This window comes from Rhineura floridana, chromosome 15 (genome assembly GCF_030035675.1).
Source record: "Rhineura floridana isolate rRhiFlo1 chromosome 15, rRhiFlo1.hap2, whole genome shotgun sequence".
NCBI classification, from domain to species: Eukaryota; Metazoa; Chordata; class Lepidosauria; order Squamata; family Rhineuridae; genus Rhineura; species Rhineura floridana.
Window position 1 is genome coordinate 31265116 of NC_084494.1, and position 288358 is coordinate 31553473.

The window sequence follows — 288358 nt, forward strand, 5'->3', positions numbered from 1 at the left end:
CAAATTTTGCTGTGACCCTGGCATGTCCTGATCAGTCTTGGCTCCAGGGTATTTTGGGGGTGGGGTGGGAATAGGCTCAAGCAAGACATCCTTAGTGGCCCCTTTCCCCAGTGGCCTGCCTCCACTATTCACTATTACCAATGTCAGCTTGCTGTCACTCCTCTTTGCCACCAGTGCTTGTTTGCTTGACAGCGAGAGAGCTGATAGATAAGTGGGTCAATAAGCAAGAAGTGCCAGTTCCTCTTCCTCTTTCTTGCTGCCATTGCACACTTGCTTGGCCCTCTGGCCTAAACTGAAGGACAGCAGATAGCAGTGGCCTCTGGAGGCTCTTGGTAGTGGGCCCCCTGCAGGTGCCTGGGGCCATGACAGGTGCCCAACCATGCCAACCCCTAATGCTGCCCCCTGATATTTCTCCTATTTTGCTTTGCACATCAGACCTTAGGCTACAAGGTTTCAATGCCTGCTTAGCTATGAAGCACTTTGAATAGGTGGCCTCCTTGGGCAAGCAAGTCTGTCTATCTTTTCCAACTTACCCAGAGTTGGAAAAGGTTCAGAAGAGGGCAACCAGAATGATCAAGGGGATGGAGCGACTCCCTTACGAGGAAAGGTTGCAGCATTTGGCGCTTTTTAGTTTAGAGAAAAGGCGGGTGAGAGGAGACATGATAGAAGTGTATAAAATTATGCATGGCATTGAGAAAGTGGATAGAGAAAAGTTCTTCTCCCTCTCTCATAATACTAGAACTCATGGACATTCAAAGAAGCTGAATGTTGGAAGATTCAGGACAGACAAAAGGAAGTACTTCTTTACTCAGCGCATAGTTAAACTATGGAATTTGCTTGCACAAGATGCAGTAATGGCCACCAGCTTGGATGGCTTTAAAAGAAGATTAGACAAATTCATGGAGGACAGGGCTATCAATGGGTACTAGCCATGATGGCTGTGCTGTGCCACCCTAGGCAGAGGCAGCATGCTTCTGAAAACCAGTTGCCGGAAGCCTCAGGAGGGGAGAGTGTTCTTGCACTCGGGTCCTGCTTGCGGGCTTCCCCCAGGCACCTGGTTGGCTACTGTGAGAACAGGATGCTGGACTAGATGGGCCACTGGCCTGATCCAGCAGGTTCTTCTTATGTTCTTATGTTGTGAGGTATAAAATGAGATTAGGATGTATTGTAGACCAACTTGCGCCCTTGAGACAGGGCAGGAAAGAAACCTAAATAATCAATCAATGGTAATTACATTTGGAATCCATTGTGTTATGAGCTATTTGTCTACGATACAACAGGTGGCTGTGAAAAGAAACACAATTCTGAATTCTTTTCCCTGGCACTGGAAGAGGAGTGGGATCCAATGGGCGGAGGTGAGGCTACGATTGCTGATTTCTGGCTTGGGAAGGGAAGAAACATCTAATTTGGGGCAGGTGTCCTGTTGGTTGTCAGAAAGAAGCTGAGACTGATTTCATCTTACCTATTGCTGCAGGCTCAAGGCCTTGCTGCAAAGGAGACTTGACAGACTCAGCTCCCACCCCCCCTCACACATAAACACCATGATCAATCTCTCAGACTCTTCCACCCCTCCCTCTTCCTAAGCTCGTTAAGCACCCATGTAAATCAGCTGTCGCGGCTATGCTGGCAAATTGTAGTGCTAAATTTAATGAGGATGTGCAGAATAAACAAACGGGGACCATCGCTCAAATCCTTTCTGGTATTTACTACTACTACTACAACAAAACACACACACACACACACATACAGACCACACACGCACAGAGCCTTTCTTTTTGCCTGATGCATCATTAGGGCTTGTCTGTAACTCCAAACGCAGCCAAGGGCTTCGTCAATTACATTTCTCCCCATCTTACCCATCCTGCTTCTCTACTTTGCATGGGGAACAAAGAGGGGGAAAGCACCTGTCTAGTGGACCCCTGCCCCCGTGGATCCACCCCTACTATTCTCTCACCCCCCAATTCTCCATCCTATTCTTGTAAAATGTCTCTTCTGGGGTCACATTCACACTTCTGTGAGGAGAATAGCAATCTCCTAACAACTCTCAGCACCCTGAACAAACTACATTTCCCAGGATTTTGGGGGGGAAGCCATGAATGTGTGGAATAATAGTGGAATAAATGTGTGGTGTGCATGTGGCCTGTGTATGTCTTCCTTTGTTACTCTCTGTGCTGTGCACTAGTTAGTCTGGCTGATTTGCTCATTAAATGGGCCAAAGGCTTGGTCAAAGATGGCAAATATAGGGGTGCAATTTAGCAGAAACCAGTTGTGTGAACCATTGGAAAAATTGTTCTAACATTACTAGCTATAACCTCTGCCAATGGCAGGGAGGTGTTTACTCATCTTCTGCAATGGGCCTCTCAGACCACTTGAAGTAGAGTGGTGCCATTTTGGATTCTGGACTGATGCCATGACTTCAGGAAGCGCTCAAGAGCTTGTTAAATTCAAACAGGGATGGGAAACAAATTTCAGCACAAGCTGAATTTCATTCCCAGCTGGGCAATCTTCCCAGGCCCACATGCCGGTGGTGGCTGGCACCAGAGGAAAAAGTAAATGAAGCAACAAATATACATTTTACCTTTCTACGGTAGGCTAGTTTCTATACATGCTTGCACACCCCTCTGTATCCTTCATCCAGGCATGCAGGAAGCATGTTCAGAGTTCAAAGAAGCATTCCAGCCAGGAAAAAACACTCAGCAAGGCAGTGGCAGCTGGTGGCTCCATGTCAGTGGGGCACTGGAATCCGTCCCAGGCTTTAGTCCAAATTTTCAAGGAGCTGTCCAAGATGCTTCATTAGGTAAAGGGTGTGGCCTGGGGAGAGTCCCAAGGGCCAGTTAGAGTGGCCTGGAGGCCACATTTGGCCCCAAGGTCTCAGGGTCCCAACCCATGAATTAAAGTAACCTACCAATGGCAGCATGAAAAGAAAGTAATTGAGAAGCTGCTTTATACCAAGTCAGATTATTTGTCCATCTGGCTCAATATTGTTTATTCTGATTTGCAGCAGCTTTCTAGGGTCTCAGGTGGAGGTCTGTCCTATCATCTGCTATCTGATCCTTTCTACGGGCAGATGCAAGGGATTGAACCTGGGACCTGTTGCAGAAAAAAGCATGGGTTCTACCACTGAGCTAGCATTAGCATTAGCATTTGTTAGTTGCTTTTTCATGGAAAATAACCCAAAGCAACTTATAGAATAATGCAAACATTAAAACCGTGTATTAAAAACCAAAACAAAATGAAAGCTTATGATTTCTTGATGAAAGATGGAGAGAAAAGAAGGCCTGACCCTACAAGCTGGTGCAATAACTCCAAGGCTGAGGAAGGGCCAGAACTCTGCTTCTACCAGGTCCAAGTATATTTCTCAAGTGTACTTTTGTCCTGAGGAACTTCCTGCATTTTGCATAACATGGGGGGGGGAACCAGGTCAACAGCAAAATAAACCAACAGATTCTACATTTTTTTACATTGCAAAGGCAATGAACATTTTTAGTAACAAACCAAAAAGATTTTCTAATTATCTCAGGATGTACAGTTGCCCACTTTTACACTTCAATTTAGTTATATTATATGCCATATTTAATTATTTGATCTTAAAGACCTATCAGCAATAAGAAACTGAAATGCTGAACTCAGTGGGACTTAACATATGAGTTATCATGCTTAAAGATAGGACTGTCTCATCTGTAAATCTCTGGAATTCTTTACCAACAGACTTTCCCTGCAGTTTCCTTCATTTCTGCAACCAGAGACCCAAGGACCAAATTCTGCAAAGGCAAATTATAATAAATTGAGAAGATTTATCACACAGGGGAGACAGGGGTTCAATTAAATATGAAAAGCTGGCTGGTTAGTTCAAATAAATGTGTGAAAGTCAGCCCTCCATGTGCCACTTCTTGTTCCATTTCCCTCCCTCCATTTCCTTGAGATTCCTCCTTCTCCTGCCATCTCCTTGAGTTCCTGTTTCTCAGTTCACTGCCTGGTCTGCATCCTTTTCTGTTCTCTCTGTCCCTGGCTTCCCTATCACCCAGGATCTCTCTCCAGTCTTCAGCCTGCCCCATAAAACCTTTCCTTTCCCAGGTTTGTGAGAGTTGTTAATCCTACACAATGGGACAACTTCAACCTGAGAAACTTGATTTGCAAACATTCCAACAACTTTTTCCCTGAGCACTTAGAATGTTTGTGAACATTGCATAGTATCACACCAGGAAAAAAAAACATGATCAAAAGCATCATGGTTGGGAGCTTCAAACAAGGAGGAGGTAAGAGTGCAAGATAAATTTGTGAGAGGGAGGCTAAGCTGCTGGTGATCTTAGTTTTGATTTCAAGATTCTCTATTGTTTGCACCTCTTCCTTGCACGGATGCTCTATCCCTTCGTCCATGGCGATCTACCTCTTCCAGTGCATGTATTCACCCCAGGTCCCAAAGCCCAGCTCACAGCAGTAAGTGCTGCTGTCTCTTTAAGGATCTTCTGGTGGTGATTTAGGAAGCAGCTTAAAGCTGAGTTTGGAAAAATAATAATTATGGTTAGTGTGGCAGAAGAGAGGTACCTGGATACAATTAGGGATAAATGGGGAGGGAAGAAAAAGATCACAATACCATAGAGTTGAGAGGGATATCAAAGGTACTCTAGTCCAACCCTTGCTGCTGCAAGAAATTTACTGCTTTAGCATCCATGATAAGTGGCTATCCAGGGTTTGCTTTACAGTCTCTAATAAAGGAGAGCCTACCACCTTCTGAGGCAGTCTGCTTCACTCTTGAGCAGGTTGTACTGTTATTGTAATGTTTATTCAAAATATTTGTTTAAGCACAAAAAAAGAGCTTGCTGGATCAGGCCAGTGGCCCCTCTAGTCCAGCATCCTGTTCTCACAGTGGTCAACCAACTGCCAATGGGAAGCCCACGAGCAGGACCCGAGTGCAAGAGCACTCACCCCTCCTGTGGTTTCCAACAACTGGTATTTGGAAGCATACCACCTCCGACTATGGAGGCACAGTATAGCCACCATGGCTAGTAGTCATTGATAGCTTTATCCTTCATGAACTTGTCTAATGCTCTTTTAAAGCCATCCCAGTTGGTGGCCATCACTGCCTCCTGTGGCAGCAAATTCTATAGCTTAACTGTGTGCTGTGTGAAGAAGTTCTTCCTTTTGTCTGTCCCGAATCTTCCAACATTCAGCTTCAGTGGATGTCCCCGAGTTTCAGTGTTTTGAGAAAGAGGGAGAAAAACCTCCCTCTATCCACTCTCTCCATGCCATGCATAATTTTACACATTTGCAACTGGAGCGCTGTGGCTGAGGCCCTATCCTCTGGTGCAACAGCAAACAAATTTGCTCTATGCTCTCTGTGACAGTCCTTCAAATATTTGGAGATAGCTATTATGCCTCTTCACAGTCTCTTCTGCAGGGTAAACATACCCAGCTTCTTCAACCTTTCCTCAAAAGGACCTGGTCTCCAAGCCCCTCACCCAGTCAGCCTTCCCTGATGTGTGCCTGTTCGTCGATGTTCTTCCTTAAACTGTGGTGCCCAGAACTGGACACAGCACACCCAGCGAGGTATGGCTCAAGCAAAATAGACTGGTGCCACTACTTCCTGTGATCTGGACACTATACTTCTGTAGATGCAGCCTAGAATGGAATTATCCTCTTTACGTAGTGAATTATGCTGCTCACTTACCATTTCGTGATTGTGGTCTGCTAAAACCCCAATCCTTTTCACGTGTGCTACTGTCAAGCCTGACATTCTTCATCCTGTCACTGCATACAAACACATTTAAATCTCTCCAGTCCTGGGAACTGTAGTTTACCCCTCACTAGGGATGGAAAGATCTGTCAATTTCGATTCTCTCAGTTCCTCACTTTTCTAATGTTAATTTCATTCTACCTTTCTGCAGCAATCTGCAATTTTTTTAAAAAAAATCCTCTTGGAAATTCTTGACCATTTTAGTGTGAATTTCTCCAAATAAACACATTTTTGTAGGCAGTTTTGACAAAGGTACACATTTTTTGCAAGCCATTACTCATCATATGCCTTTTTGCATGTTATTTTCATTCATATTTTCATTTGTATACACACTTTCTTCTAATATATGCATTTTTGTAAACATTGTTTAGTTGGTGAACTACATCCCAAAATTCTAATAAATGTGAATTTCGAAGGACGGCTGTGTTTTGGTTCTCATATTGTTTCAGAAAGTGTGGATTTGATAAATGCTGCTTGAAATGCGAAATGAATAGAAATTCTCACCCATCCCTACCCAGAGCTTGGAAAAGTTACTTTTTGGAACTACAACTCCCATCAGCCCAATCCAGTGGCCATGCTGGCTGGGGCTGATGGGAGTTGTAGTTTTAAAAAAGTAACTTTTGCAAGCTCTGTCCCTACCCCTCACAGTGCTACAATTCCCTGCACCTGTGACAAAGTACCCTTCCTAGGATTCTTTGTGGGGAAGTCACATGCTTTAAAAGAGCCTCTGATGGAAAGTGATACTAATGAAAGAGGGGCCTTTCACCCTGACCACTAGAAGGCCTTCTATTTCTAAGACTCCAGCAGATTCAGTCTGTGTAATGTCCAGGATTTTCTCTGAAACCATGAGGTGTAGTGTGGTTGGAGACTAGGGTAGCCAGGTTCATGGCCTGAGACTGATCCTGTATTTTTAGGAGAAGAGAAAGCAGCCAAGTACAGGTGTTCTTGCAACACTGTAATGAGAAAAACCACAAGGTAGAATTCTCCCTTCTCCCTGCACAACTTTTAAAGATACAGAAGAGCTCTTGGTTGCCGGGCCCAGCCTCCAAGAGGTCTTCTGTATCTTTAAAAGTTGTGCAGGGGGAAGGGAGAATTTCACCTTGTGGTTTTTCCCATTAGTGTTGCAAGAAAAGAGCCAGTGTGGCGTAGTGGTTAAGGTGTTGGACTATGACCTGGGAGACCAGGGTTCAAATCCCCACACAGCCATGAAGCTCACTGGGTGACCTTGGGCCAGTCACTGCCTTTCAGCCTCAGAGGAAGGCAATGGTAAACCACCTCTGAATACCACTTACCATGAAAACCCTATTCATAGGGTCAACCATAAGTTGGAATCGACTTGACGGCAATCCATCCATCCATCCATTGGAAGAAAACCTGCACTTGGCTGAATTTTCTCTTCCCTTAAGGATACAGAATCATTGCCCTGAGCCTGGCAACCTTAGTCCCTATGTCTCTGGCATCCTACAAGCCGATCAGCATGAATGGAGACTGTGTAGCCACTGAGAAGAGTCTTTTAACATGCTTCCTTGTCTTTTCCTGCAGATTGGAGCCAATCAGAATGAAAGGAGGTAAGTCAGCCACTGAGAAGACTCTTCTCATTGGTTAACACTCTCCTCTTTCATGCTTATAAGCTCCTAGGGATGCCTGTTGGTGGAAGAAGGCATTAACAAGGATCTCATTCTCAACCCAGCAGCAAAGAGAGGGGGAGGGGTGTGGCTATGACTATCATGAATGGACCCTGCACTTCTGAATTTGTCACTGCACCACTAGAAGCAATAGCCAACAAAGTTCCTTCTTTGGTGCAATTGTTAAGGAACTTGTCCTTTTCCTGCTTCTGCTTGCACTCTACCAAATCAGGGGACCATAAACATTTAGTTAACCCAGCATTACTTGCCTCCATGGTGTCAACCCCCCCCCATTGGACAACTGCTTTCAACCACACTCCATTCCTCCTCAATCTTCCTTTTCATTAAGGGGAAAGGTATCCACTTCTTTTAATGGCACATGCAAAAGAGGCATTGTATTGGACTGCAGAGCAGTGTCTTTTCTCAAGAGCTATGGCCCCCTGGTGACACTGAGTGGGCCAAATTGCCTGCTGGAAGGGAAGCTGGGTGGGCCATACCCAGCTCGGCAGGTGGGGAGGTGGGAGGTGGAGTTTCTGCCGATTGCGCCAGCCTATTTGTATATTCCGAGCTCATGAGATACATTATTCGGGAGAAAATGAATCTTTCATGACTGATTTGTCGCCGCCTCTTCTCCCTCCGTTGTTGTTTAATGTTTCAATTTGGAGGAAGCAAACATTCAATCAGGCGGATTAACTGTTTAATGTGTACCATCACTCAAGCTGTCTGCCGGAGGGCAACGCACAGCGACACCAGAGCAGGCCGGGGCCTGCCACATTTAGGCGAGGAGTCAGCATTGATCCACCAGCTCCTTTGTTAAATGATACGCTGTGGGACAGGAGCAGCCCTCACTTCCTTTCCTCAAGGGACATGGGCAGCACGTTGGCATTAGCTTGGTGAAAAGGCTAGGCTGGATTGCGGGGAAATGGAGCAAGAACCTGGCATACACATCTTGGGGACTTTAGGTGACCGTCATCTATGGGACACCCCTAGGGTATCCATCCTGGATCTGGGTGGGCTTGTACAATTACGGCAGAGGTTTTCAAGCTCTTTCATATGAGCACCTGAAACTACGATATACTGAGGGGCACCGCTTCCAGATTTCTTTTTTTTATTGTGCCTTCATGATGATTTGTGCACATGACAGTATTGTGGTGGTTATCCACATTCCTGCTGTCAATACTTTTTGAGCTTGCAAAAGTTTTGGGATAGATACGCTGCTCCGTTTCCTGTCAGTGCATGTCCTGGAGCTTCCCATTGAAATCCTGTAACATTTCATAGCACAAATGTTCTGGTGTTGTTTTTTGTCCTGCTTTTGTTGCGCTATAGCACAAAATTGTCCCTCCAGACAGCAATAATGCAAAACATTGGAGAAGGATTGCAGGACAACTAAAAAAGTGGAAAGATGTGTGGACCGTCGGGTATAAATCCACAACTATTGCACTGTTATTGTGTCAATGACATGTTGCAGAATATACCCACCACTCTGGAGGGGCCCTTAGCATTAATCCATTCTACATACTAACAATGAACCTATTATCTGAGTGCTGATCCTTATGGACACAGAACATCACCACATGCACAAGAGGAAGGTATCAGCAGGCTGCAGAAGTACAAAACAATATTCCCCCTCCCCAAAAATAAAGCAATCCAAGGAGGACTGAGCATGCTTGGTGGCCGTGGAATGCAAACTAGCTCTCGGAGGAAGACATGGAAAACTGGGGAGGAGGGGGAATAGAATGGAATGGAATATCCTGGAAGACATTGTGGCTGACTAACTGGAACCCTGAACAGGAGCACTTCACACTACAACTTCACACACAACTATTGTTGCAGTTCTCATTTATCTAGCTTAGTGTGGTCTCCTCTGACTGAGAGAAGGCTCAGGAAGAGACACACTCTCTCAGCCCAGCTACCTGAGATCCTTTAATGTGGAGATTATGTGGATTAAGCGTTCATACTTAGCAGAACTTGTGGGGGCCATAGCATCTTACCAGATGGTGGAGGTGGGGGGCAGAATTCAATGAGGACAAGCTTCTCTGAAAGGCAACTTGACCACTGTAACCAGTTGTCCCCTAAAATGCTGGGTGTGCTGCTCTAGGGTACATTGCCACCCCTGGGCTCCTGCTGGGAGCAAGGCCAACATATAAATCTAAGAAAATAAAATAAATGGAAATGGACTGCCTTCAAGTTGATTCCAATTTATGGCGACCCTATGAATAGGGTTTTCATGGTAAGTGGTATTCAGAGGTGGTTTTACCATTGCCTCCCTCTGAGGCTGAGAGGTAGTGACTGGCCCAAGGTCACCCAGTGAGCTTCATGGCTGTGTGGGGATTCGAACCCTGGTCTCCCAGGTCGTAGTCCAGCACCACACTGGCTCTAAAAATAAATTCTCAGTTCCTGCCGACCAGTGATGAGTGGATATCTAGGGACAGGTGAATCTATTGATTTTGGTTTCTCTCACTTTCTCATTTTTCAGTTCTCTGCATTTCCACATCTGTTTGCAATATTTTTTTTGTCCTCATGAAAATTCAGCATTTTAGTGTAAATTTCTTACAATAGACACATTTTTATATGTGATTTTGCATGGTATACACATTTTAAAAAACAATTTCCCCTAATGTAAGGCATTTTTGTATGTCTTTTAAAAACAATATATGCATGTTTATGCACACTTTGCCCTCGTATATGTATTTTTGCACATATTATTTGACTAGAGAACTGTATTGCAAAATTTGGAGAAGTGTAAATTTTGAAGGCTGTGTTTCAATTCATGTATTGTTTTGGAAAGTATGACTTTTGGTAGGTTTGCTTCTAAATGCAAACTAAATCAAATTCCTGCCCCCCCCCATCCCTAGGCCTAATTGTTGGTCTGGTCAGCACTTGTGTGGATATGTATCCTAGTTAGGGTTGCCAGGTTCCTGGCCTGAGACTGATCCTATATCTTTAGGAGAAGAGAAAGTCAGCCAAGCGCAGGTGTTCTTGCAACACTGTAATGGGAAAAACCACAAGGTGGAATTCTCCCTTCCCCCTGCACAGCTTTTAAAGATACAGAAGACCCCTTGGAGACCGGACCTGGCAACCAAGAGGTCTTCTGTATCTTTAAAAGTTGTGCAGAGGGAAGGGAGAATTCCACCTTGTGGCTTTTCCCATTACAGTGTTGCAAGAACACCTGCACTTGGCTGACTTTCTCTTCTCATCAAGATACAGGATCAGTCTCAGGCCCTGAACCTGACAACCCTAAACGTAGCAATGGACTCAGATCAAACTTTAATTGCTTGATGAAACACCCTTTTCAAGAGACTGGCTTCAACCTTTTAGAAATTGCTTCTATCTTCTGAAGTTGGGCCAGCTGATTAACTCAACATACATACCATAAAAATATTCCCTCAAAGAATCATGGGAATTATAGTTTGCTAAGGGTGCTGGGAATGGTAGCTCTGGGAAGGGTAAACTACAGTTTCCAGGATTTTGGGGGGGGAACCATGTGCTTTAAATGTATGGGGTGTGTACGCAGCCTCAGAATAGTCTGGGAGCAGGATTTAGGCATATTAAAAGAAGAGAGAATGGAAATTGTAATGGGGAAAGCCTCCATTTAAAACAATTTCTGCATGAACTAAAGAACTCTCCCTCAAGCTTATCCACCAGTGGTATCTTACCCCATGGAAGCAAACTTATATCAATCAGCCCCAGATATTTTCCATTGTATTGGAGGGGCTGCCAAGAAATTGGCACATATACCCACATATGATGGAACTGTCGTAAAGTGAGAGAGTTTGGGGAGTGGGTTTTCAGAGAAATTAGTGTTCTTAGTAAGCAAATAGTGCAGGCCTCCCCATCACTAGGCTCTTCTTAATCTCTATTTAAATCAGGATTTGGACTTGAATAATAAAGAGTTAGCCTTGAGAAGACTGAGGGGGGACATGGTAACACTCTTCAAGTACTTGAAAGGTTGCTACACAGAGAAGGCCCAGGACCTCTTCTCGAGTGCAGGACATGGAATAATGGGCTCAAGTTACAGGAAGCCAGATTTTGACTGAACATCAGGAAAAACTTCCTAAGAGCAGTACAACAATGGAACCAGTGACCTAGGAAGATGGTAGGGTCTCCAACACTGGAGGCACTCAAGAGGCAGTTTGATAGCCATATGTCGGGTATGCTTTAATTTGGATTCCTGCATTGAACAGGGGGTTGGACTCAATGGTCTCTTCCAACTCTACAATTCTGTGATTCTATGAGTTGATGGTCATTCGCTATCTGCAGTGAGAACCCTAATATAGTGCAGAACTGGTGAGACTTTATTCATGTGCTGCTTTGGATTTGTGGTGCCAGAGGGTGTGGAATGTAGCCCACTTACATAAACACACAAGCTCAAAGTATTATGGGGACAGTACAGGTGTAATTCTTTTGTAGCTGTTTGGTGGAATCAAACAACAGAGAACATGCCCATTTCCTGCCTCCTGCTTATGTGCTTTTGTGGATAATGTAGAATGATCCCAGTACTGGGTTGTTGTCTGAGAGCCCCAGGATTGTTTGATGAAGGCCAAGCTAAATAATATAGATAATTAACTAATTAAGATAAATTCCTTCTGCTGTGCTCAGAAGAATAGGAATGGTTAGAAGACTCAGGAGGATGGTGGCGGGGGCAGAGGAAGGGGAAGGAACTGGCATCGCTACTCCTATCTAGCATCTGCCACCTTAGGCAGCTGCCTCAATCTGTCTCATGGTAGGGCCGGCCCTCAGAGTAGCTGCCAGTCAGAATAGACAGTTCTGAGTCAGACGCCCCAAAGGCAGGTCCATATGTTAGTTTCATATCCTTTGAGGCTGGAAAGTGCAGGCATGCACAACATTGATTTATTAGCTTTACAACTCACTCTTGCCTATGAGCTCAGAGGAGCTTACAGCAATTTCCCCAAATGCAGACACTTCTGTCCCTGAGGGGCTCAGAGTCCCTTGAAGAGATTAAAGGGTTGGGAGGGGTGAGGGATAAAAGAGGCTGAATGAATTAAGAATGACTTGGTATTGGTCTGAAAAGATTCTGCATCATGAGGTTGGGTGCTGGGCTGAGCTGGGGAGAATTATGTAGTCCTAGGAATGGTGGTGATGGTGCCTCTGGAGCTCTGGTCAGGAGGGAAGCAGTTCTTCACTTCCAGCAGCAGCACCAAGATAGATCCATACAGTGACACAGACAGTGAAGTCTGGCGGCTTCAATGTCAGTGGGGGCAGTGAATCTGCTGCAGCACCTTGGACAGCTCTTTGAAAGCTTGGACTAAAACTCAGAGTGAATTCCACTGCCCCACTGATATTGGAGCCACCAGCCTCCACCAGTAGTCTAGTGGCAAATTCAGAAGTGCAGGGTCCCATCATGATAGTCACAGCCACACCCCTCCCTCTTATTTTTGCTGCTGGATTGAGAATGAGATCCTTGTTGATGCCTTCTCTCAGAACAACAGACATCCCTAGGAGCCAATAAGCATGAAAGAGGAGAGTGTTAGCTACTGAAAAGAGTCTTCTCAGTGGCTGACTCACCTTTCACTCCGATTGGCTCCAATCAGCAGGAAAGGACAAGGAAGCATGTTAGAAAACTCTTCTCAGCTCCTAACACACTCTCCTTTCATGCTGATTGGCTCATAGGATGCTGAAGATATAATGACCCTGCTGGGACCCTGCTCCCAAAAAAGTAAGGGGTCCAAGACACCCTGAGACCCTGGACGACTACACCACTGGCCTCCACTGTACACAGACACATACAGTTCTCTCTTGGGCACATAAACAGCTTGAACAGAAGTAAGGTAGATTGTGTTTCAAGCTAAATTTGCTGCACATTTCTGTTTCTTAATGCTGCTTCTGCTGGGGGCCATCTACCTGCCTGGTAGTGAGCAGGCAGGACCTGATCCAAAGTGAGCAGGCCACCCCTTCTCTCTCTCTCTCTCTCTCTCTCTCTCTCTCTCTGCCACCCCCTTTCTCTGCCACCCCCTTTCTCTTACTCTGCCCCCTTCCCCACCTCCTTCACACCCATAGTTGCACTCAGGGTGCAGATTCCCCACTCCTCCTTTTGCCCATCCCTAATTTCCAGCATGCGGCTTGGTTTTGTGCTAAGGATTGGAAATGCCAAAGGGTTGGATAATGTTTCAAACATGCTTCTTCCCTTTGGCACCACTTCAAATCCTGAGCTTGAGTACTGATCTCGGCACTTCTCCTTTCTGCCCAATGTCTACAAAGGCCCCTGAGGGTAACAGGAATGAGGTGCTGGGAGGCATCGCTAAAACATGGGGGGACTTGGGGGTCACAGGCAGCAGCATATGCTCTGGACAAGCCTTGATCACACTCATCTGCCTTGAGTCACTTGCTGTTAGGGTAGACAGCAACCTCTACTGGGCTAATCTAGAGCTGTGTTGAAGTGTATGCAGTTGTCAAGGAAGGATAGAGGTAAAATCCTGTGTGCCCCAATGGCTAAAACCTAGCAGGAAAGATCTCACTGGATTATACTACAGTAATACTTCATTTAACCAATCCTCCAGGAAGGAAGCGCCTTTTAATGAAGGATTTTTTTCAAGGTGAGACTGACCAGCTTTGCTTTGCTATGGATAAACTTTTAAGCCTGTGCCTTTGATTTAAACTGAAACTGACCAGCCTGTATCTTTGTTTTGCTATCAGTAAAGGATAGGCCTGTGCCTTTGCTTTGCTGGGGTGAAACTGGAAAGCCTGTGTGTTTGCATTGCAGTAAAGAGATCTCTGCTTTCTCCCAGGCCTGATGAGGGAAGGATCCAATATGATTCAGAGGAGGAGGAGGAGGTGAGTGGGAAGGAGGAGGAGGGAGTGGGTGCTGGGTAGGCACCCTTTAAAGCCCCTGTTGAAGTTGCCCCTACTATCTATGAGTGGGTGTAGGAACCTATCCCTATTCTTCCCATGTTATTCCTACCTCTGGTACCAAAGTTTCTGTTAAAGAAGTAATGTCCAGGAATGCATAACCTTTTAAACTGAGGTATTACTGTACTTCAGGCTGCACATTTGAAATTCTCCTCTTGAAAAGAAAAAAAACCTCTGAATATAGAAAGACAGCATGTCAGGGTAAAGACTAATCCTTTTCTGTATGCAGGGCAGGGATGGGGAACCTGGTGCCTCTTGAAATGTTTTGGAATACAATTCCCATCATTCCTAGACAGCATGACCAATGGCCATGGATAATGGGAGTTATAGTCCAGCAACATCTAGAGGGCAACAGGTCCTTCATCCTGGTGTAGCGAGTTCCCCACCCAAAATGTACAACACCCCACCCCAGTGCAGCTGCAGCCAGAAACTGTATAGCACCAGAAAATATCATGTCTTGATTCTGTGGACAGTATAGACCAGGATAGCCAACACGGTGTCCTCCAGATATTATGGGACTCCATCAGCCACAGCCAGAATGGCCAATGGTCAGGGATGATGGGAGCTGAAGTCCAATAACATATGGAGGACACCATGTTGGCTAGCCCTGGTATGGACAGGCCCTACATGTGTGCGAATGAGTGTGGTTGTTGCAGTGTACAAGCCATAGTTGCTTCAGAAACTTAGAAGCAATATGATAAAGCCAGCGCTGCCTACAATAATCATATTCATCCCTCTCTTCTGTCCTGCTGTGGTCTTTTGTCAAATATGTTTTCTTTAGATGTCTCTGTTTTGTTCACTTGTATCACTTCTAGATAACCAAATATGCAATGTATAAAACTAACTAAAGAGGCAGCAGATGGAAAGCTAGGCATTATCTTGCTGAGAGGCTCAGTAAGAGTAGCAGGCCAGGCAACACGGAAGTTTCTCAGTGACCTCATGACTGCAGCTTTGCACAGTACAGCACATTCAGCCATTGAACGCTGATGGTTAGGGAGGAGATAACCAGAGAGATGTAAAATGGTACAGGAGCTTCTGGTGCACAATAGCTTTAGAGCAGGGGAAGTCAGACAGACATTTCAAACAGAGGGAGGTTGGGATCTCAGCAGAAATACCAGAGGTGATCCAAGTCTTTTTTGTGCAGAAAAATCCAAATCGTGCTCCCACCCCACCCCACCACACCCCTGAATGGTAGAAAAAGTATAACAATAAACCCTTTGTTGCCCTTTTGTGCTACTCCAAAATCTGAGGCAGGCCATTGCATTCTTAATGATTTTGCTGGAACTGAACAGTACTTTTAAAGCAGATCACAAAAATTCTTAACTTGTGCAGGTGCTGATTTTTAGTGGACTTCCCCTGACTAAGAAACGACTTACCATCATCTGGGAGTGGCAGATAGTTGTGAGATACATATTGTGTCTGTGTTTGTGTGTGCGTGTGTGTTTGTGTCTGTGTATCACTCTCCCCCCTCCCTTCACCCGGAGCCAATTTGCCTGCCCGGTACTAACATTTTTTGTGCCCCCCGCTCCACGGGCACATCATGCCCTATTGAAAGGGGGGTTGATTTTTCACAGCTGATAGAGATAAAGACAGAAGACATGCTGGTGGGTGGAATTATGGCACCCAGGAGACAGAATGAAGGGAAGAGGGATTGGGGAGGGGGATCTGAAGAAAAAGGAGGGGGGAAATAGAGTGATATGGAAGCATAGAGACAGAGAAAGGCAATTGCCGTGTTGATAGCTGGGCTTGATGGCCATGGTGACAGGCAAATAGCGTGGTGATTGCAGTCTGAGATATTGCAAAGTCCTCTGACCCCTCCAGTGCAGCCGGTTAGAGAGGCAACAGCAGTGGGCCCTTGTTTCCAGCCATCTCTCACCCCTGGGAATGACCCAAACTTCAGCATGCTGATGGGGCTGGGGGTGATGGAGGAAATCTCCCAACAATCCTTCCCTCCCACCCCACACAGATAATCCTGTCTTTATCAGCAAAGGGCTGTTGTACACTTGAAAAACATCTGTTGTTTTTATGTGTGCATCATTTGGGGATGGTCATGGGGAGAACCTCACCCTGTGGGTTGGACTTCATGTGCTTGTTCCTTGGGAGCCATTCTCTGTCTCTAGCCAGCTCATGGCTTCTGGACATTGAGAGCCCCTCTAGACATCCTGTTTATTGTGCATGCATGATGATTTGTGCACGTGATAGTATCTGGGTGGTCAGTGGAGACTTGTGGCTCTGATTTGGGCAGCATTCACACTGTACATTTATTCCACTATTATTCCACTTGAAACAGTCAAGGCTTCCCCCAAAGTATGCTGGGAAGTGTAGTTTCTTAAGGGTGCTGAGAGTTGTTACGAGACCCTTGTTCCCCTCACAGATCTACAATTCCCAGAGTTTCCTGGGAGAAGAAGGTTGGAACATTAAATTGTAGGGAATTGTAGCACTCTGAGGAGAACAGGAGCCTTCTAACAACTCTCAGCACCCTTCACAAACTACACTTCCCAGGCTTTCTGGGGGAAAGCCATGAGTATTTAAAGTGGAATAATAGCAGAATAAATGCATGGTGTGAATGTGGCCATCAGTGGGGCAGTGAATCCACTACAGGCTTTAGTCTGAACTTTCAAGGAGCTGTCCAATGTGCTTGGATAGCTCCTTGAAAGTTTGGACTACAAGCCAGAGTGGATTCACAGCTCCTCTGACATCTGGGCTACCAGTCTCCACTGGGGGTGGTTACATGCAATCCTGCTTTCAGTACTGTTTGCACCTGCAAAGGTTTTGGGGCAGTCTTACTGGTTTGTTTCCATTCAGTGTCCTGAAATGTCCTGCTGAAATCCTGTAGCTTTTATATCACAAATGTCCCAGGGTTTGTTTCTGTTCTGCTTTCGTTATGCTACAGCACCAGCATCCCTCTCCAGACAACAATAATAATGCTGTAACCCTGGGGAAGCATCGCGGAACAACTAATAAAGTGGAATGATGTGTGGATGGTCCAGTTTCACTAATGTATTATTTTGCATCAATGACATGCTGCAGAATAAACCCGCAAAAAACCACAACACTGGTTTGGAGGGGCCCTGACTGTTGTTAAAGCAACCCAGTAACAAGCAATGCTATTGTTCCTATGTCCTGGAAAACCCCAGAGTTCTTTGAGATCTTATCAGGCTTCCTCATTGAGAAGATCAGTAATGACAGACAAGCTTTCCTGATGAGACAACTTACTCGTCATTCTGCAGTAGAGTTTTCCCTGCCATACACTCCCCTGAGGGCACAGGGCCAGCCCTACGGTTAGGCAGAATGACACAGCTGCTTTAAGTGGCAGACATTCTGAAATATGTCCCCAAATCCTCTGCAAGAAACTGGGGTTTTGTGGCACATCCATAAAAGCTTTTCAGCAGAGAAGCAGGGAGGTCCATACAGAATGGGGTTTCCTAGAAGGAGAAAGTTTGAAGAACATAAACTATTAGCAATCAAGATCTACTCTATACTAAAAAAGCAAAAATAAAAAAGCCATCTACTGTATATTAGATATGCATGCTCTGCTCATGGCCGGAGTTCAATTCCAACAGAAGGAGAAAGTCGAATCTCCGGTAAAAGGGGTCGAGGTCCACTCAGCCTTCCATCCATCCGTGGTCGGTAAAATGAGTACCTGGCATACGCTGGGGGGTAAAGAAAGGCCGGGGAAGGAACTGGCAATCCCACCCCATATATACGGTCTGCCTAGTAAACGTCGCAAGTCGTCACCCTAACAGTTGGAAAAGACTCGTACTACAAGTGCGGGGACACCTTTACCTTTTTAAAAAGTAACCACAACAAATTATTCTAAAATACACTAACAACAACCACCATCACCACCTTCTCTTTCCCCCTCGTCCTCCTCTTTCTCACTACTACTGCATCTTGAACATATTCAAGGGCAGGCCTTTGAACCATGCTGTGTATCTAATGTATCTTGCCCCTATGTTGCAATCGCTTTCCCCTGCTTTGTCTATTGAAATCGGAAAAGGTGCCTCTCTTGCAAATATATGTATCAGACTGATGTGCTCACTGGTGAGCTAGGAAGAGCTGTGGCTCCAGGCATATTGCTATAAACTTAAAAGACTTGGGACAGAAATTTGCATATATATATACACATATACACACATGCACATATACAAATTTAGCTCTTTGTGAGAATTAAGTTGGAGGGTGGGTGGGTGGGATCTCATCAGCACTGTACCTTGCAGCATGGCCAATGGTTTAAAAAAAAGTTTTTAAAGTTTTTTTTAAAGGAAGGGGCAGGAGTGCTGGGGACCAGCACAAAAGATCTGGGACTTAGGACCTCTGGGCCACCCCCTGACAACACCCCCATGTGCCTCCCTATCAAGAGTATATTCAATGGCAAATCTGGGTTTGTGCTTGATCAGGAAACTGCAGATAGTGCAGAATGCTGCACACAGTTACTGACAGGAGTGAGACCCTGTCAGTGTGTTACGCCTTTGCTCAGAGATCTGTACTGGCTGCTGATTTGCTACTAAGCCAAGTTCAAGATGTTACTATTAGCATATAAAGCCCTTAACTGCTTGGGACCAGTTTATTTGTGGGATCACCCCATATATGCCAACTTAACTGCTTGGATCTGCAAAACTGGTGCTGTTACAGGTGCCACGTGATATTCATTCTGCATTTGTAAGAATTCAACCTTTTTTGTAAGAAATTAAACACCTGCTGGTTGGAACTCCCTGCTTATTGACATCAGGCAGACTTTTTCTGGCGCCTGCTTGAAACATTTTTCTTTAGGCAAGCCTATCCAGACATGTAGAAGTTACATGTGTTTTAATCTTTTTAGGGTTTTTTTTGTTGATTTCAATTATCTTTTGAATGTTTTTAAATACCTCTTTTTAATGGTCTTTTATCGATAATTTTAATGTTTTTATTTTTATTTTTTGTAAACCTCTTAGAGGGTTTATTACAATCAATGGGTATATAAATTTGTTAAATAAAAATAAATACATTATTATATGTGAAAAGGGCCTCTTAATGAGTCATCCATCATGCTAGCCTGCATGTCAATTTGATCGTGGAAAAATACTTGTTTCAGTAAAAGGGAGCAGAGTTTTAGCTAGAGACGGCTTAAACTGGAAGTTCTCAACACATTTACTCAGAAGTAAGCCCCACTATATTAAATGGGGCTTACTCCCAGGTAGGTGTGTCTAGAATGGCAGCCTTCATTGCTCAAACTTTAAACATCTTCTCTTTCTGACCCCATTCTCCTAATGATAGACAGTAGCGATTGGTGGCTCCATGTCAGTCAGGCACTGGAATTCGCTCCAAGTTTTAGCCTGAACTGACAAAGAGGTGTCCAAGGTGCTGAGGAAATGTTCTTGAAAGTATGGACTAAAACCCAGAGCAGATTCCACTGCCCCACTGACATGGAGCCACCAGCTGCCACTGATGACAGATGCCTGAGGGGGGAATCAGAAGGGGTAATTATGGTTCCTTATTAGTAAAACACTCTGCATGTGTTTACATGCCCTCATTTTTAGTATTAAAGTGTCCTAGGAGTTAAGCATCAGCAGTTATAACAGGCTCCAGAACAACCTCTGGTGAGCCATGGATGTTTCCAGACTGTCACTATCTTCCAGTGTGATTCAATCACATGCCACCAAATTTGGGTTGCACAATTAGAGTTGATTGGGAGGTCTTGTGCAACAAACCCAGTTCCCCAAAAGATCAGACTTTTTGTGATGAGGAAAGTGATGGGATAATGCACTGGAAAGTGTAGGTTAATGCTTGCTGTGGCACAACATTGTCTAGCCTCTCCACAAACAAATCAAGGTGAATGATCATTAAATAGCCAACATTGTCTTATGTCCCTGCAAACTAATCAGTGTGAGCCAATGTCATTTAAACTGTGTACACATCATACATTTAAAGTACATTTAAAGCACATGACTTCCCCCGCAAAGAATCCTGGGAACTTCCATTTCCTGGCATCCTTAAGAAACTACTGCAAAAAAATCAGGATGAATGCTCAATAAACTGGTCATCTGGCAGAGCCTCATAATTCAGCTTAAGTCCCGCTTACAAAATCCCACACTTTTCCTCATCAGACCTGGACTCAGACTTGCTCGTATTGCCTGCAACCCAGTCCAAGAGACGTGTTGTGAAGGTGGACCTTTTCTGCCAAGTCTTGGGTCTTTTGTGCTGGGCCCCAGATCTCCTATCACTCTCCCCCCCTTTACAAACAACAACAAAAATACTTTTCTTACAGGGTGGCTGGGCATTCTACAAATTGCAGCCACCTGCCCTTCTGCATACACACCATACATTTAAACCACATGGCTTCCCCCAAAGACTCCTGTAGTTTGTTAAGGGTGTTGATTATTGTAGTTCTGTGACAGGTAAATTACAATTCCCAGGATTCTTTGGGGGGGTCATTAAATGTACCGTGTGTACACTGCTTTGCCCAGAAACTTTCTAGACATTTAAGCAAATCTGTACCATGGGCCAGTGCCCCAAGACAAAACCCCTGCAGTCCAGAAATCCTGTCATCACCCTCTGCCAACCCCAATTCCAGCCTTAACCTCTGGAATCTATTCCTCCCCCTCCCCTGTAACCCCCTGCTTCAAGAACCAAATCCAGGTTTGACTTCATGGCATGGAGGCATTTGAAGGGCAGCAGCCATTTCCCCCCTTACTGAGCTACCCATTCCACTCCTTGCTAGGACTGTGCAAGAACCAGGCAATAGCCAGAGACCCTGGGGAATGGTATTAACTCTAAGGGGCGAGCATCCTGTAGAGGACTTCTCTTTAGTAGCTACAGCTCCTTCACCCAAGCACTGACCCAGCCAGACCCTACTTAGCAGATGTTTATGGTTTGACGGAGACTGCAAGGCATGAATTGCTGTAACTGGAGAATCCTCTGCACAGTTTAAAGAGGTCCTTCCATCCATCTTGGCTGTACTACTCACCACATGAAACCCTGCAGCCCAAATAATGGCAGATAGGAATGTATCTTGAAACATTTAGATTATATCAGAATCTCATTACACGTGTGGCAAGATGGTGATAAATGCCCAGGGCGTGCCAAGACTTTCTATTGTTGCCTCAAGCCCCTCTTGTTAGCCATTTTTTCTAGGCAGAAGTGCTCTGGTGTATCCTTTAAATCTCCAGTGTAAATCTCCAGGCTAGGATGGGGAACCTGTGGCCCCCAGTTGTTGTTGTACTCCAGCTCCCATCAGTCCCTGTTGGAAGTGACGGGATGTAATTCAGCTTGTTGGTGGGTTGGCATGGTGAAAGGTGGATAGAGAGGAAAGCCTCCAAGCTCCCTAGACTGTCTTTCTGACCTCACCTGGCTGACCTTCCTCAGATGCTAGACAGATACACTTAGAGTTGCTGACCTCATTTCTTACTCTCCCGTCTTTATCATCATCCCACCTGGAGAGAGGAGACATCTTTCCTTTGTCTCTCTCTCCTGCAGAGATGAAAAAGCAAGCATGTAAACAGGCCCTAAGTTAGCTACAACTAGGACCTTCTCTATTAAGTATGTATTTCCTACAATAAATGTTAGCTTTTCTAAACTTAGAGTCTCAGTGTGATTATGTCCAGGGTAAAGTGTTCTCCTTCAACCAGGATTCACACACACAGCTCAGCTACCTGGCTGTTTTGCTGTTCTGCTGACAGTCGCAATGGTCAGGTGTGATGAAAGTTTAGTCAAACTGAATCTGAAGGGCCACAAGATCCCCATCTCTGCTCTAGGCCATGTCCACCATGACAAGGCTTGTTCTATGGGGGAAAACCCTTCCCCTTTTTCCTATGTGGCTTATGGGTGAGTTGCCACACACTGGTAGCATGGCATCAGGAGTGGCTGAGATATGGACAATGGTTCAGTGGTAGCGCTTTGCATGCAGAATGTCCCAGGTTCAATCCCTGGCATCTGTAACGAGGACTGGGAATGTGCCCTCTCCAAACCCTAGAGTGCTGCTGCCAGTCAGTGTAGACAATACTGAGCTAGATGGATCAATGGTCTGATTCAGTATAAGGCAGCTTCCTATATTGTTTTGTTTGTATGACTTTATGTTGTTGGTCTCTGTTTCTAACTTTAACTTGGGTAATGCTAGTCTCTGGATTTAGCAGTCTTAAAGCCTTCCTCCTCTTTAGATTGTAATGTGTATTACTCTACTTACTTCAAAATATGGTAAGCAAGCCCTGCTGACTTTGGAGTCCCTTCTGCTCATTCTGTTGAGTGGAGCCCTGGACGTTTGCCCTAAAGTCTTAACCTGACAGTACCACTACATGCCAAAGGGTACCAAATGCAAATAGAGGGATGTCTCCAAGATTCAAGTTGTTGCATTTCTGGTGAATGGAACTCAGCTTTCAAGACTAGGAAAGGTCTCTGCCTGAGATCTTGGAACAGCTGTTTCCAGTTAGAAGAGATAGATCTAGTTTACATAGGCCAGTGGTCTAGCTCAGAAAATTGATTATATCTAAATTGATTGTGGCAATTTATTATGTCTAAATAATTGATAAGGAAGCTGGGGTGGGGGCATCCTAATAAATGGTTTCCAAAATATTGTGGGAACTCCAAAATACATGGCCTCTGTTGCTGACAGAATCCACCAAGAGTAGTACTTTTGAGTTGAGGAATACTACTTTGCAAAAGAGTTACATTTAGAATGGCAACATTATCCACAATGGAGGGCTCAGAAAGAATCCTCCTGAATTACTACTACTCTACTCACCTTGGAGCCAGTGAGTGCCCTCCTGAAAGAGATCATTGCCAATCAGCAGAGTAATGGTAAATTCTGAAGTGCAGGAACTCATCCTAACAGTGCTCATAGCCATGCCCCAAATAAAAGTCAAAAAATGTGCAGGAGAGATCTGGAATTACATTATTGATCTCTTATGTGGCATGACTGAAGTCCTATAGAATTACTAGGGAATAACCTCCCCTGAACTCAGTGCTTACTTTTGACTGCATAGGTTCAACCAATTAAACACATTGGGTTATATCCAATGTTAGTTATTCTCAGAGTAGACCCACTGAAATCAATGGATTTGACTAACTTGGGTCCATTGATTTCAATGGGTCTATGTTGAGTAGAACTTATTTGGCTACAACCCATTGAACATTAACTAAAGGTCTTTAGCCAGCTGAAATGCAACTTTGGGTTTGAATTAGAAATGCAAACAGTCTTGTAGTGTTATCATTTATTCTGCTAGCATGAAGTAGGACCGCCATCAAAGGAAAGAAGTAGTTAACCTCTACTTTATTATTTGCCTCATTTTCTGACTTCCTCTATGCTAATGTGTCACAAACAATTGTAAAACTTGAAAGGCTTATTATAACCTCATTCACTTGCCAGATCAAGGAGACTGATGGTTATTCTAGGGCTCTGTCAGATGATGTCATCACTCTTGCCCTGAAAAAGTCTTGGAGCTATTCCCTCTCTCTGCCCCTCCCCCCGTTCCTGTTCCACTATGCTGCTGATTCTTCATATCCTTTCTATAATGATCTACCTAGTTCTCTCCAACCTGAGGAAGACATTTAGCCCATATTCACAGAAAGAAATGGGAACCAATGAGCCACTGTGCTGTAAAGATTAGAGCACCTGGGAGACCAGATTCAAATCACTATTCAGCCATGAAGCTTGCTGGGTGACCTTGGGCCAGTCACAATCTGTCAGTCTAACCTACCTCACAGGGTTGTTATGAGGATAAAATGGAGAGAGAGCAGGACCACATACAGCACCTTGAGTTCCTTGGAGGAAAGATAGGATATAAATGTAATGTAGAGCAACAGCAGGATATTGCCTTCAAGCCATGCTTATTGGTTTCCTGGAGGAGCACTGGTGGGGAAATCTGTGGCTCTCCAGAAGTTGTTGGATTCTGACTCCCATCAGCTATGGTCAGGGATGATGGGAATTGTAGTACAGTAACCCTGGGAGGGAGGGGCATAGGTTGTTACCATTTAGTAAGTGAACCTCTTCTTATGAAGAGGAAATTTCAACTGGTGCAGCTTCTATCTCCTCTCCTGGACTTGCTCAGATGCCTTCTCCTCTGCTACTATTAAAGCAACACAGCAGCTGCACTGTCCTCTTTTATATCTGGTAATCCTAGGAAGAGAAAGACCAGCCAAGGATGTGAAGTGCAGGCTGGGATTATAGGTGGGTCTTGGGTCTGAAGTGATTGCCAGCTAAGTCTTAGTGGTGCTTGAAGTCCCTTGGAGGTAAATTGTGAACATGGAAAATACCTATGGCAAAGGCTTTTCAAACTGTGAAGCGACCAGTAGGGTGTTTTTGCACATTGCCATGGTACAGTTGGGGATTTTCTATTCCTTAGAAGGGCAGGACATCAAGCAGCTATCATACCCAATAGCTGTGTGAGCAAGGGCTCCCATTGTAGTTATGCGTTTCTGTCCTTGGACACCAACATCCCGATATTCATACCCCTTTGTTATTTTTTTAAAGCAAAAAAATGAACAGATGTATCCTGAACCCCACCCCACCTAGTAGGGTTAAATAGCCTTCCTCCCACACTGTGGCTTAGGAAAGGTTACGTAGCATGACCTGTCCCTGTGATAAATGGGTAGGTTTCATATTGCACGGCTGGCTAGCTGTAACTAGCCTTTAGATCCAGAAAGACTTCTGACAGTGATCCCTACGGACAAAGCCACAACCCCCCTCCTATCTGTGTATGCACATCCTTGTCTAATGTAAGAATAGATGTAATCATCAATAGTAACAGACTTTGTTGTGTCCATGTCCACACTTACTTTCTGCACAAGCAGCCCCTTGTAAGGATAAGCAGATAAACTGACTGGCAGACATAAGCATGCATACACACATACAGTTTTCATACCATATCTGTTCATACCATTATTCACTTTCACCACAATATTCTCACATCGCATGCACATATGCACGTTCCAAGGTGTACCCACTTTCCCACTTATATACTCTCCTTTATATTTATTTACACACAGATTTCAACTTATACACTGCGCACTGTCTATACAAATACACATCATTCTAGTTTCTGTGTATGTGCATAGAACAAAGTCCTTTTTAAATGCACTGTTGTGCACACAGTTACTTATTTTATATCTGTCTGTCTGTCTATATATCTTACTCAATACACAAATCACTTCAACAGACAGAAGCACATCATGATAAATGCTGTTTACTAGACCTCTTTATAACTGGTGTGCTCCACCCCACTGGGGTGTAGAGCAGTGTGAATATTCTTGTGTAAGTAGTCTGTGAATCTCATCCTTTTCAATTTCTACACACACACATAGTGCCAAATCAGCTACATAAACAACATTGAGGCCATGTATACATCCCATCTTTTACAAATGCCTACATAATCACACACACATACTACATTTACACTGCAGTAGCCAACAAGGTGGCCTCCAGATGTTAAGGACTACAACTCCCATCCTTCCTGACCATTGGGCATGCTGGCTGGGGATGATGGTAGTTGTAGTCCAAAACATCTGGAGGGCACCACATTGGCTCCCCATGGTTTACACTCTTGAGTGCTATTTTATGCTAACTTTTTCCAGTGTGAGTGCCACCAGTGTTGGTTAGGAAAAGACGGAGGCAGGCCACAGACAGTTCTGCTATGTTACTAGATATCACATTCTCACACTCACCCACTCTTTTCTATTTGCCCCCCAAAGGACCTCTTGAACTCCTTCTTGAGGAAACTCCCCTCCTTTTCTGGCCTGAAACAACCCATTCCTACCTCTCACATTTACCTCACCCAGCCTTTGTGCCAGGGGTGGGGAACCTCTGTCCTTTCAGATATTGTTGAATTACAACTCCCATCATCCCTGATCACAGACCAAGCTGGCTGGGTCTGATGGGAGTTGTAGTTCAGCAATGTCTAGAAGACCACAGGTCCCCCACCCTTGCTTTATGCAAAGGAAATGATAGTAGGAAAGCCCTCCCATTGTTTCTCTCTTTTTATTGAGGAAAATACAGAGAAAAAGAGTCTGGCACTGGGGGAAAAAAGAGTGTAGTAGCCTCTGCCCCTCTCAGGATAGGGTAGGAAATTGACCCTATATCTGCTCTACTTTAAGCAGTGCTTGGCCAAATATCTGGCTGGATTCAGGTTTTAGAAGTGTGATGATGAAAATAACTACAATCCTGTATGCTCTGAAGGTTCACAGGCCTGTGGTTAATTCACTGCCTCTTGTCTCTCAGTGCACATTTCAAAGGGATCCCAGCAGGTACAGAACTGTGACAAAACATCTGCACAAATGTTCCCCACATCATATGCATGTCTTTGTTTCAGTCAGTGGCGGCTGATGGCTCCATCTCAGTGGGGCAGTGAAATCTGCTCTGAGTTTTAGCCTGGACTTTCAAGGTACTGTCCAAGGTGCTTTACCTTGACCTTGACTAAAATCCAGAGCAGATACCACTGCCCCAATGACATGGAGCCACCAGCTGCCACTGATTTCAGTTGGCCTTGATATCTTGGTCAAAACCTTTGTTGTTTCTCTGGATTAGGGGTGGGGATCCTGTGGCCCTCCCAATAGTGCTGAACTACAACTCCCCTAGTGGGCCTACTGGAGAGACTTTCCTCTTCCAACAAGCATTTTAAGAGATTTTTGTTAGTCTGCATCTACATTGGAATAGCTTTTAAAGATGTTTTTGTTGTTTTGAAGAAGTTTTGAAGATGTTTTTATTGTTGTTTGTCACCCTGGGTGCCTTTGGGAGGAAGGGTAGGATATAAATTTAATAAATAAATGAGCCCTGATCGTTGACTATGCTGGCTGGGGCTGATGGGAGTTGTAGTCGGTGGGAGGACAAGTTCCCCACCCTGGCTCTGGATTCACTTCCTGTCAAGGGAGAAACAAGGGCAGGGCTATTGTCTGATGTTTTTGGTGCATACTTCTGAAGATGAATCTGTGAGGGAGATGAATTTCCTTCAGAGTTGGCAGGATTACCTCTCACATAATCTCTGTGCACCTCTTTACCATGGCCTTTGGCTCCTGTGGTAAATATTTTAGGACCCAGCCTGTTCTTTTGATTGTAATATCTTGCAGCCATTTTTTTCATATTGTATTTTTTAAACTGTTGTAACCCGCCCTGAGATCTCATGGTAAAGGATGGGTAATGAGTCTAATAAATAATAATACAGCAGAAATATTATGTGCTAGTTGCCTTTCCTCTGTCATGGTCATTGTCACATTTTCTCCCATTCCAAAACCACTACCCTTTTATGCTTTTAGATGCCTCTGAAACATTTCACCAATTGCTTTCATTTTTCCTTATTTTCCTCCCTCCCTCTCTCCCTCCCTCCCTTCCTTCTTTCCATCCTTTTATTTGTCCAATATACAATGTTTCTATACCACCATTCCACCCTTATTTCTGCCACCCCATAAGTATCAACAATACACTGTTCCCAAAAAATCAAGGGCCATGTTCCATCTTTTTCTTTCTTTGCCCTCTTTCTTATATTTACCCAGATACCCAAATTCAGCTGGTCTGTCCATCCATTTCTCTCTCTCTCTCTCTCTCTCTCTCTCTCTCTCCAATCTATCTATCTATCTGTCTGTCTGTCTGTCTGTCTATCTATCTATCTATCTATCTAACCACACATCCCACTATCCACCTTTTCTCTCTCCTTTCCTCCTTCTAGCCTTTCTCCCCATGGTTATCCCCCTCTTCCCTCCCTCCTTCTCTTCCTTTGTCTCTCTCTCTCTCTCTCTCTCTTTTCTCTCTCAAGTGTTTTCAATTTTATTCTGAGTGGAATTAACTACCCCTGATGTCAAATTGCCGCCGAAATCGATAATAATATCTTTACAAAAGAGGATATTCTTCTCTCTCGGAACGGCCCCTGAAAAATGGAAAATTTAGTCGAAATTGATTCATTACTTGACACTTTATAGGACGGGCCTGCTATTGATCGGAGCCTGTCATGTCCTATCTGCCTTAATCGAAGTTGAAGTCCAGTGTCGATGGTGGGTATTTTTCATAATTCCAGGAGACCAGACAGATACAAAAACACACACATGGAGTCCGTTCCCCACCACCCTCTGCAGTCTCCCTGGGTGGAGAAGGGGGGGGAGTTCTTCCTGAACCCCCCACCCCAAACAGATCTCCCTGTAAAAGGACACAAACTAAACCTTACACACTCAGATCAGAGAACGTCAGCACAATAAGCCGTGTGTGTGTGTGTGTGTGTGTGTGTGTGTGTGTGTGTGTGTGTGTGTGTGTGTGTGTGTGTGTGATATGTTTCTCTCCCCTCCCCTCCATCGTCCCACCTCAGCTGTTGTTTGGATATATGTGTGTGTGATAGGGCTGCTTGTGTTTATTAAGGTGGTTTGTGGCTTGGAAAGGAAAAGCTATGAATCAGCCGGGAATGCGTGTCTTTTGGGATAAGGATTGGGGGGACGGGACACGACGGCACCAACAAGTTGTGTAAACCATAACTGAATGTGTAGACACCCAGCAAACATATCCCACAACACCACATTGGTAGGGCTCATGCAGGATGCAGCCTCTCCCTCCCTCCCTCTCTCTCTCACACACAGGTCCGACCTTGCAGCCCAGATGCAGGATCTTGCATTCACACGTTGCCCTTTGCCCCTGCAAATGCTTCTCTTCGGCCCAAATGCTTCTCTTCGGCCCAAATGCTTCTCTTCGCCTGCTCGCTCCCTCCCTCCCTCCCTCTGTCACACGGGCACTTTGACCCACACACCCTCCGCCTCACGCAGTACTTTCACCAGCTGCACGCCGTTCCTTGCACAACGCTCGCGGCTCCTGCCCTTTCTCTGGTGGCCCCGCAGCCCCCTCAGGCGGCTCCCCCTTGCACGCGCAACGCGGCCCTTCGAGCTGAGACCACAGCCATTCCCAGAGGCATTTCCCCTCACACTGCCCCCTTGTAGTCAGTATCTTCCCCAACACGCTCGGTTCCCAAGAGGACTTCTTCGCACACTCCCTCTTACTTTTACGCAGGCAGTCTTTCCCTTACACCCCCCCCTGTAAATCGGATCACTCTCAGATCCCTTCGTTCTTGCACACTTGATCTTCTCCAACACACTGACGTTTCTCTCCGGCACACGCCTTCCCTCTCACGTATTTTCCTCACACGTAGCCTCTCTAACACAACAACATCAACCACCACCACCGTTACACATACGTCCTCTCAGGCACATACACACATTTCCTCTCAGGGATATATTTTTCCCACACAGTGTCCTCTCCAATACTAACACACATGCCTCTGACAGTTTCTTCTACACACCTAGACTTTCTCTGGTGATGTGTGGTTTCCTCATGCTTTCTCTCACGCACAACTCGCACACTAACCAAGACACGCGCGCACATACACACTTTCATTCGTGCTGCCTTCTCAGGGCGTCCGAACAGTTATGCGCACACTCCTCACACAGACAGTTCTTCACACCCTCTTCCCTTGCCTTACAGATACCCTTTCCCGCGCATTTCCCTCACACATTGTTCCCTCCCTCCTGCTTGCTCCGGCTCACTCTTCTTTCTCTCGGACGCCCTTTCCCTGCACTAGACTCTAGACTTTAATGGGACTTTCTCGACTTTCTTGCCCCACCAGCCTCTTTCCTTCTGTGCTCCCCCTCCCCAGCTCTGCCCCTTAATTCTCACCTAAAGGCTCGGCTCTTCTGTCTCAGGGGATTTTTACTGCTTTGTTTCTCCTCACCCCCTCACTCTCCATCCCCTGCAAAGGATTTCCCACTCCCCCCCAAAAACCCGCTCCTATCTAATTATTTAAAGCTTGTTTTGCTATATCGGAAAGATCTTGCGAATAAATTTCCACTCAGCCTCCTCTCTCGGAGTTCCACCAATTTAGCCAAGCCAGATATATATAAAAAAAGGAAAGGAGGTGTGTGTGTGTGTGTGTGTGTGTGTGTGTGTGTGTGTGTGTGTGTGTGTGTGTGTGTAGGTGCACAGCGCGAGAGAAAATACCTTGGGTGCAGTTGGCAGTTTCTCCAGCACCCTCTGGAGTGGGAAAGCGGTCGATATTTAATTGTTATTGCAAGCAGGGAGTGCAAAAAAAAAAAAAAATAGAGAGAGAGAGAGAACCTAGTCTGGGCCATTTGTATTGTGAGAGTGTGCATTGCTGCTTCTTGGTGCGAAGGTTGGTCTTGTGTACCACAACATGCGCGCATGTGCTCTCTGTCTCACACACAGCCCCACTAGGATAACCTTCCCAGCTGAAAAGAAGAAAGTTACATAATGTTTATTAATGCCCAAGTAACACTTGTATCACAGTGCAGGTGAAGAGCCTGGTCCGCATGCGTGTGTGTGTCCAAAATCTCCTCCCTTACTTCTGAAACAGCCAGTGGAGGCTGGTGGCTCCAATGTCAGTGGGGCAGTGAATCCATTCCCGGTTTTAGTCCGAACAGGTCCTTGAAAGTTCAGTCTAAAACCCGGAGCGGATTCACTGCCCCACTGACATCAGAGCCACCAGCCATTGGAAACAGAGCGCTCTCATACATGCCAACACTGGAGTAAATCCCACTGAGCTCAATGGGAATTGCTCCCACATAAGTGGGACTAGGTTTGCAGCCAAAATAAGAGGTCGCCTGCAATCTCGTGTACCATTTCCTTGAAGAGCCAGCCCCGTTGAATTCAGTGAGACTTCCTGCTGAGTAAAGAGGTATAGGACTGAGCTCTACAAGTAAAACAAACTGGAGGCTTAATTTCTAAGAGAGAGAGAGAGAGATTTCAGGGTGGAAGTCTGCTTGGAAATTCTGCCAGGGAGGCCTGCTCCTTAAGAACCAAACGTGGTTTCTGGGGGGTGAGGGGAAAGGCACTCTGTGCATGCCCAGAACCACTTTTCTGTAGCATTGCTTCACCAGGGTTCAGCTCGAGTATTAAATGCAGATCGCAGACTTCAGTTCTGGTATGGTTTAAGCCTTGGGGTGGGGTGGGATCGCTGTCTATCGCCAAGCGATGTCTTTGGTGTCCTGAATCACTCTTCTCTCTGACGAGGCTGTGCTTAGATTGTGTGTGTGTGTGTGTGTGTGTGTGTGTGTGTGTACCCAACAGTGTACTTGGTACACTTGTGCCATTTCTCGATGACAATGTAGGACCCCCTCAACCACAATCCTCCTGCCACCACCAAATGTGGGGGTGGAGAAGGTTTGAGGACTGTGGGGATTTAAAGCTCACCAAAGGCTTAAAAAATATGCGTGTGTTGGTGCCATCTCAAATGGGACTTTTCTAACACAACTCCCCTTTCAACGCAGGGGCGCATGCTCAGGTTCCTCAAGCCATCCATCAAAATTTGAGGGAAAAGGAGAAGAGGGAGGGGGGTCAGAATTGGAAAAAGGAGGTTGACACACACGCGCGCGCTCACACACACACACACACACACGCACGCACGCACACACGCACACAAATCCCATTTTCTGCAAACAGGTTGGTGGCTCCAGCCCCTCTCTGTCTAAATGAAATCAGTCATTTTCATCAAGTGCCCGGCCAAATATTATCCACAGTCCATTCAGAAGGATCGAATCTTATTTAGAGTCGCGATTCGACATCTGTTTTCAAATTTGATCAGCTATGAACTTTATTTTCCGAGTTTGAGGAAAATTATATTCCATCGATCCGAAGCACTGGCGTAGCCTACATATATTTTCCCCCCGCTTCTGCCTTGGCTCTCTCTCTCCCTCCCTCCCCCTGCTATCGACGGGGAAAGACGCGTTTGCAAGAGACACACCAGCACCAGCACCACACAGACACTTCGTAATTTTCCCCATCGCACGGCCACAGTCCCTCTGCCCGCCTTCCTTCTCTCTTCCCTCTGCCACCCTCCATTTATCCCTTCCTCCCTTCTCCCGACACACCTCCTCTCCTTCCGATTCATTCTTTCTCTCTCTCTTTCTGACTTCCCCCTCCTTTCTCTGAGATCCCTGCTCTTCATACCAGAACCATCTCCACATTCATTTCCCCCCTTTTCCCCGTCTGTCCTCTCTCCTCTCCTTGCCTGACTCTTTCCCTCCTTCCAGAGGGCGATCTCCTTGCCTTTCCCTTTCTCTCCTCCCTCCCTCCCTTTCCTAACACACCGAGATCTCCTTCCTTCCGCGCACTTCCCTGTCTTTTCCCGAAAACCTCCAAACTCTTGATTCGCCCCCCCCTAAAATCACTAAAGGGCAACTCTCCTGATTTCATTTCCAAGAAGCATCCCCAATCCATTCACCCCGTAACTCACGGCCTCAACTCCCCCCACCCCGCACACCCCTCCCACGCCCAACCTCCAAAACAACAACTTCAGCTTGGAGACAGCCTGGATGGTGGAGGGAGCGAACGGTGAGTAACCAATTCTGCGGCTTGGGAAAGTTTGTTGGAGTGGCTTGAGGAGGGGTGGAAAGTTGAGCCTCTGTGTGTATGTGTTTCTATGGGGGACGGCGGGGGGGGGAGGTTCTCTTTCCCAGTTATACCCCCATAAGAATTGTCAAGGGGGGGGGATGAGGTCTGTGATATCCATCCTTCCTTCCTCCCTCCAACCAAGCACTCATCTATCAACTCATTTTTCTTTCTCACACCCTTCCCTCCCTCTCCTTTCCCCTCCCCTCCCCTCTCTCCCCATCCCTCCCTCTCTCCCTCTCTCTCTCTTCCCCTGTCCTTTCCCATTCCCCTCTCGCTCACTCACCCTCCCCTCTCCCCCTCTCCCTCTCCCCCTCTCCCCAGCTAACTGGAAGCCGGTTTCCGTTTAGATTAAGGCAGGGAACCTAATTCCAGGGCAGGGGATCGAAATTTCTGGCAACAAAGGGAAATAGCGTATTGATCAGAGGCTCCGGAGATTAAGAGACAAGTGTGTGTATCCATCAGCGCTAAACTGCCTCCCTGCGCCTGAGAGCCGGCCGGGCTGCGGACGCGCCTGGCATGGAAAACATGCGCCCCTCCGGGAGGGCGGGAGCAAGAGTCTCGGGGCAGCTGGGACGGCTTGGGGCTGGCGGCGAGGGGCTGGTCGGATCTACAGCACCCCCACTCCCCACCTCCCCCGGGGAAAAATGGATGAGGGTAGGAGAGCAGAGGAAGACCACGGAGGGGGGGGCGTTTGAAATAGGAGCCCCGGCCCTGGCCCAGCGTGAGAGTAGCTCGTGTAACGTAGTGGCGGTTAAGAGACTGAGCTTTCAGCTGGCCAAGTCCCCGATTCCAATTCCACCTCAGCTACGAAGTCATTGGGTGGCCTCATGCAAACCATCCTCTGAAACGCAACCTCTGCACTCCCCCACCCCCAGCAATTCTGCTGCTTCTGGGACAATAATAAGGACCTACCTTCTAGGGGCGTTGCAAACCAGTTAGTTCACAGGTTCAGATCTCGCCACTGCTGTGTGTACACTAAGTGGCTATAGATAAGTCACTAATGCTTAGCCTCAGCCTCCCCCCACCCCCGCCAGTCCTTCCACCCGCAGGATAGGAATCATAAACACTGGGCTACCTTATAGGGCTGTTGTAAAGATTACTGAGGTAATGCACGTGAAACACTTTAAGCGCCATACAAGGGCAATCATCTTCCAGAAGAAAGTCCCCAGGTCAGTGTTTAAGTATAGGCTTGAAACCTAAGGCTGCAATCCTACCCTTATACTTGTTTGGGAGCAAGCTGAGTAAACCTGCATAGACTTAAGCTGTAAAAGCCCTGTGTAAATGCTGAGAGTTACTTGGTTCCTAGAAGTGGGAGCTCAAAGTTCCAAGAACTAAACAATTCTTTCGCTCTAGTGTTTTTATTAGTCTTGTGTAAGAGGTGGAACAGTAAGACTGTCTGGGCTGTATTCATCTAAGAGTAGACCCATTGAAATGAATGAACATAAGTTAGGCATGTCTATTAACGTCAGTGGGTCTACTCTGAGTAGGACTAGCACTGAATACCGCCCTGTCCTCTGGAGCATAGATTGCATCTAAGGACCGCAGGTGTGAAAGACCAATCTTTAGCTTTTCCTCACCGCTCACCATAGATCCCAGATTAACTATGGGGCATGGGCTCCCTCTGTGCATATTATGGGGGCGGAGGATGGAATCAGACGGGTACAGAATTGGAGGGAGTTTAGGGACCCGGACATTTGGGGGAGTGGTGCCCTAGAAGTACGGAGAGGGCAGGGCTAGGAAGCGAGTGTGTATAGGGGAATCAGCCGGAACACTCTGAAGTTTCTGTGGTCACGAGCCTTGCAGCCACTGTTTAGTTAAGCAAGCTTCTCTACCCCCCACCCTAAATCTTTGCCCCCCCCTTTCAACTGTGGTCATTTTTTCCTACCAAAAATGTCTTGAGGTGATTGAGAAGTTGAGGTGGGCGATTAGGATGGTAGGAGAAGGAGGTTATCACGATAGAGGAGAAATAGTTCTCCAGCTTTCATTTCGCTGAGGCAGGGAGGGGGTGGAGAGAGAGAGAGAGAGAGAGAGAGAGAGAGAGACTGATGTGCTTTTCACAAAGATTATCCCCCCCTTTCCTCAGCATGCAAGCAAGTATTGGCTGGGTTTGTGATGTGGGAGACTTGTGTTTAACTTTGCAAAACGTCTTCCATATAGTGTTTACACCCTGGTCAAATGTGTTTTGGAAACAAAGGAGTACAGTAGGTTAGGAATATGCGTGACCGTGGATTGGTTTGGGCAGAGATGTGCTCACCTGGGTTTTGCCCAGAAATCCGTTTCGAAAGTCAGGAATCAATTATGGGCTCGGTAAAATAATTAAGAGAGTGCCTCTGGGCGGGTACAGAGTGCGCCTTTCCCTCATCACTAAATAACCACAAGTCGTCTCCCGTCCACAAGCTATCTGCGACATCGAAGGCTGAGGACATTCCTTCCAAGTAGACTTGAGCCCCCGAACCTCTAGTTCAGAAATTAAAGTCGGGGTGATGGGAAGCGAATTTCCACTGTCTGGAGGGAGAGCGCTAGAGAAAAAGACCCCCCCCCAATCGTCTCCCAAACTGGAGCTGATCCTTCTTGAAATGTGTGTGTGTACGTGCGTGCATCTAGGGGAAATGTGCCCTTAGGAGAGTAAGATGTGCCCCACTGTCTCTGAATAACAATCACAGTCATTGACGTGGCACAATACAGGAGAGCTATGCCTCTGTCCCACGGAGCTTACAATCTAAGGCTGCAGTCCTGAAGTACCCAAACTTGAAACCAGCGGGGCTTACTTCTGGATAAACACGAATAGCATTCCTCTTCATGCAGGATCGTGGGGGAAAATAACAGAGGAAGGGAGGGGGGAGACAAGGGTAACAGGGGGTGAATATGAGGGATGGGGGTGTTCACGCATGCACATGTGCACCCCAAAGTGTGGGTATCTGCACCCTCTTCTTACACAGCTCTGTCTATCATCCACTTAAGCCGAAGGAGCTGGATTTCAACCGATCAGTCCCCAATGAAATGACTGGAAGCAAACCGGCTCTTGGCTTAACGGTATGCAGGATCACCAGGTCGCAGAACGTTGAACTAGTGAAATAGTTCGTGGTTTAGGCTGCAATCCAATACACCCTTACCTAGGAGTAAGTCCCATTGAACCCAGTGGAGCTTACCTCTGAGTAGACATGTACTGGATTGCATCCTTAGACACGAAGATTTTGTGAAACCAATTTAGAATCACTCTTTTCCCCCACCTGTGGATTAAATCTATGCAAAGTGCCCTCCCCCCGAATCTCTCTCATTCTGGGCTAAAGCGATTGTTGTCTAAAGTTTTGATGCCCTCCCCTGAATTAATCATTCCACCAGTACTCACACTTTTGCAATCGCCCCAGGCTCCTTCTGGGAGGAAGGGCGGGCTATAAATTTAACAAATAGACAAATCAGATTTCATGCCTATTTATATCTAGGGGAAGAAGGCGGGAGATAGAACCACTTTTCAGTGCTGCTAGTGTAAACGCTGGTGGGCAGACTATGACCCAGGGCTTTTCTTTCTCTCCAGAGCAGAATCATTGCCTTGAATATACCTGTTTGCCCCAAAAGCCATGGGGGAAAGGTCTGCAAACCACTTGTTATGCAGAAAATCCGTGCAATATACCAAAAGAGTTAAAATAATATCTGAAAAAGGAAACTGCGTTATTATCTGGTTGACTTGTTATGGAGTTATTTATTTATATCCCACCGTTCCTCCCAGTAGGAGCCCAGGGTGCCAGTATCCCCACACTGCTCACATTATAATTAGTATGTTCTAGAAGGGCTAGAGTGCCAGAGGAAGAGCTGACTTCAAGTGCTGGTTGGTTTCTAAACAAAAGATGCTGAGGCTTCAGGTGGCCTGGAAGTCACACTCTTGACCATCTCCAGGCAGGACTGTGAGAGACTCCCTGTGTGACATCCTGGAGAGCAGCTGCCAGTCAGTGCAGACAATACTTAGCTAGATGATGGACCATGGGTTTGACTCACTATAAGACAGCTTTCTGTGTTAACCTCTAATATCATCAAGACATCAAGGGCATGTAATGTGGCATTCTCCCTGGCTGGCAGCCCATCAGCTTCAGAATAATCATCCCTAGGAGACTCGCCAAAGCCAGAGCCTTAGACGTGCAGCAGAATAGAGTGGACTGAACCAGTTCAGCTTACAGGTAGGGGTTGGTGGGTTGCAATTTGGAAAAATAACAACTCTCACACACACATAAGCTAATTTAGCATACACAAAAAACAGTCATAACTCCAATCTCCTCTATCTGTGCTAGATTTCTGCTTGTAGGAAGCATTTTAAATGTATTTATTTATTTATTTCACATATTTTCTTTTTACACTAAAGGCTCCCAGAACAGCTTACAAATAGCAATAATATGACAGTTGCTATCCTCAGGCTTAAGTCTAAAAGTAGGGGAGCAGTCAAAGAAGTGACCACTCCACCTATGCATGCTTGAAATGATACAGTCTGTTCTTCCACCTAAAGGCTTCACCACCTTATTATTCTGCTGCAGGTATAGATCCGGCCCTGTGTACTCTAAAAAAGCTATGTGGATTTTTTTTGCATTTAAAATGGACTTTGAAGGGGCCAAGAATAGGGTAGGATAACTAACAGAATTGTTATCCACTTGTGCCTTTTGGATGTGGTGAATAAATTAATTAATGTGCAGGGTGTGATTGTGGTTAATTGTGAGGGAAAGCCTCTGCAAACAATACAGTAGCATTTTCTTTCCTTTATTGCTCCAGCATTTGAAACCAGCTTTGGGAATCAAGTTAAGCCCTGTTGGGGGTCCTAGCTCAGCCATGAACCCCTTGGGTGGTCTTGGGCAATGTACTTTCAGCCACAGTTCCTTCTCTGTATAATGGGTACAGTAGCAACTTTCCTTTCAGACTTTAATATAAATGTGATAAGGAAAGAATGTCATTAACCCTGAGATTCAGAAACAGAATGGACTTTAAATATATAGAAATGGTTTGCTCTTCAATGTCCCCCCAAACACAGGGTTTTGCATCTGAGTCATAACTAAAATTAGTTCTACTCAGAGTAAACCCATTGAAACCAAAGGACTTATGGTAGTTGCTTCCACTGTAGGACTATTGCTGAATGCAACTCTCTTTTTCGTAGGATGCAGTCTCTGTATTGGTCCTGTTATCTGTTCCCACCTACCTTTTGAACAACAAAGACTCTTGTGGCACTTTAAAGACTAATGAATTTACTATGGCATACGTTTTCATGAACTAGAGTCCACATCATCTGCTGCAAGTGGATGCCCTAATAAATTTGCTAGCATTTGAGAGTCCACAAGACTCTTCGTTGTTTTTGCTGGAACAGACTGCTACCCTTCTGGAAATTACCTACTAACAGTTGCCCATTAATTAAATTTTCTTATATTTCATTAGTAAATGGTGGCATGTTAGTTACCTTACCCACTTGATTTATGTCCATTTCCCCTTACCCCATATTAGCTGGCAAACAGATAATAAATACACTTACCCAAAAATCCCGTTGAAACCAATGGGACATGTGTCCTGATCCCATGCAAGTTTACTTGCAAAATAAGTCCCTTGGTTCCAGTGCAATGGAGTTATGTGTGCATGGGATTATAGACTTACTTTTAAGCAAATGTCCTCAGGGTTGACTACATAACTGAGTGTAGCTGTCCACATCCCCAGAGAGTTTATTCATTGATATCTTGGGGCGCTCAATCTATAAATAAGGTTCATTTGGGTATTTTTTTAAAACTAAATTAAATTATTATTTATTATTTATTTATTGCACTTGTTAGGTAGCTTTTTCACAAGAGTGATCCGAAGCAACTTACAAAATGATACACACTTTAAAACAAATTATAAAAACCAAAACAAAATGAAAAACAAAAACACATCCATAATATATATAAAAAGGCATATCTAAGGCACTCCAGTGCACTAAAAGATAAGCAAAAAAGAGGTGCAAGTATAACTAATACCACAAGTATGAATACCTAATATTAAATGAGAGAATCATATGTATTTTCTTAGCTAAACTAAACCTGCCCCTCACTGGTTTAAGTTTAACAACAGGAACCAGCTTTTAAAAATAGAGCTTGCTCAAAGTTCTAAGAAAAGGATTTTCCAATAAATTTTCTGAGAATTTTCTTTCTCAGACCTGTTGGAGAATTTCAGCCTCTCTCCCATAACTCCCCCAAACAATATTCAGCAACCCCATACTCCCATTTTGCTGCTCATGAATAGGGTGGGAAATCTTAGGCACATCTGTGGATTCAGTTTTTATATAGTTTAATATTATTTTAATACTGTTGAAGAAAGCAAAGGTCTTGTCCTTTTCTTCTCCCAGTCCTCTTTTGTTTGCCTGGTTGCTTCCTTCCTCCACTACTATGAACTAATAATAATGTTTCAGTTCTGTATTTACTTGAGTTGAAATTTCTTAGAAGATACATTTCTTTTAAACACACATGCGCGCACACACAGTGCAACTACTGATGCATCTCCCTTCCAAAATTGAGGAAATGCTGCCCTCATTTCACTACTCACTAGTAGGGTGGAAAATATTGGGGGGGCATTTTGCTCCTCCAAAAATATCTGACACGCTGCCCACACTAAAACGCAAACCATCTGTAAATCTGCTCAGTTTGGAAGTGCCCCTGCCCCTATGCCTGTATCTTCCTGTATCCATTTAGTGATGGGATAACTGTTAAATTCCCCAGAGAACCTAACATGAAAACACTGCTGCTGCTGGTGATGGTAGTGCTACTGCTACTATAGTGGTACTTTCATTCAGTTTAAAAAAAAATCAGAGTGATGAGACAGGTCAGGAACTGGCAACTAGATAATAAGGAAGAATCAAATGTCAGTAAAAGTTTGGGTAAAGGAATGTGAAGGAGGCCCTTTGCTGAGGAACTGGGCCTGGAGGAAAAGTCTGAAGGAGAAAGAAATGCCTTGAGGAATATGAGCAGATGTAGTTGCATGTGCTCCTGAGGCTACTCAGCTTGGGCACCATTGGAAAGGTGGGTGCTTTGAGGGAGGAAGGGAGAGCAGTGGCATCCTATAGGTATTCTGGGATGGAACTCCAGGTCTAAGGGGCAGCAAGGGAGAATGGGTGGTGTCCATGAAGAAAGTTAGAGGCCTTGATGTGGCTCAGGGTGGTAAAGTTGGAGGAGCGAAGGTCATGAGAAAGAGATAATGGGAAATAAAAGTGCAAAGAATGAGGAAGAGAAAAGGGTGAAGGGCTTTAAACATTAAGACTAAAAGCTTAGATTTTGCAATCCATGTGGGTTGTATCCAATGCTAATCCTACTCAGAGTAGACCCATTTAAATTAATGGACATGACTAACATAGGTCCTTTAATTTTAATGGGTCTACCCTGACTGGATACAAACCTGTGTCACAACAAACACAACAAAACAAAGGGGGAAGTATATTCAAGGATGCTCAAGTGAAAAACAGACCAAATTAAAGGCAGGCTTCTCAACTTGAGAAAAATCAGAGCTGTTTTGGCCCATGATGCTGAGGCAAAACTATGATCCTCGTCATCTAAGGTAGGCAAAAGCCTACATACAAGTAGTCTAATAAAATATTTTGCTTATAAATAAAATAATAAAAGCTTTTATGAATGTCTTATTAAATATGTTAAAATGTGAACTGCTAGGAGTTGCCACCTGGGAGACCAGGGTTCGAATCTCCACACAGCCATGAAGCTCACTGGGTGACCTTGGGCCAGTCAATGCCTCTTAGCCTCAGAGGAAGACGATGGCAAATCCCCTCTGATTACTACTTACCATGAAAAACCTATTCATAGGGTCACCATAACTGGATCGACTTGAAGGCAGTCCATTATTTAGGGTTCAGTTACCTCTCCATGGTCTTTATATAGTAATGCTGCAATCCTATACCCTCTAGCTAGGAGTATCCTGTATTAAACTCAACTAGATTTACTTCTGAGTAGAAAAGTATAGGATTGCACTGTAAATTTTTGTACGAGGACTAGTTGCGTGATATGACTATGGTGTTCATCTGTGTAAATGCAATGCATGCACATGAATACTAAGGCATAACCTACTATTTTATACCTCACAGCTGTTTTAAACTGGTGATACAACATTGTATGTTTTGTATGTTTTTCAAGCAGCCTTAAACCAAAATAATAGATACTCTCTTGGCTTTTAAATTAGTGGGGAGCAGAGCTAAATGCAGTAGACAACTGGTAGAATATTCACCAATGCGTAATTCTGTATGATGTGGTTTTGGTCAGGGATATTGATATAACAACTGGGGTGTTAACCAAGCATATTCCTATTTTTAATCTGCAGAATATTGGAGAGAATAATAAGTCAAATGGGTACAACCATCTGTGGTGCCCCACAGATGGTGTTGGGACTTCAGCTCCCATCAACCTCAGCCAGCATGGACAAAGGTCAGGAATGATAGGAGCTGTTCAACAACATCTGGAGGGTACTCTGTTGGCTGTCTCTGGGTTACAGATATAGGGCTGGAGCCAGACTTAAGTAGCCCATGGGACATAGATTTCAGTGGGTCTATTCTAACTAGTACTAAGTCTGGATCCAACCCATATTCTCTTTTAAAAAAAACAAAACAAAAGGGAAGTGTAATATTCTTGAAACCTCCCAGACCCCCAGATATATGGATCTGCATTGTGTTGATTTGGAGACATTCTAACATTTTTTTGTGATACTGCTCACTATGACAGAATCTGAAGATCTCTGTTACAAAGCAAGAGAAGGATAACAGAGAAAGAGCTTCCACAGGAAGCCCAATCCTATGCAGATTTCTTAAGCAGATAGATTCAAATGTCTTAAACATGGCTAATTCTGTATAGGGTATAACAGTTTGCCCCATTGTCCCTTTGCATTGTCTGTCACGGGATGCATTGCAGTTAATCCAGCTACCTATTTAGGTGGCAAATTACAAGCTAGGACTCCATCTGCTTGACCAATTAAAACTTATATGTGAACTTTGCCAGGGAGCCCCCCCCCCCCGCTTTCTTCCCTGTCAATCGGTCATGCTTCTCTGGGAAAACCCACCCCATACTTCCAGCTTAAAAGTGGTTTAATTATCATTCCCTCTTTCCAGGATACCATAATGGGAATTGCAGTTCAGGAAGAGGGGGAAGTTAAGGATCTCTTGCTGAGGATTCTCAGCACTTTAAGTGAACTGTGGTCCCAAGGATTCTGTGGGGGAAGCCATGACAGTTAAAGTAGTATAAAACTGATATATGTTTTTTTCTGTAGAACAGGGAAATGAGATGGAGACAGATGATTCTGCAGCCAAATTCTGTAGAAACTCTTATCCTCTTGCTTATTTTCAGATATGGATAGGACAGCTTCGTAGTGGTCTTTAAGGTCAAAAAAATGTGTGTGTGGGGAGGAGGAAATGCTACATTTCCCACCCAAGCAGTCACCATAATGGGCCAGAGCAGTGGTCTGAAAGTGCACAATATATTTATTTAACAACATTTATATATCACTTGATTGTGGGAAAAAATCTCTAAGCAATTTACAAAAATCACTGAAATTATCAATAAAAACAGTTAAAAACAAGTAATTAAAACTTTTTAAAAATGATTAAAACAACAATAAGCTAAAAAGAGATTAAAACACATCAGCCGGTATGTTTGGATAGACTAGCCTAAACAAAAACATTTTAAGAGGGTGCTGAAAGTGCCTGTCTGATGTCAATAGGCAAGGATTTACTAGGTAAAACTAGGTAAGCAATGTCACAGTGTTGCTGAAGTTAAGCAGGTCTAGGTCTTAACATATAGAGAGACAGCTTGTGAATCCTGTGTATGCTGCTTTGAACGCTATGATAGAAAAAAGGCAGGATATAGTTATACATGATTGGATGTTTGCCCCAGCTGCCACTTGACCTGTTCATGGTACCAATGAGAAGCACAACAAATAAAAATAAAATATGTTAAGTGATATGGGTATCAAGTAGCAAGTGTGGTATAGAGGGCTGAACATGGGATTTAAATATCTACTCAGCAAGGAAGTTCAGTAGGTGACCTCAGAGCAGTATCTATCTTTCAGACTAATCTAACTCACAGGGTTGTTGAGGGGATAGCGATGTAAGCAGTTGTTACAATTTTCTTTCAGCTCCTTGGGATATAAATTTACTAGGTAAAACTAGGTAAACAACGAGCTTTGTTGCTTTGTGATAGAGCAACTGTTTTGAATGCAGACGGTCCCAGGTGCAATCCCCGGCATTTCTAAGTAGGGCCGGAAATGTCCTCTGCCTAAAATCTGGGCAGTCACGGCTAGTCAGTGTAAACAGCACTGAGTGAGATGGACCAACAGATAAGACAGCTTCCTATGTTTCTATGTTCTCGTTTGGGGAAGGGCCGTAAGCTCAGTGGAAGAGCATCTGTTTTGCATGCAGAAGGTCCCAGGTTCAATCCTTGGCATCTTCAGGTAAGGCTGGGAGAAAATCCCTGACTGGAACCTTGGAGATTTGCTGCCAGTCAGTGTAGACAATAGTAAGGTAGATGGACCAATAGTCTTACTCAATATAAGGTGGTTTCCTAGGTAAACATTACACAAGTATAACTCAGTCTGTATTGTGACTGGGATGATGGAATGTGCAGCAAACCTCTCACCTCACTCCAGATTTCTGTTATGAAGCTGTCACAGTCCTCCTTCTCTGACCTGCTCCTGTTCCTTCTGATACATCAGAGCATAGTTTCCTCATTGCTGTTCACCCTGGTGCTCCTTGAAAAAAAAAAGAGGGAGGAGAGCAAAATAAGGGCTTACTATGCAACTGGGCTCACCTGGGTTAGTTGCAGATCTTGTATTTCATGCCAGGGCTCAGCCCTGGAAGATGAAAAAGAGTAAAAGAGGAAGAGACTACCTTTAAGCATGCCCAGAGTACTTTTCTTAATTACTGATTAACCCCACATACACACCTGGGATTTCAGAGAGGGTTTCTAGGACTAATGGTAGCACTCTGCTACCTTTAATATACAAAAGTAAATGCAAGGTAAGGAAATATATTTTATGGAAGCAATTTATGCTGGTCCCAAGTGCTAGGCCAGTATGCAGATCACACAGAATGCTTCCTGATGAAGAGCTCTATCTAACTTGAAAGCTTGCATGCTCCTATGTGAACAGAAAGAGATCTGATTTTTTTTAAAAGAAATGGCATTACCTGTTTTCTGTCTTATCTTCCCTGGGACCAAAACAGAGACAAATGTCTACGCCTCTTTCCCAATTTAGCAACACCACTTTTGCATCCTCTGCCCTCTCTCCTGGAAGGACAGCAAGGGAGGGCCTTGATGCTGGCTGCAGAGAGGCGGCGAGAAGAGTTGTGGGCTATACGGATGAAATAGGCCAGGATGTTGTACTTGAGAACCAATCTCCTCTTTGACGGGTTCCATCCCTCTTCTTTACAACCTTCATTACTGCTGACTCAGGCAGGTGTGGAGAGGGGGCAGGCAGGAGCAAGCTGGCTGGTTTGCCTTGCACCCTTCTGATTTCTCATCTTTGTGTATCTCTGTGGTCTGCCAGTATTTCTTTCTGCATCAGTATTTTCCCACTCCTGTGATACATACTTCTGCTAGTTATATTTGCATGAATAAAACTCTCCTAGTTAGAGATGTGACTGCTTTAGCAATAGGAAACCAGACCATGCCAAAATTGACAACTAAAAGCCACTGAAGGACATGCAAAGTTTAAAATATGAAAATTCAGCTTAGCTGGGAGGTCGCAATGCATGTTATAATATTAGCTGTCCAGCATGGTCATACAAATCAACAAAACACAGTGCAGTAGCAAAGCCAGCCCTGTTATGAGGCAACCACCCAGACAGTAGATTTTGGGCATCCGTGCAGATTTTATTTATTTATTATATGTATATATTTCTTGCCTATTTCTCCAAGGAGCTCAAGCAAGCATAGATGGTCCTCTCTTCTTCCCAATGGCCTTGTTGGGTAGATTATACTGAAAGATAGTGACTGCCCCTAGGCACTCAGTGAGCTTCATGGCCAACAGCCAAGCAGGAATTTGAACATGGGTCTTCTTTTCTCCTGGTTCACCACTCTAACCACAACACCACAGGTAGGGTATTCACAGCTATGTCCCATAAGATGCAGTCCACCAGGAAAGTGCTCTTGCACAAATCTTGTTTACTTCAATAAAGCTTGAACAAAAGAACCTCCCAGTCGATTCACCCTTTGCAAATTAGCAGGAAAGGGGTGCCATATAGATTTTACATGTCTTGGGCCGGACCTGGGCAGGAGGATTTAGGATGCTACCTTACACTAAATCATCCTATCTAGCCCAGTGTTGAGTACACTGACTGGCAGTTGCTCTCCAGGGTTTCAGACAGGTCTATGTGTCAATGCTACCCAGAGACACCAGGGATTGAACGAGGTACCTTCTGCATACAAAGCCTTTCTTCAAAGTTGGAGATGGAGCACCACATGAAATAACTCACTGAGCAGCCTTAAGCAAGTCCTCCCCCACTTTGGCTCACTTTTCTCCTACTGATGATGGGAGATGGTTAGGTAAGAATGCATGGTAACGCACACCTTGGCACAGGACAAGAAAAGAATCAAAATAAAGTCCACCATATTAAATCTGCATTAAGGGAGGATTTAAATAAACCAAACTCATGAATAAGTCTGCAAAACTTGCAGCCCTCAAGATATTTTGCAGTTTGACATATCCAAGCCACATCTTCTTCACGCAATGCATAGCCAAGATGGAATTCACTGCCACAATGTAGTGGAATGTGTCTGCCATACCATGTAGTGGCATGTGACAACCACTACTTGATATGGCTTTAAAGGGGGGATTAGACAAACAGTGGAGGATAAGGCTGTGGCTACTAGTCATGATGGATATACACTATCTCCAGTATCAGGTGCAGTATGGGTTCCTCCAGATGCAGGCAATATCACATGTATGTGATTGGCATGCAAGGGCACACACACACACACACACACACACACACACATTTAATTCAGCATTCAGCAAGCTGGTGCCCTCCTGATGTTTTGGGCTACAACTCCCAGCAGCCCCAGCCAGCATGACTATCCTTGCTTGCCAAAGGCAACTAGCCAAGTGTCTGTTGCCAAGCTTTATTTAAATCCATGTTTCCTCACAAGTCTAAAATATAAAAGCTGAGAATCCAGGAGCAGCTCAGCACACCTTTAAAGGCTGATTCATCCAGTTGACGGTGGGGCTTATTGTCGTCGAGTGGTGCCTTTTTAAAATTGCCCTGAATTAGTCACCCAAATTCACAGCACAGGCTCAGATGTTGACTCAGCAAGCCATTCCAAGTGCTTTGAAGTGATCATCAGTGGCTGTGTGCTAAGCATTTGGTTAGATGTTGTTTTAAATGCTGGGAGTGCTAAATCATGAAATGCTTGTATTCATCAAGCTTCTGAATTCATATACTTAGAAAGGTTTCATATATGCTCTTTCCCCTAAATTGAGATTATTTCACTATGGATTTGGGGGGACAGGGATGGGGGAAGAACTACAGTATCACTTCTGAAATTTGCCATTCATGTTTTATTTTGGCATGAGTAGCACATAATCCAGGATGCTTCAGCATGCATCATCCTGTATCAAAATAATCATTCAAAACATAGCTGTGCTCATGATTCTTGGCCTGTGTGCTCCTGACATAAGAATTGCCTTGTGTGTTCTGTTTCTAAGAGATGCCTTACAGATGACTCTGGGAACCTCACAAGGAAAACATAACTATCTTCTCTTCTGGTTTGTTCCCAGCAGCATATACTAGAGGTATACAGCCTCTGTACATGGAGGTTTCATTTAACGATCATGGTTAATAGAGCTATCATCTATATGTTTGTCTAACCCTTTTAAAAAGCCAAGGTAATCCACTGAAGCTGAATGGTGGGAGATTCAGGACAGGCAAAAGGAAGTACTTCTTTACACAGTGTAAACAGAACCTATGGAATTCCCTGCCACAAGATGTGGAGATGTTGACCACCAATTTACTGTACAATCCAAATCTCTTTTGCGCTGGGCTGGAGGAGGGTGGATTGGGCAGAGGCTTCCCTTCACCCAGCCCTGCCAGTATCCACTGCCCTCTGCCTGTGGAGTGTGTCACTCCACAAATGTAAAGTTCTCTGTTCCACCTGTTGAACATGAGGGCAGCTAGAAGTGTCAGTGCCAGCATTCCCACTGGCAGTAGTCAATGAAAAGCCACCCTGGGCTCCTACTGGGAGGAAGGGCAGGATATAAATGTAATGAATGAATGAATGAAGCCTCAAATGAGGCGTTTTGGGGTGGGGGCTTTCTATGCATGGAAAAAAGTGTCATGTGAGAAGCAATCAAAGGCATATGTGAAATAGGGAGACACAGACTTCAGCATAGTTGAAATCTAGTGCTCTAGATGCCAGCAGGGATGAAATCCATGTCTCCAGAATTCACACATTATTTGGCATGCTGGAGTTCAGAAGCAGCAATACCATCTCCATACTTCAGTTAATCTTCCAAAATCATCCAAATTCACATCTGGGTCTAGAGCTGAGCACTCAGATGATTGACTCATGTTCAGTGCATGCAGACAAAAATAAAAGTCCTCATGGATGTGAAATAAATCTAGGAAGTGTTGGCATGAATATGAGAATCTCTTGTATATAGTGTACATGCTTTCCATGAGGAAGGTCCCGGGTTCAGTCCATGGCATACTCAGGTGAAGACTCCTTTCTAAAGCCTTGGAAAGATGGGTGCCAATCACGGTAGACAATACTGAGCATAATGAATCGTTGGTCTCTGACCTAGTATAAGAAGACTTCCTATACCTTAACTCTCTTACACTGTAACAGCAAGAGACCCAGTGGTGCAAACATGCTTAGGTGCATGCATGCAATTGGGCATGAGGTATTATAAGAAGCACCAACAAGTACAAGTGCCTCACATTCCTAATTTTTAGAGCTGTCCATTGTAGTATTTATTTATTTATTTATTTTTAAAGCAATGTATGCCCTACTTTCCCCCTTCACAAGGGAGCTACAAATGTAAAAGCAAACATAAAAGCAACAACCATTAGACCAAAAGTTACCAAACTGAAAAAAGCAACAAGAACTTACATTGACAATCAATACATTAAGCAGCAACAGAAACAAAAGCTTGTTTTAAAATGAATGTTTTAGTCTTAAATTGCCTGCAGAACACAAATAAAGAGGAAGAAAACCTAACCCTTCTTGGGATAGGAAGTTCTGTATATGGGGCACTGCCAGGCATCTGGCTCGCCACTGTGAGAATAGGATGTTAGAATAGGTGGACCATTGGCCTGATCCAGTAGGACTCTTCTTAGGTTCTTAGGTTTTTATTTTAAAGGATGGGCAGATTCACTTAGGAGGAGGCAGCCCTTCAAGCAGCTTGGTCCCAAGCTCTTCAGGGCTTTATAGGTAATAATCAGCACCTTGAATTGCACTTGGAAACAGATCGGAAGCCAGCTCATTATAAAGCAGTCACTGTGCCCTAGTCAAGTTTTTAACAGCAGCATTTTGCACCAAAGTTTCTGAGTGATTTTTAGGGGCAGCCTCACATAGAGCATGTTGCAGTAGTCTTGTTGAGGTGTAACTTAATGCATGTAGGACCATAACAGTAGGAATGTGCATGCAGGAAGGAGGCATGCTGTCAATCAGCAATTCCCAGACTGTTTCAGGAGGCCTGTAGGTCTGTGCCACAAGGGAATTGTAAGTGTACAGTAAGGAATAAGTGAATTAAATCATCAAATGCTGTTTCTATAAGCCCAGAGCTTTACCAGTGGAGGAGCCTATCCACCACATCTCTGCATGATAAGAAGCTCTGCTGAAGACAGGTAAAATCCTGATGCAGAGATGGAGCAGAATTATCATAGAAGGCTGCCTGTTGTGTCCCTGTATGAGTCACTGCTCTGGTATGCCTTCCACCAATAAGATAATGTGTCCAGAACAGTTACTCACACAGAAACACAGAGAGGGCAGATGGAGCTAAGGCAGGATCAAACCACATGTGACAATGAAGATCTGTCATCAGATCTCCCTATTTGTTTTTGTTTTTAAACAGCGAAGGCATTTTTATTTATTTAATTTCTATATCCCACCTTTCATATTCCACTTTTCCAAAGAAGCTAATGAATCAAGAGTATCTACAATAAAACAATAATTAAAATCAATCTTATCAACATAAAAATCCAAGAACCACCACAAAAAATATATAAACCATTAACTAAAAGCTATTTGAAGGCTTTTTTTGGAGATCCCTTGGGAAACAAATTCACAACAGCAAAGTCACCACTCAAAAGGATCTGTCTGTGGTACTTGTCAATCAAATCCTTGCTAATCATGGACTAGAGAGCAGAGCTGGTGCAGGGGAATGTTTAACCCACTCTGCCACTGCTGTTCCATCCATCTAAATCCATCTGAATTCACTCTGTTGTACCTGTATCCCCTGTGAGGCTAACAAAAACTTTAGGAAGGGAGCTGAATTTAGATGGGGGGGATTAAACACCCCACCATGACTGCTCCCAATCAAATTCTCTCTCTCTCTCTCTCTCTCTCTCTCTCTCTCTCTCTCTCTCTCTCTCTCACACACACACACACACACACACACACACACACACACACACACACACACACACACACACACACACACACACACCATGCCTCTTTTAAAGGAAGAAAAAACACATGGAGATATCTATGGTTTGGTTATTAGACATGCTCAAAACAAATTTGGGGGAGCTATAACAGTGAAGTGTACCTCCAATTTTAGCTCAAAAAATGAAAGAGAATTCATCCACTACCAGAGGTCTGAGAAACATTGCACATCTCCACTGCACAAGTTTATCTTCAGATGCTGCATGACATGGCATATTCATTCAGTCAAATCATATCTACCTTGGGCACATTAAGTCAGATTTGTGAATATTTGGCATGCATTCAAGCTTCTGCAACTCATTACCCCTTTGGAAAATCTTCCAAAGGTGGGTTCAGCCAGGTAGTGTGGTGAATTGAAATCTAGATATGTGGAGCATTCACAAAACCTATACAATGCACATAAAATTCATTAGAAAATTACCCATAATATACAAATTGTCCTGATCAACATAGTCTAATAAAACCGAATTAATTTTCTGGGAAATGAGTGGCGAGGGGGAATGGTGGCATAGCCAGTGTGAAATGACGAGAGTACAACATGAGATCCTACAGAATAACACCAATATCTGGGACTTGAGCACATTCTCACTGTGTGTGGGATGCAGCAGACCAAAACAGCACATGTTGATACTTAGTGACTACAGTGTGTTGGCTGACTCCACTGTAATGCTCAGTGCCTGAGGTTATATGCAAACCTTGCTTGTGCTACATGATCTGTCACAGAAAATTTACACATACAAGTTATAATTCATACAGCGGTGAATGTATGTTGTTGAATAGCAGCTTACAGAAGGTTTTCTTTTTAAAATGTGGGCTGTTTCTTTTTCAGTAGCCAGCAGCAGGGCTGTTTGCATGAAGGGTGATTTTTAATATTTGTCAGGGTCTTACATTTTCAGTATGTTGCTCTGGTCTACACATGCAACAGAATGTAGTGGTAAAGAGGTGGGGGAATGGATGGTACCATTTCAGAATGCAGGTAGATAACCACATTTTAAAGTGCTCCCCTGCATTTAAAAACATGCACACACTTCTATGCAAGTAGAAAATGAGAGCGGCAGGGAGAAGGATGGAGGAGAACCTTTATCCTTGATGTGCTGGTTTTCTTCTTGTAGCAGGGCCAGCCCTATCATTAGGTAAAGTGACACAGCTGCCTCAGGTGGCAGATGCTGGGGGGACAGGGAGCAGTGGCATGGTGTTGGGGAACAGCTGTGTGAACCACATGGCCTGCCCCTAAAGCAAGCCTGTTGCTTTCAGATGTAATCAAGGGTGCTCTCCTGTCATCATCACTGAAGTTAGATCCAACTGCTAGTCTGGCTTGCTTTTGTACAAGAAATGGGAGGTGGACCACCATCTTGTCCTTTGCTTAAGGAGGAAAAGGTCTTGACTTGCAGGAAGTTTGTTTTTACATGGGGGAGCATTTAAAAATGCTATTAATACCATTTTGCCTAAAGTGCTCACAGTCCACTCTGATGCCTCGGGAATTGACCACCTCATTCTGATGCCTCTGTAGATCAAATTGTTGCTACCTGCCTTTGGAATGGATGTGGACTCCAAATCAAATCAATGAATCAATAAAACAAAGATCAGTCTTAACTGCTCAGTCTTCTTGCCCCGTGAGGCCCTTCTCTGGACTCCATCTCTCAGTAAGGATGAGGAACAGGGTCAACTACAGAACTCTTTTCCAAGCAAAGCCAGCTCACATTTCATCTCTCTTTCAGCAGTCTTTTAGAAAAGCATAACCCACTTAGAATTCACCAGAAAATTTGATGCCACTGTGCCAGCCCAGGACTTATTCAGGACTGGAAGCAGGGGGTGGTTTTCATACTACAAAAAGTAGTCTTCTTTCTTCTCTATTTGCAGCTATGCAGATGGACCACTAGGGTAAGCATTTACACATGCTCATATCCATCCCTTGATGTTGCAGTTGTCCAGTGATAAACACACATGTGTGAATGCATCCACATAGATATTCTAAATGACTATTCCCTAGATCAGTTGGTCATGGAACCGACCAGAGGGACGGCAACCCTGGACTTAATCCTCAGTGGGGACCGGGACCTGGTGCGAGATGTAAGTGTTGTTGAACCGATTGGGAGCAGTGACCACAGTGCTATTAAATTAAACATACACGTAAATGGCCAATTGCCAAGAAAATCCAACACGGTCACATTTGACTTCAAAAGAGGAAACTTCACAAAAATGAGGGGATTGGTAAAAAGAAAGCTGAAAAACAAAGTCCAGAGGGTCACATCACTCGAAAATGCTTGGAAGTTGTTTAAAAACACTACATTAGAAGCTCAACTGGAGTGCATACCGCAGACCAGAAAAGGTACCGCCAGGGCCAAGAAGATGCCAGCATGGTTAACGAGCAAAGTCAAGGAAGCTCTTAGAGGCAAAAAGTCTTCCTTCAGAAAATGGAAGTCTTGTCCGAATGAAGAAAATAAAAAAGAACACAAACTCTGGCAAAAGAAATGCAAGAAGACAATAAGGGATGCTAAAAAAGAATTTCAGGAGCACATTGCTAAGAACATAAAAACCAACAAATATATATATATATATATATATATATATATATATATATATATATATATATATATATATATATATATATATATATATAAATGCATTCACAGCAGGAGACCATCTAGGGAGGCGATTGGACTCTTGGATGATAAGGGAGTCAAAGGTGTACTAAAGAATGATAAGGAGATTGCAGAGAAGCTAAATGAATTATTTGCATCTGTCTTCACAGTGGAAGACATAGGGCAGATCCCGGAACCTGAACTAACATTTGCAGGAAGGGATACTGAGGAACTGAGACAAATAGTGGTAACGAGAGAGGAAGTTCTAGGCTTAATGGACAATATAAAAACTGACAAATCACCAGTCCTGGATGGCATCCACCCGAGAGTTCTCAAAGAACTCAAATGTGAAATTGCTGATCTGCTCACTAAAATATGTAACTTGTCCCTCGGGTCCTCCTCCGTGCCTGAGGACTGGAAAGTGGCAAATGTAACACCAATATTCAAAAAGGGATCCAGGGGGGATCCCAGAAATTACAGGCCAGTTAGCTTAACTTCTGTTCCTGGAAAACTGGTAGAAAGTATTATTAAAGCTAGATTAACTAAGCACATAGAAGAACAAGCCTTGCTGAAGCAGAGCCAGCATGGCTTCTGCAAGGGAAAGTCCTGTCTCAGTAACCTATTAGAATTCTTTGAGAGTGTCAACAAGCATATAGATAGAGGTGATCCAGTGGACATAGTGTACTTAGACTTTCAAAAAGCATTTGACAAAGTACCTCACCAAAGACTTCTGAGGAAGCTTAGCAGTCATGGAAAAAGAGGAGAGGTCCTCCTGTGGATAAGAAATTGGTTAAGAAGCAGAAAGCAGAGAGTAGGCATAAACGGACAGTTCTCCCAATGGAGGGCTGTAGAAAGTGGAGTCCCTCAAGGATCGGTATTGGGACCAGTACTTTTCAACTTGTTCATTAATGACCTAGAATTAGGAGTGAGCAGTGAAGTGTCCAAGTTTGCTGACGACACTAAATTGTTCAGGGTTGTTAAAACAAAAAGGGATTGCGAAGAGCTCCAAAAAGACCTCTCCAAACTGAGTGAATGGGCGGAAAAATGGCAAATGCAATTCAATATAAACAAGTGTAAAATTATGCATATTGGAGCAAAAAATCTGAATTTCACATATACGCTCATGGGGTCTGAACTGGCGGTGACTGACCAGGAGAGAGACCTCGGGGTTGTAGTGGACAGCACGATGAAAATGTCGACCCAGTGTGCGGCAGCTGTGAAAAAGGCAAATTCCATGCTAGGGATAATTAGGAAAGGTATTGAAAATAAAACAGCCGATATCATAATGTCGTATAAATCTATGGTGCGGCCGCATTTGGAATACTGTGTACAGTTCTGGTCGCCTCATCTTAAAAAGGATATTATAGAGTTGGAAAAGGTTCAGAAGAGGGCAACCAGAATGATCAAGGGGATGGAGCGACTCCCTTACGAGGAAAGGTTGCAGCATTTGGGGCTTTTTAGTTTAGAGAAAAGGCGGGTCAGAGGAGACATGATAGAAGTGTATAAAATTATGCATGGCATTGAGAAAGTGGATAGAGAAAAGTTCTTCTCCCTCTCTCATAATACTAGAACTCGTGGACATTCAAAGAAGCTGAATGTTGGAAGATTCAGGACAGACAAAAGGAAGTACTTCTTTACTCAGCGCATAGTTAAACTATGGAATTTGCTCCCACAAGATGCAGTAATGGCCACCAGCTTGGATGGCTTTAAAAGAAGATTAGACAAATTCATGGAGGACAGGGCTATCAATGGGTACTAGCCATGATGGCTGTGCTGTGCCACCCTAGTCAGTGGCAGCATGCTTCTGAAAACCAGTTGCCGGAAGCCTCAGGAGGGGAGAGTGTTCTTGCACTCAGGTCCTGCTTGCGGGCTTCCCCCAGGCACCTGGTTGGCCACTGTGAGAACAGGATGCTGGACTAGATGGGCCACTGGCCTGATCCAGCAGGCTCTTCTTATGTTCTTATGAATGGAACTAAGGAAAGAGAGGAACACAGACCTTTCTAGAATAGGCATCTGGAAGCTCAGGAGTCTCAGGATGTCCATAAGCACGTTGGGCAAGGAATGAGGGAGGTGTGGTGAGAGAAACAAACCAGGGCAAAGGAGAACAAACAGCAGCCGTGGAGAATAGGAAGCAAAGAAGGGGGAAGGGACTCATAAAGAGAACATACATTTAAAGCACATTTAAAGTGCATTGCTTCCCCCAAGGAATCCTGGGAACTGTAGTTTGTTAAGGGTGCTGGAATTGTGGGAATGGACCTCAGATTGAGTTTGCATGTCTGAAGGGAGATAGAGAGGACGTCCTTCAGGATGCTGGCCTGTACTTATCGTTTGATCATCTGCTCATCTTCCTTCCTCTATTCCTAAGTTACCTCTTAGAGATGCTGACCACCCCTTCCAACTCTCCTTCCTTTTTCTTCTCCATCTCTTGGAGGGTGGAGACATCTTTGCTTTGTCTCTTGCACCTGTAGCAGGAGGTCCTTGCACCTCCAATGTAGCTAGCTAGTTAGAACTAGAATCCCTTTCCTATTTCTTTCAATAAAGCAGGCTTTTCTTATTTGACCAAGTCTGAAGTGTCAGTGATTGTAGCAGAATAAAAGTCTTTACAGGTAAAGACATGTACACATTTTCAGTTCTGCTGCTGCTGCTGCTGCTAAAACTGAACTCTGCTAACACTGGTAATTGTACCTCTGTGGGGGATAAACTCCTGTTCCCAGGGTCCTTTGGGGAAAGCCATGTGCTTGGGATGTGTTTTAAGTGCATGGTGTATATGTGACCTATGGAAGAGCAAAGGAGGAGGGTGCAAGGTATATGGAGGAGACTGCAGGAAGGCATCAAAGGACTGGGGGTGTGGCAAAGTGGGAGCAGTGGAGTACAGTGGCGGCTGGTGGCTCTGATGTCAGTGGGACAGGAATAACCTGGAGCAGATTCACTGCCCCACAGGCTTTGGAGCCACCAGCCTCCACTGGTGGGGTACTCATTCTTGTGAGGGAGAGGAAAAAGAGATTGAGGAGGCCTTAGAATCCAGAATGATAAAGAGGCTTTAGGACAGATAAATAGACAGAGAGAGAGGAAGATGGATGCAGGATTGGGGGGGGTATCCATGGCAAACACAGCAAAGGGAACTGGGAGAACCACAGCGGCAAGGAGATGTGGGAGTGGCAGAGAATGATGGGTGCAGCAAGGCACTCAGAAGGGGGTGCAGGGTGTAGAAAGCTCTCTCTCTCTCTCTCTCTCTCTGTGTGTGTGTGTGTGTGTGTGTGTGTGTAAGAGGGAAGGAGGGGGAGAGATTGTGACTCATTCATAGGGGAGGGGGCAAAAAGAGAGGCAAGGGAGCGAGACCCCCAATAACGGGAAGGGGTGCGGGAATGGGTGGTAGCAGGGCGCCGCCCAGAGGCGAGCAATGGGCGCAGGCAGCGGCTGCTGGGGGCTTGGGCAACGCTGTCTGCAGGCAGGGGAGGGCGCAGGCAGCCGGGCCGGGCCGCATGGATCGATGGAGGCAGAGGCGCCCGGCGCGAGGATTGCATCTTGTCACAATAATTTATTGCTCTCATCCCCGCCTGATCGATGGTTTGAATTAGCGAAGCGCCCGGCTTTAATATTTACCCTCAGCGCTGCGCGTCCAATCTCAATTCTAATTGATTCGGACACGGGCAAGCGCTGGGCTGGACGACGGTGGTGGTGGTAGTAGTTGGTGGTGGTGGGGAAGGGAGGGGAGAGGGAGGGGAGAGTCAGGAATCTGGGGAGTGATCCCGGGCAGGACCACGGGGGACCCACCGAGGAGGAGATGGATCCAGGGGATCGGAAGGGCTGCGAGGGGAGGGGGGCGAGAGGCCTGGGGATTCAGTAGGTGGCCTTGATTCGGGGCGGGGGCGTGTCCAGCAGGATCAGAGAGGCCGGGAAGAAATCAGCAACGGCAGAAATGTGTAGGAGGGGAAAGAAGGGGGGTTGGGGAGGAAGCAGAGATTGGGAGGGGGGAAATTAGGAATTTGGAAGTAGCGTTAACTAGGGGGTTGGTAAGGAGTAAGGGGGCGGCAGAGTAAGATGCGGGTGCAGAAGGTTGGGGAAGGTGCGACTATTCCAGCAAGATCTGAATTGGTCTGTAAAGAGCTGGGTGTGGGTGTGGGTGAGCGAATGAGAGCGGGCTATCTGACATAGCAAACAAAAGAGACAGGAGACCTTTACACAAGGAACCTGGGAGGGTGAGGACAGGAAACTCGATTTTGGGGAAGGGGGAAGTAGGGGCCTGCGGAATCTACAGCTTCACTTAGCACGTAGCTAGGCATTAACTGTGAAATGAACAGAGTGGGATACTGAAAGGGAAGGGAAGGGAGGGAGGATCTATTTCTACCAGTTTATCTATCGTTAAGGATGTGAGTCTACTAAATAAGTGCTATGTGTTTTATGCTGACCTGAATGTATGCATATGTAGAACATGGATGTATATGTACAACATACACACATATGCTTGTGCCCACTGCCATATGGACAACAAATACAAATCTATTCACAGTCTATGCACCCCCTCCTGCGCACACACAGCAACTTTGTGTCTCAACGTTTCTTCTCCATCTTGCTAGCCAAGGGGACATTATATATCTCCCTGTCCATCCATTATATGGTCTAGGCCTGTCTCTAATAGGTATAGACTATTTTTAGACAAATTGCTCTGAATTCTCATCTCCTCCAAGACAGCTTCAGACAGCTGGCTATATGACAGGGCCTTCAAGTGGCTAGAATTTACTTCCATGTATCTTTTCAGGTCTTGTGTCCTCACTGAAGAATAGTGAAGGACCTTGAGCTTACCACAGATCCTTAAACATCTAGTAGTCTATTTCTCAAATTATCCAGGAAGATCATTTTCACCTGCAATGAAGTTAATTTGAGTCCTGAGTTATTGCTAAGAATTGTTTGGGGAACTAGAAACCTGAACATGTATATATTTTCTTAAGAGTTAGTTAAGTCATGACTTTAGGAAGGCTCCAAGCAATTTTGAACTCAGGGCCTGCCCATTCATTGGATAGATGATTTGTCCCAAATAGTGAACCAGGAGAGACAGTAAGCAGCCATTTCCCATCAACAGTGGTAGGAAATGGCCATTCTATGCAAACAGCAGGACAGTAAACAGAGAGTAAATGAGTCAGCAATCAGCTATTTTCAAATGCCTGAGTGAACAGAAATGTTTTTAATTGCCCACAGCAACATTACTGAAGGTGCCGGCCAGATCACTGAAGGAAACTGTTCCACAATGCATGCATCACTGCAGAGGATGCCCTTATCCTGGTTGACGCAGGATGGATTAAGGCAGGCTGTGGCACCACCAGGAGATTTTAGTTTGGGCATATGGAAGAAGGCGTTCTCTCAGATTACTGGTCCCTAAGTTGCATAGGGCCTAATAAGTCAATAAATGTGCTTAAATGTGGCTAAGTAACAGATTGGCAAGCACTGCAATCCCTTCAGGAGACGTGTGGTGCAGCCTAGCCTCAGCATTCTGTACCACTTACAGTTTCTGACCCTAAGGGCAGCCCCACATAGAACACATTACAGTAGTCTAGTTTTGAGGTCGCAAAAACATAGGTCACTGTTATCCCAATCCAGGGATTGTCATAGTTGGTGTGTCAGTCAACTGACACTGGCTGGTATGCCAGTTATGTCTGAATGCTTCTCTCTGACACCTAGTTTCCAAAGTGTAAGGGATCTGGGTAAGTTTGTTTTTAACAGGGGAATTCAATAACTTATTTATTTATTTATTAGATTTATATCCCACCCTTCCTCCCAGGAGGAGCCTAGGGCAGCAAGCAAAAACTCTAAAAACACTCTAAAACATCATAAAACAGATTAAATATATTACAGCAAAACATCTTTAAAAACATTAAAACAAAACATCTTTAAACACATCTTTTTAAAAAAGCTTTAAAAACATCTTAAAAAACAATTCCAACACAGAGACAGACTGGGATAAGGTCTTTACTTAAAAGGCTTGTTCAAAGAGGAAAGTCTTCAGCATGCACCAAAAAGATAACAGAGATGGTGACTGTCTAATATTTAAGGGGAGGGAATTCCAAAGGGTAGGTGCCACTACACTAAAGGTCCACTTCCTATGTTGTGTGGAATGGACCTCCTGATAAGATTGTATCTGCAGGAGGTCCTCACCTGCAGAACGTAGTGATTGACTGGATATATAAGGGGTAAGATGATCTTTCAGGTATCCTGGTCCCAAGCTGTACACCAAAACCAGAGCCTTGAACTTAGCCTGGTAGCTAATAGGCAAATAGTGCAATTTTTCAGCAGCGAGGTGACATGTTGGTGATACCCTGCCCCAGTGAGTAGTCACACTGCCGCATTTTGCACCAGCTGCAGCTTCTGGACCAACCCCAAGGGCAGCCCCACATAGAGTGCATTACAGTAATCCAGCCTGGAGGTTACCAGTGCATGGACAACAGTGGTCAGGCTATCCCAGTCCAGAAACGGCTGCAGCTGTCCCACCAGTTGAAGCTGGTAAAAGGCACTCCTAGCAATTAAAGTCACCAGGGCCTCTAGTGACAAAGATGGATCTAGACTACAAACCTACTCTTTCAGAAGGAGTATGACCCCATCCAAAGCAGGCAACAGACAAATTATCTGGACTTGAACCATGAAACCACAGTGTCTCCATCTTGCTAGGATTCAGATTCAGTTTTCTGGCCCTCATCCAGGCCACCACCGAGTCCAGGCATCGATCCAGGGCTTGCATAAAGGGCATCCATTAGGGAGACCAAGGCTGATTCAGTCCCATAACTAGACCTGAACCCATATTGGAATGGGTCAAGATAATCTGTTTCATCCAATAGTACTTGCAATTGCTGTGCCACAACCCCCTGAATCACCTCACCTTTCACCTGAAGTGATACCATCCCAGAATAGTTTTCTCACCTGATCTGCTATTTGTATAGACTACACCAATGTTCTTGGAGGGCAAGGGAGGGAGTGTCAAAGAGGTGACCTGTGTCCTTAAGAGTAGAATGGAGGGGGTCAATGTTTTAGGCACAGGAAAATGTGGGGGAGCAGTCTCTAATTTCTCACCAGAGCCTGCAGGTTTATACGGAATGATCTGTCTTTTATATACTAGGGTATAACTGTAGTGCAGTGGTAGAACGCATGCTTTGCATGCAGAAGATCTCAGATTCACTACCAGGCATCTCCAGTAAAGAGGATTAGGTAATGTGAAAGAACTTTTCCTAAGGGTTACTGCCAGTCAGTGCAGACAGTACTGATCTAGGCTAGGGTAGTGCTCTTTCATCCTACCTGTGCTTGCTCTTGGTTTTGTTTTTGTGTTTTAGCATTTCATCCAAATGTTTCTTGTTCAAAACTATACATCTATCCAATAAAGGTGTTTCTCAGCCACTGTCAAGGTGAGGACGCAACTGCTTGAGCATCTCACAGTATAACACAATTCTTGTTCTGCATTGTGTTTCATTGCAATTCTATAATTGTAGATCTATTAAGAGGAAGGTTAATCAATATTTAAAAAAATAAGAAAAGATAGGCAGTTGGCATGGCAGTCTTCTCAGGGGACAAAAATATCAGACAAAAAATAAAGGTGCAAGGTTACTCATAGGCTTACTACATGCTTCAAGAGCCCTGTAGGCAGGAATCAGAATAAATGCTAAAAAAATAGTAATAGGTTGTCATCACATAGAGAAGCCAAAGACTGCCAGTCAGCATAATGGATGAGGCATGCAGTCTCTAGTACTTGAACATTGGGTGGGTGGGTAAATGTGGAGGACGCCAGTAGGAGTGTTGCTACTTAAAGAACTAAAGGCACAGGTTCATGCCACGAATTTGCACTAAAAGTGCAAATATATACATGCAAATTTAGCTCTCTGAGCAAATAAAGATGGCACATTGCTGAGGTCTCACCAGGGTTGGGAAGCTCATGGCCAACCAGAAGTGGTTAGACATCAATTCCCATCATTCCTAATCTGGCCATGCTGGCTGAGGCTGATGGGAGTTGTAGTCCAGCAACATCTGGAGGGTGCCAGGTTGGCAAAGGCTGCAGCTCCACTTCCCATGGAATTTTATTTAAGCTTTTGAAAGATATTTCATATACATTTTTCTTCATCCAGGATTCGTGGGTGTGGGTGTGGGTGTGTGCGCGTGCGTGTGTGCACGCGCGTGCGCACTTAATTTCACTCCTAGAATATCCGGGAAATTATGTATCTGTCCATCCATCCATCCATCCCCTTGTAAGATCTCTCTGTTTGACTTGGTTTATGAAAGCCAGTGTTAAACTCGTAAAGAGCTGGAAACGTTTAAGATCTGTTACATTCTTCTGTGTTTTAACTGATTTTTAACAGGATATTTCTATTTGCTTTTTACTTCCTCTGAGCCTTTGGGATGGAGCAGGCTATAAATTTAAATACACATAAAAATCTATTCGCTATCACTCTCTCGCATGCTGAGTTGTCCTTGGATTCTAACTGATGCAAATTGACATATTTTTAAAAATCACCCTTTGAACGTATTCTTAGGAGGCTTCTGCCTGGAAATTTGTTCTGTTTCCCCAATTTGCTCTCTTCTTCAGTCCTTTGCTGGGCTGTACCAGGTCAGACTCAACTCTCCTCCAACTCTCACAGACTCAATTCTCCATACACTTTTCCTTATGTTGTCAAAAACACACACACAAGAAGGAGGCATCAGCAGCTTAGAAACATAGCAAGCTGCCTTATAGGGAGTGAAATAATTGGACTGTCTAGCTCAGTATTGTCCACACTGACTGGCAGCAGCTCTCCAGTGTTTCAGGCAGGAAGTCTCTCCCAGCCTCACCTGGAGATATCAGGTTATTGGGATCTTCTGCATGCAATGCAGATGCTCTACCACTGAGCTACAGCCTTTCCCCACACATTATAGACTAAGAACAGAAAATATACAATGAGGTTTGCTGGCAATTGAATCTTACTTCAGCTAGGATTCTGGGACAGTATTCCTCACCTCACCTGAGGGCAACACAACTGCTTAGGAATCACAGGTAGCTGCCTTATACTGAGTCAGACCATTGGTCCATTTAGCTGAGTTTTGTCTATGCTGACTGGCCTCCCAGGGTTTGAGGCAGGGGTCTCTCCCAGTCGTACCTGGGACACCAGGGGATTGAACCTGGGACCTTCTTCATGCAGAGGGATGCTCTACCACTGAGCTGCAGCTCCACAGCAGGACAGACTGTGTGGTGCATGCAGCATAATCTTCAAGCATCTTGCCATAGCTTGCCCTCCCAGCCTGCATCTACTGCCTAAAGCAGCTGCCTCACTCTGCCTAATGGTAGGGCTGGCCCTGCCCACTCCAAACTTACACCCTCACACAGAAGTTTAATTCAGTGTTAAATGATCAGAGACAAATATTTCTCCCTCTCTCATAATGTTAGAACCCTGGCTTATCCAGTGAAAATAGATTCAGTATGGGCAAAAGAGAAGGCTACTTCATACAGGGTGCATTTAACTTATGGAATTTGCTGCATGAGATTTGGTGATGGCCATGGGCTTAGATTGCTTTGAGAAGGGATTAGACAAATTCATGGAGGTACGTCTCCAACAGCTACTAGCCACAGCAGCTGAATAGAGCTTCCAGATTTGGAGGCAGTGTACCTCTAAATGCTAGTTGCTTGGGAGCAAACAGCAGAGGTAGGCTATTTCATGCACACCCTCCTAGTGGATTTCCTGGAGATATCTGGCTGTCAGTAGTTGGAAACCGAATGCTGGACTACATTGATCTAGCAAGGTGGTTCTTGCAATGTTAGCTTCAGCATTAAAGTTGCGTGGGCTCCTTTGCTACCCTGGCCTCCTTTGGGAGGAAGGGCAGGATATACATGTAATAAATAGATGAAGTCTTTCACCTCTGTACTTTCTGCACTTAGCCAACTCAGTTTATTCACCGCTGAACTGAAGTGTGTACAATACAGTGGTGAAGGGCTGGATTAAACCACTGCTGTTTAAGAACCAGAATTGGAAGATGCCAAATACCAATGTGCCCCCCCCCCCACAAAGATGGAATATATGTGGTTCAACTCCAACTTGTGGGTTGAGGCTGCATGGGGTTAAAAAGGGTAGCTAGAGAGGAGACCTCCTGATTGCTAGGCTAATACCTATCCTTTGATCTCCTGCTCCCTTCCTGCTAGACTGATATGCATAGGATGTTGACCACATCTCCTTGCTCCTTCCTTCTTCTTTCTCCTGAGAGGGAGAGCAGACATCTCCTCTTTGTGTCTCCCTCTCCTCCAGCATGAGAGCAAACACTAGACTTAATGTTTACATCTCCAACTTAGCTAGTTCCGGAGAGCCTTTGGTTGGGACTGATGGGTCTGCCTGACACTGTTTTAAGTTTATTATCTTTTATTTTTATCTTTTAAGTTCTTTTATTCTCACTTTCTTATATATGTGTATGCACATATATACATGTATGTATGTTTGTATGTGTATGCATAATGCATTTTATGTAGGTATGTGCATAATGCATTTTATGTATTTTAATAGTATTTTATGCATTTTAATTTACTGTAATGTTTTGTGTTTTTATTATGTATTTTATTATATATGCGTGCGATTTTATTGTAGCCGCCCTGAGTGCCCTATTGTAGGGTAGAAGGGCAGGATAGAAATATTTTAAATAAATAAATAGCTAGATGTAGAACTCTCTCCTATCAAGTATGTACTTCCAGAATAAAGCAGTTCTTTCATATTTTAAAGATTAAAGTCTCAGTCTAATTCCAGGGAAGGTGTAATCTTTAGCAAAGATTCAAATACACAAACGCTCACTCAGACACTCCATTCCCAATTTCTCTACTCTGCAACACACAAACCCCTCACAAACGTTCAGGTCTCATTCATACATGCATGAAAAATAGTTCATCACTGTGTATTTGATAACACTCTGTTTCAAATCTTGCCTCAGCCACAAATCCTTCAGATGGTTTTAGGCAACTCATGATCCCTCAGCTCCCCTGTCTCAAATCTGTAATATAAGGATAGTAATACTTTGCCAACCTCAAAGGGTTGTATGTAAGGATTACTGAGATAACATACATAAAATATTCTGAGCACATGTAAAATGTACTGAATACTTAAGGAAAGTACTTTAAATGCTAAATATTATTATAACAGAGGCAACAAGAGATGGAGCTCTTGAGGTATTAAGAATTAGCAACTGGAGTTCATTTAGTGAGCAACATTGGTCAGACTTAAGCAGTAGTAAGTAAGGATAATAGTAATAGTGTATCCCAGATTTTATTTCAGTAAATAAGATTCTTTAGGTGCTTGCTCCCTCGCCAATCAAAAATGATATGTATGTAGTAAAATGAAACAATTTTCTACTTGCAGTGACAAGCTTAATGTCAATTAATTATTGACATTAAGGTCAATTAATTTTTTACTCTCTCCCACTCTTCCACCCTTCTGTAAAACACTGAAAACTTTAAAAGCACTGTAACCCCTTAATGAGCATATTTAACAGTACAGCATTTGTTAATACTTTGAATAATATAGTATTCCTACCAGTAACTGTTGTAATATTAATGCATCCGTTAAAAAGCTAAACTGCTAAAGGCACATGCATACCCACAACGGCACAACCTGTTTCAGCTGCATAACACAACTATTTACCAAAGTGTCGTAGATTAATTAGTGCATATTAATTAATGTCAACTCAAGCAGGAGAAACAAATGTGAGAAGGTTCTATTATTTATTGGGCAATGGACTGGGGAATATTTTCTAAAGCATAATCTCGGGGATTGGAAAGTTTCTCTAGAGATTTTAGTCTGCTGTGTGAGTTGAGAAAGGACTGCAGACTGACTCCACCATAAACATTTACCCAGAATTAAGAATCAGCTTCCTGGACCAGGCAGCTCTGTAGATGATAGTTCCTTTGGAATCTAGTCTGTTCCAGTCATTGAAGGCCACTCCTTGCTAAGCAAGTTTCTACAACACAATCAGTCCCTCATTACTGCATACTATCAAACTACATATTTGTCAGTGCAGGGTGACAAGTAACCTAGTAAGGTTCATTCTTAATAAAAGGGAAATGCTATAATTCATTGGTGGAGCATCTGATTTGTCTGAAGAAGGTCCCAGATTCAATCTGTGGCATCTCCAGGTAGGGCTGGGAAAGACTCCTTATATGAAATCCTGAAGAGCCGTTACCAGTCAGTGTAGAAAATATTGAGCTAGATAGACCCATGGTATGAGGCAGCTTCCTATGTTCCTAAAGGGCTATTGCATTCATTACACAGGAACAAACCTGGATTTGCTGCTGGCTGTCCATGCAACAGGGTGCCACAGCCAATCACACTTACCTGCCAAGTGTATGATGCACATGTGTGTCTGCAAATGTGTCTATGATGCATTCATACTTTTCATGTATTGGATGCACATCTAAAACATGGGGACCTGAGTCCACTGAGTCCACTGAGACCTGACATTGCTAGGGAGCCCAATCTAAAGTGGTGGATCTCACAAGGGTTAGTTCTGGTTATAATTATTTGTGTGTGGAGTACAGTAGGGCCCCACTCATACAGTGGGTTAGGTTCCCTGCTGAAAACAAAAATCACCGAAAAGTGGAACACCGACAATAAAATGGTGCCCGACGCCCTTCTTGGAGTGCGTCATGCCAAAAACCATAGAAAAAGCAGAACAAGCACCGTATGAGTGGGGCCCTACTGTAATTGAAAACCATTGTATTAGCAGAACTCCGAGAAGCGGAATGCCAAAAAGCGGGGCCCTACTGTATCTGTCTGAGAGAGAATAAAAGCAAGAAGGCATCAAACAGAAGGGGAATCAGGCAAAGAGGATGACAGGAGAACAGACTGGAATCAGTGGAAGGTGCCTCCAGACTATCAGCATTTTGTGGGAGAAATTCAATCACATCACAGAACTTTAGCTTTGTGCATTTAAAGTGGATTAAAGTGCTCTGTCACCCTAGCACAATAAACCTCTTTTTTTGTTTTTAAGGACTTTTTGTTGTTTGGAAGGTGATGAGGAAATGCTTTTAAAAGGGTGGGCTGAATGCATGACTAATGGGAAAATGTGTAAACACCAGGCAAGCAAATCAGGATGAATGCAGGATGGATGCTCATTGTATAACCACCCAGCAAACAAATTAGAACAAATGCTCAATAAAGACCTGATATAATCTAAGCTACGTGCAAGCTTTGTGCAAACAAATCAGGATCCACAATAAACAGATCATACAGAGGGGCCTGGAGTGAAACAGGAGCCAAAGTGGCAAGGTCAAAGTCAGCCAATGCCCAGGCCAAGTCTGGGCAAATTTATGCCCAAGATTCTTCAGGGCGAACCGATGGTGTGCTGGGGGGGATGGGACCCTGCCCAAGCTGAAGCCTGGGGTAGAGAGGTGCTTTCCATTTCACTTCTGTTTTTGCACTAATATAGATAAGAGTGTCTATATCAATGTACTTACTTAATTACTGATTTAGTTACCTACTTATTTATTAGATTTATAGCCCACTTTTCCTCCCAGTAGGAGCCCAGGGCAGCAAACAAAAGCACTAAAAACACTCTAAAACATCATAAAAACAGACATTAAAATATATTACAACAAAACATCTTTAAAAACATATTAGAAAAAAACATCTTTTTTAAAAGCTTTTTTAAAAAAAGCTTTAAAAACATCTTAAAAAGCAATTCCAACACAGACGCAGACTAGGATAAGGTCTCAACTTACAAGGCTTCTTGAAAGAGGAGGGTCTTCAGTAGGTACCAAAAAGATAACAGAGATGGCGCCTGTTTAATATTTATGGGGAGGGAATTCCAAAGGGTAGGTGCCACTACACTAAAGTTCTGTTTCCTGTGTTGTGCAGAACGGACCTCCTGATAAGATGGTATTTGCAAAAGGCCCTCACCTGCAGAGCGCAGTGATCTACTGAGTATATAAGGGGTAAGGTATCCTGGTCCCAATCTGCATAGGGCTTTGTAAACAAAAACCAGAACCTTGAACTTAGCTCAGTAGCTAATAGGCAGATAGTGCAGTTCTTTCAGCAGTGGGGTGACATGTTAGCAATACCCTGCTCCAGTGAGCAATCACACTGCCCCATTTTGCACCAGCTGCAGCTTCCAGACCAACCTCAAGGGCAGCCCCACATAGAGCGCATTACAGTAATCCAACCTAGAAGTTACCAGTGCATGGATAACAGTGATCAGGCTATCCTGGTCCAGAAACAGCCACAGCTGGCTTACCAGGCAAAGCTGGTAAAAGGCACTCCTAGGCATTGAGGTCATCTGGGCCTCTAGTGACAAAGATGGATCCAGGAGCACCCCCAGGCTATGAACTTGCTCTTTCAGAGGGAGTATGACCCCATCCAAAGCAGGCAACAGACAAATTACCTGAACTTGGGAACCACCAAACCACAGCACCTCCATCTTGCTAGGATTCAGACTCAGTTTCCTGGCCCTCATCCAGCCCACCGTCGAGTCCAGGCATCGGTCCAGGGCTTGCATGGCCTGTCCTAATTCAGATGTTACAGAGAAATAGAGCTGGGTATCATCAGCAGACACCTCACTCCAAATCTCCTGATGACTGCTTCCAAGGGTTTCATATAGATGTTAAACAGCATGGGAGACAAAATGGTACCCTGCGGTACCCCACAGCCCAACTGCCAGGGGGCCAAAAGACAATAACCCAATGCTATTCTCTGAAAACGACCCTGGAGATGGGGTTGGAACCACTCTAAAACAGTGCCTCCAATACCCATCTCACTAAGTTGGCTCAGAAGGATACCATGGTCAATAGTATCAACAGCTGCCAAGAGATCAAGTAAGTATAGCAGGGTCGCATTCCCCCTGTCCTTTTCCCGATAAAGGGCATCCATCAGGGAAACCAAGGCCAGTTCAGTCCCATAACCAGGCCTGAATCCATATTGGAATGGGTCAAGATAATCTTTTGATACAGCTCATGCAGATGAGCCAGTTAACATATTGTTGTGAGGAAAGCAAGGGGGAAAGTTGCACCTAGGAACATAGAAAGCTGCTTTATACTGAGTCAGACCATTTAGCTCAGTATTGTTTACAATGACTGGCAGCAGCTTTCCAGGGTTTCAGAGAGGCATTTCTCCCAGTCCTACGTGGAGATGCCAGGGATTGGACCTAAGACTTTCTGCATGCAAAGGAGGTGATCTGCCATTGAGCTATAGCCCTCCCCCACACATTGTAGACTAAGAGGAGAAAATATAAAATGAACTTTTCTTTTCTTTGCTGAACTCCATATATAAGAGATGGCTTCTGGGGGCAGAGCTAAAATGAACTGAGTTCTTGGCTAAATTTGGCTAGCTCAAATATACTTTTTAACAGTTCAAATTCTCATAAATAAATATATTATTTTCAGTATTCAAGTTGTGGATGCTATTGGATATATTTATTTAATAGACTTATATCCTGCCCTTTCTCCCAGTAGGAGCCTAAGGCTGCATAAAGGGCTTTTTTTTTTTTTTGCAGGGTGCGTGGGTACAAACATATTGATTTAGCTAGTTGATGCTTAACATGAGTATTTTGAAATTAAATAACAGAAGTTATGTTTCAAGCTTTTGAGAAGTCAAATCTCAGATGTGGCAATGATCTAAAAATGTAATTCTCACATTCTGAATGTGTGCAATCATTTATCCCAATTCTAATTCTTAATAACAACAACAACAACAATAATAATAATACAGTCTAGCATCTGTCTTTGATCCAAAGTAAAGAGGTAAGTTTATCCTAGGACAACTGCCCCCACTCCCAGTTCTTTCAAGAACTTCAGCCAAGCACTCCCATCAGAATAAGTTCTACAAATTTCCCAATAAGAAGAAGCTCTAAATTACATTAAGCTGAACTGCCTGCAACCGCCCAGAACTGCCACCAGCCTCTACTGTGTTGTTTTAATTGGAGCAGTTTAAAAACTGACTGAAGTTAACCAGGGTCAGACAACATGAGCAGATGACAGAATGTGAGTGAATGACTGATCTAGTATAAAAGAGAAATTTACCGAAAGCATAGGAGTCTTTAGATCCAGGCTCACACCCTCTCAACACACCTACAAAGCTATGGAAACTGTGTGTGGGTTTTGTTTTGTTTTGTTTTCAAACTCAACAAAGAGCTTCTACTGTGGAAGGGACAATGAGGGCTGTTTAGAGTGCTCTTTTTGTTCAGTAACCTGCTGTCCCATCTGATCCCATCCAAGCCCTGCTGAGATACAGCCTCTGGCCAAGTAGTGCTGAGGAGAAGTAGTGCATCTTCAAAGGACATGAACTCCAGCACAGTTCAATGCAAGTCTCTGTCTATAAGGATCAACCCCCCTGGCAGGACTAGAATGGGTGGTGGTGAGTGATGACAAGGAGACACAAAATCCCATCTTCAGAGCACCATGAGCTTGCCCAGGATACATAAAGCAGGCACTTAGCTCTTGGAACTCACTGCCACAAGCTATAATGAAGGCCATTAGCATAGCCAGCTTTTTGAAAGAATTAGACACATTGATAATCTGTCAAGGGTGATTCGCTATGTTAATGAATTGGAGCCTGCATATTCAGAGGTAGCATACCTCTGAGCAACACAAAATGCTGAAAGCAAACTCTGAGGGTTTACCCATCACCTTTGTGTCCAAATTGTGAGCTTCCAAAGGCTGTACTAGAGACCTACAGACAAAGATTTGGCAAGCTTGTTTGATTTAGTACATAAAATACATCCCTCTGTTGCATTTTTGAGCTCCCTTGTTCACTGTCCTATAGCCTGCAAGACTCTGTGGCTTTCCCTTCTTGCCAACCACACACAGCCCTTCCTTCTTCCTCACTAATTCACAACAACCCTATGAGGTAGCTCAGGCTGTGAGAGAGTGAGTGTCCAAAGATCACCCACTGAGCTTCATGGCTGAGCGGAGATTTAAACTCCAGTTTCCCTAATCTCAGGACACTTCCAGACTGTTGTTATTTCTGGGTGGGATGCAATCACGTATTGGCAAATTCAGGTTAAACAATTAACTTGAACAGTTAAAGTTAATTTGGAGGTTTTACACAACAAAGTGACACCTCCCCCATAAAAAAACAGTCTTCTGGTGATAAGGAAAATACACTGGAAAAGTGTGGGATATCACTTGGTTTGATACAACATCAGCTAACCTCCCTGCAAACAAATAAGAATAAATGCTTATTAAATAGCCAGTGCCATCTAATCTTCCTGCAAACAAGTCAGGATGGATGCTCAATAAACAGGTTGTCTGGAAGTGCCCTCGGTCCAACACTGTAACCACCACGTAATGCTGCCTCTTTTTTCCAAGCTCCCCTTTTTCCTTTCTCCCATCCGCTTATTGTCGGAGAGTGTCGAAATGCTGCGCTGTGGAACGGAGTTTTGAGCAAGCTTGTGTGTGTGTGTTTGAATCTTTGCTAAGATTCTACCTTCCCTGCAAATTAGTCAGACAGAGAATTTAAAGTTTTAAAATAAGACATAACTACTTTATTCTGGAAGTACATGCTTGATAGGAAAGAGTCCTTACATCTAGCTAACTAACTATGTTGGAGCAGCCTGCACTGGTCCCAATGCAGCCCTCATGCTGGTTGAGAGGGAGAGACAAAGGAAAGATGTCTGCTCCCCTCTTGAGAAAGAAGAAAGACTGTTGGAAGGCGGGAAGGAACTGAGATCAACATTCCTTGCATATCAGTAAAGCAGGAAGGAAGAGACAGCAGGAGATCAAAGGACAGGTGTAGCCTAGCAACCAAGAGGTCTCCTCTCTAGCTACGCCTTCAGCCCCATGTAGCCTCAACCCACAAGTTGGAGTTGAACCTCATACATTCCAACACTTATTGACACTCTTCTTTCATTAGTCTTCCATCCAATATTCTCCATAATTCCTACCTTCATCTCATTTCCCATATCTTAGCTCCTTTATTTGGTCCCCTCTTCTGTTATAACTCAGCTTCTTGACATTCCACCACATTGCCTGTCCAACACCCCATGTCTTTCCTTACTTGTCATTTTTATACATTTGTATACACTTCCCCTTATCCGTAGCATCTTCTCTCATGCCAGATATCATTTCTCTCATCAGATCCACACTTTTTGTTAGCATTCTATGTGCAAGCCTCTTCCCCTCAGCAGTTAGAATAGTTGTGGATATTCTATGATGGCACAGCAGCTCAGATTGGGGTGAGGGGAGTGTGGGCTCTCTCACCATGAATATTCAGAGCTGGTCCCAGGTATTTTGCTGCCTAAGGCAAAGGACAAAATGGCTCTTCTCCCATTCCACAGACAGAAGTCAAATTGGACTGGCAGGTGAGCCTTAATTCTACACTGATGATGGAGTAGTGTCCTTCACCACACCTGAGGCAGCATCATCAGGAGAGTTTAGGGGGGTCAGGACGTGCTATGAAGCATACACAGTTCTGTCCTCTAATAGGGTAATGGATAGGGGACTTGAAAAGAACAGAAAGGGACCTATTGCTATCCCCCAGGATCTGCTGCCTGAGGCAGTTGCCTCAACCAGCCGAATGGCAGGGCTGGCCCTGAGAATACCAGACCAACTAATATGGCAAAAATATAAATTATTATAGACTGATACTACATAAGAATATAAGAAGAGCCTTTTGGGTCAGGCCTGTGGCCCATCTACTCCAACATCCTGTTCTCACAGTGGCCAATCAGATGCCTATGGAAAGCTCACAAGCAAGAGCAACTTCCCCTCCTGCAGTTTCCAGCAACTGGGATTCAGAAGCATACCGCCTTCAACAGTGGAGGGAGAACATAGCCATCAAGGTTAGCAGTGAGTGACAGCCCTCTCCTCCATGAATTTGTCTAATCCTCATTTTAAGTCATCCAAGTCGGTGGCCATCGCTTCCTTTTGTGGGAGTGAATTCTATAGTTTTAGCTATGCCCTGTGTGAAGCTTAACTGTCCCCTGCATGCAAATGCAAAAGCCCTCATATATTGTGCTCCTCCAAGACTATAAGACTATATCAGAATTACTGGATCTGAGAGATCCACAATGTATGTTCCATATTTTTTTGTGGTCTGCTAATTCACAAACTATGCCATGCTGTTAATGAGCTGGTTTCTGAATCCACTTATATTATGATATTCTGCTACTGGTAACTAATACTAGTTATCAGGGACTGCAGATCTGAAGAAAGGCACTCTGTGGCTTCTGCCACTGGCCAGGAGATCAGAGGCCTCTGTGAGACACACCTGCCTCCCAGGGGGAATATTATGGCAAGGGAAGTCAATCTGGCTCCATCCATCAGTGAAGGAGCAACTACTCCAGTGCTTCCTTTCCTCTTCCCTCCTCATTCCTTTTTTCCTTTTATGTCATGACTCTTAGATTGTGAATATGCAGGCAGGGACTGATCTTTTCATATGTGTATTATGCTTAGAAAATTGGAGGTGCTTTGTAAGTATTAAAACCACCACCACCACCCAACAGAATGCCACTTTTGTATCTCCTTAGGAATTATAGAGGGTCCAAAAGTACCTCATATATACAATTGTCTGTTCATGTCTAGGGATAGCACTTCCCCCCACACCTCCTTTTCCCCCCCATCACAGAAGCTAAGCTAATGCCTGGGGCTCATAAGCCATTCCCAGACCAGGAGTCTATTTCAGATATATGGTGCCTAGTTCTGCTTGAACTTACTATTTAGAGCCACAGCGTAATAACTTCTATAGGAAACATACCATGAGCATTATGTTATTTGTTTATTTATTTAAAAATATGTACCCCACTTTTTGATGAACCCCCCTCGACAAAGAGGCTTACAATCTCCAATAAAACCCAACTCCCACCTGGCAATAGCATATAAAAATACAAAATACAATCCAATAAACCAGCATAAAGAGTGGGGTGAAGAAATAAAATAGCAAACAGAATGCAGAACTTAAAGACAGTGTTTAGACATTAAAACCAACAAGAATTAAAAACAGCAGGGATAAAACAAGCTAATTTGGGGAGGCTGGAGAGAAACGTAAAGTTTTGATAGGGATGTGCTTGCATGTTTTCATGTATTTTCAGAGGCAATGCTAAAGAATGATGCTAATGAAGGGCATTCTGGCCCTGCCATGATCTGAATGACAGACAGGTACTGAGGAGAGATGGACACCTGAAGTCAGGAGCTAAGAGGCATCTTGTACTGGAGCAAGCAATGGGAGAAGCGGAACATTTTACAGCCAGTCTAGGGCAGAGCTGGTCTGAAGACATGTTGGTATCAGCAATAGCTGGGTACCAACTGGGAATGTAAATATCACAAATTATCAACCTGTCCCAGTACCAGACTTTGATCCTGGCAAAACTCCGGAACTTGTAGGGAAAGAGGTAGACCCTGAATTGCTCTACAGGTACTTAAACACTAAGTAATATCTGACTTTGTCCATTGGGAATTAAATTCTCAGGAGCTGGGGGATAACTGTGGGGGAGGTGGAGAGATAAGCACTTGAAACTTTCAATAATGCCTCAATCTGCTGAGAAGCAGGGGCATGGTTCTTGGACATCCTAATCAAGACCCCCCTCCCTCCATTTGGATCCTGGAGTGGTCTTGGGAGATGACACCTTCAGTGCCTCCTATTGGCTAAAGTGCCAGTGCATGCCCTTCATCAGCGGAGGGTAATCCATTAGTGCTGGATAAGCTTAGGCGAGTCAGCCACACAGCTTGGATGTGGCTGTATATTGAATGCTCTGGGAATGCCCTTTCCTTTAGTTTCACTCACAATGAGATTTTTGTTATGGGGAAAAAAGAAAAGCTTAGTTTATTACAGCAAGTACATACTTAAGTTAGAGACACACTTACTGTTGTGCCGGTTACAGTGCATTTCCACCTCCCTTTTCTGAAAACGGGCACACGACGGTAGTAAAACTCCACCCCTAATTCTGAAGCTGAATTAAAAAAAACCACTTGAGCTGATCCCAACACGTTTTACAGTAAAAAGGGACGGGGTTTGGCTAGCGTTGTGTGCCCCCGTTTTCAGGAAAGAGAGGTGGAGATGCACTGGAACTGGTACAACAGTAAGTGTCTCTCTACCCCAAATCCTGGTGGGATCAGCTTGTGCATTTTAAAAAAAAAATTCAGCTTCAGAGAGATTTCACAACTGATCTGAAGATCAAGCCATTGCCTCTCCAGGTGTGACCAATAGAAACACTTTGCTGTAGGTGACTAGTGTGCCCACAGCCTGAGATAGAAAAGATTCCAGTTCTAGCTAACTGACTTGGTTGGAGATGCAAGGAGCCATGCGTGCTCTTTCATCGTCGTAGGAGAGAGAGAGAGAGAGAGATGTCTTCTCTCTCCCAAGGTGGGACAGAGAAGAAGAGAAGAGTAGGTAACCCTAGAGTATCGGTTTACACCAGAAGGAAGATCGGCACAGGTTAGATCAGAAATACAGTTTAGGAAGCATGGAGGTTCTCCCTCTCTATCTACTTTATCCCCATGCAAACTCACCCAAGCTGAGTTTCAGTCCCAACACTTCCAACAGTTAGGACAATCTGAGAATCTACTTTTCCCTAGGGATGAAAAAGAGAACTGCCCACAGACACCAATGAAGAAATTAGATAATTTAATGTAACTGGAACTTGGCACAAGTGTGTGCATCCCACACAAAAGAGACCCAAAATGGAGGTGGAGGGGGGAATGAAAGTTTTTAAAAATTGAGAACTGAGCATGCACATTGGGCATGTACTGCTGACTGGCAGAAGAGGGGATTGAATGTAGTGGCTGGAATCCTGGGCTTAAGCAATTCATACTACAACATTTTGTTGTAGCCCCCATTTGTTCCCTTTATTTCTGCTCTGAGTCTTCCTGTTGCTGTGCTTATGTAGCTTTACCATCCATAAAAGAGGAATCAGCAAACTGAGAGTAACCTTGAGGTTTGCAGATGCTCAAAAATTATTCAGGGGGAAATGAAACCATATTAGGATTTTTTTAAAAACTCCAGAACTGTCCCATAAGAATTCACTGATGCAGAATATTGAAAGATGGGAGGGGGGGTCAGCTGGGTGGCAGGGGAATGAAATGAAGTGGCCAGACAGCAAGGAATGAAGAGGAGGCACATAGATTTTTTTTAAAGGCTAGAATGAACTATTTTCTTGATTTTCTGGTACATACATGGAAACTATTTTAAAATGTTCCCAGAATTGGAACAAAGAACTGCCCATAGAAATCAATATGTCCATCTGACACATCCCAGAAAAACAAAATGAAGGTTTTCTGAAGCCTCCCAACCCCCTCCTCCAAAACAGAACAATGACAACTAAGCATGCTCAATGGGCACAGCATGCTGGTTGACTGTTAGGGGAGATGAAAAAAGGAGGGAGGAATGGAATTTCCAGAACCCTGATCAGGAGCACTCTGCATTGCAACAGTGTTGTTATAAGCTCCACTATTTCCCACATAGTAATGAATAAAAGCTGGTGTCTCTTTAGTTATGTTGCTTCTACTAACACTGTACACTTAATTTGTAGCTAAATATGTGCATAGACCTCACTGAACATCAGGATGTGAACCTCCACAAAAGTATTGTTTGTGGTTTTAGATCCAGTATGGCCCCATTCATACATGCAAATCACCACTTGAATTGTAGTCATTTAAGTGCTGAACATATGGGGGCTGTCTCACATTTTCTTGTTGGCCTTGAGAGTTGACCTGGATGTGTGAATGAGTCATCATAACAACACTGGAACACCTCAAAACATGATGGCAGTTGCGTGACAGTATGAACTGATGGCAGTGACAAACATTGTGTTGGAGGAAAGATGAAAGTTGTATCTGTGTTATTATTTCTGTGATGGCCCCACCCACACATTCAAGTCACCCCTGCATGCTGTGCTCAGGTTGTGAGCATGCATGTGTGAACTGGGCCCTGATGAGTGGGAGATAAATGAATGAAATGATTTCATTGACAAACATTGCATTTCAGGTTGTGATATAAGGCATGTAGTCCTTGCAATGTTATATCTGTACCACATTCACACATGCAAGCTACCCCTTCATGTTGTAATCCTCAAGTCAGGAGTAGGCCTATGAGAACCTGCTCCTTGTTATACTCTCTTGCACCTTTTGAGGGTTACCACTGCTTCCTCCCCCCAACAAATCTTGCCATCATCACCTCAAACACCTAAATGGTTATAAACAATGAGTCCTTCCATCCTCCCAATATCAGCAATTCTGCCCTACATCAATAAGGTGGTTGTCAGGGAAACTACCATAAGTTATGTGGAGAGTTTTGAGCACTCTGCAGAGTGCAATACAAATGCGACACATTGTTATTTTATACACACACACATGCACGTGTGAACCATCCTTAGTCTGGACTCTCAGGCATTCTGTGTGTACGCACCCATGTGTGTAGGATGAGTTTGAAATGGGTGTGCCCTGTGCACAGGATAGGCCTAGGTAATATTCATAGCTAGGCAAGAGCAGCACTGATTCTTTGGCAAAACACCACCTGGAGGAGTCCAGGACTTGTCCAGTCCTCTGGTTCTGTTGTGTTTTTTTAACCCTTTGCTGGCATTTCAGAATTGGCTCTCTCTGTCTTGCTGGCATTTATCTCGACCTCCCAACACACACGCACCGCTGCAGATCTCCTTCCTTCCCGTCTCCCCGTTGCTGCCAGAGGCGCCCCTGACAAATTGGGTGTGCGATTGGGAGCCTAGAGTTCAATTAGCAAACACACTGAGCCAGCCATCGGCGTAAGTGACCTTACAAGTTTAATTAACGTCCCATCATTATGAGAGATTGAGATCAAACCGCCGTCACTTTGATAAATTAACAAATTATCATTCTAGAGTCCCCCCCCCCGCCGGCCCCTCCCCCGCCGGAGCGCGCCTTGAGATCCACTCCCGTTCACCGGACTTGTGCCTGCGCCTTTCTCAAGCCTTGGCTTGGTTCTCCACCTCTCTCTCCGCTCCTCCTTTTCCCTTTCCTCCTTCCCAGCCATATGTATATATTCGGCCACTTCCGGGGGGTGGGGGAGAAGAAGTGGGTGGGCTGCCGGTCAGGTCTTCTTGGGTCAAAGCTCATTGCGCTCTCCCTTTGCACCCTCCGATTCTAAAAAGTGCCCTTCACCTAGAAGTAAGATCCATTGACGTTAATGGGACAAATTCCCAGTAAACTGATTTAGGGTGTATATGTCTGGAGGTGGGAGAAGGGGGTGTGCGTGTAAAAAGTTTCCCAGCCGCTCTTTTGGAATACCTAGACAACCAAAGTTACCAGCTGAAGACCTTGGCCATAATCCAGCGCGACGTTCTCCTGCGCAAGCACCCCTTGAGCCGCGAAAGAGCCACGGCAGACCTCCTCCCCAGCCCTCGTTCGTTGTAAAGGGAGCTTGCCGAGAGCAGCTGCCCTTGTGGAGCTTCGACGATCAAACAGGTATCCACGGATAGTAGTCGCTTGTTCTGCGGGTCCTAAGAACAATTTCTGGCTCGAACGAGGCCCGAAAGGAGCTGGGCGTCACCAGTTGTGTTTAAGGACATACCTACTAAAAGTGTGTTGTCGTTTTTTAAAAGAGTATATTTAAACATGCAAGTGATAGTACTGACAAATAGGTATTTGAAAACAGGTGTGTCATGCAGGTGCACGTCTCAGAGGGCTGGGATTGTGCACTGCCGGCGATACACCCGTGTTTGTTTCTTAGTCATGTGTGAAACCTCCCTGAAGATCAGGGTGATATATAATACTGCTCCTGGTTTGTGGTTTGCTTTTTTTGTGTGTGTGGAACGGAAGACATTAGTTGAATTCTGTCACTGGATGAGCGGGGAGGTAGCTGGAGATGGAGAGAGGGCGATAGTTCCAACCCCGCAGGTCATGGGAAGAAGCTCCGGGAAGCAAGTCTTATGGTTCTCAAATCCTCGGGATCCTTGAATAAAGGCGGATACACACATGCATCGGCAACACGTGATTACTTAGCGCTTCCTTCCTCAGCGCTCCAATGGCAGGCAGCTGAGTGTGTTAACTGAGCCCTTGAAAGCTCGGGTCTCAGGTGACTTCGGAAGTCAGCAAAGTTATTCCGGTGGTGCTAGATCTATCATGGCTCATCCATCTACACAGGTCCATCTACACCCACTTGATGCTGCAGTCCTTGTGATCTGCCTCGTGTCTCGCGCTGGAAAACGAGAAGATTCTGTCTTTCGCCTCCGTCCCCCTACCTCTTGGTTTCATATCCTATTTGTTTTGCAACCCGCCACTTCAGTCTCTCCACCACCACCACCCCGCCCCACCACAGCTTGAGGCGAATCCACCCCCCTCCTTTCTCAGAGCTCTCTCCCCAGCATCCGCCTGCCTCCTCTCCCCTTTCCCTCTGGGATCAGAAACAGCACAAACAGCCCCGCAGCCCCCTAGATGCAAATGAAAACGGGGAGAATTTAAAACGACGCGCAATTGAATCTTTAAACATACATACACACAACTTGAGTTTCGGGGGGGGGGAGAAATGGGGGAATCTTTTCTTTTAGGGGGAAAATAGTTGTTTTAATTTGGACAGGGAGTTCGTCACATGGGGAAATGCAGCCGTGAGGTCCTGGAAGCAAAATTTAGGTTGCTAGGTAGGATGCTGAAAGCCAGGACCTCCAAGGTGGCTTTCTCTGAAATGCGACCGGTTCCACGCGCAGGACCAGCCAGACAGGCCCAGCTTCGCAGTCTCAATGCGTGGATGAGACGATGGTGTCGGGTGGAAGGGTTCGGATTTGTTAGGCACTGGGGAACATTTTGGGACAAGCCGGGCCTGTACAAAAGGGACGGGCTCCACTTGAACCAGAATGGAACCAGACTGCTGGCACTTAAAATTAAAAAGGTAGCAGAGCAGCTTTTAAACTGACTGAGGGGGGAAACCCGACAGGAGCTGAGAAAGGTCCGGTTCGGAATAAACCTCCCCCCTGGGATAAAAACCAAAGAAATGATGAAATTTTAAAAGGGGTAGGCCTAGAAGTAGGCATTGTGAGAGCAGGGGCACAGGATATAAATTCAGAAGAGCAAAATTACCACAGGCCTAACTACAAGTGCCAAAGACACTTGAAGAGAGACACTGCTTACAAGTGCCTGTACGCTAATGCTAGGAGCCTCCGAACCAAGATGGGAGAACTGGAGTGCTTGGTCTTAGAGAAGAGCATTGATATAGTGAGCATAACCGAGACCTGGTGGAATGGAGAAAACCAGTGGGATACGGTTATCCCTGGATATAAACTATATCGGAAGGACAGGGAAGGACGTATTGGTGGCGGAGTCGCTCTATACGTGAAAGAAGGCATTGAATCCAGCAAGCTCGAAACCCCAAAAGAGGCAGACTCCTCCACAGAATCGCTGTGGGTGGTGATACCATACCCCAGGAGGGACTTAATACTGGGAACGATCTATCGTCCCCCTGATCAAAATGCTCAGGGAGACCTTGAGATGAGATATGAAATTGAGGAAGCATCCAAACCAGGAAATGTGGTAGTAATGGGTGACTTCAACTACCCGGACATAGACTGGCTGCATATGTGTTCCAGTCATGACAAAGAAGCAAAGTTTCTAGATATTCTAAATGACTATTCCCTAGATCAGTCGGTCATGGAACCGACCAGAGGGACGGCAACCCTGGACTTAATCCTCAGTGGGGACCGGGACCTGGTGCGAGATGTAAGTGTTGTTGAACCGATTGGGAGCAGTGACCACAGTGCTATTAAATTAAACATACATGTAACTGGCCAATTGCCAAGAAAATCCAACATGGTCACATTTGACTTCAAAAGAGGAAACTTCACAAAAATGAGGGGATTGGTAAAAAGAAAGCTGAAAAACAAAGTCCAGAGGGTCACATCACTCGAAAATGCTTGGAAGTTGTTTAAAAACACTATATTAGAAGCTCAACTGGAGTGCATACCGCAGACCAGAAAAGGTACCGCCAGGGCCAAGAAGATGCCAGCATGGTTAACGAGCAAAGTCAAGGAAGCTCTTAGAGGCAAAAAGTCTTCCTTCAGAAAATGGAAGTCTTGTCCGAATGAAGAAAATAAAAAAGAACACAAACTCTGGCAAAAGAAATGCAAGAAGACAATAAGGGATGCTAAAAAAGAATTTGAGGAGCACATTGCTAAGAACATAAAAACCAACAACAAAAAATTCTATAAATACATTCAAAGCAGGAGACCATCTAGGGAGACAATTGGACCCTTGGATGATAAGGGAGTCAAAGGTGTACTAAAGAACGATAAGGAGATTGCAGAGAAGCTAAATGAATTCTTTGCATCTGTCTTCACAGTGGAAGATATAGGGCAGATCCCTGAACCTGAACTAACATTTGCAGGAAGGGATTCTGAGGAACTAAGACAAATAGTGGTAACGAGAGAGGAAGTTCTAAGCTTAATGGACAATATAAAAACTGACAAATCACCGGGCCCGGATGGCATCCACCCAAGAGTTCTCAAAGAACTCAAAAGTGAAATTGCTGATCTGCTAACTAAAATATGTAACTTGTCCCTTGGGTCCTCCTCCGTGCCTGAGGACTGGAAAGTGGCAAATGTAACACCAATCTTCAAAAAGGGATCCAGAGGGGATCCCGGAAATTACAGGCCAGTTAGCTTAACTTCTGTCCCTGGAAAACTGGTAGAAAGTATTATTAAAGCTAGATTAACCAAGCACATAGAAGAACAAGCCTTGCTGAAGCAGAGCCAGCATGGCTTCTGCAAGGGAAAGTTCTGTCTCAGTAACCTATTAGAATTCTTTGAGAGTGTCAACAAGCATATAGATAGAGGTGATCCAGTGGACATAGTGTACTTAGACTTTCAAAAAGCGTTTGACAAGGTACCTCACCAAAGGCTTCTGAGGAAGCTTAGCAGTCATGGAATAAGAGGAGAGGTCCTCTTGTGGATAAGGAATTGGTTAAGAAGCAGAAAGCAGAGAGTAGGAATAAACGGACAGTTCTCCCAATGGAGGGCTGTAGAAAGTGGAGTCCCTCAAGGATCGGTATTGGGACCTGTACTTTTCAACTTGTTCATTAATGACCTAGAATTTGGAGTGAGCAGTGAAGTGGCCAAGTTTGCTGACGACACTAAATTGTTCAGGGTTGTTAAAACAAAAAGGGATTGCGAAGAGCTCCAAAAAGACCTCTCCAAACTGAGTGAATGGGCAGAAAAATGGCAATGCAATTCAATATAAACAAGTGTAAAATTATGCATATTGGAGCAAAAAATCTGAATTTCACATATACGCTCATGGGGTCTGAACTGGCGGTGACTGACCAGGAGAGAGACCTCGGGGTTGTAGTGGACAGCACGATGAAAATGTTGACCCAGTGTGCGGCAGCTGTGAAAAAGGCAAATTCCATGCTAGGGATAATTAGGAAAGGTATTGAAAATAAAACAGCCGATATCATAATGCCGTTGTATAAATCTATGGTGCGGCCGCATTTGGAATACTGTGTACAGTTCTGGTCGCCTCATCTCAAAAAGGATATTATAGAGTTGGAAAAGGTTCAGAAGAGGGCAACCAGAATGATCAAGGGGATGGAGCGACTCCCTTACGAGGAAAGGTTGCAGCATTTGGGGCTTTTTAGTTTAGAGAAAAGGCGGGTCAGAGGAGACATGATAGAAGTGTATAAAATTATGCATGGCATTGAGAAAGTGGATAGAGAAAAGTTCTTCTCCCTCTCTCATAATACTAGAACTCGTGGACAATCAAAGAAGCTGAATGTTGGAAGATTCAGGACAGACAAAAGGAAGTACTTCTTTACTCAGCGCATAGTTAAACTATGGAATTTGCTCCCACAAGATGCAGTAATGGCCACCAGCTTGGATGGCTTTAAAAGAAGATTAGACAAATTCATGGAGGACAGGGCTATCAATGGCTACTAGCCATGATGGCTGTGCTGTGCCACCCTAGTCAGTGGCAGCATGCTTCTCAAAATCAGTTGCCGGAAGCCTCAGGAGGGGAGAGTGTTCTTGCACTCGGGTCCTGCTTGCAGGCTTCCCCCAGGCACCTGGCTGGCCACTGTGAGAACAGGATGCTGGACTAGATGGGCCACTGGCCTGATCCAGCAGGCTCTTCTTATGTTCTTATGTTCTTATGTTCTTATGTCACGGAAGAATTTCAGAGAAAGAGAGAAAGATCCCATCCCCCTGGTGGCAGTGCAGGGGAAAAAAAAGTTAGGTCACCTAAGCAGAGGAGGCGCAGTCAAGGGGGATCTGTGCTTGGGTTGTGTTTTTTTTCCTCGCCTGTGGCGCACCGTCTTTTGCTCGGAGCTGGGTGGGGAGAGCAGCTTTGATGTGACTGAAGATTCCTCTAGTCTCCCCTCTCCACTTCCCGGCCCCCTTTTGCGTCCTTGCCATAATCTGGCGCGTATTAGAGCGGCCTAATTGCAAATCGATGCCGTTCGCAGCCCGCTGGGTCTCTGCAAAGTGGTTGTGGATGTTAATACCAATACAACCCCCCTCCCCAAGTTCGCCAGATCTGTGGCCCTGAGGATCTCCCACACCACCCAGATTCATGAGCCTGGAGCCGGCTGACCAAGAGAGGCCCCTGTGTAGTTTGGGTTACCCCCCCCCCCCGCAACACCTTTCCCCTGCTGCCTTTCGGGTCCAATTCTTGGAGGCATCTCCCAGGAGAGAAGTGGTTTTTCATGTACTTTGGAGACAGTGGCTCGGAATAAAGGGTGATCCACGTTTCTGTCCATTAAGGGTTTCTCGGCCTCCACAGTTCTTCAGCAAAGGCGCTGGAAAGGTATCGAATCACAGTGACGTGAGAACTGGGACCCCCTTTCTCAACTCGGATTGGCCTCCTTCGGTAAAACGGAGCGCTTTCCCGTGACCTCTGGCATAAATTGCGCACAGTAGATGGAATTCTTAGAAAGATTCTTAGGTTACAGTCCTAAAAACACTTACTGGAGAGTAAATCCCATTGAACTTTGGCGATCTTTATTTCTCCTCATCAATCTCTCTAGTTGTCAAAAAAAAAAGAGAGAGAGAGAAAACAAAGCATAGGAAGTAATCAACACCGCAAGAAGGACAACTGGGATTCCCCTTTCCAAGCAACAAATATATTCAGGCTGGACCTGGTATCAGCGCGTCAGTAGACCCCAGACAAAGAGCTGCTTCAGACGTGTATGTTCATTGCTTGATGACTGCAGCAACAATAGATGATTTGCATGTCTCACTGGGTCAAGACAGATCTAAGACCACAGATAACCTCCATATTTACTGTGTAATGGAAGATTAGCCGATAAATCTGTGAACCGGTTTCTGTACGGTGGTCTGAGAGTTAGAACTTTACTGACATTCGCACACGCAGTTAATCATCTGATGTGTGAACTAGGCAGCCTGCCTTGTTGCAGATGGAGCTCCAAGGCTGAGTGTTGGTGTCAATCGACGCCATCTCAAACTCAGGATTTCTCCTTATTGGAAACAGTTCACACATTCGCCTGTCTCTTTTCATCTAGAAACGAGGTGTCGAGAGAAGTAAATGCTTGTGGGAATAATCGCCCTTCAGACATAGCCTAGCAGAGGTAGGTTACAGAAGCTGTGAAGGGCCGCAGCTCAGTGACAAAGTAGAAGGTTCCAGGTTCAATCCCCGGCATCTCCAGGGAGAGCTAGGAGAGAATCCCGTTGGAAATCCTGGAGAGCCGCTGCCAGTCAGTGTTGACAGCACTGAGCTAGATGGACCAATGGGCTAACTCAGAATAGGGCAGTTTCCTGTGTTCTCCCAGCTCCCAAATGCCAGCGCATTTGTAGTGGTGCCCCATTCTATCCACCCCCCCCGTGGTTTAAAAAATCCAGACATAGTCCTTCCTTCCTTCCCCATTTTGCTAGTCTGTGCCGGGCTTTCCATTCCCAGCGCGCCCCGTTGGAAACCGCGTCCCTTTGGCCCAAGCCTCTCCACTCACTCCTCTGGCCCGACGCTACTTGGTAGGCAGAGCACCTGGCGTTGCAGCAGAGCCCGGAGCCGGTCGCTCGCCCGCCCAGCATCCCCCTGAGGATTCGTCGCTCTGCAGCCGGCCACGTCCCCCCCCACACACACACACTCCGCTGACAAAAGGGCGTCTCTGTGGGTTTTTATATTTTCTTGTTGTGGCGAAGAGTAACCCTTCGGGTCAGGCTATTCCAGTCCCCGAGAGGGAGGGGAGCCAGTCTCTAAGGAGGGACTGGAGAGCGGGGCTAAGAGTTGCGGAGCGATGGGAAGGGATAATGGGAACCCTCCTGTCAGTTTCCATGGGTGGGGCATGGGGAGAGATGGATGCATGGATGGGTGCATGGATGGACCATGTCTAGGTGGAGAAGGGAGGGGTGGTAAGACCGGAGATATGTCGATGAGTTGTGGATTCTGATGGGCAGAATGATGCAAGCCTTTATGTGGGTGCCTGTGCTTGCTTGTTTGCTCTTTGTAAAAGGCTGCAAATCTCTGCAATGACCTGGAACCCCTTGTAGTTACTCAGCGGTGCGGAGTGCACTCTGTACATACCCAGAGCCACTCTCTTATTTGTGACAACTTCAGATGTTATGAGGCTGAACCATTCCAACAGGTTGGGTAGTGAACTCTCGCCCAGATTAATCCCAGGGTAGTTCGGCAGATGGATGTGATTGGTTATAGGGAATGGATATGTGTGTCGGCTGACACACCAGAAAGAAAAGGAAAATGAAATTATTGGAAAGCAGAGGAAAGCCCTGAGCTCCTACTGGGAGGAAGGGTGGGATATAAGTCTAATAAATAAATAAATAAATAATAAAAAGGAAGTGAAATAAGACGCACAGTTCAGTTACAAATGAATACATAAGTAGATAGGCAGAAGACGTGGGAAATATATATATTTCCGTGGTGACCCCTGCCTCTGGAACTCCCTCCCTCAGGATGTCCGTATTGTTGTTGTTTATTGTTTGTTCATAATTTACTGTTTTTAATGTAACCCACCCTGATCTTCTAAGGGCGGAATAGCAATTATTTTATATAAATAAGTAGTATGCATCTATATGGTGCTTTCTTTTCAAAGCACCTAATACATTGCCTAATAAATGCATAAACCTGCAAAGTAGGCCACGCATTATAATCTTCCCCATTTGTCGAGGGGCGGAGACTGAGAGACAGCGGTTTTCCTTAAGGCCACGCAACGCGTTCATGCATGCGGTGAAAGTCCTTGGAAGATTCTGGTTGCTGGTGTGGACGTCTGCCGGGTTTAAACAGAACGGTGTGCAGGCAAGTGACTGGGCCGAGAATAGCCTGCAAGGGGTGCAAGAAAGCACGAGGTGGCTGCAAGGACAGGAGTCGCCTTACTCTTTCCTGGCTGCAGCGCTGCTCTCCGGCGCCATCTAGGGGCGAAGGCCACTTCGGAGAGGCGGAGTTACCCAAGGCCAGATTCTGGAAGAGAGTTGTTGGGTAAGCCTTGAGGGGCTTCCTACTCTCTCTCTCTCTCTCTCTCTCTCTCTCTCTCTCTCTCTCTCTCAAGTTGTCACCTCTTTCTCTGCCACTCTTTCCGTTGAATCCAAAATGGGTCCAAAGTTCCTTCCAGTTTTGCGAGCCTTTTGTAGCTGTGGGCTCAGCAATGGCGGGAGATGACGGGGAGGGGGAGTTGATTTCGTCTTCCCGGATCCAGAGTGTATATATTTATTTATGATACTCGAGTGCTCCGGGAGATGTTCATTAAGGGGGAGATTTCAAAGGGAAACCAAGGAGCCGGAAGGGATTCCTTGGTGTGTTGTGTCTCCAAAGCAGCGAAGAGGAGGGGTATGGGGGGTGGAGGAGTGCTGAAATTTATCAGCATTTTAACTGCTGACGGTTTCCCTGGGTCCTTTCTCCCCCCTTAAAAAAAAAAAACAATAAAAAAAATCATGCACTCAGGAGCAATTTTCACTTCCCCCAGTTTTATTCTTGCTCTTATTTGTTACACACACTTCCGCTTTCTTCTTTACACACACCCTTATTTGCCCAGTCTCTCTCTTTTCTAGGTCATTTTTATACCCCCCCATTTCCCCATTAGTTGAGTCTTTCTTCTCCCCCCACAATGCCTTCCCCTCTTTTCCTATGAGAAATTGTTGTTGTTCAGCGTTCCCCCCCATTCCATATCCACCCCTTCCCGTTCATCTCTTTCTTGGCGGGAGGTCTGTTTATTACCTGAATCCTTTTTCTTTTCGTTTCGTTTATTCCTTCTCACCAGCTCTTTCGCGATACCTTCGCCTTCGCCCCAATAAATTGTGGAACTTATCCATGTTCTAGAGCGATTCAAAATTTAGTATACAAGAAGGAAGGGTCAGTTCAAGAATGGTTCACACGAGGATGAACAGATAAGTGGGGGTATCTCTGGACGGGACTGGCTGACATTTAAAAAAAATGGAAAGTTTTTAAAGTATGCATGTTACAATTTTTTTTAAAAAAAACCCCAAACACTTTACTTTTTAAATGTATGGGAAAAGTTAAGGAAGATGAACCCACCGCAGTGCAAATCTTTGGGATTCACAAGTGTGACTACAGAAAGTCAGGACCTTTCTACAAAACCTTCACTGCCATCTCCTCTAGAAGGGAATATAAGACGTTGCAATGCAGAGCCTCAGAGACTTGGCCATCCCACCCCCACCCCCCAGTTTGTCTCTCTTCACTGGAGACACGCGATTTATTTTTGTTTTTTCAGATTTTGTCCATAGTCTTCCACTCTTGAGAACAAATACCCCTGGGTCGTTACAGCCGTCTGGAGATGAAAACTTTCAGAGCCATTGTTTAAAGGGAGCCCCGCCGATCGCTCACCCCCAGTGACAGAGTGACGTTGCCTTTGTCCTTTCTCTCTCTCTCCCTTGCTCTCTTGCTCTTTATTTTAGAATGATCAGAGAAAATATGAATTCTTTTTTTAAAAAGAAAGAAAGAAAAATCAATTTTAATTTCAGTTTAGAAGATTGTGTTAACAGGGGAGCTGGATGGGCCACATCACTTCAGTTGCCTCTCCCATTCAGCCTGGACGCCTTTCTTTGCATTGTCCGGACTTTCCAGAAAACGCGCTCGCCCACCCCCACAAATCTTTCTTTTCTCGAGCCAAGTCATGAAGCGAAACGTTTATCCCGTTTCTGAAACACGTGCCTTATTATGCCTGGATATTTGCGGGGCTGTGCGTCTGCGTATAGAGAAATACAGTGATTTGTCAATACCAGTATTTCAAGCCGTACGACAAATATGGTAGTCTTTAAACACACTTTTCAGCCACGTTGCCCAAGTTTCGCTCCCCCCAAATCCGTAGAATAAAAGACAGAAGTGGATTTGCTGAGGCTTCTGCCCGTGGTCATTTTGAATCTTATTACTTCCAAAGGAAGATGAGACCCTTTAGTGAGGAGTAAAGGGGGGCTACTCGTGGAAGATGGCTGCAAACCCTAGGTCCATTGACATACTTGAGAGTAAGCTTTTCTTGGGCAAAATGAGACTTCATTCCGACTCAACATGTCTAGGATTGTGCCGCCTCTTCCTTTGCCGTTTGGAGTGTCACTGAATGCAGTTCTGCATGTAATACCTTTGGCTAGACGCTTCTCTCTGCCACATTTGCTCTCCTCTGCTATCTCTTCTCTCATCCCAATTTCCTCCACCTCCTCTCTCCTATTGTCTCTGCCGCTGTAAGAAATTTAGGGTGCGATCCAGCCCAAGTTTAGCACATTTCCATCTCACTAGACTCAGCGAGAGAGTCACGGCTGCCCTCCTAGGCAAGCGTACCTGAATGTAAGCCCCACTGCACGTTAGTATACTCTTAGGCCGCACCTCTCTCGCGGCTGGGATAGTTCACTTTGGGGCTGGCTCTGTTCAAACTGTAAGATCCTCGAGGCAGGGACCTTTATTTGCGGCTGGGGCACGTGACTCCGCAAAGCGCCCTGCCCTTTCTATAGCAACATTAACAATAATACGGGTGGCTCAAGAATGCCAGCCGAATCACACACCGGCAAGGGAGCCGGCCTTAATAGTACAAGCCTATGCATGTTTACTCAGAAGCAAGTCCCAATGCGTCTCTTGGGGCTTACTCTCGGGCAAATGTGCATATGATGGCAGCCACACTCTTTCTGCGTCTTTCACTACGGTGCTTATTTTTCTCTGTCTCCTGATAACGTACAAGCTCTCGGCTCTTACAAGGCAGGACTAGCAGCTGACTGTATAGCTGCGTGTGTGTGCTACTCCTCCCTTTACATACCCGCTCCATTCAATGTGTTACAGCTTTACCCTGCGCAATTCTCTCTCTCTCACTCACTGATCCACACACCCCTCTACCTTACGTCGACTTGACAGCGCTGTAAGCATTATTGATAGAGTGTATGTGAAGGGAAGCACTTTAAACGCTTGTGGGGGAGAGAGAGAAGCGGTAGATAAGTAGCAGAAATTCTTGCGACATCTTAAAGACACACCGTTATTATGACATAATCTTTGGCGGACTACAACCTCCTTCAGCAGATGCATGAAGTGTTTTCCTGTGTTGCAGGTATAGGGTTGGTATTCATGATTATTCAGAAGAGTCCCTCTGAGCTGAATGGGCCTTGCTCTAACATTGCAAACTTTTTTTTTAATAAAAAAATTGACATCCACGGACCCTGGCGCCACCACAAACATACACACTATGTAAGGATTGAAGCTTAGGTGTCAAGGTCTTCCTCTTCTTAGGGCTCTGTCCATCCATCGGGAAGTTCTCCCTGAGCAATGAAAAACTTTCGGGCTCGGCTCGTAGGAGCCGGATCCCACTGCGATCCTGAGCTTTTATTACCTGTCCGTCTGCTTCCTGCGTTTTTGCTCTCTGGTGTCGAGGAAAGGGTTCCTCTTTCTGGGAATAGTTACAGCACTGCCAATAAGTCCTGAGCCGGTAGGATCCAAGCGTATGTGTGTGAAAGAGAGAAATAGAGACTCTGATGTTACCCTTGTGTTGATATTGTTCGCCGCCTTGAGTTTCTATTGGGAAAAAGAAGTCGATTCTGACTTATGGCGTCAGGAGGTTGAGAGGCAGTGACTTGCCCAAGGTCACCCAGTGAGCTGTGTGGGGATTCGAACCCTGGTCCAGCACCTTAACCACTACACCACACTGGCTCTCACACCACAGTAGTCTAGGCGAAATACATTCACATGCTTCCTCCATATTGTTGCATTTCGTCCATATGGCACATAAGCAAAGCGTTAGAGCAGTTGCGTCAAACAGAATGCAGCCAAATGAAATCTGAAAACCCCACTTATTTTCATAGGCGAAGCTATAAGCAAGCAAATGTTGAACTTTCACGTTGGAAGCAAGGGGACAGGAAAAAAATACGTCACTGCGAGAAGAAAATGGTTCCCACTATGTCTCAGGATAGAGAATTAATATATTATGGCAATATGTAGTATGAGTTTGGTCTGTATAGGTACCACATACTAGCGCTCTCTCAAAAAAAACAGACCTATAGGCACGACAGAAACAATAGGATGCTACATTATTAGAATGTATTATTTATATGGTACTATCACTCTACAATACGGTTTACCAGAAGAAGACCGGTCTCTGCCCCGAGGAAAGTACAACATCCATATTTAAAAGTTTGCAAACTAGTAAGTAATAGAAGTGTTAGATGTATACATCTGGAACGCTGAAGTTATTCGTCTCATCTTGCTCCCATGATGAATGAGTATCAAAATTGTGATTCCTCCTTGAGACGTTTGTTTCGGGGTGCGGAGTTTCTAAACATACCCAAAGGGATACGTGAGAGAATGTGATTGGATTTAGGTTTAGGCAAAAGAGATCTAAGGAAGGGGGCCCCGAGATCGGGTTGTCCTTGCCAATTTCCCCTTTCTACTGGAATAGCTGGGAAGGGTGGGGGTGCGGAGGAATCCAGCCAAGAGCTCTGATACTCTGGGCAAGAAGGAACAAAGCAAACCGGCAGCGTGTTGTTCTAAGAACTTCCAAGTACATTAAAAATAATCAAATGAGGCAGCGCAAGGTGGGAGGAGGGGAGGAACCCTCTTAGACTGTTAAAAAATAATTATTAATTACTTTTCTTAATAAATTGCTAGCTGGCTTCCCCGGCGAGCTGTTGGATGTGACCGCAGGGACGTGGGCAGTGTTATAAACCGCAGCCCTTCTCTGCTGATGACAAGTTTGTCCCCTCCTCTTCACATGGCCAGCTCTTTCTTTCTTTCTCCCCCCCCCCAACCCGAACCCCAAGGGGTGGTCCTTTGCCTTTACCCCTTCTGCCTCCTGTGTTTTTTACACACACACACACACACACACACACACACACACACACACACACGTGCGCGCCATTTAGGGAGTCTGGCGTTTCTCTATTCCTCCCCCCCCAAAAAAAAAACCTCCGGCGATCCGCCGTTGTTCAACTTGCAACCTGTATGTTTAAATATTTGTCCGGTATTTAAAGCTCGCCCGCTCCCTCTTTCTCCCTCCTTCTGTCTCCCCGCTCCCCTTGTCTCCTTTCTCTGTCTTGTTAGAAGCAGGTATTTGAGTTTTGATCTGAGATTTCAGATCAAAGAGGCTTCTCTGGCTATTAGTTTCATGCCTCCGCATTGATCCCCCATTGATCGAGCGGAGTTTGCCCTAACATGTGTATAGGGGCTGCTTGGAACAGGCCTTGTGGGATGGGGAGGGAAGGGGCTTGAGGGGAGGGGGGCTTCCAGCTCTGGCTTCTTTCGCCGGAGGTTATGGAACAATGAGGGAAGAAGGAGAAAACCTTTTCATCCTCCAAACGCCGCCGCTAGATATCCAAATCGATAATTAATGACAATGAATAATTTACAGTATCGATCCCCCTCCCCCAAAAAAGAGGAGACGGTGGTTGGCAAACATATCCTTTAAGATTAAGAGAGAGAGGGAGAGAGAGAGAGAGAGAGAGAGAGACGGTACACATTTGAAACCCCCCCCCCAAACTCCCAAATACGGAGGGGGGGGGGAAATCAGAAAATTTTTTTGCGTCAGAAAGTTCTATACTGTTAGCATTTCAAACTATATGCGAATTAATGTGTCCCCGAGGCGTGTGTATGTGTGTGGTGTGTATGTGGTAGAAATGTGTTTGTGTTGCAGATGGGGTACAAGTGTCACTCCTGTGCTTTATTCTAGGAAGAACCTATAGAAGTGTGTGTGTAGGTAGGTAGGTGTATAGACCGTCACCTTTAATTGGTAGGTTAATCAACTGACGCTTTAGTTGATTAATCAGCGAAGGCAAATTGAATCCGCGGTGCTGCCAGTTCAGAGCACACCTGTTTATTTTTGAGACTGGCGTAGTCCGGAATGAAAGAATAAGGATTAAAATGTGGGTTTTCCTTCTGCCATTATTGGTGGTTTTGGTTTGTGAAAGTGTCAGTTTTTCCACGCTTTCTTCAGCATCCAGACACCTATACTGAGGTTTTGGTAACACGCATATTTATCTTCAGTTTAATCGGTTTAAAAAGGCAGAGGAGTATTAACTAAAATCATTTACTCGGTTGACAGTATGCACACACAACATACAATGCAATCCTAAACATCTGCACTCAGACGTCAGCTTCACTGAGTTCCATAGGACTTACTCCCAGGTAAGCAGTGCCCCGATAAACCTGTGTGTGCGCTTCTTTCTTTATCTGTCCCCCTCTCAGCATGTTTAGGGGTGCGTTCCACACGTGCATTCATAGTTAGGCTTTTGAGGCAGGTTTTGCAGCTTTAGGCACAAGGTAAGTGTGGGCCTGAAAGTGTGTATATAGTTTTTGTGAGTTGTACAATTGAGAAGTCAATGCAAACGTGACTCTGTAGCGTATGCAACTTTGCAGCTGAGGCTGTAGTCCTGCACCCTTTTACCCGGAAGTAAGACCCATTGAACTTAATATGGTTTGTTTCTGAAGAGGCATGCATCGGATCTCACTGTTCAGGTAAGAGATGCCATTGCTTAGAAAGTAAGTCTTCCTGAACCCAGTAGGGGTTTCTCCCAAGTAAACAGTTTGAGGGTAGCGTTGGAAATTCTGTTGAACCGACCATGGATAGCATCTCTCTCTCTCTCTCTCTCTCTCTCTCTCTGTCTGCATGATTACAGCTGTGTACAGATGAGATAGGCATGTTTACCACAAAATATTCAATCCTCACCAAAAATAACACCAAAACCAAAATAAAAATGGAAAACGTGTGTGTCTTGATTTAGAGCCTTTTTCTTTTTAAAGGTAACTTCAAAAAATGTTTTTCGTGATATCTGCTAAGGAGTGGATAGGGAAATTTGTGAGAACAGAGGGGGGAGAGGAAGAAAGTGGGGCCCTATGGAGTGGAGGCGATGGGGTGACAGTGTACTGGGTCTTTGAACTTTTTCTGTGTCTCTCTTTTCAGATTTACGGTGCCTAGGTGCTGCTTTAAGCCCCTCTCTCTGCTTTAAGAATATGCAGAGAGAGAGAGAGAGAGAGGGAGGGAGAAATGGAGGGGGTATGGGGAGGGAGGGAAGAAGGGGGAGGGAGGGGGAGAGCAAAGAAGGGAAAATTCCCTCGGCTACTTGTTATAACATTTCTCCAGGAGGTTGGAGGGAAGTTGAAAGCCTCGGTAACCGAAATCAAAACTAACAAGGAAATGATCTGCGCCTCTCATCTGGGCCCCGGCTCCTAGGGGCCTGCGGGGGGATCTGCTCGCTTCCTCTTTGATTTGTAAAAAATGCATTACCTCCCAAATCAAACGGAAAATTACTGCAACCAAGGACGAGAGGCTGGAAGCTGGCGGGGGGAGGAAGACGGAGGCTTCGGTTGCATCCTTGCAGTGCGGGAGGGGGGCAGGTTAGGAGATACTAAGTGAGAGAAAGGGGCAAGGGTGAACCTTGGTGGAAGTGGTGTCTAGCCGTATGGCGGGCCATTTCGCAATTAGACGGAGCTGTCCCTGGTGCTGAACGAGGGGACAGAGCTACAGTTTTCACATCTATTGGCATTTTTGAACACCCATCTGTTCGTTTTCAGGTACTAATATATCTAGCTAAAGAAAAGTGTCCGGTTTTAAACTGGCTCATTTCCAAGTATGATATCTAAATATGCCTCTTTGTGGACAGCCAGGCTTTTCTTTTTCTTTCTTTCTTTCTTTCTTTCTTTCTTTCTTTCTTTCTTTCTTTCTTCAGCTGGTATCTCTCCGCCCCCACCCCCACCCCTTTTTAAGGCAGGGTCGTCCAATTTCTGGAAATCTTCTCTGTTCAGTGCAGGGGTATACTTGCGTCCCCCTGCTGATGTGGGAAGTATGAAAGCCTCTGTCCCAGACAGGCAGACGGAAACTGCGAGTGGAAGACAGATATAAATGTGTGCCGGGCTACAGAGCCGCTGGGTGAGACGGTGTAGGCTTGCATCTGCCTGGATGCGCCAGGAGGGCCATGCCTCTCACAAGCCCATGTTCATCTAGAGGAACCCACTGAAGGGCTTCTTAATACGGGAGGGCCAGGTGCCACCCCTTGCCGAGACTACAGCTTGAATGGAAATTTGGGCGATTAGCAGGTTTTCTCACTCAAATATGTTTGATTTCCGTTGCAGGAGGATAGGCGGGGTGCTGGTTCCCAATTCTCTCTCTCTCTCTCTCTCTCTCTCTCTCTCTCTCTCTCTAGTAGCGGCAGGTGCTCGGGTGAGTAGGTTTCCCTGGCTGAGACTGGGGTAGCATAACTCTCCCTTCCTCGTCTTTTCTGGCTGTTTTCCTATTCACGTTTACTTCTCGCAGCCAGAGTCTCTTTCACTCCTCAAGCCACCCCGTCCGCCTTATGTTGGCGGTGGAGCTGTGAGAAGCCGTTGCAAGCAAACACACGCCCCTCAGGGAGACAAACGGAGCCAAGCGCCGAGCTCTGGCGCCTCCGTTACCCTTCTGCTGTGGGAAGCGACTGGAGCTCGGCTCCGCTTTCTCTCCCCCGCTCGCCCCACACACACACGCCGTCCCATCGCCCCCACCGCAACCCCCCCAGCCTCTCTGCGCTTCTCTAGCACTCCTCGAAGCAGGCTGAAGAAGGTGGCCCGTGGTAGGGGGGCGAAGGGGGGCAGAGAGAGACAGTGGGAGAAAAGGAAGGAAAAGAGGGAGGGAGGACTCTGAACACCGAAGAAGAGCAGAGGAAGAGTTGAGCGTGAAACCGGGGTGGGGGGACAAAGAGAAGGGACTGGAAAGGGGACCAGGAGCGGGTGCGGAAGGGAGAAGCGAGGGAGGGAATGTGGAAAAGGCTAGGAAGGAGGGCGGGAGAAGGTGGGTGTGTGCGAGGGAGCAGGGAGGGGAAGGAGAGGGCTGAGTGGGAGCGAGGCCGGGCAGGAGATGTGGGGGGAGAGCCAGCTGGTCAGGACGGTGCGAGGGGGATTTGAAGAGGAGAAGGAAGAAGGGAACGTGAAAAGGACGGAGAGAGAGAGAGAGAGAAGGGGGCGAATGTGAAAGGAGGAGAGTGCTAGAATGAGGGGTTCGCGGGGAGGGAGAAGTTAGAGAAGGGACGCAGGAGGGAGAGATGGAAGGGAAGAAGGCGGGAGCGTGAGAGGGGCAGGGAAGAAAGGGAAACAAGAAAGGCAGGCGGGCAGGCGCGGTCTCTCTCTCGCTCTTTCGTGTCCGGGAGGCGAATCCATAAATGATGCGGCTCTCCGGACCGCGTGTCACTCGCCAGGCGCCGAGCGGAGTCGCCCAGGGCACCGGCTCCGCCGCGGTAATTATCTGACAGCCCGGCCAGCCGCGCGCTCGGCCAGGGGGTGGCTGGAGGGGAAGAGGGGGAAGGAGGCGGCGGAGGCGCGGTTCAGGCAGCAAAGAAGCCGGCTGTGGGGGCAGGTAGGGGAGCGGGGAGAGGGGGTGGTTGGAGGAGGCCGCTTGCCCACCTAGGGAGGAAATTGCCCCGCTCCGGGCGCCAAACTAATTCCCCCGGACCGAAGCGTGGCGCGGGAAAGAGGTAAGAGAATGAACTCGAAGTTGTTGTGGGGCGCAGAGCCCGGAAAAAGCTGAAAGGGCGGCGGGGATGGAGGCGGTGGAGGCGAATAACTTAACAGGGACAAACTGAGCATGCGTCTGGGTGGGGGGGAGAGAGTCGATGGGTAAGGACACCCTTCCTCGGCGCGTGGTTCCCTTGCCTTTTCCTTCCCTCAACTCTGTAGAAATGCAGGCTGGACGTTCCTCGGGGCAGAGACCTCTTCATTTTCGATTTTCTTTTTATCTCTTTGCTTGTTACAGTGTAAAATGTTCTGATGGCATGAATGAATGAATCATCATAATCACTGGGGGAAATCGAAAACTCTGAGGGAAGAGTTGGAAGGTCTGAGTGTGCATTTTAGGGAGAGGCAAGCAGAGAGCGGCGAGGAGGTTGCCGGGAGGCTCAGTGGAAGAGCATCTGCTTTGCATGCAGAAGGTCCCAGCTTCGACCCCGGCATCTTCAGCTGGGGCTGGGAGTGCCCCCCTTCTCAAATCCTGAAGAGCTGCTGCCAGTCAGTGTAGACAGTACTGAGCTAGATGGGCCAGTGACCTGACTCGGGATAAGGCAGCTTCCTATGAAGGCTGGGCGATAGAAAACTCTGTTCAGCTAGCAGCGCAAGCAGCCCAGGCGCTCTCTGTGTGTAGGTGGTGTTGTTGGAAGGTTACTTATCAAATGTGTGCAAGCTGAGCGAGTGTGAGGGGGAAAGGGGGGTTGGGTTGCGCGGCGAGGAGGGGGAGGAAGGCAGGCGAAAGGGGAGCGTTCCTCAGGGACAAAGGGGGCTTGGTGCTAGGCCCCGATCCTAACCCTATTTACTGGGAAGCCAGTTCCCTCGAATTCAGCGCCGGAAAATTCAGCGCCGGAAGAACTTTCAAGTATGATTTACCACAAAACCGCAAGCCACGTAAGCGCACGCCACCGCCACGCCAACTGCAGAGCGCGTCCTAGAGGCCACTTCCCATTCCCCACCCTGTTGCTTTCTCGCGCCTCTTTCCCAAAGGCTCTTCTTTCGATGAGAGAGCTGGGTACAATGGGGCGGGCGGGTTACAAAAGGCAACAGCAAAACCGGAACAAAACCACCCCAGCACTCCTTTGCAGGGGTAGATTAAGGGGGACTCTCATAGGGGAGGCAGGCAGCGAGGCGCCCACCGCTGCTGGCAGGCGCTCTCAGACACGAGGAAACCCATAGGGCCAAACAGATTTGCACAGACACACAGAGGTATATGTACAAGCCGCTCCATTGGCTTAAATGTACACGCAGGCCCCTGAATCCCTGCGCAGGCTGTGTTCACACAACTGCAGGCATGCAGGTTTATTTCGTGCACGCACGACGGCACAGGCGCAACCTACAGCAAAGAAGCCTGGACTGACGCCGACTGAGGTTTACCGGGAAGTAAATTCTATTCAGCCCACGGGAGGCTAAGGGCCCCTTCCCACGTTCCGAGGGAACGGAGCCACATTTGTTCCCAGTAGGGAGCTGGGCCCTTCTTTGTTCTTGACAATGCGGGTATGGGGAAAACACCATATATCCAACGACCTCACACTTGTTTAGATTTTAAAAAACACACAACGTCGGCGTATTTGTAAGGTGTGAGGGCGCCTTACTTCCGACCCGGGATCGTCCTGCCCAGCGCGTCCCATTCCAAGTGCTTCAGTTTGAAAGCCGCTTGTGGACAGAAAGGGGGGCAAACTTCTAGCGAATACCGCAGCAAGCAGCAGCAGCAGGGTGAGACGGGGGGCAATAATCCATGGCTTTAGCGCCGAAGCGGGCAGGACAGTGTTCGGTGCCGCGAGGCTGGGAGTCGGAGGCGCCGGGCTGTTTTTGCTCTTTTGCACTGGGAAGCACAGAGCTGAGCTGGGTTTTTTGCGTGCCGGCGGCCGCGCGGAATTCAAGATGCGCCCCGCGCCGAGATTTAGTCCTTGAGCGATCCCTTAGAATGGAGGGGGCGCCCATTGCCTTCTGGAGCGGCAGGAAAAGCTTAACTTGAATTTCTCGGTCTCCTTCACTCCTTGCCTTCCTCCACAAAGACACAAACAAAAAACTCCTGGTTTCTTTTGAGCTCCCTCTCTCCACCGTTGCTCTAACGCACCCACCCCGCGGTCTTTCACTGACGGTGCAAACCCACCTTTCCCCGTTTCTTTTTCCACTCCTCCCTCTAATCTCACGAACCCTTCACCCCGCCCTCCTCTGCAGGTGTAACCTTCTCTCAGTATGGACTGTAACTGCGTCTCGGACCTCCTCCTCACTTCTCCGGTTCCTGCTCTCTGGACTCCAGGTAAAACTGGCTTCGCTTTATCGGAAACCTGCCCTCTGCTGACCCATCGGGGCCTCCAGGGCTGTTGGCTGGGAGGGAACGACGTTGTTTCTCTCTCGTCTCTTTTAAACTCCCAGGACCAGGTAGATCCAGGTAGGCCAAGCATGCCCACCACTTTTCCAGGGTAGGCTTAGGCATACCTATCACTTTTTAAAATTTATGTTTATTTCTGAAGAGATTTATATCCCAACCTTCCAGTGCCTACAGACATTCAGGGTGGTTCCCCTATCTCCCCTCCACTGCTGCTGCCCCTTCCCACTGGGAAATGAAAAGATATAGCTAGTAACAGGATAAGAAACCAACCTTCCTCTCCTTTTCCTCCCTTCCTGCTTTCTGTTTTTGTTCTTGTGCAGTAAATACTTGTTGTTTCTGAATTCTAAGTTTAAACCAGCAGTGGCTGGTGGCTCCATATCAGTGGGGCAGTGGAATCCACTCCAGGTTTTATTCCAAACTTTCAAGGATCTGGAATTCAGTGACATGGAGCCACCAGCCACCACTGATTTAAAACTACCCTTTCCCACATTCCATCTTGAGGCTGTGACCAGATGCAGACTCCAGGGCTTCCCTATCAGCTAACTCTGCCCCTAACTTTGTTTACCATCCGGCTGCCTGATAAGGACTTCTGAAGAAGGCTTGTGCACTATCTTGTGACACTCTGCTTAGCCTAACAAAGGTATTCCCCTAATTGGGATTGTATAACAATTTGCTGTTCTTCCTGGGCTGTGAGCTGCAAAATCGGATCCAGCTATACTGGGCTGTGCCCAATGCTAGTCTTACGCAGAGGACATCCATTGCAATTAATGGGGATGCCTAAGTTAGGCCCATTAATAGGACTACTCTGAGTGGGACACCGCTAATTATGTTCCCCACTGTTATGTACCTTCCACAGGTCAAGGGTCTGTCCAAGATATCAAAGCAAATTTAACCACACACACACACACAGTGCAGTTTTTGATGTTGTCCTTCCACAAAACAGAAAGTAGAGGATTTAGCTGAAAATCCAGGTGCCTTATCCTTGTCCTCTTATCTGTGTCTGCAAGCAGAGATTGCTAGCCTCTGTCCATGCCCCCTGTGGTTTCTGGAGCCTTCAGGTCCCATCGTAACAATTTAATCTCTTTTTAAGTATGTGTTGGGGCTCAGCTAGCTGTGCAATCAACAGAGGTACCATTTAGGTATGTATTTATTACACTCTTATCTTACCCTTCTGTTTAACACAGCATACACGGTCTCTCAGCCCTATTTATCAGCTAAATGGCTACCAACTGAATGTCACTCTGTGGCTGAGTGGACTCTTGAACCCACGTTTCAGTCAAATGGTTTAATCACACTATACAGCTGGCAGGTAAAACAGAGGGGAGCAGATCACACACACACACATACATTTCAGATCATGTGTGAATGAACATTGGGGTGCCTTTATTTCTGTCCTGTACATTGTTTCCATATTGAAACTGGATGCCGTTGTCTTCCCTCCTGCCATGAAACTCTGAAAATCTGAAATTAAAACAAACCTATAGAAATCCTCCTTTATGACCTGAGAGCCCTTTCATGCTAATCCCAAATGAGTGAAGTCTGTCCATTAGTGAAATCAGTCCGTATGCAGTTGTGAAGGTGCTCTGTGCATCCTCAGAGGCACTCTGTTCTGCATTATTATTTTGACTATCTCAGGGCTGAGCCCTGGCATACAAAACCAGATTCCAGGACCTGCTGATAAGGCACTCAAAAGAAGCTCTGGGACATGATGAGGACCATTGCTTAAGTTGTTCAGTACATGGACCCAATGAAAATAAAGGAAGGGATACTACTGCACTGTTTCACACTTTCCATTCATTTGAATGGGGCCTGTACAGAACTTACTAGTGGATTGGGCCCTTTTCAGTTAGTGGAAATGGGTTTACCATTTAGATTTTCTGCTAGGCCTCAAAATATCTTGGCCTGCTAACTGTAGGCCCCATCTGCACAATACGTTTAAAACAGTATCATACCACTTTAAACAGTCATGGCTTCTCCCAAAGAATATTGCGAATTGTAGTTTGTTCAGGGTGCAGACAGTTGTTAGAAGTCTCCTATTCCCCATACAGAGCTACAGTTCCCAGTGTTCCTTGGGGAAAGGGACTGGTTGTTAAACCACTCTGAGAACTGTAGCACTGTGAGGGAAATAAAGGACTCCTCTCAGCATCAAACAACAAACTACACTTCCCAAGATTCTTTGGGGGAAGCTATGAAGGTGGTATGTTACTGTTTTAAATGTATTGTGCAGATGCGGCCTGCTCTCACTGTTCTCTCTTTCTCTAGGCCTTTTATGCCTACACACACCAAAGCTTCGTTTGACATCTGGCCCCATTTTGGCAGGCTTTAATGGCAGCCTTGCAGTATGTGGATAACAGGGGACTTCTAAACATGTGGAGAATGTCTTTCTCTCCCCACCAGCACCTACATAGATGAAGATGAAGGAGAAGATGTTCCAGACAAAAAAAGGATGGGTTGAGCCCCAGCACATCTCTCTCCCTTCTTAGAAATTCTGCACAGGTCCATGGCTCTGCCCCACCACAATGGTGCCATGGCTTTGATGTTGATTAGGGTGTTCTGGATGGAATACATGGGAGAAGGTGGTCTTTAGGTACCTGGACCCCAAGCCATTTTTTGGATGCCCAGTATCGAATCCAGTCTGGTTTGATGCATAGTGATACATACAAACATACTACTGCTATGGGACAAAACCATTCTATACATTACTGCTGCTGCTGCTATATACAACAGAGCTGAAATGAATCACAGACATTTGGAATTCCTATTATTTCACTATCAAAATTTGACATGCAAAATTTAATCTTGAGAATTCCAATTTGGACACTGAAGGCAAAACCATTATCTCAAGTGTTCAGACTTGTTGGTATCTCTTGATTGTTTTGATACTGACAGGTGTCAAATATGAAAGCCCATAAGCAGTCAATTGTAAAACAATAACAAAAACTGCTACATACCATTGCATGCCAACTATCAAATGCTAAACACCATTGCATACAACTATATGCCTCACTTAAGCATTAAAAGCAGTTTAGAAAAAACAATAGCAATACAATCAAAAAGCAACAATGACATTTTTTAACGTAGCCTATCCCAAACAACTCCCTAAAATGCCACCTTTTAACCAAGCATAGAAATTATATTTAAATATTTAATACCTAGCACTCATAAAGTGGATTAAATCCCTTAAAATACAAATTAACTAATGAAACCATAAAACCAATAAGCAATATTTAGCAAATGAATAATTAAAATTACAAGCTAGCAAATAAGTTGGTAGCAGTAAAAGAGAAAACTGCTGTTAAAAAGCCTAGTACACTAAAATTAACCAAATGCAGAGTGGCATAAATCATCCATTTGCACTTTCCAAGGTAGACATTCCAAAGATGTGGGGCCACCACAAAAAAATTCTTGTCCCTGGTACCTGTTAATCTTTTGGCTTATATCAGTGTACCAGACACCAGGGCCTCTGATGCTGATCTTTAAGCTTGAGCAGACTAAGTCCTTCAGGTAAACTGGTCCCAAATGGTTTAGGTCCTAACCTTTAGGGCTTTGCTAATAATATCTTGTAAATCAGGCCCAGAAATGATCAGAGAGCCAATATAACTAGCACATAGAAAAAGAAGCAACATGATCTGAACACCTAGCTCTTGCAAAGAGCTGCATTGCACCTATTGGACCCTCTGGAACATAAAGAGGACTAGGTGGGTTTCCCTGGGAAGGCATTTCATAATAATGGCGATACAACCAAAAAGGCTCTGCTTCTTGTACCTGCTCCCCATATAGGAACTGGTAGGGGGCCTGAAGCAGGCCCTCTTGTGCTGTAGCGACTGGGGTGGTGGAGCAGAGCTGTGGAGCTGCCCACCTGTCCCTGATGGGCAGCTTACTTGGACCAGACTGAGGTAAGATGGGTTGGTGGCTAGGTCAGAGCTGTGTGGAAACACCTGCAGGAGTGCTGGATTGGCTCTACTGGTGCATCTGTCCAGCCTTGCCCTTGCCAACATCCTGCCCCATCTCATCCATGTCCAGGTGAGCTGCAGTGATGGGAGGATGGCTCCGTGGCTCTGCCCCACTATGTGGGCTCCTACTGCCCTAATGCTGATTGGGCTGCTGTGGTGGAAATATGTGGGATACGGTGGCCTTTAGGTACTGCATGCTGACTATCGGTCAAATATAAAACTCTGATTGTTTATTTAAAATGTTTGCATACCACCCAACATTTCTCAGTCCTGACATCAAATGCATGATGTATAACCTACATCAAATATCTAGTGGCTCATTGGCTAATATTTGAATTGTCAGAGAATATCTGGTAAATATAAAAGATCCAGATTCGCAGAGAAGAATTTCTGCAAATGAATTCATTTGAGCTGCTGTATAGAGATGATCCAAAATAAATATAAATCCAACCACAATGTGACACAAGGCCATCCTGGCTTCTATGATCATTCTCTCCTAGTAAGCAATAAACAAACACGCAATCTCATACCCACTCATTTCACACTTCTAATAACTGCACCTTCCCCCTCTCTCACAGCAAAATCTCCCCCAAGGGTCTAGACTGCTGTGGAGTTTGTAGCTCCAAGCTGAAGGCTGGGGGCAATAGTGACAATCAAAGGAGATGGTTTTAACCGCAGGGCACTCTTTTCCATGCTAGGCCTCTAAGGACAGAAGCCTTGCATGTTTCATTAGCCAGCTGATTCCATTTTACCCCCATACACCCCAGATAGAACCATGGCAGGGCAGTCAAAGCAAGAATCTTAGCTGCCTGATGTTTGGGAGGGGGGAGGAAAAGAGTCTTACTGTATGTATTTTTCTGCATTCACATCTCATCTTTTCCCAAGGAGTTCAGGACATCATCTATGGGTTTTCCCATGTCCCTATTTTAGCTTCACAACAGCCTTGAGAGGTATTATTTATTTAATATTTATTTATTTATTTCCTACCCTTCACCCAAAGGTCCCACAGTGGGATACAACAATTTTGAAACATATAATTGAAATGAAATGGACTGCCTTCGAGTCAATTCTGACTTATGGTGACCCTATGAATAGGGTTTTCATGGTAAGCAGTATTCAGAGGGGGTTTCCTCTGAGGCTGAGAGGCAGTGATTTGCCCAAGGTCACCCAGTGAGCTTCATGGCTGTGTGGGGATTCAAATCCTGGTCTCCCAGGTCCTAGTCCAATACCTTAACCACTACACCACACTGGGTCTCAAAACATATAATTAAAAACAGTTTAAAACAACCTAAACAACATCACAGAAAATAGGGTGGGTCCTAAAAATGTACATCTCAGGTGTCGAAGGCCAGGGTAAAGAGGTGTGTCTTCAGCATTCACCAAAAGCTGTACAATGAAGTTGCCGGATGCACCTTGATAAGGAGGGAGTTCCACAGAGAATGCCCTCTCCCGGGCCCACACCACCCACAAACTTCTGAGGGCGGAAGAACTACCAAAAGGGCCCCCCCTGCTGATCTCAACGCCAGAGAGGGTCTGTAGGAAAGGAGGTGGTCTTTTGGATATTTGGGACCTAAGTCGTTTAGGGCTTTAAATACTAATGTGAGCACCTTGAACTGGGCCTGGAAATGAACTGGAAACCAACTGGCTAGGTAGGCTAGTGTCTGGCCGCTGCTCGACCAGTAAGCATCATGGCTATACAGGATTTGAATGCCAGTTCTCCCCATTGTAAATCTAGCGCATTATTTACTATACCACCCTGGTTCTACCTTGAAAAATAAGGGCAAAGTCTCCTTTTTTATATGATGTCTAACGATTTAACCCTCCCACTGTCATGTAGCTCCATGGTTCTTAACCTTTTTTGGGTTATGGACCTTTGAGAATCCAATGAAAACTATGGACCCCCTCCCCAGAAAAATGCACAGAAATACATCCCTGTTGAAGGGGCACACTTTACCCATGATATATAATCACAGTGAGACTCTGGGTTTCAGAAAACAATAAGGCTTATATTTATTGTAGGAAATGCATACTGGATAGGAAAGGTCCTAACTAACTAAATTTGGAGATGCAAAGAGCCAGGCATGCTCTTTCATCTCTGCAGGAGAGAGAGAGAGAGAGAGAGAGAGAGAGAGAGATCCCCTCTCTCAAGATGAGACCAGGAAGAAGGGAAGAGCAGCAAATGAGGTTAGCAACCCTAAGAGTATCAGCACCTGAAGGAAGGTCAACACAGCTTAGGTTAGAAAGACAGATGGGAACCTTTGTGCTTCCTCGGAACTATCTACTCTTTCCCCATGCGAACCTCCAGCCAGCTGTGTCACATCCCAACACTTCCAACACAAATCCAGCCACACGAGACCCGCAGGATTCTGCACCACCGTCACCTCTCTCCACCCTCCACAGAGGCAAGCAGGAGGCATCCTCACAGTTCAAGCATGCTTCCCAGCCAGTCAAAAGCACTCAAGGAGGGAGTAAAGGAGGGAGTAAAGTGGGCCAGTGAGGGGCGTGGCCTGGAGAGACGCTCCCCTGATTGTCATCAAGGCTCATGCTGGCTTGACTGGTTTGTATGGCATGTAGCCTTTTAAGGTGCCTGAACTGAGCAAACTCAGCCCCAATGAAAACCCAGGTTGATTTGGCAGAAGGCATAATTTACTAAGGAATCCTAAAAAGGGGGAAATGTGATAGCCTTCTAAAAAGTGTAAATAATTAGAGGATGGCCTCTGAGCATGTGCAGAGTGTCTTTCATTCACCACTAAGTAACCCCCAGTCAGTTCCTAACTGATCCTTTTTTGTCCCCGAGGAGCTGTAAGATCTGCTATTTCACTTTTTAAAAATCAAGTAGTGATTTGCATTGGATTAATCTGCCCATTTCCCCCTGGAACAGGGGATTTCAAATGTCAGTGAACCCTTTCTGTGTGAAGCCATCTGCTGCTGAGGAGCTTTTGCATGCTGCAGTGGATTCTCGGGGTGCACAATGTGTCCATGGGGGGGGCTCTGACAGGATTGTTAGTCCTCCTGTTGCTCCACATGAACTGTAAATGTGGTCTGGGAGCAAACAGTAGCTCCCTAGATGATGATGGTAGCAAGCTCTCTCCCAGGGAGGTTCATCTTCCATTAAGGAGACTCCAGAGAAACTTCTGTGGGACTCCTAAAACACACTCTGAGGAAAAAAATGCTGCTCGAGAAAATGATGTATTTTCCAATCACCTCCCTCTAACAATGAGGGTGTTAAGAAGTTTCCAGATAAGCTAGTAATAGCAGTAACTCCATCTGGGCTGAAATTCTGCTCTGTAGAGTAGTTAAAATAATGGTGACTCCACTCTTGGAGTCATGGAAGCACAGCAGGAAATGTCAAGAGCAGGCTTTACAAAATTAAAGCAAGATAGTTCTGGTTTCCTGATCTATAATAAAGCCCTCCACAGCTTGGGACCAGTTTACTTGCAGCTTACTGTGCCTAACCCCATATATATGCCCACTTGACCTCTTCAGTCTATGGAATGGGCACTGTTACAGGTGCCACATAACACTGCACTTGTAAGAAATCAATCTTTTCATGTGGCAGCACCCACACTTTGGAACTCCCTTCCTATTCACATCAAGCAGTCACCTTCGCAGTACTCTTCTTGACACCTGCTTAAAGCCAGTGTAGTGTAGTGGTTAAGGTGTTGGACTATGACCTGGAAGACCAGGGTTCAAATCCCCACACAGCCATGAAGCTCACTGGGTGACCTTGGGCCAGTCACCGCCTCTCAGCCTCAGAGGAAGGCAGTGGTAAACCCCCTCTGAATACGGCTTACCATGAAAACCCTATTGAAGGCAGTCCATTTCCATTTTAAAACATTTATATTTAGGCAAGCCTATCCAGACACATAGATGTTGATGTGTTTTAATTTCTTTTTAGTTTACTCTTAATTTTAATTCTTTTAACACAGTTTAACTACTTGTTTTTAATTGATAATTTTAATATTTCTTGTAAACCACTGAGAGATTTTATGACAATCAAATGGATTATAAATTCTGTTAAATAGAATATATAAAAATGTACACAAATATACCTGGCTGTTTCAAAACCCCATTGCAATTTTCAGGATGGGAAATGGAAACTGGGGGAAGGGTACAGCTTACCCAAATCTCCCTGCATGACTTAAATCAAAATCTTTATGACAAACTATGTATCTCTATCTCGGCCTCTGTTTTGCTCATGAAGACATAAAGGGAAAGAGTGCAGGGAGAATTAAGTAAGAACTAGCATGCTTCCTCCAGTCTGCCAGCTTTCTGACCAATCAGTATAAAATCACTGGATATGACTGGCAACCACTTGGTGCTTATTTTCCCTTCATTATAATTAAATTTTACTTTATTAAAATAATGGATTGTGTAAGTTAAACAACATTTATAAAAGGCTACCAGGGTTTTTTTTAGGTCTGGACAATCCCACTCCACCTTAGTATCCTAAGGCTACCATAATATTCCAGCCTGTGGGCCTGGAGGTAAATCCATACCCCAGTAACCATCTCCCAGAGCACTTGAGAACGGCTCCTTCAATTACTGCTTTTAAATATCAGCTAAAAACTTTTCTGCTCTCCCAAAGCCTTTGGAATCTCAGTTTAGGTTTTATCTTTATAATTCTCCATAGCCAGTGTACCTGAAGTATCTGGCTTTTTCCTTACCTGTTTAAGTCTCTTTCCTCCCCCTCCCCATCTTCCCCTTTTATTTTTAGTTAGATTGTATGCCTTTGTGGTAGGGACACATTTTTATTCATTTATTTTTTGTACAGTGCCATGCGCATTGATGGAACTATATAAACTCACAATTTTTAAAAAAGTTGTTGAGGTAGAAACTCTATGGGCATAACTTTACAGTCCTGTAAGGTCCCATTGGCACAAGAGTTGCACTTCTCTTCCTGCCTCAATTAGCGCAAGGGGGAGAAGGGTACAAATGGTCTCCCCTTTGCACTCAGCACAGACACTGAGAGGCATCAAGGGAAGGAACGTATACCTTATATCAGTGGAGACTGGTGGCTCCAATGTCAGTGCTCCAGGTTTTAGTCTGAACTTTCAAGGTGCTGTCCAAGGTGCTGTACACTGATGTACTGACATGGGAACCAGCAGTCTCCACTGCTTATATCAAGTCAGACTATTAATCCATCTAGCTCAGAATTCCCTACTCTGACTGTCAGTGGCTCTCCAGGGTTTCAGACAGGACACATTCTCATCCCTACTTGAACCTGAGGTCCTTCAGTGTGCAAAACAGATGCTCTACAACTTCCCCGAAGCATCCAGGACTTCCCAACAAACTATTTACACTTCCATTGGGAGGGCTATTCTCACACTTCGAGAGCCCTGGCATCCTAGTAATGCACAGGGAGGCCTTCGGGAGAGTGAATGCAATTTACTGTAGGGGTGCCAAAGGTGTTCTGTGTAACTGAAAATCAAGGCATTGATCAGCAGTTCATTAGGCCTGTTAATGATAGATTCATAGATAGAGGCACAGATCTGAGGAGGCTGGCCTGACCTCTCATGTGCAGAAGAGGCCAGAGTGTTTCCCTTAGCACCTTCTGCTTGAAGTCTATCCCCCCCAGAGCTGCAGAGAGAGCTCAGCTTTTAGCCATGATTAATTAGTCGGGGTGGAGGTGACCGAGTCCTCTATCCCTGCTCCGTGGAGATGCCTGCTTTTAAACACAGTGTATCAGGTTGTTATTAAAGTCCACTGCAGAATTAAGATCTGCAAGTGGAAATAACTACAAGGAGTGGAGCATCTCAACTTCAAGGGAGAGATCTCAGAGTCTCTGGCAATATTTTATAAGTAGTGTAAGAGGAAACTCTGTAGCAGAGGTCTAGCCATGTGCACATGTGCATGCAACCATCTGTGCATGAACATTTGCATGCCTGGTGCAACGTTGGGTACTAAGCAATAAAATATTGTAAAGAAGGCCATTCACTGAGACAGAAGAGGTGAACACACACATTGACAAAAATACAATCTGAAAAGAGACCATCAAAATATGTTTGACTTCTATGGTAAAGGGCCATCTTCATTTGCATGCAGCAAAATGACAATAAAGAGCCTTGTGGCACCTTAAAGACAATGAATAATTTTATTATTATTATTATTCACAAATGTATTATGACACAAGCTTTCATGGACTAGAGTTCACTTCATCAGATGCATGAATTGCTTTCTGAAGCTGGCAGGTATATGTTCATGTAAGTGTGTAGAGAAAACAAATGTTAGCCATGAGAGCCATGGGGAATGAAATGCCCCAATACAAGTTGTGATAACTGTGTTAATGCGTAAATATATGTAAAATAATTATAGTGACCTTTCACAAAGCTGTGTTGATGATAACACAAACATCTGTGCACCAGTAAGCTAATAAATCCATGCAGTGGATTAGAAAACCAATATATCAATTCAGGCCAAAAGTGACAAACTTTAACTTCTTGATAAATGTCAATCTAGCACTATGGGGCAGGAGAAGACCATTATGAAAAACATTCCTGAGGAAGTGGGGGAAATTCAAAAACCAAAGAAGCATATTATAAAAAGACAACCCAATCATTCAAATTTCAACAGTTTTAAATACTAAAATCTGTGATCTTCATCATGTAATGAAGAATTATCCCTGTGTTTGGAAATCTTTCTTAGTTCTAACTGGAACCTGGTTTACTGCCCCATTTAAAATGAAATCTTCTCATAATAATTCCACTTCATATGTAGGAATTTCTCATATTATATTTTCCCCTATTGTTTAGGTATTTTTTAAACACTACTCAGGAGTTCTTCCTTGTAAAGTGTAGCAACCTTTTAAATCTATATGAAAACAACATAGAGCCCTTTGGCACTTTAAAGACTAAAAAAATTATTGTGGCAATGAAATATCACAAGGAGGAGCCTTTGAGGAAGGACGCTGTGGATCATTTGTTGCCCTCTATATGGGTGTGTGTGCCATCTGCAGATACCAGTGGGTACATCTGACACAGTGGCTACAGTCCATGAAAACTTGTGCTATACAATAAACCTGTTAATCCTCACTGCGCCATACGACTGTTCTTTTTACTGCAACAGGTCAACACAGCTACCCTTTGGAATTAATTCACACCATAACGTATTCTCATACTGCAACAAATAAAAAAAGAAACAACTAAGCTGAAAATATCTACTTTCTTATACTCAGAAAATAATGTCAAGACTGCTTCTTAAATAAGGAGTTCATTTGTATTTTAAAGCCTATCTTCGAGGGGGGGTGTATTGTTTTAAAAAAACTTTTTTTTAGCAGTTTTATGGTATGTTTGTAAATTGCCTTGAAACACATGCAAAAGGCAATTCATAAATTAATTTCTTCTTCATGATAACAATAAAAAACAACTCTTCCTATTAAGCCTGATCCATACATTTTACTCAGAAGTAATTCCCAGAGAACTCAATTGTCTTACTTCCAAAGGAGTGTGCATAGCTCTGCAAGTCTATAAATCAATAAGACCTATATCAGCCAGCCTCTGTTTCAAAGTATGTTGGGGAGGTCTCATGGTCCTGTCACTGTGTGAGACACATGGTGTTGGGGCACAGGAAAGGCCCTTTGTGGTCTTGGCATCCTGACTGTGGAAGGCCCTCCCCTCTGAAGTGCATTGGTGCCAGCACTGCTGACTTTTCAGCACCAGTTGAAGATGGACCTCTTTTATCCAGGCTTTTGCAGGGGTGCTCAGTGGCAGCTGGAGGCTCCATTTCAGCAGGGCAATGGAATCCATTCTGGGTTTTAATCCAAAGTTTCAAGGATCCTTGGACAGTGCCTTGAAACTTTGGACTAAAACCAGGAGTGGATTCCATTGCCCCACTGACATGGAGCCATCAGTCACCATTTAGGGCTTCTGTAAATTTGTAGTCAAACTATTGCTCTGTTAATATATGTGATGTTTTAGCTGTTATATTTTCATCCTGGTGTATTTTATTGTACTTTTATCTTATTTGTAATCCACCCTGGGATCATGTATTGATGAAGAGTAGGATAAGCATTGAGCAAATGATTTTTTTTTAAACAAACAAACACCCAGGGTATGGTCTGAAGGCACATGAGGCCACCACCTTACTGAAACTAAGCAGGTTTGGGTCTGGTCAGGGCCTGGATGGGACACCACCTGGGAACCATATGTATGCCACCTTGAGTTCCTTGATTAAAGAAAGGTGGGATATAAATGTAGGAAAATAAAATAAATAAAACATTCAGGGACATCTTGCTAGTCTGAATGATGGATTCCAAAAGAAAAGAAAAATACTGTGGTGGTTGGTTGGTTTGTTGACTGACATGTGGGGCAAGGTGTGAGTTAGTGCAGAATGCCAGGCTTCCTCGGCTAGGCCTACACACCTTGTGACTCAACTGTATCCTGCTCTGCCAGATGCCTGGCAACCTCTCTGCAGGCAGCAAAACTAGGAGCTTTGCCAAGCCCATAGAAGGCTGGGGGGGGGCTTGTTTGTGTTGGTTTAATTTAGCAGAGTTAGCACACACAGTTTGGAAGGTGGCTGTATATTGAATGCTGTAGGAGTAGCCTTCCCCTTGGTTTCAATCACACAGAGACATTTGCTGTGGAAAATAAGAAAGCTTAGTTCATTATAGGAAGTACATACTCGGACAGAAAAGAGTTCCCAGTTCTAACTAAAACCAAGCTGGAGATGCAAAGAGCCATGCTTGCTCCTTCATCTCTGTAGGAGAGAGAGAAAGAGACAAAGGAAAGATGTCTCCTCTCCCAAGGTGGGACAAACCAGAAGGGAGGAGCAGGAAATGAGGTCAGCAACCTTGAGAGCAGTAATGTACTGGCAAATTCAGAAGAGCAGGGTCTCTTCATGATCGTCATGCCATGCCCCCTCATAGCCATGCCCCCTCACTCATCACCACACTCCTCAGTCCTTCCCATACATGCCTTCTCCTACAACAATAGACATCCCTAGGAGCCAATCAGCATGAGAGGGGAGTGTGTTAGCTGCTGAGAAGAGTCTTCTCTGTGGCTGATTCACCTCTTTTCACTGATTGACTACAATCAGCAGGAAAGGACAAGTTAGAAGACTCTTCTCAGTGGCTAGCATACTTTCATGCTATTTGGCTTGTAGGACCCTGGAGTCATAGGGACCTTGCTCCCAAGAAAGCAAGGGGGTCTAAGACCCCTCCCTGAGACCTTGGATGACTGCACCCCTGCTTAAGAGTATCAGTCAGCACATGAAGGAAGGGCAGCACAAGTTAGGTCAGAAAGAGTAAGACAATCTAGGAAGCTCAGATGTTCTTTTGTCTATCTGCTTTAACCCCATGCCAATCCCATCAAGCTGAGTTGTATCCCAGCACTTCCAACAGTTGTGTGTGGTGGGTCATGATGAACTGTGCAAGCCTGCTCTTGTTCCATATCCTCCCCCCCCATGCTCCTTCCTCAACCAAAGTAAGCACCCTGTTAGGTGCCACGAAATAACAGGTGGCGGGAAGGAAGCTAATTACAAAGGGGCTTAGCTAGACACACTAGGGCTGCAGTGCTTAACCATTTGATTAGATTAATCTGCTCCAAAACTTCTGGCTGACAAAAAAGTGTCCCAGTTAATTGGGGAGCAGATTTATCATTTAAAATTATTATTAATACAAGCATTTATAAAAACAGCAGATGGCAAATATTACCCTAAAAGGCTATTTTTTCCTCTCACATTGGAGGGAATGCATCTTCTCACATAACACATCTAGGATATATATGTGCATCACCCCCACCAAAGGCCAAAGACAATGTGCATTTTGCTGCAGAACTATTATACAAAAATATGTATTTAGATTTAATTGAGTGACCAGTTAGTTAATCAGATAAAACCCATTTAATCAATTGCCTTTTCAATCAGGTGACAGATCCACTATGCATCAATTTCCAAAGAGATCTCTGTATTTTGCATATTTAATGATGCAGAATCCATCTTTCCTTTGTATCCTGGAAGGGGAATCTGCAACATTCGGATATACCAGGGCACAAACACCCTCTTTTTTTGCATGCACACAGGTATAGGTCTTGTCCCAACTAGTGCTAGGCCCTATCTCTTTTCTTGGCACCTATGTTGCCACTGGATACCCATTGATGCCAGAATTCATCTCCATCAGATGCAGCCAAGAACTCATGGAGCTGTGTACTTTTTGCAAGGGTGTATCAAGGAACCAAAATACATGATCTCTAGAAACTGAAGTGATTATCCAGCTGGGCTTCCTTCTAAATCACAACTGGTTTAATTCTCCCCCCTCCCCCTCTCTCCTGGCAGGCTTTGCTTTCCCAGACTGGGCCTACAAGCCTGAGTCAAGCCCTGGCTCACGTCAGATCCAGCTGTGGCATTTCATCCTGGAGTTGCTGCAGAAGGAAGAATATCAGAATGTCATTGCCTGGCAGGGGGACTACGGGGAGTTTGTCATCAAGGATCCAGATGAGGTGGCCCGGCTGTGGGGCATTCGTAAATGCAAGCCCCATATGAACTATGACAAACTGAGCAGGGCCCTGAGGTGAGGCACTGGGATGGGATGAAGGGGAATGCTTGGGGATGCCCTGTGGCACGGGACCCTGCCAGCTTTAGCACTTATGCTGTGGGGCAGGGTGCAATCCCTAGGCTTCTGGGCTCTGTAGCATCACAGCGCCCTCTAGCCTTGTGCTGAAGCATTGTGGTCTATTTTGATTGCGATTTTCTACTTTTGAAACAACATTCAGGATGAATTATTGTTTCTGATATTCTTTATTCCTTCATACTAACGGTGCAATAATTCTCAACCAGTGCAGGCATTTGAGGGGGGAAATGCTTCACCAAGACCATTAAATATTACCTCTAGAACTACCTACTGGCTAAAGAGGTTGTGAAACTGATTAATTTTCTAACAAATTGCTTGGTTATTGATCAAATTTAAGTAGCTGTTCAAGGCCTAAAACATAGCTGCACTCCTTGATGCTGTGGAGATTCTGAAGGAAGGAGGCAGGTACAATTAAATGTAAGATAACTTAGAATTCACAGGCCCTTTTAGTAAGCCAAATGCTCCATTCGTGCCCCCTTCCTCTGGGGTCGTTAGGGCCAGCCGTTACCTGAGATGGTGGACAGTGTGAACTTGTTGCTATTATTTCCTCTTCTTCAGCAAAAGCTCTAGGTTGACCACATGGGGGCAGCATTTATACATTATTAACCATTAACCATGGAAGAATTATAGAGGTATTTGATTTCTCCCAGTGTGTATACCACCCTGGGGTAAAATGAACCCACGGAAAGGTGTGTGAGCAAAACTGAAGTGGATTTGTTGCCTCTTAATGTGCTTTAGTTAATCTCAGTTCACAAACCAGGTTAATTAAAGAATGGTAAACAGATGGAGTTCCCCCTCCACCACTGTACATGAGGATGGATGAACTAGGAATTCTAATCGGTAACAGAGATTGCATTGCAGCCAGCTAAGTTTTATTCAGAGCAAACCCATTGAAATGAATGGACCTAATATTTTGTTGTTGTTATGTGCCTTCAAGTCGATTACGACCTATGGCGACACTATGAATCAGTGACCTCCAAGAGCATCTGTCATGAACCACCCTGTTCAGATCTTGTAAGTTCAGGACCTAATATAGGTATGCACATTAATTTCAATGGGTCTACTTTGAGTAGGTATAGCATGGGCTACAACCCCTTCAGTCAATATCGAGCTAAGCAGTGGAAGTTAGTCTTGTCTACTAATCCACTCCCCCTTCCACATTGCTCAGTGCCATGCAGCAAGCCCCTTGTGAAATGGGGGGTGGGGCGGATTTTGCCATATTGGGTGGTGGTGGTGAGGGTCCTGCCATCTGAAGCTTTGAAAAGTTGAATATGCCTAAGAATGTGTTTGTGGTGGAGCCAATACCAGAGGTTAGGATCAGGAATGTCCATGCCTAAGTTTCCTCCTAAAACTCATAAGCTCTGCCCAAATGCAATTACCGTGAGTCTTAGTATGACAGCCAAGAAGGCAAACTCAGCAAAGCAAGTTCTTTACCTTACAAGCATGATGATGATAAAAAACTGCCTGAATGGGCCAACCCCCTTCTCTTTTTCTACCGTTCTATGTATGTGTGAAAGGAGGAGTGGTGGCACAGTGAGATGGGAGAAGGGGGTGGGAAAATCTCTTCCTACTTCTAGAAAGTGGCAAAGTTCAAAAGGTTAAAAATTCCTATGCAGAATGAGTGCCTGGCCTGCCTAGAGAGTGTGAATTCCTTCATTTAGGAAAAAACAGACTTTGTCTTAACCCCGCAGAAAAAAAGAAAGCCCCCAGAGAATGAGAGTGAAAAGGGGGAAGCTTATGCACTAAGAAGTTTTTTTTTTAAAAGGTTGTGTTTTTCGTTATTGTTGTAGGGCTTTCTGAGTCAGTTATGCAGACCCCAATGAGTGAGAGCAAGCCTACACCAAGGAACCCAGCATAACCTAAGCCAGTTGGAGTTATACTGGTTTACAGTACACCCCAGATCCTAACTCAGTTCAGGAGCCCTTGGAAGGGAAAAATGAATGTTCAGCCAGCCCAGCCCAGTGGAAAGAAAATAAAGGCAGCAAAAAACAGAGCTATTGTGTGTTTTTACTTTGACCACCCTTTTTCCTGGCTTAACTTAAGTCAGGAATTGATGTAGAATAGGGTGAAAGTCTCTCCCCCTCCCCAGTTCTGCCTCCACCATAGCCCCAGAATACCTTTTGGGATTTAGGGTAGCTCAATTTATGCTGGTCCTGGTTGAGCCAGGAGGGGTAGCTGAGCCAGAATGAGGGACTCAGCCGGCTCAGCCAGAGATCCACCATATCCTAACCCCCCTTAGCTCAGTGCAAATACCTATAGGATTGCACCCTAAATCATTGAGATTAATCTATTTTTTCTTTTTTAAAAATTGTTTTGAAAGGTGCCCTGATTAATTTGGCAACAGATCTTTGTTTGTTTAAGTTATCATATTTAATTTTCAATATAATAGCTTATTATACAGCCACAAGAGTGGCTATATGCTACAGCCAGCATGGATTTTTTCACATTCCGCCATGTTAAATTGAAAATACCCCCATGCAATTCTGCTGCTTCCCATAAGCACACTTCAAAACAAAATCTTACAAAACTTGTAGACCTGAACTCAGAAATGCTTGCTTAACAACTTTCCTAAGTTTTCATGGCAATACACAAAACACTCAGAGAAAACCAAGAGTTCAAAATGTAAAAGAAGAGAGAAAAAATCCAGCCCCCTGTTGAACTTTTTTCTGTGGTCTCATAACTTGTTGAAATTATTAAAAATCAGCCATGTTCACAGAGTACCTGTAATCCTATTACTGACCTTGCCGCATATTCTGATCTTTATTTTCTGCAGTTTAAAAGTTTAAAAAATGCATGGCTAATTTTTAATTAATTTAAGAAATGTAACATTGGAGTCTATGATAGCACAGGCATGCTCAGTAAGAATCAACAGTCAGTGTTCTAACAGCTGGACTCACAGCTGCTTGGCTTGGCTAATCAGGGGGGCACACCCACACCAGACATTTGTTCCACTTGAAACTGTCCTGGCTTCCCCCCAAGAATCCTGGGAAGTGTAGTTTGTGAAAGGCTCTGAGAGTTGTTAGGATACTCCTATTCCCCTGACAGAGATCCAGTGGCCAGAGTGAACAGTCAGCCCCTCTTCTGAGCTTATAGCTCTGTGAGGGGAACTGGGCATCTCCTAAAAACTCTCACAAACTATACTTTCTAGGATTCTTTGGGGGAAGCCATGACTGTTTTAAGTGGAATATAGGTCTGGTGTGGATGTGGCCAGGGACAGCTGTGGTGTAAATTTGGGTGGGAGACTACATGTGTCTGCTATAGAATAAAAAGGTGGGGGAAATCCTGAAAACAATGATTCTGTTCACAATGTTTTCCTTTTGCAAAGGAATGGGGCATTCCCTTTGCCCCGTGCTCACCCACCCAATCTCCTCCCCTCCCCCTTCCTCTGATAGAAATATCTGATGGCTATAGGTACTTTCTTAAACTGCAAGGGTTTTTTTGTCTATTGGTGAATTTAAGCTTCTCATGGCAACTATCTCATTTAAAACAAGCATTCTCCCTCTATAGGAGGAACAACCTCTTCTAAAGATTGTGCTTACAAAAGACATGTGCATATGATTGGTTTATTCATTGGCAAATTTAATCAATCAGTTGATTGCTTAATTGGTTAAAATTCATATAAGTAATCAATAAGATTTCTGTAATTGGCTGGCTGCTGTACTAAGGCTTCAGTCCAATACACATTCATCTGGAAGTAAGCCCCATTGAAAGCAATGGGACTTACTTCTAAGTAGACACATATAGAATTGTACTGTAAGTATTATTATTACCTATAATACTGGTTTAACATACTATCATACCACAAACCCATCCCTTAGATAGATTCCCAGAACACCATTAAATTCTTGAGAGGGGAAGGAATAATTTTTACCCGCTGTTCCTTCCCCCCCCTCCAAAACACTGATGAATCTAACAGCAGCTTACCCTCACCCTTTCTTATGTAACTGATTGACAGTGATATTTGTTATTGCTTATTAATTAACTGCACCTCTCTGGCCATTTGAGATTCCACCTCCCTAATTAATATTTATGAGAAGCTAAGTGCTATTGACGCTTCCTATTAACTCAGCCTGGGAATTCATCTCTGCTCTGCCCAGTAAATAAATGCTGAAGACTCCCTGATAACCCCAGCTAACTCCCCAGGGCACTAGTTTATGGAAAGCTAGGAGATTTATTGCTAGCATAGAGTTTGATGACACATTACTACTCACTAGGGGGTGCTTTTTGCTTGGAGCTGGTGCGGATGAGTTGAATTCCTGTGCCACTAAGGGGCACTGTGGCGCAAGGCACAAAATGGGTGGTGCCACTAGAGGGTGCTGATTCCAAAGTCAGGGCGGATTCCAATGTCATAAGGTGGCACTGGGCACAGTGGTGGCTGGTGGCTCCATGTCAGTGGGACAATGGAATCTGCTCTGGGTTTTAGTCCAAACTTTCAAGGAGCTATGAGCATAGACAGCCACTCTCGATAAGAGAGGCTTAGAGGTAAATAACATGATATGCACACCAGTTGTTTTCATATTCATCGGGTACATCACTTTACTGGCTATTCTTTTTTGAAGCACAATTTATGCAGGCCTTTGCCTGAGGTAGAACCTCTCATTCTGTGTACCCTTGGTGAGCTGCTGTCTCTGTTTTGCACATCCCACTGTGATATTTTCGCCCCCTAGGGCTTTGCAGCCATTCTGCTTGCTGCTAGCTCACCTTCCCCCTCGTCCCTCTTTTTGGCCAGGTATTACTACAACAAGCGGATCCTGCACAAGACGAAGGGCAAACGCTTCACCTACAAGTTTAACTTCAGCAAAGTGGTTTTGGTTAACTACCCTCTCTTGGACATGGCTGCCAACTCCCCATTCCTGCTAGCCCAGAACCCTTTCAATGGCAGCAACCATGGGACCGACTGTGCCCCGCTGACCCCTGAGGTAGGACAAAGAGAAGAGGGAACCACACATTTGGGGCGGGGGAGGGGCATATAATGTCATTTGCTCCAGTGTAGATTTAAAATACATTCAAAGCACCCATCCACACACACACACATACACCAGGGAAAGTGTATGTCAAGCATGCTGGAAATTGTAGCTCTGTGACAGATAAAGTGCAGTTCCCAGGAGTCTTTGCAGTGTGTGCATGCTTTAAATGTATAGTGTGTACACAGCAGAGCAGGTTTTCAGATCAGGTTGGCATGATCTAGAATTCTGATGTCAGGACTTAGTGCTAGAATAGTGCCATGGAGCATGTGCAGAGTGGCTATTCTTTTTTCTTTTCTTTTTTGCTTACAAATCAGCCTACAGGGACAGGATGGTCAGATCAGGTGCCAGTGAGATCAACCACTTCATTTGAACAAATGGACCTGTGTAGCCCATTTGTTCCTCTCTCCCTTTCCCCTAGACCCTGCAGAGCCTCTTTTCTAGCCCCCGCTTGGGGGACCCTGCCGCCCGCACCCCACTCTTTGAACGTCAAACAGAGACTGAGAAGTTGAGGCTGGATGCTGCCTTCCCTTTCCTGGGGTCAGGTGAGAACAAACACTTAATTCTCCCATTCGCATTCTGAGTATTTCAGGGAAGGGGCTGATTTCAAGGCAGGGATCCCTTTTTGTTTGTTGCTGCTTGATCCTGTTTTTTTTTTAAAAAAAACCAAACACATCTCCCCTAAAAGATTATTTCCTTTCTTTCAATATTGTTGTGATTCATCCTCTGAAGGGTAAAATGAGATGTTATGGCAACATATCGGAGTAGCCCCCAATCATCTGTGCTAATAGCTGGATTCAGCATGGACCAGTTGCTCACATCTCTTCCCTTCTCTCCATAGGTATTGCCGGATATACAAAGCCCCCCAGTTTGCTGACTCCGTATGGCAGGAACGCTTCCTTCCCAGATTACCCCTGGAATTTTAACCCTTACCTGTCCAGCACTTTCCCCCTGAGCAGCTCCAAGCTACCCGCCTCCCTGTACTCCCCCCACTTCTACCCCAACCCCCTGTCTGGGTCATTAGCTCAGCTTCCAGGGCCCATCTCACTGCTCCCAGGGGATAGCACAGAGCGGGCTGCAGCCCTGGGGGCTGGCTCTGTCCCCCGTCTCTGCCTCCCTCCCCATGGCACAACCCTGCCCTTGCGTGGGGCTGGGAATGGGACAAGTGATCGTGAGAAGGAGCTCCTGGGTACCAGGGCCCAGAGTCCATCAGGGGGGCGAGGGACCAAAGAAGATCCCGGCTCGGATTCAGAGTTGGAGATCACAGATCTGAGTGAATGTAGTTCGGAGAACGAAGGCTGTGATTTCAGCCCTGACAGCTTGGAGGCGCTAGAGAGTCAGGTGCAAAATTACAAGCGGCTGGAGAGAGATTGGACGGCAGGAGCAACAGCGAGCCAGCCAGAAGGGACGGCAGGGGTCAGCCTGGGCCCTGCCAAGGAGGGGAAGAACCTGCCAGGCAGCTGAACACAAGCTCCTAGGAGCCTAACTGCTGGTCCTCTGCATCAGTAGCCAGCTTCTTAAAGAGTTTAAGGCAAACAAAAAAAGACCCCACCACATTTGTTTGATGTCTCTATTTTTATAGGAAAATTTTATTCACTGAATATACTGAGTCTAATTCCCCAAAGCACTCTCTCCTTCTGCTCCTCACTCCTTCACCCTGGGCTGGAATACTCTTCCCCCGCCCTCACAAAGCTACAAGAAAAGGATGAGGGGTCAGGACAGGCAGCAATGCAGAGGTGCACAACCTGCAGCCAGCAGCTGGTGACTCCATGTCAGTGGGGCAGTGGGATCCGCTCCAAACTCTCACGGAGCTGTTCAAGATGCTTCAGATAAAAACCCAGAGCAGATTCTACTGCCCACTGACCAATGGCAACGGCCAGTGGCCCTCTAAGTGTTGCTAGACTCAAACTCTCAGCAGCCAGCACAGCCAATAGTCAAAAATGCTGGGCATTGGAGTTCAGCAACATTTAGAAGAGCCGCAGGTTCTCCATACTTGCTCACAGCTGCAGGTCTTGAAAGAGCTGAAGCTCTCCCCCCTCCCCCGCAAGCTATCACCAGCTCAGTGCATTTTTGTCATAATCTGTCTTGGTTCTAACCCAACTAGCCCAACCCCATAAACTGGCCCACTGGCCAGTTCTGCAGCATCTCTGAAATATTTCAGTCTAAGTTAATCCTCTCTAGTGCACCCCACTCCACCCCGCACAAAATTCCCTTTCAAGGAATCTGTTACAGTATTCACCTCTTTAATGGCAAAGTTCTAGTCCTCATGAGGTGCAGAGACAACCAACTTGCTACTGTGGTTGGTACAAGACATTTCAGTTTGTCTGAGGCAGAAAATTCAAAAGCCTCTCTCCTTTCTCCCACTGTGGGCTGTGGCCCAAAACACTGGCAAGTTCTCTTACACAAGCCTTGTTGATAGGAAGTGCAGGAGCTTTTCTCAGCTGATGGAACTTCTTGGATCAGATTTCTGCCTGCCTCCCAATCTTACTGATGCCTTTAAAGTCACTTCTGCTTGTTAGTCTTGGACTGCCCTGAGCATCCTCCTGAAGTCAGTGTGTCCTGTGAAGATGTCTTCATAAGGGCTCTGCCAGAATGTGCAGAGTGGTTGTGTGGATCACCCTTTAAAATACAAGTATTTCAAACACCACCATTCCAGTGTACTACTCTGCACCTCACATTTTATGGTGCGCACATACGCTGTAGCAAACCCGAGGGCAGCAACCATGTATCATGGGGGTACGCACAGCTGGGTCTTGTGAATGGGTACACCTTTCCCTTGGGAGAGGGCACTTGCAGGCCAATGTGGCATGTGGCAAAATGTTCACAGCCCAGGAGTCCAGCTTCCAGTGTCCTCTTGAAACCTCTAATTATGGTTTTCACTCCCAAAATTGTGGGGAAGAACTTGGAAATCTGGGCCGATTCCAAAACATAGGGTGCTGTAGACTAGGGGAGGGAGGAATGACCTTTTCACCCTCACCCATCCCCAACTCTTCAAAGTGCAATATTGTCTTGTCATGCTCTGGTGTGACCCTCTCTGTAAAAACACCCCCCTCCTACCCCCTCAAAAGTTTTCACCCTGCCTATCACTGTGCTTGTATCTCTGTGTTTTAAAAGAAGAAAAACAAAACTGTATTGGTGTGGTTGATATGAAGAAACTGTTTAACTCGTCCAACCCATTTTTTTCTTTTTGTAAATACTATATTAATTTATGGAGTGTGTAAAGGAAAAGATGAAAAAAAATTACCACCCAGCATATCACTGGCCTCTAAAGCAATAAAATATCTATTCATCATTGATTCTCTGCTCATAGGTAAAAGTGAGTGAAGGAAGAGGGTGTGTGTGTAGACAAGACACAGAATAAACATGCTGATGTTTAGAAGCATAGCAAATATGTCACCTCTTAAATGAACAAATAAAGTAACCATACAGAAGAGTATGTCCCATTCAGGTCAATGGGATTTACTCTCAGGTAAGTATTACAGGAGGGATAGGTGACTTTTTTTTCATGCTGAGGGCCATATTTCTTCATGGGACATTATCCAGAGGCTACAGACAGGGATCAGATACAGTTCTATACAGCAGCTATATTCCAGCCACGCAAAAGCAGAAGGATGTATATGGGTGCATGCATGCAAGCACGCAAACAGCACACTTCTGTTCTTTATTCAGGTAAGCAAGAGGCATTATCATAACTCAAGGATACCAGTGGAGGGTGGTCCATTAGGGAGTGTGGGGCACTGCCAGCCCCCACCTTCTTACTTACAACCAGTTTGGGGGGGAGGGGACTTGCCCGTTGGCTTCTTCCTCCTCAGTTTCATTGTTGCCATTAGAGGACTCAGCAGGGAGGAGGATGGGGGTAAAATCAGCAATTGCTGGCTCTGCCTGCCATTGGCTCTGGCTCCACTTACTGTTGGGCTCCCTGCCTTCTGCCCCAGTTGCAATGGGCGCCAGTTGCCACTGAAGGACAAATTCCAGCTGGCCAAAAGCACTCATTGGTGGGAGGGAAGCAGGGCCGGTGAGGGGTGTGGACTATAATCCATCCACACTTGTACTTCATATTCCCAGAGACTGCAATGGGAGAGCCTTTAGCACATCAAGTGGGGGCTGGTAGCTCCATGCCAGTGGGGCAGTGGAATCCGCTCTGGGTTTTAGTCTGAACTTTCAAGGGCTGCTTGAAAGTTCGGACTATAACCCAGAGCGGATTCCACTGCCGCACTGACATAGAGCCACTAGACCCCACTGAACACATTTTCTTTCCCACCAAGTTCAGTGGAACTTGCAGTTTTAACTTGTGAGGGGGTAACAATTCTAATATTATGATGGACTAAAAGGCTGGTATAAAGGCCTCACCTGTGAAGAGATGGGTTACTTAAAGTGAATGTTTTCCCCCAATGGATTTTTCTGTTGTTTGGGAAGGAAATGGGAACAGGCACTTCCACAGCTGTCCTGGACAATTTATCAGTAGCCAAAAGGCACAGTTATAGTCAGATACGAAGGATCAGTGTAAACTATAAAAATTTAAAAGTAAAAAATGAAGATAAAGTGTGGACACTGTCCCAAAAAGGCTGTCAAGGAGGGGGGCAAAGCTTAGCTCTGAGTAAGGCTCAGGCAAACACTCATATTTCAATCTGAAGTCCCATCTCACTTTAGACCCCAAACAATTTTTTTTAGAGATGTTTGCACGTAGTTGGGACAGTTTTATTTCACTGTCATAGCCTTGTCCAAAAAATCCTGGGAGCAGTAATTTAGTGAGGCGCTAAGAACTCTTGTTAGAGATCAACAGTAACCAATCCCAAAACCACATAGAACTACAGTTCTCTGGGAAGACAGAACTATTATACCTGTTAAGTAGCCCACCCCTCAAAGATAGTTCTGATTAGAAAAGGCACGAGTTAAAGCCTTTTCTCCCAGTCCCTAATGAGGATCAATATGGCAGTGCCAAAGATCTATTTAAATCTCCCATTTCCTCATTCAGTGACACAACCCTCCCCCACCCCAAAATCCCATCCTGTCTCCTACCCACTCTAAAGAGAGTGACAACAGGGGCCCAACAAAAAGCCAGACAGCATCAGTTGTCATCCCAGTGTGGAAGTGAAGCATGATGGGGGCTGGACAGTTATCAAGATGGAAGGACTCTTGGCAACCTACCTCTCCTGCTCCAAGGTCTTTGGAGGGAAAGGACTAGAAAGAAACAAATGATAAAAGAGAAATGGAAAGACAAGATGTATTCTGACCACAAAGAAAGGTCTGATTAATGGATCTTTTAATTTGGCATCTTTTACAAAAGTATCTTTGGCTCAGTCTCTTCTAGCCCTCCTACACGTACCTTCAATCCTCCTGTAACATACACAAAGCCTCCAACCTCTTTACATGAGGGGTGGGAAGGGGAAGGAGGCCCATGATCCCTGTGCTCATAGCAGGAGAGATCTGGAATCCAATAGCCATACAGACTAGAAACCCACCTGACCCCAATTTGTAGGGGAACATTTTCCTTCTGACTAGTATTTTCACTGCAATCCACAACAGAAAATCTTGCTGGGTGGAGGGGACGACACACTGTTTGAATCCAAACTGAACTCCAGAAAGCAACCACTGAACTGAGGCGTAGCTAATTCCGGCCATTGTGGGAGCATTCTCGAGATAGTTTTACCATAGATTAGCTACCCCTTGGAAGTTCACACAACCGAGGAGAAGGGAGGAAAGCAAGCATAGTGCAAGTTCTGATTTGTGTCCCTTGTCAACAATGAGTTTAAAACCAGAAACTGATGTTCAAAGTCCAGCTAGTAACTCCAGGTCAAGAATCCAAAATTTTGAAAACGGCACAGATTGACGTAGGGTTGCGAGAATGTGCCCATTACCACAGGCTGAAGAGGGTGTTTTTTCGGGGGGTGGGAAATTACACTGCCTGACTCAGGATTTTTAAAAATGTTAAGGTCAAGCATAACTCACTTCTTCCTTAAATTTTAGCTCTGAAATTTAGCTCTGCACCAAACAGTGCAGAACTTACATTTTCCATCATTCTTGGGGTGGGTAGAGGGGTTAATACAGGGATGCAGGAAAGGTAGCCAACGACTTAATCATCCCTGACCTACTGGCTGGGGCTGATAGGAACTGGAGTCCAGCAGCATCTGGAGGACACCAGGTTCCTCATCCCTGTATAGTATAGTATACCCTGTATAGTAATGAAAATTTCTGAAGCTGGTGAAACCTACCTCTGAGTAGGAAGGTTCACCCTGTAATCAGAGGTAATGCAAAAGAGGCCAAGCAACATCCCTAGTTAAGGTTTGTATTTGACTCCCCACAAAATTAAAAATCCTGCATCAATGCAATGCACATTCAGCACCATGAAAAACTCACCTTTTTACAATCCAGCTAATAGCCAATAGCATACTTTCCATCATTTACTCTGCTTCTAAAACCCAAGATTTTTAAAACAAGAAGTCTGGGATGGAGGATCAAATGGGGGTCAATGGAAAGGATGGGGGGGGGAGAGAAAAAGGTACTGAGACAGAGAACAACTTTAGTGCACTGTCTAAGAAGTCCTAACTCAAGACTTCTGAATCTGGGCACTACACATTTTCTTCTGTGTTCATGATGTCTAGAATATTACTTTTAGTTTTTAAGTCCTAAAACGTTGAGATCCTGATGCAATGTCCTGTACGTCTGCAACAATCACAATCCATTATATCAGAAGAGGAAATGGCCTCCTATCGCACTTCTGACCTACCCACCTTTGCCTTGTGCAAGACTCCTTAGGAGACAGTAAGACAGCCTTCCCCAACCTGGTGCCCTCCTGACTACAAGTCACATTAACCCTGACCATTGGACATGCTGACAGGGACTGATGGGAGTGGGAGCTGAACAACATCTAGCGGGCACCACGGCAGGGAAGGCTGCAGGTGATTGGTAGGGCCATAAACAGAGATACAAGGCTGGCACTTTTCTATGTGTGGAATAGGAGCAAGTGAACTGATCTATAGTACATGACCTTGAGAATGTTCTCCAAAAGTACAAAATAGCAATTGTAAAAGAGATGTCGCAAACTGTGAAAACAGATTCTGGAGGGGGGAGATGTTATTCCCCCCCCCTTTTAAATTATGGATTGCTTAGTCTAGAATTTGTATTTTATTTTTTTAAAGTGTGACTTTAAGAACACCCCCATCTGACAGTAAAAGATTTAGTAGGGTCTATTATACATTCATAATACTGGGAAGTCGGAGGGGGGGGAAGTCTCACTTTTTCATCTCTTAATATATTGGGTTACACTCTTTGTACAGTAAGACAAAAAAAACCACCCCTAAACACTAATATATATAATACCACTCTATATATAAAGCTCTGGGTTCTTTGCTTGTAGTCCCAGCTGGGAGGAGTCAAGACCACTCCCTTATATTCATTATATATATATATATATATAAAATATCCCAGCAAAATATTGAGTTTTCTTAAAAATACAAGCATATTATCAACAAAATATAAAAGGCACTTGGAAGAAAGGGAACGTGTGCAGCAGGAGAGCAGTTCAGTCTCTGAGGACACTGACTTTTTGACGGGTGGCTTTGCTCATTCACCTCCACCTTTGGGTCTACCCCTTGTCCTTTGCTTCCACCACCCTCCCTTCAAACATCACCCACATTCATCCCCTTGACTGGCTTCAGTAGATTGAGTTCTCCAAATGGAAGCTGGAAACACCTTGTGGTTGCCTAGCAACCACGTAACACAATCCTCCAGATTGGACAAAAGGGCCAGCCAATAGGAGGTGGGGTGGGGGTGAGCAGAGGGATGTGAACAGCAGTCAAGTAGCCAGAGGTAGTCAGAGCAGCAGCAAATCCAGAGGCTGGGTGCTCAGTGCCCCCTACAGGCCCAAAATCAGTGACAAGAGCCCTCCTGCTCCACGGGACAAACTGGGTCTGAGGACAACTTTCTGCCATAGGCAACCAAAGGGGGCTCAGAGGTGGAAGGAGGCATGGGCACCCCTCCATCCCCTTCCTACAAAACACTGCAAATGGCCAATAACACCTTGAACAGCCAAGAGGCTCTGGTTGACTTACTGATACGGCTCCACCTACTGTCCATTTTTGTGGAATGGCATGTCACAAAAGGGCAGCCAAGTGATTGTACATGACACTTATGGCAAATGTAACCCTGGTGATCCTCCCCCACCACTATCGTCTCCCCAAGACCTTGTGGTTTCTCTTTTTAGCTTTCACAGGTTGCATCTGTGGCAGCTTGTGGCTAATAACAGCTTATAAAGCTACATAAGGGGGAAATCCCCGGTGAGAAGGAAAGAGTGAAAGGCAACACAGTAACGCAGTAACCTGTGTAGAGCGTGAACTACTTGGTCAGATTATCCTTGGTATACACTGTTGTATACCCCAAGCAGCACTGGATGCAGACAGAAAGAAGCAAGGGGTGAAAGCAGCGAGGAAGAGGATGGCTGGGATTTAACTTCAAGGGCAGTAATTTGCATTCTTTTAAAAAATCCTTTCAGTGGTCAGAGGAACACTTTCCGCAGAAAACCTAAACACCTGCAATGTCAAGGATTCAAGTAGGGTGCTAGCCAAGCCTTCAGGGTCTCCTCTGAGTTGGGAGGGAAAGGTAGGGCAGCCCTAGGCAGCTGCTCGTTGGTGGGCAAGCAGCCTTTCCAGGGAGGTTGTCTGCCCTTACTGATCTTCTCATTGGGGAATGTCTGGGAAGCTTCCAAAGAACACCAGGGGTCCCCCCGAGCACAGTTTGGAAAGCACTGCTGTAAAACTTTCCAGGCCCACAACTACCTTTTAACTGACCTCAAAACGTGGGACCCATTTCCCACCCTCCTTTACATATCTGTTTTATTGGATTTCCACATGTTTGTGTGTGCAAGTGCTGAATTGGTGCTGAAACAAGCATAAAGACAAGGCATAGCAAGGCCAAGGTCCAATATGAAAAGGAAGGCTACCCAAGGGATTGGGGAGGCAACTTTGGCAGAATTCCACCCGTGAATAAATGAAGCAGGAAAGAATAAAATAGAGGGAGGTCTAGAAAAGTGGGATGGTTCTATGGGGAAATGTGGGGAGAGGGAGAAGAGTTAAGGCAAGGCAAGGCAAACCAAATAATTAAGTAAGGTTCTTCTCACTGTGAAACTCGCTGCTGTGATTACAACTTCTGCTATATCACTTTCTTTTTTAAAAGGATCAGATACATATTTGGAGGATAAGTCCGTGAGTGAAGATACACCACCAGGAAAATTGGTGGTGGTGGTGGGGAGATTGCAATCATGTCTTCCTTGCAAACCTTCCCTGAGATTTTTTGGCAGACAGCATATCAAGTCATATGTCTACTGCTCTGACCCCGGCCAGGCAGTTCTGAACAGCTCTATGAAGTTCAGAAGCCTACTACCCTGCCTCTGCCTTTGGTCCCAAACAGCTTTCACCGGAACCTAAGTTTTAATCTGTCTCTCTTTGGGACAGATACCGCACACTACACTCACAACTAAAGAAAAAGCTTACACACCCCAGAGCATCTTTACAACCTGATGAAGTAGCTATTCCCACCCCTCAAGCAAGGCTGTGACACCTTACCTATATGCAGTTCCTCATACTCTAAATATGGCCCCCTATAGCGTGGTATAGGCAGAATATATTTATACTAGCCCCAGAATCTCTCCCTACATTATAAATCCTCTATACAAAAAGCAGCGTGGGTCCCACTGGATGCTGATGTTGGGAGAGAGTGGCTGGCACAGACATCTCTTCCTCCTTGCTTAGGACAGGCCTACAGAGAGGGAAGAACAGAGACACAGAAAGCTCTTAATACAACAGTGAGAATGGTGCAGCAAGCAGTGATGCCACTCAAGTTTGGAAATGCAGGGAGCAGGGGCAGAGTATAAACCAGCTCTCCTAATTTGGAACTTCTGAGCTCATTACGAGTTGAGCCCAAACCTCAGAGAAATTCAGGCTCAGCTCATAATGGACGTTGCGTTTCTGGATCTTCTGTCCTTTCCTGTCCAAATTTACTTGGCAGTGGTGGCAGGAAAGCATCACACGGGGACTTCCCCTAAGGCCTAGAGGCATATGAGACTGCTCGGAACCATGGGAAATATAGTTCCCATGGTCCCCAATGTCCCTAACTACAGGAACTACATTGCCACTGGTTCCCGGTAAACCTGAACACAGCTAGGGCCTATCAGACCCCCCTCCACCCATGCTACACCCAGACTTGGTCCAGTGCCTCAGAGGCTGTTTGGACAAGTGGAAAGCAAGACTTACTACAAGTACTGAAAGAAGACCAGTAAATTAAATACCCAGAAACCCATTGTATTTTTTTTTTAAATAAACTGTATTCCCAGTGGATTTATATCCAGTGGACTGAGCAGCAATTCTTAAACTTTGCATAGCGGAGGCACGGTTTTGTTTGTAAATTACATTTGGAAGCACACTCCGTGCATACACTTTTATTGCAAAACCCTGCTCCGCCATGAAGATTGCTGGCTTACCCTGAGCCAATCACAGTTTGTCAGCCTCAGCGAACTAACATGATTGTTGTGAGGATATAAGGCAGCGGGAGGAAGACATCACTTATGCCGCTCTGAGTGCCTTAATCAGTCATGCAGATAGCACCAAACGCCTTAACTAAGAGTTTGGCATCCCAGAGGGAGCCTGTTTGTTCCATTACCTTCCCCTGCTGGGCCGAGCCTCATGTGAAACTGGGCTGCTGAGATGGTATGAGTTTTCCTATCAGCTGCTGCAGGTGCCAATAAGCCGCTTCAATATCCTAGGTAGGACACACAGACAAGCAGATTGAGGAAAACCTTCATGGGGAAGGAGGGATATGGGGACAGGGCATATATGAGTCTCCTGGGTGCCTTCTGGACACTCCCAAATCTCAAGGATGGGAGGGTTCACATTTATACCCCATTCCCTCTAGACTGGCTAACCCCAAGGTGTCGTTAGACTACAACTCCCATCATCCCTGGCCAATGACCATGCTGGCTGGGGCTGATGGGAGCTGGAGTCCAACGACATCTGAAGGGCCACACGCAGGTTCCCTGTTCCTGTGCTAGATGATAAATTAGCAAACCCTGTTATACACATGGCCTGGGGCAAAAACTGGGGGTGGGGATTACAAGGAATTCATTTCCAAAAGGAAGTCCTTTTAGCTGGACTGTGATGCTGAGGCCATGTTCCAGCATAAATTGCACAAGGCTGGATGGACCCCCTTACTCTTGCTTTGCCTAGTGAAGAGTACAACAGAGAGAAGCTCTTGCAAGGCTGATAAAGAGTTTGTATGCAGAATAGGGACTTAAGGAATGTGGCTTCCCATTCATCTCAGCCTGTGTTAAGTTTCTAGTCCTCATGGCTAGAGTCTTTGTCTTTTTTTACTTAATGCTTAAAAACAAAGAAAGGGGCCTATGAGTGGGGATGGCAGCAAAGATGGCTCTCACAACCCCATTCCTCTCTCACCTTCAACATGGGTGTTACCATAAGAAGAGCCTGCTGGATCAGGCCAACAATCCATTTAGTCCAGCATCGTGTTCTCACAGTGGCCAGCCAGATGCCCTTTATGGGAAGTCCACAAACAGGACCTGAGCGCAAAAGCACTCTCCTCTCCTGTGGTTTCCAGTAATGGGCATTCAGAAGCATACCGCCTCCTACCGTGCAGACAGAGCACAGCCATCATGGCTCGTAGCCACTGATAGCCTCCTTCTCCATGAATTTGCCTAAGCCTCTTTTAAAGCCATCCAAGTTGGCGGCCATCACTGACTTCTGTGAGAGTGTTAAGTCTCTGTCCTGCCTCCTTCCTTTCAAAGTACTGCATGAAAAACACTCTCACATTTGCTTTTCTCTCTCCCTCCACCCACCCTGTGCTTTCCAAAATACCTTAGAAGTCTGTGAAAACCCGAGTAAGACTTCAGTTCTGCAAGGAACATACAGGGGTGCAAAACGGCACAGTACATTCTGAGTGTCCATGGGGAAGGGGTGTCTTGGCAACCCTATCTCACCTTCAGACCCTGAACTGCATCTTCTAGAAGCCGCAAGTGATGCTTCACCCCGTCAGATTGTTGATGGGACAGAACAATGCAGGAGCCAGACCCTTCCCTGTCCAGGGTCTCTGAGCTCCACTCTGGCTCTTGAGGGCCATTTGGGAGACCTCCTGTAAGAAACATATGCTTTTAGGGTTATGCCTAGCATCGATTTTTCATACATTTCTTAGGAATCTAGGAGCATAACTGTCTTACACCGAGTCAGACCATTCATCCATCTTGCTCAGTATCGACTGACTGGCAGCAGCTCTACAAAGTTTCAGACAGGGGAGATGGCGGGGTCTGGACCTGGGACCTTCCACGTGCAAAGCAGTTGTCCTGCCACTGTGCTGAGGCCCTTCCCGTCTTCTCAATCTCATATTCAGATCTTGTATTATGAAACTTTCCCAGGAAAAAACTTCTCCCCGGCAACTCCAGAGCAACCCCCCTCCATCTCTACCCCAATCCTCAGTCTGCATGCCAAGTTTTTCCAGAATACACTTTTGTGCTCCTTTGTCCCAAATACTCCCAGCATGCCCCTCTCCTCCCACCCACTTTTTCCCCAGCAAGTCCCTGTGGTCAACTCCTGATTTTCCCAGCATGCCCCTGTTCTCATGCCCTCACCTTGATGCCTCCTGCTGCTGTCCATCTCCATCCTGTGACCCACATCCCACTCCTCTTCCTCTTCGCCTTCACGGGGGCTCCCATTCTCTGGTGGACAGTCCGTGGGCTCTGCCAGGAAGCCAACCTCGCCTTCCTCCGATACCTGCAGGAGCCTCCTCAGGGCCAATACTGTAAGGACACAAGGCTGATGTCAGATTAATTTCTTTCGTGAGCCATGGCTGAAAATATGGGGCTGAGTTGTGGGGACAAAAGGATTCTCCACAGAGAGGAGGGAAAGAACAGAGCAGGAGAAGTGAGCATGTAGCCCTCCAGAAGGTGTTGGACTACAACATCTCCCATCATCCTTTACTACTGGCCACACTGGCTGGGGCTGATGGGAGTTGGAGTCCAGCCACTTCTAGAGGGCTAGGATGAGAGAGTTCCATACTTCTGTCCTGCGCAGCAGATGCCAGTGGTCCCTGCCCGACAGGCCGAGGCTTGTACAGTGTTAGCATGTCATCCAAGATCTCCTCCGTTGCCTTGCCCAGCTTTGGTTCGCTCACAGGGCTGCGTTCCTCAAATTCACCCCCTTCCAGCATCCCGTCCTTCTCTCGTTCTGATTTGGAATAACAACAAAATCAGATTCCTGCTTTTAAAGAGTCTACCGGCTCCATTCCTCTGCTCTGAGCTCAGTCAAAACCCAGGAATTCTACTCTGCCGTCTCCCTTCTCCACACAGCTCCAACCCTCCAACCCTTCTCATAAACTCACCCTCTGAATGCAGCACTTCCTTGTGGGAGCTGCCGTTCTCTGCCCCGCCTAGCAGCCCCTCTGAGTAGCTGCCAAGGAAAGAGGAAGAGAGGTCGTGAGTGCAGGTCTACGCCAGCAGTGGGGAAATGGATACGGCTGGCAGGCCAGATCTTCCTCACGTACCACACAAGCCAATTTTCACCCAGTGGCAGCTGGTGGCTCCATGCCATTGGGACAGTGGGTTTTACTCTGGATTTTCAAGGAGTTGCCTAAGGTGCTGAAATCACTCTTGAGAGGTCCTTGAAAGTTCAGACTAAAACCTGGTGTGGATTCCACTGCCCCACTGACACAGAGCCACCAGGCACCACTGAAATAACCTGACATCATTATGAGGCTTAGATCTTTTCCCTCCCCTGTATCCCCAGGACTTCCATACTTACAAGCTGGGGCTGTGTGGTGAAGTCCGGTTTGGCACCGAAAGCCGTGGTTTAAGGTGGGTAGAGCCAGGCAGCTTCAGAGAGCCAGCCGTCTCACTGATCATACTGCACCAGCTAGGTTGGAACAAAGAAAGGGAATCAGATTCTATTTGAAGTAAAAGTTCAGCTAATGTCTCCAACAAAAAGAGGTGTTGGGACTCACTCTGACCTAAAACCTCCAAATCTGGCAGTCTTGCCACTTAAATACCAAATATGTGAAGGCACTTGGCACATGCTCAGAGACAACCAGCACCACTTCATGTACTCTCAGGGCTGAGCCCTAGCTCAAATTAAGCTATGCTTAAAGACCTTGCCCCACCTTCACTTCCAAAACCACCACCTTTGTTTCCACCACCCATCCCAGCCTTCCCCAACCTGGTGCCTTCCAGATGCTTTGGACTACAGCTCCCATCAGCCCCAGCTGACATCTGAAGGGCAGCAGGTTGAGGAAGGGCTGGGCTAAGGCATCTGCCACTCCAGCAGGGAACCTCCACCTTCCTCCCCGCCCATAGCACCTCAATTTCCCCTCCCCAAATTCCTTACTTCTTCCTTTCCGACACTGTCTGTGCTACCAGCTCATAGATCTGAGCCCCATTCTCCCAGCTGAAGATCACGTAAAAAGCCTTGATATCTAAGAGGAAAGAACAAATAGTGAGCTCAGAATCAAGAGAAGGGCGATTGATGACCTCTGTCAGCCCTCTCATCAAGCTCCCAATCAAGGTTTGTTTGATGCCAAGTTTGTAATCAGCCTGGATCACAAATAAAATAAAATTAAAATTGGAACCACATCCAGCACTTTCCCCTCTCCAAGAATATTTTGATGAGAAAATAAAAGCAGGGCTGTGCGTATGTTGCAATTTCACAGAGGCATGGAAAATCTTGGCTTTCATATTTTTTTTAAACAAAGGCAGATTTCTAGTGCTTGTTGCCGCAAAAGATGATAGAAGTAACAATAACAACTATTATTATTAATTATCATTAATTATTAGTATGATTACTACTACTACTATTACTACCACCATCACCACCACCACCCATCCTTCACTATAAGGTCCCAGGGCAGGTTACAGCAATTTAAAATTCAATATTAAATGCAGTTTAAAACAAATCACAGTCACAATTTACAGCCTGGAGAGATGTTTAGGGATTGGCAGTAGCAGAATTATTGTTGGCTGTGCTCCGGGACTGGAGATGCTGCAGCAGCATCTTGCATGTAAGGCCCGTAGGAAACTGCCTTATCCTGAGTGAGATCCACTGGTCTAGCTTAGTATTGCCTACACTGACTGGCAGCAGTTCTCCAGGATTTCAGACAGAGTTTCTCCCTGCCCTACCTGGAGAGCCTGGGGATTGAACCTGGGACCTTCTGTAGGCAAGGCAGATGCTCTGCCACTGAGCTACAGCTCTTATGCACACACAGGGATACAGGGTGTGTGCTGGGGGAGTGTTCCTGTTGTCACAAGTTCATTGGCTGCCTCTGTGTGCGGGCAGCAGGGGGGGGGCATCCTCATCAGTACAGTCTCAGATTGGTGGAATTTGGCAACATTTCCAAAGATGCAAGGGGGAGGGAAGAGTGTCTTTTGCTTATTAACACCATTGTCTGTATCTCCTGATTGCATGTTTTCCCCCTCTCAGCCCAAGCACACAGCTGCGGTGGCCACGCCAACAGCAAATCACAAGTACAGGATTGCTCTGTCAATTCCCCCAAATTAAGAGAACATTGCTCAACCTGCATAAGTTTATGCAGATCGAAGAAGTCCACAAGGCTGCCTGGGCAAAGATTATGTACAGACTAGAAAATAGGCTGGCATATAAGGAAAATGCCTCCATTCACACAGTCAGAGATGTGCCTGCAGCAGGCAGCAAACTTTTAGATTACCAGATGTAGGGTAATAGATAGGTTCTGGGTTTTTTACCTTTTCTTTAAAAACAACCTAGGAGTCAAGACCTGCCCTGAGCCAAACACTAGACTATTAATAACTGCTGCAAAGTTTGGTGGTTTAAATTTAGTTAGTATTTATTGCTTGCTCTGTTTCAATATTTCCTTTTCTTCCACAACCACAGAAGCTTGGTCGTTATGCAAAGCTGCCTTAGTGCCAGGATACTGCCCCACCTAACTAAGGCACATCTACTCTGCCTTGCAGGCAGAAGGGGGCTCCAATCTAGCTTCCAGAGTTTCTTCATTTGCTGGAAGATCCAGTCTGGGGCCTTTCTGCAGGCAAAGTGTGTGGTTCTACCACTGGGCTATATCATTCCTCCCCTTAAAAGCCTCCTTGGAAAAGCACATTCTTCATTCAGTGTTGTGAGACTGATCCCACTGCACAGGGCCCAGTTCACACACATTCAAGGTGTAGGTACGTGGTGGCCACCTCCACTGTTCTTCCACCTCCAGCACCCACCTGTGGCCACTTCGCGGGTCATGGCCGAATTGAGCTTGATGATGGGGCTCAGCATCTGCTTCCCATCAGGGGTAGGGGTGATGGTGCGGCTGTGGCATTTGAGAACTAGGCGCTCCTCTTGTTTCTGTAGAAGGACCAAGATGTCGTCCAGCAAGAGGACATGAACATCTGTGGAGGGGTGGAAGGGGGGAGGGAGAGAAGGCAGGTCAGTAATACCTCAGTTAACAAATCCTCCAGGAATGAAGCTCCTTTTAACAAAGGCTTTTTTTAAGGTGAAACTGACTATCTTTGCTTTGCTATGGATAAACTTTCAAGCCTGTGCCTTTGCTTTAAGGAGAAACTGACTAGCCTTTGTCTTTGCTTTGCTATCAATAAACTGACAAGCCTGTGCCATTGCTTTGAGGTGAAACTGACACGCACATGTGTGCTTTGCTATCAATAAACTGGTAAGCTTTGCTAGGTGAAACTGACAAGTCTGTGTCTTTGCATTGCATTGAAAAGATCTCTTGCTTTCTCCCAGGGCTGGGAAGGGAAGGATCAAATACAATTCACAGGAGGAGAAGGAGGAGAGGGGGAGGGTGCCAGGTAGGCACTCATTAAAGCCCTTGTTGAAGCTGCCCCCACCATCTATGAATCAGTGTAGGAACCTATTCCTATTCTTTTCATGTTATTCCTACCTCAGGTAGGAAAGTTTCTGTTAAATGTCCAGAAACACATCTACTTTGTTAACTGAGGTATTACTGTAAATGCTTTCAAGCCTAGATGGAACCCCAGGGCCCTCCCAAGGCTTAGTTTATAAAAAGAGAAGAACCAAGTGGCTTGAGCTCCCCTCTAACTCAAAAGCCCCATGCACTACTCGCAAGCATGACCTACATCAACACATGGAAAGACTGGACAGAAGCCCAGGGCCCATGCAAGGCTGAAAGGCCTAACAAACGCAAGCCTCAGAACAATCCCTAATCCACACTTCCTGCTCATCTTTCTCTCCTGGCACCCAAGTGAAGAACTGGAGCAATGCGTAAATGACACAAATGCTGGGGGAAGAGCTGGCTTATCATTCAGTGAGTCAGGCAGGGAATCTGACTGCAAAGACCCCCAAAGTCAGCCCGGGGTGGGGATGGGGCAGCTGTGGCCTGTTCAGCACTGAAGAAAACACACTCAAGCACTGGCCACAGCCCTGCCATTGGGCTATAATAGGAGAGAGCAAGCAATGGGACCGCAGGGCCTCTCAGCTGAAAGGCCAGCAGCTTTTGGCTGATCCTCTCCTTGAAATATTTTCATTCCAGCTCGACATTACAGGAACATCTTACTGATGTTTGTAATGATGTTTTTGATGGTTGTTTTGGCTTATTTTATTTTTATATGTCATATAGCACCCTGATATATTCTTATGAAAGTGTGGATTATGCATACATAGATAAATAAAATAAACTCTAAAACAAAAAAAGTGTCTGAGTTTTCTTTTTTCCTTCTTCCTACTGATGCCTTTTCCTCTTGTGTTGTGTCTTTTAGATTGTAATCCTAAGGGCAGAGGCTATCTTATCTGCAAGCTGCTTTGGGAGCCTTTTCTTTTTGCTGAAGAGTGGGAGAAAAATACTTTATATAAATAAACATTTAAAGGCACTCAACTTCAAGCTTATTTCACTTACATTGACACACTGCCCCTGGCATCAATTAGAGGTTCCAGAATCAAAGACCTATCCTGAAGTTTAGCCCTTCATGTTCCCACCCCTTGAGCCCATAGCAGCAGAAAGGCAGAGAGCCTGGGCATCAGGCAGTTCAACTAACCTACTGATTTATCCTTGGTAACACGCCAAGTCAGGGGCCCCTCATACACAAGGTTTCTCTTGGTGATGTCAGTGTTCTGTGGAAAAGAGCTGGTTAGAGTCTGGGCTTTTGCATACATTAACATTTGATACACACACAGCTGGAGAGTGGAGATAAATCTGGGGCCCTGGGGAACCCGGAGCTCACGGAAGACCCACTTCTTGCTCCAAATCAAAGAAACTCTTCTGTTGCTTTCAAGTCTATTTCACAAATCTCATTACTGAAATTGAGACAGTCAGAATAGACCAGTTGCTGGAAGCAGTCTTAAAACCACATTTTGAAAGGGTCCCCTTTCCCCTTGATCAGAGCTATGTGCTTTTAACAGCTGCATGACAGGCTGAAACTCAACAGGTGAACCAAAGCATGGAGAGACAGTGATGCAGAAGCTGTTGAACTTCTGCCTGTTGTGAATTTCTTTAATAGGCACAGAAAAATAGGAGGAAATACTGTTAAAGAAGCTCCTTCCTCTTGTTGAATAGGTGGCCACTCCATCTCTGGCAGAGATGGTGAACCTTGGCCCTCCAGATGTTGGACTCCAACTCCCATCAACTCCAGCCAACACGACCAGTAGTCAGAGATGACGGAAAATATCTGGAGGGTCACAGGTTCCCCACTCCCAGTCTGCAACCAGATTCTGCGGCTTCTCTGCCTGATAGGAAAAATACTAGGCAACAACTCACCCTAAATTCACTCAGCAGTGGATCTGTACTTTGCTTCAGGTTCGAGAGGTCCAGGCGACGCTGGTAATCTTTCAGTTTCTGATAACCATAGCAAAAGTGGGGGGGAAAACACAAGGAATGGTAAGGAAAAGAAAGGATTGTCTAAAGGAGAAATAATGTTGGCACACAGCAACAAGAGGAAGGGCTCTTACCAGCAAGTTCTCCATGTTCCGCACCTCCTGATTAACGTGGTTGAGGATCTGCCGACAGCAGTCGGCTGCCCTCTGCACCTTCTGGCGTTCCTCGGCCTCCTCTGTAGCATAGATCGAGAAAGATGGAAGTGCTTTATAAAAGGCATCCCCCCTTTAAATATGGTCCCAGAGTTTCCCCATCTGGAATTTTGCTTGGATCTAGTTTCACATTTTTCTGGGCCCCCAAGCAAGAGAAATTCTGTGGGCCCTCCTTCCCCATAGCGGAATCATACAGATAAGACTTAGACAATCTCTTTCATATATACATACACACAGAGAGAGGAAAGGCACCCCATTAGAAACAATAATAACGGAGAGCATATAGAAAGGGGGAGAATGTTTTGCAGCAGAGAGGAATATATATCCCGAAGCCTAATTAGGCCTGGCAAGCCTCCCCATTTGGTCCATGAGGCTGCTTTGGTCAAGTCATGCCCCCCTGCTCTACGGATGGCATCGTAACGGCACGGGTGGGCCAGGGGAGGTGTAAGCCCTGCCAACCCGCAGATCGGTGGCACCTGCAAAGTCCTCTGCAAAGCATTTTGCAAGCAATGCTAATCAGTGATTGCTGGAGCTTCTGTGCACAGTGCTATGCAGAAACAAAAAAAGGCTCATATGACGTGATTGTGACATCAGGTGACCAACAGGTGGGTGGCCCTGCCCATCTGTCAAATTTGGCCTGCAGGAGTGAGGGATCATAATGATCTGGCCTGCTGGCTGGATTCAATTCCCTCCCCTGTTCCAGCATATATGCCCTTTCTATATTTACCAATATGTTTACCATCAGCCTGAGCTCCTTGCCAGAACTTCTCACTGCCAAAGGTAAAAGGACTTCTTGGTCCCTGTCTATGTAAGCTAAATGCTATATAAGCTATTTTATCTGGTCCACTCTTGTCCCATGCAATTAACATATGTAGAGCCCTGCTGCATCAGGCCAAAGATCCATCGGGTCCTGCATCCGGTTCTTACAGTGGTCAACCAGATGCCCATGGGATGCCTGCCGGCAGGACCTGAGCACAACAGCACACAGCCATCACTGCTAGTAGCCATGCCTTATCCTCCATGAATTTGTCTAATCCTCTTTTACAGCCATCCAAGTTGGATGTCCACAAGTCCTAGTGTCATGAGAGAGAGGGAAAAGTTTTTCTCCATCCACTGTCTCCACATCATGCATCATTTTATACATTTCTATCATGTCGCCTATGACTTGACTTTTCTCTGAACTAGAAAGCCCAAAAGCTAATGTTTCATCACAGGGGAGTTGCTCCATCCCCTTGATCCATTTTGGTTGCCCTCTTCTGAACCTCTAGCAGCTCTGCTGCCTTTCCCCCTCAATCCACAACAAGCTCTGCATCAGCCCACCTGTGCACTTGGCAATGTTGTGAAGGAGCAGCGGGTACTTGGTGAGCCTCTGCATCTCAATGGGGATGATGTCCTTCAGTTGCAGCCGCCGACATCGGGGCTGACTCTCGGCCTCCTGCAGGGATCGAGAAACAAAAGCCAGGCCACTCACCAAGAGTGGGTGACTGGAAGAGGCACGACGGAAGGACCTCCCCAGGGTAGTGTTTTAGATCTGTATCTGAACTTCACATTTACAGTAGGGCCCCACTTACCAGCTCTTTGCATTCCGGCGTTCCACTAACGCGGCAGCGGGAAATTCCCCATTTTAAAGCCGTTTTTGCAATTTTGCAGCATTTTGGCGTCATTTTCGTGCAACGCACCCCATTATAATCAATGAGGTTCCACTTTATGGTGATTTCCGCTTTACGCCGGGGGCCTGGTCCCTAACCCGCCGTATAAGTGGGGCCCTACTGTAGATAACCGTCCCCAAACAATCATTTTTTTTCTTTTCTTAATGACCTGCACATTTGTTGAATGAAAGAACGCTGTTGTTATATGCCTTCAACTCGATTTTGACTTATGGTGACCCTATGAATCAGCAACCTCCAAGAGCATCTCTTATAAACCACCCTGTTCAGATCTTGTAAGTTCAGGTCTGTGGCTTCCTTTATGGAATCAATCCATCTCTTGTTTGGCCTTCCTCTTTTTCTACTTCTGTCTGTTTTCCCCAGCATTATTGTTTTTCCTAGTGAATCATGTCTTCTCATTATGTGTCCAAAGTATGATAACCTCAGTTTCATCATTTTAGCTTCTAGTGACAGTTCTGGTTTAATTTGTTCTAACACCCAATTATTTGTCTTTTTCGCAGTCCATGGGATGCACAAAGCTCTCCTTACTCGACCCTAACTGTGAAATATTCACTGGAAGAAAGGGAGTTGAAACCTAATCATCAGGGCTGCTAGTTTTTTCTTCTAAAAAAAAACCCGTTCCACACAAAAAACAAATGAAAGTTGCCTAAAAATACTGTGTAAATTAAGTTAATTGGGTGTATGTTTGACAACAATTTATCTGGCTTCTATACACTGAAGTCTCAAGGAGCTATGCACTCCATTAAAAAAAAGAATTGCCCCACATGAGGTTGTTAAGTGAAGTCTGACAGTCTTAAGGACTAGAAACTTTATTATTTTTGTAAAACATGGAAGATAGGATTCTTGGGATGCTGAATTGTGCAGCCAATACCAAATTTTGCACCTGAGAAGAATAGCAGAACCCACATAGCCCTACTCTAGAAGGAGAAGTGGCCTCACAGCCTCCTCCAGTGGTTACCTGGATGAACTGGTTGAAACGGGGCTCTTTCTTCTGCTTGGCTTTCAGCTGCTCCAAAGCAAAGGACTGGCGGCTGCAGAAGCGGGCTGAGATCTTCTGGAACCAGTTTCCTTCTGATCCATCAAACTGGGGGAATAGGCCAGTAAGGTGATCACATAGGATTCTTCAAACCTTTGGTCCATCCTGACCTCCAAGGTGACTTCTGCCTTGTCCCTGTCTTTGCCTTTCTCTCCCTGCACCCTCACATAGCTGGATATTCAAGAATCACAATGATGTATCTGGGCTGGTTCACGTGCATACCCGTTAAATCAGGTGTGGAGAAGGTTTGGCCCTCCAGATGTTGCTGAACTACAACCCCCATCTGCACCAGCAAGCACAGTCATAGCCAGGGGATGATGGCTGTTGTAGTCCAGCAACATCTGGAGGGCCAAAGGTTTCCCACACCTGCATTAAATGATGAGCTATGTAGGGTTGCCAACCTCCCTCGAGGGATCCCAGGAGAAAAAGTCAGATGAAATGGGGCAATGCTATTTCTGACAAGGCCTGCTTCTAGCCTTTCTCTTTTGCCCTATTTGTAAAGTATAAACCCAACCCTTCCCCCCCAAAAAATCATGTCCTTCAAGTCTTAATATTTCTCTTTCCTTCTCTGTGAGAGAAAGCAACTGAAAGGTGGGAAATAGCACAGGCATAATAAATCTATCAGAAAGCATATGGGCAAGAGGGCAATGACTACACCGGAGATCACTTCCTAGGAGAGGGGTGAGATATTTTTATTTTTTTTAAAAAGTGACACCTGTAGGCTCCACCTCTTGAAATATTTTATGCCACCCCCTGAAATATCTTTAACTCCCCCCCAAGACTAATGTTTGAGTATCTCAGTACAAATATAACAGAAAAAGAAACAATGTCAATTCATGTTAATTATAAAAATAATCCATCAATCCTAATTTAAACAAAGAACATAAGAAGTCCATATGTCCAAGTAGATATCCAGATGAGATTGGCGATTATGTTTGGCTAAAGGTGGTAACATGTGTCTTGATGATGGCCAGCTAGGTCATTCACAGATTTGATCTGAAGGAGAGGTTTCCAACTCGCATAGCTCTCACCCACTTTGCTACATCAGCTCTGCAGGTTGCTAGCATCCTGTCTCATAAAAATTAAGAACTGCTCCAAGCCCCTCGCCTCGCCATCCTCCCCGTGATTCCTTCAGACTACCTGCTCCATTCCATTCCACTCCTCATTCATGGGCCATCCTTCCTGACCTTTGACCCATTCAAGAGGCAGCTGGACAGCCATCTGTTGGGAATGCTTTGATATGGATTCCTGCATTGCACAGGGGGTTGGACTTCCAACTCTACTATTCTATGATTCTATGACCCCTGCTCTAAAGTCTTCTCATCTCTCTTCTAATCCATTCCCCCACCCCCGTCCCTCAAACACTGTTCCAAATTTGTCTTTTCTCCACTCTTACCCGAGCCAGCAGAGTGCTCCCAATTTCAGAAACAACAGAATTGTTTTCTTCCCTCAGCTTCTTCAAGCTCTCCAGAAACACTTCTGAGGAGAGATGGACAGAGAGAGAGAGATGGCACTGATGAGGAAGCAAAAATACCATGACAACTTCCCTACAGGCTCCATGACCCTTCCTCACTTGTTCATTCCTCATTCAGACACCTGAGGTAGGCTACTAAACCCCCACCTTGTCTAACCTGCTTCATCCCAGAACTCAGCACTCCTACCAACAAAATGGTGCCCTTTTCTTCAAGAATTCTGTAGCAGAGAAGCGCTTCCTCAGAGACAGTAAGCCTAAATCAGCCTTCATTAACCTGATGCCCTCCAGATGTTTTGGACTACAACTCCTCATCAGCCTTGGCCAGCTGTCTGGTTGGGGCTAAAGTTGTAGCCAAAAACATCTGGAATAGGTTGGTGAAAGCCAACCTAAATCATGGCCTGCTATGAACAGCCAGGCCTGGATAGCAAGGCCTCTGTTGCCATGGCAACATGACCTCCTCTCTGGTTCTGCTATGCCCCCTCTCCACATTTGGGCCAACATCAGTTCTCTCAGAACATTTAATGCAGACGAGTCACCACTTCATCTTGCCATTTTTAAAGAAAAAAAAATCTGGTTCTGCTGTTGAGGTATAACAGTGGCCTACGACATAGAAATTTAGTAAGTAAAGCTCCCCCAGGCATGGAGATAAAATGGGTGGGCAATAGCTTCACCTACTATATTTCTGATGATCAGACAGGTGTTAAAGGAACAGAAGCCACTGAATAAATAATTTTATATACACACAAATGCACACAGAAAGAGAGAGAGCTTTTTTTGTGACAGTACTCACTGGTACAAAGTATCATCAACTCTTTTTTATGCCCATGACAACCGTGTGTGTGTGTGGGGGGGAGACAGAGAAAGAGAAACTCCATACTTGCGAGTACTGACAGAAAAAGGTGTATGTGCGTGTACATGGTGATACTTTTCAGTGCACTGAATGATTTTTTTTGTAATCACAAGGTGCTAAAGGATAGTTTAAAAGGTGGCACCCAATGAATGAGTATGGGTAGGATTGTGTGGAAACTCTAGGGTATGCTCACGGTTGAAATACAGAACCAAGGAATACAGAACCATTATTCCAGGCAAATAAATCTGGCATGCATGCTTTTTTGGTTATGTTGCCATCCTCATCACCCCTTCTTCTCCCAAGCTCTCACTGTGTTCATCGACCAAGTCCTCCAGGCTGGGGAAGATGTTCACCAAGTCCCTCTCCCCAAAGAACCCCTCGGTCAGCAGAGGTTGGTAGAAGACCTCCAGCAGCACCCGGAGCATTCGTAGGTGGGCATGTTCTGTGATGAACAGCTCTACAGGAGAAAAGGCAGAGAGGAAAGTCAGGACAGGCCTATCTCTATAGAGGAGGAGTGGCAGGCTTTTTCAGCCTGGGCAGAGTAAGGAATATGGGCTCGGGTTTTTTCCCCACTCGCACACATCTCCCTCAGTCCTCCATCCACGCAAGCAGGAAGCATTATCAGCGTTCAAGGACACAGGCTAACCAGGCAAAAGCCCTCAAGCTGGGTGCAAAGTAGGGCTGGTAAAGCATGCGGCTCAGGAAGGTGTATGGCCTAGGGAGAGCCCCAAGGGTCAGATTAAGGGGCCTTGAGGGCCACATTCGGCCCTTGGGCCTGAGGTTCTCTGTCTCCCTTCTTCCCTTTGGGGAAGTGCGGTAGCTCAAAGGCAAAGCATCTGCCTTGCATGCAGAAGTTCCCAGGTTCAATCCCCAGCATCTCTAGGAACTCTGGAGAGCCACTGTCAGTCAGCACAGACAATGCTGAGCCAGATGGGACCAGTGGTTTGACTCGGTATAAAAGAGCTTCCTATATTCCCTTCCTGCCATCAGATCCCTCAGACCAGGGATGGGGAACCTGTGGATCTCCAGATGTTGTTGGGTTCCAACTCCCATCAGCCCACAGAACATGGCCAATGGTCAGGGAAGATGGGAGCTGGCAGTTCAACAGCACTTAGACAGCCCGCAGGCTCCTCATCCCTGCCACAGGTGCTGAACAAGACTGCCCCTTCACAGCTTGGAAAAAAGAAAAAGGATCTGAAGGACATGCGTCCTTTAAGCTCAATTCCACCCCACTCTTTCTGTCACCTGTTAATTTTCACAGGCCCCAAACACCCCATGTTTTTCTGAAGTGGGTAATCCGGGGATGAGAGCGTGTCACATACCATTGATCACTTCTTGCCGCTTCACTTCACTTTTCTTCAGCCTGAGGAGGGTGTCGGGGGGGACGAGCTCCCGCCAGTTTGGCGGTTCCAGCTCCAATTCCGAAACGCGCGGCTCAGTCTCCTCAGACTGGGGAAGCAGAAAGGACGGCGGGGGCTCCCCTCCCCCTGCCCCTCCTGGTTCCAGACTGTATGGGTCAACAAGAGAGAAACACACAGATAGTGAGGAAAGCAAAATAGGTTGTTTTCATGGGCCCATCCCAAAAGGACTCTGGCATTTCTAATTCTCACAAAACTACAATTCCCACAGTTCCTCGGGAGAAGTCACAACGGTTACACCTGTGCAACCCTGTTCTAAATTTCCAGTGTAGCTCTATCCCAAAATGGCTGCTATAGAAGATTCTCCATTCTGATTTCTCCTGCCAAGAAGCTACAAAATAGCAGAGTGAAGAAGGGTACAACTTTTATATATGTTTTAAATCTCTTATTATACTTGTATTATATTTTGTGCGTGTGCATGTGTGTACATATCTGTGTATATATATATATATATCTTTCATGACCTATCCCACTGGGTCCAAGTCTCTTAGCAACTGTTTTGCTCCTTCCCAGAAGTTAAAAAATTGTCAAGGTGATGAGGAAGAATTCACTGCAGGTCCTTTTCTTGTCAGCCCCTTCCTTCCCACTAAATAAATCCCATCATCCAAGTAATTGCTATTCATATTTTCCATAGACACTTTCAATTTACCAAAAGCATTTTAATTTTTATGAAAATTTTCTCCCTGACATTTTACCACTGGACCAGCTTAAAGAATTCACTACAAGACATGCTGCTTAGAACTATTTTGGTCCTCCTGGGCAGAAGAAATAGTTGGCTAGAGTGATTATTTCAAAAGGTTGCATCCTTCCTATTCCCCAGCTCAGAGGTTCACAAATTGTGGTCTGTGGACTACCAGTGGTCCGTGAGCTCTATTGCAGGTGGTCCATGGAAAGCTTGTGGCCCTGTACTTGATTATTATTTTTTTCTGAGAGCAGAAATCGAGGTTATTTGACTGGAGCAAATAACTGAACAGGCAAACAAGGCTATGGTCCAAGATTTTCACAGTACAGAGCAGGTTTTGTCCATGACGTCAACATTTTAAAAAACCCAAAAAACTATTATTACAATATATGCAAGTGCTTTGGTTTGTTGGACAAAAAAGTTTAAATGGTCCACTGAAAGCCCCCATCAATTTTCAAGTGGTCCACAAAAAAAACAAAAACAAAAACTTAAGAACTATTGCCTATAGCTCAATAAGAGGAATTATAAGACAGGTGCTTCTTCCCATCTTGGCACCAGGGCAAAGCGAGAGAGAAATGGCAGTAGACTAGTTCCCTCTGAACTGGATAGTTTGCGAAGGCTCCTTGTGCAGCTGGTCCATTTCCATCCCTCGTTGGGGCTACCCAGAGGGGACGTCTCTTCACCTACTTGCGACTCCCCTGGTTCTGCCGAGCCTGTTCTAGGGACTGCTTCTCCTCCATCTCATTGGCACGGGCAGCAGCCTCGATGTCCACATCACTTCGCGAGCGTGGCTGCTTGCCCTTGGCTGAGCCGCGCTGAGACCGCTTCCGCTCGTAAACCCGCAGGCTCTCTGAGCGGCCCAGCTTTCCTGTCAGCCTGGCAAGGGGTGGGTGGATTCAGGCCACATACACAACACGATGCAGACCAATCGGAGGCAGCGAGGGGCAGTGGGGAATGTTGGGTTTTGACAAGCCAAATTGGGAGACGAATGGAGGTGAAATAAGCCACGGAACGCAGGAGGGCCACAGACCAATCACAGTAGACAAGGAGGCGGGGCAAAGAGCCATGGAAGGTTGGCACCGTACACCAATACGAAAGGAAATGGCGGGGATCACAATCAATAAGCACACGAGCCAAGCAAGGTGAGGGGTGGCAGTGGAGACATTAGCACATGCAGCAGTGGAAAGAGAAGGGAAGAGAAAGGGAAAAAATGAGAATCCCAGAACCAGTAAGAGATCCATGCATCAGGACAGACACTCTGGGCAGGCAGGATGAATCTCCCATGCCACCATGCAAAGGCCTGATAGAGCCTCAGAGAACAGGTGTAGTCCCGAAAGGGGGTACAACCTCAAAAGGAACCCTGCTTTTTCTGTAAGGCCTGACACCCCAGCCCTCCCCACCCAGCCAACAAGATCTCCAGCACGCCTCTTCCCTAAATGTGTTTCGGAAAGCCTTAAAGACCTGGCTCTTTCAGCAGGCCTTCGGGGTACCCGGGGAGGGTTAATTGTTATAACTGTAATGCCTCCTGCCCAGTTTTAATATTGCTGCTGCAGATGTATTGTTTTTATATTGTATTACTGTATTTTATCAATTGTATTTTAACAATTTTGTAAGTCGCCTAGAGTGGCCATTGGCCAGATAGGCGACGAAGAAATTAATAATAATAATAATAATAATAATAAATTTATTATTATTATTATTATTATTAATAACACTCAAAATGGGTGCATTACAGGAGTCAGGGAAGAGGGCCCAGAAGCTGGAAGCTGCTGCACTAACCCCAGTTCACCACTGTGGGGGCACCAAGCCAATTAGCATTCCACCCCGCACGCCTCCCCAAATATCATATATATGGTGCCATTTTGCAAGCATCTATTTGGAGAGAGAGGGAATCGTTTCACCAGACAGCTCTGATGGATAGAAGGTAATACTTAACTCTGTTTGTGTGTCTTTCCCTGAGGAAGAAATTCATGCAAAGGGTGAGGGGAGTGTATGTGTGAGGATGCCACCAACCTTTTTCGCCTTCTAGAAGGGAAGAACAGAATATAGAAGGGTGATTTGGTTAACACTGAAAGGAGAGAAAGAGAAGAGAGAGAGAGAAAAGGAAGGAAGGAATTCTATCCTTGTTTTTATTAAAAAAAGAGCTATGGAAGGTGTTTTTTTAAAAAAACACCTCTTTAGATACCAAGACCAGAGAACGAGGATGAGAGGGTAAAGGAATGCTACTCCCTGAAATAATTGACAAGGGAAGCACCAAGTACCCATGTAACAACAGGTACATTTACAAGATCCTATCTTTTTATTCCAGATTAAATTGTCTAGAACAGGCCCTCTAGATGGTGCTGGACTCCAACTCCCATGATAAGAACATAAGAACATAAGAAGAGCCTGCTGGATCAGGCCAGTGGCCCATCTAGTCCAGCATCCTGTTCTCACAGTGGCCTACCAGGTGCCTGGGGGAAGCCCGCAAGCAGGACCCGAGTGCAAGAACACTCTCCCCTCCTGAGGCTTCCGGCAACTGGTTTTCAGAAACATGCTGCCTCTGACTAGGGTGGCAGAGCACAGCCATCACGGCTAGTAGCCATTGATAGCCCTGTCCTCCATGAATTTGTCTAATCTTCTTTTAAAGCCGTCCAAGCTGGTGGCCATTACTGCATCTTGTGGGAGCAAATTCCATAGTTTAACTATGCGCTGAGTAAAGAAGTACTTCCTTTTGTCTGTCCTGAATCTTCCAACATTCAGCTTCTTTGAATGTCCACGAGTTCTAGTATTATGAGAGAGGGAGAAGAACTTTTCTCTATCCACTTTCTCAATGCTATGCATAATTTTATACACTTCTATCATGTCTCCTCTGACCCGCCTTTTCTCTAAACTAAAAAGCCCCAAATGCTGCAACCTTTCCTCGTAAGGGAGTCGCTCCATCCCCTTGATCATTCTGGTTGCCCTCTTCTGAACCTTTTCCAACTCTATAATATCCTTTTTGAGATGAGGTGACCAGAACTGTACACAGTATTCCAAATGTGGCCGCACCATAAATTTATACAATGGCATTATGATATCGGCTGTTTTATTTTCAATACCTTTCCTAATTATCCCTAGCATGGAATTTGCCTTTTTCACAGCTGCCGCACACTGGGTCGACATTTTCATCGTGCTGTCCACTACAACCCCGAGGTCTCTCTCCTGGTCGGTCACCGCCAGTTCAGACCCCATGAGCGTATATGTGAAATTAAGATTTTTTGCTCCAATATGCATAATTTTACACTTGTTTATATTGAATTGCATTTGCCATTTTTCCGCCCATTCACTCAGTTTGGAGAGGTCTTTTTGGAGCTCTTCGCAATCCCTTTTTGTTTTAATAACCCTGAACAATTTAGTGTCGTCAGCAAACTTGGCCACTTCACTGCTCACTCCTAATTCTAGGTCATTAATGAACAAGTTGAAAAGTACAGGTCCCAATACCGATCCTTGAGGGACTCCACTTTCTACAGCCCTCCATTGGGAGAACTGTCCGTTTATTCCTACTCTCTGCTTTCTGCTTCTTAACCAATTTCTTATCCACAAGAGGACCTCTCCTCTTATTCCATGACTGCTAAGCTTCCTCAGAAGCCTTTGGTGAGGTACCTTGTCAAACGCTTTTTGAAAGTCTAAGTACACTATGTCCACTGGATCACCTCTATCTATATGCTTGTTGACACTCTCAAAGAATTCTAATAGGTTACTGAGACAGGACTTTCCCTTGCAGAAGCCATGCTGGCTCTGCTTCAGCAAGGCTTGTTCTTCTATGTGCTTAGTTAATCTAGCTTTAATAATACTTTCTACCAGTTTTCCAGGAACAGAAGTTAAGCTAACTGGCCTGTAATTTCCGGGATCCCCTCTGGATCCCTTTTTGAAGATTGGCGTTACATTTGCCACTTTCCAGTCCTCAGGCACGGAGGAGGACCCGAGGGACAAGTTACATATTTTAGTTAGCAGATCAGCAATTTCACATTTGAGTTCTTTGAGAACTCTCGGGTGGATGCCATCCGGGCCCGGTGATTTGTCAGTTTTTATATTGTCCATTAAGCTTAGAACTTCCTCTCTCGTTACCACTATTTGTCTTAGTTCCTCAGAATCCCTTCCTGCAAATGTTAGTTCAGGTTCAGGGATCTGCCCTATATCTTCCACTGTGAAGACAGATGCAAAGAATTCATTTAGCTTCTCTGCAATCTCCTTATCGTTCTTTAGTACACCTTTGACTCCCTTATCATCCAAGGGTCCAATTGTCTCCCTAGATGGTCTCCTGCTTTGAATGTATTTATAGAATTTTTTGTTGTTGGTTTTTATGTTCTTAGCAATGTGCTCCTCAAATTCTTTTTTAGCATCCCTTATTGTCTTCTTGCATTTCTTTTGCCAGAGTTTGTGTTCTTTTTTATTTTCTTCATTTGGACAAGACTTCCATTTTTTGAAGGAAGACTTTTTGCCTTTAAGAGCTTCCTTGACTTTGCTCGTTAACCATGCTGGCATCTTCTTGGTCCTGGCGGTACCTTTTCTGGTCTGCGGTATGCACTCCAGTTGAGCTTCTAATATAGTGTTTTTAAACAACTTCCAAGCATTTTCGAGTGATGTGACCCTCTGGACTTTGTTTTTCAGCTTTCTTTTTACCAATCCCCTCATTTTTGTGAAGTTTCCTCTTTTGAAGTCAAATGTGACCGTGTTGGATTTTCTTGGCAATTGGCCATTTACATGTATGTTTAATTTAATAGCACTGTGGTCACTGCTCCCAATCGGTTCAACAACACTTACATCTTGCACCAGGTCCCGGTCCCCACTGAGAATTAAGTCCAGGGTTGCCGTCCCTCTGGTCGGTTCCATGACCAACTGGTCTAGGGAATAGTCATTTAGAATATCTAGAAACTTTGCATCTTTGTCATGACTGGAACACATATGCAGCCAGTCTATGTCCGGGTAGTTGAAGTCACCCATTACTACCACATTTCCTAGTTTGGATGCTTCCTCAATTTCATATCTTATCTCCAGGTCTCCCTGAGCATTTTGATCAGGGGGACGATAGATCGTTCCCAGTATTAAGTCCCTCCTGGGGCATGGTATCACCACCCACAACGATTCTGTGGAGGAGTCTGCCTCTTTTGGGGTTTCGAGCTTGCTGGATTCAATGCCTTCTTTCACGTATAGAGCGACTCCGCCACCAATACGTCCTTCCCTGTCCTTCCGATATAGTTTATATCCAGGGATAACCGTATCCCACTGGTTTTCTCCATTCCACCAGGTCTCGGTTATGCTCACTATATCAATGCTCTCCTCTAAGACCAAGCACTCCAGTTCTCCCATCTTGGTTCGCAGGCTCCTAGCATTAGCGTACAGGCACTTGTAAGCAGTGTCTCTCTTCAAGTGTCTTTGGCACTTGTGGTTAGGCCTGTGGTAATTTTGCTCTTCTGAATTTATATCCTGTGCCCCTGCTCTCACAATGCCTACTTCTAGGCCTACCCCTTTTAAAATTTCATCATTTCTTTGGTTTCAACCCCAGCCAGCATGGCTCAGGCATGATGAGAATTGGAGCCCAAACATCTGGAAAGCCACCAGCTCCCCATCCCTAGCCTAGAAAAACTGTCTACGTACGCATGTGGATCTTGAGCATCACCAAACTGCACACAAAAGTGTATTCAAAGAGTGGAGAGGGTGGAATACACTTATCTCTTTTCCCTTCCTCCACCCCCACCCCCCAAATACTCCCTAAGAGCCCCAGCACTATCCCACCCCCCTCTCACCTTTCATTTTCCGTGCCATCTTCAGCTGGGGGCTGTTCCCCAGCCAGCGGTTGCTCTGCAACAGGGGAGTCCCCAGAATCAGCTGGAACTTGACTGTCTGAGCCTAAAGGGGGCAAAGGGAGGACAGGAGAAGGATAGACGTCAGTGTGAGGGGGGAAATGATGCAAGCACCTTCTTCTCTACCGTTTTAGAGTTCCCTGCCCTCCCTCCCTCCCTTCCCACTCCAGCCTCAGGCTCATCCTGTCTCTCACCCTGCTCTCCGTCATTGCCCTCCCCAGGTGGGGGGTGAACAGTGACGGACACTCCAGGGGGATCTGACCCCGAAGGGCTTCCCTTGCCCCGCCCTGGGCCTCCGTCAGACAGCTTTGCTCCTTTCCTGTCCACGGCTGGGGCCTTATCGCCTGCTGTACCAAAACAAACATGGGAGGAGAAATAAACGTCAGGAGACAGAGTAAATGCATACACCGCTCTCTAATAATGTTAAATGCAAGGATCTTCTCCCTGCCCTCCCGCCTGCCCGCTTCCTGTACTTCTCTTCTGAGAGCTTATGCAGAGATTCACACACACACCCCTCTTTGGTTGCTGGCCCTTGGAAAAGGGCTATGCCTCGGTGGCAGAGCATCTGCCTTGCATGCAGAAGGAGCCCAGGATCAATCCCCAGCATCTCCAGGTAGGGCTGGGAAGGTCCCGTGCCGGAACCCCCAGAGAGCCTCTGCCAGTCAGTGTAGAGAATACTGACCCAGATGGACCCATGGTCTGACTCAGGGTAAGGCAGCTTCCTATGACTGCAGCCTAACTGTGCAGTCTTATGCATGTCAGTGGTATAGGATGGCAGCCTTGAGCGTCACCAGGTGATGCTCCCTTTCTTTTGCCCTTAGAAGCCTTTCAGGAAGGGTGGTTCTTTGCAATTAGCCGATATAACCTGTGGCCCCAGAAGTACTCCCTTGAGGGGAACGGCCAGGGCTCAGTGGGAGAGGATCTGCTTTGCATGCAAAAGGTCCCAGGTTCTATCCCCAGCGGCATCTCCAGGTAGGGCTGGGAGAGTTCCCTGCCTGGAACCCAGGAGAGACACTGCCAGTCAGTGTCGGCAATACTGAGCATAAGGCAGCTTTCCGATGTTCCTAGGATCAAGAAGCAGTGATCCCATTTAGGTCTGGGTAGCTTCCCTGCTACTATTTCCCTGGCCATTTAAACGCTGGTGACAACTATTCAAGGGCACAGTTAATTATCTGGGAGGGGTGTGCCTGTGTGTGTCTAATTGTGCAAGCGCACAATTTGTGCATGAGCCTCCAGAGAAAAGGAAGGAAGCCACCGGTCCTCCTCCCCCGCCCAGCCTGAACACAATACAGACAGTTCCCATAGACAAGACACACAGATGGATACTCATGGAACAGCCACAGCATGCCAAGAGGTTGTCAGATAATGGGGCGAGTATGGTGGGTTTGTATAGGAATGTGTGCAATGTATTAGTAGTATATTATTATCAGGAGGTGGGGGAGCAGACAGGGGACACTGTTATGTAAAACCATGAATACAAAAGTTAGTGCCTGATGTTATAGTAGGGAGTATTAGCTTAATGTGGATCCCTCCACAGAGGGACAAGGTGACACATGGGGTGTCATGCGTTATTGGGGAGGTGGTTTGAGGAGGGAGGGGTGCTGGTACCTTCACCCTCTGGTTTGGATTGTCTGTAATCAGAATCTACAAAAAATTCAGGAAAAAGAAGGAAAAAATGGAGGAGAAGGAAAACTGGGTAGGAAAAAAGGATAAAATCAACTCCCTCCCAAGGACACACTTGCCTGCGTTAAACAATAATATGTATATTTTAAAAAAATCCTTCTGGGCAGAGAGCATGTCAAACTCACCACTCACACTGGCCTGGTGCATGCAAATAGGACCGTTTTGCAGGCTTGTAAAAAAAATTAATTAATTAACTTAACTGGAAGGTAACCTAACCTCTGGTCATCAAAATGCTAAGATATAGGCAACTGACCCTGTTCTAAGGAGGTCAGCCCTGGGGTAAATAGTGACCAGGCCCCGAGGAGACTTGCCAGCTTACCCTTTTGCGATCAGTGAAACAGGAGGGGCTGTGTGCCATTCAGGGTTGTGGGTTCATTCAGGTGCCAGTTAGAGAAAGCCATTTCCTCCAATCCACACAGTGGCCTTGATCCTGCATTCCCCCCACTTCTTTGCCTCCTTTTGCGTCCAGGGTGGGGACAAGAATGAACACACCCACCTTGGTGGCCTGCCTTCACTTCTTCTGGGATTACCCAAAGTTCTTTTCTCTTAGCTAAATGGGGCTGTTATGATCAGGGAGGCTGGAATACCGAGCTAAGCACAGGGCGAGAAGCTGCCTGGACCAGGATTAAAACATAATTTGCCTGCAGGCTTTGCTCCTGCCCTCAAATGCGTACTTACAGTGGGAGTCACTGCGGTTCCAGCGTGCAGGGTCCAAAATGCTGAAGCCCTTCTTTGACTTGGGAGCCTCCTCAGGTTTCTTTGTCCCTGAAATCTGGATGAGCAGGAAGCAAGGAGAGGAAAGATGAATGTACCTCTACATCTGCAGGAAGAGCTGCAGCTCAGTGGCGAGGCATCTCCTTTGCACCTATAAAGGTCCCAGGTTCAATCCCCAGCATCTCCAGGTAAGGCTGGGAATGTCCCCAGCCTGAAATCCTGGAGAGTCGCTGCCAGTCAGTGTAGACAATACTGAGCTAAATGCACCAATGGTCTGACTTAGGATAAGGGAACTTTCTAATCCTCCCCTTGTCCAAATATACTCCTAGATATGTCCCATTTCCACAAAGGTGAAGCTCTGTTGTTGAAAAGAAACAGCTGGGACTCATGGCAAGCCGCTTTTTACACCCAGTTCTCAGAGGCAGTTCATCACCTGGGGGAGGGCGCTAGGGACAGGTGCCCCCCTGGTCTCGCCTTATAGGCAGCTACCAAATTATTATTTACTCATCACCATCATGCTTTTTATTTGTATGCCGCCTTTCCACAAAAAATTATGCTCAGAGTGGCTTACAACAAAGTAAATAACAATTACAAAATCAATTTCAAAATAACAAAAACAATAAAACAGCAATAATAAAACAGTAACATAAATATCACAGCAAACACAAAACCCTTTCAACACTATAAACATAAAAACATTACATCTGTTAGCAAGCAACATTACACTACTTGGCAAAAAGGTACAGGTGTCCCCGCACTTGTAGTGCGAGTCGTTTCCGACTCTTGGGGTGACGTCTTGCGATGTTTACTAGGCAGGCCGTATATATGGGGTGGGATTGCCAGTTCCTTCCCCGGCCTTTCTTTACCCCCAGCGTATGCCGGGTACTCATTTTACCGACCACGGATGGATGGAAGGCTGAGTGGACCTCGACCCCTTTTACTGGAGTTTCGACTTCTTCCTTCTGTTGGAATCAAACTCCGGCCGTGAGCAGGAGCTTTGGCTGCATTACCGCCGCTTACCACTCTGCGCCACTTGGCAATACAACCAAAATAAAAGGAAATTTGACCGTTTCAGCCTTCCTCCTACAGACAACACACCCATGATGGTATTCAGAGTCCCACTCCTGCAGCCACTTCTTACAAGTCCTCCAAAGGCAGGGGGCAGCCAGAAACACCCCACCCACGATGGTACTCAGAATCATTATTATTCATTATTATATATTACATTTGTTCATCCCTTTCCACAAAAAGAGGCCTCAAAGCAACTTACAAATCCACAAAATACAAAATGATCACCAATCCAAAACCTAATGCCCAGAAAGAATAAATAAAAAACCAGATTTCGTTCAGTTAACAAGAGCAAAACCACACATTCACTCCAATATCAGATTTTTGCATACCTTCTTACGGAAGAAGTTGGCTTTCGACTTCTTGTTATCAGCAGTTTTTGTCTTAACCCCCAGATGCTTCATATACGTCACGATGGCAGTGAAAATGGCAGAACTAAGGGAACAAAGCAGAAGAGGGAAAGGAGAAGAAAAACACAAAAGGATGTTGAGTGGTTCCAGACAGCAGCAGGAGATGTGCGATACAGGGAAGACTCGACAGAAGGCGGGACTGAGCAAGCTGGCCTACTTTCAGTGTTGGTATTATCTAGTAAATGGGGTTCTTGGATGGTGTTAACTAGAAAACGTACATCAGGTTTGCTTTTACCTTGATGGCATAGCCCTGCCCCCTCATCCTTTAAATAAGGTCATTTAGCATCAGTCACTGCCATGGCCCTTCTTTAGAGCAATGCCTTGCGTTCAGCGGTTGGCCTACACACAGAGCTTCTCACACCGAAACCAGAAAACCAGTATCGTATGACCAGTTCAAATGTAACACTTCTTGCGATTTTGCAGAAGGTATCCTGAGGGAATATGCATACATAGGGGAAAACCTGTTTCAGTGCAGCTTTTTCCATGAATGCATCGAAATTCTCTGCAAAGTGTTACATATATACAGTATTGTCCCCTGGTATAGTTCCAATCATGGTTGGACCGGCGGCAAAGGGGCAGAGGGCGCTCCCTCTCTTTCTGAACTAACCACAATACCTAGAGCAAATGGCCATGAATGCTGAGGGCGTGCACAGGGCCACAAGTCGCTGAGACAAGCCTTCCTAAAAGACATTCACTTGCAACTGTCCCATTCACTCCCAGGCAGGCAGAAACAGAGAAATAACAAACTTATTATCCCATTCCCACCTGCAAGAGTAGAAAATTACATAAGAACAGCTCAAGCCTGCTGGATCAGGCCAGTGGCCAATCCAGTCCAGCATCCTGTTCTCACAGTGGCCAATCAGATGCTCATGGGACAATCGCAAGCAGGATCTGAGTGCAAGAGCACTCTCCCCTCCTGCGGCTTCCGTCAACTGGTATTCAGAAGCATCCTGCCTCTGACAGTGGAGGTATAACATGGCCATCATGGCTAGTAGCCACTGAAAGCCTTATCCTCCATGAGTTTGTCGAATCCCCTTTTAAAGGCATCCAAGCAGGTGGCCATCACTGCCTCTTGTGGAAACACGTTACAGGTAGCTTGCAGGGAGCTTTAAAGCATATTTAGAGTCTGTTTTCCAAGGAGGGAGGGAGGAACAGATACAAGGAACAGGAGCCCATTCTGTTTCCAAACCTAAGATGCAGGCAGGCAGGCAGACAACAGGAGCGTCAAGAACCCTCATAGGAAGGGCCTTTAGATCCATGGAAAAGAAGGAATTATGCAAGCAAAAAGGCCCCAGGTTTAATCCCTAGCACCTCCAGTTAAAAAGGCAGGGCTGAAAAGGACCTTTTGCTCAAGACCATTTGTGTATACACTGCTGGACCTGGTGGCGAAATGGCCAGACTCTGGATAAGGCAACCTCTTTGGTCTTTAAGACAGGCTAGTACCTTGCATCAGGCTGAAAACCTGAAGGGTTAAAAGAACAGCCTTACCCCCCCCACTGCCACACACACACACACACTTCCTGAGCAATGGTACAGCTAAATTTACTGCAAGCCACATCCGGCAGCGTGTGTGTGTGCATGCGTGGTGTGGAACACTGCCGAGCCTGCACTGCAGAAATGAAACCCCTGACCTCCAATCTTCCTGCCCCCCCACCCCCCAACATCCAAATCAACCACCTCTGCAACCCTTTTTACATACCTTTTTTCCTCGTCGGCAGAAATAGTAGGGCTGGAATCAACGAGAGAGAGAGAGAGAGAGATCGGCTCATGAAATTCATATTTATTGACCTACTCCATTTGTAACCCCAGCTTCTGCTAAGATGTTCAGAGTGGCTTATAAGGGACTCTCAAAAACAACCCTAGCAGTCAGATGAGACTCCACGGTAGTGCACCTTGGCCAAGATTATGCTGCAGGCTTGCCAGACAAGCAAGGATTTGGATGCAGATCTCCTTGGTTTCAGTCCACCTCTCTAACCACTTTGCCACTCAGTAACTGAAGGGAGCAAGCTGGCATCCTCAGAGCAGAAGCTGCCCCCCCCAACACACCACGTAACCTCAGAGGCATCTGTATCTCAAAAACTATCTTCTCTCTTTCCCTCCCACTCCTTGTAGGTTTAAACTCACCGGTACAACAGCCCCATCTTTGCTTCGTAAGAGAGTAACAGGTAAAAGGCAAATACGCATGTTCTGGGATGTGGGATGCTGAGAGGTGCCTACAGCTGAAACGCGGCTGCCGTATCAAGTTGGATGCAGCAACTGAGGTGGGGATGGGGGGCGCAAGGAGTTTATACACCCTGCGTGGATGATGCAACAGGAGGCAATGTTCTGGGATGGGTGGAGGACATTTTGCTCGCTCTCCTTCCCCCCACTGCCTGACAGCTGGTTTCCATTATCTGGTAGAAACTTGGCAGCGAAGGGGGTGGGGGAGAGAGAGGTTTGGGGAGGCTGTAATCAGTCTGCCTTGGCCACATCCATAGAGATGATAGATCAGAGCCAGAGGACAGTTCTTGGCCCTGATCCCAGTGCAAATGGGATGCACGCCAAGAACCAGAAGCTCAGTCCATGGGAAAAGGGAGCAGGGAGAACAGAGCCTCCTTTGCTCTACGACAGAGACACCCGTCTGGGCAAATCTATCTCCCTTCTTCGAAGGGAAGGCTGGATGGGACCAGTAGCTAGGGGGAGGGGTTGCCTATGGTTAATAATAAGCTGCATAGGTCCACTGAGCCTGGATAGGAAGGGGGAGATTATAGCAGGCTGGGAGGCCATTCTGCTTTGTTGACCAGACATAAAAAGGTCTGGAATAATATCAGGATGGAAGAGGAAAGATATATCCATCCCACCCACCCCCTCCCAGCCATGGATCAGTCCACTGATGGAGTCCAAGAATGGGTACAAAGGAAGGCAAGGGACAGTGGTCCGTATGGGCCCGTAAGTCGGACCTGCAACAAAGGATTGCAGCGTGAACTGCTCCTATTCCATGTTCCAGCCAGCCATGCCCTTTTCCAAGATACTCCATTTCATTCCACCTCCACCACCCCAATTAGCCAGCCAGCATTCCATGCTGACACATCATGTTCCATCCTCATACATCATGTTCCATCCTCATTGAGGTATTGCAGCTTCAGGGTTTTTCTCCCTAAAGTTGTTGAGGGTTTTGGACTTCTAAAAAGAACAAAAACCTTCAAGAGTTCTCCCAAGTCTTCTGATACTTCCCTCTAAAGGTCCACACTCTGGAAATGTGTTCGCTATTGGGGCATACAGAAGCAGTGAGGACTCTCTGGCCTGATAGTCTAATTAGGCCTCCCAGGCCTCCCGAATTGGGCTATGAGGCAGTTTCACCCAAGCCACACCCATCTGTGGGGCAGGTAAAAATGTGGCTGGACCAAAATGGGTGAGGGTTGCAGACTCCACTGATCAGCTGATTGGTGGCACATGTAAAAACCCTCTACAAAGGGCTTTGCAAGCACTGGTAATCAGCTGTTTTATTATTTATTTATTACATTTATATGTCACCTTTTCCTCTAAGGAGCTCAAGGTGGCATACATGGCTCTCCCCCGCCTCATTTTATCCTTACAATAACCTTGAGAGGCAGGCAAGGCTGAGAGACTATGACTGGCCCAAAGTCACCCATCAAGCTTCATGGCTGAATGGGGATTTGAACCCTGGCCTCCCAGGTCATAGCCCAACACTCTAACCATTACACCGCACTGGCTCTCCGACTCTCAGGGCTTGCAAAGTGTAGTGCATGGGGCTTTGCAGTGCGCCATACACAACGCTAGATGGGCAGATTCACAGGTGGGTGGCCCCACTCACCTGTCAAACGTGGCCCATAGGGGTCCAGCTCTCCACTCCCAATCAGGATCAGGTCAGATCAGGAGGAGGAAAGTGTCTCACTCGGTAGCATTGGCGGGGGGGGGGGGGAGAGACTGTGCATACAGGGCAGGCCCAACTGTAGAAGGAACTAATTGTCTGGTTCTTGGGCAGGCTCAGTGACCAGTCCTAGGAATTGGGAGCCAATCACTCACTGCATCTCATCCAGCCTGCCCATCAGCCTCTCAGCCAGCTGCTTCTCCTTGGCCTCGCGGATCCCCTTGTCCTTGGTCCGACAGCATTCCAACTCAGAAAGCTCTGATTCCCCCGGGGTCATCCCCATCTTCCTCTTCTCCCTGCAGGAAATAAAGAAGGAAGCCATTAGGAGCCGCACCCTAAAAGCTTTGCCATTGGCCACGCTTGCTGGGGCTGATGGGCATTGTAGTTCCACCACATTTGGAGGGCCAAAGGTTCCCCACGCCTGCCCTAGCCCTTCCTGCCTTCCACCGAGTCCTCCCTGCTCCTCCCTCAATGTCCAAGGATCTCAGGGTCCATACCTGAAATCCTCCAACTGCCGGGCAATCTCGGGTTCTTGGAAAGCCTGGATCTCCTGCAAGTATTTCCGCTGCTGGTCATCAGGAAGAAGCTCAGGTCGGGTACGGTCTGCAGTAAGGAGAGAGGAGGGCCCCTAAGCTGTAGGCATGTTGCAAAACTGGACATGAGGTGGTCAGAGTCTTTGAGACAACCCTGGATTCACATCAACAAGGCAACGTCTGTAAAGCAGGAGAACCCTCCCTGAGACTCAAGATGGTTTTTCGCCCCCCCTCCCTGCAAATATCTTCCCCCTAGCAAATGGCCAGAAGCAGTTCAAGTTTCCCTGCAATAAGGAGGCAGGAAGTGTAGGAACTCCTGCATTTAAAACATTCTGCTGGAATGAATCATTGCAAATTCGGCAATAAGACTGGCAACTGACTTTGCATATTGCCATGTGTATCATAGAATCATAGGAGTTGGAAGGGGCCTATCAGGCCATCAAGTCCAACCCCCTGCTCAATGCAGGAATCCAAATCAAAGCAAGTGTAATCTGCATACTTCAGTGCAAAGTTGTTGTTTTTTCCCCAAGAAGTTGGAAGGGGGTTCCACTGAATGGAAATATGTTAAGAAACTGTTAGGTAAGAAGAGAATTTCAGGAGTCAGAAGTTTGTCCTCTTTGTTATTATTAATAATTCAGCACTTATGCAGTACTTCAGTGTTCTACGTGCTTCACACACATTATCTCAGTCACTCTCGCAACAATCATGTAAGGCATATCAGTACTATCATTTCCACTTTGCAGATCTTGGGTGGGTGCCAGCTGAGGCACTATGATTTCAGCTTGCCTAAGTGAGAGATAAAATTTGGATCTGGGACTTCCCAACTCAGTCTCTCAGCCGCTGCTCAATACTAGCTCATCAGGCTGAATGGATCTGCTTGTTGTATTCAGTGTGCAATCTGCCTACTAATGCAAACTTAAAAGAATGTGGATGTTTTTGTTACTTTTTAGAAATACAATAGTGGCAGGGTGAAAGGATGGACTCCTTCGAATTGCTGGCCTAGGAGCATGCAGGCTGTGAGAAGTCCTGAGAACAAGAATCCTCAGAATCCTGGCAGATTCAACACTCAAATCTTCACTCACCAACACATGGCAGGGATGCGACTCTGCAGACTTCAGCACACCCACCCTTCCCCTGACAGCACCACTACAATCAAAATCTCTGACTGTTGCTAGCGTCCCCACATCAGTGCCACATTTGTTCTTGCCACAAAAGTGTCCTAGAAATTTTCCCAAGTCCAGGTTGCTCCGTGCTTCCTTTCATGGTTCATATCCTTAAAGTCCAGAGGGGGAACTCTTGTTGCTGTATTTGTTGAAGAGCAAAAAAACCCCCAAACAAAACAAACCAAAAAAAATCACACAAACTCAGAATAAACCCCTCAAAGCTCCCCCAGCTGTCCTGGCAGCCGGCCTGCAGGATAAACAAAAGGGATTGGCCTGCAGAACTGACTGAAGAAGCGTTTGGGGATTTGGGAGGCCGCTCCAAGGGGAGGGATCTCCTCTGTGATTTTGTGCAAACACAGCATCATCAAGGGAAATCGCTTGCAGCTGTTTTGGATGCCACTGTCTCTGGCTGGCTGCCAAGATGGAAGCTGCCTCTGGAGCAAAGCAAGCAATCCCAGGGCGACAATGCAGCCATCTCTGGGGTGGTGCAGCTGTTCGTTTATCCATGGCCCTCTTCAACAGTGTGTGCGTAGGGGGAGCGTCGCATCTGCTTCTGGGGTTCAGGCAACTGTTCTCACAATGCAAGGACCTATTTGCACACACAAGACCCCAAAAATCTCTAGATAAAAATATCTTGGATTGAAAGGCTGGAAAAAGACTATTTAGAGTATAAGACTTTGGAAAGCCATGATGACAACCAGAGGACTAGGTGGATGAACCAACTGAAGTGGCATAACCTGAGGCTGCTTAGTCAGCTATATATTTTGGAAAGTTTTTGTTTGCTAAATGTTGGAATACCTCTTTAGACACTGTAACCAAATTTTGTGTGATGGTTCCTGAGATCATGGAGCTGGTTTTCATCTTTGTTTGGATACAAGTGGACACCATTTTGAATCAAGATGGCTTACTGAACATTTCAAACCAGTTTTTTGAACTGCACCAATTCTTTAATTTCACAGATTTCCCAAGCAACACCAGGTACAAGGCTGCTTAATGTGTTTATAAGTGGTAAGAGCGAATGAGGCCCCAACAGCATGAAAATGCCTAACCCCTGAAAAGCCATTGGATGAGGCGTAATGGGAGGGACTAGCCAATCTGCTAGCATATGGGCATCATGCATTCAGCACATCAATAACTGTACATGATTACTATCATTTTTTTACATGTAGAACAATGTTTCTACTCCTTATGACTGTGGAGATAAAGAGAGAAGGGGAAGGAGCATAGCTCAGTGGCAGAGCATCTGCTTTGCATGTAGAAGTCCCAGGGGCAATCTCCAGCAACTCCAGGTAAGATTGGGAGGAGCTAGTCTAAAGCCCTGGAGAGCCACTGCCAGTCAGCGTAGACAATACTGAGCTAGACAGTACTGTCTGACTCAGTATAAGGCAGCTAAGTTCCTATGTGTGGGCAATGCTGGGTTGCAGTGTGGGGAAACTGAGTGGGAGGGGTGAACTGGATTTTCAAGACATCAGAAAGTGGGCCTCACAGCTCTGTGCCACTGAGACAAGAATTTGCACTGGGAATAACATATTATTGCTATACAGTATAGAGATCTCTATTTGCCCAGGCATTTTCAACGCTTTTTCAAACTTGGCCCTAGTCTGCTCTTCAGGGTGGTTTCCAAAAACCCCCCAGTAAGCCTCTTGTCTTATTTTGTCACAAATATTTGTTAGATTTAAAGATTTATTTCTACTGCTGTGCGAATTAGTTTTATCCACACTTTTTCGATAGCACCCTGGAATCTTTTGATGAAAGGTACTTTTAAGAAATGTTTCAAATAAAATAAATAAGCTCTCCGGTGGCAAATGCTAACAAAAGGGCGGTGTCCCTTTCTCTCAGCCATTTCTAAATCAAAAGGTACATCCGAGTTTGCCTCCTCCCAACACGCACACACAGACGACTTCTCTCTGTGTGTATACAAGTTATATGAACACATTCTCTCTCTCTCTCTCTCTCTCTCTTTCCCAGGAAGCAGCGCTACGGTGAGGCCCTGCTCTCCCCCTCTTCAGTGTTCTATGGGAAAGAGGGTGGTTTCTCTCTCCCCCCACACACTCAGAAGTCCTGCCCTCTAGAAGCTCCTCCCTCTTGAACACTTCACACATGCCCAGCCTGCAGAGCTCTTGCCATGTGGCACCGAAGCCCACTTTTCATATCAGAAATTCCTTTCCGAGAAAGAGCGAGCGCTCACTAGGGCGGAGTGTGACGCATGTGCATGTTGGCCAGGCAGCAGTCATCTGCAAATGGCAGGCGTGGCCACCAGATGGTGCCATCAAGCCATAGGACGAGTTGCCTGGCTGGATCCTCTCCGGCTCGCACAATTTGCACCCCAGGCGTGACAGGAGAAGAGGCCCGGCCAGTCGGTAGCTCCAGATGAGCTAATCTGCTGGCCAGAGCAGCGGGAGACCAGTAGCCTCCCCCCCCCCGCCATTCTCCAAGCCTTGAAACTTCCTGTCTTTCACAGGGTTTCACCAGCTGGGTGGGGTTCCCCGAAAGCTGCAAGTAAAACAGGGAGGAGAGGCAGAGACTGGGGGGGGGGAACCAAGGGACCATATAGTGGCTGCAGCTTGGATGAAGACTTTCTGGTAAGGAAGCCACACTGAGCATTAATCGTAAGAGTCTTGCTGCACCATAAAAAGTTATTATGTCACAAGTTCTCGTGGAGTGCAGCAACAAGGGTTAGTCAACACTTGTCCCTTTTTACCGCTGGACCATGAGCCAATATATATTTCATCAGAAGCAAGTTGTGTTGAGATCAGGGGCACCAACTCCAGAGTGTACAAGGGGGATTTTATTTCAGCCCCCCCCCACCAAGTGGTCTTTCTCCAAAGGCCCAATATTGCAGGGGGGGGGAGCAACAACAACCCACAGTTTTTGGGAGATGTTTGTCAAAAAGGCAAGACTGGAGAGGGACAGGGAGGGGCCAGCCCTGCCCTCTGTACTACTTCCACACCTTCCCTTGGGGCCAATACCATCTGGTCCTGCAGCTCACACTGGGCTGTATGTGCTCCATGCTTAAAATAAAAATACTTCATTTAAAAAGAAAAAGCTGGATTCCACAACCTGCAGAGATTACGCAAACAAAGCAACCTTGCATAATTTTATTTCTGCTTTCGCCAGCCATGGAAAGTGGGTTTCAGCTATTGAGAGCACCGCAGTCCTGTGTTTTGGAATGCCAGCCCAAAGAAAATCACATTTGTCATTGCATCTTATCTTCTCCATCCCATCATTTTTTCTATTGTTCCAGAGTTTGAACTACCCAGACACTTTGCACATCTATAAGGACTGCTAACTTGGCCTTTAAAAGACAAAAGCCACAGTTCTCAGGATGCTGAATTCTGCAATCAGTATCAAAATTCTGTGCCTGTCCTGCACTTAGATAATATTGCAGAATACACATAGCACTACATATGCTTCATTCACCGGAGTCTCCCAGGACTTGGCTCAAAGATCTATAGGGTTTCTGAATGCACATAAAATCCAGGTGCAGAATTATGCAAAAAATACTATTAAAATGATCAATGTGCATAAAATTAATTAAGTTTGCAAAACTCATTGATACAGAGGACATGAAGCTCGCTGTTCCTGGTTAATCTATTACCTACTCACACACTCAACCACATCATTAATTTTGGTTCTTACCCAGCTCAAATTGTACAGAGTTTGGGACAGGGACCCTCAGCAGCTGCAGAAAAGATAAGGCACAATGATTAGAACAAGCAGGTGAAAACAATGATTTGAGGACACCCTTAAGCCACCTTTCCCCAAGCTGGTGCTCTCCAAATATCTCGGACTACGACTCCCATCAGCGCCAGCTGGCTGTGCAGCTACAGCCACTCTGAAACACTACAATCCATTCCACCACCTCATGTGTAGTCTATGTGTGGACAAGGTCTAAGCCTAAAGGTAGTGAAAGATGGTTCCCGCCGCTAAGGCAGCTTGCAAGATGCCTAAGGGACTGCAAGGGGCCTGTGTGGGAATCGGTCAGCAGTTTCAAAAGTACTGGAAGTGGAGAGGAGGAAGGAGGGGCATCATCAAAGCAGCCTCAGATCATGGTTTGAAGTCTTGGTTACAAGAACACATGTGGGGGGGGGCTGTCAAAAACTACAACAGTTTGGGGACCGGGGATTCCAAACTGATCTCTGAAATCACTTTTCAACAATTGCAGGCGGACCCCCTGCTAGCGTTGTTGTCTCTGAAGAGTAGGGATGGAAAGATCGGTTCTCTCTGTTCCTCATTTTTCCAACGTTAAATTCAGTTCTCCACATTTCTGCAGCAGTTTGCAATTGTTTTTTAAAAAAAACCTCATGAAAATTCTCCAGCATTTTGGTGCAAATTTCTCCTAAGAAACACATTTTTGTAGGCAGTTGTGGCTAATGTACACATTTTTGCAAGGAAATTCCTGTTATATAATGCATTTTGGTATGGTATCTTCACTCATACTGTATATTCATTTTTAAGAGCTCTCCCATAAGATATGCATTTTTGTTTTTACGTTGTACTTTCATTTTATTTTCGTACCACATCGACCTTGTGAAAGCTACCTTAGGCGCATTTGTGGAAAGATAGGGTATAAACTCATAAAATCATTATCATCATGAAGGGATCAGCTCCACTCTTCGCTCACCCCAGCTTTGTCCAGGAAAGTGTGGCAGAACTCCACAAACTGCTTCTTTGCCTCCTTGGCCCCAAGCCGGTTCAGGATGAGGTCCACGTGAAGGTAACAGAGCTGAAGGAAGGGAAGGTGGTTAAAAAAAGAAGCACTTGACAGTCAACGCAGGAAGGGAGGGACCAGATCCCTTCCACCCTGGCCTTCCAGAGCCACTTCAGGATGGCAATTCCCCACATGCCAAGCAGTATATACTCCAGGCCTAACCAGAGCAGACAATTTGTGACAAAGGAATAAGAAACAGCATTAAGCCATTGTGGTGAAACCAGGGACATGCAATTTCCAAGTACGTATTTTTCACAAATTTAACCTGTCTTCTAGGACACAGTGCCCTCACAACGCACCTTACAACACTCTGTAATACATGGAAAAAAATTGCAAACACGCACACTGCAGCAGCATCAGGCCCTAAAGATGTTTTGCCCCAGTGTTGCACAATTCAGCCAAGCACATCTCCTCTCACCTCCATCTCCTCTTGTCAGATTGCACACTGTTTCCTCCTCGAGGGACCTGCTACTCTCTAAAGCAGGTAAGGGGAACCCACCTTTGGTCCATACCCCTTTGGCCCTCCGGATGTTAATGAACTGCAATGTCCAGCAGCTGCAGCAAGCAGGGTCAATAGCCAGGGATGATGGGAGTTGTAGCTCAGCATCATCTAGAGGGCCAAATCTTCCCCAGATCTGCTCTCAAGTGCCGCACACATAGAATATTATGGAATGGGGAGGAGGGAGAAAGGGGCACTAGGGATCACTTGGGGGTATCACATCAATGTGAAACAGCAAGAATTTAAATACAAGTAGGTGAATATGATCAAATTAATTTTGTTATTAATTGCACTAACCCTGGCCGATATATTTTGTTCATTCATTACGTTGCCCTCCCCATCATGGTCTCCCCCAATTTCAGTGCTGAGGCTGTACTCTCCTTGGGGCAGGGACCTGTCTTTTTTTCTTTCCTTCGGCTGATCTGTAAACTACCATGTAAGTCAATGGCAAATAAATAATCCTATGGGATAATTAAGATGAAGAAATATTTTTGCTAAGACTTAAATTTTTTGTTAAAAATGCCAAACATCATCAAGCTATTCTCACACCTGGAAATGAATGCCCACTTTACCTATGAGAGAAATTAATGAAACCATGCTCAACTGGACCACTAAACACGAGAAGCAAAGAAAGTCCTGGAAGCCCACACTCTGTCCTGTCCCCCCTGCCCATTGGTCCACGCATGTAAGAGAGGGAAATGAAACCAGGTTATTGCTTCCCTTGTTTGCCAGTCATTCCACCTGGCTCTGTTAGAGGGCAAAGTTAGACAGTGGGGCCCTGTTCATTAGCCTGGCTAGGATCAACCACCATTTGGGTCCACCCCATTTAGAACTATCTCCTGCACTTACCATCCCACCTGGTGGTCACTATGCCAGAATTTATCATTGTTAATACATTATATTAACTTTAGGAATTGGGGCTTTAATTTGCATGTTTTCTTCTTCCTCTTTCCGTTTTCCTTTTGTGTCATGTCTTTTAGACTGCAAGCCTACAGGCAGGGGCTGCTTTTGTTTTCTGAGCTTTGTCCACTGCTTTATAAATGATTTTTAAAAACACCACTAGTAATTGAATGTGCTTGTTTTTCTCTTGCCTCCCTATCCCTTCTTTTTCTGTTGCGTCTATTAGATTGCTGGAGCCTGCCTATCCTACTGTTTGTACAGCACTTAAAAATACTCTTCAGCACTTAATAAATACTCTCAGTGCCTTGGCATTCACTGTGCACTGGAACACTGGAGCAGGGTTGCTTCTTACTGAGCAATGAGATAAGAATGTCTGACTGTCTGCAGGTTTTCCCTCATATTTCTATAAGTTAAAGGGACTAGAAATTTGCTGGATGAAAAAACAACTTAAAATTTGGGGGGGGGGGGAACTAGTTTGTCTATGGCATCCCAAGCTTCTGCATCATTCTGCCCCGGCTACTCTTTTACTGCCAGGAATCACTCTCACACTCAAACCCATGCAACATGTATGGCCCATTGACAGGAGTGCCCCTTGGCAACATTGAAAGCTTGACTAGATATTTTCTCCCCAACATGCTAATTTTGTGTGCACTTTGTATTAGGGAGCATTTAACATGTAATCCCCCCCCACCTGCTGGCAAAACTGATGTGAGCCAGCAAAGGCTATACAGTGCAACTCCCCTTAATCACACACTGCACTAATGGGTGCAAAGAGCTACCCAGGTTAAAGAGAGTAAAATGGTAAGTTAACTATTTGTGCATACTTTTTGGCATAAGTAAATACACTCAAGTTTGCCCCTGGCACAAGCTCTGGAGAGGCATTCACATGACCCCAGTTGCATCACAGGCTGGTGTAGTAGGAAGCCAGACAACACAAATGCAGCAATAAGCAACAGAGAAGCGCATGTGTGCAAGGCTCACCGCAGGGCTGGAGTCAAACTGCAACACTACATGTTGCAGGAACGCCATCAAGTAGACTGGATGCAGCATCAAAGTCTCCAAGTCCTGGAACATACTGCTTTGTGTATCTGGGTTCTGGAACTGAGGGGAGAATTCAAAGCGGGGACGGGAAAAATCAGGATTATCCTCACTTCACCTTCTCCACCGCACCCTCCTTAGCACCCTTGGGAGTTCTGCCTCCTCTTCACTCTCTTTTACCACAGCTTCTTCCATCTAGTGTTTATTCCTCCTGCTGTTCATAGGAAGTTGCTTTGCACCAAGTCAAACCGCTGGACCATGTAGTTCAGTGCTGTCTGCACCAGGTGAGATGAACCTTTGGCGGCGGCCGTCCAGATGTTGCTGAACTGCAGCTCCCATCAGCCCCAACAAGCACGGCCAATGGCCAGGGATGATGGGAGTTGTAGTTCAGCAACATCTGGAGGGCCAAAGGTTCCCAGCCCCTGGTCTACACTGACTGGCTGACTGAACCTGGGAACTTCTGCATGCAAGGCAGACGCTCTACCACTGAGCTACAGTGCTACTGCATGCTTCCTTCCGCCATTCAACACTGGCCCTTCTGATCTGCCACTTACTGGCTCAATGTCGTTTTCAAAATCCTCATCTTCCGCTCCAATGATCGCCATGGCTGACCCGCTCCGGGCACCCAGCGTTGGGCTCTGCCAGGGAAGACACAGGTAGCAACAGGACCATTTCAGTGACAAGATCAGGAAGAACCCACCTTATTTTGTTGGGATCGCCAATAGCTTGGGATCCCACCCACCCCTGCTGGCAAATCTGAAGATTTCTCCATGCATGCTTCAAGTGCTGAAATGGCACTGAGGCTTTTTTCTCCACATGCACACTGTGCAAACCAAGCAACCTAATACAGACGGACAGTCATGGGTTGAACCCAAGTACCACCACACCATCATCCACCAATCAATAATTCTGATTTATAAACATCCATTGGCCTCTCTAAGGCAGGGATGGGGAACTTTTGGCTTTCCAGAAGTTGCTGAACTACAACCCCCATTGTCCCTGGCAATTGGCAATGCCAGCTGGGCTGACGGCCATTGGGAGTCCAACAATGTCTGGAGGGTCACAGGCTCCCTTGTCCCTGTTCTAACACAGCCTTTCCCAAGCTTTGGGTCCCCAGAAGGTGCTGGACTACAGTTCCCATAATTCCTGACCATTGGCCATGCTGGCTAAGGTTGACAGGAGTTGAAGTCCAGCAACCTCTGGGGACCCAAAGGTTGGGAAAGGCTGTTCTATGGTATAGAAAGTAGTTTCTGAGGCCCTAGGTTGGGACTATGTCTCCCCCACTACCACCCTTTGCACATCCACACTTTTGCCCCCCTTTGCCAATTTTTACTCACTCCATTGTATCCTTCCTCCAGCTCCATCCTGCCCCCTTTATTTTTTTTTTGGGGGGGGTCCCCAGCAGCCGAGTCAAGGGGTCCAAGTGTTCACGATCAGCATACACCTTTAGGTGGCACACAGAAAATAAAAATCACTAGCTAGCATATATATATATATATATAATCGCTTACTTATTTGCATTTCTAAGCTTCTTTCTGCCTCCCAGGTCAGACAGGCTGGCTGGCTCAATTGCACATGATGGGATACATAAAGTGAAGGTGATGTCTCTGAGACCGCAACAGACAGCCCCCAGGACCAAAGCTGTTACCATAGCGGGTATCACTGTTAAGTCAAAGGCAATGAAAAAGCGAATGTAAGAAACCCAACCCTACTACTCTCACCCCCTCTGCAAAGTGGTGCTCCTATAAAAATGGCTGCCAACTCTGACCAGCTCTCACTGAGATGGCAAGCCTGTACCTGGATTGCACCACTTCAGACTGCCCGGGGGGGCGGGGGGAGAAGGTTCACATGATGGACTGCTCCTGCTCCCCCCAAATGCTCACGAGATTCCAACACAGAGAACACCAGCATGCTGTAAAAAAGGCACAGCTGGTAGAATCTTCCTCCCTGTTATCTAATAGTGGAGGGGACTGTTGTTATTTTTTGCATGGGGAACCACTCAGTAACACGAGCTCCCCCTTCCCCTCAGTCTGAAGTGGTATAGCCCAGACAAAGGTGTAGCACCTCTGTGAGAATTAGGTTACAGACTTGTTAATAGGGGCAGTCAGATGGTCTGTGCTTTGTGGCCCTCCAGATGTCACTGGACTCCAACTCCCACCTTCCCTGGCCGTTGGCTATGCTGGCTGGGACTGATGGGTGCTGGAATCCAGCAACATCTGGAAACCCAAGGCGAGGGAAGGCTGCTCCACAGCAGGGAGAGGGAGCCTGTGGTCTTCCAGATGTTGCTGGACTCCAACTCCCATCAGCCCCAGCCAGCACAGCCAACGGCCAGGAAAGATGGAAGATGTAGGTCAACAATCTCTGGGGCAGGGGGTGGGAAGCAGCGCTCCATCCCTGCTCTAGAAGAATGCAACAATTATTCCCCTTGGATGAGACCATAAGAAGAGCCTGCTGGATCAGCCCAGTGGCCCACCTAGCCCAACATCCTATTCTCACAGTGGCCAACCAGATGTCCTGTATGGGAAGCCCACCAGCAGGACCTGAGTGCAACGAGCACTCCTCCTTCCTGTGGTTTCCGGCAACTGATATTCAGAAGCATACCGCCTCCAGCCGTGGAGGGAGAGCATAGCCACTGTGGCTAGTAGCCAGCGATAACCTTCTCCTCCACGAGTTTGTCTAATCCTCTTTTAAAGCCATCCAAGCTGGTGGTCGTCGCTGCCTCTTGTGGGAGCAAATTCCATAGTTTAACTCTGCACTGTGTGCAGAAGTCCTTCCTTTAGTCTGACCTGAATCCACCAATGTTCAGCTTCATCAGATGTCCACAAGTTCTAACGTGATGAGAAAGGGAGAAGAACTTCTCTCTATCCCCTTTCTCCATGCCATACCCAACTTTGAGAGGATTCAGTTTTTCCAGAAATAACAGGCCCCATCCTCAGGAGCTATATTCAGGAAGAATATAGGAGATGGGGTGAGAAGAGTGAGAAGTGGAAAGCAAGTTGGAGCAGGGACGCCTTCACACACAGAGAGGTATTGAAGGTACCAAAGCGACCCCCCATCTCTCTCCCCCCCCATTACTCAGAAATTCCTGCACTAGGTGGAGGTATACAGGGCATGAATACCACCTCTGTCACCTACAAAGAGGCCTCACAGAAACAGCGCTGGCAAGGAGGGAAACTCCACACCCTGCAGACAGCCTGACTCATAAAGGGTGCTATTTCAAAAGGCTGGCATTAGGGCCAGGGAGGAGCTCCGTTTGGGAAAAATGTGGGTCAAAATCAAAACACCACATTGCAAAACTCTGCCAAGTGACACTGTTCACCCTCCCACCTCCATACACATGCATTGCCCCGAAGAACAAAGAAGTGACAGAGCAACCTAATTATCGGGGTTTAGCCCCAGATACCCATCTAGAGGGCGCTGATGGCCTTGCCTATCTATTTGTGAAATGGGCAACAATCCTGACAATAGGTGCTTTATGCCTTGGCACCCCCTAGTGGAGGCACAAAGAAAGGGTGCAAATAATCCCTCCGTGGGTATTTAGCACTTTGGAGCTCCCAAAAGGGAAACAGTACAATCTGCTATTTAGCAGTTCGCTTTGGCACCTAGATTCCCCCTATTGGGGTTCGACAGAATAACAATTACACAAAATAAATGAAGCCAGATTGTGAAGCCTTTTCAGGACATGTTTACAGAAGGCTCATAAACGGCTTCTCATGTAGCCAAGTGCGACAAGTAGGAATTGTTTCCTTGCGTGGTCTCCGGGAGAAGCTGGCTCTCTATGAGGCCACAAATGACGATTAAATAGAAGCACATGGAGAAGCAGGCCAGTAAAACTTCTTAAGGACTAGTAACTTATACAGATATATTTGCAAGGCTGCACATTTCATCTAGCATGAAGCTGTTTTAGCAGACAGAACTCCCAGCCAAGGACACTTTTTTTTCCAGACAAAAAGGCTCTGTGACTTTTTTAACAGCCGTAGAACAAGCTAGAATTCATACATGCACCCTTTCCCCATCACTTCATCATTTGGCTGGGAAAAGCTACACTCATGTTGAATTTCTGCCAGTGATGTATCTGTTAAAAAGACACAGAAACTTTGTCAGGAAAAAGGTAGCAACTCCTTAGTGTGGACTATGACCTGGCTTGCAACTGCATTCCTCAGCATTTCACGTGATTTTAGAAGAGTATCACAAAATAAGCCTTCCCCCACAGAATCCGAAGGCTTTTTCAGTGGGATGGTATAGCAATATATGTATATCTTAAATTGAATAAATTATTAAACAAATTAATTAAATAAGAGAATCCACAATAGTACACAAGCAGAAATGTCAAGAGGATACAGAAACTTAACAGTACGGCGAAGCACTCAGATAGTGCCGGGTACAGTTCTGGTCGCCTCATCTCAAAAAGGATATTATAGAGTTGGAAAAGGTTCAGAAGAGGGCAACCAGAATGATCAAGGGGATGGAGCGACTCCCTTACGAGGAAAGGTTGCAGCATTTGGGGCTTTTTAGTTTAGAGAAAAGGCGGGTCAGAGGAGACATGATAGAAGTGTATAAAATTATGCATGGCATTGAGAAAGTGGATAGAGAAAAGTTCTTCTCCCTCTCTCATAATGCTAGAACTCGTGGACAATCAAAGAAGCTGAATGTTGGAAGATTCAGGACAGACAAAAGGAAGTACTTCTTTACTCAGCGCATAGTTAAACTATGGAATTTGCTCCCACAAGATGCAGTAATGGCCACCAGCTTGGATGGCTTTAAAAGAAGATTAGACAAATTCATGGAGGACAGGGCTATCAATGGCTACTAGCCGTGATGGCTGTGCTCTGCCACCCTAGTCAGAGGCAGCATGTTTCTGAAAACCAGTTGCCGGAAGCCTCAGGAGGGGAGAGTGTTCTTGCACTCGGGTCCTGCTTGCGGGCTTCCCCCAGGCACCTGGTTGGCCACTGTGAGAACTAGATGGACTAGATGGGCCACTGGCCTGATCCAGTAGGCTCTTCTTATGTTCTTATGGGATGTGGACAGCCCACACCCCTTGCTTGGCCACAAAGCGCAATAAACGGCTCAGGGGCATCCACACTGTGCTTGAGGTCAACCCACTTTTCAGAAGCATTGTGTGCAGGAGACCAAAAAAGAAATACTTTGCACTTGCATTTTATAAACAACAATAATAAAGGCTGAATCAGCTGTGCCATGAATTCAGAGCAGCTGCAACCATATGGACGGGAGAGGAAAAGAGCACCCCCCCCAAACAAATTGCAGGTGCAAGAAAATTGCTTAACCAGATGAAACCGCTTACAAGATGGACTCTGTGGCTGCAGGAGGGGGAATCTGTCTGTCGGGTGGTTACAGGGATCCGGGATTAATGCACAATACGCCCCCTTCCAGTTTAAGGGGAAAGCTCCACAACGAGTGAGGCAAACAAACTCCTAGCCCCCTAAACCCACCCCTTCTCCCGTCACCCCCTCTACAGCCACTACCTGTTGCCAGCGGGCCAAGAAGCCTGACAGGAAGTGCACCACCCACCCTTCCCTCATTCCTCCCTAACCACAGAGCTGGAAGGGGGGGTGGAAGATTGCCACACTGGGACACCTGTGTTCCTTGGGGCTTTCCCCTTCCTTCTGGCCTGAAGGAGCAGCCTCTGGTGCAACCGGGTTCTATAACAAAAGGAGCAGCCAGAATATTTACAGAGAGCACCAATTTCCTGCAACAGGAAGTGATGCAAACACAGCCATTTCACAAACAGAGAGAGAGAGAGAGAGACTTGCTATCTTGGGGGGGGGGGCTGTGTCACCTTTAGAATAAGGGCCAAATTTCACATGTTAAGAAGGTAATGACATCGCAAGAAGAGCCCCACTGGAATATCTAGTGTGGTTTTCTGCTTCCGACGGTGGCCACCAGGAAGTGTAAAAGTAGGACACAGGAAGCTGCCTGATGCAAAGTCAAATCATCGGTGCATCTAGTTCAGCGCTATCCTCGCCGACTGACGCTGTACAGAGTTTCGGGCAGGGGATATTCCTGGAGATGCTGGGGATTGAACTCGGGACCTTCTGCAGGCCAAGCAGATGCTCTGCCATGGAGCTGCAGTCCTCCCTCCAGCTGTCTGCCCTAAGCATCTGGTAGTCAGAGCTACACTGCCTCTGAACATGGAGGTTTCCTTTAGAGAATTGTCTTTAACAGACTTGCCCGCCTTGAATTTGACTAATCTGTGTGTGCGCGCGCGCATGTGGGTTGTTGTTGCCCAAAGTCATATAAGTCTGCCTTTTGGCACTGAATCCTACAGGTCAGGATAGGGGAACCAGCGGCCCTCCACTTCCATCATCCCTGGCCATTGGCCATGCTAGCTGGGTCTGATGATAACTAAGAGTCCAACAACAACTGGGGGGGGGGCACCGCTTCACCACCCCTGCCACAATACTGCATGGTGTGAAGATTCCCAGGGATAACCATTTCTTGGCAGTTTCACTACGGACGCCTCTGTTTCAATACCAGGCAACACCTCTCTCTCTCAAGTGCAGGATGATTGCCCTCCTCATTCCCAGCTCAAAGCTCTGCTGATGTCCTTCCCCATCCCAAGATGCAGCCCCCACAGTCTTCTTCAGCCTTTTGGGAATTGCTGGAACAGTCACTCCTCCTGCTGCGATATCCTGCCCCCTTTGACATCCCTCCCCCGAGATTCCTCTTCCAGCTGTTTAGCTGAGGGAAGGGGGAGGGCAATGCGAAGGCTGCCCTAAGAGCTCAACAGAGCAAGGAATCTTTATGTGGCCAAGTGGGGCGGAGGGGGGGGGAGTGTCTGTGTACAAAACACATTTTGTACAAAGCATGTCTTCGTCAGTGTTGCCTTTGTGTCAACATTAGTGTCCTATCTGGTCATTTCCACCACCACTCAAAAAAATTTGGATCAGGCTCTGATTTTTCCAAGGGTGTGAAATATTGCAGAGGCCATGGGCAGCTTAAGCTGGACTGAAATGCTTTCACACAATTTTTAGAATCCCACATGCCAATCTGCCAGGAACCTCCGCCCTAACAAGCTACTCTCCGCCCGTGCATAGCTCTCTGCCCTTCACATCAGTCCTTTCCTCCCTAGTTTTCTCTCTTTCATTAATTAATGGGAAAGGATACCACATAATGACTTGTTCTAGCTAGTAGTCACGATGGCCACAAGTCAACTGCAGGATCAGGGGCAGCATGCTTCTGAATCAGCTGTTTGGATACAACAGCAGGAGAGAGTTCCTGCGCTCAGGGGTTTCCCAGAAGCATAAGAAGAAAAGCTGGATCAAGCCAAGGGGCCGGTCAGTTCAGCATTCTGTTCTCGCGCTGGTCAATGAGATGCCTATGGGAAACCCACAAGCAGGATCTCTCCCCAGATGCAATTCTCAGCTATTGGTATTCAGAGGCTTACTGACTCCAACAGTGATGGTAGAACATAGCCATTGTGGCTAGTAGCCACTGATGGCCTTATCCTCCATTATGAAACATCAGACCTCCTGTCCCTCGACTGTCACGTGGCAGCAGTCATTCCATCAGGCTGCCTCAGTGGAGAGATAAGCAGGGTTTGTTCAAATTTTACTGAAAGACCAGCTGTAACAGGCACTTCCTACCCACAAAATGTTTCTGTGACAAATGGTCATTATAAGAACAACTGTTTAAGAATCGGTGCCAGAGTTTGCTTTTTTCCCTTCTTCCCACCCTGCCCCCTTTCCCTGTGTGCCATGTTTTTTAGATTGAAAGCTTGCAAGCAGGAAAGATCTTGTTTTAATTGATTGCAGGTAAGCCATTCTGGAAGCCTTTTTGGCTGAAGAGCAGGATGCAAATACTCTAAATTGGTTGCCGGTTTGTTTGCCGGCCCAGTTCAAGGCACTCACATTAGTGTTTAAAGGCCTAAACGACTTAGGTCCCAAATATGTGAAAGACCACCTCCTTCCCTGCAGACACTCTCGGGTGTTGAGATCAGCAGAGGGGGCCCTTTCAGAAGTTCAGGGGGTGGATAGCCTGGGAGAGGGCATTCTCTGTGGCAGCCCCTATGATGTGGACCTCCCCACTGGGGTGCGTCCAGCAACTTCATTGTACAACTTTCAGCGAATGCTGAAGACGCACCTCTTCACCCTGGCCTTTGACACCTGAGATGTATATTTTTAGGAGCCATCCTATTTTCTGTGAGGTTTAGGTTGTTTCTCACTGTTTTTAATTATGTGTTTTAAAATTGTTGTAATCCACCCTGGGACCTTTGGGTGAAAGGCAGGTAATAAATTCTAACAAGCAAACAAACTAATTCATTTGACTAATGCTTTTTTAAAGCCATCTTTCTAAGTTGGTGGCCATCTTTATGTCTTCCGGGAGCAAATCCCAGAGTTACACTGCTGTGTGAAAGCATCCGGTCAGACCAGATGAACCATGAGCACCGTTTGGTAGAAAGTTGGGAGACAAATTTTAACAGATAAGCAACAGACAATCAAGCACAGTTCTTCTTATGTGTTTTTATAATGTTTAAGGATGTTCTTTCTTATATGTTCCTCCCCAAGCACTTTGCTTATCATTTCAGGCCCTGCTCTAGAAGTGGATGTCAATGAGAACCAGGGCTTTTTCAGTTGTGGTGCTAATGCATGTGTGGGGAACTGTTGACCCTCGAGACATTGTTGAACTACAACTCCCATCATCCCTGGCGATTGATCATGCTCAGCACCACCTGGAGAGCCAAAGATTCCTCACTCCTGTGCTAACCCCATGGAACATTAGCACCAACTGAGGCCTGCCCAGCACAAACAGTGAATGTTTTAGATACCAGCTGAAGATCTGGTTCTTTCACGAGGCCTTTGGCATGGGTTGCTTGCCTACAACAGTCCCTTTTTTGTAGCTTTCTCTGGTTCAGCCTTCACCAACCTGGTGCCCTCAAGATGGTTTGGACGACAACTCCCATCAGCCCCAGCCAAAACATTTTGTGGGCAACAGGTTGGCAATGTCAGATATGGATTCTACAGCTGCTTATTTTCTTGTTTTTATGCTTCTGCATTTTTTAATTTTTATTATTTTTATATTGTTTTGATACAGCTTTTGGTTTCATTGTTCTAAGCTGCTCTGCTTTCTGTTTGAAAAAGAGTGGAGTGAAAGGGAGGGGGGAAGGCAACCACACAAAAACAGTACAATAAACAATAAGAGACACAGCACTGGGGTCACTTCCTCTGGTCCTCTGAGCACATGGCAACCACACGAATAAAACCACCCCTGTTGTTTTCCAGCCACTTCAAGCCCATGCAGTTCACCCAATGGCAGGCAGAAGGATTCAGTTTTGGGGTCCACCACAGTGAGCCTTCAAAAACAACAACAACCCAACCCAGCATTTGCTGGTTTGGGCCACACGACGAATCATGTGCATAGGTGCCTGAACTAGCTTGCCACAGGTTGAAGCAGGCCGAGAGCCAAACAGGCAAAGCAATTTCCTGCTGCAACCACAAGGCCTTGTAATTAGCCTTCAACTGAACTTGCTACCTTTCCTTTCTTTATTTCCCTCCGCTGTCTCTCTCAACTGTCAAAATTTAAACTGTAAGTTCCTTGGGGCGGGGTTTGGGTGTGCGCGTCTTTCCTTGCTCCTGCCAATTCTAAAACACCATGCACACAGGTGGCAAAACTCGCCTCATCTGCATGATACATTTAAAGCAGGATCATACCACTTGAAATAGTCATGGCTTCCCCCAAAGAATCCTGGGAACTGAGGGGAATAAGGATCTCCTAACAACTCTCCGCACCCTTAACAAACTGCACTTCCCAGGATTCTTTGGGGGCCAGCCATAACTGATTAAAGTGGTATGATCCTGCTTTCAATGTACAGTGCAGATGGTGCAATTGCATTTTGTTCAAAAAGAGCTAGTTCCCACCATTCGGTCACGCTGTGGTGTGACCAAGAGAAAGAATCCAATGTGGAGCAACATAAAAAGGAAAGGACCTCACTTCCCTTGGGGTACATTTGAACACATTTCTTATGAACGCATGCATACCTATGTGGGAATTTGGATGGCTTATATTGATTTATATGTTTAAATTAAAATGGGTGCACTGGTAGTTATTGTATTCTCAGTGTGAGCCGATGGTTCCCCACCCCCCATTTTTCTTGGTGAAATTTGCAATTAAAATTAATGAAAAAAGGCATAAAAAGGAAAAGACTTTATTTGTAATGGTTGAGGTCATTAGGGGCAGGGAGCAGGGTTAACCTTCCACCCCAGAGGTTTCCCTCAGCAGAACCCTAAAACTTTGCCCTATGTGAGTGAATTTCTGCCATTCATAAGTAAAACACCTGCTCTTACAGGACACTGAGGCAAAGGCAAAAATGTGCCCCTCCAGACCTGAATTTTTATTGCTGGGGGGGGGCTTACAATGTGTGTGCACAAAACACACTAAATCACCTCTCTGTGTCTCTCTCTCACACACACATGATCTGTGCAAAATGCACCCCCATCCTCACCGCACACGCCCCATTGTGAGAGGCATTTTGATAGTAAACAATGCCTAGTTATTCTAACAATTATTTGGGGGTCCCTTTTTTCAATTTTGGCAGATTCTGCCACTACCACCACCAACAATACATAAACTGAAGAGATCCACAGGGAACTAGTTGTTTGGATGTATCTGGGGGGTGGGGGTTCCACACTGCAAAGGAAAACCGATTCCCACAATTTATTTCAGGGATATTTAGTCTGTGCATTGGAACATGTTACAAGGATTGAAATGAAGGGGCCCTTTAATCGGTGGGACGGAAGATGAGAGGAGGGCAGGAAAACGAAAGAACAGAGAGGTCTTATTGGAGCTTGCTGAAACCTCACCGACTAAGGCAGCCCAGCCCCTTCCCCCAAACCACAGGGCCCCTGGCATGCACTCTGGAACTGACCTCACAGGCTTAAGATGCCTCCTCCCTGGCTAGAAAAAAAATGTCTGGCATGCAAAAGCGTGTCCCAAGGCAGCTGCAGTGATGAGAGACTGGGAGGTGGAGGTAGGGAGGCACACGTGGGGAGGGGGGAGGAACATGCCTCTAGGGGGCAGCAGTTCCCAATTCAGTTCCAGGTGAGGCTGGCTGTTGATCCTCCTGAATGCCAAAAACCTCCCGGCCTCCAAGGAACTCAGCTGCAGGAAAATACGTCCCATATTTTAGGATCATCACTTCAAAGGGTCTCCTGGTTTTATTATGATCCTTATTGACCTCCCTCATTCCAATTACAGGTCATAGGAAATGGATGGGATTTGGAATAAATAACAAGGCTTGCCCCCAAATATAGAGTGTGTGCTTGTGTGTGTTTTATATATGCAGAGACTACTGGATGGATCAGTGGAGGCCAGGCACAGATATAAACTTTTGCCATCTGGGAGATGCTCTTTTGGTTCTGAACCCAGAAGCAGTGAGAGTTATGACAGGAATGCAGGAAGCTGCCTTATACCAAGTCAAACTGTTGGTCCATCCAGCCCAGTATTGCCTATAACAGCCTTTGCCAACCTGGTGCCCTCCAGATGTTTGGGACTACAACTCCCAACAGCATGTGCTGGCTGGTGGGAGTTGTAGTCTACAACAAATGGAGGGCACCTGGTTGGCAAAGGCTGGTCTATGCTGACTGGCAATGGCTCACCAGGGTTTCAGACAGGACACCTTCTTAGTCCTACCTGGAGACACTCAGGGTTGCACCTGGGCCCTTTTGCATGTCAAACAGTTGCCCTACCCCTGAACTACGGCCCTTCCCTTAATAGTGTTTACACACATACATAAAAACACAGTTATAGCTTTTCCTCCAGCATAATGCTTGAGTGACACCTCCTTCCCCTGCAGTTTAAAAGTTCACCTCCAGCTGGGGTAAAACAAATTAGTGGGATATATATATATATAGCCATGCACTATAGCTCTCTATGTTCCACCCCATTTCCCTAAATCCAGTACTGATGCCACCCCCACCCCACAGCCAGCTTCAAAATACCCCTCACCCATTACACAAAGCTTTACTTATTTTAAAATACAAAAGGATGCTCTTCACTACTCTGCCCATCTCACTCTACAAAAAATGAATTTCGACATCTGCATCAGAAATATTATGAATGTCTTGTATGCCAAGATGAAAGTTGCCCCTAAACGTTCCATCCAAGACTCCACAAGCCCATCTTCACTATAAAATAAAAGACCCTTACGAACACAGACCACATTCACACCAGTCATTTATTCCACTCTTATTGCACTTTAAACAGTCATGGCTTCCCCCAAAGAATCCTGGGAAGTGTAGCTTCTTAAGGATGCTGAGAGTTGTTAGGAGACCCTTATGTCCATTACAGATCTGCAATTTCCAGAATTCCCTGGGAAGAGGGAACCACTATTAAACCACTCTGGTAATTGTAGCTCTGTGAGGAGAATAGGGATCCCCTAACAACTCTCAGCTCCCTTCACAAACTACACTTCGCAGGATTCTAAGCCATGACTGTTTAAAGTGGAATAAGAGTGGAATAAATGACTGGTGCGAATGTGGCCACACTTCCAGCAAGGATGGAAAACCTATAAGCCTCCAGATGTCTTTGGACTACAACTCCCATCAGCCCCAGCCACTGGCCATGCTGGCAGGGCTGATGGGAGATGCAGCAACCGAGTCAAAATCTGATCCAAAGGGGGTTGCAACTGCAGCACGACCACCATACTAATTTAAGGTAAAAAAACCCCACCATAATAAGCAGGTACCCAAATGCACGTTTGGATTAAAGGTAGGTCCTGGGTCCAAAAATGTGGAAGACTACTGCTCTAAAATTAGCTTGCCAAAGCAGGAAGGAGAGAGGTGGGAATGATGCTAGACGACCCTTCGCCAATCTGGTGCCCTCCATCTGGTGCCCTCCCAGCAGCTGACTCGGGCTGATGGGAACTGCAGTCCACAACGTCTGGAGGGCACCAGGGTGGCGAAAGCTGTGCTATAGCCCTTTGGGCCTCAATTAAATACAAATAATATTTATATTTTCCAAACGCCGTATCAATGCCCCCACACACACACAAAGACACACAGGCGGCCTTAAATCCATGCTGTTTTTCTTCAACCCGAGTTTCAATCTCTTTAAAACCTTAAATCTACAATTTCTGCCATTCCTTTTAAACCTCTCCACCTCCCTGTACCATCGTCTGAACATTCAACGCTTTCCCCCCTCTCGGGTTTCATCCTAAATGGCATCTTCCTTTCTTGAACCTCCTATGTGCTTTTAATCCCAAACCTTTGCATAAATTCCCCCAGCCCTGAGAAACCTGAACGTTCTGCCCCCCCGCCATAATCTGCGAGGTCCACCCCGATCCTGTTGTCAATATCAGGCCTCAAACTTGGAATACCAACACCAAGAGTACCATAAGCATGTGCAGAATGCATTTACCTCCAAAAGATAGAAGTCCCAGGAATCTAACCCTCTTTGTCCCCTCCAGGGCGAGCTTTATGGGAATGGGCTCTATGGCTACTCAATGACGAAGGAAAATACATTTGGCACACAACTCAGATGACTTTCCCCACCCCCTTTCCCCCTTCTTCCTTATTTATTACTTCATATTTTCCAGGGCTGAGGCACAGCTCTGGAAAAACACGTTCCGAGGTGCTGGCGTTTTAAGCGTGACCACTAAAATGACAGCCTGCTCCCACGCAAGACGCGATTCAGGCTGCAATCCGACTACCCGGGCATAAGCCCCATTGTGCTCAATGGGCGCTTACTCCTGAGTAAACAGGCACAGGGTGGCGCTGTAAGGGGCAGAACCCCCAGCTCGAGCCAATCCGGCTTCCGAGCAGCCCTGTGCCCTAACGCTTAAAATCTTTTTGTTTGCTTGCTTGCTTGCTTGGAAAGAGAAGACACAATCCCTCCCTCCCTCCCTCCCTCCCACTCACTCACTCACTCACTCACTCGACCGCAGAGAATGCTTCGGACAGGAAATGCCCACTTTCGGTACACACAGACCCCCCCTTTTCCCACAGCCCCTCGATCCGAATCGAATCCGTGCACACGCGCGGCTTGGAACTTCTCACCTGGATCCGACTGGAGTTTGGCTCCCACCTTCCGAACCAAGGCCCTGGCGGGGTTTCCTGTCGCAGAGGGCGGTTTTCGGGGAGGAGGGACGGGGGCAGGAAGCCGCTCGCATTTTCCGGCTCCCTCCCAGCCGGTTTCCTCCCCCCACCCCCGTCCCTCCCCTTTCTTCAACAGGCGGTGCTTCCATCAGCGCTGGCTCAGTGCTTTGTGTTGGAATGCCCCGCGCAGCCCTGCGGGTAGGGGAGGAGTCGGATGGGAGGACTGCACGTCGGAACGCGGCGACTCGCAGGTACCAAGCGGCAGGGCCGGATTTACGTACAAGCTAAAACAAGCTACACCTTAGGGCCTCACATTACGAGGGGCTTCACGTTAGAAAGGGGAAAAAAAGTTTACAACGTTGCGACCGGGAAACCATAACAATCATACAAAATGAAGATAATTTTTGGTAGGTATTGAATATCATTGTTGCCACTCGCTTGCTGACAACAGTAAACAATTCATGGAACGTCGTACACATGCGGCCTTTGGGAGTCTTGCAGAAAACAGCCCGCATGTATATATAAATAATATTACAGTATATCTAATTTATATATTATATTGTTTGTGTTATGTGTTTGACAAACTCCTAAATAGAGAATGTGCACACATATAACTTGCATTTTAATACGTATATTACACGACTATCAAATTCTGTTTAATTGTACAGCCCGTATTTTGCATTTTAAAAATGTACTATTTGTTGAAGAGAGAAAGGTCTCAGTCGTGTTATGACTTAGGGCCACAACAAGTTTAAATCCAGCCCTGCCAAGCGAGCATGCAAAAGTGATCCGTTCTGGCCCGTTTTGGGGGCTGGGGCAGCTTCATAAGACAGAAGGAACAGGCCCCTATCCTGTGTGTGTTTACTCTGAAGTAAGTCCCATTAAGTTTAAGAGAAACTGACTCCCAGAGGGGAGCACACATATAAACTGTGTGCAGCATGATCCTAAGCATGTGCATTGAAAAGCAAGCACTGTTCAGCTCAGCAAGACATAAGCTGCAATCCTAAATTACCTGGTAGTAAGCCCCATAGAACTAGATGGGATTTGCTTCTCTGAGCAGACACGTATAGGACCACGCTGTTACTCATCAGTAAACTTTTGGGAGTGCAGTCTGACCACCCAAATGTCTTGGAAGCAAATTTGCAGTCCTAAACATACTTACCAGCAAGAAGTAAAGCCCAATGAATTCAGGAGGATTTACTTCTGAGTGGATGTAACTAGGATTACCTGTGAGAACTCCCCCCCCCCCCAACTGGGGCTTGCTATCCCAAATAAGTGTGGGTAGGATTGCGGTCCAAACCTGCACCTTACATGGGGAATAAATTCCATTGAACTCAGGGGAATTATTTACTTGTTAAAAATGTATCCCACCTTTCAGACAAAAAAAATATTTATAAAAGTATATACCACCCTCTCACAAAACATTAGGGCCATGATGTTTTGTCTCCCAAAGTGGCTCACCTCTGTTAGAATTCAATGTGCAGCACTTCATAAAGGAAGTTTAAAACAGGCCATAAAGCTTATAAACTAGGGCTGCGGTGACTTAGCCTGTGCCTGCTTTTGAGACGGGCTCCTGCCTCAAAAGAAGCTTATTCAGATATATCAGTCAGATTTTTTTTTTTTTTGACTGATTAAACTTCTCCTGGGTAGGGAGAAACGAAGAGATTAACCTCAAAGCCTATTTTTGTTGGGACGACCAGATCTCATTAATTTATGGGACGAGGTCCAGCCGACGAAGGTGGGACGGATTTTCAACAACAAGCTCTATCTGATAAAGCGAACGTTCATCTTATCTTCTAAGAGAGAACGCACTAACAGGCAAGCACCCTTCTTTCTATATTTTTCTTTTACTTGACTTAAATTGTTGCTGTTTAAAAGAGATTTGCCAGATTGATCGGTTTTTGACATCTCACTGGGGAGCCATAACTTCTCTCTGCTACTCACTAATTAATAGCTTATCTCTGTTTTTGTTGCAAAAAGCTGTCCTGGATTTGCATTCTAAAGATATACACAGAAGAGGGATTTCTATTCCAGATTTTTATTTTGAAGAATATTATATTGTCTGAGACTACTCTCTTTTTGGTCTATTTTATTTTGACGAATCTGTTTCCTGACGACCGCCATTAATTGTTTCGATCCTGGGAACTGCATTTTGTTTACTTAAGCATGGAGAGATAAGGCTGTCTGCTCTGTTTATACTGTGATGTCACCAAGTTTGGAGTATTAACCCAATTGTTGCTGAAATAAGAAGTGGTTTTCCTATATTTTTCTTTTAAAATGGCAATTAAGAAAGTGGCTGAGAAGCTGGAAATAACTATGTTTCAGAAAATAATGGATGAGATTGAGATAACGAAACAAAACCTGCGACAGGGTTGTAAGGAGCTGAAAATTGAATTGAGTAAAATGAAGCAGGAGATTAAAGATATAGGGGTCCCTGTGAGAGAGGTGACCCTGGAAGGGGTCCCTGTGAGAGAGGAGACCCCGGAGATTGGAACAAACGTGGAACAGGAAAAAGATTTGGAGTCTATGGACTTTAGAAACAAAATCTATTGTTTGGAGACACAGGAGATTAAAGACATAGGGGTCCTTGTGAGAGAGGAGACCCTGGAGACTGGAACAGGGGTCCCTGTGAGAGAGGAGACCCTGGAGACTGGAATAGGGGTCCCTGTGAGAGAGGAGATCCCGGAGATTGGAACAAACGTGGAACAGGAACAAGATTTGGAGTCTATGGACTTTAGAAATAAAATCTATTGTTTGGAACTCAATGTTATCTCTGAAGAAATTAATGAAGATTCTAGAGATAAAGTTATCAATGGCATGGATAATCTTCTGGACTGGAATGATGTGATGGAGCCCAATATAGAGAAAATCTATGGAATTAACTGCAGCCATGTGACAATGGAAAAACTTTCAAGAGATGACCCAGTGTATTTTGAAAAAAAGAACAGAGATATGATTTTACAGCAGTATTTCAGCAACCTATTCAGAATGGATGGCAAGAAAATATTTGGGATAGAGGTAATTCCCATCAGACTCTTACTATATGACTATGGCTTTGACAGCAAGATTATTATGGAATACTGATAATGGAAGATTGGATACTGAAATTACTGGACTTAACAAGACTACTGAAGATGGAAGATGGAAAATGGAACTAATAGGGATAATAGAACAATGGCTACTGAAATTACTGAACCTAACAGATTCTGATGTGATGGATTAATTGAAATGTTTATTTTGACTATGGTTATGACAATAAGATTATCATAATTAGTAATGAGATGGATTAATCGATATGCTTATCTGGAAAAAAAATTGATAGATATATTTCTTAAAGAATTGAAACCTCTCTTTGACTTTTTGTGGAAAGAATAAAGTAATGTTTATGAGATTTGATGATTAAGTAAGATAACTACTGGAGGAAAGTGATTTTATAATATGACTTAAGAGACAGGATTGTTATATATTATAGACTTATAACTGATTTGATCTTTGACAAATGGGAAGTCAATATTTTACTCTTTATTTTTTATTTTTGTTTTTTTTTTTCTTTTTTTCTTTTTGTTTAACTATTTTTGATTTTGTTTTTTGTCTTTGAATGTTTTATGATTTTGTCTTGTATGTTTTATGAAAATCTGAATAAAAATTATTGAAAAAAAAATAAAATAAACTAGGGCTGCAATCCTCTGCACACTTACTTGAGAGTAAGCCAATTGAACACAGTGGGGTTTCCTTCTGAATAACTGTGCATAGCATAACATTCTTCAGTAAGAGATGAATCACAGAACGGACGGGAGGTGAGATCAGAACAGAGCAGTGAGTTTTTTACAGGCAGTTACAGCCAGTAGTGCAGTGGCAAATTCAGAAGTGCAGGGTCCTTTCATGATAGTCACAGCCATGCCCTCCCTTTCTGCTACTGGGTTGAGCATGAGATCCTTGTTAATGCCTTCTCCCACAACAACAGACATCCGTAGGAGCCAATAAGCATGAAAGGGAGAATATTAGCTACTAAGAAGAGTCTTCTCAGTGGCTGACTCACCTCCTTTCACTCTGATTGGCTCCAATCAGCAGGAAAGGACAAGGAAGCATGCTGAAGACTCTTCTCAGTGGCTAACATATTCCCCTTTCATGCTGATTGGCTTACAGGATGCTGAAGACATAGGGACTCTGATGGGACTTTGTTCCCACAAAAGTAAGGGCTCTAAGACCTGCTGCCCCTGAGACCCCGGATGACTACACCCCTAGTTATAGCCAGATGGGAGCTAGACAGGGCTTACCATAGTGATATCCTACTCTTCCTTGAAGTAGCTCAAAGGAGCATACATGGCATTTCCTCTCATTTACCCTCACAACAACCCTGTGAGGCAGGCTAGATGGAGTGATGATGACTGGCCCAAAGGCACCTGAAAACGTTATGGCTAAGTGGGGTTTTGAATCCTCATCCAGCACCTTAACCACTACACCACACTGGTTTACATCTTCCTTTCCCTTAGTGGTGATTTTTGCAGGATAAGGGTGGTGCAACAACCTAGCAGCTCTTGATCCAAGGCCAGAATGACCATCTCCCCACTTCAGTAGCCCCATAGTTCTTTTTGACAGGAAGAGCTCCCTGAACCTACTCATTTTCTGGGGCCAGACTGGTCTTCCCTTGCCATGTTGTTCCTTGTGGGTGGGTGAGAGGGTATCACAAAATGGTTGTAAATGGTTCCTTCCCAGAATTAATATGATCTAAGGCTTCATGTAAATATCTTAGTAATTTTCACAACAATTCTGTAAGGTTGGCTAATATAATTATTTTATTATCTGCTCTAGAGAGATTATTTCACTGCTGCAAAATGTTACAGTGTGGTGTGTTCCAGTCTGCCAGCCAGCCATGCCCTTTTCCAAGGATACTCTATTCCACTCCCCCCTCACCTGCTTTTCCATTCCCGACACTCAGCATTCTGTGTCTTCAGCAAACCTCAGGGTTCATCAAGCATGCAGAGACCTTCCTCTTGGTCCGGTTTTGCCTTCAGTCCTGTTGGCACTCATCAGCTGAGTTTGCTATTTAAAGGAGTGATAATTATACGGTGCGGGCTTTTAAGTTCAATTCAAACATGCATGCTTGTCTTTCATTGACTGAAATGACATTTCCCATGGGTGAATCAGCTGCCACAAATATTGTTGTTGTTATTGTTCTTGTTTATTTTGTACCCTGCCTTCTAGTTAAAAACACATAGAGAGCAGCTTACAAAAGTTAAAACACACAATAAACATGGTAAAACAGACAAAACACAGGAAGCCAAGTGGGGCCATTGGCCTATCTAGCTCAGTACTGTCTACACTGACTGGCAGCAGCTGTCCAGCGTTTCAGACAGGGGACTGTCTTTGCCCTACTTGGACACTGAAACCAGGACCTTCTGCACGCAAGAATAGCTATTAATCATAATAGCTGGATGAAAAAAGCACCACGTTCAGAGGCAATGCTCGGAGGAACCGATCAGACCAAAATCTATCTAGTCCAGCCTTCTGTTCCCACAGTGGCCAACGGGAGCTGACAAGCAGGAAAGGAGCAAGCTATCTCTCTTCCACTGTTATTTTCCAGCCATTGGTGTTCAGATACATGCTACCTCTGGGGCTGGATGCAGCATGCAGCTATCATGACTGGTAGCTATCAATAGCCTTATCCTCAATGCATGTGTCTAATCCCCTTTTACAGCCCTCCATGTTGGTGGTCATCATTGGTCCACCTAGCTCAGTATTGTCTACTGGCAGCAGCTCTCTAGGGTTTCAGACAGGGAGTCTCTCCCAGCCCTGCCTGGAGATACCGTTGGGGATTGGAACCTGGGACCCTCTGCATGCAAAGCAGATGCTCTGCCACTGAGCTATGGCTCTTCCCCAAGTACTTTTGGCCGTGGTATCCTCCTGAACTGGCTCTATGGAATGGGTATTGAGGGCATTCTCATGCAGTGCTTCCCTGCCTACCTGTAGGGCCATGTCCAGAGAATAGCATTGGGGGACTGTGTTTCAGCCCCACAGTCTTTGCACTATGGTGTGCTGCAGGGCGCAGTCCTGTTGCCAGTGCTATTTAACTTCTGTATGAAGCCATTGGAAGTTAGGTGTTTGGGGCAAACTGTCATCAGTCTGCTGATGATACACCTCTATTTCTCCATAACATCTAAATCACGAGAGGGTGAACATGGCCTGGAACTTTGTCTGGATGCAGCTGTGGGATGGATAAGGGCTACTAAACTGAGCTTGAACCCTGGGAAGATTGGAGGCACTGTGGGTCCAGGAGAATGGCCATTTGCCTGTTCTCATTCTCACTCTTAAAGAGCAGTTGTGGAGTTTGGGGACGCTCTTGACTCCATCTTTGTTACTTAAGGCTCAAGGGGTGATTCATGCATTGATGACCTCAAGACTTGATTATTGCAGTGTTCTCTATGTGGGGCAAACCTTGGGCCTGGTCTGAAGGCTCTAGCTGGTACAAAATATTGCAGCTGGAGTGTTAATGGGGACAGACTACCACCAACACACAACTTCGGTGCTTAAAAGCTTACACTGGCTGCCCATATATTCCTGGGCCAGATTCAAAGTTCTTGTATTAATTTACAAGGCCCTTCACAAATTGGGTCCAGAACACCTTAAGGACTGCCTGAATCCTTATATACCCGCTCAATCACTGCGATATTTTGGGGAGTCTCTCTTAGTGATTCCCACATGGCTTTGATCCACGGCTCCTAACGACTAGAAGCTGTGTGTTCAGTGTAGCGGGCCAAAGCTTGTGGAACTCCCTCCCACCTGAGAATAGACGGGTGCCCTCTCAGTTGAACTTCAGGCACATGGGTAAGACTCTTGTTCGAGGCAGCAGGTTACGGTAGTGGTTGCTTTTATGATGATTTTATTGCTATTTTCACTTTATGGCTTGTTTTTATGTGCACTGCTTAGAAATGAAAATGATTAAGTGGTATATAAATGTTTTAAAGAAATAAATAAAACTTTATTTTGTTTGTCATGAATCTTCCACCATTCAGCATCATTGGATGGCCTCGGGTTCAAACACTGTGTCCCTATCCACTTTCTCCACACCATGCATAGCATTGTATTGAATGAAATTCTACTCAGAGAAGACACATTGAAAGTAATGGACCTCAGCCATGCCTGTATAATGGGTCTGCTCTGAGTAGGACTAGCCTTGGACATAGCCCGTAATTTGTACACCTCCATCATGCACCTTTTTTTCTAAATTGAAAAGCCCCAAATGTTGCAACTTTTTCTCATAGGGGAGTTGTTCCATCCCCTAGATCATATTTGTTCCCCTGCTCTGAATCTTCTTCAACCCTACAATATTCTTTTAAGAGGTGAGGCAATGAGCACTGTACGCAGTATTCCAAATGCAGTCACACCGTATAATATTGGTAGTTTTAATTCCCTTCCCTAATTATTTCTGCCATGGAATTCACCTTTTTCAACATCTTCATCAAGCTGCCCAACTGTACCAGTTGCTTGGGGAGTGACAGCCAGAGAGGCATTGCCCTCCAGCTGAGCTGGTGGAAATTCCCAAAGGCTTGTTGTGGTCATTGCAAGCAGAGTGTTAGACTAGTTCAGGGCTGTGGAAACTTCGGCCTTCCAGATGGTGCCGAACTACATTTCCCATCATCCCTGATCACTGGACATGCTGGACTGGGCAAGTCTCTAGCCCTCCTAGAAATAAAGTTATGGAGCAAAATGTGCAGATGCCCTTCTAAGCAATGTATGTGAAATGAGCCAGCCTGGCTGCTCCGGCTTGTCAGTGTTATTAGCTAAGGAGTGAAGTCCGAGCTGTGACTGATAAGTGAGTTGTTTGGACACCAGGCATTAGGAATCCCTGGGATCCTAAAGAGCTGCTGTTTTGCCCTTGCTTTTAGAGCACTTGCCTCTGTATTCTTCCTAGTCCTTGGAATATCCATAGTTTGCCCTTCCTTTTTTCAGTGCAACCAGGATACATCTTTCTTGCGCTGGATCCATCAGAGATCAGGTAGCGCCTAGATATTATTTTCTGCAAATACTATTATACAATTGTTGTTGTTGTTATTATTAATAATGAGATTTATATCCCACCCTTTTCCCCAGTAGGAGCCCAGGGTGGCAAACAAAAGCACTAAAAACACTTGTAACACATCATAAAAACAGACTTTAAAATATATTAAAACAAAACTACCATTAAAAACATATTAAAGCAAAACATCTTTAAAAACATTTTTAAAAGCTTTAAAAATGTCTATTTTTTTTAAAAAAGAAGGTTTAAAAACATATTAAAAAGCAATTTCGACGCAGACTGGGGTAAGGGCTGCACTTAAAAGGCTTGTTGAAAGAGGAAGCTCTTCAGTAGGCACCGGAAAGATAACAGAGATGGCGACTGTCTAATATTTAAGGGGAGGGAATTCCAAAGGGTAGGTGCTACTATGCTAAAGGTCCATTTCCTATGTTGTGCGGAATGGACTTCCTGATAAGATAGTATCTGTAGGAGGCCCTTGTGAGGCGTCCTTCCCTGGCTCTCCCTGTCAGGTTCCTACCTGCTCGTGGTTACTGCCTGTCTCTAGGCACCACCAGGGACTCCACCAGTCCGGACCGCTCTCTCTTATGATTTCTCTCCCCGCTCTAGCACAGATCTCAACAGATCCCCCTGCTAGGCAACCACCAGTAACGTCCCAATACTAGTATTCTCAGAGACTCTGAATACTGGTATTGTTATTCTCTTCACCGCTGCCACCATTTGTTACAGTTCCCCTTCAGCCTTGGTCATTACCTTACCCTCCCTTCTGGTCTGTGAAACCCCAGCCAAGGATCAGGCCTTTGGTAAACCAAATTAAGTATTTATTAAAGATAACAAAGCTAACAAGATTAACAAGATTTCTTCTTAAGGCACATAAGCATATGGTTTTACTCAATACTAATCCGAACTCCACCTCCCTCCTTCTTCACGCTCTCCTGGCAAACAACTCTCTCAAACCCCACCAAGCAATCCACTCTTTCTCTTCTCCCCCCCAGATTCCACAATTTACCACCTCACATTCACCCATTTTAAACACTCAGCCAATCATCTCGCATTCTACTGCCCAGTCACTCCCCCTCTTTCACTCCACTTACCATGTATCTTCTAAAACAACAACACTTACCATATATACATTAATATAGGAACATCACAGCCCTCACCTGCAGAGCACAGTGATCAACTGGGCATATAAGGGATAAGATGGTCTTTCAGGTATCCTGGTCCCAAGCTGTGTAGGGCTTTGTACAGCAAAACTAGAACCTTGAACATAGCCTGGTACTGTATTATTATACAGTAAGCATGGGTGAATGTTAAAGAATCCCCCTCCCCCCAAAAAGCAAATGTGAAAACTTTGCAAAGAGGCATAGGCCTGTGTCCTGCTTTGCAGGAACTAAAGACCAGGGACTCATTAAGAATTCACTGTATTACAGTATAATGGTATGCATGTCTGCTCAGAAATAAGTCTCTTTTTGTTTAATGGGACCTACTTCCTGGTAAGCAGGTATAGAATAGCAGCCTACGCTTTGATTAGGATTGGCATTGGGGGAAAACAAGGTTCCTTTGCCTTTATAGCTGTATGGCAAACAGAAATTCAGCATGTCAAGCCTTTTCTGTTATGGAAATACAATTTTAGGAAAAGCTTCACCATGGTTAATGTCTAATTTTGTGTGATGCCATGCCCCCTCATGGCAGCCATTTTGTGACTGGTGCCCCCAACTTTCTCAAAATCTGAAATGTCCAAAAAGCTGGTCCAACAAGCTTGGCGACTTTTGGACTAGATGGACCTTTGATCTGGCCAGCAGGGCTCATATATAACAATAATAATTTTATTACAGTGGTATTGCTTCATCTATGTGAGAATCAGAAACAGTAGCAAATTTACCCGGTAGATAGCCCCCAAGACTATCATCATGTAATTTCTTTTCTAGGCCAGTCATGCCACCTCCAAAGCTGTCAGGTTTGTGCATTGCTGATTATACCAAAATGTGGAAGTGCATATAGAAGCCACATGTGAGGAAAGGAGTCAGCATTCATTTCTTGGGATCTGAACATCACTGCAGTTGTTTGTTTATTTTTTTTTATCATTGTCCATTCCCAATCCCTTGGCAGGTAGCCACAAGGCATTAGGCCTATTCTGCCCTGTTATTTTGCCCCAAAACATTTAGACTAGTCAGTGTGGCTCAGAAATGTGCTTAACCTCAAACTTTTGCAGCGAAGGCACATCATAAACCAAAATGCTCAGGAAGATGAACTCTGTCATATGCAAAAAGCAGTATCCTAAAAGCGTTCTATGGAAAAATATTAGTGTTCCAAAGTTCATTTTGTTCCATTTTTTTTTTAATCAACTTATTTTGTCCATAGCGCATAATGAATTGAATGGAAATTCAAAGTGATATATATCAATGAGAAACTTAAGATGTGCTCGTTCAGGTGATACTGGATTCATTTTTTAAGCTTACTTATTTCAAGAAATGTTGAGCTGCATATAGAAGAAACACAAAAAACACCATAAAAGTAGTATGGGGGATTTTCCTGGGGAGCGATTCTGGAAGACTTTTTGTATATGATAGAGCTTCTCTTCCTGAGCATTTTGGTATATGATATGCTTTTGTTGCAATAAAGTATGAGGTTAAATCATATAATAGATTATTACAGTAACTGGACTATTTGTGCAGAAGGCAGTTGGAGTAATGTTGGGTTCCCTCTGCTGGTGAAAGGTGGACATTACACAATTTGAACAAGTTTCTATCCTAACCCCCTCTTGTAAAGTCAAAGCAAAATTTGTTCGAGATTTTATTATCATGAACATGTATTTAGGATCAGGTCTAGTAGCCCAAATCAAAAGTTAAATCTAAATACTAGATTAAAATTAAACCTTAAATCTTCAACCTGCATAGTCTAGTTAATCCTAAACTTCAAGTGGTCTCGTAAAACCACTGGTAAGCAACCACACCTACATTTGCTTGATTTTATAGACTCTACACTCTGCCATTGATTTTGATTTGTTTTAATCAATGCACAGTTCCACCAAAGTAAACTTTGAAGTACAGGGTAGCCAGCTCCTGATTTGGAGACTCCCCCTAAGGGTATAAGATATGTGGGAAGAGTAGATCTTTCAGTTATCAAAATGGTCCATTGCTCATATTATCACTGCTGCAGAGTTCTTCAAGGCACCAGCCACAATGGCTAGGTTTCACCTCCACTGTTGGACGGAGCATGTCTCTGAATACCAGTTGCTGGAAACTGCAGGAGGAGAGAGTGCTGTTGTGCTCAGGTCCTGCTTTCAGGCTTCCCATGGGCATCTAGTTGGCCATTGTGACAACAGGGCGCTGGACTAAATAGGCAAGGCTCTTATCTCTGGGTCTGGCTACAGTAACTATTCATAATGCTTCTTTCCTGTTGGAGTAGAAGATGCAGACATTTTGTTGTATCCAGTGCTAGTCCTACTCAGAGTAGACCCATAGAAATTAATGAACATGACTAGAAGAAGAGTCATAGCTCAGTGGGTAGAGCCCGAAGACCTGGAGAGCTGCTGCCAGTTGGTGTAGACAATACTGAGCTAGGTGGACTGGTAGTCTAACTCAGCATGAGGCAGCTCCATTCATTTCAGTGGGACTACTCTGAGTACAGCGTAGCTGGACACAACCAGAAGTTTTGTGAGTCATCTTCAGGGGTCATCCCATATGCCCTGAGTGATGATGTTCCACCTAGGAATGGTGAGGCTGGAATTTGATCCCTTGTGTCTGTTTGCTAGCTTTAGCCTTTCATGACCCCTCGAGCGATACAATATTGTTTCTGTGTGTTTCTTTCCATGTTCTAGTCTCAGGGGCATTTTTTCTTGTTCTTCTGACAAAATGAATTTAGTGATCCGGCTTCATAGTTTGCATGGGATTTGTATTATTTTATCAGTCACACACACCTGTACAATGGGCTACAGAAAGGAGAGGAAATGTGTGACTGAGGGTGGAAGAGAAAAAAAGGAACCTTGAACTACAGATTCAAATATACTTATCAAGTCTGCAAAGCATTGCCAGAGTGTAAAGAAAGAGTGTGGATTTGGAACCAGCCGGCAGGCTAGATAATTATTGCCCCTCTTACCCCCCCACACACACCTGTGGGCCCACCCACCTGTCACTCAGCTGACATCACAATGACATCAAGTGACCCATTTTTGTCCACACGGTTTGAAATCAAAACATACAGGTAAAAGCACAACCTGCAAAGTGCTGACATTCAGCCAATTGGGGGATCTTACAAAGTCTGTGCACTCTGATCTACAAGCCCCAACCATCATCTCAGTGTTGAAGTTTTCAAAGCTTCATGCAGCACTTTGCAAGATCTAACAATCAGCTGATCATCAGGGTTTGCAAAGCCCCGAGCACAGGACTGCACAAGTGGCTGCTGCTCTGCTGATCATCAGTGCCTGCAAACTCCCTTTCATAGAATCACAGAATAGTAGTTGGAAGGGGCCTATCAGGCCATCATATCCAGCCCCCTGCTCAATGCAGAAATCCAGCTTAAAGCATACCCAAGAGATGGCTGTCCTGCTGCCTCTTGAATGCCTCCAACGTTGGAGAGCTACCACCTCCCTAGGTCATTGAATCCATTGTTGCACTGCTCTAACAGTTAGGAAGCTTTCCTGATGTTCAGCAGAAATCTAGCATACTGTAACTTGAGCCCATTATTCTGTGTCCTGCCCTCTGGGATGATCAAGATCCTGACCCTTCTCTGTGAGACAACCTTTCAAGTACTAGAAGAATGCTATCATATCTCTCCTCAGTCTTCTCAAGGCTAAACATACCCAGTTCTTTCAGTCTCTCCTCACAGGGCTTTGTTTCCAGTCCCCTGATCATCCTTTCAGCTGAGCTAATATCATCTGCCCTACACCTGACATTAGGCGTATAGCAGGTGGGTGCAGCTTAGCCAACATAGTCTTGTGAGTCACACAGGTTGGCCTGGAGGGTTCCCCACTGCTAGTGTAAAGGCGCAATTTGTATGGACAGTTGTAAAAGGGAAAGTTCTTCTGTGTGGTCGTGGTTATAATGGCAGTGGGGAGATAATCCCCGTGTTTGCTACATATTTAGGAATTTTAGCAGGTGGGAAATGGAAACAAATGAAAACATGCAGGCTTTTAATTAATGTGTGTTACAGCAGCCATGGATAGTAGTTCTGTATATGCTGCCCTGTTTACCTGGAACAGAGAGCCAATGTGGTGTAGTGGTTAAAGTGTTGGACAACGACCTGGGAGACCAGGGTTTGAATCCCCACACAGCCACGAAGCTCACTGGGTGACCTTAGGCCAGTCACTGCCTCTCATCCTCAGAGGAAAGCAATGGTAAACCCCCTCTGAATACCGCTTACTGTGAAAACCCTATTCATAGGATCACCATAAGTCAGAATCAACTTGAAGGTAGTCCATTTCCACTAACTGGAACAGAAAACTAGGACTGTCCCAATCTCTGGTAAAATAGTGTTGGTATTTTGAGCTGCAACCAACTAGTGCATTCCGTCAGTGCAAGGATAAGAACATAAGAAGTGCCTGCTGGATCAGGCCAATGGCCCACCTAGTCCAGCATCCTGTTCTCACAGTGGCTAACCAGATGCCTGTGATCAGAGCTTGGAAAAGTTACTTTTTTGAACTACAACTCCCATCAGCCCCAGCCAGCATGGCCACTGGATTGGGCTGATGGGAGTTATGGTTCAAAAAAAGTAACTTTTCCACACTCTGCCTATGATTTACGCTTCTGCAGCAGAACTCCCCCACCTTCCTCCCCTGATCTGTTCTGGGGGTACCTCCAACCCTCAGGAGCAGATTTGGGGAGGCCATGGGGCACACATGGGGAGAGGAGGGGGACTTCCATTGCGCAAGTGAATATCCTTGTGCTGACAGAATGGGTTACTTAGCGCTACTCTGGATGCAACCCTCTATTTTACCATTGGGTGCGCCCTTTAAAAATTTTGTTAGCAGGGATTGTCAAAACTGCTACGTTGCAGATTTATGCTGTGGTGTGGTGTGTTCATGCTGCTCCTTTTCTCTAGCATACAAGCTTGCAAATGTATGTGGATGAACATGAAGGCACCAAGTGGCGCTAAGGCCTGCTATTTCACATGCTACAGTGGGTGAAGTTCATTTTGAACTGATACCTGGTTTTTACAGGACAGTTCTCCCTCCTTGTCCCCATATTTCATTGCCTTTAAATAAATGCTGGAAGAGGTTAACTCAGGCTATTGCACAGCAAACAAGCAGAGAAGACCTTTCAGCAATAGATAAATAATGAAGGTGGGGCAGGCTTGAATCACAATCTTTGCTATAAGAAGCAATGTTAGAAGCACATGCAATGTTTCCATCTGTGATACATTAGAAGATAAATATTGGTCCATTCAATGAAGCTGAATGTTGGAAGATTTAGGACAGATAAAAAGTGCTTTTTCACACAGTACATAGTTCAACTATGGAATTTGCCCCTACAAGATGTAGTGATGATGGCCATCAATACAGAAGACTTTAAAAGAGGATTAGACACATTCCTGGCAGATGAGGCTAGCAGTGACTACCAACCCTGATGGCTACGTACTACCACCACTGTCGGAGACAGAATACCTCTGAATACCAGTTGCTGGAAATCGCAGGTGAGGAGAGTGTGCTCAGGTCCTGCGTGCAGGCTTCCCATAGGCATGTGGCTGGCTACTGTGAGAACAAAATGCTGAAGTAAATGGACCTTTTGGCTTGATCCAGTAGCCAGGCTCTTCTTACGTTCTGATGCTGTTATGGAAGGCCAAGGATACCACTGAACTGTTGCCTCTACTTTCTGCAGAATAACAAGGCTCTATGCTATGCTCTCCTGCTTAAAAAAAGCATTTCTAGTGAAAACTGAAGCTTTACCGCACAGCAAAAAAAAAGGGGGGGCAAAGCCCTCATTAGTTTAGTTGGGTGGAGCCAGGAAGCAATCAGGCACATCTCCTAGTGTCTGCCTAAAAGAGGAAAAAAATAAGCTTACAAGTGAAAACAACCCTTAAGTCTGGCAGATACGGTTGCAGTTGCATGCATGCCTAGGACGGCAGTAGTGCACAGTGAGCGGCTCTAAGGAAGTGATAAAGTAGCAGGATGAAAGGTGGTCTGTATCAACTGTATTTCCTGGTTCTTCTGGGTTTCTTTAGAGGTAAGCACCACTGGAGGCCTTTTGGGCTAGAAGTTCTGAACGGGTATGCAGATCTTTGGAATTCGGGGAGAGAAGGTTCACTATTAAGGCTCAGGGCTTTGGTAGTAGTCTGGCATGCAGCAGTTTAACAGGTGAAGCGTTTCCTTCTTACTTTGTCTCCATGCCAGGAAGAACTTCACCTGCTTAGTTTGTGCCAGGCTGCTGTTAAAGGCACAGGGGCAGTAAAGGCGTCTGGAGGGCCAGACAATGCTATGCCATGCATGCTTATTCAGGAGTAGGAATGAGCGAATTTGTCAATCCTGGTTCCTCCTTTCCCCAGCATTAAGTTCAATTCTGCACTTTTCCACATCAGTTTGTGAATTGTTTTCAAGTCCTCATGAACATTCATCAGCATTTTAGTATGAATTTCTCCCAACATGTACATTTTCTATGCAATTTTGCCTAACATGTACATTTCTGCAAAGCTATTTTCCTGAATGTAATGCATTTTTGTGCACACTGTACCAAAGTATGTGCATTTTCATACACTTGGCTTAGCTGGAGAACTGCTTTGCAGCATTCAGAGAAGTGCGAATTTTGAAGGATGCTTGTGTTTCAGTTTGCATATTGTTTCTGAGAGTGTGAATTAGGTAGGTTTGCCTTTCGGTGTGGACTGAACTGAATGTCTCCCTCATCCCTAACGCAGAAGTATGAACACTGAGTTTGCTTGCTCCAAAGTAAATGTGTATAGCAGGTATAGCCAACCTGGTGCCCTCAAGGTTTTAGGACTACAACTCCCATCATCCATGACCATTGGCCATGCTGACTGAGGATGATGGGAGCTAAAGTCCAACAAATATTTGGAGGGCACCATGTTGGCTACCCATGATGTGTAGGGTTGCAGCTTAAAATGTGAGCTCTTCGGCTGAATATAGAAGAGGTATTTTCTTTTAAAATTTCTATCCTTCTCTTCCTGCCAAAGGAGCCCAGGGTGGAAAACAGCCAAGGCAGAAAAACAGTGCAATTTTAAATGAAATGGAGAAAAACATTTAAAAAAACAACCTAAGAATATCTAAAAACACAATTGCTCACATGTCCTCATAGCTAATAATTTCCAAGGTTACTGGAAACAGTCTCTTTCTGCAATCGAATGCCTAGGTGAACAGGAAATGGTTTAAATTCTCCCTCAATGTTAATAATGAAGGAGATGGGCACGCCTCACCAGGCAGGGCATTCCACAAAGGGGGAATCACCACCGAGAAGGTCTTGCCTGGAGGCTGAATATGCCATAAGTCCTGAGAGAGGCTTTATCTGGGCTAATTCTAATAGGTGGAATTGTAAGTTAAGTGACCTTATTTATATTTTGGTTCTGGTATGTTATTGTGATATGGAATGAAAATGAAAGAAAGGAGCATTTTTCTTGTAATTAAAATGTAAGTTACCTTACAATTCTTCATGATCTCAAAGGCACTTATAACGAGGTTTTGGTGATATGAAAATCTATTTAAATGTAACTGCTTAATTAAAAGATGATCAATCAGCAAAATATGCTTTATTCACCTGACAACTTTAACTATAATTTCTCATGTTTTCTTTGGATAGGGGGTCCTTGTTCATAGAATGGGGTGGCTGCCCCTTGTTTTCAAACACTTTTAATGAACTGGGATCGTGAATGACTCCCAAAGAATTTAAAAAGATAGAAAACCTTTCTGCTTAACCAATGTCACTTCATGTTTTCCCCTTCAATAAGGGGATCTGTTGTTCGGGAGTCTTTTACCATCATAATTGTCTAAAATTAGGGTCAGTTAGACCCTATCTATCAACTTTATCTCCCACCCTGTCTCCCAAAAGAACCCAGGGTAGCAATTAAAGTGGACGAGGTAGGGAAATGAATAACTGGCAGTGTGATTCTATACATGCTTACTCAGAAGTAAGCCCCACTGAGTTCAATGAATCTTTCTGCTAGGTAAGTGGGCAAGATCATAAGAACAGCTTCCTTAGATCAGGCCAGTGGCCCATCTAGTCCTCACAGTGGCCAACCAGATACTGGGCTAAGTTCAAGGTGCTGGTTTTGCTATATAAAGCCCCTATACAGCTTGGGACCAGGATTCCTGAAAGATCATCTCACCCCTTATATATCTAGTCTATCACTGTGCTCTGCAGGTGAGGGCCTCCTGCAGATAACATCTCATCAGGAGGCCCATTGCGCACAATCTAGGAAGCGGACCTTTAGTGCTGTGACACCTGCCATTTGGAATTCCCTCTCCTTACATATTAGATAGGCGCCATCTCTGTTGTCTTTTTGATGGTTATTGAAGGCTTTCCTCTTCCAACAAGCCTTTTAAGCAGAGACTTACCCAATTTGCAACTTTTGGAACTGCTTTTAAGATGTTTTTAAATATTTTTTCAAAAGGTATTTTTAAGATTTTAAAAAAATGTCTTGTGGGCTCCTCCTGAGAGAAAGGGCAGGATATAAATTTAACAATAAATAAATAAAATATGGGAAGAGCCAGTGTGGTGTTGTGGTTAAGGTGCTGGACTATGACCCGGGAGGCCAGAGTTCGAATCCCCACACAGCCACGAAGCTCACTGGGTGACCTCGGGCCAGTCACTGCCTCTCAGCCTCATGGAAACCCTATTTATAGGGTCGCCATAAGTTGGAATTGACTTGAAGGCAGTACATTTACATCTGCCAGCAGGACCTGAGCACAAGAGCACTCTCCCCTCCTGCCTGTTTCCAGCAACTGGTATTCAGAAGCATACTGCCTCCAACAGTGGAGGTAAAACCCAGCCATCCCAGCCAGTAACCCCTAATAGCCTTATCCTCCATGAATTTGTGTAATCTCTTTTAAAGCCATCCAAGTTGGGGGCCAGTGGCCATTACTGCCTCCTATGGGAGCGAGTTCAATAGTTTTAACTGTGTGTTGTGTGAAGAAGTACTTTCTTTTGCCTGTATAATGACAGCCAGTATGGTGTAGTGGTTAGAGTGTCGGACTGAGATCTGGGAAACCAGGGTTCAAATCCCCACTTGGCCGTGAAGCTTGCTGAATGACCTTGGGCCAGTCACAGCCTCTCAGCCTAACCTACCTGACAGGGTTGTTGTGAGGATAAAATGGGGATGGGTGGAGAAGCATGTATGCCACCTTGAGCTCCTTGGAGAAAAGATGGAATATAAATGTAATTTTTTTTTTAAAAAATGTGTTTTTGAATTGTTTTTTGTGTTTTAAAATTTGTATATTTGTTTTTATTGTTTTTAATTGCTGTAAACCGCCCAGAGAGCTTCAGCTTTGGGGCGGTATATAAATGTAATAAATAAATAAATAATGCAAGTCCCAGTTAGACTCACTCTCAGGTAAGTGTGTTTAGAATTGCAGCCTTAGCCTCTTTGCTTCAATTGCTTTCTAAAAACAGGTTGGTATATACCCATTCCCTTGATTGCCCATGGGAAGTATGTGTCTCCTCTTGGTGACCCAGCAGATATACTTTTGTAAAGTGGAAGAGAGCCAGTTCTTTTTCTCTCTTCCTTTGAATATGGCTTCAAGTGACTAAAATGCACGGATTTAGACAGGTAAGTAGACATAGTGAGGAGGGGCCGTAGCTCAGCGGCAGAGAATCTCCTTTGCATGCAGAAGGTCCCAAGTTCAATCCCCAGCATCTCCAGGTAGAGCTGGGAGAGAACGTTGCCTGAAACTCTGGAGAGCCACTGCCAATCAGTGTAGACAATACTGAGCTAGATAAGACCAATGGTCTGACCTAGCATAAGGCAGCTTTCAATGTGTTGTATTCAACACTAGTCCTACTCAGAGCAGACCCATTGAAATGAATGAACCTAAGTTAGTCATGTCCATTAACTAGCATTGGATACCACCCTATGTTTCTTTTTTTGTGCAGCAACAACTTTTTGGAAGACTTGCCTGTCCATAATACCTACTACCCATTCTTGTTGGATTCCACTAGCCAAGGTCCAGATTTTGAGAAGACAACGTAGCTACCATATCCCATTCCATGTCACACGAGCCTTCAAACCCCACCTTCCACTTCCTTCCCAGCAGCCACAGCCTATTTTAGAACTGCGATCCCCTAGAGGGCAAGAGGCCACTCATCTATGGTTCCGCCCCACCCTGCCAGCCTCCCCTTACCTTATGTACCTCCACAAGGGTGGGCTGCAAAGTTCCTTTAAAAAAAAAAAGCTCTCTTCTGTTTCCTGTCAACATGAGCAGGAAAAAGGAACTAAAACCAGCACTGGGCCCTTGAGAGATGGTGTGTGTGGGGGGCATTGTGGGGTGGAGATATGGTTCAGTGGAAGGGTAGGAACTGTGGAGAGGAAACTATAGAGCTTGTTATTGGAAAAGCAGTAAAAAATGGGGTGGGGGACGTTGACTGGTTCTTTTTTTCATTTTTGCGCTTAACAGATCCAGTAGCTTGGGGTGCCATGCAGAAATTCAGCAGGTGACCGCTTACCTCCATACCATGAAAAGTGTCACCCATTAATCTCTTGCCTGCCATAAAAGGCACAGGCTGCATTTGCCTCTCAATGAAAAGCCAGGGTTGCTGGGTTATCCTGGTTTACCGTGAGTGATAACATAGTTTATTGTGGACATGACTCTGTGAACACCAGATTTGCCCTCCAGATGTTGCTGAACTACAACTCCCATTGGCCCCAATGAATGGGGTGATGGGAGTTCAGCAACATCCAGACGGCCAAAGGTTCCCTACACCTGGTGAACACACTATTTGCTTTTCCAGGGTAAAAGTCTGATCCAGTAGAATTTGCATGATTTTACATGTGGTCCCTCATGTCATTTATCATCATTCATTCATTGGCGATCACTCGTGGCTGAGTAAGAGTGCACAATGATCCACACACAATCTTGACAGAAAAAGGCTTTGATCCAATAGCATGGATACCACGACGATTGGAAGTCTTTTATTTGCTGCAGCCTTCATCCGCCTTCACAGCCGTTGTAACATACACATTGTTCTCCTCCATCTGTTCTGCTATTGAGAACATTCTTGGATTGTTCTTTGTTTGGTTCCTCTCCCTTGACCTTACCGTCATGGGTGACCCTGCTGGGAGTACATGACTCCTGACGGCATTGCTCATAGGGTTCATTGGAACACGCAAGCCCACTCACCACTACAAGGTAACGATCCGGCGAGTGGCCTATGTAAACACCATTAAATTAAAATTTACATTGATAGATGCCTTTAACAGTCCTGAGGTACTTAAACACGCTGCTAGTTCACAATAAACCATGATAAGCCAGCAACTCTATCATGACGTGGAAATGCAGCCATATAATCAAGACTGATAGAAATTAGCAGTTTTATCTAAGCTGGATGGAACGTAAGAAGCTGCCTTATGTGAGCCAGACCATTGGTTTGTCTAGGTCAGGGCTGGGGAACCTTTGGCCCTCCAGATACTGCTGGACTACAGTTCCCATCATCCCTGACCATTGGTGATGGTGGCTAGGGCTGATGGGAGTGGGAGTTCAGCAACATCTGGAGGGGCAAAGGTTCTTCACTCTTGGTCTAAGTCACCTCTGTGTCCACAGATGAATTCTGTCATTTGTTGGTGGTTTTGCTGTCACCCTATGCAAAAAGATGTAGATTTGTGAGCATCTGGATCAATGTTTTGGTGGTGGTGGCAACAAGCATCAGATTTGTGATTTTTTACTGTGCACTCTACCAATGTAATATTTAATGGTGTTTTTTGGGGGTACCACAGGTAAAATAATACACATAAAAGAGGATCCAGTTTAATTCTACTGTATCAGACTTTTACCCACACCCCTTGGAAAAAAGTAAAATGTGTGTGCACACTTTCTCATTTTCTCTCTGTCATGGGGCATGGGGAGTGTGACCCAGAGGAGTGGGGAGAGAAGTGACCAACTGTTCCCACAGGCCCCAAATGATTGGTGACGTGATGATCTCTTGATTTTCTTTCCAAATCTACTTCCAGTGGCAGCTGGCGGCTGCATGTCAGTGGGGCAGTGGAATCCATTTTGGGTTTTAGTCTGAACTTTCAAGGAGCTGTCTAAGGTTCTGAACCTATTTTGGGAATAGATTTCAGCACCTTGGAAATTTGGACTGAAACCTGGAGCGGATTCCACTACATCATTGACTTGGAGCCCCCAGCCACCACTGCCTGTTCCTAGTCTTCAAGGATGCTGCAAGGTCCATGGAAGGACAAAATCCTAGCTATTGCATTTTGAATTACTAAGCTTGAAAATATGGTTCCTTCCACAGCTTTTATACATCAAAAGTTTTCCCTTCCCCAGGTTACATTTGTGAGAACCAGACCACAAGTATCAACGAAACAACTTCATCATCAGTGCCACTAGATGCCACCAGTGTTGGAACAACAGAAACCACTCTCATGACAAAAAACTGCACTCAGGATCCTACACCAGTGAGCCATATTGCTTCCCTGATTGTGGATCCTGGATATCCCTCCGACATAGTCACTGAAGGCGATCCTGCCACTCTAGAGTGCAAGTTCAAGGCCCCGCCTGAGGCCAAGGTCATCTGGAAGAGATCCTGCTCCCCCAACTGCAGCATCAGCTTTGATGTCAGCGAGACCAACAGCCAGAAGATCCATGTGGATGTTGCTGATGGGTTGTCAAAGCTCAGCTTCCCTTTGACCAAAAGGAATGACACGGGCATGTACTATTGCTGTGTACAGGTTCCATCTGGTTACCAACGCCGGTCGTGTGGCACATACCTATGGGTCCGGAGTGAGTGTACACCTAGTGCACCTAGGGGTGGGGCAGGGTGGGGTGGGCAGGTGTCTGTAAAGCAAGGGTGGGAAGCCTGTGGCCCATTTCATCATGTCCAAAGAAAGCATGCCCCCCCTTTGCAGCAGTTAGGCTGAACCATGGGAGGATTTCCCCGCCCCAACCTTGATTGCTTCACCAGCAAGGGGGTGGGGGGATTTTTCATTGGGATTCCAGCTGGAGAAAGAATGGTTAACTCTTCCCTCCCTGCACCCTGTGATCCCAACTGAAATCCCCCCTCCAAGGGCAGCAATTAGGTTTAGGAAAAAAGCGCCCATATGCACCAATGGGACGCCTCCCTTCCCCAAACCACACTGAGTGTGGTTTTTGTTGGAATTGACAATGGGGAAGGAAGGGTTAACCCTCCCTTCACAAAGCTGAGTAAAGGAATGGCAGGGGCCGATGTTAAAATATGAGGGCAAGTTATTACACTCAGCTCTTTCGCCTCATCAAGGCTCAGGAAGAAGCAGGCAGACTGAGGGAAGTTTATCCAGTGGTGCTGAGAGCTGCCTCACAAGTTACATTTGTCTATTAGTGTGGGGGGGGTTGGTTTAAAAAGTGCTTAGGAAAAATGTCTTGTAATTAACCAATGCATGTCTGAAGGGAGTCTAAGACAATTAAACTCCAAACCCTTCTATGAGTTAATCTACCCCCAAAAAAGGGTCTCATATAGACCTGGAACAAACAAAATTTGAAAATAGGCAATATTTCAGGACGTTGGGTTTTTAAAAAAAATTTCAACATTGGTCTCAGAATTTCATTATAAACCTGTTTCTGTATCCTGTCATTTGGAGAGCCAGTGCAGAGGAGCAGAGAGTGTGATGGACTTGGACTGAGGTTTCAAACCCCTGTTAAGTGATGCCCTCTTCAGTGGGTATCCTGGGCAAGTCTGTCTTCTCAGCATAATATGACACACAGGGCTGTTGTGAAGATAAAATGAGAGCACTTGAGTCCCCTCCTTGCAGGCTTCCCACAGGAATCTGGTTGACCACTTTGAGAACAGGATGCTGGACATGATGCTTTTTATGTTCTTACAAGAGATCCCCCATGCACTCCACTCAGTGCTTCGCAGTGGAAGAATAGGATTATGTGAACTAGATAAATAAAACAAATCTTACCATACAGTCCTATGAATTACTTGGAAGTAAGAGCCACTGCATTCAGTGGGCCTCCTCCCAAGAACACAAGATTGCAGTCCTGGTTTCAGAAACAGTTGTGATTTTAAAAAAAAACTCATGAAAACCTTATGTCTTGCTGTCATAGTCTGAAAAAATAATGCAAAGTATTAATTTGCTGCGTTCACTTGCTGGGCACCTTAATGTTTCCCTTCTAAAACCGTCCAGTGCAACAGCATACCTATTTGGGGAAATTGGGAGAGGAGGCAGAAAAGTTAGAAGACACTGAATTCAAATGTTTGCCATCAAATATGATGTAGGAAAAAAGAAAAGAATGCTGGGGAAAACAGTAGAAAAAGAGGAAGGCCAAACAAGAGATGGATTGGTTCCATAAAGGAAGCCACAGTCCTGAACGCACAAGATCTGAACAGGGTGGTTTACAATAGATGCTACTGGAGGTCGCTGATTCATAGGGTCGCCATAAGTCGAAATTGACTTGAAGGCACATAACAACAACAATGATGTAGGAGAAATGTCCAGGTCTTCTCTTCCCCTCCCCTGCCAAATTTGTTTCAACTGTGAACCTGTATTCATATGATGTTGTTGTTCTGCTATTTTATGGTTGCTTCTCCTCATGACGTTTTAAAATCAAGGAAGGGCCAGTAGCTCAGTGATAGAGCATCTCCCTTGCACGCAGAAGACGCAGGTTCATTCCCTGCAATCTCCAGGTAGGGCTGGAAAAAATTCCCTGCCTGACACTCAGGACAGCCAATGCTAGCCACTGCAGACAATACTGAGCTACATGGACCACTCTTCTGACTCGGTATAAGACAGTTTCCTGCGTAAAATCACAAGCTGGAAAATATCAGAAGTGGCCTGTGTTCTTGCTTGTAGGGTAAATATGGTAAGTGCTGTTTATATAGAAGACATATGGTAAGTGGAGTGAAAGAGGAGGGGGGAGTACATGAGCAGTAGAATGCTGGATGATTGGCTGAGCGTTTGAATGGCTGGGAGTATAAATGGAAGAATGACAGTTGAATCTGGGTGGATGTTGGGAGTGTGGAGAAAGAGGTGTTTGAGGGTGGAGGTCAGGAGTGTGGAGAAAGAGGGAGTTGGAGTTCTGATTAATAATAAGTCAAGTACAAAACAGGAATAGATGAAACCATACGCTTGTGAAACATTCTAAAACTAATCTTGTTATTTCTGATACTGAATAAATACTTATTTGGTTTACCAAAGGCCGGATCCTTGGCTGGGGGATATACATACCAGAAGGGAGGGCAAGGTAATTACCAAGGCTGAACAGAAGCAGTATCTAATGGTGGCAGCGGTGAAGGGAGGAATAATAACAATTCAAGTATCCAGAGCAACCCAGAGTTGTATGCGTTATCTATAAAGATACAAGGGGGTTGGGAACAGCATAAGCACGCAGTCACAAAAGTAACCAGCTAGAGAGAGACTCAGGCAAAGTCTCTGGGAGTATTGGTTATAGGACGTAACTGGTGGTGCTGCCTAGCAGGGGGATCTAGTGAGATCTGTGCTAGAGCGGAGTGAGAAACCATATAAAGGACGGTCCGGACTGGTGGTATCCCTGGTGGTGCCTAGTGAAAGGCAGTAGCCACAAGCAGGTGGGAACCTGACAGGGAGAACCAGAGAAGGACGTCACATGGCCCTCCGAAGGTCAGAATGTCCCGAGTCCCGACACAACCAGGTTTGAAGATAAGGAGTAGAACTGCACTGCAAAGTCTGGAGCTGTCCTACACCTTTTCTCTTCCTCCCTATACTGTAGCCTGCCAAATGGTGAAGACAATTTGATTATTTTCGTTCTCCGCCAGCTTTTTGATTAGATGTGGTCAAATTCTCCTCATCACTTGACAGGGGAATGCAACTTAGCCACATAGTAATTTACTACTTGGTTACATGGATGTACTCCAGGTGTGAGATGTAGAAGGAAAAGAACATGGGGTTGTATCTAACTAAGTTCTGCTCAGAAAAATGGAAATGGACTGCCTTCAAGTCGATTCCGACTTATGGCGACCCTATGAATAGGGTTTTGGTAAGCGGAATTCAGAGGGGTTTACCATTGCCTCCCTCTGAGGCTAAGAGGCAGTGACTGGCCCAAAGTGAGCTTCATGGCTATGTGGGGATTCGAACCCAGGTCTCCCAGGTCATAGTCCAGCACTCTAACCACTCCATACTGGCTCTCTCAGTTCTACTCAGAGTAAACCCATTTAAATTAATGGATGTTAATTAGTCATGTCAATGAATCTTCTCTGTGTAGGACTTACAGTAGTTAGATACAACCCATGGTTTATATAGGAAGCTAAACCAAGTCAGGCCATCTAGCTCAGTATTGTCTACATTGACTAGCAGAGGCGCTCCAGTGTTTCAGGCAGAGTTGTCTCCCAACCTTTCCTGCAGGTGCCAGGGATTGAACCTGGGGCCTTCTACATGCAAGGCAGATGCTCTTCCACTGAGCTATAGCCCTTCTCAATTGTCATAGTGAAGCAGCTTGGTTTTTCAGAGTGGGGATTCTCTAGGGACCTAGCCAATGCTGGAAATATCCATACAAAATGCCTGCACTGAATTTTTAAAAGTGGGGGTCCCTCCAAAGGCATAGCTAGTGGAGTGCCAGGGAGAAGCTCCAAGTCAATAGGGACTAATGTAAGTGAGTTCTGGATTATGAGAATATTGATAGTGTTCATTTTCATTCCTATCTTTTTCCAAGGAGTTTAAGTGCCCCCACCCCCATTTAACCTTACAACAACCTTGTTAGGTAGGTAGTCACTGCCTCTAGATATCCAATGAGCTTCATAAGTCAGGCCAGCATTCATACTTCTACCAGACCGTCTCTTGGACAGGGGTTTTGTAAATATACTCCACCAACTCATGCTATCAATTGCAACTTTCATTTCCTGTCTGACCTTACCGCTGGCCTGTGAAATGATGTAATGTCATTCCACACAACACAACATTTAATGTGAAGTTTCAGAATGGGCAAAAGTTGTCTGGAGAATCCATGAAAGGCACGGAAGCCCTCACCAAAGCATTTAAGAGAAATCCAGAGAGCAGGTTTGGCGCTATAACGTACCAACAGGAGCAAGGGACTTTTTCTCCTAATACAGCCCTGCGCTGCCTGTAGAAAGTTAGCCATGTGAATGTCATGGGCTGAATTGTCCCACAGAGCACTGTGGACTAGCACAGGGTAAAACACAAAGGCATAGATTCAGAGACAGTTAAATGCACAAACCCTATCAAAATTAATGGGGCAAGTTAGTCGTGACTACCTTAAGTCCGATTGTTTACCGAGACTTAAAAGTTTGATTAATACTCACCAGATTATGGCCCACATGTATTGTGAAATTTGGATGCATATAATAGTGCATCTGATCCCCTAAAATAGGGGTTAGGATGTGCACAATTTCTATATCTCAAGCTCATGATGCCCCCATTTCCCTTTTCCACATTTTGCAAAAACTGCTATAAGGCTTAATGAATGCAGAGTAAAATTAATACAAACATAAGAGACTTATTGCAATATTTCTCAGAGTGCATATTTTTCAATGTATTACTTTTTAATTGTATTTTTTATATGGGATGGCAAGAGAGTGATAGACTGGGAAGCTAGGGATGCTGTGAGATTTCTGGATCAAACACACTCTCTCTCTCTTACTTGCTGTCTTCTAGGACCTCGCCCAGTCTCTTTCCTAAATATGGCGGAATCTGTCAAAAATAAGATCATCACAGCAGAGGGCTTCCTCCTACTCATCTGTGCCATTGGTCCTGGTCTTTTTCTGCTGTTCAGGGTGAGCTGTTTATTTCCTTCTACTTATCATTTGCAGGCGCACACACACACTCACGTGGCATTGCCCATTCTGAATCTTTCTGCCTACAGTTTCCAGTCACCAGATCTTGTTCTGCTTTTGTTTCTATGTTAAAGAGAGCACTGTTCCGCCATAGAGGCATGGGCAGACAATCTGTTGGATAAACAAAATAGTTTTAAGCTTCTCATTAGGAAGCTTCCCAAACACCATAGTCCTCTTGCAGCTATGTTCTGGACTTCTTTCCAACATCATTTCTCAGTATGGACACAAGCAACAGCCGCAACATCTCAGTTATAGATGATACAAGAGTTTCCCCAAATGGCAACTTATTGAAATCACATGGGCCAGCTCGCAGGCTATTGAGGATACCGTCTGGGAACAATGCATGGTTGAGTCTGAAAGATAAAATCCTGTTGCTGTATTCCAGTAGTAAAAGACATGTGCAATGTATTTATCACATTGATATCCCAATTTTCTTCCATCATGAAAGTCAAGGAACCATGCGGAAGTGTCCCAGACAGTCTTCCATCCAGACACCTACTATAGCAAGTCTGGTTAACTTGAGCAATATTGCTCCATCATGTGCAGACTAATCATAAGAGACTTGTTGCTACATCTACACAACTAACTGAAGACCAATTAACATAACCTAAAATTGTCCCTCTGCAAATGCAAAGTGAATTACAACTGGGTATTGGAGGATTGCCTCGATTCCTCAGTCACACATCTGTCCAGGATGTAGCCTTTCCCTCATACACCCCATCATACATGGCAGAGAGATTATACCACTACTGTATCATATGGCTAAGCAGGACAGTTTTAACATGTGCTGATCATCTGAGGACCACTTTGCATGAATTGGCCCTTAAATTGTGTATAGCTAGTTTAACTGTTATGGCTTCCTTCAGCCAATAGCTCCCCCTCCCGCAAAAGCTTGCATTTCCATTACAGAGATCATTAGTTGATGAGCCAATAAGAGGAGCGGCTTCGCTTTGTTTTTTTGCCATCTGTGATCAGATAATTAGTGACCATTATCTGTGACCAACTTAGTGAGCACATATAAAATCTATGGCATATATAGCTACTAATATTTTAACCCACTTAGTGCTGGTAATTGTAATTTAGTAAGAAGTGGCAATCTGTAAGTAATTTTCTGTAACTAATCTCTTGCTTCATCAGACAATTACAGCTCAGAATGAGTGATGACAGTTAAACAGTTAAACTGGATTGTGTATTATGTAAATGTGTGTAAAATACACAGAAAACTGATGTTACTATACAGCTAAACATAGATCCTAAGTAGTGCCAGCTTCAGACTTTGAGAGGTCCTTGGGCAAGGTAACTTCAATAGTTCTCTATGGGACCTTCTGCAAGACACTTCAGCCCACCTATCTTCCCTATCTTTCTCAGCCCAATAAGTACAAACAGAGGCAGGGATGGAAGGACCTGTCAATTTCAGTTCTCCCAGTTTCTCATTTTTTCAATCTTAAATTCAGTTATCCACATTGCTACAGCAGTTTGCAATTTCTTTTTAAAAAATCCTCCTGAAAATTCTTCAGCATGCTTTTCTAATAAAACACATTTTTGTATATAGTTTTGACTAATGTACACATTTTGCCAGCAATTTTCCTGAACATAATGGATTTTGTATTTTATTTTCACTAATATATTCATTTTATGCACAGTTTCTCCCTAATATATGCATTTTTGTAAATATTGTTTGTTTGGAGACCTGCATCGCAAAACTCAGACAAGTGCAAATTTCAAAGGATAACTGTGTTTCAGTTCATATGTTGTTTTGGGAGGTATAGATTCGATGGATTTGTCTTTAAAAATAGAAGATACTTGTCCATTTTGTCATTCTTATCTTTGCCTGCACACTTAGAGAGGGCAGGCAAATAGACAGCATCAGAGAGGAGCTCCAGAGAACAGCAGTGAGAACCTACTGGGGTGTAGGCCTCAGAAGGTGTTCAACAGCGCCTATCCCTGATCTTGACTCTAGTCCTAATACACCCTGTTTCTCGGCTGTACCATACTTGTCTTCTTTTTGCAGAAGAGATGGGAAAATGAAAGACTCTTACAAACCAAGAAGAAAGTTTATGAAGAGGAGAACCTGTATGAGGTAACTCCAAGAGACAACAGTGCAAGGGAATGTAGGCAAATTCCAAAGATGGAAGTGGTGGTGTATTCATATGGCAGTGGAAATGAGAAGCCCAGCCAGCATTCTGCTGCAGCATACTCTTAACATCTGACACAAAAATATATAAATACATAGTATTTAGTTATATATCATCATATGAGTGAGAATCCCTGCCAGTGAATTCAAAAATAATGGGGGGAAAAGCTTTAATTCCAATAGGAAAAGCAGTAGCCAAGAATATTACTGTTTGTTATTTTTATGTATTTTATATAATATTCTTATAGACAATTTCCCCAGTTGCTCAAGAGGGTTTATCACATGACAGTGAAATTATGCTCTGCCCTTGTTCTAAAAACACCAGACCCTCTTCATTCCTGTGGGAAAGCCTGAAGCCTTTGCAAAAAAAGGAGAAAGTTGCCCCTTTAAATCCAGTCCTAATATCCTACTGAGTGGGATTTATTTCCTAATAAGCTTGTTTAGGATTATAGCCTAAGGACTGTATCTAGGTTAGAGCAGACCTATTCAAATTAAGGTCTAGGTTAAGCATGTCTATTATTTTATGTGGGTCTACTCTGGGTAGGGAAAGCCAGTGTGGTATAGTGGGTAGAGTGTTGGACTATGACCTGGGAGACCAGGGTTTGAATCCCCACACAACCATGAAGCTCACTGGGCGATCTTGGGCCAGTCACTGCCTCTCAGCCTCAGAGGAAGACAATGGTAAATCACCTCTGAATACTGCTTACCATGAAAACCCTATTTGTAGGGTCGCCGTAAGTTGGGATCGACTTGAAGGCAGTCCATTTCCCACTCTGGGTAGGACTAGCACTGCACACAACCCCAAACTCCTTACATCTTTATCTTTAAAATAACAAACCTTTTTATTTATCATAACTTTATCAGTAGGGCTCCTACCGGGAGGAAGGGTGGAATATAAATCAAATAAATAAATAAATAAAATCATTTTATATTGGTATTTATACTTATAGGCCGCCTTTCAAGAATTAACCATATTTGTTTTTTCCCTTCCTAGGGACTGAATCTGGATGACTGCTCCATGTATGAGGACATTTCACGGGGGCTGCAGGCCACCTACCAGGACATAGGCAATGTGAAAGTGATTGATCTGCAAGTGGAGAAGCCAGAGAAACCATGATAGAAAAGGACTTTGCTTTGACTTCACTTTCCAGGAGCATGCTATGAACAACCAATTTTGAATTCCAAATATTCTCACTCTATATCCTGTAGAGAGAAAAGGGAGGGCAGGGGGTAAATTCTATATTCTCCTGTCTCTTGAATACTGACACTTATATAACTATTCCAGGTTTACAATAAGAAAGCTGAAGAGAACTTGTTGGTTCTCCTTTGTCAAAGATCTGGTTTTGATAGGAGAGCAGATGAAATAGCAGAGGGGCTTTCCTGGCATTTTGGTTTTCCAAACAAAATATTCTGACAAGTATTTTCTTCCTTTTTACTTGACATTTTCTATTCTCTTTTCCATTCTTGATATGTTGGGAAGAGAGGCTTCCCTCCTTTTTTCTGGGAAAATTGATTCCGAGGCATAAATAATGCTCAATGTTTCTTTCAGTGATATTCACAGAGGGTTTAATTCCTTTAGAACTTGTGCTTGCTTCTATTCAACCTTCTCAATTTGGGAGTTAAGAGAGACATATTTAAAGAGCAGTGGGAGTTATTGGGGAGTGTTCTCATTGTGTTCAGTTCAAATGTATTTTTTTTCTTTTCCAGGGTTGAATGCTGAAAAAAATATTTCTATAGATTTGCAGCAAAACCAAGCTGCATGTGGTGCTGACTGGACAGCACCTGGGGTTATCAAGAAATTGTAGGATTTCTGGATATATGCATCTCCTGCTTTTTTCAAAAGCCAAAGGGAGAGACAAAGTAAGTTAATTAGACTTGGGGCTGATGGGCCTGACTTGCGGGTAAGGATAATAGGGTTAGGGCAGTAATAGCCAGTGTGATGCCCTCTAGAGTTGTTCCCAACCATTAGCCATGTTGGCTAGTTTTGTGGTACAACTGCCATCAACCTTCTGGAAGGACCATGCTGGACCAATGAGTTTTGGTTTCTGCGGAGACCATAATAAAAATGAACATGCCTTCTATGGTGTTTAATTATTTCTCTAAAGTAATAGGCAGGCCTTCTCTTCTTACTGTAACACACAAAGCTCTGGTTGTGCACTATAGTAGATGGACAAAGGTGGTGAACTGTAGCAGTGCCCAGGGAACTGGATAGTTAAGGCAGGCTCTTCACCCTCTGGTAATAATCTTAATCCAAGCCCTAGAATGGGAGACAATTTGTAATCCTATGTTGCACAGACTAAATTTCTTTGTTTTTTATGTTTTGTGATCTGAAATGTTAATAAAATAACTAAATGTTTTGCTTCATGGGTTGACATCCATGGCTTTGAAACATTCATTTTTATGAAACAATACATTTTATTTCTTAGAATATTTTGTAATTATTATTATAGTTTATTTCTATCCCGCCCTTCGGGCAAAAGGCCCTCAAGGAGGCTTACAAAAAACACAAATATAAAAATACATATAAATAAAAACAGTACAATTTACAGAAATTATATAACAAGGTAATATTATTAAAAAGCAACAATAGGAATTTTAATGAAAATACAATAACAAATCACACTTTTCTAACACTTTTCAAATAAATTCCTAACTAGACAATGTCTATTTGTTCTTACATCAATATGTTGACATCAGAACATGATACCACTGAGGTGTCCTGCTGGTACTGCATCTGCCAGTCCTAATACAGGATAAGGAGCAGGAGCAGTCCAGCTTTTTGCCAACATAGACGGTATCCATGATGAGCAGCTCTTCAGCTTGATCACAGAGATGGTGGTTGACGTTCCGGCTCTTGTAGGTCGTTGCAAAAGTGGAAACAACAGGCTCGGAAGGGAGAGGAAAGAAGTAGAAGCCTGCTCAGTGTGGTTGGGTCTGCCCATGGGAGAGATGGAAACGACGGGCTCTGAGAGGAAAAGAGAGGAAAGGGGTAGAGGCCTGCTCGGCCTAGATGGATCTGCCTGTTGGGAAGGCCCCAGTGCCAGGGCTCATATTGGAGAGTTGGTATGGGTCCACTATCATGGCCGGGCTGGACGATGAGAGGCTCAGTGAGGAGGGCGGCATCCATCAAGATCATCCATCAAGATGACCAAGGCTGATTCTCTTCCAAAACAGGTCTGAATCCAGATTGTGATGGATCTAGATAATCAGTTTCATCCAGGAATACCTACAACCACTTTGTCCACCACCTTTGCCAAGAAAGGGGTGTTGGCAGCTTGTCTATAATTGTTACACTCCATTGGGTCCAGTGTGGGCTTTTTAATAAGTGGATGCACCTCTGCCTCTTTAAGGGCAGGGGGCATCACACCATCATGCAGATGCTTTTACTACATCTATGACCCATTCAGTCACCCCATTCTGGCTAGCTTTAATAAGCCAGGATGGACAAGGATCTAATGAGCAGGTGGTTGGGCACATCACTGCAAGCATCTTGTCCACATCATCAGGTTGCATTAACTGGAATTGATCCCACAACACTGGGTTCAACATTGCATTGGAAACTTTGGCTGGCACTGCCACAACAGTAGTGTCTAAATCACTGGAGCCAAGCAACTTTGTCCTTGAAGTGTTTAGCCAGTCAAGTTACAGCTAGATACCATGTCCTCTAGAGATCCATCCCCCTGGTCAGGAGTAACCAACCTCTGGACCAGAGCTTGGAAAAGTTACTTTTTTGAACTACAACTCCCATCAGCCCCAGCCAGCATGGCCACTGGACTGGGCTGACGGCAGTTGTAGTTCAAAAAAGTAACTTTTCCAAGCTCTGCTCTGGACCACATGGAGCAACTCAGGTGGATGGTTCCTCGAGGATTCAACGGAGGCAGCAAAGTGGGATCTCTTTGCTGCCCCCACTGTCATGTGGTAGGCCTGACTGTGAGCCCAAACACATGCTCTGTCTGCTCCAGAGCAAGATCTATACCACTTACGCTCTAGCCCTCACCTGGTCCATTTCATCAACCGCAGCTCCTCAGGATATCAAGGAGCAATGCAGGCTCCACAACACTGGAGAGGGCCTTCCGGAGTGATCGTGTCAATAGTCCTAGGAGTCTCACGCCAGAGCTTGGAAAAGTTACTTTTTTGAACTACATCTCCCATCAGCCCCAGCCAGCAGTATAGTGAGACTGGGGCCTCAACAGGATCACCTGCTCTATATACTGGAAAATCTCACACACATACATACACTTTCTTGGTGCACTTTGACTCTAATTTATGAAACCAGGGAAGTGTGCAGCAGTGCAGTACAAGAAAGGCAGACCTGATTCTATGCCAATTGTATATGTTCCTGTCCAGATGTGCCATAAGCTTTAATGGGTGTTGCAGCATGCATGCCACAGGTAGCAAGCTATCCACCTTTGCACAAGGAAACACACTAGGCATCTTCATTATCTATGGTTCTATATACTTCAACCAGTGCTTTTTCCTACCATGCATAAGCTGTGTAGCCTCAACCTACATGCACCATCTATGTCTGGGAACAATTTTTTCTCCAGGAGTATGCCATCTCTGGTGGAACAGAGTATGTGTTCCAAAATATTTCAATTATTCTTAAAAAAAAGTCTATATTATCCTTACAAAATCAGAGCAGTTCACAACCATGGGCGGGCATCAGAGCTGGTGACACAGACTGTTCATATCATACTCCATTTTTGCAGTTGAATTAAAGGCTTCCAGCAGTACTGACTAGCCTCAATGAAAGCCCACTCCCTTGAACAGCACTCGCCATCTACAAGGTGTACTATAATGCCACCATGTGGAAGATACACCATTATGCCCACAAGGGGATGGGGATTCGTGAAGGCTTTTTGCTCTGTCCATTCTATATAATGACCTATGTATGTGTTGTCATTATAGTGGGGAGCATAGTCCATAAGCAATGTGGGCTTCTCATTCTATCTACACATCAAACTAGTCACCTTAAATGAGAAGGATATGAATCAAACACTACTACATATAACCTATACATAGAGCCTGTGATCCTTAGCACACTTAGAAATTCTAATAAAAATCAATACAATTTCCAAGTTACGGTGTTTAGGATGGGATGGCAGTCTTCAGGACTAGGAAGAGTAGCTGCTTTAGTTTCTGTCTTTCAACCTTGCTATGTCAAGGCAGAAGAACTAAAGACAACTGAAGGCATGGAAGTGTAAACTAGACATAATATGCAAGTTCTAGGAATAAGATTGCCTGTTGTGTTGTTTTAGTGGTTAATAGCAGTCATGGAAGAGAAAGCGGATATTGATCAGGACCACTACACCAGATAAGGGAATTCAACCCTTCCCCCATGTCATTCTTTCCAAGCCAAATTGCATCCTACTATTTGCCTGTAGGGCAATACATACAAGAACTATGTGTACGGTTTTGACTTGGGGATAAATAGCAGCTTCAGTGGTTAACAAATGCACTACCCTCTCTCCTACAGTATTGGCATCTCCATCCAAATCATCACACCCATTGCCATTATTAACTCTTTTTTTAAAAAAAACCCACAGAATATCCTATTTACATATTTCCTGTGACAAATATAGTTTGGCCTTGACTTTGCTTTGGTTACTTTTGCAGATGGGAATGTATCATTCGGCAAATATAACAGTTTTGAGAGTGTAAGACTGAAGCATATGCAACACGCAAAACACACGTAAAACAAAGTCACAAGCAGAGATGTTGGTGGCTGAAATTTGAAATGGAGGCAGTGGGGGAGGCTTGAGAAAAGCTGCAGGAGAAAGGCGATAACCACAGTAAGAATTAAGCACCTCACTCTCCTGTAGCTTCCATTTCAAACTGTTCCCTCACAAAGTTGCTTTGGCCTGAAGAAGCAAACATCAGAATATTTTATTATGTGTTTGCATGTAATGTGTTTGGGCCAGAGTTTCAAAATAATGTCATTGTTATCACACACCTTTTACAACTGCATCAAAAGCCATTTCTTAATGTATGGGCAGTTCCTACATATTACAGGAGCAGTCATGTTTGAAGAAAACCATTTATTAAGAGAACATTAGTGCAGAAAAAACACATAACAGATAAAGATAGAGGTAAAGCCCAAGAGCTGTTTAGTGTGGAATTATGGAATTTGTTACATACTTGGGGTTTCCTTGTCAAATGGATATGTGACATAATCTGGTAATCAGGACTGAATCTTTTTCTTTATACATTGAAACTCCTGGCCCTCATTGTAATATTGCCTCATGTTGGAAGCAAACAGAGTACAGCTCTATCAGGTCTGGCATAGCTAGAAAGCAGTTACAATGAAGCATAAAAAGGACATCTGGAGATATTGTAAATCTAGCTTAATAAATTAGATCAGGTAACTCCACAAGTAGTATAGCATTTTGCTCTTATTCATTTTGGCTTGCCAGAAGGAATGCTTACCATTAGACTTCAGCATTACATATATACACACTTGTCTCATTTTAGAGATCAGTTTTATAGCATTAAAAAGCATATATATGAAAAATGTATATCCCGTAAACTTTCAGGACTTGCCACATGACAACCCACTTCTAGGGCTATCAGGTCCATTTCCAAGACTGTCTCTTTAAGTGCTCTGAGATGAGGTAGTAGGTGCAGTAGTGCTGTCTTTAGCCATGGCTGCTTGTACTACAGCTTCCTAATCAGCAGACTGAAAATAATTAGATTCCTGCTTGCTACAGATTGTGGCTGGCCAGGTTTCCCAACTGGGTGAAGCTTTTCCCACACTCCCTGCATCAATAGGGCTTCTCTCCTGTGTGCGTTCGCTTGTGGCTGGTCAGGTCTCCTAACTGGCTGAAGCTTTTCCCACACTCCCTACATGAATATGGTTTCTCCCCTGTGTGTGTTCGCTTGTGGCTGGTCAGGTGTCCTAACTGGCTGAAGCTTTTCCCACACTCCCTACATGAATATGGCTTCTCCCCTGTGTGTGTTCGCTTGTGTCTGGTCAGGTCTCCTAACTGGCTGAAGCTTTTCCCACACTCCCTACATGAATATGGCTTCTCCCCTGTGTGTGTTTGCTTGTGTCTGGTCAGGCTTCCTAACTGGCTGAAGCTTTTCCCACACTCCCTACATGAATATGGCTTCTCCCCTGTGTGTGTTCGCTTGTGGCTGGTCAGGCTTCCTAACTGGCTGAAGCTTTTCCCACACTCCCTACATGAATATGGCTTCTCCCCTGTGTGTGTTCGCTTGTGGCTGGTCAGGTTTCCTAACTGGCTGAAGCTTTTCCCACACTCCCTACATGAATATGGCTTCTCGCCCCTGTATATTTGCTCAACTGGGGGTGACACCTGTCTTAAGATTATCCCACTTTCACTGCATCTAGAAAGCTTTTTTCCATTGCCAGGATAAAGAGTTTGACTTGCTGCCTCTTGATTTATCTCTTTTAAAAATAATGTCTCCTCATGCTTCCCTTTGTAAACACTGTTTGGCAGTTGGTGCTGCAGCATAGTACTATATGAAGCACAATTTGTGATTTTGAGTACAGCTTTCGCTGCTAGTACATTTTTAGGTTCTTCAGGCTTTATTCCATACCCTGAATGCTTCCATTTCATATGTTGGTAGAGGTAATATTTGCAAGTGAAAGCTACCTCCCAGCAGGGACACTGATGACAGGCGATACTTTGCTTCTGCATCCAATATGGCTTCTCCCTGTGCACTGTTGGAAAACAAAAATATGTAAATATCTATTTTCAGCTACACATGACAAAATAACCAGGTTCAATGCCAAAAGGCATATGCGACTGTATCACTTAGGAAACTGCTGTCAGTCAGAATCCCCATCAAGATAGATTGCACTGTCTTTGGACATTCCAGAGATGAAGACTGGAGAACTTGGTTCCTACCTCTATTGATGTTTCTGCCTTTATTGGCAAAATTGTTCATGGACATATTACAATTGGAGCAGAAGGACTCCAAACATCTTTAAGTTACATTGCTCCAAGACCAGCATACAAGAAGTGGTGGAAACGGTCCATTTTCAGTGGAATGAGAAAAAGAATTCAGTGTATCACTTAAGAATGCAGGCAGGGAATACCATTTTGAATGCTTCCCTTCAAAAGGAAAGACAGACCCTACCAAAAAAACCTAGCACAGCAGGGGACTAGAATCAATCTGATGCATTTGCTTGTTTTTCCCCTTGGGAGAACATTAAAACAATGGAATCCTATGGCAGCAGCATCAAGTGGATAGTCCACTTCACAACGTCATTCTGCTTCATGTGTAGACTAGACCTCATGTGATTGATATGGGAATGAAGAAAATGTGATTGTACATTCTAAGTTCACAGAAACTGATAGCACTTAGTGCCAAATGAGATGCAACAATTTCATGCATCTCTCTCTCCTACTCGCTCCCCAGTTTTTCTAAAATGAAGAGAGCTTCAGAAGGATATAACTGGAGAGCAGTAGAGCAGCAGAAGAGGGACTATGTAACCCTTTCCCATCCTGACATCCACTGAAAATCACCCTTCATGAGAGGAAAAAAAGATACAGTAGTAGGGACAGGCATTTCGGAAGAAACTTGACTATTGAGGGGCAGATAAAGGATTAAGCAACCACTCTTCCACTATTTTTCCCCTCTCAACAGCAGCCTTCCAAGGCTCTTTATTTTACTTTCTTTTTAAAATGCTGGGGAATGACAGAGAGTTGAATTTTGCATCTAGTTTAACCCTTGGCCTCTTGTGTGAAAACTCAAGAAATCGGGAGGTGCATTAAGACACTGCATACCTGGTTAACCCAAATTAAACCTGCCTTTGGGGATTTAATTACATTAAAATAGTTGAGAGAGGGGAGTTCCAGATTTTACTTTTAATTTACAGTAAATGCATTTATTATTTTGTAAGGCAACACTTGAGTATAGGGGAAATGAGATGTTCTCACAAGAGACAGCTATATTGTTAAGGGTTAATTCCTCTGACACACTAAAGCACCTCCTTGAGGGTCATCCTTGAGAGTTATCGACTGTTTGATTAAGCACCGCCATCTTACAACGGATGTCTATATCCGCCATCTTAGTAATATAAGCTGTTCATGTACTATGGCCGGAAGCATGACTCAGGGAATACACTGGTGGAACTAGTTCAATGTCTAGAGTGTGAAGCTGGGAAGTTGTAAAAAATAGAAATGCTTTGCTCTGTGTCTGCAGCTGAAGCAGGGGCTTTGAGGGTGCCTCCCTTGAAGCTTGATGGGGAAGATTGATCTATTGGACTGTTAATGTAGTGGTCCCCTCCATCTTATGCTCAGATTGTATATACGTGTAAATACACCATATATCAAAGACACCACAGTCTCCACCAACCTTTATTCTAAGGAAGGAAACCCTGGATAAGTGCAGTAACCCCTGGAAGTCCCTCACCACTCAGACTGGGGTGCACACAGCAATATTTGTAATCTGGAAAGGCTTTGAATCTACCCTAACTTGGGTGCTTTTCAGAGGAGCAGCCAACACCTATTCCTTTTCCACAGCCATGCTGAGCATCATTATTATTGTAGATTTATTTGTACCCTGCCTTTTAGCTTACAGCTGGCTACCCCAAAAAAGGAAGAAAATACTACACAGGTTGTTTGCATAATTTCACAAAATCTGTTTTAATTTTTTTAGTTAGTAGGTGTTTTAAATATGTTTTTAATTATTTTAACTGTTTTATTGATAATTTTAATGCTTTTTATAAGCTGCTTAGTGGTCTTTACATTCAAGCAGTATATAAAATTGATTAAAATAAAAGTAAATATAATATAAATAAAAGTAAAATAGAGAGAAGTAAAATAGAGAAAGCATACGTCCATATTGACATGCAGACTATGAGTAGACAATACCAAATTTTGGGTAAATTGACGGTAGTCATATACTTGTTTTAGCTTCTGTCCAGATTGCAAGTGACCCCTCAAATACTGTGCCATTAAAAAACCCAAATGTTTTAGTAATTGTGTGGTAAATATGGACTGAATTATGTACTGGAGTCATGCTCAACCACTACCACCACGTCAAGGACTCACAATCAATCTTCTCAGCCTATATATTCACCACTGGAAGTTGGCCCTAATTATTGGGTATTTCATTGGAACAAGAAAACTTTCTTTTCCACAAGCTGTGTTACATCTCTCTCACCACAAGTAGCCCCTGACATTTACATAACAATTAGAAAGATAAAGTTGTCCTTAGAAAACATTCTACAACATCCCTCCAAGACAAACAAAAAAGCAATGAAAGGCTTTTCAATATCAGGGATATTTTTAAACAATGCATGATTAATGTTATACCTTTTTGTGATTTCCATCTAGATCCCCACTTGATGCCAAGCTCCTTTCCATATTCTTCTCCATACCAAACCAGAAGCTCAGAATGAAGATGGATTATCTTACATGCTCTGTAGTAAATTTTTCCATGATACTGGAAAGCAACAAGATTTTGTTCTTCTTCATTCCTGGCACAGTTAACATACCTAGGAGTTCATTGTTGAGATGGTAACTAACAGTCCTCATTCTGGTTCCTCATTCAGAGGAACTAGAAAACAAAGAAGTACTATGATGCATAATTATTGCATTCCATTAATAAATATATATACTGCTACAATATTTTAAAGCTGTTGAACACTGGTCATGTTGTACATCAGAGCTCCCAACCCACAATAGTATTTAGAAATATGAACTTTGGTTCACCTCTGATAAGGTCTCTTTTTGCAGTGGTAAGAAAATATCCTTAACCTGGGATGCTCCTCCTACTCATTGCAGGACTTACACAAACAAGGCATTTACTATACTAGGATATCCTACTTACAGGTCCAAAGAACAAGATCAGGTCATAGTCCAAGGTCAAATTTGAAGGAGTCAACAAGAAAAGTAAAGTCCAGTCACATATCAACCTTCTACATAGGCCAGCCAGATCCCCAGCACAGTCAAGAAACTAGAGTATAGAAATTGTTCCAATAACTTCCCTAAGGGACTGAAGGATTTTATCCAGGAACCAGCTAAGCCCCACCCTGGATACAGCTGGTGGTCATCAGAGCTACCTGAGGAGTTGGGTTTACTCATCAGGAATCAGCTTCTCATGAGTAGCCAATGGCCTTGGGTTTCAGGCAGATAATTTGGCACCTGGCTGTTGCCTGGTTCTGCACCTTCATGTGCCAGCACTGTTTTGGACTTGGAGGTGTTTCAGCTACTGCCTCTGAGCTTGGGCTCTCTGTAAGAGATGGCAGCAGCTGGTATTAGGGTTGCCAGGTTCAATCCCTGAGACTGATCCTGTATCTTTAGGAGAAGAGAAAGTCAGCCAAGTGCAGGTGTTCTTGCAACCCTGTAAAGGAAAAACCACAAAGTGGAATTCTCCCTTCCCCTTGCACAACTCTTACAGATACAAAAGACCTCTTCGTTGCCAGGCCCAGCCTCCAAGAGGTCTTTTGTATCTTTAAAAGTTCTGCAGGGTGGAGAGAGAATTCCACCTTGTGTTTTTTCCCATTACAGGGTTGCAAGAACACCTGCACTTGGCTGACTTTCTCCTAAAGATACAGGATCAGTCTCAAGGATTGAACCTGGCAACCCTAGCTGGGATGCCACAAGGCCTGATAGTCCTTCGGCTTCTCTGCTGCTTGACCCCACCCTTTTCCTCCGTATTGTTCCCTTAAGGGAGTACCAGATCCTTCTCTGAGGACTTTTCAAGCAGGGGCATGATGTAGGGCTAGAAAACCTGTGTCCCATGCTCAGCCCACTAAGGTTTTCACAGCTTGGAAAAGTTACTTTTTTGAACTACAACTCCCATCAGCCCCAGCCAGCATGGCCACTGGATTGGGCTGATAGGAGTTGTAGTTCAAAAAAGTAACTTTTCCAAGCTATAGCTCACCACTCTCTTCCCAAACTGAGTGCTTCATTTTACCTTTGAAAAGCACCTTTTCTCCACCTAGGATGCTGAAGCATCTTGGACAGCTCCTTGAAAGTTCAGACTAAAGCCTGCAGCAGATTCCACTGCCCCACTAACATGGAGCCCCAGCAGCCACTGCCTGACAGCATTTTGGTGTTCTTGCTTCATTTTCCCCCTAATGGACTAAAATGGCTACTGGTTCTTAATTATTTTTGTATCAGTTGCACTGCAAAATATACTATTTCATATTTTTTCCACTTGTGATTTAAATTAGCTGAAATCCTAAGTTTACTTACCTGGAAGTCTCATTGAAATAGTTAAGACACTATAACAATGTTCCACTGTCATAAAAATCAAGTAGTTTCACTTAGCGGGCTTGCATACTGACTTATAAGTCACTTTGTGCTATTGACCTTTCAAATTGTATGAAGACCCTTTAAAAAAAGAAGAAGCCTCTTTTCATTTAGTTTTATCAAGGATCTTTACCTCATCCAGTTAGAATTAGTTTCATCCTTTCCATCAATATAAACATAGCAGTTTTGCCCTTTAGTAATCTGTAATTAAAGTAGACATGAAATATGCACCTCAGTATGATAATAGCACAACAATATGTAGAAACAGTAGTTCCATCTAATGCACTATTATGTCAGTGACAGCTGAAAATGGGGGAAATCTACTATAAATTGTCCCTGAAATTTTTTTTGAAGTTTATTCAATTTACTTTTGGCTTTTCTAGTGAACTAAATAAATATAATAGATTTATTTGCTTTAATTAATCTACTCTAAGCATAACTAAATCTGGATCCAGCCTAATATTACTCTTATTCTTGTTTATTGGCAGGCTTGTATTTTCTGACTTCTCATCATTTTCTTTCAAGGAATTTTCCTGAGGTTTCAATTTATTGTTTTTAAATAATCTAGCAGAGTTTAGCTGGAAAAATATATTTTAACAGTATCATTCACTTTGAATAAACAAATAAACAGGAGCAACAAAATATTGACATGAGTATGAAAAACACATTTCCAGAATTTCCTTGTCTCTTTTTTTGAGGCATATTTCTCACCATTGCATAGGCATGTCATCTGGGGATGTGTATTGCTATACTCCACAGTCAAGATTAAGAGACTCAGCTTCTAAAGGTGTGTGTGTGTGTGTCAATCAATGCTATAGTACAGGGGTTCCCAAACTGTGATCCGTGGACGGTTCATTCAGGTGGTCTGTGGCATCTCTGTGGTTTTGTGGTTGAAGACAAGAGACAGCACATCCATCACATTAAATATTCATATTTATTTTTAATTTTTATTGCTTCTTTTATTTCTTGTATTGTATTTCATTGTCCTCCCATAGGATGCACACCTTAATGTGGTGAGGGGGTTTGAGAATGTCGAAGAAGCTGAGAGCAATGCTGTCAGGTGTCTAGACCAAGAGGCTAGATTCCTAGCAGGGTAAGACACCAGATTAAGATGTATCCAAACTCAGAGGAAGGCAATAGTAAACCACCTCTGAATACCTCTTATCACAAGAACCCTATGAACAGAGTATCCAAATTGCAACACGAGATAGTGCTGGAAGATGAGACCCTCAGGTCAGATGGCACTCATCAAGCTACTGGGGAAGAACAATGGACAAACACGAGTAGCGTTGTGACTACTGAAGCAACTGTGTCAAAGCCGAAAGAAAGCCCAGAGACTGATGCACACAGATGCAAAAGGTGAGTCCGGAGTTGTACAACGTACACAGTAGGAACATGAAATGGGAGAAGCATGAACCAGAGAAAGTTAGAAATTGTCAAGCAAGAAATGGAACGCATCAACATTACAATACTTGGTGTGAGTGAATTAAAATGAATGGGAATGGGACAACTACAAAATATTATGCAGGAAATGAGAAAGTAAGAAGAAACAGGGTTGCTTTAATAGTGAGAAGTGATGTAGCAAAAGCAATACAGAGCTGTAATGCAAGGTCTGAGCAAGTGATATCAATGAGATTAAAGGGGAAACCTAGTAATATAACCGTCATCCAAGTCTACAGTCCAATGGCAAACACAGAAGAGGAATGGGAGAGATTTTATGCAGAAGTGCAGGAAGAAATTGTTCACACACCAGAACAAGATGATCTGATAATCATGGGGGACTAGAATGCAAAAGTAGGGAACAGCAAAGAACTAGAAATTGTGGGGAAATGGGGCTTAGGAGATAGAAATGAAGCAGGAGAAAGATTTATTGAATTCTGTGAAGCCAATATTTGTTTCTTACGAACACATTTTTTGAGCAACCGAAAAAATGACTGTACATGTGGATTTAAAAGAGGATTAGATAAATTCATGGAGAAAAGGCAATCAATGGCTACTTAGCCATGATGGCTATGCTCTGCCTCCATAGGTGTAGGCAGTATGCTTCCAAATACCAGTTTCATGAAACCACAGGAAGGGAGAGTGCTCTTGTGCTCAGGTCCTGTTTGTGGGCTTCTCACAGGCTTCTAGTTGGTCACTGTGAAAACAGGATGCTGGACTAGGTGGGCCACTGGCCTGAACCAGCAGGCACTTCTTATGTTCTTATACTTAATGTACTCACAGACCTGACACCTCTAAGGCGAGGAAAACTGAACAAAGTCACATGAGTCTTTGGCCCAGAGAATGAGGATTGTTCCTTCAGTGAGATGGAACGACACATGAAAAAGATTATTAACAAATAAAAGTGTAGAATGAATAAATCATACCAGCCAAGAATAACCACTGTTGGCTGCTTCCTCTTCCTCTGTCATTTTCCCTTCATACGGTCCAAAATGAATTCCTGGAGACAGAATTTCTCCTTCATTCCAGACTCCAAAGCCAGCTTTGGGGATACCTGAAGGGCCAATTCTCAAACCTGGAGGTAAAGTGAGGGTAGCCCTCTTTTCCAGTCCTATTTCTGCTGCTGAATCTTTGATGAAAACTGGAGAACCATGAACTGAACATTCATCAATAAAGAACAGGAGGCAATATTCACAAACTAGGAAGGGAAAGAGAGAGAATTAAGTACTGAGACATGATGCTGCAACAAGTCTTCTTTTCATCAATGAATTTATTCCTTTTTCAAATATCCAGTTATAGATGGCAATATGTATAAACATTTAAATTTGATGTAAATTGGCAATAATAATTACAATGAAACTTGTTAAATACTTCATATCTGCTTCAAAAGCATGACGTGCCACTAATGTCAGAAACAGTAATTAGCAGATGGATCAAACATATGATTGAATGTGGTTATGCATATATGCTAAGGGTTGCATCCAATAACTTAGGGTTGTAATCAATTCTATGCGAGTTACATTCACACAACAGAACTTCCCCTTCCTCTCCCCCCCCCCACAGCCTCATGAATATCCTCAAACTCTGTTCCAAAGTTATTGTTTATAGTTGTATCTCATTGGACCTCAAAGACATGGCTGCATACATGCCATACATTTAAAGCACATGACTTCCTCAAAAATATCTTAGGAGCTATAGTTTGTTAAGTGTGCTTGGAATTATAGTTCTGTGAGGGGTGAACTACAGTTCCCAGAATTCATTGAAAGATGCCATGTGCTTTAAATGTATGGTGTGTGCACAAGTGTGGGCAATAGTTCCCAATAGAGCCTATTACAGGCAGAAAGCGGTATGGAGGAGAAGAGAATAAAGATATTTTCAAACTCTCTCATAAATAAAAATAAATGGGGTTGCTCTGTTAACCAGCCCTCCCACTCGCTGGTGTTGCTATTGAATGCCAGGTCAGTCCATAATAATCAACCATTATTTGATTGTGGATGTGGGGGAGCAACTTGGCATGTATTACTGAGACTTGGGTAGAAGAGCTGTGCAATGTTGATCTGGGATGGTTCTGTTCGTCTCAGTAGTTGGTGCATTGCCAATGTAAATTGGAGGGCTGGTACTGTGGTCCATATTGATTCTATCAACAGTGTCTGGATGCTTCTCTGCTCAGGGATCAAATTAAAGGCAGAGAGACAGAGTACCACCAACCCTGCTACCAAGCAGCAGTCCTATCTGAACTGGTGGAGGTGGTCCTTAGCATGGTATTGGAAACTCCACAGGCACATGGTATAGACATGTTTAGTACCTAATTGGATTCTCTTGGAATGATTGAGTGGATAGGTTACATTCTAGGTCTTACCATATTTGAGAAAGGATTTTTCACCTAGGCTAGATTAGACACTAAACCTGGGTTGGCTGGTTTTCATTTTCTTATAGTGTAGGACTATACCTTAATTGCATGAATCCTCTCAAACTATTTCCTACAGTACACCTGCCAACCCATACTATGGTACATGGAGGACAGCTGCCCTCTAGGGGTGTTTATGGGTGGATGGATTGTCTTGCCTCATTGTAAGGGACTGGTCTACATAGCCTTTGAGTACCTTCATCTCTATGAGTCAAAGAAATGTGTGTTTACTGTTGCCACTTGTATAGCATAGTCCTTTTAAAAAGCCTTTGTCACAACCTCCCACCTTCTGACAAATCAAGAATTATTATTAGTTGCCAACTGTCTCAGTTCAACTGCCACAGATTCCTGGTGCAGATTCTGATAACATCAAGACCACCTCCTGTTGGAGAAGGATTTGAATAACACTATCTGGGTAAGAAGCAGTTTCTGCTACAATTTCAACAGCTTCTACAGTTGTTTACGAAAACTGTGTTGTGTTACTATGTAAAGGAGGATTAATACCACTACCCTATATTTGAAAACAGTCAGGGAATGAGCTGGTATAGTATCCAGATCTGGCAACAGGATTTATTTCTTTATTTATACTTGTTACATTTTATACTCTTCCTCTAAGGAAGTCTTTCCCAACCAGTGTGCCTCCAGATGTTGTTGGACCACAACTCCCATCAGCCTCAGCCATTGGCAATGCTGGCTGAGGCTGATGGGAGTTGTGGTCCAACAACATCTGGAGGCACACTGGTTGGGAAAGGCTGCTCTAAGGAGCTCAAGACTATATGATTCTCCCCTGACCATTTTTATATCCATTTATCACTCCTATTATCTGAAGAAGACCCCACTCTATACACAACAGAATATTGGCACAACAGACTGTAGTTGTTTCTATTCTTCCAACTGCAGCCGCAGCTGCACATGGTAACTGCAAGCATTCTCTACATCATCCAACACTCCTGGATACAATCAAAGAATATAGTCTATTGTAAATTATGGCCCATTCAAATATATAGCAAATTCTTTTTTCTTTTTTGAAATAGAATAGTGATTATAACTCAGGAATTTCCTGTGTGAACATTGATCTACCTTCTTACAAAATGGAGTGTCATCACAAAATTAGAGAGCTTAATAGTGCAAGCAGATTGTCCATGTAGAGCTGCTCTTCCTTTTCCAATTCTGGACAACTGTTACAAGCCCGATACTGGTATTTTGGTTAGCATAACTGTGATTAAGCACTCTTTGAAATATAACATAAGAGGAGTTTCTTAGCATTACAAGAGTTAGAACTGTGAATAAACTAACACTGGAAAAAATACTAGAATATTTAATAAGCACTGTTTATCAATATTTTTCCCAAGGCAACATAAGGAACATAGATGGAAAATGTTGATTAGAAACTTACACAAGTAGTCATCATCATTTGGTTCATTTATTTCCATATATGTTTTTCTCTCCCTCTTCCGCAAACTGTATGTGCTAACTTGTTTCTTCTGATCTCTTTTCTTGTTCTCTGTTTTCTCAGATGCAACTTTCCCCTCGATATCTGACACACACCGTGTAATTTTGAAATACACAAACTCATGGAAAGCAACAGTACATAGAATGCAAGATCACATTAGTCATGTTCAGGTGTTCTGAGTGTTGGACAAGCACTAGTCCCCATTTGCCCTGCTCATGTTTAGGAGTTAGATACAAGCAGAATGCCTGAATATGCCTACTATTGTTTCTATAAAATGTATACAGAACACCAAGTGAGAGATTCTAGTCTGGAGTGGCACTGTCTCCTAATCTTAAAATCTTTGTCTAATATTGTTACAGCATCTCTAACAAGTCACACAAGAATAGCAGATGATAAAATACATGCATAGGATGAACATACCACACTGGATGTGAACTAAAGAAACAGAGTACAGTTAGAGTGCTGATGGCACCAACAACTGGCATCACAGAGAACACCTGAGTCATGGTGCTATTATTTAGATGAGCAAGAAGAAAAATCAGTACTGAAGCATCTGACATGGTCAATAAGAACAAAGATAATGGATACTTGCATTGGGATTGTTAAACTATCACAGAAGATCAGGCACTATAGATTCCCAAGGTCTGCCGCCTGAGACATTTTCATCAGTGACTGTACTTTGGAGAATTAAAACCACAAAAGATTGTACTTCTGAGAATTAAGATTTCCCTTGACTATTTTTCTCCTTTAAGGATAGCTCCACACTTTAAACAACAAATACAACTGCTGCAATGTTACACTCTAATATCCTGTAGCAAACACATGAAGTGTGGACAGCACACTGGCCCAGTCAGGGTTCCTACATATGTGTAAATGGATGTGTATTGTCAAAATGTACACGCTTCCTATAGAAAAATCAGTTTAACACCAGTGTGTTATATTATATACAGCAACCAAGTTCACATAAAGTGTAGTGCCACACTACAGTCACAAAAAGTTAGAGGGAAGAAAGAAGCAATCCTAGGTTCAGGGGTATAGTTGTCCAGGTTTGCATACCCGTTACTTTTTGGGAGCAGGGTCCCAGCCAGGTATGAGCCAATCAGCATGAAAAGAGTATGTGTTGGCCAATGAGAAGAATTTGTGCTGATTGAAGCCAATCAGAGAAGGTGAGTCAGCAACTGAGAAGACTCTTAGTGATGCTCATTACTAGTGATGCTCATTACTAGTGATTGGCTGAGATTCTGGATGTGTGAGTGTGCATTTAGCTGTATCGTGTAAACAAATTAAATAGTTACTTAGGATTAGGAAGTGGTTCTAATGTGTATGTGGTATGTGCATACATGTGTGAAAATGTGGGGTAGACACATCCACTTTTTGACCACATGCCACTGGCATGCAACTCCTGAAAGGGTTGCAATGGGGTAATGTGGTCCTCAGGCAGCAAAACATTAGCTAGCCATGCTTTAATCTAAAAATACCATACTAAACCATAATTGGCCCTTTTCAAGATGAAGACAGAGACAAATCCATCAAAAAAATCCCCAGCTTTCATCAAGCACAATATTCTTTTAACATGGATACATTTGCACTTAAATGTAGCTTAATTATATCAATGTTAGCATTTTCATCATAGTTTGGCTAACAGATTCAATTTGAGAGTGCAGGTGGACTGGTGGATTTGCACTATCTTGAGCAGCTGCTAAGTGTAACTTCTCAGTAATTTTGCTGAGCTGGACTTGAAACCAATTTGCTACACTTTATTGGTTCTTATATACAATTCTATCAATTTCTTCATTTTATACAGCCCATAGGATCAGACCATTAGAGTTTCCATTCCAGTTTTGGAGAGTGCCCAAAGACTTTTACCAACAGATTTAAAACTCATGTTGGACATCTCATATTACAGGCTGAAGAACTGAGCATTATTATTAATTTACTATGAAAATAAATAAATAGATGGCTCTGTAGTCAGCATTTACCGGTCTTTGATTCTGATGCAGTGTCTGCAGTATGAACAGCTACATCTGTGCATATATTTTTGTCAGTTTTCTTAACATATTCTTGGTTTGGGGACATAAGTGCCACAGAGTTTATTTGCTTATTCTGCAACAAAAAGTTGTTTCTATTAAATCTCAATTCAAATCTGAGGTAAGAAAATAATACTAATAAGGAATTCATAACTTCTTATTAAGAGGGGGCTTGTGAACCGTATATATTCACTGAATAGGAAAAATGTCACATTTATTTTGATCTTCTTAAATATTTCCACAATGATAGTAATAATTTATACAATTACCAGCTGGTATATTCAGCTATGAGATAGTCCCATGCCATACTGAATTATTTCTTTTTCTCAGGAATCTCTCTTCTGTTATTATACTGGCCATAAAGTACAAGGTATAGAAAATATACATGGAAATAATTATGAACATGTGACTATTATTAGCACCCAGAGAGACCTTCAAACCTGAATAGAAACTGAATTGCTGCAGCAGTCATGGCTTAAATGTATGAACAAAAGTGATCCTTTAACAGAAAATCTGACTTTCAACTCCTTGAAATAGCTACATAATTTCCCCAGATGCAAATAGTCCAAATGACTGTGACATAAATTGTAGTTCAAAACACCAAGATAATAGCTTGTATAGATTATTCTAGCTATCTCCTAAATTGCTGTACCCATTTCCTTCACTATGGCCTGTCTCTCCTCTCTAGGAATCAACTATCACTTCCTGTTCCAAATAACATTCCCATATTTGCTAAATCATTCGTGTATTAAAGTACTTACCAGCGTTTGAAATATTAAAGAGAAAATCCATGATAAAGTGTTAGTTCATGACAAATCTGTCAGTCTTTAAAGTGCCACAAGACTATTGCTACAAATATTATTTCTGAAAGCGGAAAGTGCACTTTGAAAGTACCACAAGAAAAACACACCAGTCTTTAATAAATAAAAAGAGTTTCATGGCACTTTAAAGATTAATAAATACCACAGGTTTTTGTGAACTACAGGCCACTTTGTTGGATGGATAGCTAACTATACTAGCAACCAACAAATTTGATTCCTGTGTTAGTTTGGTTCCTCCATTGTTTGAAAGCATAATGTTATGATCACTGACTGGAAAAGTAAAATTTCACTGAAAGCTGATGATCCTGAACAATTAAATAAAAGAGTATGCCCCATCAAATCCTGCTATTAACAATATCTTCTTTTCAATATCAGAGCAAGCACACTGAAATGTTTCTTAAAACTATTTTGATTTGGTGTTTGCTAGAGCCATCAGGCAAACAAAATTAGAAAAATTACAGATCATTGGAAGTGTCCACAGGTATCTTACTTGTTCAAGAGGATGCTTTTTTTTCTTTTCCTCTCTCCAGCTGCTCAGATTACATGGTGACCTAAAAGATTTTACTGGAGTTTAAAAGCAAAGTAAGATTTTAGAAAATAAAACATTATCACTGAAAAGAGAAATACAGTTACAATAATTTCAGAAAGCAATAAAGTAAAGGTGTATTATGTATTTAATATATACTCAAATTTTGGTTCTAGTCTCAGTCACTCATTTGGAGAAACAAATAGTTGCAAACCATGAGCTGTTTGAAAACAATAAAATTGTTTCAATAAAGCCAAATTACATATTGCATACAACAAAGCACCAATTCCACTTATTCTAGGCAAATAGTGTAGAGGTGATTTGTACTGGATGGTTGGGGAGGGGGCATAAAAGGTGTTTAACCCTCCTTCAGCAACCCACTTTCTCTAATCCTTCACCCCCAACCAGTTCCCCCTGTTAATTTCCATGTGTTCCATTAACAGAAAGATATTTGGTAGAATAAATTTAAATAGGGTTTTATCAGGCAGGTGGTTCTCCTTCAGTTTCTTGACTTATAAAAACAGAGCAGTTACTGAGCATGGGGAAAGTGATCTGGATGTGGGGAGTTTTACAACACTCCCTTTGTCATGGACAGACCACTGCTTGCTGAAGTTGAGACTTTCAGTAACCTCTTCCCTCTGCAAGGGTGGGGGACCTATTAAAATGGTCCGCCCCCGGAGACTAATGGATCCTGAAGGTTTTCAAAGGGCTCTGGGGGATTTTCCGGCTGATAGGACTGGCGCTCCTGCTGAAGCCCTGGTCGCTCTGTGGAATACGGAGATGACCCGGGCTGTAAACACGATCGCTCCTGCACGCCCTCTCCTGTGTAGAGCTCATACAGCTCCATGGTATACTCCGGAGCTGAGAGCGATGAAGCAAGATAGGAGGCGGCTTGAGCGGAAATGGAGACGAACTCCCGACGGATACAATTATGCACTGGTTAGTGCTTCGACTAAGCTCTATGTAGGAGCAGTGAAGGCAGCTAAAAAACATCATTTTGCTGCCACTATTAAATCATCTCTTTGCCGCCCAGCGGAGCTCTTTCGAGTTGTCCAGGGGCTTCTCCATTCAAACCCTCCGGACACGGTGGAATCATCGGAGGCCCGCTGTAATCAGTTTGCCGATCACTTCCAGAATAAGATCTCATGTATCCGCCAGGACCTAGACTCTCAAGTTATAGCAGTAGATCCTAGTGAGATGTCCGGAGCACAGTCTTGTCCTGTTTTGTTGGATGAGCTTCAGTTGGTTCAACTCGAGGACGTGGACAAGGTGCTTGGACAGGTACGTGCAACCACTTCGGTACTGGATCCTTGCCCCTCCTGGCTGATAAAAACTAGCAGGAATGGAACAGGTAGCTGGGCCAAGGAAGTGATAAATGCCTCTTTACGAGAGGGAGTGGTCCCGGGCTGTCTGAAAGAGGCAGTGGTGAGACCACTCCTGAAAAAGCCTTCCTTGGACCCAGACAATTTTAACAGCTACAGGCCAGTGGCGAATGTTCCATTCCTGGGCAAGGTCTTGGAACGGGTGGTTGCTGGCCAGCTCCAGGCGCTATTGGATGAAACTGATTATCTAGATCCATTTCAATCGGGTTTTAGGCCCGGTTTTGGCACTGAGACAGCCTTGGTCGCCCTGTATGATGACCTATGTCGGGAAAGAGACAGAGGGAGTGTAACTCTGTTGATTCTCCTTGATCTCTCAGCGGCTTTTGATACCATCGACCATGGTATCCTTCTGGGGAGGCTCGCGGAGTTGGGAGTTGGAGGTACTGCTTGGCAGTGGTTCCGCTCCTACTTGGCGGGTCATCTCCAGAAGGTAGTGCTTGGGGAACATTGCCCGACACCGTGGGCTCTCTAATATGGGGTCCCGCAGGGGTCAGTTTTGTCCCCCCTGCTTTTTAATATCTACATGAAGCCGTTGGGAGAGGTCATCAGGAGTTTTGGAGTGCATTGTCATCAGTATGCTGATGACACGCAGCTCTACTTCTCCTTTTCATCTTCTTCAGGTGAGGCTGTCGATTTGCTGAACCGTTGCATGGCCGCGACAATGGACTGGATGAGAGTTAACAAACTGAAGCTCAATCCAGACAAGACTGAGATGCTGTTGGTGGACGGGTTCTCTGATCGGATGGTGGATATACACCCTGTCCTGGATGGGGTTACACTCCCCCTAAAGGACCGGGTTCGTAGTCTGGGAGTCTTTTTAGACTCTTCCCTCTCACTTGAGGCTCAAGTAGCCTCGGTGGTTAGGAATGCGTTTTACCAACTTCGGTTGGTAGCCCAGCTATGTCCCTATTTGAGTAAGGAGGACCTTACATCAGTGGTACATGCTCTGGTAACCTCACGTTTGGATTACTGTAATGCGCTTTACGTAGGGCTACCTTTGAAGACAGTTCGGAAGCTACAACTAGTGCAAAATGCGGCGGCCAGATTGCTGACAAGGACCAAGCGGTCCGAGCATATAACACCTGTTCTGGCCAGCTTGCACTGGTTGCCAATATGTTTCCGGGCTAGATTCAAAGTGTTGGTATTAACCTATAAAGCCTTATACGGTGCGGGACCACGATACCTTGCGGAATGCCTCTTCCAATATGAACCGGCCCGTGCACTACGTTCTGCTACGAAGGCCCTCCTCCGGGTTCCAACTCACAGGGAGGCCCGGAGGGTGATGACAAGATCTAGGGCCTTCTCAGTGATGGCTCCCGAACTATGGAACAGTCTCCTCGAGGAAGTACGCCTGGCGCCGACTCTGCTCTCCTTCCGGCGCCAGGTCAAAACCTTCCTATTCTCTGAAGCATTTTAAGTTACACTGATTTACTTTTTAAAATGTTTATTGTATTGGATTGATGATTGTATTTTAGTATTATTTTGTTATTCATTGTACTTTTATGCTATTTTATGTTCACCGCCCAGAGAGCTATTGCTAGTCGGGCGGTATATAAATTTAATAAATAAATAAATAAATAAATAAATAAATGTCTCTATAAATGTCTCTCTCCTGATTTCATGTTTATGATGTTTATGTTTTCTCTGTTTCTCCTATAATTCTGCATCTTCATTCATATCTTTGCTATGACTGCATCACAGGAAAGTATCTCATGAAGTATTATGCATTTATGAATGTTGTGTTGCCAAGAAAAAGAGTGTGAACATAGAAAGTTACTGTATACCAAGTCAGGCCATTATGGCCATTTAGCTCAGTATTGTCAACACTGACTGGTAGTGGCTCTTGACAGTTGAGGGAAGAGTCTTTTCCAGCAGTACCTGAAGATATCAGGGACCGAACCTGGGACTTCAGTTCTGCTACTGAGCTACAGCCTTTCCTTGTATGATTTGAATGAATGACGATAAATGGAATGAACAGGAAATATAGGGAATGAAGTTTCTCTACAGAGGACATTGTAACTATAACCTCACTCATTGCCATTTAGTTTGAATTAATGCATACCTTTATTAGATGCTCACAGTTTTAGCATGAATATGAAACCATTCTAATGCAAAAGATTTTCAATAAAAGCAATATAGCAAACTTGTAGCCTGATCTATGCACTGGAATGTAGTACAGCAATAGAATGGGGATGGGGAACCTGTGGCCCTCCAGATGTTGTTGGACTACATCTCTCATCAGCCCCAGCCACATGGTCCTGGATGATAGGAGCAACATGTGGTCAAAGATTATAGGAGCAAGGATTCCCCATCCTTGCAAAAGAATATTCATGTTTAACTAGGTAGAGCAAAGGGAAACCCAGTACAAGACACAAGCAGCTAGTGGCATGCAAAATGAGCCATTGTAGATGAGTTGTGTCACATCACACACATACCATATTTGCTACATTTGTTACATTTATCAGTCATCCCATACAAAACTAATATAATGTAATATGTATTTTATTCCTCAGAAAGTGGCAAACGCAGTCAGCAGTAGAGCATAGATCTCTCAATGGTCATTAACCACGATGTCTACATGGAACTTCCATGTTCAGAAGCAGTATGACACAATACTAGTTGACTGAGGGGACAACAGAAAGGAAGGGATATTGTCTTCATGCCCTGCTTGTGGGCTTCATAGAAACATCTGGTTGGGTACTAGGGTTGCCAGGTTCATGGCCTGAGACTGATCCGGTATCTTTAGGAGAAGAGAAAGTCAGCCAAGTGCAGAGCTTGGAAAAGTTACTTTTTTGAACTACAACTCCCATCAGCCCAATCCAGTGGCCATGCTGGCTGGGGCTGATGGGAATTGTAGTTTTTGAAAAGTAACTTTTCCAAGCTCTGGCCAAGTGCAGGTGTTCTTGCAACCCTGTAATGGGAAAAACCACAAGGTGGAATTCTCCCTTCCCCCTGCACAACTTTTAAAGATACAGAAGACCTCTTGGAGGCTGGGCCTGGCAACCAAGAGGTCTTCTGTATCTTTAAAAGTTGTGCAGAGGTAAGGGAGAATTCCACCTTGTGGTTTTTCCCATTATAGGGTTGCAAGAACACCTGCACTTGGCTGACTTTCTCTTCTCCTAAAGATACAGGATCAGTCTCAGGCCATGAACCTGGCAACCCTATTGGGTACTATGGAGAGCAGGATGGTCCATTCTAGTAGGACTCTCTCGATGGGAGAGAGAGAAAACAACGGATGCTACTTTTCTTGGATTGGGATTTATGATAAGTGGAGAGTATAAGAAAAAATGTCCCACTAAAGGTTCTTGTTATTGGTTCCATACAGTCAATACCTAAATTTATTTACATTATCTTCCATTGCTGTATGGGATCTAGAAAGACATTGGCTGTGCAGCGGTAACTGTTTTACAAAGCAATCAGAATAATTTTGCTTGCTCTCCACTCAGTAACTGAACTGAAGGACACACATGAGCAATATCATCTGTTCTAGACCCAGCATTTGTATGTAGAAGTATACTTCAAAAAGACTTCAGGTAACTGCCTGCAAAATATGTCACATTATATTTAAGCAGAGTTGTGGGACCTATCTCAGTCTGAGGGCTACATTCCCTTCTAAGGAGCATTACAGGGGCCACATGTCAGTGCTAGATGGGGCCAGAAGCAAAAAGCAGACAGAGCAATTAATGTGAATTTCTTTGTGCAGTAGGCTAGTTTCTACACACACACCTCTCTATCCTCCTTCCAAGCAAGCACAAGGCATTTTCAGAGTTTAAGAACACAATCAAGCCAGGCAAAACCACTCAAAGTGTTTTGTATGGTCAGTAAGGGGTGTGACCTAGGAGGGGTTCTAAGGGCCAGATAAAGAGGCCTGGAGGGGAGCATTTGGCCCTCAGGCCTGAGGTTCCACACACGTATATTAAAGGATTACTATTTTGATCATTTACCTATAGGTTTTGGTGTCCATTCCTCATCAGACTCAGAGGATTCGTTTGTAGTTTTGGGGGGTTGCCATGTATGATACATAAATGCTGGTTTAGGAGTAGGAAGACCTAATAAAAATATCAGTGAAAAGATATTGTAAAAGGTGTTGTCTGACTCCATCTTATTGAAAAACTGTTTCTGGAAATTTGTCTCTGTTTAACTGATGCCAGATGCCAGAACAGGGAAAATCTCTGCACTATAATGTGCTACAGGAGAAGCAAGACATGTTTTGTAACATCTCTGAGAAACTTCAGATCTGCTGCATAATACACCTAGCCACAATCCACAGGAATATATATATCCCGCCCTTCCTCCCAAAAGATGCCCAGGGTGGCAACAGGAGCCTAGGGCAATACTTAGTCTGGAAGCAACCTAGTAACTTAACCAAGCGGAACAAGTGAACCCATGCTTGGAAAGGAATTTCAATCTAGGCTTCCCAGAGATACTGTTTCAGCATACTATCTACTCCCATACTTGTGTTCATTGATCTCTTTATTCCTTCTCTGCTGGACCCAGAGATGAATGTCTTAAATTTTAACCTTTTGCAAAAGTGGTTAATACATGCTAAGTAGTTCCTATTTGATAAAGTTAGAAGAGGGTGTCAGGTGTGAATTTTTCTGGACTTCAGGTGCGAATTGAATTCCTTCCTTGATTTCCAGTAATTTATCTCACCTAATTGAGTCATAAACTCATAGTTCTGTTTCATGTTCTTATAACGGATTTTTTCCCATTCTCCCATTTCAGCCCATTGTTCTTTGGGGAAGTAGATGGCCAGCCCTTTAAAAGTATCTTCAGCCTTCAGGAAGAGAGTGGATACAGGCACAATATATCATGCGTTTAAATGTTTTGCTTAAAAACAGACATTTTGTAAGCAAACTTTCATCACTTAATCAGTGAAATTGATACACTTTATTCACACTTTTAAATTTGCACACCAATTAATCAATGGGTCTAACAACAAGCAAAGTTGCTAGGGCTGCTCTTGAAACACCAGCTGTTGTATAGGCTGAGCAGCTATCATGTCCCCAAACCAGATTTGATTAAAAAGAAATTTAGCTATTGCTTTTAGCGAAAAGAAATTTAGCTACATTTTAGATTTAGACTTCTATGCAGTCTACATCCAAAGTCTCCAAAAGAGTGATAACTTCATGAAAACTCTACCCTACTTGCTGCCTCCTTTTGCCAACTTCTGAATTTTTGCTACAGCATGAAATCACCCATGATTAACTATAAACGATAAACCATGTTACGTCAAGGGCACATAACCTTTCGTACAGCCAAGGTTTCCACCTTTATGGACTTTTCTGGCAAAAACTGGGCTGCACATGAAATCTTATTATTATTTAATATATTTCTGTCCCGCCCTTCTACCCTACAATAGGGCACTCAGGGCGGCAATAATAAAATTACACACATATATAATAAAATACACAATAAAAACACAAACATTACAGTAAATTGAAATGCACAGAATACAATTAAAATACATAAAATGCACCTCATATTATTTGCACCTCTTAAAAGTAGGTATTATTCTTTCTCCATTATTTATTTATTTAAAACATTTATACCTGACTTTCATCTTAGGAACCTAAAGGTGTCCAACAACACTGCAGTAACACAAATAAAAACAAGATTGCAAAATTACTAAAAGCAGCAAGTCTCAACTTGCAGATGAATGGGGTTTCTTTACAGAATATTTGCTTACTTCCTCACCTTGGGTTTCTGCCCCCTTTTCTTATTGTCCTGCCTTTTGACCCTCTCTGTGGGGCCCTTGCCTCCAGAACTGTTTTTTGGCATAACTGACCCTGGTCCACCTGCCTCAATACTTTTTAAAAGATGAGAAGGGGGTCCCTCATTGTTTCCTTCCTTCAAGGGCATTCCTTTCAGATCCCTTGGATCATTCTCCATGGGCTTTCCCTCCCTAGGAACATTCTTTTCAGGTGTGCTTGCCATCTCTCCTGGGGTTTCAGGTTCGTCAGATGTCTCTCCCCTCAGCTCTTGGGCTTCCCCCCTGTCTGAAATGGTTTCACTCTGCTCCTGGCATTCAGCTCCCCATAACATTTTCCCCTTTAGCCCCTGAACTTCTGTCGCAGTGAGCATCTCTTCCTGTGCTCCTTGAGCTTCTGCCATTTCTTGCCATTCTTCCTGGGCTTCTGCCCCAGTTGGCATCTCCCCCCAAACCCCGTGGATTTCAGCCCCAGATGGCATCTTTCTTCTCAGTTCCTAAATTTTGCCTCCGTTTAATAATCCCCCCTTAACTCCCTCAGACTCCATCCACCACAAGTAGCATCTTTCTCCCCTGTTTCCCCTCAGATCGTGTTTTTTAACCAAGGTTGGCTGCTTTTTCCTTTTGTCTTCGGATTCAGCCCTAGAGTTTGGTGGTTTAAGTTTCACAGCTCTGCATGCCGTGAAGAAACCCATAAAACTTTGACCCTCTTCAATCCGTCCTGCCACAGTCTCTTTTTCTCCTCAGAACCCTATCGCTCCCTCAGAAACAGAACGCCGGCAAAAATCAAGCAGCCAATCAGCGAGAGGTATTGATGTTTTGACCAATCATCAGGCAGAGCGGGAAAAAATTACGAATTTCTCACCGCGGTCCTACGCTGGGTTCCCTTACCTCCGTGCTAGAGAAAGAAGATGGGGGGGGACGAAAGGAGAGAAGGGGGGCTCTATAATGAGGCAAATATATTTCTACTAGGAGGGGAAACCCTGATTCAACGGAAAATGAGTATCAATCACAGTGGAATGGAGGTCTCCAGAGGGAACCTACGGATGACGTTCAGGGAAGGTGGAAACCAGAGTTTAATGTGAGCCTGTTAAGAACATAAGAACATAAGAAGAGCCTGCTGGATCAGGCCAGTGGCCCATCTAGTCCAGCATCCTGTTCTCACAGTGGCCAACCAGGTGCCTGGGGGAAGCCCGCAAGCAGGACCCTTCTTCTGTTACAAAGAAGGTCATGCCTTTGAGCATGAGCAGAGTACCTTTCCCCTTGCCACTGAGTAGACACCACAAGCAGCACCCACACATCTGGGAGTGGATAAAAGTTTTCCAAATCAGAGGGCATGACTTTAATGCAAGTGTGAAAACCAGCATTTCTCATTTTAGAAGTGCTGTTTCAGAAATGCCATATATCCTCTGACTGTGAGGGGAACAGGAAAAGGGCAGGATTGCTTCATCATATATACTTATGTCCAGGGCAGTGAAACATGTGTGTGTAAGATTATTATAACGTATATTATGTTCTCTGCAGGAGAATGTGTGTGTGTGTGTGTGACATTTTCTGTCACAGACATGCTTTCCTTGAAGGAATTTTGTAATGTGTGAAGCTGTTCCAAATGAGGGAATTCTTCAGAAATATGTTGGTAGGACATGAGAACAAACTCCACTCACTTCTGTCTCTTTCCTGTTCACTTTCTTATCTGATTATTCTATTTTCATTGGCCAAGTACATTTTTGTATTTGGTCCATGGTCACCATGCCAAGTTCTAAAGGGGCATGAAGGCAAATCTGTCAGTGATTCATTATAACATCATGTTTTGAGAGGATGTGCCAGCGTAGGTGTTAGTACACCTTAAGCACAGTTAGCCTTAAGGGAACTTCTAACCTGATTCATTATATTTTTAGTAGGATAGCACTTCTGGACTTCCACGGTGCCTAAATTGGGGGGGGGGGAAATATGAGATGGTTTCTACCCATCATCAAAACCTTCACCCTGCACAGAAAATGATCAAAGACTGGACACTCCCCCATCTTCCCCAAATCCTAAAAAAACTAGTGGAGGTCAAGGGCTCTGAATGCACACTGCTCTTTGTGTACCCACAAAATACCCATGGCAGCAGAGAGTAGCGTGTAAGCACAACCCTTCAGCTGGCCAAGACTGAAAGTTGCAAGGATGAGTTTCCTTTCAGCCAGGGTCTGAAGGAAGAGGAATTGGGCTTAGCAGAGGATAAGTGCCTTGTGGCACATGTTTTCTAAGCCCAATTTCCTCAACTATATTTTCAGGAGGAAGGGTGACTGCCCTTTCACTACTGAAAGGATACTGGGGTGGGGGAGTGATCTCTAAGGATGCATACCACGTAGTACACAGTACCAAGCCCAATTTAGCTCTCTTGCACACATCAGCAGAGAAGGGGGTTAGAGGGGGAGGGATTGGACTCAGATGATGTGTGTCCATTGCCAACATTCCCTAAAGCCTCACCACCAAAAATCCCTTGGGTAGCAAGGAGGCATTATTATAATTTATTAGATCTCTCCCCTCAGATTGAGGACCTTGGGGAGCAGGCAGCCCCACCCTGAAACCAACGCTGATGGCCCCCTTGAGGGCCCCTTTGGGTTGATACCTGATGATGAACCCATGGAACTGTCAGAGGAGGGGGGGTGGCTATGCTCTGCCTCCATGGCCAGAGGTGGTATGCTTCCAAATACCAGTTGCTGGAAACTACAGGAGGGGGAGAGTGCTCTTGTGCTCAGGTCCTGCTTGCGGGCTTCCCATTGGGGCATCTAGTTGGCCACTGTGAGAACATGAGGCTGGACTAGATGGGTCCTTTTGGCCTGATCCGGCAGGCTCTTCTTACATTCTTATGGAATTGCCTCCGGCATCCTCTAGAGCAGCCTTTCCCAACCTTTGGGTCCCCAGATGTTGCTGAACTACAGTTCCCATCATTCCTGACCATTGGCCATGCTGGATGGAGCTGATGGGAGTTGTTGTCCAGCAACATCTGGGGGCCCAAAGGTTGGGAAAGGCTGCTCTAGAGTGATGGTGCAAGAACCTTAGGGTCCAGGCTGAAGAGTGATGGCAAGGTATGTGTCCATGAAACCTGGCTGATTGGTCTACTCATGAGTAAGGAGTGAGTAAGTAATAATTGATACTCCTCCACTATCTGCAGCTGTGGTTAGGGTGTGGTTTAGAATGCCAGAGGATACAAGGCCTCCCCTTTGACCATTCCAGCTTTTAGAAGCAACACAGGTTTCTGGTCTCTAGCTTGTGATTAGTCTTCCTGCCTTGTTGTATTGTGCCTTCCCTGAATATCCTGTGTTATTGACCTTGCAGTGTTGCCTGGCTTTGTCTCTGGATCACATTTGGACCTAAACTGTTTCTGTGGGCTGTGCTTGACCTTGGTTTGTTTGGCCTGTGCTGCATCTGTAACCCTGTTCTCGTTGGGTGAGTACTTTGGTGAAAATTTATATCTTCTATAACTGGGACCCCAGCTCCTGAAGGTATCCCTTGGAGTTTTACTGGCAACCCAAAGGTCACTGCTGAAAGAATGTTTTTTGGTGTTTTTTTTAGGAACAGTGTTTTAGAATCTTTTTAACTGTAATGACATTTTAGAATGTTTTTAGTGTGCTTTTATTTTTTCTGATGAATTGTTTTGTTCATGTTTGCTGCCCTGGGCTCCTTCAGGTGGAAGGCTGGGATATAAACTATATTATGATTATGATGATTATAATAAACATAGAAAGCTGTTTTCTACAGAGCCAGGCCATTACTCCATCTAGTTTCATCTTGCGTATGCCAGAGGTAGTGGGGGACCCTTCGGGTGTTGTTTGATTCCAGTGTCCCTCAGCCCCAGCAGCTAGCATGGCCACCAGGTAGGGGTGATGATGATGATGGGAGCTGTAGTGCAACCTTCTGGAGGGCTGCCAGTTTCCAACAAGGATCAATCAACATACGCCCCCAGAATCCTAGAAGCTCAGAACAGGGTAGGTTGCTTTTCTCAAGTGTGTGACTCAGCTTTTACCTGGCAAAACCTATATCAGCTGGAGAACAGACTCTTAATTCTACTGTGGTTGCCCTGTGTTCAACCTGGTCTCAACTGGTTGCCCTGTATCATCTTCTGGCTAATGCCCGTTCTTCCCAGACCAAAGCTGCCTTATTCGTTCAACCCTAAGGCTATCCTAATTGTTCAGTCAGGGACCAAATGTCTCATTGTTTCAAGGGCATTCCTTTCAGATCCCTTGGATCATTCTCCATGGGCTTTCCCTCCCTAGGAACATTCTTTTCAGGTGTGCTTGCCATCTCTCCTGGGGTTTCAGGTTTGTCAGATGTCTCTCCCCTCAGCTCTTGGGCTTCCCCCCTGTCTGAAATGGCTTCACTCTGCTCCTGGCATTCAGCTCCCCATAACATTTTCCCCTTTAGCCCCTGAACTTCTGTCGCAGTGAGCATCTCTTCCTGTGCTCCTTGAGCTTCTGCCCCAGCTGGCATTTCTTGCCATTCTTCCTGGGCTTCTGCCCCAGTTGGCATCTCCCCCCAAACCCCGTGGATTTCAGCCCCAGATGGCATCTTTCTTCTCAGTTCCTAAATTTTGCTTCCGTTTAATAATCCCCCCTTAACTCTCTCAGACTCCATCCACCACAGGTAGCATCTTTCTCCCCTGTTTCCCCTCAGATCGTGTTTTTTAACCAAGGTTGGCTGCTTTTTCCTTTTGTCTTCGGATTCAGCCCTAGAGTTTGGTGGTTTAAGTTTCACAGCTCTGCATGCCGTGAGGAAACCCATAAAACTTTGACCCTCTTCAATCCGTCCTGCCACAGTCTCTTTTTCTCCTCAGAACCCTATCGCTCCCTCAGAAACAGAACGCCGGCAAAAATCAAGCAGCCAATCAGCGAGAGGTATTGATGTTTTGACCAATCATCAGGCAGAGCGGGAAAAAATTACGAATTTCTCACCGCGGTCCTACGCTGGGTTCCCTTACCTCCGTGCTAGAGAAAGAAGATGGGGGGGGACGAAAGGAGAGAAGGGGGGCTCTATAATGAGGCAAATATATTTCTACTAGGAGGGGAAACCCTGATTCAACGGAAAATGAGTATCAATCACAGTGGAATGGAGGTCTCCAGAGGGAACCTACGGATGACGTTCAGGGAAGGTGGAAACCAGAGTTTAATGTGAGCCTGTTACAAAGAAGGTCATGAGGGAGTAGGGAGTGACCTCAATGGTGGGACTATGGGAAGATATTTTTCTGCCTTCGCTTGCCAGCAGTGAGACTTTACCCTGGACCTTATCGCATCTTAGTAGAAATCTATTGATGCAGAAGGAAGAGGGATTCCCAGGGGTTAGAATGGGGAGCCCCCATCGCTGTACACGTGTGCCCCCATGTGGTCACAGAGTTCTAGGTTGGAGCATCTCTCTCAGGTCAGGGATAGGCAACCTTGTGCCCTCCAGATGTTGTTGGACTCCTCTCACTCCGCTCTAGCACAGATCTCACTAGATCCCACGGCTAGGGAGCACCACCAGTCACTTCTTCTAACCAATACTCCCAGAGACTTTGCCTAAGTCTCTCTATAGCTTGTTACTTTGTGAATGTGTGCCTATGCTGTTCCCAACCCGCTTGTATCTTTATATATAAAGCATACAACTCTGGGTTGCTCTGGATACTTGACTTGTTACAGTATCTCCCTTCACCGCTGCCACCATTAGATACAGTTTCTGTTCAGCCTTGGTAATTACCTTGCCCTCCCTTCTGGTCTGTTTATTCCCCCAGCCAAGGATCAGGCCTTTTGTAAACCAAATAAGTATTTATTTACTAACAACAGGAAATAACAAGATTACTTTAGGAATGTTTCACAAGCGTATGATTTCATATATGGTCACTCTTTATGTTTCTGTTCATATATATATTCTTTAAATATCAGCCAAATACAATCCAAACTTCCCTCAGAACTCTGCCAACCAACCCTCACCAAACGACCTCACTCCAACCAACTCAGCAACTTCTCCCCCATCACTCACAAACCTCCATTTATACCTTCAGCCAGCCAGCCACTCAAGACAATCATCATCCAGCATACTTCAGCTTCTCACCCATGTACTCCCCCTTTCTCAGTCAATTACCGTACATCACCTAATAGACCCGCGCTTACCATATTTACAGATGCTTAACCTACAGGAACATCACAGACTCCAACTCCCATCAGCCCTGGATGGTATGACAAGGGTGATGCATTCTTGGAAGGATGACGACTATGGTTCTTTTTGGGCCTGATGCAAGGTGCTTATGCTTGTGTTTAAATGATTTGGTCTTTCAGAAATTTGGGGCCTATCTCCTTCCCTACAGACCCTCTAGGGTGTTGAGATTGGCAGAAGTGGCCCTCTTGGTAGTTCCATCACCCTCAGATGCTTGGCTGGTGGTGACCCAAGAAAGGGCATTCTTTGTGGCAGGCTCTAAGTTGTGCAATTCTCTCCTTGTAGAGATGCGTCTGGCACCTTCACTGTACAACTTTTGTCATATACTGAAGACCAGGGAAGTATTCATACGGGGCCTCAGGGGGTCTTAGACCCCATACTTGTTTGGGAGCAGGGTCCCTATGTCTTCAGCATCCTACAAGGCATTCAGCATGAAAGGGAAGTATGTTAGCCATTGAGAAAAATCTTCTAACATGCTTCCTTGTTCTTTCCTGCTGATTGAAGCCAATCGGAGTGAAAGGAGGTAAGAGAGCCACTGAGAAGGCTCTTCTCAGTAACTAACACACTCCCCTTCCACGCTGATTGGCTTCTAGGAACTTTTGTTGTTGTGGGAGAAGGCACACATGGGAAGGACTGAGGAGTGTGGAGATGACGACCGAGAGCAAGTGAGCAAGGGGCCGTGGCATGACTATCATGAGGGAACCCTGCACTTCTGGATTTGCCACTATACTGTGATGTTGTTCTTGATGTTGATGATAGTGTTGTTCTTGTTGTTGATGTTGATGCAGCCACGTAGATCTTCTTGGAGAAACTGCACCCGCCACCCTGCTACATGAGTGCGATCCACGGCGTACCTGCAATGATGATGGCGACCAGGATGCTGAAGCTGGTGAGTGGGTTGATGATGTTCATGATGTTGATCTTGATGTTGTTGTTGACCTACAGGAACATCACATTCCCCCCCTTAAATAACAGCAGAGTATTTCTCCTGTACCCAGGACTAATACGTCGCGTTTATATACAAGTGTCCATCACTTTGGGGTAAAGTGTCCTTTATATGTTACATCTTGCTCACTTGATTGTAGTATCCGCCATCTGCCTCGAAAGTCCATCTACCAACACGTCCTTCCCCTTGATGTAAACAAAGTCTATCTGGTACTCCTGCAGTGCCCAGGACCACCTTTGCAGCATGGTGTTGCTATTTTGCATAGTGTCCAGCCACAGCAACGCGCGATGATCCATGATGACCGTGCACTTCCTTCCCCAGACGTAGGGTATCAGCTTTCTCAGGCCCCACACGACTGCCAGGCACTCCTTCTGGACTGAAGAGTAGTTTCTTTCCCTTGACGACCGTTTGCGACTTAAGTAGGCAATGGAGAGCTTGATGCCCTCTCGCTCTTGCATCAGCACAACTCCAAGAGCCAAATCAGATGCATCTGTTGCCACTATAAATGGTTGTTCAAAGTCTGGAGCTATCAATATCGGACCCTGACACAGTGCTTGCTTCAGTTGATCGAAAGCCTTTTGGCACCGTTCATCTCATCTCACACACTCAGCACATTTTTTCTGCGTTAACTCACGCCGTGGGGTTGCTATCTCTCCAAACCCCTTTATACACTTTCTGTAAAAACCAGCCATACCTAAAAATGCTCTCACTTGTTTCTTTCATACTTCCTTTCGTATCTCATCCAACACTTTCCCATTCACTCTTTAAAGGGCAGATCTAACAGGGAGATGATTTCCAGTGTCAATACTATGCCTTGCCACACTGGTTCTTCCAGGTCTGTTACTGAAAAGTTCCCTGTATTCATTCAACACACTCATTATTTCTTCTTGGACTTTTCCATCAATTTCCCCCGACCATTCCAACTGATCCAACCCATCTTCTGCCTTACTTTCCTGAACCAAATCTGGTAAATCAGGCCCACTTCCTTCAGGGAATAAGGTAACTTGCAACACCTTTGCATCCCTGGTGTGATAAGGTTTCAACATATTTACATGAACCACTTTATGCGTTTTTAATTGGTCTGTGGTTATCACATAAGTCACTGTGTCAAGCTTTTCCCTTATGGTATATGGTCCCTCCCAGTTGGCCTGTAATTTATCGTGTTTCCTGGGTATGAATGCCATAACCATATCTCCCACATCATACACACACTCTCTGACTGTTCTATCATACCAGTAACTTTGCTTCTGCTGAGCTTGACTTAAATTCTTTTGCACAACTTCCATCATTGATGCTAATTTGTTGTGGAAGTCTAATACAAAATCAACCACAGATGTTTTGTACTCCCCCAGGGTCCCTTCCCACGAATTTCTTAACAGTTCCAGAGGTCCCCTCACTTTTCTAGCAAACATCAATTCAAAGGGTGAGAACCCTGTTGACTCCTGAGGGACTTCTCCGTATGCAAGTAAGAAGCACCCCAAAAGTCCACAACACCTCCACATACATTGCATCACTTTCCCCATAAATATACTGCCTTGATCCGTCCTCACTTTATGAGGGAAACCCAGTCTCATAAAGATTTTTAATAAAGCCTCTGCCACTACAGGGGCTTCCACGGATCTTAGTGCTTCAGCGTCTGGGTATCTGGTGGCAAACTCCACCACCACCAATAGGTATTTCTTGCCATGCCTTGTGGGTTTGGAAAAAGGGCCCACCAAATCTATTCCCACTCCATAGAAGGGTTGTCCTATTATAGGAAGGGGCTTCAAAGGGGCTTTTGTCTTTACTCCACTTTTCCCCACCTTTTGGCATATGTTGCAAGATAAACAATATTGTTTGACATCTTTAGAAATATTGGGCCAATAATGGTGTGCAGCCAATCTTTTCTTGGTCTTCTTTATTCCAAGATGCCCTGAACATGGAACATCATAGGCTGCCTCTAGCAATCTGGCTCTAAATTTGCTAGGTACCACCAACTGTTTCACTGGTTGACAGTGATTCTCCTGTTCGTTAGGCAACCACAGCCTGTACAGCACACCATTCTCCCACACAGTTTGATCCCTCAGAGTCTCTGGCCCTGTTCACACGTTATAGTCAACAAGTGTACAGTCTGTGTACCTGGGTACAGAAGTAGTCGGGTTGTACACTCGTACAGTTATTCACATGTAATAGTCAACGAGTGTACAGTCTGTGTACCTGGGTACACAAGTAGCTGGGCTGCACACTCGTATAGTTATTCACATGTAACATTCAATGAGTGTACAGTCTATTATATACACATTTGCTGCCAGGGAAAGAAAATGGCTTCAATGACACTTATTAAATGCGCCATTGAAGCAATTCCCTTTTACTGGCAACAAGGCAAGGCATGCTGCGTTTGTTATACTTCCTGAAACTGTTTCCTGTCAAGGGGTGCATTCACTAGAAAGTGTTGGCAGAAACAGAAATGTAGTTTTACTCTTTTCATTTTTCCTGCAGATTCTTAAGTTTTTAAAATCAAAACACCAACTTTAAAAAAGAAAATACTAACCTGTAACTATCATAATTATAGTTATTAAAATATTGCATTTTTCATTGCCTGTTATTAGAGTATGTATGGGTTTTGATGTAGGCTTTCATAGAACAATCCTATACATGTCTATACAGTCCTATAGAGATCAATAGGACTTACTCATAGATAAATGTGTGAAAGTGCAAACATAAATATATTGAATATTTATATATGAATATATTTTGAGGGGGCTGCAACAAAAACAAGCTGCTTAAAAGTTTATGAACTGAAACTATTCTTCCAACATGGTACACCTGATTCTTTCTTGAGGATATCATGCGTTTTAATACACAAAACTACACTCAAAATATAAATGTGGGGAAAATTATATATCAGTTGGGTTTTCCAGCCTACTGCTCCCACTGCAACATACTCTGTACCCTGGAAAGCCTTTCCTGGTATTTGGGAAACAGGAAAGCTCTGGGCTGTGGTTTTTCAGTAGAAATGTTTGTAGCTCAGTATCAAAAAGTGATCATCAGTATCTTTTTTTTATGATCTATGTCAGAGGTTCCCAACCTTTATGAGTACAGGACCCCCTTTATAAGCTCAAATTGTTTTGTGACCTCCTCCCTCCAAGAAGGCAGCTTGGCTGCCAGGAAGGAAGGAGGAAAGCGGCCTTTCCTTGCAGCCTTGCTTCTTTTTGCTTCACAAAAAGCCCTCTCATTCTGAGTAAGGACGTCATCAGTAGTGGTAGTGTGAGAAGACGGCAGTCAGTGGTAGTAATTCCCTCTTCTTTCTGGTAGCTCCACCCTCAGCCTCCTTTGGTGTCTGCCATGTATTTTAGAGGCAAATGCCTGCCTTTGGTGCGCCTGAAAGATGCTCTAGCACTTGAGCAAAAGTCCTCCCTTCTCATTTGGAGCAAGGAGGAGGTGTCGTCATCTGCAGCGGTAGTGGGGAGCAGACAGTGTCCAGGGAGTGAAGACTTTTTTTTAAAAAAAAAGATTAATTTCTTTACTGTTTGCAGCCCCTTCCGAATTACTTCACACACCCCAGGTTGGGAACCACTGATCTATGTCATAATATTTAGCTTTTGGATAGCACTTTAAATGCAGGGTGGGTAGAACGTAGATCAAAATGTATTGGTGTATCTCAGGATGACTCACAGAAGATCAGTGAGGATTTCAGACTCCTGTTTCACAATGAAAACAAGAAAATGACCACCCCACCATTATACTGCTGAAATGAAGAAAGTGGGGAGTAATCTGAGTGGATTTTTGTGTGGAAATACTGTGAGCTCAGTTCAATTTTGGAACTCTAAACAAATTCCTGGGCTAAGAATTATTTACCTCTTAAGTGCATATATTTTGTGGCTTGCTCTGGTTGGTGGATCTTGGGTTTTTGTAATAATAATAATAATAAAATCAATACCAAAAACCTGAAGTCTAACCATCCTGATCTAGAGTATTAGATCCTGATCTAGTCTAACCATGAAGTCTAACCATCCGAACCATAGAGTATTTGCCATCCTGCGCTGCTGCTGGAAGGGCAGGATATAAATTAAATAATAAACAAAACATTACAACCCTACAAGGCAGGTTTGTGTTACCATAAAACCATGTGATGCAGCTACTTCTGACAGCAGTTTCTAATGGAGGCAGCCATTAACGTGTGTTTGACCATCAGGTGTGTCTACTTTTGCTGCATGACACTTGACATAGAAAAGAGCTGCAGAGAGATGAGCAAATCCACAATTGTTTTCTTCTCAATTTCTGGATACACAGTAGAAAGTTGACATTGCTTTTTTGAGAATGCCTTCTTTGGCAATGTTTTGAAGAGTCTTACCTCTGCTATTGTAGTTTCATTCTTGCAAGCACTCCTTTGAACCATGCTACAACAACCCTGCAAGGTAGGTCTATGCCCATACAAATGATTTAGTGCAGGGATGGCCAGAAGATAGACTATAATCTATTGGTAGATCCCTGGGATATTTGTAGTTAATTGGCAAGTGCTTCTGGCTTCCAGTCGTTTAACAATAGCAACAAAAGGACACACATCCATTTGGAAATTTGACAACTGAAATTAAGAATACTTGTGGAAAGTAGGAATAGAATCTATGTGTGGAAAGACTGTGAGCTCATCTCAGTCCTGATAACCCTGTGCTCAGCAGCTTCTCAGACACCATGTTCTTTCATACTAGACGTATGTCTTTTGCAGCTGGCTGCAGTTGGTGGTTCTTGAGGTTCTAGTAAAACGCAGGGTGGATCCCTGACTCTGCAATAGCAGTGCTCTCTCAGTAATGGCAACATTGCCACTCACTGAATGGGACAAGATGCCTGCAAGTTCAGGGCTGGTGGCACCACCATCCTGCAGCACGTGGGCACACACCTGCAAGCTTGTGCTGCATTCCACCAAAGTACCCCCAACCTTGCCATCTCTGTGCCACTGCCATTCTCCCCCCCCCATGTATCACTGCTGACCTATGTCATCAAATTATTGGAAGAGTCTTGGCTACATTTCTCTTTCTTGACCTTTAGGAGGAAATAGAAAGCACACAACAGAATTTACCTTACCATTGATTTCAATAGGTTTTAAAAGACCAAGGAAGAGAAGTATAGTGGGTAACTTATATTGGATTTATAGAGGTACTTTACTGTACAAGTTCTGCAAAAGCCAGTGTGGTGTAGTGATAAGAGTACTGGGCTAGGGCCTGGGAGACCTGGATTCAAACCCTCATTCAGCCATGAAACTCACTGGGTGACTTCTGGGCTAGTCACCTTCTCAGCCTAAACTACCTCATAGGGCTATTCTGAGGATATATTGGAGAGGTGCAGGACTATGTATGCCGCACTGAGCTCTTTGCAAGAAAGTTGAGATGTAAAGGAAATAAGGCATTAAATAAGATTAAGGCTACAATCCTTTGCACAATTACTTGAGAGTAAGCTCCATTGAACTGTGAAAGTTACTTTCTATAAACCTGCTTGGGATTATGTTGTTAAGATACAAGGGATTGCTATTACCCAAAATTTCTATTTATTGATAACTATCATTTCTGAGCAATATGGTACCTAGTCATTTTATTATTGCAGTTGTGATAGCAGCTGTTATTCATTACCTGCACAGGGGGGTTGGAGCAAGTTTTGGAATCTGTTTGTGCCACTGTCCTGAAAAGTAGGTGTACTACTTGTAACAAGCAACAATAAGAGTCACATGATGACACGTTGAACATTTAACAGACATTATAAATTTTATAATATTTATTGATAAATCACCTACTATTTAAAGGAAAGGATTGAATTTAGAAGTTAAAGGCTGTAATTCTATATTCACATTCACTTCAGAAGTAAGCCCCATTAAACTCAGTGGAACTTACTTCTGGGTAAACATGGCTAGGACTGGACTGGACTGTGAGCAGACACATAGGCAAACTCCCCTCCCTTTCTCTGCCCCCCCAACTGTTTCTTTTAAGAGGCTGGAATCCTAATGCTTCTTACCTGGGAATAAGTCCCACCAAACTGAATGGAATTTACTTTAGAGTAGGCATGGGGTTAGGATTGTACTTTAACAATGTAAACAGTCCTTGCCTAGCTCTAGCGTCTCTGACAGAACACTTGCTTTTTTAGGCAATCCTAACTCCACTTACCTGTGAGTAAGCCCCATTGAACTAAGTAAGACTTACTTCTGAGTAGACATTTTTAGAATTACAGTGCAAGCCCTCAATCTTTCCCCCTTCTCTCTTCACTAGCTTTCTGATTGTTCCTTCCTTCTGCCCTTCTCTCAAAATAGCAGTTTCCACTTGTCTGAGCCCACAAGAGGCTTAAACTCCATTTAAGTTTGTAAAACAAACTTATTTTTTAAACCTAGCTCTAGCTTTCTGACAAGTCTCTCTCACATTTTTAGTCACTCCATTTACCTGGGAGTAAGCCCCACTGAACTCAGTGGGATTTACTTCTGAGTAGACATTTTGCCTGCTTCCTTCCCCTCAGGCTTACTGCTAGCACACAGAAGCTCTGCTCCACTTACCAGGGAGTAAGCCCCACTGAACTCAGTAGGATTTACTTGAGTAGACATTTTTAAAATTCAAATGTGAATTCTCCAAAGCTTTCTCCTCTCCCCCATTTTTTCTCCTTCCTTCCCTCAAACTCAATCACTGCCAGCACATAGAAGCACTGAACTCAATGGGACTTACTTCTGAGTAGACTTTTAAAATTTTGCAGTGAGTCTTTCAAAGCTCTCCCCCCCCCCCACCGCCGTTTTTTGCCTCTTTCCTTCCCTCAAGCTCATTTGTTGCTTCAGGCTGTCCCCGGGGAGAAAAATTAATTGCTTACGATCAGCTCCATGTGGACAGCATGCAGGGAGAATCACCACGTGAACAGAAGACGTCTTTTTCCAGGATACCTGTACATGTGGTGATTTTTGAAATCACCACGTGTAGACACTTTCTCAAGAGCAGCTGTACCCAGTTACAGGGGGCTTCTACGTGGGTACAGAGTAACGTGGGAATACCCCCTGTGTCAGACCCCATTTGTAACAATGTTTCTTTCGCTCTAGGCACTCTAGCAGTTGTTATGGCAACCTCAGGCTTGATCACAGGTTCCACCCTGTTTTCTTCAGCCTCTGATAAAATGGCTTCTGCTGCTTTGCCACATTGTCTGGTCACCACATAATTTTTTCCTCCTGTCCCCATAACATCTCTGCCCAAAATCACAGGTTCTTCTTGCTGAGCATTGATACCCACTTTGTAAGTCTCCTCCTTTCCCCTCCATTCCAGTTTTATTAGGGCCATGGGAATGCTTTCTGGTTCGCCTCTCACTCCTTGGATTACCAGCTTTTCCTGAGGTAAAATTTCTTCAGCTCTTATTAAATCTGGCCTCAGTAAGGTCTGAGCAGCACCAGTATCTAGCAAAGCCCAATATTTTGCCCCTTTCACACACACTTCTTCTCTCAAGCTTGAGTCCAAATCTTGGACCTTTGACCAGCTTATTTGACAGAACTGTATCTTTTTTGGTTCTCCCTCTCTCAGTTCACTCTTTACTGTCCTTCCTTGAACAGGATTACTGAGTGGGTTTACACTCTCACATTGAAAATATCGGTAACAGATTTTCTCCTCTGTTTTAGGGAACATAGACCCAAACTGAAGTGTCTTGTGCCCTTCTGATTTTATTTGAGGGTTTACTCTCTGTGGTGCCACATCTTTTCTGCCATTGTTATTTGGTCTCAGTTTAAAATCTCTTTGTGGTTTTGCCATCCACCCAGTTTGGTCTGAGGCAAAATGATTTGCCAGCTCCACTGCTTCTGTTACAGATTTAGCGGAATGATCTTTCACCAGCAACCTAATTTCGGGCGGCAATTGATGGTACAATTTATCCAATATCATGAGGTTTTTCACCTCTTCCACAGACTGAGCTTTCACACTTGTCAGCCATTTCCCAAATATATCCATTAGTTTTGCCCCCAGCTCCACAAAAGACCTCCCTGTCTGTATCTGGCAGTTTCTGAAAAACTTTCTAAAATAATCAGGCCCCAGTCTGAATTTTTTTTAACACTGCTTCTTTGAATTCAGCATATGTTACTGGTCTGTCTGAGGGGAAATACTGATACACTTCAGCCAATTCCCCTTTAATCAGATTTGATAAATACTGCATGTATTTACCTTCAGGTAGCCCCCACATCTGAGCTGCCTTTTCAAATGTTGTGAGGTAAATTTGAGGATCTTGACCAGACTCATAGACAGCAAAGTCCTTTGGAGTCATTTTTATTTTTGCTCCATCTCTCTCTTTCCTTGTCTCCTCAAAGTGAAATTTCTCTCTATTCAATATTAATCTTTCACTTGTATCTCAGTAACCATTCTCAACCTTTCCATCTCCATCATTCACTGCTTTACCTTTTCCTGCACCTCCATTTTAAATTTCTCAGCCTCCAATTATAACTTCTCTCTTAAATACTCCACATAAGCAGGATTACTTAAGCACCCTTCTGGGGTTTCTTCTCTTGCAGGTTCTTTGGTTTGGATTGTCGTATATGTTATTAATGCCACTCTCAATTCATCCACCCCTTTACCCTCATGAGGTAAATGGTACTCTATACATTTTTCCACCAGCTCCTCTTTTTTCATCTTTATGAACTCAGCCATGTTTCTCGGAGCTCACTCACTCTTTGCCACTCACTCACAAGTAATCTTTATTTGTTATTCCTTTACAGTCACACCACTGTTTAGGGACTCTTTTGTTTGTATCTGGACTCTCCTTTTGTTCGTATCCCACCACTACAGCCACCACATGTGATGTCATTCCCTGGTTCTCCCTGTCAGGTTCCTACCTGCTTGTGGCTACTGCCTTTCACTAGGCATCACCAGGGACACCACCAGTCAGGACTATCCTTTATATGGTTTCTCACTCCGCTCTAGCACAGATCTCACGGCTAGGCAGCACCACCAGTCACTTCTTGTAACCAATACTCCCAGAGACTTTGCCTAAGTCTCTCTATAGCTTGTTACTTTGTGAATGTGTGCCTATGCTGTTCCCAACCCCCTTGTATCTTTATATATAAAGCATACAACTCTGGGTTGCTCTGGATACTTGACTTGTTACAGTATCTCCCTTCACCACTGCCACCATTAGATACAGTTTCTGTTCAGCCTTGGTAATTACCTTGCCCTCCCTTCTGGTCTGTTTATTCCCCCAGCCAAGGATCAGGCCTTTTGTAAACCAAATAAGTATTTATTTACTAACAACAGGAAATAACAAGATTACTTTAGGAATGTTTCACAAGCGTATGATTTCATATATGGTCACTCTTTATGTTTCTGTTCATATATATATTCTTTAAATATCAGCCAAATACAATCCAAACTTCCCTCAGAACTCTGCCAACCAACCCTCACCAAACGACCTCACTCCAACCAACTCAGCAACTTCTCCCCCATCACTCACAAACCTCCATTTATACCTTCAGCCAGCCAGCCACTCAAGACAATCATCATCCAGCATACTTCAGCTTCTCACCCATGTACTCCCCCTTTCTCAGTCAATTACCGTACATCACCTAATAGACCCGCACTTACCATATTTACAGATGCTTAACCTACAGGAACATCAGACTCCAACTCCCATCAGCCCTAGATGGTATGACATCAGTGGTCAAGGGTGATACATTCTTGAAGGATGACGACTATGGTTCTTTTTGGGCCTGATGCAAGGTGCTTATGCTTGTGTTTAAATGACTTGGTCTTTCAGAAATTTGGGGCCTATCTCCTTCCCTACAGACCCTCTAGGGTATTGAGATTGGCAGAAGTGGCCCTCTCGGTAGTTCCATCACCCTCAGATGCTTGGCTGGTGGTGACGCAGGAAAGGGCATTCTTTGTGGCAGGCTCTAAGTTGTGCAATTCTCTCCTTGTAGAGATGCGTCTGGCACCTTCACTGTACAACTTTTGTCATATACTGAAGACCAGGCATGTATTCATATGGCGGCTCAGGGGGTCTTGGACCCCATACTTGTTTGGGAGCAGGGTCCCTATGTCTTCAGCATCCTACAAGGCATTCAGCATGAAAGGGAAGCGTGTTAGCCATTGAGAAAAATCTTCTAACATGCTTCCTTGTTCTTTCCTGCTGATTGAAGCCAATCGGAGTGAAAGGAGGTAAGAGAGCCACTGAGAAGACTCTTCTCAGTAACTAACACACTCTCCTTCCATGCTGATTGGCTTCTAGGAACTTTTGTTGTTGTGGGAGAAGGCACACATGGGAAGGACTGAGGAGTGTGGAGATGACGACCGAGAGCAAGTGAGCAAGGGGCCGTGGCATGACTATCATGAGGGAACCCTGCACTTCTGGATTTGCCACTATACTGTGATGTTGTTCTTGATGATAATGTTGTTCTTGTTGTTGATGTTGATGCAGCCATGTAGATCTTCTTGGAGAAACTGCACCCACCACCCTGCTAGATGAGTGCGATCCACGGCGTACCTGCAATGGTGATGGCGACCAGGATGCTGAAGCTGGTGAGTGGGTTGATGTTGTTCTTGATCTTGATGTTGATGATGTTGATGATGTTGGCCAGGATGCTGAAGCTGGTGAGTGGGTTGATGTTGTTCATGATCTTGATCTTGATGTTGTTGATGATGTTGTTGATGATGTTGGCCAGGGCGGTGGACATGATCGCTCCTTAGTGTCCCCTCTTATGGAGTGGAGTGGTGGGCTGGTGGTGCTGAAACATAAGACAGGGAAAATGACGATGATGTTGATGTGGTGTTGTTGCCCTGCCTTGATGTTGATGTTGATGCTCATGTTGATGTCGATTACGGTGATGTGTTGTTGTTGATGATGATGTTTTTGTTGAGGATGTTATTCTTGATGTTGACATTGACGATGACGGTGACGCGTTGTTGATGATGATGACGTTTTTGTTGAGGATGTTATTCTTGATGTTGACATTGACGATGACGGTGACGCGTTGATGATGATGACGTTTTTGTTGAGGATGTTATTGTTTCAGATGATGTTGGTGTTGACGATGACGTGTTGATATTAATGTTGATGTTGATGGCAATATTGACGACTGACAATGACGATGACAATGACATTATAATAACGATGATGTGATGTTGATGTTGATGACGATGACAATGATGCATTGTTGTTGATCTTTTTGTTGAGGACATTGTTACTGTTTCAGATGTTGACATTGACAATGACATGTTGTTGATGTTGATGGCAATATTGATGACTATGACAATGATGATTATAATGATGACGATGACGTGTTGTTGATGATGTATATGTTGATGCTCATGTTGATGTTGTTGTTGCTGTTATTGATGATGATGATCTTATCGGAGAAGCTGCACCTGCCGCCCTGCTGGATGAGGGCGAGCCTGCAAAGGTGAGTTGATGTTAATTTTATTGTTATAGTTTATTTATATTGACAATGACAATGCTAATGTTGTAGTTGATGATGATGATGTCTATGTCGATGATGTTGATGATGATGACAATGACGTGTTCTTGTTGATATTGATGTCTATGTTGATGCTCATGTTGATGTTGATACTGTTATTGACAATGACGATCTTCTCAGACAAGCTGCACCCACCGCCCTGCTGGACGAGGGTGAGCCTGCAAAGGTGAGTTGATGATGATATTTTTATGATTGTTATAGTTTATTTATCTTGACGATATTGATGCTAATGTTGTTTTATTTATTTATTTATTAAATTTATACCCTGCCTTATGGCCCAAAGGCCCTCAAGGTGGCTTACAAAAAAACATAAACATAATACATCAATAAAATAATACAGTTCTCAAAATGAAATAACAATTCTCAAAATTAAATAACAAATAACATTTGCAGTAACTAACTATAAAATAAGGTGATTCCTGCATCGTAACGTAACAGTTAGCAAAAAATAAAAACAAAACAGATCAAAGCAGTAAAAGTTGTTGTTGATGATGATGATGCCAATACTGATGATGATGTCGATGATGTTGATGCTGCTGCTATTATTAAAGTTTATTTATAATCCACCTTGATGTTGATGGTGTTGTTGGTGGTGGTGCTGCTGCTGCTGCTGTTGATGATGTTATTATAATTATTGTTATAGTTTATTAATCTTGATCATGTTGATGCTCATGTTGATTTCGATGTTGATGACAATGATGGTGACGTGTTGTTATTGTTGATGTTTTTGTTCAGGACATTATTGTTTCAGATATTGATGTTGATGATCACAATGACGTGTTGTTGTTGTTGATGGCAACATTGACTATTATGACAATGACAATGACAATGACGATTATGATGATGATGACATATTGATGGTGATGGTCATGTTGGTGATGCTGCTGCTGCTGTTGATAATGTTATTATTATTGTTATAGTTTATTTATCTTGATGTTGATGCTCATGTTGATGTCGATGACGGTGACGCGTTGTTGTTGATGATGTTGATGCTCATGTTGATGCTCTTGTTGATGTTGTTGTTGATGCTGTTATTGACTATGACTGCCTTCTCGGAGAAGCTGAACCCGCCGCCCTGCTGGACGAGGGTGAGCCTGCAAAGGTGAGTTGATGGTGTTATTTTTATTATTGTCATAGTTTATCTTGATGATATTGAAGCTAATCTTGTTGATGATGATGTCAATGTCAATGATGTTGGTGATGATGATGTCGATGTCAATGATGTTGATGATGCTGATGCTATTATATTTTATACCCGCCTTGATGTTGATGGTGGTGTTGGTGATGCTACTGCTGGTGATGTTGTTGTTATTATTATTGTTATAGTTCATTTATCTTGATGATGTTCATGCTCATGTTGATGTCAATGACGGTGACGCGTTGTTGCTGATGATGTTGATGTAGATGTTGATGCTCTTGTTGATGTTGTTGTTCATGCTGTTATTGACTATGACTATCTTTTCGGAGAAGCTGCACACGCCGCCCTACTGAACGAGGGTGAGCCTGCAAAGGTAAGTTGATGATATTTTTATTACTGTTATAGTTCATTTGTCTTGATGATATTGATGCTAAAGTTGTTGTTGATGATGATGATGTCGATGTCAATGATGTTGATGATGATGAGGTTGTTGGTGGTTAACTGCCCCACAATGGTTTAACTTGCATCATACTTGGTGCTGGGGCGAAAACATGGTTCCTTTATGGGCCAGAAGTGACGTCCTTTATGGGCCAGAATCAGGGTCCTTCATGGGCCACAGCTTACATCTTTTATTGTCAGGTTGAGACAAAGCAGACGTTGTTGGTGGCTACCTACCCCACAATGGTTTAATTTGCATTATACTTGGTGCTGGGGCAAAAACCTGGTTCGTTTATCGGCCAGAAGCAGGGTCCTTTCTGGGCCACAGCTTACATCTTTTATTATGAGGATGAGAAGAACACGACGTTGTTGGTGGTAAACTGCCCCACAATGGTTTAGGTTGCATCATACTTGGTGCTGGTGTGAAAACCTGCTTCCTTTTTGGGCCAGAAGCGGGGTCCTTTATGGGCCAGAAGCGGGGTCCTTCATGGGCCACAGCTTACATCTTTTATTGTGAGGATGAGGAGAACATGACGTTGTTGGTGCTTAACTGCCCCACAATGGTTTAGCTTGCATCATACTTCGTGCTCGGGCGAATACCTGGTTCCTTTATGGTCCAGAAGCGGGGTCCTTCATGGGCCACAGCTTACATCTTTTATTGTGAGGATAAGGAGAACACAACATTGTTGGTGGCTAACTGCCCCACATTGGTTTAGCTTGCATCATACTTGGTGCTGGGGCGAAAACCTGGTTCCTTTATGGCCCAGAAGCGGGGACCTTTATGGACTAGACGCAGGGTCCTTCATGGGCCACAGTTTACATCATTTTTTGTCAGGGTGAGGCAAAGTGGATGTTGTTGGTGGCTAAATGCCCCACAGTGGTAAAGCTTGCATCGTACTTGGTGCTGGGGCAGAAACCTGGTTCCTTCGTGGGCCAGAAGCGGGGTCCTTCGTGGGCCAGAAGCGGGGTCCTTCGTGGGCCACAGCTTACATCTTTTATTGTGAGGTTGAGGCAAAGAGGACATTGCTGCTGGCTAACTGCCCCACAATGATTTAGCTTGCATCATACTTGGTGTTGGGGCAAAAACCTGTTTCCTTCGTAGGCCAGAAGCAGGGTCCTTCATGGGCCACAGCTTACAAATTTTATTGTCAGAGTAAGGAGAATAGGACATTGTTGATGGTTAACTGCCCCACAATGGTTTAGCTTGCATCATACTTGGTGCTGGAGTGAAAACCTGGTTCTTTTATGGGCCAGAAGCAGGGTCCTTTATGGGCCAGAAGCGGGGTCCTTTATGGGCCACAGCTTATGTCTTTTATTGTCAGGTTGAGGCAAAGAGGACATTGTTGGTGGCTAACTGCACCACAATGGCTTAGCTTGCAGCATACTTGGTGCTGGGGCGACAACCTGGTTCCTTCATGGGCCAGAAGCGAACTCCTTTATGAGCCAGAAGCGGGTCCTTCATGGGCCACAGCTTAAAACTTTTATTGTCAGGGTGAGACAAAGAAGACATTGTTGGTGGCTAACTGCCCCACAATGGTATAGCTTGCATCATACTTGGTGCTGGGGCAAAAACTTGTTTCCTTCGTAGGCCAGAAGCGGAGTCCTTTATGGTCCACAGCTTACATCTTTTATTGTCAGGTTTAGGCAAAGAGTTCATTGTTGGTGGCTAACTGCCCCACAGTGGTTTAGACCGCATCATACTTGGCGCTGGGGCGAAAACCTGTTTCCTTCGTAGGCCAGAAGCAGGATCCTTCATGGGCCACACTTACAGCTTTTATTGTCAAGTTGAGGCAAAGAGGACATTGTTGGTGGCTAACTGCCCCACAATGGTTTAGCTTGCATCATACTCGGTGCTGGGGCGAAAACCTGGTTCTTTTATGGGCCAGAAGCGAGTTCCTTTATGAGCCAGAAGCAGGGTCCTTCATGGGCCACAGCTTACATCTTTTATTGTTAGGTTGAGGCAAAAGGACATTGTTGGTGGCTAACTGCCCCACAATGGTTTAGCTTGCGTCATACTCGGTGCTGGGGCGAAAACCTGGTTCTTTTATGGACCAGAAGCAAGGTCCTTTATGGACCATAAGCAGGGTCCTTCATGGGCCACAGCTTACAACTGTTATGATCAGGGTAAGGAGAACAGGACATTGTTGATGGTTAACTGCCCCACAATGGTTTAGCTTGCATCATACTTCGTGCTGGAGTGAAAACCTGGTTATTTCATGGGCCAGAAGGGTGTCCTTTATGGGCCACAGCTTACATCTTTTATTGTCGGGTGGAGGCAAAGAGGACATTGTTGGTGTCTAACTGCCCCACAATGGTTTAGTTTGCATCAAACTTGGCGCTGGGGCAAAAACCTGGTTCTCTTATAGGCCAGAAGCGGGGTCCTATATGGGCCAGAAGCAATGTCCTTTATGGGACACAAGCAGGGTCCTTCATGGGCCACAGCTTACATCTTTTATTGTCAGATTGAGGGAAAGAGGACATTGCTGCTGGCTAACTGCCCCACAATTTTTTAGCTTGCATCATACTTAGTGCTGGGGCAGAAACCTGTTTCCTTCAAAGGCCAGAAGGGGGGTCCTTCATGGGCCAGAACCGAGGTCCTTCATGGGCCAGAAGCAGGGTCCTTCATGGGCCACAGCTTACAACTTATATTGTCAGGGTGAGAACAGGAGATTGTTGATGGTTAACTGCCCCACAATGGTTTAGCTTGCATCATACTTGGTGCTGGAGTGAAAAACTGGTTCTTTCATGGGCCAGAAGCGGGGTCCTTCATGGGCACAGCTTACATCATTTATTATCAGGTTAAGGCAAAAGAACATTGCTGGTGGCTAACTGCCCCACAATGGTTTAGTTTGCATCATACTTGCCGCTGGGGCAAAAACCTGTTTCTTTCATAGGCCAGAAGCGGAGTCCTTTATGGGCCAGAAGCGATGTCCTTTCTGGGCCAGAAGCAGTGTCCTTCATGGGCCACAGCTTAAAACTTTTATTGTCAGGGTGAGACAAAGAAGACATTGTTGGTGACTAACTGCCCCACAATGGTATAGCTTGCATCATACTTGGTGCTGGGGCAAAAACTTGTTTCCTTCGTAGGCCAGAAGCGGAGTCCTTTATGGTCCACAGCTTACATCTTTTATTGTCAGGTTTAGGCAAAGAGTTCATTGTTGGTGGCTAACTGCCCCACAGTGGTTTAGATTGCATCATACTTGGCGCTGGGGCGAAAACCTGTTTCCTTCGTAGGCCAGAAGCGGGATCCTTCATGGGCCACAGCTTACAGCTTTTATTGTCAAGTTGAGGCAAAGAGGACATTGTTGGTGGCTAACTGCCCCACAATGGTTTAGCTTGCGTCATACTCGGTGCTGGGGCGAAAACCTGGTTCTTTTATGGGCCAGAAGCGAGTTCCTTTATGAGCCAGAAGCAGGGTCCTTCATGGGCCACAGCTTACATCTTTTATTCTTAGGTTGAGGCAAAAGGACATTGCTGGTGGCTAACTGCCCCACAATCGTTTAGCTTGCATCATACTTGGTGCTGGAGTGAAAACCTGGTTATTTCATGGGTCAGAAGGGGGTCCTTTATGGGCCACAGCTTACATCTTTTATTGTTGGGTTGAGGCAAAGAGGACATTGTTGGTGGCTACCTGCCCCACAATGGTTTAGTTTGCATCATACTTAGTGCTGGGGCAAAAACCTGGTTCTCTTATAGGCCAGAAGCGGGGTCCTATATGGGCCAGAAGCAATGTCCTTTATGGGACACAAGCAGGGTCCTTCATGGGCCACAGCTTACATCTTTTATTGTCAGATTGAGGCAAAGAGGACGTTGTTGGTGGCTAAGAGCCCCACAATGGTTTAGCTTGCATCATACTTGGTGCTGGGGCGAAAACCTGGTTCCTTTATGGGCCAGAAGCAAGGTCCTTTATGAGCCAGAAGCGGGATCCTTTATGGTCCGGAAGCGAGGTCGTTTATGGGCCACAGCTTACATCTTTTATTGTCAGCGTAAGGCAAAGCAGACCTTGTTGGTGGCTAACTGCCTACAATGGTTTAGTTTGCATCATAGTTGGTGCTGGGGCGAAAACCTGTTTCTTTCATAGGCCAGAAGCGGTGTCTTTCATGGGCCAGAAGCGATGTCCTTTCTGGGCCAGAAGCAGTGTCCTTCATGTGTCACAGCTTAAAACTTTTATTGTCAGGGTGAGACAAAGAGGACATTGTTGGTGGCTAACTGCCCCACAATGGTATAGCTTGCATCATACTTGGTGCTGGGGCAAAAACTTGTTTCCTTCGTAGGCCAGAAGCGGAGTCCTTTCTGGTCCACAGCTTACATCTTTTATTGTCAGGTTTAGCCAAAGAGTTCATTGTTGGTGGCTAACTGCCCCACAGTGGTTTAGATTGCATCATACTTGGCGCTAGGGCGAAAACCTGTTTCCTTCGTAGGCCAGAAGCGGGGTCCTTCATGGGCCACAGCTTACAGCTTTTATTGTCAGGTTGAGGCAAAGAGGACATTGTTGGTGGCTAACTGCCCCACAATGGTTTAGCTTGCATCATACCCGGTGCTGGGGCGAAAACCTGGTTCTTTTATGGACCAGAAGCAAGGTCCTTTATGGACCAGAAGCAGGGTCCTTCATGGGCCACAGCTTACAACTGTTATCATCAGGGTAAGGAGAACAGGACATTGTTGATGGTTAACTGCCCCACAATGGTTTAGCTTGCATCATACTTCGTGCTGGAGTGAAAACCTGGTTATTTCATGGGCCAGAAGGGTGTCCTTTATGGGCCACAGCTTACATCTTTTATTGTCGGGTGGAGGCAAAGAGGACATTGTTGGTGTCTAACTGCCCCACAATGGTTTAGTTTGCATCATACTTGGTGCTGGGGCAAAAACCTGTTCCTTTCATAGGCCAGAAGTGGGGTCCTTTATGGGCCACAAGCAGGGTCCTTCATGGGCCACAGCTTACATCTTTTATTGTCAAGGTGAGGAGAACAGGACATTGTTGATGGTTAACTGCCCCACAATGGTTTAGCTTGCATCATACTTGGTGCTGGAGTGAAAAACTGGTTCTTTCATGGGCCAGAAGCGGGGTCCTTTATGGGCCACAGCTTACATCTTTTATTGTTAGGTTGAGGCAAAGAGGACATTGTTGGTGTATAACTGACCCACAATGGTTTAGCTTGCATCATACTTGGTGCTGGGGCGAAAACCTGGTTCCTTCATGGGCCAGAAGCGAGGTCCTTTATGAGCCAGAAGTGGGATCCTTCATGGGCCACAGCTTACATTTTTTATTGTCAGATTGAGGCAAAGAGGATATTGCTGGTGGCTAACGGCCCCACAATTGTTTAGCTTGCATCATACTTAGTGCTGGGACAGAAACCTGTTTCCTTCATAGGCCAGAAGGGGGGTCCTTTATGGACCAGAAGCAAGGTCCTCTATGGACCAGAAGCAGGGTCCTTCATGGGCCACAGCTTACAACTGTTATGATCAGGGTGAGAACAGGACATTGTTGATGGTTAACTGCCCCACAGTGGCTTAGCTTGCATCATACTTGGTGCTGGGGCGACAACCTGGTTCCTTTATGGGCCAGAAGCGAACTCCTTTATGAGCCAGAAGCGGGTCCTTCATGGGTCACAGCTTACATCATTTATTATCAGGTTGAGGCAAAAGAACATTGTTGGTGGCTAACTGCCCCACAATGGTTTAGCTTGCATCATACTCGGTGCTGGGGCGAAAACCTGGTTCTTTTATGGGCCAGAAGCGACTTCCTTTATGAGCCAGAAGCAGGGTCCTTCATGGGCCACAGCTTACATATTTTATTGTTAGGTTGAGGCAGAAGGACATTGCTGGTGGCTAACTGCCCCACAATCGTTTAGCTTGCATCATACTTGGTGCTGGAGTGAAAACCTGGTTATTTCATGGGTCAGAAGGGGGTCCTTTATGGGCCACAGCTTACATCTTTTATTGTCGGGTTGAGGCAAAGAGGACATTGTTGGTGGCTACCTGCCCCACAATGGTTTAGTTTGCATCATACTTGGTGCTGGGGCAAAAACCTGGTTCTCTTATAGGCCAGAAACGGGGTCCTATATGGGCCAGAAGCAATGTCCTTTATGGGACACAAGCAGGGTCCTTCATGGGCCACAGCTTACATCTTTTATTGTCAGATTGAGGCAAAGAGGACGTTGTTGGTGGCTAAGAGCCCCACAATGGTTTAGCTTGCATCATACTTGGTGCTGGGGCGAAAACCTGGTTCCTTTATGGGCCAGAAGCAAGGTCCTTTATGAGCCAGAAGCAGGATCCTTTATGGTCCGGAAGCGAGGTCGTTTATGGGCCACAGCTTACATCTTTTATTGTCAGCGTAAGGCAAAGCAGACCTTGTTGGTGGCTAACTGCCCCACAATGGTTTAGTTTGCATCATACTTGGTGCTGGGGCGAAAACCTGGTTCTCCTATAGGCCAGAAGTGGGGTCCTATATGGGCCAGATGTGAGACCCTTTATGGGCCAGAAGCAGGGTCTTCCATGGGCCACAGCTTTTATTGTCAGCGTAAGGTAAAGCGGACCTTGTTGGTGGCTAACTGCCTACAATGGTTTAGTTTGCATCATAGTTGGTGCTGGGGCGAAAACCTGTTTCTTTCATAGGCCAGAAGCGGTGTCTTTCATGGGCCAGAAGCGATGTCCTTTCTGGGCCAGAAGCGATGTCCTTTCTGGGCCAGAAGCGATGTCCTTTCTGGGCCAGAAGCGATGTCCTTTCTGGGCCAGAAGCGGTGTCCTTTCTGGGCCAGAAGCGGTGTCCTTTCTGGGCCAGAAGCGGTGTCCTTTCTGGGCCAGAAGCGGTGTCCTTTCTGGGCCAGAAGCGGTGTCCTTTCTGGGCCAGAAGCGGTGTCCTTTCTGGGCCAGAAGCGGTGTCCTTTCTGGGCCAGAAGCGGTGTCCTTTCTGGGCCAGAAGCGGTGTCCTTTCTGGGCCAGAAGCGGTGTCCTTTCTGGGCCAGAAGCGGTGTCCTTTCTGGGCCAGAAGCGGTGTCCTTTCTGGGCCAGAAGCGGTGTCCTTTCTGGGCCAGAAGCGGTGTCCTTTCTGGGCCAGAAGCGGTGTCCTTTCTGGGCCAGAAGCGGTGTCCTTTCTGGGCCAGAAGCGGTGTCCTTTCTGGGCCAGAAGCGGTGTCCTTTCTGGGCCAGAAGCGGTGTCCTTTCTGGGCCAGAAGCGGTGTCCTTTCTGGGCCAGAAGCGGTGTCCTTTCTGGGCCAGAAGCGGTGTCCTTTCTGGGCCAGAAGCGGTGTCCTTTCTGGGCCAGAAGCGGTGTCCTTTCTGGGCCAGAAGCGGTGTCCTTTCTGGGCCAGAAGCGGTGTCCTTTCTGGGCCAGAAGCGGTGTCCTTTCTGGGCCAGAAGCGGTGTCCTTTCTGGGCCAGAAGCGGTGTCCTTTCTGGGCCAGAAGCGGTGTCCTTTCTGGGCCAGAAGCGGTGTCCTTTCTGGGCCAGAAGCGGTGTCCTTTCTGGGCCAGAAGCGGTGTCCTTTCTGGGCCAGAAGCGGTGTCCTTTCTGGGCCAGAAGCGGTGTCCTTTCTGGGCCAGAAGCGGTGTCCTTCATGGGCCACAGCTTAAAACTTTTATTGTCAGGGTGAGACAAAGAGGACATTGTTGGTGGCTAACTGCCCCACAATGGTTTAGCTTGCATCATACCCGGTGCTGGGGCGAAAACCTGGTTCTTTTATGGACCAGAAGCAAGGTCCTTTATGGACCAGAAGCAGGGTCCTTCATGGGCCACAGCTTACAACTGTTATGATCAGGGTAAGGAGAACAGGACATTGTTGATGGTTAACTGCCCCACAATGGTTTAGCTTGCATCATACTTGGTGCTGGAGTGAAAACCTGGTTATTTCATGGGCCAGAAGGGGGTCCTTTATGGGCCACAGCTTACATCTTTTATTGTCGGGTGGAGGCAAAGAGGACATTGTTGGTGGCTAACTGCCCCACAATGGTTTAGTTTGCATCATACTTGGTGCTGGGGCAAAAACCTGTTCCTTTCATAGGCCAGAAGTGGGGTCCTTTATGGGCCACAAGCAGGGTCCTTCATGGGCCACAGCTTACATCTTTTATTGTCAAGGTGAGGAGAACAGGACATTGTTGATGGTTAACTGCCCCACAGTGGTTTAGCTTGCATCATACTTGGTGCAGGAGTGAAAACCTGGTTCTTTCATCTGCCAGAAGTAGGGTCCTTCATGGGCCACTGCTTACATTTTTTATTGTCAGACTGAGGGAAAGAGGACATTGCTGGTGGCTAACTGCCCCACAATTGTTTAGCTTGCATCATACTTAGTGCTGGGGCAGAAACCTGTTTCCTTCATAGGCCAGAAGGGGGGTCCTTTTTGGGCCAGAACCGAGGTCCTTCATGGGCCAGAAGCAGGGTCCTTCATGGGCCACAGGTTACAACCTATATTGTCAGGGTGAGAACAGGAGATTGTGGATGGTTAACTGCCCCACAATGTTTTAGCTTGCATCATACTTGGTGCTGGAGTGAAAAACTGGTTCTTTCATGGGCCAGAAGCGGGGTCCTTTATGGGCCACAGCTTACATCTTTTATTGTTAGGTTGAGGCAAAGAGGACATTGTTGGTGTATAACTGACCCACAATGGTTTAGCTTGCATCATACTTGGTGCTGGGGCGAAAACCTGGTTCCTTCATGGGCCAGAAGCGAGGTCCTTTATGAGCCAGAAGTGGGATCCTTCATGGGCCACAGCTTACATTTTTTATTGTCAGATTGAGGCAAAGAGGACATTGCTGGTGGCTAACTGCCCCACAATTGTTTAGCTTGCATCATACTTAGTGCTGGGGCAGAAACCTGTTTCTTTCATAGGGCAGAAGGGGGGTCCTTTATGGACCAGAAGCAAGGTCCTTTATGGACCAGAAGCAGGGTCCTTCATGGGCCACAGCTTACAACTGTTATGATCAGGGTGAGAACAGGACATTGTTGATGGTTAACTGCCCCACAATGGTTTAGCTTGCATCATACTTGGTGCTGGAGTGAAAACCTGGTTATTTCATGGCCCAGAAGGGGGTCCTTTATGGTCCACAGCTTACATCTTTTATTGTCAGGTTTAGGCAAAGAGTTCATTGTTGGTGGCTAACTGCCCCACAGAGGTTTAGCTTGCATCATACTTGGTGCTGGGGCGAAAACCTGGTTCTTTCATGGGCCAGAAGCGAGGTCCTTTATGAGCCAGAAGCAGGGTCCTTCATGGGCCACAGCTTACAACTTTTATTGTCAGAGTAAGGAGAATAGGACATTGTTGATGGTTAACTGCCCCACAATGGTTTAGCTTGCATCATACTTGGTGCTGGAGTGAAAACCTGGTTCTTTAATGGGCCAGAAGCAGGGTCCTTTATGGGTCAGAAGCGTGCTCCTTTATGGGCCACAGCTTATGTCTTTTATTGTCAGGTTGAGGCAAAGAGGACATTGTTGGTGGCTAACTGCCCCACAGTGGTTTAGCTTGCATCATACTTGGTGCTGGGGCGACAACCTGGTTCCTTTATGGGCCAGAAGCGAACTCCTTTATGAGCCAGAAGCGGGGTCCTTCATGGGCCACAGCTTACATCATTTATTATCAGGTTGAGGCAAAAGAACATTGCTGGTGGCTAACTGCCCCACAATGGTTTAGTTTGCATCATACTTGCCGCTGGGGCAAAAACCTGTTTCTTTCATAGGCCAGAAGCGGTGTCCTTCATGGGCCAGAAGCGATGTCCTTTCTGGGCCAGAAGCAGTGTCCTTCATGGGCCACAGCTTACATCTTTTATTGTCAGGTTTAGGCAAAGAGTTCATTGTTGGTGGCTAACTGCCCCACAGTGGTTTAGATTGCATCATACTTGGCGCTAGGGCGAAAACCTGTTTCCTTTGTAGGCCAGAAGCGGGGTCCTTCATGGGCCACAGCTTACAGCTTTTATTGTCAGGTTGAGGCAAAGAGGACATTGTTGGTGCCTAACTGCCCCACAATGGTTTAGCTTGCATCATACCCGGTGCTGGGGCGAAAACCTGGTTCTTTTATGGACCAGAAGCAAGGTCCTTTATGGACCAGAAGCAAGGTCCTTCATGGGCCACAGCTTACAACTGTTACGATCAGGGTAAGGAGAACAGGACATTGTTGATGGTTAACTGCCCCACAATGGTTTAGCTTGCATCATACTTGGTGCTGGAGTGAAAACCTGGTTATTTCATGGGCCAGAAGGGGGTCCTTTATGGGCCACAGCTTACATCTTTTATTGTCGGGTGGAGGCAAAGAGGACATAGTTGGTGGCTACCTGCCCCACAATGGTGTAGTTTGCATCATACTTGGTGCTGGGGCAAAAACCTGTTCCTTTCATAGGCCAGAAGTGGGGTCCTTTATGGGCCACAAGCAGGGTCCTTCATGGGCCACAGCTTACATCTTTTATTGTCAAGGTGAGGAGAACAGGACATTGTTGATGGTTAACTGCCCCACAATGGTTTAGCTTGCATCATACTTGGTGCAGGAGTGAAAACCTGGTTCTTTCATCTGCCAGAAGCAGGGTCCATTATTGGCCAGAAGCAGGGTCCTTCATGGGCCACAGCTTACATTTTTTATTGTCAGATTGAGGGAAAGAGGACATTGCTGCTGGCTAACTACCCCAGAATTGTTTAGCTTGCATCATACTTAGTGCTGGGGCAGAAACCTGTTTCCTTCATAGGCCAGAAGGGGGGTCCTTTATGGGCCAGAAACGAGGTCCTTCATGGGCCAGAAGCAGGGTCCTTCATGGGCCACAGCTTACAACTTATATTGTCAGGGTGAGAACAGGAGATTGTTGATGGTTAACTGCCCCACAATGGTTTAGCTTGCATCATACTTGGTGCTGGAGTGAAAAACTGGTTCTTTCATGGGCCAGAAGCGGGGTCCTTTATGGGCCACAGCTTACATCTTTTATTGTTATGTTGAGGCAAAGAGGACATTGTTGGTGGCTACCTGCCCCACAATGGTTTAGTTTGCATCATACTTGGTGCTGGGGCAAAAACCTGGTTCTCTTATAGGCCAGAAGCGGGGTCCTATATGGGCCAGAAGCAATGTCCTTTATGGGACACAAGCAGGGTCCTTCATGGGCCACAGCTTACATCTTTTATTGTCAGATTGAGGCAAAGAGGACGTTGTTGGTGGCTAAGAGCCCCACAGTGGTTTAGCTTGCATCATACTTGTTGCTGGGGCGAAAACTTGGTTCCTTTATGGACCGAAGCGGGGTCCTTCATAGCGCACAGCTGATATCTTTTATTGTCAGGCTGAGGCAAAGAGGATGTTGTTGGTGGCTCAGAGACCCACAATGGTTTAGCTTGCATCATACTTGGTGCTGGGGCGAAAACCTGGTTCCTTTATGGGCCAGAAGCAAGGTCCTTTATGAGCCAGAAGCGGGATCCTTTATGGTCCGGAAGCGAGGTCGTTTATGGGCCACAGCTTACATCTGTTATTGTCAGCGTAAGGCAAAGCAGACCTTGTTGGTGGCTAACTGCCCCACAATGGTTTAGTTTGCATCATACTTGGTGCTGGGGGGAAAACCTGGTTCTCCTATAGGCCAGAAGCGGGGTCCTATATGGGCCAGATGTGAGACCCTTTATGGGCCAGAAGCAGGGTCTTCCATGGGCCACAGCTTTTATTGTCAGCGTAAGGTAAAGCGGACCTTGTTGGTGGCTAACTGCCTACAATGGTTTAGCTTGCATCATAGTTGGTGCTGGGGCGAAAACCTAGTTCCTTTATGGGCCAGAAGCGGGGTCCTTTATGGGCCAGAAGCAGGGTCCTTCATGGGCCACAGCTTACAACTTTTATTGTCAGAGTAAGGAGAATAGGACATTGTTGATGGTTAACTGCCCCTCAATGGTTTAGCTTGCATCATACTTGGTGCTGGAGTGAAAACCTTGTTCTTTAATGGGCCAGAAGCAGGGTCCTTTATGAGCCAGAAGCGGGGTCCTTTATGGGCCACAGCTTATGTCTTTTATTGTCAGGTTGAGGCAAAGAGGACATTGTTGGTGGCTAACTGCCCCACAATGGTTTAGCTTGCATCATACTTGGTGCTGGGGCGACAACCTGGTTCCTTTATGGGCCAGAAGCGAACTCCTTTATGAGCCAGAAGCGGGGTCCTTCATGGGCCACAGCTTACATCATTTATTATCAGGCTGAGGCAAAAGAACATTGCTGGTGGCTAACTGCCCCACAATGGTTTAGTTTGCATCATACTTGCCGCTGGGGCAAAAACCTATTTCTTTCATAGGCCAGAAGCGGTGTCCTTCATGGGCCAGAAGCGATGTCCTTTCTGGACCAGAAGCAGTGTCCTTCATGGGCCACAGCTTAAAACTTTTATTGTCAGGGTGAGACAAAGAGGACATTGTTGGTGGCTAACTGCCCCACAATGGTATAGCTTGCATCATACTTGGTGCTGGGGCAAAAACTTGTTTCCTTCGTAGGCCAGAAGCGGAGTCCTTTCTGGTCCACAGCTTACATCTTTTATTGTCAGGTTTAGGCAAAGAGTTCATTGTTGGTGGCTAACTGCCCCACAGTGGTTTAGATTGCATCATACTTGGCGCTAGGGCGAAAACCTGTTCCCTTCGTAGGCCAGAAGCGGGGTCCTTCATGGGCCACAGCTTACAGCTTTTATTGTCAGGTTGAGGCAAAGAGGACATTGTTGGTGGCTAACTGCCCCACAATGGTATAGCTTGCATCATACCCGGTGCTGGGGCGAAAACCTGGTTCTTTTATGGACCAGAAGCAGGGTCCTTCATGGGCCACAGCTTACAACGGTTATGATCAGGGTAAGGAGAACAGGACATTGTTGGTGGCTAACTGCCCCACAATGGTTTAGTTTGCATCATACTTGGTGCTGAGGCAAAAACCTGTTCCTTTCATAGGCCAGAAGTGGGGTCCTTCATGGGCCACAGCTTACATCTTTTATTGTCAAGGTGAGAACAGGACATTGTTGATGGTTAACTGCCCCACAATGGTTTAGCTTGCATCATACTGGGTGCAGGAGTGAAAACCTGGTTCTTTCATGGGCCAGAAGCGGGGTCCTTTATGGGCCACAGCTTACATCTTTTATTGTTAGGTTGAGGCAAAGAGGACATTGTTGGTGTATAACTGACCCACAATGGTTTAGCTTGCATCATACTTGGTGCTGGGGCGAAAACCTGGTTCTTTCATGGGCCAGAAGCGAGGTCCTTTATGAGCCAGAAGTGGGATCCTTCATGGGCCACAGCTTACATTTTTTATTGTCAGATTGAGGCAAAGAGGACATTGCTGGTGGCTAACTGCCCCACAATTGTTTAGCTTGCATCATACTTAGTGCTGGGGCAGAAACCTGTTTCCTTCATAGGCCAGAAGGGGGGTCCTTTATGGACCAGAAGCAAGGTCCTTTATGGACCAGAAGCGGGATCCTTTATGGACCAGAAGCAAGGTCCTTTATGGACCAGAAGCGGGATCCTTTATGGTCCAGAAGCGAGGTCCTTTATGGGCCACAGCTTACATCTGTTATTGTCAGCGTAAGGCAAAGCAGACCTTGTTGGTGGCTAACTGCCCCACAATGGTTTAGTTTGCATCATACTTGGTGCTGGGGCGAAAACATGGTTCTCCTATAGGCCAGAAGCGGGGTCCTATATGGGCCAGATATGAGACCCTTTATGGGCCAGAAGCAGGGTCTTCCATGGGCCACAGCTTTTATTGTCAGCGTAGGGTAAAGCGGACCTTGTTGGTGGCTAACTGCCTACAATGGTATAGCTTGCATCATACTTGGTGCTGGGGCAAAAACTTGTTTCCTTCGTAGGCCAGAAGCGGAGTCCTTTATGGTCCACAGCTTACATCATTTATTGTCAGGTTTAGGCAAAGAGTTCATTGTTGGCGGCTAACTGCCCCACAGTGGTTTAGATTGCATCATACTTGGCGCTATGGCGAAAACCTGTTTCCTTCGTAGGCCAGAAGCGGGGTCCTTCATGGGCCACAGCTTACAGCTTTTATTGTCAGGTTGAGGCAAAGAGTTCGTTGTTGGTGGCTAACTGCCCCACAGTGGTTTAGATTGCATCATACTTGGCGCTGGGGCGAAAACCTGTTTCCTTCGTAGGCCAGAAGCGGGATCCTTCATGGGCCACAGCTTACAGCTTTTATCGTCAAGTTGAGGCAAAGAGGACATTGTTGGTGGCTAACTGCCCCACAATGGTTTAGCTTGCATCATACTCGGTGCTGGGGCAAAAACCTGGTTCTTTTATGGGCCAGAAGCGAGTTCCTTTATGAGCCAGAAGCAGGGTCCTTCATGGGCCACGGCTTACATATTTTATTGTTAGGTTGAGGCAAAAGGACATTGCTGGTGGCTAACTGCCCCACAATGGTTTAGCTTGCATCATACTTGGTGCTGGGGCAAAAACCTGGTTCTCTTATAGGCCAGAAGCGGGGTCCTATATGGGCCAGAAGCAATGTCCTTTATGGGACACAAGCAGGGTCCTTCATGGGCCACAGCTTACATCTTTTATTGTCAGATTGAGGCAAAGAGGACGTTGTTGGTGGCTAAGAGCCCCACAATGGTTTACCTTGCATCATACTTGGTGCTGGGGCAAAAACCTGGTTCCTTTATGGGCCAGAAGCAAGGTCCTTTATGAGCCAGAAGCGGGATCCTTTATGGTCCGGAAGCGAAGTCGTTTATGGGCCACAGCTTACATCTTTTATTTTCAGCGTAAGGCAAAGCAGACCTTGTTGGTGGCTAACTGCCCCACAATGGTTTAGTTTGCATCATACTTGGTGCTGGGGCGAAAACCTGGTTCTCCTATAGGCCAGAAGCGGGGTCCTATATGGGCCAGATGTGAGACCCTTTATGGGCCAAAAGCAGGGTCTTCCATGGGCCACAGCTTTTATTGTCAGCGTTAGGTAAAGCGGAACTTGTTGGTGGCTAACTGCCTACAATGGTTTAGTTTGCATCATAGTTGGTGCTGGGGCGAAAACCTGTTTCTTTCATAGGCCAGAAGCGGTGTCTTTCATGGGCCACAGCTTAAAACTTTTATTGTCAGGGTGAGACAAAGAGGACATTGTTGGTGGCTAACTACCCCACAATGGTATAGCTTGCATCATACTTGGTGCTGGGGCAAAAACTTGTTTCCTTCGTAGGCCAGAAGCGGAGTCCTTTATGGTCCACAGCTTACATCTTTTATTGTCAGGTTTAGGCAAAGAGTTCATTGTTGGTGGCTAACTGCCCCACAGTGGTTTAGATTGCATCATACTTGGTGCTGGGGCGAAAACCTGTTTCCTTCGTAGGCCAGAAGCGGGGTCCTTCATGGGCCACAGCTTACAGCTTTTATTGTCAGGTTGAGGCAAAGAGGACATTGTTGGTGGCTAACTGCCCCACAGTGGTTTAGCTTGCATCATACCCGGTGCTGGGACGAAAACCTGGTTCTTTTATGGACCGAAGCAAGGTCCTTTATGGACCAGAAGCAGGGTCCTTCATGGGCCACAGCTTACAACTGTTATGATCAGGGTAAGGAGAACAGGACATTGTTGATGGTTAACTGCCCCACAATGGTTTAGCTTGCATCATACTTGGTGCTGGAGTGAAAACCTGGTTATTTCATGGGCCAGAAGGGGGTCCTTTATGGGCCACAGCTTAAATCTTTTATTGTCGGGTGGAGGCAAAGAGGACATTGTTGGTGGCTAATTGCCCCACAATGGTTTAGTTTGCATCATACTTGGTGCTGGGGCAAAAACCTGTTCCTTTCATAGGCCAGAAGTGGGGTCCTTTATGGGCCACAAGCAGGGTCCTTCATGGGCCACAGCTTACATCTTTTATTGTCAAGGTGAGGAGAACAGGACATTGTTGATGGTTAACTGCCCCACAATGGTTTAGCTTGCATCATACTTGGTGCAGGAGTGAAAACCTGGTTCTTTCATCTGCCAGAAGCAGGGTCCTTTATTGGCCAGAAGCAGGGTCCTTCATGGGCCACAGCTTACATTTTTTATTGTCAGACTGAGGGAAAGAGGACATTGCTGGTGGCTAACTGCCCCACAATTGTTTAGCTTGCATCATACTTAGTGCTGGGGCAGAAACCTGTTTCCTTCATAGGCCAGAAGGGGGGTCCTTTATGGGCCAGAACCGAGGTCCTTCATGGGCCAGAAGCAGGGTCCTTCATGGGCCACAGCTTACAACTTATATTGTCAGGGTGAGAACAGGAGATTGTTGATAGCTAACTGCCCCACAATGGTTTAGCTTGCATCATACTTGGTGCTGGAGTGAAAAACTGGTTCTTTCATGGGCCAGAAGCGGGGTCCTTTATGGGCCACAGCTTACATCTTTTATTGTCAGATTGAGGCAAAGAGGACATTGTTGGTGTATAACTGACCCACAATGGTTTAGCTTGCATCATACTTGGTGCTGGGGCGAAAACCTGGTTCCTTCATGGGCCAGAAGCGAGGTCCTTTATGAGCCAGAAGTGGGATCCTTCATGGGCCACAGCTTACATCTTTTATTGTCAGATTGAGGCAAAGAGGACGTTGTTGGTGGCTAAGAGCCCCACAATGGTTTACCTTGCATCATACTTGGTGCTGGGGCAAAAACCTGGTTCCTTTATGGGCCAGAAGCAAGGTCCTTTATGAGCCAGAAGCGGGATCCTTTATGGTCCGGAAGCGAAGTCGTTTATGGGCCACAGCTTACATCTTTTATTTTCAGCGTAAGGCAAAGCAGACCTTGTTGGTGGCTAACTGCCCCACAATGGTTTAGTTTGCATCATACTTGGTGCTGGGGCGAAAACCTGGTTCTCCTATAGGCCAGAAGCGGGGTCCTATATGGGCCAGATGTGAGACCCTTTATGGGCCAAAAGCAGGGTCTTCCATGGGCCACAGCTTTTATTGTCAGCGTTAGGTAAAGCGGAACTTGTTGGTGGCTAACTGCCTACAATGGTTTAGTTTGCATCATAGTTGGTGCTGGGGCGAAAACCTGTTTCTTTCATAGGCCAGAAGCGGTGTCTTTCATGGGCCACAGCTTAAAACTTTTATTGTCAGGGTGAGACAAAGAGGACATTGTTGGTGGCTAACTACCCCACAATGGTATAGCTTGCATCATACTTGGTGCTGGGGCAAAAACTTGTTTCCTTCGTAGGCCAGAAGCGGAGTCCTTTATGGTCCACAGCTTACATCTTTTATTGTCAGGTTTAGGCAAAGAGTTCATTGTTGGTGGCTAACTGCCCCACAGTGGTTTAGATTGCATCATACTTGGTGCTGGGGCGAAAACCTGTTTCCTTCGTAGGCCAGAAGCGGGGTCCTTCATGGGCCACAGCTTACAGCTTTTATTGTCAGGTTGAGGCAAAGAGGACATTGTTGGTGGCTAACTGCCCCACAGTGGTTTAGCTTGCATCATACCCGGTGCTGGGACGAAAACCTGGTTCTTTTATGGACCGAAGCAAGGTCCTTTATGGACCAGAAGCAGGGTCCTTCATGGGCCACAGCTTACAACTGTTATGATCAGGGTAAGGAGAACAGGACATTGTTGATGGTTAACTGCCCCACAATGGTTTAGCTTGCATCATACTTGGTGCTGGAGTGAAAACCTGGTTATTTCATGGGCCAGAAGGGGGTCCTTTATGGGCCACAGCTTAAATCTTTTATTGTCGGGTGGAGGCAAAGAGGACATTGTTGGTGGCTAATTGCCCCACAATGGTTTAGTTTGCATCATACTTGGTGCTGGGGCAAAAACCTGTTCCTTTCATAGGCCAGAAGTGGGGTCCTTTATGGGCCACAAGCAGGGTCCTTCATGGGCCACAGCTTACATCTTTTATTGTCAAGGTGAGGAGAACAGGACATTGTTGATGGTTAACTGCCCCACAATGGTTTAGCTTGCATCATACTTGGTGCAGGAGTGAAAACCTGGTTCTTTCATCTGCCAGAAGCAGGGTCCTTTATTGGCCAGAAGCAGGGTCCTTCATGGGCCACAGCTTACATTTTTTATTGTCAGACTGAGGGAAAGAGGACATTGCTGGTGGCTAACTGCCCCACAATTGTTTAGCTTGCATCATACTTAGTGCTGGGGCAGAAACCTGTTTCCTTCATAGGCCAGAAGGGGGGTCCTTTATGGGCCAGAACCGAGGTCCTTCATGGGCCAGAAGCAGGGTCCTTCATGGGCCACAGCTTACAACTTATATTGTCAGGGTGAGAACAGGAGATTGTTGATAGCTAACTGCCCCACAATGGTTTAGCTTGCATCATACTTGGTGCTGGAGTGAAAAACTGGTTCTTTCATGGGCCAGAAGCGGGGTCCTTTATGGGCCACAGCTTACATCTTTTATTGTCAGATTGAGGCAAAGAGGACATTGTTGGTGTATAACTGACCCACAATGGTTTAGCTTGCATCATACTTGGTGCTGGGGCGAAAACCTGGTTCCTTCATGGGCCAGAAGCGAGGTCCTTTATGAGCCAGAAGTGGGATCCTTCATGGGCCACAGCTTACATTTTTTATTGCAGATTGAGGCAAAGAGGACATTGCTGGTGGCTAACTGCCCCACAATTGTTTAGCTTGCATCATACTTGGTGCTAGGGCGAAAACCTGTTTCCTTCGTAGGCCAGAAGCGGGGTCCTTCATGGGCCACAGCTTACAGCTTTTATTGTCAGGTTGAGGCAAAGAGGACATTGTTGGTGGCTAACTGCCCCACAGTGGTTTAGCTTGCATCATACCCGGTGCTGGGGCGAAAACCTGGTTCTTTTATGGACCAGAAGCAAGGTCCTTTATGGACCAGAAGCAGGGTCCTTCATGGGCCACAGCTTACAACTGTTATGATCAGGGTAAGGAGAACAGGACATTGTTGATGGTTAACTGCCCCACAATGGTTTAGCTTGCATCATACTTGGTGCTGGAGTGAAAACCTGGTTATTTCATGGTCCAGAAGGGGGTCCTTTATGGGCCACAGCTTACATCTTTTATTGTCGGGTGGAGGCAAAGAGGACATTGTTGGTGGCTAACTGCCCCACAATGGTTTAGTTTGCATCATACTTGGTGCTGGGGCAAAAACCTGTTCCTTTCATAGGCCAGAAGTGGGGTCCTTTATGGGCCACAAGCAGGGTCCTTCATGGGCCACAGCTTACATCTTTTATTGTCAAGGTGAGGAGAACAGGACATTGTTGATGGTTAACTGCCCCACAATGGTTTAGCTTGCATCATACTTGGTGCAGGAGTGAAAACCTGGTTCTTTCATCTGCCAGAAGCAGGGTCCTTTATTGGCCAGAAGCAGGGTCCTTCATGGGCCACAGCTTACATTTTTTATTGTCAGACTGAGGGAAAGAGGACATTGCTGGTGGCTAACTGCCCCACAATTGTTTAGCTTGCATCATACTTAGTGCTGGGGCAGAAACCTGTTTCCTTCATAGGCCAGAAGGGGGGTCCTTTATGGGCCAGAACCGAGGTCCTTCATGGGCCAGAAGCAGGGTCCTTCATGGGCCACAGCTTACAACTTATATTGTCAGGGTGAGAACAGGAGATTGTTGATAGTTAACGGCCCCAGAATGGTTTAGCTTGCATCATACTTGGTGCTGGAGTGAAAAACTGGTTCTTTCATGGGCCAGAAGCGGGGTCCTTTATGAGCCACAGCTTACATCTTTTATTGTCAGATTGAGGCAAAGAGGACATTGTTGGTGTATAACTGACCCACAATGGTTTAGCTTGCATCATACTTGGTGCTGGGGCGAAAACCTGGTTCCTTCATGGGCCAGAAGCGAGGTCCTTTATGAGCCAGAAGTGGGATCCTTCATGGGCCACAGCTTACATTTTTTATTGTCAGATTGAGGCAAAGAGGACATTGCTCGTGGCTAACAGCCCCACAATTGTTTAGCTTGCATCATACTTAGTGCTGGGGCAGAAACCTGTTTCCTTCATAGGCCAGAAGGGGGGTCCTTTATGGACCAGAAGTGGGATCCTTTATGGTCCAGAAGCGAGGTCCTTTATGGGCCACAGCTTACATCTGTTATTGTCAAGTTGAGGCAAAGAGGACATTGTTGGTGGCTAACTGCCCCACAATGGTTTAGCTTGCATCATACTTGGTGCTGGGGCGAAAACCTGGTTCTTTTATGCGCCAGAAGCGAGTTCCTTTATGAGCCAGAAGCAGGGTCCTTCATGGGCCACAGCTTACATATTTTATTGTTAGGTTGAGGCAAAAGGACATTGCTGGTGCCTAACTGCCCCACAATGGTTTAGCTTGCATCATACTTGGTGCTGGAGTGAAAACCTGGTTATTTCATGGGTCAGAAGGGGGTCCTTTATGGGCCACAGCTTACATCTTTTATTGTCGGGTTGAGGCAAAGAGGATATTGTTGGTGGCTACCTGCCCCACAATGGTTTAGTTTGCATCATACTTGGTGCTGGGGCAAAAACCTGGTTCTCTTATAGGCCAGAAGCGGGGTCCTATATGGGCCAGAAGCAATGTCCTTTATGGGACACAAGCAGGGTCCTTCATGGGCCACAGCTTACATCTTTTATTGTCAGATTGAGGCAAAGAGGACGTTGTTGGTGGCTAAGAGCCCCACAATGGTTTAGCTTGCATCATACTTGGTGCTGGGGCGAAAACCTGGTTCCTTTATGGGCCAGAAGCAAGGTCCTTTATGAGCCAGAAGCGGGATCCTTTATGGTCCGGAAGCGAGGTCGTTTATGGGCCACAGCTTACATCTGTTATTGTCAGCGTAAGGCAAAGCAGACCTTGTTGGTGGCTAACTGCCCCACAGTGGTTTAGCTTGCATCATACTTGGTGCTGGGGCGAAAACTTGGTTTCTTTATGGACCGATGCGGGGTCCTTCATAGCGCACAGCTGATATCTTTTATTGTCAGGTTGAGGCAAAGAGGACGTTGTTGGTGGCTAAGAGCCCCACAATGGTTTAGCTTGCATCATATTTGATGCTGGGGCGAAAACCTGGTTCATTTATGGGCCAGAAGCAAGGTCCTTTATGAGCCAGAAGCGGGATCCTTTATGGTCCGGAAGCGAGGTCGTTTATGGGCCACAGCTTACATCTGTTATTGTCAGCGTAAGGCAAAGCAGACCTTGTTGGTGGCTAACTGCCCCACAATGGTTTAGTTTGCATCATACTTGGTGCTGGAGTGAAAACCTGGTTCTTTAATGGGCCAGAAGCAGGGTCCTTTATGGGCCAGAAGCGGGGTCCCTCATGGGCCACAGCTTACATCATTTATTATCAGGTTGAGGCAAAAGAACATTGCTGGTGGCTAACTGCCCCACAATGGTTTAGTTTGCATCATACTTCCCGCTGGGGCAAAAACCTGTTCCTTTCATAGGCCAGAAGCGGTGTCCTTCATGGGCCAGAAGCGATGTCCTTTCTGGGCCAGAAGCAGTGTCCTTCATGGGCCACAGCTTAAAACTTTTATTGTCAGGGTGAGACAAAGAGGACATTGTTGGTGGCTAACTGCCCCACAATGGTATAGCTTGCATCATACTTGGTGCTGGGGCAAAAACTTGTTTCCTTCGTAGGCCAGAAGCGGAGTCCTTTATGGTCCACAGCTTACATCTTTTATTGTCAGGTTTAGGCAAAGAGTTCATTGTTGGTGGCTAACTGCCCCACAGTGGTTTAGATTGCATCATACTTGGCGCTAGGGCGAAAACCTGTTTCCTTCGTAGGCCAGAAGCGGGGTCCTTCATGGGCCACAGCTTACAGCTTTTATTGTCAGGTTGAGGCAAAGAGGACATTGTTGGTGGCTAACTGCCCCACAATGGTTTAGCTTGCATCATACCCAATGCTGGGGCGAAAACCTGGTTCTTTTATGGACCAGAAGCAAGGTCCTTTATGGACCAGAAGCAGGGTCCTTCATGGGCCGCAGCTTACAACTGTTATTATCAGGGTAAGGAGAACAGGACATTGTTGATGGTTAACTGCCCCACAATGGTTTAGCTTGCATCATACTTGGTGCTGGAGTGAAAACCTGGTTATTTCATGGGCCAGAAGGGGGTCGTCTATGGGCCACAGCTTACATCTTTTATTGGCGGGTGGAGGCAAAGAGGATATTGTTGGTGGCTAGCTGCCCCACAATGGTTTAGTTTGCATCATACTTGGTGCTGGGGCAAAAACCTGTTCCTTTCATAGGCCAGAAGTGGGGTCCTTCATGGGCCACAAGCAGGGTCCTTCATGGGCCACAGCTTACATCTTTTATTGTCAAGGTGAGGAGAACAGGACATTGTTGATGGTTAACTGCCCCACAATTATTTAGCTTGCATCATACTTGGTGCAGGAGTGAAAACCTGGTTCTTTCATCTGCCAGAAGCAGGGTCCTTTATTGGCCAGAAGCAGGGTCCTTCATGGGCCACAGCTTACATTTTTTATTGTCAGACTGAGGGAAAGAGGACATTGCTGGTGGCTAACTGCCCCACAATTCTTTAGCTTGCATCATACTTAGTGCTGGGGCAGAAACCTGTTTCCTTCATAGGCCAGAAGGGGGGTCCTTTATGGGCCAGAACCGAGGTCCTTCATGGGCCAGAAGCAGGGTCCTTCATGGGCCACAGCTTACAACTTACATTGTCAGGGTGAGAACAGGAGATTGTTGATGGTTAACTGCCCCACAATGGTTTAGCTTGCATCATACTTGGCGCTGGAGTGAAAAACTGGTTCTTTCATGGGCCAGAAGCCGGGTCCTTTATGGGCCACAGCTTACATCTTTTATTGTTAGGTTGAGGCAAAGAGGACATTGTTGGTGGCTAACTGCCCCACAATGGTTTAGCTTGCATCATACTTGGTGCTGGGGCGAAAACGTGGTTCTTTTATGCGCCAGAAGCGAGTTCCTTTATGAGCCAGAAGCAGGGTCCTTCATGGGCCACAGCTTACATATTTTATTGTTAGGTTGAGGCAAAAGGACATTGCTGGTGGCTAACTGCCCCACAATGGTTTAGCTTGCATCATACTTGGTGCTGGAGTGAAAACCTGGTTATTTCATGGGTCAGAAGGGGGTCCTTTATGGGCCACAGCTTACATCTTCTATTGTCGGGTTGAGGCAAAGAGGACATTGTTGGTGGCTACCTGCCCCACAATGGTTTAGTTTGCATCATACTTGGTGCTGGGGCAAAAACCTGGTTCTCTTATAGGCCAGAAGCGGGGTCCTATATGGGCCAGAAGCAATGTCCTTTATGGGACACAAGCAGGGTCCTTCATGGGCCACAGCTTATTTCTTCTATTGTCAGGTTGAGGCAAAGAGGACATTGTTGGTGGCTAACTGCCCCACAATGGTATAGCTTGCATCATACTTGGTGCTGGGGCAAAAACTTGTTTCCTTCGTAGGCCAGAAGCGGAGTCCTTTATGGTCCACAGCTTACATCTTTTATTGTCAGGTTTAGGCAAAGAGTTCATTGTTGGTGGCTAACTGCCCCACAGTGGTTTAGATTGCATCATACTTGGCGCTGGGGCGAAAACCTGTTTCCTTCGTAGGCCAGAAGCGGGATCCTTCATGGGCCACAGCTTACAGCTTTTATTGTCAAGTTGAGGCAAAGAGGACATTGTTGGTGGCTAACTGCCCCACAATGGTTTAGCTTGCATCATACTCGGTGCTGGGGCGAAAACCTGGTTCTTTTATGGGCCAGAAGCGAGTTCCTTTATGAGCCAGAAGCAGGGTCCTTCATGGGCCACAGCTTACAACTGTTATGATCAGGGTAAGGAGAACAGGACATTGTTGATGGTTAACTGCCCCACAATGGTTTAGCTTGCATCATACTTGGTGCTGGAGTGAAAACCTGGTTATTTCATGGGCCAGAAGGCGGTCCTTTATGGGCCACAGCTTACATCTTTTATTGTCGGGTTGAGGCAAAGAGGACATTGTTGGTGGCTACCTGCCCCACAATGGTTTAGTTTGCATCATACTTGGTGCTGGGGCAAAAACCTGGTTCTCTTATAGGCCAGAAGCGGGGTCCTATATGGGCCAGAAGCAATGTCCTTTATGGGACACAAGCAGGGTCCTTCATGGGCCACAGCTACATCTTTTATTGTCAGATTGAGGCAAAGAGGACGTTGTTGGTGGCTAAGAGCCCCACAGTGGTTTAGCTTGCATCATACTTGGTGCTGGGGCGAAAACTTGGTTCCTTTATGGACCGAAGCAGGGTCCTTCATAGCGCACAGCTGATATCTTTTATTGTCAGGTTGAGGCAAAGAGGACGTTGTTGGTGGCTAAGAGCCCCACAATGGTTTAGCTTGCATCATACTTGGTGCTGGGGCGAAAACCTGGTTCCTTTATGGGCCAGAAGCAAGGTCCTTTATGAGCCAGAAGCGGGATCCTTTATGGTCCGGAAGCGAGGTCGTTTATGGGCCACAGCTTACATCTGTTATTGTCAGCGTAAGGCAAAGCAGACCTTGTTGGTGGCTAACTGCCCCACAATGGTTTAATTTGCATCATACTTGGTGCTGGGGCGAAAACCTGGTTCTCCTATAGGCCAGAAGCGGGGTCCTATATGGGCCAGATGTGAGACCCTTTATGGGCCAGAAGCAGGGTCTTCCATGGGCCACAGCTTTTATTGTCAGCGTAAGGTAAAGCGGACCTTGTTGGTGGCTAACTGCCTACAATGGTTAAGCTTGCATCATAGTTGGTGCTGGGGCGAAAACCTAGTTCCTTTATGGGCCAGAAGCGGGGTCCTTTATGTGCCAGAAGCAGGGTCCTTCATGGGCCACAGCTTACAACTTTTATTGTCAGAGTAAGGAGAATAGGACATTGTTGATGGTTAACTGCCCCACAATGGTTTAGCTTGCATCATACTTGGTGCTGGAGTGAAAACCTGGTTCTTTAATGGGCCAGAAGCAGGGCCCTTTCTGGGCCAGAAGCAGTGTCCTTCATGGGCCACAGCTTAAAACGTTTATTGTCAGGGTGAGACAAAGAGGACATTGTTGGTGGCTAACTGCCCCACAATGGTATAGCTTGCATCATACTTGGTGCTGGGGCAAAAACTTGTTTCCTTCGTAGGCCAGAAGCGGAGTCCTTTATGGTCCACAGCTTACATCTTTTATTGTCAGGTTTAGGCAAAGAGTTCATTGTTGGTGGCTAACTGCCCCACAGTGGTTTAGATTGCATCATACTTGGCGCTAGGACGAAAACCTGTTTCCTTTGTAGGCCAGAAGCGGGGTCCTTCATGGGCCACAGCTTACAGCTTTTATTGTCAGCTTGAGGCAAAGAGGACATTGTTGGTGCCTAACTGCCCCACAATGGTTTAGCTTCCATCATACCCGGTGCTGGGGCGAAAACCTGGTTCTTTTATGGACCAGAAGCAAGGTCCTTTATGGACCAGAAGCAGGGTCCTTCATGGGCCACAGCTTACAACTGTTATGATCAGGGTGAGGAGAACAGGACATTGTTGATGGTTAACTGCCCCACAATGGTTTAGCTTGCATCATACTTGGTGCAGGAGTGAAAACCTGGTTCTTTCATCTGCCAGAAGCAGGGTCCTTTATGGGCCAGAAGCAGGGTCCTTCATGGGCCACAGCTTACATTTTTTATTGTCACATTGAGGCAAAGAGGACATTGCTGGTGGCTAACTACCCCACTATTGTTTACCTTGCATCATACTTAGTGCTGGGGCAGAAACCTGTTTCCTTCATAGGCCAGAAGGGGGGTCCTCCATGGGCCAGAACCGAGGTCCTTCATGGGGCAGAAGCAGGGTCCTTCATGGGCCACAGCTTACAACATATACTGTCAGGGTGAGAACAGGAGATTGTTGATGGTTAACTGCCCCACAATGGTTTAGCTTGCATCATACTTGGTGCTGGAGTGAAAAACTGGTTCTTTCATGGGCCAGAAGCAAGGTCCTTTATGGGCCAGAATCTGGTCCTTTATGGGCCAGAAGCGGGCTCGCATATGGGCTGGAAATGGGGTCCTTTATGGACCAGGAGCGGGGTCCTTTATGGACCAGGAGCGGGGTCCTTTATGGACCAGGAGCGGGGTCCTTTATGGACCAGGAGCGGGGTCCTTTATGGACCAGGAGCGGGGTCCTTCATGGGCCACAGCTTACAACTGTTATGATCAGGGTAAGGAGAACAGGACATTGTTGATGGTTAACTGCCCCACAATGGTTTAGCTTGCATCATACTTGGTGCTGGAGTGAAAACCTGGTTATTTCATGGGCCAGAAGGGGGTCCTTTATGGGCCACAGCTTACATCTTTTATTGTTGGGTGGAGGCAAAGAGGACATTGTTGGTGGCTACCTGCCCCACAATGGTTTAGTTTGCAGCATACTTGGTGCTGGGGCAAACACCTGTTTCTTTCATAGGCCAGAAGTGGGGTCCTTTATGGGCCAAAAGCAGGGTCCTTCATGGGCCACAGCTTACATCTTTTATTGTCAGATTGAGGCAAAGAGGACATTGCTGGTGGCTAACTGTCCCACAATCGTTTAGCTTGCATCATACTTGGTGCTGGGGCGAAAACCTGTTTCCTTTATGAGCCAGAAGCAAGGTCCTTTATGGGCCAGAAGTGAGGTCCTCTGTGGCCAGAATCTGGTCCTTTGTGGGCCAGTAGCGGGGTCCTTTATGGGCCAGTAGCGGGGTGCTTCATGGGCCGCAGCTTACATCTCTTATTGTGAGGATGAGGAGAACAGGACGTTGGTGGTGGTTAACTGCCCCACAGTGGTTTAGCTTGCATCATACTTGGTGCTGAGGTGAAAACCTGGTTCCTTTATGGGCCAGAAGTGGCGTACTTCATGGGCCAGAAGCGGGGTCCTTCATGGGGCACAGCTTACAACTTTTATTGTCAGGTTGAGGCAAAAGAATATTGTTGGTGGCTAACTGCCCCACAATGCTTTAGTTTGCATCATACTTGGTGCTGTAGTGAAAACCTGGTTCTTCCATCTGCCAGAAGCAGGGTCCTTTATGGCCACAAGCAGGGTCCTTCATGGGCCACAGCTTACATCTTTTATTGTCAGATTGAGGCAAAGAGGACATTGCTAGTGGCTAACTGCCCCACAATTGTTTAGCTTGCATCATACTTAGTGCTGGGGCAGAAACCTGTTTCCTTCATAGGCCAGAAGGGGGATCGTTTATGGGCCAGAACCGAGGTCCTTCATGGGGCAGAAGCAGGCTCCTTCATGGGCCACAGCTGACACCTTTTATTGTCAGGGTGAGAACAGGAGATTGTTGATGGTTAACTGCCCCACAATGGTTTAGCTTGCATCATACTTGGTGGTGGGGCGAAAACTTGGTTCCTTTGTGGACAGAAGCTGGGTCTTTCATGGGCCACAGCTTACGTCTTTTATTGTTAGGTTGAGGCAAAGAGGACATTGTTGGTGTATAATTGACCCACAATGGTTTAGCTTGCATCATACTTGGTGCTGGGGCAAAAACCTGGTTCCTTCATGGGCCAGAAGCGAGGTCCTTTATGAGCCAGAAGTGGGATCCTTCATGGGCCACAGCTTACATCTTTTATTATCAGGTTGAGGCAAAGAGGACGTTGCTGGTGGCTAACAGCCCCACAATGGTTTAGCTTGCATCATACTTGGTGGTGGGGCGAAAACTTGGTTCCTTTGTGGACAGAAGCTGGGTCTTTCATGGGCCACAGCTTACATCTTTTATTGTCAGGTTGAGGCAAAAGGACATTGTTGGTGGCTAACTGCCCCACAATTATTTAGTCTGCATCATACTTGGTGCTGGAGTGAAAACTTAGTTCTTTCATGGACCAGAAGCAAGGTCCTTTATGGGCCACAAGCAGGCTCCTTCATGGGCCACAGCTGACACCTTATATTGTCACGGTGAGAACAGGACATTGTTGATGGTTAACTGCCCCACAATGGTTTAGCTTGCATCATACTTGGTGCTGGAGTGACAACCTGGTTATTTCATGGGCCAGAAGCAAGGTCCTTTATGGGCCAGCAGCGGGGTCCTTCATGGGGCACAGCTTATAACTTTTATTGTCAGGGCGAGGAGAACAGGACATTGTTGATGGTAACTGCCCCACAATGGTTTAGCTTGCATCATACTTGGTGCTGGAGTGAAAACCTGGTTCTTTCATGGTCCAGAAGCGGTGTCCTTAATAGCCACAGCTTACATCTCTTACTGTGAGGATGAGGAGAACAGGATGTTGTTGGTGGTTAACTACCCCAGAATGGTTTAGCTTGCATCATACTTGGTGCTGGAGTGAAAAACTGGTTCTTTCATGGGCCAGAAGGGGGTCCTTTATGGGCCAGAGCTTACATCTTTTATTGTCGGGTGGAGGCAAAGACGACATTGTTGGTGGCTACCTGCCCAACAATTGTTTAGCTTGCATCATACTTAGTGCTGGGGCAGAAACCTGTTTCCTTCATAGGCCAGAAGGGGGGTCCTTTATGGGCCAGAACCGAGGTTCTTCATGGGGCAGAAGCAGGGTCCTTTATGGGCCAGAAGCGGGGTCCTTCATGGGCCACAGCTTACATCTTTTATTGTGAGGATGAGGAGAACACAACGTTGTTGGTGGCTAACTGCCCCAAAATGGTTTAGTTTGCATCATACTTGGTGCTGGGGCGAAAACCTATTCCCTTTGTAGACGGAAGCGGGGTCCTTCATGGGCCACAGCTTTCATCTTTTCTTGTCAGGTTGAGGTACAGAGGACATAGTTGGTAGCTACCTGCCCCACAATGGTTTAGTGTGCATTATACTTTGTGCTGGGGCAAAGACCTGTTTCCTTCATAGGCCAGAAGCGGGGTCCTTTATGGGCCAGAAGCGAGGTCCTTTATGAGCCAGAAGCGGGCTCCTTCATTGGCCACAGCTTACATCTTTTATTGTCAGGTTGAGGCAAAGAGCACATTGGTGGTGGCTAACTGCCCCACAATGGTTTAGCTTGCATCATAATTGGCGCTGGGTCGAAAACCTGGTTCCTTTATTGGCCAGAAGAAGGGTCCTTCATGGGCCACAGCTTACAACTTTTATTGTCAGGGTGAGGTGAACAGGACATTGTTGATGGTTAACTGCCCCACAATGGTTTAGCTTGCATCATACTTGGTGCTGGGGCGAAAACCCGGTTCCTTCATAGGCCAGAAGCGGAGTCCTTTATGGGACAGAAGTGGGATCTTTCATGGGCCGCAGCTTACAACTTTTATAGTCAGGGTGAGGAGAACAGGACATTGTTGATGGTTAACTGCCCCACAGTGGTTTAGCTTGCATCATACTTGGTGTTGTAGTGAATACCTGGTTCTTTCATGGGCCAGAAGCAAGGTTCTTTATGGGCCAGAAGCGGGGTCCTTCATAGCCCACAGCTTACATCTTTTATTGTCAGATTGAGGCATAGAGGACGTTGTTGGTGGCTAAGAGCCCCACAATGGTTTAGTTTGCATCATACTTGGTGCTGGGGCGAAAACTTTGTTCCTTTATGGACAGAAGCGGGGTCCTTCATAGGCCACAGCTTACATCTTTTATTGTCAGATTGAGGCATAGAGGGCGTTGTTGATGGTTAACTGCCCCACAATGGTTTAGTTTGCATCATACTTGGTGCTGGGGTGAAAACTTTGTTCCTTTATGGACAGAAGCGGGGTCCTTCATAGCCCGCAGCTTACATCTTTTATTGTCAGGTTGAGGCAAAAGGACATTGTTGGTGGCTAACTGCCCCACAATGGTTTAGTTTGCATCATACTTGGTGCTGGGGCAAAAACCTGTTTCCTTCATAGGCCAGAAGCGGGGTCCTTTATGGGCCAGAAGCAGGGTGCTTCATAGACCACAGCTTACAACTTTTATAGTCAGGGTGAGGAGAACAGGACATTGTTGATGGTTAACTGCCCCACAATGGTTTAGCTTGCATCATACTTGGTGTTGTAGTGAATACCTGGTTCTTTCATGGGCCAGAAGCAAGGTTCTTTATAGGCCAGAAGCGGGGTCCTTCATAGGCCACAGCTTACATCTTTTATTGTCAGATTGAGGCATAGAGGACGTTGTTGGTGGCTAAGAGCCCCACAATGGTTTAGTTTGCATCATACTTGGTGCTGGGGCGAAAACTTTGTTCCTTTATGGACAGAAGCGGGGTCCTTCATAGGCCACAGCTTACATCTTTTATTGTCAGATTGAGGCATAGAGGGCATTGTTGATGGTTAACTGCCCCATAATGGTTTAGTTTGCAACATACTTGGTGCTGGGGTGAAAACTTTGTTCCTTTATGGACAGAAGCGGGGTCCTTCATAGCCCGCAGCTTACATCTTTTATTGTCAGGTTGAGGCAAAAGGACATTGTTGGTGGCTAACTGCCCCACAATAGTTTAGTTTGCATCATACTTGGTGCTGGGGCAAAAACCTGTTTCCTTCATAGGCCAGAAGCGGGGTCCTTTATGGGCCAGAAGCAGGGTCCTTCATGGGCCACAGCTTACATCTTTTATTGTCAGATTGAGGCAAAGAGGACATTGCTGGTGGCTAACTGTCCCACAATCGTTTAGCTTGCATCATACTTGGTGCTGGGGCGAAAACCTGTTTCCTTTATGAGCCAGAAGCAAGGTCCTTTATGGGCCAGAAGTGAGGTCCTCTGTGGCCAGAATCTGGTCCTTTGTGGGCCAGTAGCGGGGTCCTTTATGGGCCCGTAGCGGGGTGCTTCATGGGCCGCAGCTTACATCTCTTATTGTGAGGATGAGGAGAACAGGACGTTGGTGGTGGTTAACTGCCCCACAGTGGTTTAGCTTGCATCATACTTGGTGCTGAGGTGAAAACCTGGTTCCTTTATGGGCCAGAAGTGGCGTACTTCATGGGCCAGAAGCGGGGTCCTTCATGGGGCACAGCTTACAACTTTTATTGTCAGGTTGAGGCAAAAGGATATTGTTGGTGGCTAACTGCCCCACAATGCTTTAGTTTGCATCATACTTGGTGCTGGAGTGAAAACGTGGTTCCTTTTTCGGCCAGATGCGGGGTCCTTTATGGGCCAGAAGCGGGGTCCTTCACGGACCACAGCTTACATATTTTTTTGTCAGGGTGAGGCAAAGCGGATGTTGTTGGTGGCTATCTGCCCCACAGTGGTTTAGCTTGTGTCATAGTTGGTGCTGGGGCAAAAACCTGGTTCCTTTTTGGGCCAGAAGCTAGGTCTTTTATGGACCAGAAGCAGGGTCCTTTATGGGCCACAGCTTACATCTTTTATTGTGAGGATGAGGAGAACACGACGTTGTTGGTGGCTAACTGTCCCACATTGGTTTAGCTTGCATCATACTTTGTGCTCGGGCAAAAACCTGGTTCCTTTATGGGCCAGAAGTGGGGTCCTTTATGGGCCAGAAGCGGGGTCCTTCATGGGCCACAGATTACATCTTTTATTGTGAGGATGAGGAGAACACAACGTTGTTGGTGGCTAACTGCCCCACATTGGTTTAGCTTGCATCATACTTTGTGCTGGGGCAAAAACCTGGTTCCATTATGGGCCAGAAGCGGGGACCTTTATGGGCCAGAAGCAGGGTCCTTCATGGGCCACAGTTTACATTTTTTTTTGTCAGGGTGAGGCAAAGTGGATGTTGTTGGTGGCTAAATGCCCCACAGTGGTCAAGCTTGCATCGTACTTGGTGCTGGGGCGAAAACCTGGTTCCTTCGTGGGCCAGAAGCTGGGTCCTTCGTGGGCCAGAAGCTGGGTCCTTCGTGGGCCAGAAGCTGGGTCCTTCGTGGGCCAGAAGCTGGGTCCTTCGTGGGCCAGAAGCTGGGTCCTTCGTGGGCCAGAAGCTGGGTCCTTCGTGGGCCAGAAGCTGGGTCCTTCGTGGGCCAGAAGCTGGGTCCTTCGTGGGCCAGAAGCTGGGTCCTTCGTGGGCCAGAAGCTGGGTCCTTCGTGGGCCAGAAGCTGGGTCCTTCGTGGGCCAGAAGCTGGGTCCTTCGTGGGCCAGAAGCTGGGTCCTTTGTGGGCCAGAAGCTGGGTCCTTTGTGGGCCAGAAGCTGGGTCCTTTGTGGGCCAGAAGCTGGGTCCTTTGTGGGCCAGAAGCTGGGTCCTTTGTGGGCCAGAAGCTGGGTCCTTTGTGGGCCAGAAGCTGGGTCCTTTGTGGGCCAGAAGCTGGGTCCTTTGTGGGCCAGAAGCTGGGTCCTTTGTGGGCCAGAAGCTGGGTCCTTCGTGGGCCAGAAGCTGGGTCCTTCGTGGGCCAGAAGCTGGGTCCTTCGTGGGCCAGAAGCTGGGTCCTTCGTGGGCCAGAAGCTGGGTCCTTCGTGGGCCACAGCTTACATCTTTTATTGTGAGGATGAGGAGAAGACGACGTTGTTGGTGGTTAACTGCCCCACAATGGTTTAGTTTGCATCATACTTGGTGCTGGGGCGAAAACCTGTTCCCTTTGTAGACGGAAGCGGGGTCCTTCATGGGCCACAGCTTTCATCTTTTCTTGTCAGGTTGAGGTACAGAGGACATTGTTGGTAGCTACCTGCCCCACAATGGTTTAGCTTGCATCATACTTGGTGCTGAGGTGAAAACCTGGTTCCTTTATGGGCCAGAAGTGGGGTCCTTCATGGGCCGCAGCTTACATCTCTTACTGTGAGGATGAGGAGAACAGGACGTTGTTGGTGGTTAACTGCCCCATAATGGTTTAGCTTGTATCATACTTGGTGCTGAGGTGAAAACCTGGCTCCTTTATGGGCCAGAAGTGGTGTACTTCATGGGCCAGAAGCGGGGTCCTTCATGGGGCACAGCTTACAACTTTTATTGTCAGGGGAGGAGAACAGGACATTGTTGATGGTTACTGCCCCACAATGGTTTAGTTTGCATCATACTTGGTGCTGCAGTGAAAACCTGGTTCTTTCATGGGCCAGAAGCAAGGTCCTTTATGGGCCAACAGCGGGGTCCTTCATAGGCCACAGCTTACATCTTTTATTGTTAGGTTGAGGCAAAGAGGACATTGTTGGTGTATAATTGACCCACAATGGTTTAGCTTGCATCATACTTGGTGCTGTGGCGAAAACCTGGTTCCTTCATGGGCCAGAAGCGAGGTCCTTTATGAGCCAGAAGTGGGATCCTTCATGGGCCACAGCTTACATCTTTTATTGTCAGGTTGAGGCAAAGAGGACGTTGCTGGTGGCTAACAGCCCCACAATGGTTTAGCTTGCATCATACTTGGTGCTGGGGCGAACACTTGGTTCCTTTGTGGACAGAAGCTGGGTCTTTCATGGGCCACAGCTTACATCTTTTATTGTCAGGTTGAGGCAAAAGGACATTGTTGCTGGCTAACTGCCCCACAATTATTTAGTTTGCATCATACTTGGTGCTGGAGTGAAAACCTAGTTCTTTCATGGGCCAGAAGCAGGGTCCTTTATGGGCCAGAAGTGGGGTCCTTCATGGGCTATAGCTTACATCTTTTATTGTCAGGTTGAGGCAAAGTGGACATTGCTGGTGGCTAACT

At 45.3% G+C, this 288358-nt stretch overlaps 3 protein-coding genes and 1 pseudogene across 9 annotated transcripts; 2 read left to right on the forward strand and 2 right to left on the reverse strand.

Moving 5' to 3' along the window:
- Positions 1–95763: 95763 nt before the first annotated feature.
- ERFL (ETS repressor factor like) lies at positions 95764–116844 on the forward strand. The gene is made up of 5 exons (XM_061597754.1): positions 95764–95827; positions 110122–110356; positions 115146–115335; positions 115802–115925; positions 116222–116844. The coding sequence occupies exons 1-5, from the start codon at positions 95764–95766 to the stop codon at positions 116842–116844; spliced, it is 1236 nt and encodes a 411-aa protein (XP_061453738.1).
- Positions 116845–120626: 3782 nt separating this feature from the next.
- ARHGEF1 (Rho guanine nucleotide exchange factor 1) lies at positions 120627–178101 on the reverse strand. 5 transcript variants are annotated; one of them, XM_061597900.1, is made up of 32 exons: positions 177933–178101; positions 165261–165367; positions 164478–164561; positions 163867–163986; positions 161400–161501; positions 160415–160457; positions 155577–155682; positions 155235–155375; positions 152908–152937; positions 151131–151233; positions 149695–149788; positions 148942–148977; positions 147528–147680; positions 147277–147379; positions 142196–142384; positions 140731–140915; positions 139719–139865; positions 138481–138563; positions 137007–137132; positions 135702–135816; positions 134304–134404; positions 134113–134190; positions 133394–133469; positions 131606–131773; positions 129753–129840; positions 129174–129284; positions 128755–128822; positions 128433–128600; positions 128006–128173; positions 127361–127512; positions 126034–126132; positions 120627–125133 (listed from the first exon to the last, which is right to left on the reverse strand). In XM_061597900.1, exons 2-31 carry the CDS (start codon positions 165285–165287, stop codon positions 126055–126057), a joined length of 3243 nt encoding a protein of 1080 aa, XP_061453884.1. In that variant the 5' UTR covers positions 165288–165367; positions 177933–178101; the 3' UTR covers positions 120627–125133; positions 126034–126054. The 5 variants fall into 5 exon arrangements, with proteins under 5 accessions (XP_061453884.1, XP_061453885.1, XP_061453886.1 ...); XM_061597901.1 differs by lacking the exon at positions 177933–178101 and adding an exon at positions 177811–177831; XM_061597902.1 differs by lacking the exon at positions 148942–148977.
- On the forward strand, positions 178018–209379 carry CD79A (CD79a molecule). Of its 3 annotated transcripts, none has more exons than XM_061597919.1 (5): positions 178018–178222; positions 199406–199861; positions 204703–204821; positions 206893–206961; positions 208010–209379. In XM_061597919.1, the coding sequence occupies exons 1-5, from the start codon at positions 178186–178188 to the stop codon at positions 208130–208132; spliced, it is 804 nt and encodes a 267-aa protein (XP_061453903.1). In that variant the 5' UTR covers positions 178018–178185; the 3' UTR covers positions 208133–209379. The 3 variants fall into 3 exon arrangements, with proteins under 3 accessions (XP_061453903.1, XP_061453904.1, XP_061453902.1); XM_061597920.1 differs by lacking the exon at positions 178018–178222 and adding an exon at positions 178253–178378; XM_061597918.1 differs by lacking the exon at positions 178018–178222 and adding an exon at positions 193006–193145.
- A 4337-nt stretch (positions 209380–213716) lies between these two features.
- On the reverse strand, positions 213717–226427 carry LOC133370876 (histone-lysine N-methyltransferase PRDM9-like; annotated as a pseudogene).
- Positions 226428–288358: the final 61931 nt, after the last annotated feature.

Coding starts and splice junctions, on each gene's coding strand:
- ARHGEF1 (XM_061597900.1), bottom strand. CDS start 165,287: ATGGAGCTGGAGGAAGGATACAATGGA. Junction 155,376..155,576: donor CGGCAGTTGGAGGATTTCAG/GTATGGACCCTG, acceptor TATTTCCTGCAG/GGAGAAGAGGAAGATGGGGA. Junction 148,978..149,694: donor GAACCGCAGTGACTCCCACT/GTAAGTACGCAT, acceptor AATTTTTTGTAG/ATTCTGATTACAGACAATCC.
- ERFL (XM_061597754.1), top strand. CDS start 95,764: ATGGACTGTAACTGCGTCTCGGACCTCCTCCTCACTTCTCCGGTTCCT. Junction 110,357..115,145: donor AAACTGAGCAGGGCCCTGAG/GTGAGGCACTGG, acceptor CTTTTTGGCCAG/GTATTACTACAACAAGCGGA. Junction 115,336..115,801: donor GTGCCCCGCTGACCCCTGAG/GTAGGACAAAGA, acceptor CCTTTCCCCTAG/ACCCTGCAGAGCCTCTTTTC.
- CD79A (XM_061597918.1), top strand. CDS start 193,091: ATGAAAGGTGGTCTGTATCAACTGTATTTCCTGGTTCTTCTGGGTTTC. Junction 199,862..204,702: donor CACATACCTATGGGTCCGGA/GTGAGTGTACAC, acceptor GCTGTCTTCTAG/GACCTCGCCCAGTCTCTTTC. Junction 204,822..206,892: donor GTCTTTTTCTGCTGTTCAGG/GTGAGCTGTTTA, acceptor TTCTTTTTGCAG/AAGAGATGGGAAAATGAAAG.